Here is a 288,358-nt window from a genome sequence, read left to right as displayed (position 1 = left end):
AAGTATCATTGATACTGAAGGCTGCATGTGTGACTAAGGGTAAGATACAAGCTAAATGACCATTTGAAGAATTGACTTCATTGTTGCTAGATAAGACAATACCAGTTTCCTTCTGCATTGTCCATGTGCTCCAAATGTATACCTAACTTTATGACTTAATTTTTTTTTTGCCGGGCAAAGGGGGTTAAGTGACTTGCCCAGGGTCACACAGCTAGTAAGTGTCAAGTGTCTGAGGCTGGATTTGAACTCAGGTACTCCTGAATCCAGGGCCGCTGCTTTATCCACTACACCTCCTAGCCGCCACTTATGACTTAATTTTAACTGAGTTACATAAATGGAAGCATGTTTGTCCTCTTGTTTTTAATCATAACTAAATTTTATCTGAATTAATATATTTTTACAATATTATGCCTTCATTGTACTAATAGTTTAATAAATTAATTCAAAACAATTCAAAACCATGAAGAGCCCATCAACATAATTAAAAATAGCTAAAACTTTAAGATTTGCAAATGCTTTATCCGCACCTTATTTCATTTAATCCTCACAAAAACACAATTCTGTCAAGTAGTTATGATTATTATCTCCATTTTACAGATGAGGAAAGTGAGACAAAAACCTTAAGGGAGTTTCTCAGGGCCACAAAGGGTTTGAATCAAGATATGAAATCAGGTCTTCCTCCAAGTCCATGACACTATTACATAGCTGCCAATTCTCAACACAAAGGCATTTTTATAAATAATAATTACAGGAATTTGAACCTGAAAGGGATAGAGGAGATCATCTTTTCCAACTTTTGACTTCTTGGGGGGGTGGCGAAAGGAATGAGAAAGTGCTAAGTTGTCCAAGGTCACATAACTAGTTATTATCAGATTTAGTATCCTGACTTCTAAGACAGTACTCTTCCCACCACTCTTTTCTACTATACTCCCCTCCAATAAGATACTCTGAAAAGTGTCATCCATAAGTACTATGGTTATAGGTAGGATTCCTTGGAAGAAAGAAAAACAGGAAATTGAGGGGATAATTATCAATTGGAGAATAGCTGAACAAGTTGTGGTATATGAACATAATGGAATACTATTTTGCTGTAAGAAACAATGGGCAGGCAGATTTCAGAGAATCCTGGAAGGACTTAACATGAACTCATGCTGAGTGAGATGAGCAGAACCAGGAGAATATTGTACACAGTATCAACAACATTGTGTGTTGATGAACTGTGATTGACTTGACTCTTCTCAGCAAGACAACAGTCCAAGATAGTTCCAAAGGACTCATGAAGAAAATGCTCTCCAAATCTAGAAAAAAAAAAAAAGAAAAAAACTGTGGAATCAAGATGCATATTGAACCATACCATTTCTATCTTTTTGTTTTTCTGTTTGAGGTTTTTCCCTTTTCCTCTGATTCTTTTTTCACAGCATGACTTTTTCTTTCTTTCTTTCTTTCTTTCTTTCTTTCTTTCTTTCTTTCTTTCTTTCTTTCTTTCTTTCTTTCTTTCTTTCTTTTTCTTTCTTTCTTTTTGTGGGGCAATGAGGGTTAAGTGACTTGCCCAGGGTCACAGCTAGTAAGTGTCAAGTATCTGAGGCCAGATTTGAACTCAGGCCCTCCTGAATCCAAGGCCAGTGCTCTATTCACTGCTCCACCTAGCTGCCCCCACAGCATGACTAATGCAGAAATATGTTTAATGTGATTGTACATATATAACCTATATCAGATTGCTTGCAGTCTTGGGGAGGGGTGATGGAGGGGAGGGAGGGAGAAAAATTTGAAACTAGAAATCTTATAAAAACAAATGTTGAAAACTATCTCTACATGTAAGTAGAAAATAATAAAATACTTTTGTTATTTTTTAAAAAGTGGATAAATAGAAAAAAAGACAAACAATTCTCCTTCAGCCTTTTATACTTCAATTAAGGCCTTATTATGCTTTTTTTTTTTTAATTCACCTCCGGAGTCTCTTAATGGCTATTGTTCATATTAGACTAAGGCTAAATTAACAAAGGCCACTTTAATAAGCAACAGAACTTACATTAACATTGCTATGATAGGATTCAGCCTCATTAATGTATTAATTTGCTTATTAGAACTTCTTTTACCACAAAACATCTCTACAGGTTAGACTTGATACTGGGAAATAACAAATAAAAGAACAGTGCCAGATAGATTCTGTAACCACCACCATTCTTTTAGCATTGAATATTTTAAAATAATTGTATTTTAATGTATTCCTTATTATTTCAATAATTATTTCACTAAAATTATCTTTAACTACAAGTCTTCCCCAATTAACTGGGGTTTTCTTCCTTTAGATCTGTGCTTGGAATTTGCTCTGTCTATAAAAATAATCTGAAAACCTGATTCATTTTACTCTGCATAAAATTTGTAGGGGATAAAAGTTGCTTTTGAATTGAAAAGTTCACACAGGAATGTTCTCTTCCATATAGATGTTTGCTATGGGGGAATAAAGTTTATAAGCAATAAATCCATTCTCTGGTGTTGATCAGAAAGTGGAAAATATTAATAATATTAATAAAATTAAAATTAAAATATTAGTAACAAAATATTTAGGATTTAAAAAAAAGATTTATAATCACCTTTCATTTTGTTTCTACAACTGTCAAAGGAGGTAGGTGTTATTATTATCACCATTTATATATGAGAAAACTGAAGCAGAGAAGTTAATTCATTTGCCCAGGTTAACATAATTCATAAGTGCCTGCGACAGGATTTGAAATCAGGTTTTCCTGAGCCCAAGTCTGGTTTTCTATTTATCCAATATACTCCCTGAATACCTAATATTCCAAGATTTAAAATATACATTTTTATTATTTATTCTCAGCAGTTCATACAAATATCTGCCTCCTCACCATCATCACACTAGCTGATATTTGAATAAGGCATTAAGTTGTACAAATACAAACATACATACACATACATGCGCACATATACACACAACCAAAAGAAACTATTAGCTCTTCCAAAAACTTATCACTTCACATCACATTTCTGAAAATTATCAGAAGTCTTCTGTCATGTTAAGCCTCACAGTTCCTCATATTACTCTTCTGGGATTTTCCTTTTTTTCAAGGCTCAATTGTGGTACCATTTCCTAATTGCTTCACCACTACCTAATAAAAGTGTTGTCTCCTTCTTCCATTTTTCCTAGGGTATTTTGTTTGGATCTGCCCCTTAACTACTTCTTCTTCTTCTTCTTCTTCTTCTTCTTCTTCTTCTTCTTCTTCTTCTTCTTCTTCTTCTTCTTCTTCTTCTTCTTCTTCTTCTTCTTCTTCTTCTTCTTCTTCTTCTTCTTCTTCTTCTTCTTCTTCTTCTTCTTCTTCTTCTTCTTCTTCTTCTTCTTCTTCTTCTTCTTCTTCTTCTTCTTCTTCTTCTTCTTCTTCTTCTTCTTCTTCTTCTTCTTCTCTTCTTCTTCTTCTTCTTCTTCTTCTTCTTCTTCTTCTTCTTCTTCTTCTTCTTCTTCTTCTTCTTCTTCTTCTTCTTCTTCTTCTTCTTCTTCTTCTTCTTCTTCTTCTTCTTCTTCTTCTTCTTCTTCTTCTTCTTCTTCTTCTTCTTCTTCTTCTTCTTCTTCTTCTTCTTCTTCTTCTTCTTCTTCTTCTTCTTCTTCTTCTTCTTCTTCTTCTTCTTCTTCTTCTTCTTCTTCTTCTTCTTCTTCTTCTTCTTCTTCTTCTTCTTCTTCTTCTTCTTCTTCTTCTTCTTCTTCTTCTTCTTCTTCTTCTTCTTCTTCTTCTTCTTCTTCTTCTTCTTCTTCTTCTTCTTCTTCTTCTTCTTCTTCTTCTTCTTCTTCTTCTTCTTCTTCTTCTTCTTCTTCTTCTTCTTCTTCTTCTTCTTCTTCTTCTTCTTCTTCTTCTTCTTCTTCTTCTTCTTCTTCTTCTTCTTCTTCTTCTTCTTCTTCTTCTTCTTCTTCTTCTTCTTCTTCTTCTTCTTCTTCTTCTTCTTCTTCTTCTTCTTCTTCTTCTTCTTCTTCTTCTTCTTCTTCTTCTTCTTCTTCTTCTTCTTCTTCTTCTTCTTCTTCTTCTTCTTCTTCTTCTTCTTCTTCTTCTTCTTCTTCTTCTTCGCAATGAAGGGTAAGTGACTTGCCCAGGGTCACACAGCTAGTAAGTGTCAAGTGTCTGAGGTCAGATTTTAACTCAGGTACTCCTGAATCCGGGGCCGGTGCTTTATCCATTGTGCCACGTAGCTGCCCCCTCTTGCTATACTTCTTAATACTCATTTTAGATCACCAAATGGTATGACATAAGCTCCTTGAGGGAAGTAACTATGTTTTATCTATATAACTTTGGAATAGCTAGTAGTTCAACTTGGTTGGAATATAGAGTGCATAAGTGAAAGGAATGTGAAAGATGGAAATGTACATTGGATCCAAATGATTCTTGTGATTCAAGTCATATAAAAAAAATTATACCAAAATCAAGAATGAGCCACTGGAGATTTTTGAGCAGGAGCACTATACAATGAATTGTGTGACGTAGGAAGATTATTTTGTCAACTAATTAAGGTGGTAGATTAGAGAGATAGGAAGGGAAGCAGAGAGGGCTACTCTATATTCACACTACCATAATGTTATATGTTATTTATTTGCAATCAGACACTTATATATATATATATGTGTGTGTGTGTGTGTGTGTGTGTGTGTGTGTATACATATATACATATATAAACTTTCTTAAATATTTCCCAATTACAACTAAACAAATTTTAACAAGAAGTTATATTTTGAGTTCCAAAACTTTTCCTACTTCCTTGCTCCTACCCCTCCAGAGGGAAAGTTATTTAATATGGATTATATATCTTAAGCCATATTGCAAAAGGAACCAAATAAAAAGTCAAGAAAAATAAAGTAAAAATATGTTTAAATTTGTATTCATAGTTCATTAGTTTCTCTCTGAAGGAGAATAGCATTTTTCTATCATGGGTCCTTCACAATTGTCTTGGATTATCATCTTGAAGAAAGTAGTGGTCTTTTATATTTCATTATTCTTATAATATTGCTTTTACTGTGTACAATATTATCCTGTTTCCACTCATTTCATGTTGCATCAGTTCATATGAGTCTTCCCAGTTTTTTCAGAAACTATCTTGCTCATTTATTTTATTCTGATCATATTCTATGATAGTCATTTACCACAACTTGTTCAGCCAGTCCCCAAATGATGGATATCCCCCTAATTTTTATTTTTTACAGAATTTACTGATATTACAAAAAATAAATTGCTCTAAATATTTTGTATAAATGAGTCTTTTTCTCTTTTCTTTGATATTTCTAGGATACACACCTACTAGCAGTATTAATGAATCAAAGGGTATCTATAGTTTAGTAGCTCTTAGGAAATAGTTCCAAAGTGTTCTCCAGAATGGTTGGACTACTGTACAAGTCTACCAATGGTATATTAGTATCCCAATTTTATCACGTTCCTTTCAGTATTTGATATTTACCATTTTTTGTCATGTTTACCGAAGATAACATGAGGTAGTATGTCAAAGTTATTTCTCTATTCAACAGTGATTTAGCGCATTTATTCATGTAACTAAATACCTTGGACATTTATTAATTGGAGAATAGCTTTCATTTTCATAAATCTGGCTTTCTCCATAACTGTGAATTTAGACCTTTTATCAGAGAAAGACTGTGTTTTTTCTCTGTTTACTTTTTTCATTCTAATTTTGACTTCATTAGTTTGTGGAGATTTTTAACTTCATGTAACCGAAATTATCTCCCCATGAAGCCCTATATCTCTTGTTTGGTCATAAATTCTTCACTTGTCCATAGATATGACAGATATATTTACTGATGCTCCCCTAATTTACTTCTGATATCACCCTTTATGTCTAAATCATTTTTTCATTTTAACCTAGTCTCTGCCTAGTCTATATCAAATGCTTTTTAGTTATCCTAGCAATTTTGTCAAATAGTGGGCTCTCTTCCCAAAAGTTTGAATATTCATGTTTATCAAACATTAGATTACTATGGTTATATACTTTGTATTGTGTACTTAATCTATTCCACTGATCCAGCAATCTGCTTCTTAGCCACTACCAGATAGTTTTGTTGATTTCTGCTTTGTTATACAATTTGAGATCTGACACTTTTAGGTCACCTTCCTTCACATTTTTTCATTAATTTCGTTGATATTCTTGTCCATTTATATTTTTTTCTATCTCTATAAAATATGTTTTGGTATTTTGATTGATATGGAACTGAATAAGTAAATATATTTAAGTACAATTCTCACTTTTATTATATTGGCTCAACCTACCCATGAGAAATTAGTATTTTTCCAATTGTTCAGATCTTTCGTTATTTTTGTGAAAATATATATTGTAATTGTGCTCATATACTCCCTGGGATTATCTTGGCAGGTATATTCCCAAGTATTTTATATTATGTGCTGTTGTTTTAAATGGAATTTCTCTTTCTATTTCTTGCTGCTAGACTTTGTTGTTACTATACAGAAAGGCTGATTTGTGTGGTTTTATTTCATATCCTACAAATTTGTTGAGATTGGTAATTGCTTCAACTAGTTTTTTTTAGTTGATTCTGTGTAATTTAAGATTCTAAATGTGGATTCTAATCTGTTCCCCCAGTTTTGGGGGAAACTGACTAAAAATCACTGATAAAACAAGTTTAGGTTTTTAAGGGTTTATTGGAAAATAGAAAGAAAAAGATTGAGAACAGAATTCTAACAGCCTGGCATTCCTATCTTCCTCAAATTTCCTGTGAAGTCCTCTGCCGCCACCACCATCAAGTCAGGTAGCCCAAAAAGCCCCAGCGCTCTCTGTGCAGGCTCCCTTTCCTCCTTCCTGTCTCCTCCCAGACCATAGGAGGCTCCTCAAGTTGATTGGCTGGTAGCCTTGATAGACAGCACCCATGAGCAAACGTCATTTCCTGATGCCAAGGAAAAGCCACAATGCCTCTGAGGCATTTTCCTCATGGTGGAGCTTTCCCACAGCAAGTCTCCAGTAGGTGGCATCATTCCAATCATTACAGTCCCCCCTTTTGTTCCTCAAGAAACAAAATGTTTCCTTGATGGAACAGTAAAAAGAATATAATATCTATTGCTAACTAATAATATGTGAACAACAATATAGAAAAGGAAGAGAGGAAAGTTTTGTCCAGAGGGGCGATTTTTTTTTTTTGTCCTCATGAACCGATGCTTTGACATTAGTCTTGCAAAGGGAGGGCCTTTGCATAGGGTACATGTTACAGATGATGTATATTATAATAGAAAGGAGATAGTAAAAACTAACAAAACAAAACAGTTCATATAGAGTCTCTGATTTCTCTTGTCTTCTTGAAGTGGTAAGATGTCAACAGGAGGAAACTGGATTCTGGTCTGGAAAACTGGATTCTGGACTCTGGTCTGGAAAGCTGGATTCTCTTCTTTAACTGTTTGAATTGCTGTATTTTTTACTAAACCTTAGCATAGCATTGTCAATGATCAAATTAGTAAATTCCATTACATTCCCTTCTTTATATCCTTAGACTTCCAATAGAGGGTTGAGGTAGTTTTGCAATCAGTAACACTTTTTACCACCATGTGTCTGGATCAAAGCCAAATTTAGTATGTGTTCATGACACCTGAAAATGTTATGGAAAGGTTATCATACCATATCTTATGGTTCCGAGACAGCCAGTGATTGTGTTAGGCCACAGGTGAGTTCAACAGAGTGAGATAAAAAGATAAATAAGTTCAGTTAAATTAGGTTAAATTAGGAGGGAGAGAGGATGAATACTGGACTGTGCCTAGTAATTGTGCTCTACATAGTCACCATCATAAGCAAACCATGGACTTACATATACCTGTCTCTCCTTTTGTTGCACATATATTCTCTCCAGGGCCTGCATCAGAGTTCACAGCAAGTTAGTCTCTGAAATGATAAGTTTCCATATTTCTGAAATCTCATTAATTTCACCAAAGACAGTATGATGGTAAAAATGCATGCTATGCTGCATAACTGAGAATATATTAGTGATATATACAATAATTCCAAACCATACCCAGAGTATAATGACATATAAATAATAAATGAATGTAAATAGCTGATTATATTAAACATTATTACATAATCTTCTTTTAGCAAGTTAACCACATCATCTTATACATGAATTCTCTAGTATAAGAGTAGCAGATACTTAAAGTGGTGATTAATTTATCAAAAAAGAAATAAGATTTCAATATTCAATGTTTTCAGTGAGATATCAAGCAATAGGGTTCAATAACCCTTTCTGGTCTTTTTTAGTTAAACAGAACAACATAAAAGAGAAAGGAGAAAAATAAAAACTCATTAGAACTCATGGTTCTCTCAAAAAGAAAGAGTAAAAAAAAAAAGAATTCTGGTAGTTTCTGAGGCCCGATGGCCTCACCCACAGCATATACTTAAAATGTCTCTGAATAATCACTTAGTTTACAAAATTTAGTTGTTTTCTTCCTTTTTTAAACAATGAAATCGTCCAATGGCTTTTCTATTTAACTTTTAAACTTGTTCTTATTTTTACTTATTAGTTCAATATATTATTTTGATTTTTGTAAACTTTCTATTTTTTAATTTCCTCATTTTCAAGATTTCTATTTTGGTGTTTAACTAGGGATTTTTAATTTGTTCCCTTACTCATTTTATTCTTATTCTTTATTTTATGTGCTAAAACATATAAACTTTCCTCTGAGTACTGCTTTGAGTCCACCCTATAAATTTTAAAATATTGTCTCATTTTCATTCTCTTTAAAGAAATTAGGTATTGTTTCTATCATTTATTCTTTGGCCCATTCTTTTATTAAGATGATTATTTAGTTTCCAATTAATTTTAATCTACTTCCATAACCCTTTATTTCACATAATTTTTATTTCATTATGGTCTGACAAGAATGTATTTAATGTTTCTACTTATCTGTACTTGGGCATGAAGTTCTTATGCCCTAATGCATGTTCAATTTGTGTGAAGGTACCATGTACAGCTGAGAAAAGAAAGGTCTACTCTTTTCTATTTTCATTCTCTTTTCTTCAGAGATCTATCATATCTAACATTTCTAAGATTCGAACTTATTTCCTATTTATCTTTATTTATCTTTCCTGTTGTCTTTTATTTGGCTAAACTTATCTAAGTCTCAGAGGAGACCTATTCTCTGCATCTTCCTGTAATCCATCTAACTTTTCCTTTAATAATCTAGATGCTATCATATTTGTTATATATAGGTTTAGTATTTATATTATTTCCCTGATGATCTTTTAAGAAGATATAGTTTCCCTGCTTATCCCCTTTAATTAGGTCACTTTTTGCTTTTGCTTTGTCTGAGATCATGATTGCTATCCCTGCCATTTTTATTTCAGCTGAAGTCAGACCCTTATTTTAACTCTGTGTGTATTTCTGTTTCAATTGTGTCTTATAAATTACATATTAATGTGACAAAAAGCTCTAAATCACCATTGATTAGAGAAATGCTAATTAAAACAACTCTCAAGTACCTCCTCATACTTACCAGTTTGTCCAACATGACAAAAAAAGGAAAGTAATAAATGTTGAAGAAGCTGTGGAAAAATTGGAACACTAACTCATTGTTAGTAGAGTTATAACCTGATCCAAACCTTCAGGAGAGCAATTTGAAACTATGCCCAAATGACTATGGGACTGTGCCTGCCCTTTGACCCGGTAATACCATTACTAGGTCTGTATTCCAAAGAGATCATAGAAAAGGGAAAGGACCCACATGTACAAATATATTTATACCAGCTCTCTTTGTGATGGCAAAGAATTGGAAATCAAGGGAATGCCTATCAATTGGGGAATGGCTAAAAATTGTGGTATGTGAATATAATGGAATACTACTGTGCTGTAAGAAATGATGAACAGGCAGATTTCAGAAAAACCTGGAAAGACTTAAGTGAACTGATGATGAATGAAGTGAGCAGAACCAGGAGAACATTGTACACAGTAACAGCAACATGGTATGATGATCAACTGTGATAGACTTGGCTCTTCTCAGCAGTGCAATAAACTGTGGGGACCAATGTTTAATTGGGGAGTGCTAGCTAGGTGGCTCGGCACAATATTGGGGCAAGGAAGGAGACTGGCAGCCTCCCTCAAAACAGAGCAGGATTTATTTAACAAGAACACACTTAAAAAAACCACACAAACAGGATCAGTAGGATCAAGGGAAAGGAAATAAAATGGGGAAAGGGGAAATTATACAACCTGTACAACACTAACACCCAGGAATCAGTTGAAAACACACAGCAGTGTCCTGTGGCCTTCCAGCTTCAAGCTAGAATGGCAAATCTCCTCCCTTCTTCCCAGCAGACCCCAGGCTAGCCTCTATGACAGTCACATGACTGCCCTCACTAGGCTTCCAATCATTATAATTTTGCCAGGCCCATGTAGGCATCAGAGAGTGGTGATGATTTGAGGTTTCAGTGCCATGGTGATGGCTACAACCAGTGGGTGGAGCACCATGTCATTTGCAGAGCCCCAGAGGCCAGTGTGCACACTGAGTTTTTTTTTTAATTCTAGCCAAAAGATGGGTCATAAAAACCTCAAATAACAATGAATTCTTTATAGATCCAAGACAGTCTGAAAGAGCTCATGATGGAAAATGTTCTCCACATCCAGCAAAAAAGAATTGTGGATTCTGAATTCATATTGAACCATACTGTTTCTGCTTTGTAGTTGTTTTTTTTCTTTTTTGAAGTTTTCCCTTGTGTTCTGATTCTTCTTTCACAACATGACTATTGTAGAAATATGATTAATGTGATTGTACATATATAACCTATATCAGATTGCTTTCTCTCTTGGGGAGGGGGGAGGGAAGGGAGAGAGGGAGAAAAATTTGGAACTAAAAATATTATGAAAACAAATGTTGAAAACCATCTTTACATGTAACTGGAAAGCAATAAAATACTTTTATGATAAATAACATATTATTGGATTCTGGTTTTTAATTCAATTGGCTACCTATTTCCATTTTATGGGTTAGTTCATCCCATTCCCACTCATAGTTATTATTGATTTTGGATTTCCTTCCATCCTATTTTCCACTGTTTTTTTTTTTCTCTCTTTTTAACCTGTCTTACCTCTAAATTTTATTTTGCATCAGACTATTGCCTTATTTTATCTGCCCTCACTTTTATAATTCCCCCTCTTTCCCCTTTCCCTCCTATTTCTCTTAAGGGTAAGTAGATTTTTATTACCAATTGAGTACATAGATATTTTTCCCTTTTGGAAGCAATTTAGAAATGAGAGTCAAGCATTGCCCCCTCTATTATTTCTCCTCCATTGTAAAAATTCTTCTTTGCATGCCAATTTTATGAGAAATAGGGATTTATGGGTGTTAAAGGAAGCCTGGTACATCTGTTGTGAGGCTTTCTGAAACCTTTTAAAGTTGGTTTCCACCTTTACTATCCATTTGCCTCACAACTCTCACTTGTGGCTCTGAGAAGCTATATAGCATATGCAATAGTCACATCCCACTAAACTATTCCAACAGACAGGCTAAACCAAGTTGAGGGTAACAAAAAGGCCTCAAACATGTTAGTGAGTTAGGGGGTTGTCTTTCCTAAGCATATGAAGAGCTCCCTAGTGGAATGTGCAGATATGAACAATTTTTTTTCAATGGGCCATGAAGGAGGTAGAGGTAGACACACTAGAGCACTTAGATGTTGGTTAAACACCAAAGACTCTGAGGTCATCCATTGCATCCTGAGCTATGCCAGTCATCTTGACTTTTGTCTTGCCACTGGATTTAGATGAGTCTGGAAGGGAGAGTTGGAATGACAATTTCACACAACTCTGCCTTACTTAAATCCATTTATACATGAGTCCAAAGACATCACCCTTGAAATTTTACCATTTTTACCTACATTCAAATACAATGGCAGTGGGTAAGTGATGAAGCAGCAGGTGGAGATACACTGGGAGCTGTAGTCACAAACCTGCCCATAGGTGGTATAGGACATAGGGTCATATTCTCATTGGACTGAAGCAGCAATGGAATTCAGCAGCCTCCTAGGTATCTGAGCAAACTTTTTGAAGGAAAACACTTCCCACATCATTATCTGAAGATGGAAGTAGAAGAAGATATTCTAAAAATTGTCTGTCTTACCTAACCTAGCCCTTGACTACTTACCAAAACTACAGGAATCCTACCTTGCAGCTGAAACACAAAAAAGTAAACTTTTTTTTTTCAAAGATGATTCTACTCATCATAGGTGCATGGAATATATTCCGTTTTGGATAAAATGAAATCCAGTAGACTTGAAAGATGAACAGATCCTGCTGTGAGAGAACTCAGCAGGTATGGCAGCCAAATAACAGGCCCAAGTGAAACAAGGGCGGTAAATGAAATCCAGCTTACTGAAGTCAAAGCAGGATTCACAGTTTTCTGGAGTAGCCACAGTGATGGGGAAAACCCTGAAGCTGGCATAGGTTTGCTAATCAAAACTAATCTGGTCAACAAGCTTGTATTGTTGTAAAGGAATGAAAAACAGATTCACAATAATGGAATTTCTACTTACAGAAAAGTGCCATGCTACCATCATCACTGCATATGCTCCCACCATGATAACCCTGCTGAGATCAAAGAAAAAATTATGAAGACCTGGAAAGCCTCAACATCAGTGTGCTGAAGAGTACAAGCTTGTAAGTCTGGGTAATTTTAATGCTAGAGTAAGTATAGACTCAGACATGAGTTTTTGGGAGGAATGATCTCAGGAACAATAATAGTAATGGTCACTTACTACTGAAGACTTGTGCATCTCATAATATTCTCATCACCAACACTGTCTTCCATTTACATTAATGCAATATAACTCTGTGAATACATCCTGAAAGCAAACACTGGCAAAGAATAGACTTTGTCATTAGAAAGAGAAGAGACTGATAGGACATGAGAGTGATGAAGCCAATGTGTGGCAGAGAGGGCTAGACTGAACATAGACTTCTTTTCTCCAAGATAAACATTCACATTTAACAAAAGCAGAAGCCCTTAAGCAAGATAAGTACCAGAAGACTTAACGTCAACAGATTAGAGCATTTCTCCATGCATGAACAGTTCATTGTTAACTTAAAGGGAAATCTGAGCCAACACAAGTTTGGCAACAGAGGAACAGAAAAAGGAGTGGGCAGCTTTCAGAGATTTGGTGTACAGCACTGTATTTAATCATCTGAGTCAGAACACTTGCAAACATCAAGATTGGTTTGATGAAAATGTCGAGAAAATTCAGAAGATGCTAAATGAAAACCAAGAACTCCACAGGATTTACCAGCACAATAGTTCATTTGTTTCTAAGAAGGCAACATTTATCACCATCAAAAGTAAAGTGCAAGCAAAGTTTTGAGAGATGCAGGATTCTTGGCTCAGTAAGAAGGCCAATTAAATTCAGTTTTAGGCTGATAGTAACAATCCAAAATGGTTTTGTGATGCCCTGAAAATAATTTATGGTCCAAAGACTTATTGTACATCTCAATTACTCAGGGCTGAGTAGTCATATTGATTATTGATAAGGACATGATTCTGGGGAAATGAGCTGAATACTTCCATAGTATTCTCAATAGAACAACATAAACCAAGGCAGAGGCCATTGACAATATACCTCATGGTTGAAGTTATTCCTTCTCTAGCATAACATTCAATGGAAGACATTCTGAATACCATCCGGTTCCTGTTGTATGAAACAGTTCCTAGTACTTATTTTACTCCAGCTGACATTTACAAGGTACAGGGTCCATTGCTCATACAAAAGCTTACTAAAATCTCCCAGATTATATGGCAAGAGGAGGTTATGCTCCAGGAATTCAAGGATATCTCCATTGTCCATCTCTATAAAGAAAAGAAATAGGCTATACTATGACAATTACAGGAGATATCTCTCTTAGTCCTTGCCAGCATGATTCTTGCCAGAGTCCTTCTTAATAGATCAATTCTTAACCTGGAAGAAGGCCAACAGGAATGGTTGATATGGTGTTTGCTGCCCAGTAACTCCAGAAAAAAAGCCAGGAGTAGAAAAGAGGTCTGTACACAATGTTCATCAATCTGACCAAAGCCTATGATATTGTCAATGGTGAGGGTTTGTGGAGGATCATGGCAACATTTAGTTGCACACAGAAGTTCATCAGTACTGTATGCCACTTATGTGACAACACAATTGCACTTTCCTCATTCTTTCCCAGTCACCAATGGAGTGAAGGAGAGTTTTGGGCTTGCTACCATGTTTTTTAGCATGTTGTATTCAGCGATGTTGTCAGACACCTAAATGAAGGACAAAAATGGAATCAAGGTTAGCTACCATACTGATAGAAAATTATATACTTTGGAAAGGCAACTAGATGCAACAAAGATACAGCAAAGTATGGAGCAATTCTCTGCCAATCCTGCTAATTTTGGCCTGACAATTAACATCAAGGAACCAGAGGTTCTTCACCAGCCAGCACCCACAATGTATCCATTGAACCATTGGTCACAGCAAATTGAGAAATTTTGAATGCTGTTAAGAATGGATTGCTAGAGCTGGCTCAGTGTCTCTGAAGCTGTGAAGAAAAGTGTGGGAGAGAAGAGGTATTAGACTGTCTCCTAAACTTCAGGTCTAAAGAGATAGTGTGCCAATCTCATTGTTATATATCTGTGAAATTTGGACAGTATACCAGAGCCATGGCAGGAAATTGAATTATTTCCATTAGAAGTGTCTTGGAAAGAGTCTTAAGATCACCTGGAAAGATAAGATTCTAGACACTGAGGTCCTCTCGAAAGCTGAACTCCCAAGCATTCAAACTCTACTGCAGAGAGCACAGTTCTGAATGGCTGGCCACATTGTTTGAAGGCCAAATGTATGTTTGCTTAAAAGAATATTTTATGGAGAATTCACATAAGGCAAGCTCATATGTGCTTGCATAGAGATTAGGAGAAGCCATATGAGGACACTCTCAAGTTCTGTCTGAAAATTTTTGGAATTGATTGTGAGACGTGGGAGACAGTGGCAGAGGACTGTCCAGCATGCTACACATCACAGAAGGTGCTGTGTTCTGTGAGCGAAGCAAAATTGCAGTAGCTCAAAAGAAAACTTAGACATACAAATTTGGAGACATCTCCACTCCAAATGATTATATGGACTATTTGTGCCTGACCTCTGGTAGAACCTTCCAAGTTTGTTTTGTTCTGAACAGCCACAGTTGGACACACTGTACCTTGACCCCAATATAGTGATGTCATTTTCATCCTCTTTGAGCGTGAAGGAGAACAACCATATGAAATAATTCCTCCTTTTCCTTCTTTTCTCTCAGCCATCTCCCAGGTCCTCACTCTTTCTTTCCTATCCATTTAACATCACACAACATAATTATCTTATTCTCATACCCTATTTTGATGTAGAATACTTCTAACTGTCCTTATAATGATAAAGTTCTTTAAAGTTACATCAATTCTCTTTCAGTAAAGAAAGGTAAAGTATTCAACCTTATTGAGTACCTAATGATTTCTCTTTTATGTTTACCTTTTTATGCTTCTCTTGAGTTTTGCATCTGACAAAATACAAATTTTCTGTCAGCTCAGGTCTGTTCATTAGCAATGTTTGGAACTCCTCTTATTCATTAAATATGCTTTTCTTCCCTTGAAGAATTATACTCAGTTTTTGTGGGTAAGTTATTCTTGGTTGTTATTCCTATTGTTTATCCTTCCAAATAAGTATGTTCTCAGTCCTCTGCTTCTTTAATATGCTAGCTGCTAAATTTTGTGAAATACTGAGTATGACTCTGGTATTTGAATGGTTCCTTTCTGACTTCTTGAAACATTTGTTCATTCATCTTAGAAATGTGGAATTTGGTGATATTATTTCTGGGAAGGTTCATTTTAGGATCTCTTTCAGGAGGTGATTGGTGGATTCTTTCAATTTCTATTTTTCCCGTGGGTTCTAAGATATCACGATAGTTTATCTTGATAATTTCTCAAAGTATTATGTCTAGATTTTTTCTTTGATCATGACTTTTGGGTAGTCAAATAATTTTGAAAATATCTCTCTTCCATCTTTTTTCCAGGTCAGTTTTTTTTCTGATGAGATATTTCACATTTTCTTGTATTTTTTCATTCTTTTGACTCTTTTATTGTTTCTGTTGTCTCATGGAGTCATTAACTTCCACTTGCACAGTTTTAATTTATAAGCAATTATTCTCTTGAATGAATTTTTGTACCTCTTTTTCATTTGAACAAATTTTAAAGTGTTTTTTCTTTAGTTTTTTGCCTCTTCTATCAAGCTATTAATTTTATTTTTATAATTTTCTTCCTTTTCTTTCATTTCTTAATTATTCTTTCCTCTACACTTTTGATTTTGAAGATCATTTATAACTCACCCTGGAATTTGTATTGGGCTTGTATACAATTCACATTTTTCTTTGAAACTTTGCTTGTACATTTTGTAGCTTTATTGTCTTCATTTGAAGTTTTGTCTTGATTTTCCCTATCAACATAATAGATTTTTATAGTCAAGTTGTTGTTTGCTCATTTTTTCACTCTATTTCTTCATTTTGAATTTTATATTAAGGTTGCATTAAGTTCCTAAAATGGAGCAGGAGGGTCAGTATTTCAAGTTTCAGGGTTTTTTGCATTGCTCTTTTCAGAGCTAGTTCTGGGGATTGGAACTTTCCAGTGCTTCCAAGGTATTTTGATCTAGGAAGAGAAATGACACTCTTTTTCTGGTTTTCACTTTGTTCTCTAAACCAAAAATGGCCCCCGATCCCTTGGGATTATGACTGATACTGCCTCTGGTTCCTTGGCATTAAAGGCTATACTACATTTAAGATACTCTTCTCCATTGTATCCACAAGTGCCTCTCTCAGCCCCTGAACTATGACCCAGAACTGGGTATAGACAATGGAATTGCCAAACAGTATTTGGTGCTGTGTCCACTGGTATCACAGGGGTCCCCTCATCTCTTTCTCACCATATGTCTTGTCCTCTTACTATCTCTAGCTCAAGATCCTAAAGATGCTTCTGTAGCCATTACATGGTCCCACTACTGGTATTTCATCCATGTGGATTTTGGGTCAGCCTTCACTCCTGTCACAAATATCTCTTTCTCACTTCTTAAATTGTCTTGGCCCAGAAGAATGTTTGAACTTTTGTTGGCTTTGCCACTCTGGAATGCAATTTGAGGTATTCTTTTAATGCTATCTATACTCCACCATCTTGGCTTGGCCCCCAATCAGACTCTTTCTAAACATGCCCCATAGCCTCTGAATTTTTGTCAGGATGTCAGTGCAAGAACCTACGTGTTTACCTTAATGGGATTACCTTAATTTTGTGTAGAATGTCTCCTAGGATCAGTCTAGGGTTATATCCCATGGTATCTCTAGATAATATTCCTCTAATTATTCTCCCTTTTATAATTTTCTCTTTAGTCCACATCTATATCTATGAGGTGGATAAGGCTTGATCTCTAAGGGTATGATTTGAGGGTAAAATAGAGCTAATTTCTGGATTCCTCTTAGATAATTGTTTTTGATGATTACTGAGCACATACAACAATAGCATATACTGTAAGGGATATGAGAACAAACAACAGAGACAACCAGGGAGACCATGAAAACATAGTATGTTCATATTCCATATGTTTGTCCACTTTGATGATCTTCCCCACTACTGTGTATTCTGTCACAAACCCCACCCTCCCAAACCATTTCTACTTATTGCTTTGCACTCAGAAATCAAATCAACACTATTATTGTTCCTAGGAAGGGCCTGTTAGTGGTTTGCCCTATGAATCAAGTTAAAATTTCTGTGGTTCTCAGATCCTCTCTTCCCTAACACTTTCATATTTATGGCCTCTCTCCCTAACAAAATATAAGCTTCCTGAGGGCAGGAACTATCTCACTTTTGTATTTATAAACAAATATTGCCTTATTACAATGTGTGATCCAAAGTACATGTTTAATAAATGCTTTTTACATTCATTAACTGCAGGGGAAGGGAAAGAGACATAATAGCATTAATATAGCTCCTACTACTTAGCAGACACTGTGTTAAATTCTTTCTACAGATGTTATCTCATCTGATTGTCACAAGTACCCTGTGAAGTAGGTGCTAATATGATACCCATTTTATAGTTGTGGGAACTACAGTGAATAGATCTTAAGTGACTTGCCCAGGGTCACACACCTAGTAAATTTCTGAGAGTGGGTTTAAATTCAGATCTTCCTGACTCTAGGCCAGTGCTCTATACACTATAACACCAGGCTAACACATATGAGGGGTAATTAACAAATTGAATCTCCAGAATTTATTCAGAATGGGCTTGATACACTCGAGCACTGGGATAGATAAAACATGAAAGTTCATAATGAAAAACATAACATCTTATAGTTGGGTACAAATAATCTACTTCACAAGTAACAGTTTAAGACACATGGATATAGGACAGTTTATCCAAAGAAAATGTCAACAGCATGCTAAAGTAGATCAAACAGGTAACACACTAAAACTTATTTGGGGGGCAGCTAGATGGCGCAGTGGTTAAAGCACCGGCCCTGAATTCAGGAGTACCTGAGTTCAAATCCGGCCTCAGACACTTGACTCTTACTAGCTGTGTGACCCTGGGCAAGTCACTTAACCCCCATTGCCTGCAAAAAAAACCCAAAAACAAACAAACAAACAAACAAAAAACTTATTTGGAAGCAGAGAGCCTAGGGAAGTTATAGTTTTTTCTGTGCTATACCCCCTGGACAGCCTAAATCTACAATATCATGTTCAGATCTAGTAGTAAAATTTTAAGAAAGACATTAACAAAATAGAATACATTAAGAAGGAAAAATCCAATATGGCAAAGTGCCTCAAGATCATTACATAGAACTAAAGCTACTTTTAATGTTTATTCTAGAAAAGAGAAGACATTTAGTGAGAACACAATAGGTATTTTTAGATATCTGATTGGTTGCCCTCTATAAAATGAAATCAACTATCCAGTTATTAATCAAGAGCCATATTTTAAGAACTTAATTGTCAGTCACTTTATTATGGTCTGAGGATTCAACAATAAAAGTGAAACAGTCTTTGTCCTCAAGGAAATCACATTCTTTTAGAAGAAACAACATGTGCACATATAAGTATATTAAAAGGTAGACACGAAGAAATTAGGTGGATACACTACCAACTGAGGTCATCAGTAAAGGCCTCATGTTGTAGATGGTATATAAGCAAAAGTTAGAAGGAAATTAGGGATTCTGAAAAGCACAGATGAGGAGGAGGGAATCCATTTTAATATAGGGGGCAACTAGTGAAAAGGCATTGAGATATGGAATGGAATGTCTGGAATGATAAATGTACCACGTATGCCTATTTCACCAGAACAAAGAAAAGAAGAGGGATACTGCCGAGCCAGGGAATGCTTTAAATGGCACTGGAACTTTTGAATTTTTTTTTTTAGTTTTACTTTGTTAGTTTTGTTTTTAATCAAATAAGCAATAGAAAATTGCTAGTTTTGTTTTGTTTTGCTTTGGGAGGGATGTTTTTGTTTTTGATTTTTGGCTTTGTTAGCTTATGTTTTCTGATTTGTTGTTTTGTTCTGCTTTGGTTTTTTTTTGTGTGTGTGTGTGTGTGTGTATGTGTGTGTGTGTATGTGTGTGTATGTGTGTGTGTCTGTAGGTGAGTTTCAAGAGTTTCTACCTGACCTCACTAAACAGAAGAAGAAGCAGGGGCAATGATTAGAAATTTTCAACAACTGAAACTAGGTGGAAGGTAATGCATAACTTCCTAAAGACTAGATATATTGAAAAGTAAAATTAACTACCACTGGATATAATGTGTTTCATCTCTATTCTAGGTCTTCCAGCAAAAACCCCCAAACAAACAACAACAACAAAAACAAAAAAACACGGATGACCATTTGTTGCGTATGTTGCAGAGGGATGTTTTATTCAGGTTTGGATTGAACTAGAAGGCCTTCTTTACTGTTTTCATATCAAAAGATTATGGGATCATATATTTAGAGATTCTATAAGTCTGTAAGAGTTGGTAAATAAGAAAGCAATTTTACTTCAGGATGCAATTAGCTTTTTGTGGAATGACATAGATATTGATTGCAGGAGTTTTTGATAATCTTAACTTCATTCTACCAGTGATTCTTTCCTAGTATGGAATGGCTGGTTTGTCAGGGTGTATTTGTTCCATAAAAAGGAAAATTAATCAGAGTGAATTTTCAGAAGGCTTTAGGGAAATTTCTTGGGAACAAGGCTGCTTTGAGATGAGGAGAAGGTTGCCAGAAAAATAAAACACATGCCAGTTACAATGAGAGTAACCTTCCCTTGCAACCAAAGCTTGCTTGCTTTCATTGGGTAAGACTCAGTCCGAAAGTCAATTTCAGTGTTTCCTGGAAATGAAGGGGAAAGGTAGGAGGTGGAGAATTAAGATCAAAAGAGAAATCTGATTAGTGATGCAAAGTTATAAGAGGAAGAAGTGAGCAAAATGTCTGGGAAACAAATGAGACCTTTCCTGAATCTCTGGCTATTTTCATATTTAATCTATCATCTAGAAAAGGGCTAAAAAATAAAATAAAATAAAATAAATATATATATATATGTGTGTGTGTGTGTGTGTGTATACATATATATGTATATATATATATATATGTGTGTGTATATATATATATATATATATATATATATATATATATAACCTATATCAGATTACCTGCTGTCTAGGGGAGGGGGAAGGGAGGGGAGGGAGGGAGAAAAATCTGAAATTCTAAAGCTTGTATAAACAAAAGTTGAGAACTATCTTCACATGTAACGGAAAAAAAATAAAATACTTTATTAATTAAAAAAAAAGAAAAGAAAAGAAAGAACAAAATACCCCCCCAAAAAAAAGAAAAAAGAAAAGGGCTTATTAAACTTTTTGCCTGAAAAATTTTTACATGACCCTAGGTATATAGGCATATAAAATGGGTATACTCAAACTTTTATTGTGATCAATTTTTTCATGACCTCCACAGTTATGTGACCACCCTTCCCCCCCCTCCCCCCCCACACAGTTTAAGAAGCTAGGGTCTAGAACAAACATTCAGTTCACTCTTTCTATTTATCCCCTCTTCTTGTTTACCTCCTAACTCTCAGGAAACTCTTCTTTATGTTGGAGAAATCTATAGTTTTAAAGGTACTTACCTGGTCTGTGAACAGACTTTCTTTATATGTGTTAAACCATGTAGACTGAGTAATCAGTCACTGACCTTTGTGTCTCAAAGGAACTGAGTTTGAGCATATTGCACTTTGACCCTTGTCAAGTTCCTTGATCTCCCCAAAATTTAGTTGCCACACCTGTATAATGAAAAGTGGCTTTGTCTAGTTGCGTAGGGATGTTATGGGAATCATGAGATAATGGGAATAAAGTGCTGTAGAATGGCAAAATACTATATAATAAGCTATTGTTGTTATTATTGGTACCTTTAGGAGATTATCAATATTGCCCAGGGAATGGAACCTATTTGAACCAAATACCCTTTTCACTCACATCCTGTGGACAGCAGGAGTATTTGGATATTTAAAATTCGGGTATCGAGTTCTTCCCCTGTGTCTAAATTAGTTCAATATTTAAGAAGGCACATTCCTTCAGGCAGATCAAAAATGTTGTATTCTTTGTACCTAACTTGGACAATGATAAGCACCCCAGTACTGGAACAAAAAGACCCTGGAATGGTAATGGAGAGAACAGTAATTGTAAAAACAAAATTAAGATATAGATGAATCATTTTTGCTTCATTAAACAAGAAAACAAATATGTTGTAAATTTAGAAGCTTGTATTTCCAGATGAGGAAGGCATCACTGTGAGTCATATTTTTTTTTCCTTTTTCTCAGATTTCCCCATACATTTTCATGTGGATCTGAATTTGGAAATCCAAATACATAAGGGACCAAATTATTTAGAAATTTCCCTGAATAGTAGATTAGTGAGATTATCTAATAATAACCAAGCTAATGTAATGCAGAAGGTAACTAATGACCTGTAGATGCAGGTTCCCCTCCAGCTCTGCCTTTGGGGAGCAGTTAACATAACTAAAACAGTTTCTGTGGAAAACAAGAGGGTTCTGAGGCATCAGTAATAGGAAAATGTATAGTGATTATATTATTTTGTCCTGATTGAAAATACAATACAAATATAACCATATTTTTGAATAAGCGTATTTCTAAAAGCTGAGGCAATACACCAACAGATGAAGAACCTGAGATCTGGATTTCTAATCAGACCACTAAAAGTTTCCTTGTTAGAATAAGTTTTGTGAAGATGAGCAGTGGGATATATTGTTCCCCTTGTGCAAAATCCCCATTTCTGCTTCCAACTCTTTTTTTTTTTTTTTAGTGAGGCAATTGGGGTTAAGTGACTTGCCCAGGGTCACACAGCTAGTAAGTGTTAAGTGTCTGTGGCTGGATTTGAACTCAGGTCCTCCTGATTCCAGGGCTAGAGCTCTATCCACTGAGCCATCTAGCTGCCCCCCTGCTTCCAACTCAATCAGAATAAGGACATCTTTCATTTGAACCTATTTAGGGAGGTTTATATACTGATAAGCAATTCAGAAAGCAGCTGGGCTAGTTGGATACAGGGGCTAGAAAGCAAAGGAATAGCATTGTAACTGTGGTAGTAGTGAGATAAGACAGCTGAAACAAAAGGGTGAGGAACCCAAAAGCAAAATGTTAGAACTGTGAGGGACCTTAAAGATGATATCCTTTGTTTCTGATATTTTCCAAACGAAAAAACCCAGAGCCCAGTGGAGGGCTTGCTCACATGGCTAGTAAGGGGAAGTACCAAGACTCAAACTAAGGTCAGCAAATTACTACCCCAAAGCTCCTCCTACTTCTTACCTCCATAGCAAGACACAAAAGAAGGTAACTTCAAACTGAACAAACTGGCTATGGATTTGGAAGGAAGCAATACTATTGGTTACACAGATATAATGTGAATAAATCAGAAGCAAGAGAGATTTTTTTGAGCATAGGAGTTTTGGACAGTCAGAGATTTAACACTGACTATATGACTCTAGGGTTACTAGATGAGAAATGAAAAATTGAGTCAACCGACTCCTTAGTTTTAACATGATGCTAAATAAATAATTTAAGCATTTAACAAATATGGTTGGAATATCACAATATATCACAATATAGGAACTAAAGTGTCAGGAATCCTAAAAGTGATGGAGTGACACAAAATAGGCATATATAGAATGCAACATATTTCCAGTAATGTGCTATACACAAGAAGTAATATATAGATTAAAAATGAGGAAATTTATGATCAGAAATGCAGGTAGTAGCAAGAAGAAAGGGTAATAGATGGATTGGCTTAGACTTACACTGGTTTAAATGAAATGTTTAAAAAAAGACATAGAAGAAAATATCTTGCATAAATAAAGGAGAGAGAAATAACAACAACAACAACAACCACCACAGGATGAAAATACACAAAAGAGGGGCAGCTAGGTGGTGCAGTGGATAGAGCACTGGCCCTGGAGTCAGGAGTACCTGAGTTCAAATCTGGCCTCACTTAACACTTACTAGCTTTGTGACCCTGGGCAAGTCACTTAACCCCAATTGCCTCACTAAAAACAAACAAAAAAAAGAAAATACACAAAAGGGTTTCAATCTGAACAAAGAAAAAACATCCACACATGAAGGCAAGCATCGAGCTCAGCAACATATATTTAGAGTTGGAGAGCTACTGAATCCAAATGATTGGTTTTAAAGCTAGGAAAACTGAGGATCAAGATATTAAGTGACCTGCCCAAGGTCACACAAGTAGTCATTATAATATTGAAACAAATTTGACAGATTGATCTAAACAGCCAGTTGTTTGATCATCATAGCTGACATTTCTATAGTACTTTAAGTTTCCCAAAATGCATCTATGTGTATGTGTATGTGTATGTGTATGTGCGTGTATATATGTGTGTGTATATGTGTGTATGTGTGCATATATATCACATATGTGAAAACAATTATATGTGTGTATATACATATATTTGTGTATTTGTATGTGTATGTATGTATGTATGTATATATGTATGTAGGCATGTGTGTATGTATATTAACTCATTTGACCCTCATAACAACCTGATGATAAAGACACGATTTTTTCCCCCATATTACAGATGAGAAAATTGAGGCTAAAAGAGATTAAGTGATTTGCCCGAAGTCCAACTGGCATAATTATCTGAAGCAGTATTTGAAATCAAGAAAATTTTCAAAACAGTATTATAACTAGAAGACACATGGGGAAAATTTGTTAATTTAAAATTTGTTGCATCTTTCCCCCTGTACTTACCTAAAAAGCTCATGACAGCATATATCTCATTTCACATCATTCCCTCTTTATATGCTTCAATTCTTTGCTTCCCCCTTTTTTTCCTTCACTTTTTTCCTTTACATTCTTCTTCCTTCATGCCTTTACAAAATCTCACTTCTTCTAAAGATAGGGCTACCCTCATAAATAGGATGACCCGGACAATTGTTCTGTGTTAGTTTTGTGACTAGAATTTTGGGACTACTACCCTACAGGGAAGAAGTAGTTACTTCTGGTAGTTAGAGACAAAATAATAATAATAATAATAATATGTGTTTGTGGTAGAAGGAGACATAAAAGGAGAAAGTAAAAGACTTTTAGAGAACCAGGTTAATTTATGAATAATGAGATACCTTTACCTAGTATTAAGTAGTTAATCATGAGGAATAGAGGGAAGGTTCGATATAAAAAAAAAGAAACATAAAATCATCCCTAATCTAAGAAAAAAAAAAAGGGTTTGTCATGAGCATGTCTCACCAGTGTATATCATTTGGGGGGGGCGGGGCAATGGGGTTAAGTGACTTGCCCAGGGTCACCCAGCTAGTAAATGTCAACTGTCTGAGGTCGGATTTGAACTCAGGTCCTCCTGAATCCAGGGCTGGTGATTTATCTATTGTACCACCTAGCTACCCCACTGTATATCATTTTAAAGCTCATACTGTGATAGCTTATTTTTATAAAAATTATTTTACTGTTTTTTAAACTTCATTGGCAATTTCCAGTGGTCCTCCCTGTTTAAATTTCTCCCTTATAACAGAAGATTTACGTAAAACCAAGTCACCACATTAGCAATGATTCATTCTACTTCTTTAGTTCATTATCTCTCTGACAAAATTCAGAAGTCATTCATCATTCCCTGTCCTCTAAAGTAAATAGTTTTTAAAAATTCAATCAACCAATCAGTATATATATTTTATGTGCATTAGTACAGGTAAACTATGTATATATGTAAACATATAAGTATATACATGCTACATGTGTATATATATACATGTATATATAATATATGTGTACAGATTAATATTCTATGTTCATACACATACAAATATGGTTGCTATCCTTCCTGCCCAAAGAGGAACAAAATGTCCTCATTCCAATAGCTATGTTCAAAGTTCAGTGTTTCCAACTGTAGCTCATCCGACCAATATTAGCTTGGAAGACTCTACCACGGGTGAGGTACAAATAGTCTATATGAATATTTGCAAGGGAGAGAGCTTGAAATTTGTACATGTCACATTTCTTTTGAGCTACTTCAATTCTGTTTTGCTCATAGAGTAGCTCACCTTCTTTGACATGGACACACCACACTGTGCAGTCTTGTGTCAGTGTCTTCCATGTCTCACAATCAATGCAAAAGTTCTTCAGAGAAACCTGGAGAGTATCCTTGTATTGCTTTTTCTGACCTCTTTATGAGCACTTGCCTTGTGTGAGTTTTCCACAAAATAGTCTTTTAGGTAAATACACATTTGGCATTTGAACAACTGAGCCAGCCCATTGGAGTTGTGCTGCCTGTAGTACAGTTTAAACAACTGGCAGTTTAGCTTCAGAGAGAACCTTGGTGTCAATACCTTATTTTGCCAGGTGATATTCAGAATCTTCCTAAGACAATTCGAATGGAAGCAATTCAGGGTCCTGGCATGTCAATGGTATACTGTCCGGGTTTCACAGGCATGCAACAACAAGGTAAGCATAATGGCTCTATAGACCTACAATTTGGAATGCAGCCTAATACCTTTTCTCTCCACACTTTCCATCAAAGCCTCCCAGCTAGATTTGACAATATATGGGTCAACCTCATCATCTATATATACATCACTGGAATAGAATACTGCCAAGGTAAGTGAACATAATCACAGCATTCAAATTTTCTCCATTTTCCTGTAACTGTGCTTCTACATGTGGATGATACAGTGTTGGTTGGTGGAGAACCTCTGTTTTCTTGGAGTTATTGTTAGGCCAAAATTAGCACAACTGGCAGAGAATCAATTCCTACTCTGTTGCAACTCAACCTCATAAGCACAATCATAAGCAAACAAAAAGTTAAGCACCAACTATGCCCCCAGGGAGTCTTGCGGCCAATAACTGAGACACTCCCCCCTCCCTGCCCCGTGATTGTCACAGGACCACATAGACACAGACACAGACACACAGCCATATACATACACACATCCTAATTTGTCCCCCCCACCCCTGTTTTGGGAGGAAATCTGGCTAAAATCACTGATAAATTCAACAAGATTTTAGGATTTTAAGGATTTATTAAAGTGTATTAGAAGTTAGTGAAGAGAGAGTTGATATAGCCAGAGAGAAAACCTTACTTTTCCTAGCAGTCCAAGTGAAATCCCTCACCACGCCAAAGTCCTGGACGGAAAGGGGGACCCTCCTGTTCTCCATCTCTGCCACCACCAAGCCAGTTCTGGACAAAAAGCAGAAGATCCAGCAAGCCAGCCTCACCTTCCTACTTCCTGTCTACCTCCCCAAAAGGGGAGGTCCTTCAAGCTGATTGGTTGAGAGTGGTCTCTTGTTGATGTCAGTAGTCCACCACCTCTGAGAACAACACCCCACTCAGGGCCAGCCAGGTGTGGTCTTGATTTTGATGGTCTTCGGGTGGAGCCCCTGGGCATCTGCCAAATCCTAATATATATATATATATATATATGTGTGTGTGTGTGTGTGTGTGTGTTTGTATGAATGTATGTATATGTATATGTGTGTATACATACATATATAGACATATATAGAAATACACACATATAGATAGATATCTCTATCTCTATGCCTGTCTCTATGTCTGTCTGTCTATCTATCTATCTATCTATCTATCTATCTATCTATCTATACTATGTTCATTGTTTGGCTGATCAGAACTGTGATGCATGATCAAGGTTTGAGAGGGAAAGGTAAAAGAAGAAGAAGATGAAAACATTTTCTGCCCTTAAAAACTTCTTTTCTGCTGGAAAGTAAAATGAGATCATCTTCAATCCACTTCTAAAGTATTCAGTGTTAATTATATATGTGACATGTTCAGAGCATGTCAAAGATCTAATCAAAGGTAGTGATCAGGAAAAGATAATACATCCAGATAAGAGGGATAGGACATCAGATGCCATCTAGACTAATCCTCTCATCCTACATTTAGGGAATCTCTGGTCCAAGGCAGTTATATGATTTGACCATAGCTGCAAATATACCATCATGAGTGGAATTTGAATCCAAGTCCTCTGACGTCAGAACAAATGTACTTTCTCTGGTTGCAATTTATCTCCTATTTTTCACATACAAGACAGAACTTGTTTCTGCCCTTGAAAGTTTGGTAATGATTCATGAAATATTATAGATGGAAAATTGATGTCCCTGCTGTTCAGTCTGTTCATTTTGAACCATAACCCTGTGTGTGGATCTCAAATTTGCATGTATCTCACTTTATCTTATTTCTAGTTTTATGCTTTAGTACATTCAGAAAGCTCATCTATGTTATTACTCCCTCCAATGATACAGATACCAATTACAGTCTTACCCACCTATTATTACTCTTGTCCATGCCCTCCTATAAATCTTACCCAAGGCATATATCCACCAGGCTAAGGGCCTTCATCTAAATCATTTGATAGTGTTTGGACTGTAATGCAGCCCCTAGTTGGTTTAGTGGTTATCCCTCTTTTGTTCTGTGACTGGCTTATCTTTCTGATTACATTAGTTCAGGAATCATAGTTACTTGAATATCTCATCCCCACCTGAACCAACTAAGACTATCTTTGGAATATATTTTGTGTGTGTGTGTGTGTGTGTGTGTGTGTGTGTGTGTGTGTGAGAATAGACATTAAAAATTAGTTCATCTTTAAGGAGATGAAGCAGTAGAGTAGAAAGTACCCAGGCCTCCGCCTTCCAGGTACACTGTACTTTGCCCTAGTCAAAAGATGAGTACCATATTGTACAGGAGAAAGGGCACAGGTTTTGGGTTCAGAGAATCTGGATTCAAAATCTAGCTCTGTGTTACTTTAGGAAAGTCACTTAAACCCTCTGGGTCTCAGTTTGTTCATCTGTAAAATAAGATTAGATAAAATGACCTCTGAAATCTTTATAGCTCTAGATGTATGATCCTGTTGCTGTTGAAATAACATTGACATAAAACATATGAACATACACACAATGCTTTCCACATTGAACATCTTTGCAAAAATAATATCTAGAGGAAAATTCCTTTGCTATGTAAATTTTAATTACATGATTTAAGGGAGTGAAATCAAGAACATTTTGGCAAATTTTCTATGACAGACCTCAAAATAATAAAGGTAGTCATGCTAAGGATATACCTTATACCTTGTTAAAGGTTTTCATTTTGTGATTTTAAAAAGTGGTCCTTTAGTCATAGTAGTCCAAGAATTTAAGGAAGGATGGGAAACTGGGCTTCTGCAACTAAAGCATTATTAATCACCAATTACTTTCTATGTCATTGCAGTTCAATGAAGGAAAACTATTTTTCTACAAAGATCTGTGCTGTTGTCGGTCGATGACATTTTAAACTGTTTGAAAAATCCACATCCTGGCATGTGAGTATTTTTCAAAGCTAACTATTCATAAAATGTTGACATATCATTACTGTAACTGTCAACAAATATGGATACTGGGTATGATCACATGAGATTCTAGTCCTGTGGAGCCCCAAAATCATAGGACCATGCTAAAATTGTCCAGAGTACTAGTTCAGCATGTCGGAAAAAGGCCCTGTCTTGTTCACATGTGCATAGAGAGAAGCTTTTGAAGGGAAGAATGATTCTTTTGGCTATTGAACAGATTTAGTCTTTTTAGTACATTTGGTGAAAGCTGCCAGATAAAGTATTTTAAACCAATGTGTTAAGCTACTTCATCACATGATGAAAATAGCAATAGATTATAGGCGGTTCATTGAAATTTACAAGGCCCTTTCCTGACAACTCTTCCTCTTTTATTTTGTTGTTTATTCTACATTCTCAAAGAGGACCATGACACTGTGGTGATGTCATGACTTACATTTAATTGGATTTAAGTGAGAGAGGGCTATGCAAAGTCATCAACTTCACTCTCTCCTTCAGAGTCATCTGGGGCCAGTGGCAAAATACATATATATGAGTGACTGGTGATGGCCCTGGATGTTTTAAGGTAATTGGGATTGTGACTTCCTCCTCAGGGTCACAGACCTAGTAAGTGCCTGAGGTCAGAATTGAACTGAAATCCTCCCAACTTCAGGGCCAGTGCTCTATCCACTATGCCACCTAGCTGTCTCCTGTTTTATAGGCACAGATGACAAGACCAGGAGAGACAAACCATTTACCCAAGATTATGCAGCTAGTAAGTGGTAGAGTTGAGGCTTAAACTCAGGTCTTGCAGGACTCTCCTCATTATATTAAATGGCATCTGCTTTCCAGTGTAAACCTGGATGAGAACAACTTCTAAATCATTGGAGTTTTGGGTCATTCAAGGACCAGATCCCTTTCTTGTTCAGCATTATCGAAAATTCTACATATGGTTGGCCAATATTAGTGATGGTTCAGGTTGATGATATTATAAATTTATTTCTTTATTTGGAACTATTACAATTTGGAAAATAGGTTGTGGTGCAGTGTTTGTAATAAATTATTTGTTAGCAAAGTTCAAGAGAGATTAATTTGGGGACAAACACAGTGACTGGTCTTTCTATATGGGGAAGAAGAGGAGTGGTATTGCCCTTGACTCTTGCCCTGAAACAGAAGGATTAACAGGAATGCTCCTTCAGGATATGTGCTGGCATACTCATACTGTTTAAATTCTTCTCTTTGGGGAATCTCAGGATGGCTTCACTCATTATAACAACACTTATTAGAAGCAATGAGGCCAAGTAGAAAAAAAAAGAACTTGACTTGGAACAAAAGGTCTGGACTCTAATTGTACTTCTGATAATTTTAAAACAATAAGTAAATAAATAAGGAGTGAAGGGAGACTTTGGGTCATGTAATCTAAAGCTTCTTAAACTGTAGGTCATGACAATAACTGAATGTGGGGGTTATGAAAAATTTGGCAACAGTAAAAGGTTACATATGCCTATTTTATATACCTCCATACCTGGAGTCTTGTAAAAATTTATTGAGCACAAAGGGGTCATGAGTGGAAAAAGTTTAAGGGGGCCTGCTATGTGGCACAGTTGCAAAAGCACTGGTCCTGGATTCAGGAGGACCCAAGTTCAAATCTAGCCTCAGACACTTGACACTTACTAGCTCTGTGACCCTGGGCAAGAAATTTAACCCTCATTGCCCTGCAAAGGGGAAAAAAAGAAAAAGTTTATGAAGCCCTGATCTAGTCAAAGTCCCTCATTTCACAGGTGAGGAATCTGAAATTTAGATGATTTGGCTCAGGCCACATAAGTAGGAGATCTGCAATTTTACCTCATATACTCTGACTAAATATGACACTAGGTCCACATATATATATATATATATATATATATATATATATATATATATATCACCAAAGCATTCATCGCCCAATCAGTCAGTCAGTCAGCAAGCACTTGCTTAGCCTTACTATATTCCAGGCACTATGAAAAGCAATGAGAATACAAAGAGATGCAAAAACAGATTTTCTGCTTTGAAGAGACTCATGTTCTAATTGGGTAGACAAGACATGAATTAGTTATCCTTCAATATTTTAAGAGCTACAAATCTCAAACCATATTCACTTTTACAGTCAGTTCCATGCTTTGTTCCTCACCTTCAGGGAGTACCAGACTGGCCAACCTTCATCTACCTTTGTGCTGTACTTTGGACTTTTTGAACTTCAAAAGTGTGCTTCAGCTGCAATCTCACCCTGGAAACTCCATCATCACTTAGGGACTTCTCACCCAAGAATATCCATCTACTCTTGTAGCCCAGTCAACCCAGGACATCCCTTTTCTATTTCAGTGCCCTTCTTCTCATTGGCGTGTTCTTCCTGTGGATCTCTATTTTGGGAGGAGTTAAGGCCAACCAAATATGCCTCTGATTTTCCAAAATTAAACACCATGTCACTGCTCCTTTGCTCACCCTCATATTTCACTTTCTTTTATGTGTGCTGTCTTCCTCCATTACAATGTAAGCTTCTTGAGGGTAGAAACTGTCATTATATTTGCTTGTAATTTGTATTCTCAGTGCTTAGGACAGTGCTGGTAGATTGATCTCAGTTTCCTTTGATGGTTCTTCATCCAGGTTGTCACACTCTCTAAAAATGGTCGTCCTCCGGGGCACGTTTTTTCATCTCCCTCTACAATATTTTACTTGGTAGTCATCAAATACCATGGTTTTAATTATCACATCTATGTTGATGAAGCTCAGATCTATTTATCCAACCCTAACCTCTATCTAACCTCCATACTCACATAACTAACTGCACTCACCTCTCAGATTTGTTGTGAGGATCAAATGAGTTAATATTTTTAAAGTGCTTAGCATAGTACCTGACACATAGTATGTGCTTGATAAAGGCTTATTCCCCTTCTTTTTTTTCTTATTCATTTACAAAACAAACTCAGGCACAGAAAGATTTAATGACAGCCCCCCTTTTTTAAACTATTGTTTGGTCTGTTTCAAGTAATGGGAAGGGGGAAAAAAGCAAGAAACTTTAGCACAGAGGGAGTTGACTAGGTGTTCAGGAAAGGTTTACATGCATAACTATTTGAGCAGATGAACAAGGTGATTACTATGAAGAGGAAATTAGTGTGACACCTTCTTCCATTGAGCATTCCAGTCAGTTTTGTATTCAGTGAAGCCACAAGTGACCAAGAAATACTTGGAACTCAGAGTAGGAAATTGAATTGTTCAATGAAACTGGATGTCATTTAAAATTCAGTCCCTAACTAAAACATCATAGGTTTATAGATCTCTTGCAAACTAAGTGAAGCAAACATTTTGCCTTTTTTTTTTTTGCTATCAAATTCACTTTGTAAAATAGCTCTTTATGTAAGAAGATACTATAAGAAGACCAGGAGGGAGAGATAAGTAGCATATATTTAGATTACTACCATCATTCCCTTCATCTGCCCCTTTCATTCAGTAAAATAAACAAAACCAGTCAATTTATGTCTCTATATATTCGGAAAAAATATTTCTATATCATACTTCTTAACTTTATTCTTAAGGATGGAAACAAATGAGAAAAGTTTATTTTGTGGGCATAACAGGAGATTTTTAAATTTTCTGTGGGCTTATAAAGGAAACAATATCATAGGTATAGATGTCAGAGGAACATCAGAGGTTGCCTAGTTCAACCCTCTCATATTAGAAATGAGGAAACTCTGTCCCAGAGAAGGGACATGTTTGGCAAAATTCACTTAGGTTTTAGACCAGGTATTTGTAACCTCTTTCAGGTTGTCCTTGTTTCTTTTGGCAGATTGGTAAAACTTAATGTTACTGAAATTTGTTATCTATATTAATAATTTAAAGAAATGCTAAATTTCATTCAGAAGTTAGTTAACATATTATGTATGTTTACTATCCCAGTTCATAGACCTGAAATCTATGCATGGACCCCAGGGAATCCAAAGACCCCAGGTTAAGAATGCTTGGTTTATAAAACACGTGTTTTGAGCAGGTGATAATTTAGCAGCGTTAGAAAAAAGTATACAATTTTTATCCTATTCAAATTAAATTATTTTTCAAGGAAGTCAGAAATGTTACTTGTAACATGTACCTGGAAAGAATTTAGTATAGTTTGTGTTGACATTTATTGGAAGGAGGAAATGAGAGAAAGAAGGGAAGGGAAGGGAAGGGAAGGGAAGGGAAGGGAAGGGAAGGGAAGGGAGGGAAGGGAAGGGAAGGGAAGGGAAGGGAAGGGAAGGGGAAGAGAGAAGCCGTTTCATTTCTGAGCAACTCAATGACCAAGCTTTGATGGCAAGCCAGATGGCAGCTGTTCTCAGGCCTCAGTGCCAAGAAACATGACTGGAGCTGCAATTTACCTTCCATGGTGAGGTTCGATGCTGAAGAGCACCACAGCTGCGGGTTTGGCTGCTGCCAGTAGGTGTGAGCACAGTTGGTTTCCTCCCAATTTGGATGCAGCAGGTAAGAGGCTATATCAGTACCCAGCAATTATGGAATTGGCATGCATTGGATTGTTTACTCACAGTAATATTCCTACTGGACTTTATTAAAACACCATCTGTTGTCAGTGCAGACAAAGAATCCAAACAGAAACATATCAGGAGAAGGAGCAATCTAGAGAGATGGAGGGAAGCAAGACGAAGGGGAAAAGCTACATTTGTAGGCTGAAGGATCAGTTGCATTGCTGAGATGCTGTGTTTGATTCTGTAGATTAGTTTTTAATTCTGCATCGCTGTTTACAAAGATTTCTGTTTTGCTTGTTTGTTTCTATTGTCAACTAGGCAAAAAACAATTTCCAGTCCAAATGAACTTGGCTGTTTGTGAGTCAAGCTGGAATCAGAGGCAATGAGTACATGTATATGAGTGGAGCTCAACCACATTAGCTTTACTACAAATTAAAACCAAAATGATTGAAGGCAAAATCATCTGACTGAATGATATTCAGTTAGAGCAAACTTCTGAGTTAATGTTTGGTATATAGGGTGAGTAATAAAGGATATCTGCCAATAATAATACCTTGAGGGCTCAAGGAAAAGGGACTGGCTTTTACAATCAGCTGTTTTCTCTCACTCTTTTTAATCTTGCAGATGGGGATCAGATATTTCTAATACACAGCTGGTCCCCACAAATGGCCAAGTGTAATTTTTCATATACCCGCCTACAATTCCAGGTGAAATTAATTAGTCAAAATTCTTCATCAGGTAATATACTAATAAAATGTGATGCAAGTAATTAAATATGCAAATACAAAGAAGACAGCAATAAAACTCTGATATGTTATTTCCATTCTACAAAAAGACATCTGTCAATTCGGAACTTTAATGCAAAAAATAAAACCTGAAAAAATAAATATGTAAACAAGCTCCAATTCATGTAGCAAAATTAAGGCTGTAGGAATATGATTATGAGACAAGCTGAGAACACCTACTGGGACCAGGGTAGAAAGGCAGAAAAGTAGTGGGTTTGTTCAACAAGAAAAGAAAAGAAAAATATATGGGGCAATAGAAGCAGGGAAAACAATGGAAAAGCCAAAGCAAGGAACATGTAGCAGTAGATGAGGTCATTGTCTGTTGTGCTTGCCATTCAGACCCTGATATCTCTGCCAACTTCTAAGCAGTAATTTTAATTTTCAGAAATGCTGTTTATTACTGCAAGCCATACCAATATTTACAGAGAATCCAATGAATGGATGAATGGATGAATGAATGAATGAATGAATGAATGAATGAATGAAAGAATGAAAGAATGAATAGAAACAGCTGCAACTCCTCCCACCTCATTGCCCATTTCATTTGTAACTCTCCTCCCCCATATTATCTTCCTTAGAGTCACTTTGGCATTCAGTGGATTATATATTGAGTTACAAGGTTGGGTCCATCCAAAGCTTATTCCTCAAATTATCTATAATGCATGACTTTATGACTTTCTAAATGTTCTTCATTGAAAACTATTAGAAAGATTAGCTTTCTGTTGTCTACACACTTCATAAGGCTTGGCATGTTGTAAATTTTCAGAATATTCAATGAAAACAATACAAGAATAATATAAACTAACATCATTGTCTTGCAAAGTGTCACTTATATACAGTATTCATTTATTCAATAAACATTTATCTAGGACATTCTATGTATGGTACTTAGCACCACTGTAGACATTATGTAGGATAAAGAAGTATATGACATAACTCCACCCTTCAAGGAATTTTCAATCTAACTAGGAAAAAAAAGATGTACTCTAAGACAAAATAGAAATGTATTCCTCCAAGTAGAGTCAGAATTCAGAGAGCAAGAGATCAGTGTTAGGCAGGGAATGTTAATTAGCTTTCTTGAAGAAAAGAAATCCCCAACTTCCACCAGTTTTTCCTAACCCTTCTATATGCCCTAATCCATGGGAAGCAAGGACATCTGGTATCTTTAGGTTTTTTTCCCTTATAAAACCTGAAAAACTGAACCCTACTTTGTTCAACCCCCACAAAATCTTGGCCTAATTTAACTTCAGAAAGGAAAAGAATTAAGGGGAACTTTTAGCCTGCATGCTAGAAGGAAAATACCAACTCACTAGTAAAAGTCCAGTAAAAGTTGGATACTGATCATGTTCACTTAGAAAGGCCAACACTTTATCTTTTCAAACAAATCTCACAGTAAAGTGAGTTATTTAAAGGTAGAGTCCTATACAAAGTTTACAAAGCTACCAGTGCAATAAGAGGATTTAATACTTCCAAATATGAAATCTATTTAGTATATGTACATACCTATCAAAATGACTCCAATATAATAAGAGTAAAATCTTTAAAAATAATTATGAAAATGTAAGGAACACAATTGTTCCTTTAGAAGAGATAATAATGGATTATAAGCGGTGCCTCTCCCAGGCCTAGTGATTCCATCTGAACATGGGATATCAAGAAGTTTCCAGCTCTTAGGAGACAGAAAAAAGAAAGGAGAGAAGAAAGGACAGAGGAAGGGGGGAAGGAGAGGAACAGGAGGAAGACAGAAAGGGGAAGAGAAGAGAAAGATAGAAGAGAGACATTCAGTTACTCCTCAGATCTATCTATCTCTGCTATGTCTATAGAAAAGCTTGAGAACTCATTCAGGAAGAAATTTAAGAAGAGAAAGAAAGAAAGACAAGACAAGACATTAAAGCGATTTCAAGAAAAGGATAGATCTTATCTCTGTTGAGAAGAAAATGGGTCTGGTCAGACTAGAGTCATGCAAGTCTTCTGATCTCTCACCCACTGAGGAATACCTGTTTCCTTAAGCCCAAACTATTATTGTCAGAGTTGGATTCATTTCTGTCTTTGTATCTACAGTTTAGAATACCTGGCACACTGAAAACCCTAAATAAATGCATGTTAATTGATTCCCTGCCCCATTACTTTCCCTACTCCACTCTCCCCACCTCCAGTATTCAAGGGTGACATTACTTATGTACACTGAAATTCTACCAACAAAAGAAGTTGTTTTGTAATAAGAGAAATCAGAATCTGTAATATGAACAGAAAGCTGCCTCCCACAGTCCATTGCAGAGGCATCCCTGAAGCCTTGTATATGGATCAAGGTGTTACTGCTTTATATTTATGATAAATAATATCCTCCAAAAAAACTGTGACCTACCTACAACCCATTACTATAGAATACAGATGAGAGCTAAGTAGGGAAGGAGGAGTTTTTTTTTTACCCTCACCCCTATTGAAATAGCCAGAAGTTGTCAGCAGCTAAATTTGATCAAACCAAGGAATACATAGGAGGAACTGAGGATTTAAACTGCATCCTGAAGTATAAGGATAGATGGATGGATAGATAGATAGACTGACTGTGAGGTAACTTGGGGGAAATGTATAGAGTGATTTTTCTAGATTCAGGAAAACCTGAGTTCAAATCCAGTCTTGGATTTTTATAAGCTATGCAACACTAGGCAAATCATTTAACCTCTCTCAGCCTCTGTTTCTTTATTTTAAAATGAGGCTAATAACATCACCTATACTTTCTTCAGGGTAGTTGTAAGGATACAATAAAATATATTTGTAATTTTTATAAATATGTTTGTATTTGTAAAGTGTCTTTTCAGAAAAATCTGGGAAGACTTAAGTGAACTGATGCTGAGTGAAGTGAGAAGATCCAGGAGAAAAATTGTATACAGTAACAACAACATTGTGTGATGATCAACAGTGACAACCTTGGCTCTTCTCAGCCATATAATGATCTAAGACAATTCCAAAGAATTTATGATGGAACATGTTCTCCATATCCAGAAAAAAAACAAAAACAAAATCAGAAAAAACAACAACCTGTGGATTCTGATTGCAGATTGAACCATACTGTTTCGACTTTTGTTTTTGTTTTTGAAGATTTTCTCTTTTGTTCTGGTTCTTCTTTCACAACATGACTAATGTGGAAATATGTTTAATGATATTGTACATATCTAACCCATATCAGATTTCTTTCTGTCTTGGGGAGGGGGTAGGGGACAGAAGGAGGGAGAGAAATTTGGAACTAAAAATCTTATGAAAACAAATGTTGAAAACTATCTTTACCTGTAACTGAAAAATAATAAAATACTTTTATGATAAAAATTTAAAAAAATAAAACCATAAAAAATAAAGTGTCTTGAAGGCTTTAAAATACTATATAAATACTGGCTAGCTTTTCTTAAGTGCTAGCTATTATTAGGGGAGAGAAAATTACATTGAGGCAGATGCCCTAAGAAAAGATGAATGATGAATAAACATGGAACATTCTGGGGATGGCACAGAGAACTTACAGCACAAGAGTTGCCTGGGTATATTCCTTTCTCCCCTTCATAAGCCACAAAAGGAAGATATATTTGGGAGCAGAACAATAGCATTCCAACTCCCTTTCCCACACTATTTAAGTAGAAACTATATTTGTTATGTTGTTCATTGCTGGAGATAATAGAGAGATTAGAAGCTTAAAATCCTAATTTTTGTTGGTCAAAAACAACTGTGAACATTTGTTTTTCCTTTGAAGCTTGCTATTTTTTACTTTTCTCAAGAGCAAAGCAGATTCTATGAAAGCAACAGTTTTCTTTCTGCCTCACAATTGTATCATAAAAGTCTAAATGAGGTGATGCTAACAAAAATATGTGGACACTACAGCCCAGTCTTCAAATCACTTTGGCCTGACAGTGTCTTTGGGTAGGAGGCATCAGGCATATGTGTAAAAAATGTGCAAGGAAAATCCAAGTCTTGTCTTCACACTTGAAATACCATGGTGGATCATCTGAAAAATCCTTCAGTGCAGCTCCTAAAATCTTTCCAATTACTGAGGAATCTCTATTTTTGCCTTATCCCACATAGTCCCATACTTAAGTAGAGCAGAAAAGGAACTCCATAGCACATTCCTGAATGAGAACCTAAATTGTACCCATTGATGAAGGATGGATACTGGTGATTTCATTTGATCTTCCAAATGAAGTTTTAGTGTGGAAATTAAAGAAGGATATTGGGAATGAAGAGAAGATTACATGGATGATATTAAAAAAAAAACAAATTTAGGACAATGCAATATTTCCTTCCAAACAACTTCAAAAAAAATCTCAAATTTAATTCTGGAGTGCCAAAACCAACAAAACGTCATGACAAGACAACTTTGTTCCAGCATAAGAAAAATTAGGAAGTCAGAAGTTTGTGACAGTGGAGTAAAGGGTGGTCTAAAACACACAGAAGCAACATTGGGAGAACCCGCTATTGTTCTTAGAGAAGCAACTTCAAGATCTCACAACCCAGAAATGGTCAGGTGATTGGAGGAAAAAATAGTGACTTTATATGGGTGGAAGAAAACAACAGATACAATTCCCTGAAATCGGGAAGTGTCTGTATTCAATCAAAAGGAAATGGAAACAGTAACTAATTGACTGTATGGGGTATGTTTTCAAATAAAACATGTGAGTTACTCGAGATGTGTAATTCTGGGATAATTGTTTGCTTTAGTCTTCAGATAGGACTGGGGTTCTAGTAGAGATGGTCCAGCTTTCCAGCCACAGATAGGTTCAAACAATGCAATATAGTTTTCTCACAATTCCTAAAATTGAATAAAATTTTCTCACAGAGAGAAATATAATTGAATACAATGAAAACTGAACTAGATCCAATATGGAGTCACAAGATAGTGGATAATACATAACAGCACAAGATGGAATCAATATTTATAAGATAGAATCTGTCTAGTTCTTTTGATGCTTACACCAAACCATACGCATTTTGTAATAAGACTTCACTCTATTTCCTCAAAGCTACCATGATATCAGGAAATATAATTTAGAAGAAGACAACAACAAGCAAAGCCTGAAAGAAACATTCAAGTTGGGCATAAGCCTAATAAGAACGCCTGGGGAAAAGAGCAAAGTCATCATGATCATACTCACCAAATGAGAATGGTAAAGGAAAAATTGGCTAAATAAATGAGAATGATTAAAGAGAATTATGAAAAGAGAATCTGCATCTTGGTAAGAGATACAGAAATTTACCCCCAAAAAATAACACCTTGAAAAACAACTGGCGAAGTTCCAGAGTCAGAGCCAAGATGGTGAAATGAAACCGGGAAACTGTCTGAGCTCTCCCATATTTCCCTTCAGAAACAATGTTAAATTTAGCCTCTAAACAGATTCTGTCATTGTAAAACCTGTAAAAAAAAATGGAGTGAAAGAATCTTCCAACTTCAGAAAACCTAGTCAATCTTCAGAAAATGTCTGTTTAATCTGGGTAAATGGGGAGGACAGCTCAGCACAGAGGGTGTCTGGGGAAGCCAGCAAACGGCTTTTTGTCAGACCACAGATCAACAGCTGAGGATCCAGGGTCCTAGCTCAAAAAAAAGCTAGTGGCAGGGCAGCTAGATGGTGCAGTGGATAGAGCACCGGCCCTGGAGTCAGGAGTACCTGAGTTCAAATCCATCCTCAGACACTTAACCCTTACTAGCTGTGTGACCCCAGGCAAGTCACTTAACCCCAATTGCCTCACTAAAAAAAAAAAAATCTAGTGGCACAGCAGGAAAGTTGTGAGGCCTCTCGCCCCAATGCAGAAGGAAATCTGCCAGCTGGGGTATCTACTCCCCAACAGTTCCGACTAGGCTGGGCCGCTCCAGTACACAGAGCAAGCTGCAAGCTACTGATGCCTCAAAGCAGAAAGCTAGTGACTCAGGCCCTGAACTCAAGCAAAAGAAGCTTGGGACAGTGCATACTGTGTACCCCAGGAGCAGAACTCAACCTTAAAAGGCACAAAAGAGGCTAAAATATGAATAAGAAACAAAAAAGAACCCTCACCATTGACAATTATATGGTGACAGGAAGGATCAAAACATAAACTCAGAGGAAAATAACAATGATAAAACACATACATGTGTTCCCCTTAATGGGGAAGAAGAATTGGTCTTGAGACCAAAAAGTCTCCCTGGAAGAACTCAAAAAGATTTTATAAACCAAATGAGTAAGATAGAAGAAAAATCAGGAAAAGAAATGAGAGTTATGCAAGAGAAAGTCAATAGCTTCAAAAAAATAATATCTTAAAAAATACAATTGGAAAATTGGAGAAGGAGGTGAAAAAGCTGACTGGGGAAAATAATTCCTTAAAAATAAGAATTAGGGGGGTAGCTAGGTGGTGCAGTGGATAAAACACACTTGAAACTTACTAGCTGTGTAACTCTGGGCAAGTTACTTAACCCACATTGCCCAGCAAAAAACAACACAAAACAAAACAAAAAGAAAAACATAAACCAAAGAATCAGAATTAGGAAGCTGGAAGATAAAGACTCAGTGAGATAACAGAAAGAAGTAAAGAAGAATTATATATATATATATATATATATATATATATATATATATATATATATATATATATATATATATATATATATATATATATATATATATATGTGTGTGTGTGTGTGTGTGTATATAAAAGTCAAAGTAAATGTTAACTACCTCTTCAGAAAAACATCAGACTTAGAAAATAGACTCAGGAGGGATAATATAAGGCTAATTGGACTACTGAGGACCATGATCACAAAAGAGCATAGACAGCATATTTCATGAGAGTATCAAGGAAAATCGCTCAAATGTTTTACAACCAGAGAAAAAATTAATCCTTGACAGAATCCACTGATCACCTCCTGACAGACCCCCAAAGGAAAACTCCAAGGAATAGCATAACTAAATTCCAGAATTATCATGTAAAGGAGAAAATACTGCAAGCAGCCAGAAAAAAACCATTATTTAAATACATGGAAAAACAATCAAAATTACACAGAATCTGGCAGCTTCAACATTAAATGATCAGAGGGCTTGGAATATGATACCCTGGAGGTAAAAGGAACTGGGATTACAACCAAGAATTAACTACCCTGGAAAATTAAGCACAATCTTTCAGGGGGAAAAATGAGCCTTCAATGAAATATGGAAGTTTAAAACTTTCCTAACTAAAAGTCTAGAGCTCAACAGAAAATTCATTATACAAATACAAAACTAAAGAGACACATGAAAATGTAAAAAATAAAAAACAAACCCACATTACTCAAGGTTAAAATGTTTGCTTCTCTACACTGGAAGAAACTTGTAACTCTTGAGAACTGTTTCTTTATTAAGACAGATAGGTTTAATACATACAGACAAGAGATATGGATATAAGTTGATTCTGATGTGATGTTATTAAAAAAAACAAGGGGAAACAAAAAGGATTATACTGGCAGAAGAGGAAAGAGAAGGCACATTGGGGTAAATCACATCACTTGAAGAGGCACAAAAGAACTATTACAATAGAGGGAAAGAAGGGAGAGGTGAGCATTATTTTGACCTTACTCAAATCTGTTTTGGCTTAGAGAGGGAAAACATACACACACAATTGGGTATAGAATTTTTATCTTACCCTATAGGGAAGTAAAAGGGAAAAGGGGAAAGAAAAGGGTGGGGTACTTATAAAAGGGAGGGGAAAACTAGGAGGGGAAAAGGGAAAGAACAAAAAGGTGGTGGACCTGATAGAAGGGAGGACAAAACCAGGAATTGAAGGGGAAAGGACAAAAGGGAGGTTGGGCTGATAGAAGGGATGATAGGGTGGCAGTTAGGTGGTGCAGTGCACTGGTCCTGGATTCAGGAGGACCTGAGTTCAAATCCAACCTCAAACACTTGACACTTACTAGCCATGTGACCTTGGGCAAGTCACTTAACCCTCAGATAGAGGGGAAGGTAGAATAAGTTGGTCAGAAACAAAACACTAGTAAGAAGAGACAGGGGGAAAGGAAAGGGAAAAGTACAAAAAAGGAGAAACATAGGATGCAGGGAAATATCATAAATGTGAATGTGAATATTATGAACTTTTCTAGAAAACAGAAGCAGATAGTAGGGTGGATTAATAACCAGAATCCTACAATATATTGTTTCAAGAAACACACTTGAAGCAGAGAGATACACACAGAGTAATTGTAAAAGTCTGGAGCAGAATATATTAAGTTTCAGTTGAAGTAAAAAAAGCAGGCAAAGCAAAGGCAAAAAATAACTTAATTAGAAGAGATAAGGAAGGAAACTACATCTTGTTAGAAAGTACCACAGACAATGAAGCAATATCAATACTAAACATGTATGCACCAGGTGATATAGCATCCAAATACTTAGAGAAATAGTTAAGTGAGTTATCCCCCCCAAAAAATAGATAGCAAAACTATATTAGTGGGGTACCTCAAACTCCTCAGAACTCGATAAATTTACCCACAAAATGAGTAATAAAGGAGTTAAGGAGATGAAAGAATTTTAGAAAAACTAAATATGATAGATCTCTGAAGAAAACTGAATGTGGATATGCCTTTTTCTCAGTGGTACATGGCACCTACACAAAAACTGATAATGGATTAGGGCATAAAAATGGACCTTCCCTTAAGATGATAAACAGTATCTATCTTAAACTATCAGCAAGCATTATATGCAATGGTGGTAAGTTAGAGGCATTACCAGTAAGATCAGGGCTGAAACAAGGATGTCCATTATCATCACTATTATTCAATATTGTACTAGAAAAGTTAGCCCTAGCAATAAGAGAAGAAAAAAAAATTGAATTAGAATAGGCAAGAAAGAAGCAAAATTATCACTCTGAAGATGATATAATGGTATGCTTAGATAATCAATTACTTGAAACAATAAACAACTTTAGCAAACTTGCAGGATATAAATTAAATCCACATAATTCATCAGCATTTCTATACATGACTTACAAAGCTCAGCAGCAAGAGATCAAAAGAGAAATTCCATTTAAAGTAACCATAGACAATATAAAATACAAACCCAGGAACTCCATGAACACAATTACAAAACATTTTTCACACAAATAAAATCAAATCTAAATAACTGTAAAAATTTAAATTGCTCATGGGTAGGTTGTACTAATATAATAAAAATGGCAGTTCTACCTAAATTAATTTACTTATTCAGTGCAATATCAATCAAACTACCAAAAATTTACTTCATGGAGATAGAAAAAACAATAACAAAATTCATAGGGAGTTATAAAATGCCAAGATTATCAAGGAAATTAATGAAAAAAAAATTCAACAGGAGTTGGCCTAACTGTACCAGATCTAAAACTATATTATAAAGCAGCATTCATCAAAACTATTTGGTACTGGCTAAGAAATAGAGAGGTAGACCAGTGGAATAGGTTAGGCACACAAAAAGCATCAGTAAATTAATATAGCTATCTCCTTTTTGATAAACCCAAAGCTCTAGTGTCCAGAATAGGAATTCACTACCTGACAAAAACTGATAGGAAAACAGGAAAATAATAAGGCCCGAAACTAAGCCTAGTCCAACATCTTACAACATACACCAAAGTAAAGTCAGAATGGGTACAGGATCTAGACATAAAGGGTGATACCATAGGAAAATTAGAAAAAGAAGGAATAGTTTACTTGTCAGATGTATAGAGAGGGGAAGAATTTATGACCCAAGATGAGATAATAGTGAACATTATGAAATGCAAAGTGGATCCTTTTGATTACATTAAATTGAAAATGTTTTTTTTTTTTAATAAATGAAACCAATGCAAACAAGATTATAAGAAAATCAGAAAGCTGGGAAACAATTTTTGGAGACAGTTTTTCTGATAGAGGCTTCATATCTAAAATATATAGAGAACTGAATCAAATATATAAGAAAACAAGTCATTCCCCAATTGTGAATTGGTCAAAGGATATGAACAGGAAGTTTTCAGATGACAAAATTAAAGCTATCTCCAGTCATAGGAAAAAGTGTTCTGAATCACTACTGATTAGGAAAATGCAAATTAAAACTGCTCTGAAGTACCCTGAGGTACTCTCACCTGTACATTTGGTTAATATGACAAAAATTGAAAATGATAAATGTTAGAGAATATGTGGGAAAATTGGAACACTAATGCACTGTTGGTGGAACTATGAATTTATTCAACCATTCTGGAGAGCAATTTGGAACCATGCCCAAAAGACTTTAAAATTCTGTATATCCTTTGACCCAGAGATACTACTACTAGGTCTATATCCAAAAGAGTTCATAAAAAAGGGAAAAAGGACCCACATGTACAAAAATATTTATAGCTGCTCTTTTTGTGGTAGCAAAGAATTGGAAATTGAGAACATACCTATCAATTGGGGAATGGTTAAACAAGTTGTGGTATTTGAATGTAATGGAATACTATTGTGCTGTAAGAAATGATAAGGAGATGGATTTCAAAGCAAACTGTAAAAACCTACATGAATTGATGCTGAGTGAAATGAGCAGAACCAAAAGAATTTTGTACACAGTATCATCATTTTGTGATGATCAACTATGATAGACTTAACTCTTCTCAGCAATACAATGATCCAAGACAGCGTCAAAAGACTTATTTTGGAAAATGCTCTCCACATTCAGAAAAAGAACTGTGGAGTCTGAATGCAGATTGTAGCATACTATTTTCACTTTTGTTGTTGCTTTTTTGTTATTGTTCTTGTTTACTCTTTCTTATGTGTTTTTTTCCTTTTGTTCTGATTCTTCTCTTAAAAAATGACTAATGTGGAAATAGCTAAGTAATTCATAGTCAATAATTATACAATATTGCTGTTACTATGCACAATGTTCTCCTGGCTCTGTTCACATCACTTTGCATCAGTTCATGTAACTAGACATAATATTTCAAGAAACTTTAAATGAAAATTTTCATGATATATAAATATTAAAAAGGTGGGGGAGTATTACACATTTTGCCTGTTAAGACAATGTCTATGATTATAACGAAGTTATTTAAAATAAACATTTCAGAAAGATCATAGTAAAAAATTTTGAGTCAGAATATATGGTGAATAATAGAAATCATTTATTGAGAACTAAGAAGTTATTACATTTACTTTTTAGAATTGATAAGAGATTCAGTCTCCTTATAAAGTTTTGCTTAAATATTTTCTAGAGAAAAAAATCTGATGCATAATTTTAGAAGGAACCCTCTAAATAATTGATATCACATGTGATGGATTGTATCCTGGAGTCTAGTTGTCTAACAGTTGAATTGTAACTTGTATTTCTAACTGTTATTGCAGCTATAGAAAATTTTCAGTTCCTCTTGGTTTATTTGGGTTTTGATTTTAGTATAAGTGACTGCTATAACTTTTCTTGTTTGGCTGTTTAAAGCCAAAATCAGGTAATTTAATTATGATTTCATGGGCACTGTTGAGCAATGTATAGTCTATAGTGTGCCTTTCTATCCACTTGGAGTGTTATTTCCAACTTTTTTTCAGATGCAGTGCTGTAAAATATTGTCATATTGTTCATTTCCCAGTATAGTGTATTTCCCCCTTTCATCTGAATAAAAGCATGGCACAAAAAATTAAAAAGGAAATTTTTATGATATCATAGAACCAGAAATTAAAATAGAAATTGAAAATGATGACTTCCTCCAAGAGAACCCAAGATAAAAACTCTCAGGAATATAAAAGCAAAATTCAAGAATTCATAGATCAAGGAAAAAGTACTGCAAGCAAAAAGGAAAAAAATAGATTCAAAAATAATGGAGCCATAGTCAGGATCACAAAAGATTTAACAACTACCATGTTAAAGGATCAGAGGGATGGCTTGAAATATGATATTCTAGGAGGCATAAAAAAGTTAGTATTACAACTAAGAATAACCTAAGAAGCACAATTGAATAATATTTCATGAGGAAAACGGACGTTTAATGAAATAGAGAACTTTCAAACATTCCTGATGAAAGGACCAAAACTGAATAGAAAATTTGACATTCAAACACAAGACACAGAGTAGGATAAAAAGGTAAATATGAAAATAAATCATAAATTACATAACATTGAACTATTTACATTCCTAAATGGAAAGATGATACATATAACTCACAATAAAATTTTCATCATTAAGGCACTTAGAAGGGGACTATATATACAGAGGGCACATACATGAATTTATTATGTTGAAATGATCTAAAAAAGAAGATGGCTGAGAAAAAGGGATGGAGTGGTAAACGGGAAAAGAAAGAGGAAGAATGGGGGAAATTATCCACCCAAAAAGTGGCACACAAGGAAAAGTGTTTATAGTAGATTAGAAATGAGAGAGGGGGAGGGGCAATCAGAAGTATAATACTTTTGAGGAGGGATAGGGTAAAAGAAGATAGAAAAAAGTAAATATCATGGGGAATGAATAAGATGGAGGGAAAAAGCAACAGTAACTGGGAAAAAATTGAAGAAGAGACAAGATAAATGTAAGATGAGGAGGATGAGGAAGAGGAGGAGGAGGATAATGATTGTACTTACTTTGCTGGGCTATTGTGAAGAAAACTCTTTGTCATGTATAAGGTACTATATAAATGTTAGCTATTAGTTGTTGCAATAATCAAACTTGTGGGTGTATTGTTTTTTCCCCCACCCCATAGGATTAATTTTTTTTTTCTGTTTAGAATTTTATTTTCCAAATTACATGTAAAAAAAATTTTGACATCATTTTTTTAAAACATTGTGTTTCAGCTTCTCCTCCCTCACATACCCCCCCCACCTCCAAGAACTCAAGCAATTCAATATAAGTTATACATGAGTAGTCATGGAAAACATCTCCACATTAGCTAGGTTGTGAGAGAAAACAGATAAAAATAAAACTTCAGATTGAGGAAGTGCCAAAACAAATATGCTTCAGTCTGTTTTCAGATACCATCAGTTCTTTCTCTGTGCATGGATTACAAATTTCATTAGTCCTTCAGAGTTATATTGGATCATTACATTGCTGAAAATAACCATGTCCTTCCCTATTGATCATCTTACACTATTGCTGTTATTTTGTATAGAGTACATTTCACTCTGCTTCAGTTCATAAAGGTTTTTCCAAGTTTTTCTGATAGCATCTTGTTCATCATAACTTTTATATAGTACCTTAAACTTGACAAAGAATTTTCTTCACAACAGCTCAGCAAAGTATGTACCATACATTTTGCTATTATAATCAAGCATCATAAATATTTCCCTCCATGCTATTCCCTTCCCATGATATTTACTATATTTTCTATCTTCTTTTACCCTATTCCTCCTGAAACATGCTTTGATTCTGAGTGCTCCTTCCCCCTCTCTGACCTCCCTTCTCTCACCCTACCTTCCTTATCTTCCTCCCCTCCCACTTTCCTGCAGGGTTAGATAGATTACTCCTCCCAATTAGGTGCATATGTTATTCCTTCCTTGAGCCAACTCTGATGAGATTAAGGTCTTTGAGCTAATTCTGTGTTCTAAATTTTCTTCTTCCCTCCCTCATTATCCCTCCCTATGAAATCAAGCAATTCAATATAATATTCCTGGAAGTTTACCTTTTGGGATCTGTTTCAGGAGGTGATTGGTGGATTCTTTCAATTTCTGTTTTACCTTCTGCTTCTAGAATATCAGGGCAATTTTCCCGGACAATTTCTTGGAAGATGATGTCTAAACTCTTATGTTGGTCATGGTTTTAAGGTAGTACAATGATTTTCATATTATTTCGCCTGAACCTCTTTTCCAGGTCAGCTGTTTTTCCAAGGAGATATTTCATATTGCCCTCTATTTTTTTATTCATTTGGATTTGCTTTACTGTGTCAAGATTTCTCATAAAGTCACTAGCTTCCATTTTTTAATCCTAATTCTTAGGCAATTATTTTCTTCTGAGAGCTTTTGTATCTCCTTTTCCATTTGACTTTTTAAGCTGTTGACTTTTTTCTCATCACTCTCCTGCATTTCTCTCATTTCTCCTTCCATTCTTTCCTCCACCTCTCTAAATCTTCCTTTTATCTCTCATACTTTCTCTTCAAAGTCCCTTTTTAGCTTTTCCATGGCCTGAGACCAATTTATATTTTTCTTGGAAGCTTTGGCTATAGGGGCCCTAAGGTTGCTATCCTCTTCTGAGGGTGCACCTCTATCTTCCTTGTTGGTAAAGAAACTTTCTATAGTTCTCAACTTCTTTGCTTGCTCAACCTGCCATTTTTACTTGACTTTTAACTCCTTCTTAGAGTGGGGCCCTACTTCCAAGCTACGCTGTGCCTAGCTTCAGAGGGTCCCAGGTGTTTTGGTTTGAGGAAGGACAGGTTTTTCTCTGGCCTGGACTGTTGTCTGGTCCAAAGATAATCTCAAGCCAACTTGCTAATTAACTGGCCAGCAAAACTTTGTGTGTGGCAGTTCTTAGCTCTGATGAGCCTGTGCCCCCCCACCCCCTTACCTCCCACCCTGAGCCTTCTGCCACTCAAGATTTCTTCCTGGTTCCCTGCTGGGTTGGGATAGCTGGATTCCTCTTTAGGTTCTGCAGACACCCCTGTATTTTGCACCCTCCCCTCCCCTGGCCAGCTGTTCAGCACTCTCACCTGACCATAACCTTAGTTTCAGAAGATGCTAGTGATGCAGCTGTTTTGCAGGCTCTAGGTTAAGTTTCTCTCATGCAGCCTGTCTGGGAACTGTGTCAGCATGATGGTGGGATTGGACTGTGCTAGCAGCCCACCACAGATGGCACCTTCTAAGCTGTCTTTGGATGGAAAATAATTTCAGCCTACATTTTTGTGTGTTTTGCTGCTCCAGGGGTTGTTTTATGGCTGTTTTGGGGGTAATTGTGTTCTCATGGCTGTATTGTAAGGAAATCTCTCTTTAAAGTACTATATAAATGTAGTTTACTATATAAAAAAATGATGAGCAGGATTCTGTCTGAAAAACCTGGAAAAACTTACATGAGCTGACGCAAAGTGAAATGTACTATATACAAAATAACAGCAAAATTGTAAGATGATCTGCCATGAATGACTTAGTTATTTTGGATGATCCAAGAAAACTCTGAAAGAAATGTAAAAAATCCAATCCTTCTACAGAGAAAGAACTAATGGTATCTGAGTACAGATGGAAGTATAATTTCTTTGTTGTTGTTAGTTTCTTTTTCTAAAGTTTTTTTATGCTATGTTTTGCATGACTACACATGTATAACTTATATTTAATGCCTTGAGTTTTTAAGGGGTTAGGGAGGGAGGAAGAGAATTTGGAAGACAAAGTTTTAAAATTCTATGTTACAAAAAAAGAGCAAAGTAAAAACCTATGTTACAATTTGTTTTTACATGTATTTTGGGAATTTTAAAAAAATAAATAACTATTTAAAAGAGAGAGAGAGAGAGAGAGAGAGAGAGAGAGAGAGAGAGAGAGAGAGAAAGAGAGAGAGAGAGAGATTGATTCCCTAGGAATTGAATTTAAGACCAATGACCTATATAGCTTTCTTTCTTTACCTCTTTGAAAAAAAAAAAGGGCATTTGTTCTCCTCCCCCTAAAATAAATAAATAAAAGGAAATGAGGTTTGAACCTTACTCTTACCTAATTTGTTCAAGGACGATAGAATATGAATACTCAATCAGTTTGATATAAAAATCTCTCTTTCATGAGTAGACCAAGACAATAATAATAAAATTAATGATTCAACCCAAATTAATTTGCCTTTTGAGTACCATATCAATCAAACTACCAAAGAATTATTTTTATACAGCTAAAAAAATATCAAATTCATCTGGAAGAGCAAAAGAAAAATTATTAAGGGAATCAATGAAAAAATATTGAAGAAGACCGTCCTACATTTCAAACTATGTGACATGGTAATAATCATTGTACTGGCTAAGAAACAGAGTGGCAGATTAGTGGAGTACATTACACAGTACTAAATGACTATATTAATTTTGTGTTTGATAAATTAAAAAATACAAGCCTTGAGTGTAAGAATTTGACAAAAATTGCTGAAAAAACTGGAAAGTTCTTAGGCAGAAACTCTTCATAGATCAATGTCTTACATTGTCTAGCATGATAAGTCAAAATAGTTGCATGATATGCATAAATAGTAATAAGTAAGTAAATTAGAGGAACATGGAAAATTTGCCCATCAGATCTTTGGACAAAGGAAGAATTTAACACCAAGAGAGATATAGAGAGCTTCACAGGAAGTCAAATAGATCATTTTAATTACAAGAAATATACATATATTTTTAAATTGGTCAAACAAAACTAGTGCATAAAAAATTAGAAGAAAATCAGGAAACTGGAAGGAAATTAAAGCAAGTTCCTCTGATATAGGCTCAATTTCTCAAATATAAAGGATATTGAGCTAAATTATAAACAAAAATAAGAGACCTTCCCTGATAAATAAATGGCCAGAAGATATGAATAGGCAGTTTTCAGAAGAACAAATAAAAGCCATCAATATTCATAGGAAGAAATGCTATAAATCACTATTGATTAGAGAAATGAAAATTAAAACAACTCTTAAATACAAGCAGAAGCTATAATATTTGCTAACAGGACAGAAAAGGAAAATGACAAATGCTGGAGGGAAGTATGAAAAATAGGTACACTATAGTTCACTGTTGATGAAGGTTTGAACTGGTCCAATCATACTGTAGCACAATTTGCAACTATGTCCAAATGATTATACAACTCTGCATACCTTTTGACCTAGCAATGCCAGTACCAAGTCTCCATCCTAAGGATATGAAAGGGAAAAGATCTATATTTACAGAAATATGTATAACAGCCCATTTATTATAGTAGCAAGCAATTAGAAAATGAGAGGATGCCCATCAATGGGGGAATGGCTGAAATAGTTGTTGTATATGATTGTAATAGAATACTTTCATGATAGAAGAAACAAGAAGGGGTGGTGGTTTCAGAAAAACCTGGAAAGGCTTATATGAAGTAACATAAATTGAAGTGTGAACAAGCTCATTGTATATAGAAACTGCAATATTATAAGGATGATCAACTGTGAAAGGCTTAGCTATTCTAATAAATACAATGGTCCAAAATAATTCCAAAGGATACATCATGAAAAATGCTTTGCATTTCAGAGAGAAAACTGATGAAATTGAGTTCATATTTATTCCTTTTTTTTACAACATGGCTAATATAGAAATATGTTTTACATGATCTTGCATGTATAACAGATATAATTTGCCTTCTCAATGGGTGGGCAAGAGGCTGAAAGGAGGGAAAGAATTTGCAAATCTATTTTTTTTTAATTAAAAATTAAACATTTTAAAAAATCTATTTAGTATACTGAGTCAAGGATTATTTTACAGAATTATTGATTCTTGGAGTGATTAGACTTCATTTTATTGGGAAATACTAGACAAAATATATATGCATTTAAGAAATTCTGAAAATGCTTAAGGGTTTAAATTAAATTTAAGGGATATGAGAATGATTAAGGCAGCTAGGTGGCACAGTAGCCTGGAGGCAGGATGACTCATCTTCCTGTATCCAAATCTGTCCTCATATACTTACTAGTTTTGTGACTCTGGGTGAGTCATTCAACCCTCTTTGCCTCAGTTTCCTCATCTGCAAAATGAGCTGGAGAACAAAATGGCAAACCACTCCAGCTTCTTTGCCAAGAAAACCCCAAATGGGGTCATGAAGAGTTAGACATGAGTGAAAAAAGATTGAACAAAACCAAATGGGAATGAGACTGGAATTATGTTATCACTGGCAAAGGAAAGTATCACCTACCAATGTAGGTAAGCATTTTTCTATAATTTATAGTCTTTTAGTTGCCTAAGCACTGAAAGTTTCAATGACTTGCCCAAAGTCATATAGCCAATATTTGTCAAAGGCAGGACTTTAATCCACATTTTCCTGGTTTTGAGGACTTATCTCTATTAGAGGCAGCTGGTGGTCCCGTGGATAGAGTGCTGGGCATGGATTCAGGAAGACTTTAGTTCCACTGTGTCTTCTGACACTTCCTTGTTAGGTAACCTTGGGCAAATCATTTAACCTCTGTTTGCTAAAGTTTCCCAAACTATAAAAGGAGTTTTAAATATGTTAAAGCACTATATAAGCAGCGGGAACCTTTTATAATGCACTACAACATTTTTTTTTTGTCTTTGATAAAAAAGCTACCACACAGAGTTGTTTTAGGGTCCATAATTTTACAAAAGTCTATTAAGCTCTTACTGTGTACCAGGCACTGTGCTAAGCTCTGGGAATACAAAGTAAAAGAAAGGATAGACCCTTTTCTGTTATTTAGTCATTTTAGTCATGTCTGTGATCCCATTTGGGATTTTCTAGGTAGAGATACTGGAATGGTTTACCATTTCCCTCTCCAGCTCTTTTCTTTTCTTTTTTTTTTTTTTTTTTTTGCGGGGCAATGAGGGTTAAGTGACTTGCCCAGGGTCACACAGCTAGTAAGTGTCAAGTGTCTGAGGCTGGCTTTGAACTCAGGTCCTCCTGAATCCAGGGCCATTGCTTTATCCACTGCGCCACCTAGCTGCCCCCCCCCAGCTCATTTTACAGATGAGGAAACAGAGACAAACAAGGGTAAGTGACTTGCCCAGGGTCACAAAACTAGAAAGTATCTGAGGCCAGATTTTAATTCAAGTCTTCCTTACTCCAGAGCTAGTATTTTATCCACTGCACCACCTATTAGTCCTACAAAGAAAATAGAGAAAATAAATCAGAGATATTTAACAGAAGGAAGGGACTAGTGTTAAAGGGTATCAGAAAAGGCTTCCTGTAGAAAGTGGAGTTTTAGCTGGGACCAGAAAGAAGACAAAAAATTCAGGAGTTAGAAATGAGGAAGGAGAGTATTCCAGATATTGGGGAAAACCAGTAAAAAATGTCTGGAGGTGACAGGGGACCACTGGAGTTTATTGAGTAGGGATGAAACATGGTCAGTTCTGTGCTTTAGGAATATCACTTTGGCAACTTAGTTGAGGATGAAAAGAAACGGGAGAGGCCTATGGCAGGGAGACAAAGAAAGAGATTGTATTAGTCAAGGCATGAGTGATGAGGCCCTGTGCCAGGGTGATAGCAGTGTCATAGGAGAGAAGGGGGTGTTTGTAAAACCTGAAAGCTCTATAATCCCTAATGTTATTTCTATTCAGTTCTGAAAATATTAAATTGCTATCATGTGTTAGGTCTAGGGCACAGAAAGACAAGCATATAGCCATCTCTGTCTTCAAAGAGAGTATATTGTACTGAGCTATTACTATGATTATTATTATCACCATTATGCTAGTTTATTTTAATGTAAGCTGCTTTTAATTATCATACAATTTGCCTTTTTAAAACAATTTATTTAGTCTCTAACAGTTATATTAAGATGTTTTTCTTTAAGTAGTATTGGCACATGTTTTACTTAAATTAGAATAAATGAAAGAAAAAAAAATTTACTAAACACTTCTGATTTGTCAAAGGCTTTTTCTGAATGCTCAGGATACAAATAGATTTCTATTTGTAATAAATTCCCTCCTTTCAAAGAGCTCCTATTCAGTCAGGGGAAGCAAACATATATAGGAGGTTTTAGCTGCAGGTATATTTCAAAGTTTCCATACTCCTTAGGATATGTAAAGAATTAATTGTTATTTGAGGTTTTTATGCGAGTGCACTGGCCTGGGGCTCCCCAAACCACATGGTCTCCACCCACCGGTTGTAGCCATTGCCATGGTGCTAGCACCTCACGTCATCACTACTCACTGATGCCTACATGGGCCTGGCAAAATTATAATGATTGGAAGCTTAGTGAGGGCAGTCATATGACTGTCAGAGCGGCCATCCAATTGGCTGGGGGCTGTGTGGGGGTGCTGGGAGAAGAGAGGTTTTTTCTGGTCCAGAATTCTAGCTGGAAGCTGGAAGATGATAGGAGCAGGGCTGTGTATTCTCAGCTGATTCCTGGTCAGTGTTATTTTTTCAGGTTGTATAATTTCCCTTTCCCCATTTTATTTCCTTTCCCTTGATCCTACTGATTCTGTCTCTGTGTGCGTGTGTTTTTTTTTTAAGTTCATTCTTGTTAAAATAAATCCTGTTCTGTTTTGAGGGAGGCTGCCTGTCTCCTTCCTTGCCCCAATATTGCAGCGAGCTGCTTAGCTAACATTCCCCAATTAAAAATTGGTCCCCACAGATACCATGGAAAAGCAAAGTTTTTATTCTAAATAGAATTTTATTTTCCAAAATACATGTAAAAAACAAAATTTTAACATCAATTTTTAAAAAAACTTTGTGCTCCAACTTCTCTTCCCCCCTCCATTCCCACCCCCCACCCACAAGAACTCAAGCAATTCAAAATAAGTTATACATGAATAGTCATGGAAAAATTCCCATATTAGCTAGTTGTGAGAGAAAACAGTCAAAAAAATCAAAACTTCAGATTAATGAATTGTCAAAGAGGAAATGGAAAAAAAATTTAAATGTGTTTCCATCTGTTTTCAGATACTATCAGTTCTTTCTTTGCAGATGGGCTGCAATCTTCATAAAACTTTCAGGGTTATATTGGATCATTGCCTTGCTGAAAATAACCACATGCTTCCCAGTAGATCATCCCCCACAATTCTGTTATTATGTATACAGTAGATTTCACTCTGCTTCAGTTCATGTAGGTCTTTCCAGGTTTTTCTGATAGTATCCTGTTCATTATAACCTATATATAGTATCTCAAGCTTGACAGAATGTTCTTCATAATAGCCCAGCAAAGTAGCTACCATACATTTTGCCATTGTAATCAATTATCATAACTATTTCCCTCCATCCCACTCCCTTCCCATGACATTTACTCTATCTTCTTTTTACCTATTCCTCCTCAGAGGTGTTTTACTTTTGACTATCCTCTCCCTCGCTCTGCACTCCCTTTTTTCACCCTTCCTTCCTTGTCCTCTTCCCCTCCTATTTTCCTGCAGGGTTAAATAGATTGCTCCTAAGAAAAAAGAAAACCAAATTACTAGTATCAAAAATGAAAAGGGTGATGTTACCACCAATGAAGTGGAAATTAAAGCAATAATTAGGAAATATTTTGCCCAACTGTATGCCAATAAATTTGACAATCTAAATGAAATGGATGAATATTTACAAAAATACAAACTGCCCAGGTTAACTGAAGAGGAAATAAAATCCTTAAATAAACCCATATTAGAAAAAGAAATTGAACAAGCTATTAATGAACTCCCTAAGAAAAAATCCCCAGGGCCAGATGGGTTTATGGGTGAATTTTACCAAACATTTAAAGAACAATTAATTCCAATATTATACAAATTATTTGGAAAAATAGGTGAAGAAGGAGTTCTACCAAATTCGTTTTATGACACAAATATGGTGGTGATATCAAAACCAGGCAAAGCAAAAACAGAGAAAGAAAATTATAGACCAATTTCCCTAATGAATATTGATGCTAAAATCTTAAATAAGATATTAGCAAGGAGATTACAGCAAGTGATCACCAGCATAATACACTATGACCAGGTGGGATTTATACCAGGAATGCAGGGCTGGTTCAACATTAGGAAAACTATTAACATAATCAACCACATCAATAAGAATACCAACCAAAATCATATGATTATCTCAATAGATGCAGAGAAAGCTTTTGACAAAGTACAGCACCCATTCCTAATAAAAACACTAGAGAGTTTAGGAATAGGGGGAGCTTTCCTTAGAATAATAAACAGTATCTACCTAAAGCCATCAGCAAGTATTATATGCAATGGAGATAAATTAGAGGCCTTCCCAATAAGATCAGGGGTGAAACAGGGATGTCCATTATCACCCCTATTATTTAATATTGTTCTAGAAATGTTAGCTTTAGCAATCAGAGAAGAGAAAGGAATTAAAGGAATTAGAATAGGCAAGGAGGAAACAAAACTATTACTCTTTGCAGATGATATGATGGTATACTTAAGGAATCCTCGAGAATCAAGTCAAAAATTACTTGAAACAATTAACAACTTTAGCAAAGTAGCAGGATATAAAATAAATCCACATAAATCATCAGCATTTCTATACATGACCAACAAAGTCCAGCAGCAAGAGAAAGAAAGAGAAATTCCATTTAAAGTAATGGTAGGTAATATAAAATACTTGGGAGTCTACTTGCCAAGACAAACCCAGGAACTCTATGAACACAACTACCAAACACTCTTCACACAAATCAAATCAGATCTAAATAATTGGAAAGATATCAATTGCTCATGGATAGGCAGAGCTAATATAGTAAAAATGACAATACTGCCTAAATTAATTTACTTATTCAGTGCCATACCAATCAGGCTACCTAAAAATTATTTTATACAGCTAGAAAAAATAATAACAAAATTCATCTGGAAAAACAAAAAATCAAGAATATCCAGGAAAATAATGAAAAAAAAATTCACAGGAAGGTGGGTTAGCGGTACCAAACCTGGAGCTTTACTATAAAGCGGCAGTCATCAAAACTATCTGGTACTGGCTAAAAAATAGAGTGGTAGATCAATGGAATAGGCTAGGCTCAGGAAATGCAGTAGTAAATGACACTAGTAATGTAGTGTTTGATAAACCCAAAGACTCCAGCTTCTGGGATAGGAACTCAGTATTTGACAAAAACTTCTGGGAAAACTGGAAGATAGTATGGCAGAAATTAGGCTTAGACCAACATCTTACACCTTATACTAAAATAAGGTCAAAATGGATACATGATTTAGACATAAGAGGTGATACCATAGGTAAATTAGGAGAGAAAGGAATAGTGTACCTATCAGATCTTTGGAAAGGAGAACAGTTTTTGACCAAACATGAGATAGAGTATATTATAAAATGCAAAGTGGATTTTTTTGATTATATTAAATTAAAAAATTTTTGTACAAACAGAAGCAATGCATCCAAAATTGGAAGGGAGGCAGAAAGCTGGGAAACAATTTTTGAGGCCAGTGCTTCTGATAAAGGCCTCATCTCTAAAATATATAGGGAATTAAATCAAATTTATAAGAATCCAAGTCATTCCCCAATTGAGAAATGGTCAAAGGATATGAACAGGCAGTTTTCTGATGAAGAAACCAAAGCTATCTATTCCCATATGAAAAAATGCTCTAAATCTCTAATGATTAGAGAGATGCAAATTAAAACAACTCTGAGGTACCACCTGACACCTACCAGATTGGCTAAAATGACAAAAAAGGAAGATAATAAATGTTGGAGAGGCTGTGGGAAAATTGGAACACTAATGCATTGTTGGTGGAGCTGTGAGCTGATCCAACCATTCTGGAGAGCAATTTGGAATTATGCCCAAAGGGCGATAAAGCTGTGCATACCCTTTGACCCAGCAATCCCACTTTTAGGTCTTTTGCCCAAAGAAATCATGGAAGGGGGAAAGGGACCCACATGTACAAAAATATTTATAGCTGCTCTTTACGTGGTAGCAAGGAATTGGAAGTTGAGGGGGTGCCCATCAATTGGGGAATGGCTGGACAAGTTGTGGTATATGAATACAATGGAATACTATTGTGCTGTAAGAAATGATGAGCAGGAAGAGTTCAGAGAAACCTGGAGGGTCTTATGTGAGCTGATGATGAGTGAGATGAGCAGAACCAGAAGAACATTGTACACAGTATCATCAACATTGAGTGTTGACCTACTGTGATGGACTATATTCTTCTCACCAATGCAATGGTACAGAAGAGTTCCAGGGAACTCATGATAGAAGAGGATCTCCAAATCCAAGAAAAAAAAAAGAAAGAAAGAACTGTGGAGTATAGATGCTGATTGAACCACATTATTTCTTTTGTTTTGGGTGCTGTTGTTTTTTTTTTTTTTTTGAGGTTTTGCATCACTGCTCTGATTCTTTCTCTTGTAACAGGATTAATGCAGAAATAGGATTAATGTTATTATGTGTATATATGTGTGTGTGTGTATATATATATATATGTATATGTATAGAGATATATAGATATAACCTATATCAGATTACCTGCTGTCTAGGGGAGGGGGGAGGGAGGGGAGGGAGGGAGAAAAATCTGAAATTGTAAAGCATGTATAAACAAAAGTTGAGAACTATCTTTACATGTAATGGAAAAAATAAAATATCTCATAAAAAAAAATAGATTGCTCCTCCTAATTGGGTATGAAAGCTATTCCCTCCATGAGCCCACTCCAATGAGATCAGGGTCCCTGAGCTAATTCTGCGTTCTAAATTTTTCTTCCTTCCTCCCTCCTCAACCCTCCTTATGAGATCAAGCAATTCAATATGTCATACTGGTGCAGTAATGCAAAGCATCTTCATCTTCCTTGAAAGTGTTTTGCTTTTTTGCTGCTCTCTCCCCCAATCTGCCCTTCCCTCCTTCCCTTCCCCCCCCCCTTTTCTCCCTCCCCCCCTCAGGGCAAAAATACATTACTATACCTACTTGAGTAGGTATGTTTGTCCTTAGTTGAGCCAATTCTGATGACATTAAGGTTCACTCACTCCCCAACTCCATCCCCCTCTTCTACTCTACTCCATAAGCTTTCTTCTTGTTTCCTTCATGGGAACTACCTCTCCCCAGACCATCTCTCCCCTTCTCCCTCCCCCAGTCTATTCCTCCTACACCTCAATCCTATTTTAAAAATGTCATCATGCGTTAGTTAGGTGGCACAGTGGACAAAGCACGAGCTCTGGACCCAGGAGGCCCCAAGCCCAAATCCAGCCCCAGACATAAGATACCCCACCCTGTCTGCCCTACAAAGAACAAAACATAAATGCTTTACAGATATCATCCCTTCATATTCAGTTCAGCCCTGTCTTCTATGAATTTCTTGTGAAGACTTTTGTTTTGTTTTGTCTTTTTTTGTTTTTTGGTGAGGCAATTGGGGTTAAGTGACTTGCCTAGGGTCACACGGCTAATAATTGTCAAGTGTCTGAGGTCACATTTGAATTCAGGTTCTCCTGAGTCCAGGGCCGGTGCTCTATCCACTATGCTACCCAGCTGCCCCTGAATTTCTTACTGAGATAGTTCTTATGATTTCAAAGCATTATCTTCCCATGTAGGAATGTGAACAGTTTGATCTTAGTTTAGACACCATCCTCCAAGAGATTGTGAGGGAAAATTGCCCTGATATTCTAGAAGCAGAAACTAAAATAGAAATTGAAAGAATCCACTGCTCACCTCCTGAAAGAGATCCCAAAAGGAAAATCTCCAGGAATATTATAGCCAAATTCCAAAACTCCCAGGTCAAGGAGAAAATACTGCAAGCAGCTAGAAAAAAGGAATTCAAATACTGTGGAGCTCCAATAAGGATAAAGCAAGATCTTGCAGCTTTTACATTAAAGGACTGAAGGGCATGGAATATGATATTCCAGAGGGCAAAGGAACTGGGAATTCAGCCAAAAATCAGGTATCCAGCAAAACTGTGTATAATTTTTCAGAGGCAAAAATGGGATTTCAATGGAAAGGTCTTTCAAGCATTTGTGATGAAAAGACCTGAACTGAATAGAAAATTTGACTTCCAAATACAAGATCCTGGAGAAGCATAAAAAAAGGTAAATAGGGAAAAGACTTCATGAGGGATATTAAATGGAAAAGCATAGTTTGAGGCCTGGTATTTAATGTCATGTCAAATAATAAAACCGTATCCATTTCTGACATTGTGTCATTTGATGGTGGCAAAGACTTTGGGGGCAAAGATTTCACTTTCTGGGTATTCAATGGCTGTGAAAGCTGAGGAGCCATCTATAGAAGTAGCTTACAGTGGGGCAGCTAGGTGGCACAGTGAATAGAGCACTGGCCCTGTAGTTAGGAGGACCTCAGTTCAAATCCAGCCTCAGACACTTGACACTTACAAGCTGTGTGACCCTGGGTAAGTCACTTAACCCCAATTGCCTCACAAAAAAAAGAAAAAAAGTAGCTTACAGGTCACATTTTCATAAGGCTTGTTTCCCTGGACTACGGCTGTGGTTTTCATTATACAATTCAATAATAGGTTGATGTGGTCAATTATTTTTTACAGTTTTATTCATTCATTCATTCACAAATATTTATTGAGCTCTAAAAATCTGCACTGGACACTGATAAAGATACCAAGATGAATAAGAGATGGAGCAAACTTTCATAGGTCTTAAAATTTAGTAGGAAAGCTAAAAACAATAATATCATACAACATTTTAAAATACCTCAGAAAATATTTCTTTCCCCATTAGTGTTTTTCATCCTAAAGAATAAAACTATTGTCAGAACTCAGACTTTGCAAAATGCAATGTAATCCTATAGCAGCACCTGAAGGACTTTAATGTATTTCTGAACTCTTGTGATCAGTCTGATTATACCAAATGAAGCCTAAAATCTAAATTTTATTTTATATCCTTACTTGGCCAATTAGTGGAGGAAAAATATCTAAAGCAAAATTGTGGGTAAGGAAATAAAAACAACCCAAAACTCAATACAATTTCTCCACGTATCAAAATATCCAAAAATGTCTTAAACTCATGGGAAAATGAAAGTAGTCATATTTTTTGGTAAAAAAAGAATAATTAAATGAAGCATGAAATAAAAATAAAGTGCCTGCAAAAGCTGAATTTAATACTGTAGACTGTCCTTGAATTCAACATGAAGAGATTGCAGATCTTTGACTTACAACTCTATTACCACCTACTGCCTTAGACCTGATATATTGACTTTGGAAATTCTTTCATTCTTTGTCACACCAATGAGGTTATTGAAATTGAAAACTATAAGAAAGGATTCAGCAATTAACTATGTCTGCATAAGAAGACAGGAAAGTGGTCATACTGGGCTAGTTACTAAGCAACCATTTTTCAACTCCCCATCCCACCAAACTGTGAAGAGAACAAAGAAGGGGCTGCTCTGCTCTTTCTCCCTTTTAGGCTCCTTTGAAGGGAGTAGTCACTGCTGCAAAGATATATAGTTGCTTCTTTTACTACTTGTTAGGTCAAGAGGCAATTTCAGTGGCCAATTAGAGTTTCTGGCTTGCCTTACTAAACACAGGTACTTAGTAAATACAAGTAAAACACAGGCTGATGTTATAGATATTTTCTTAAATGCACATCTATATCTGAATTAATTGCTGAAAAGGAAGAAAATGAGGAAGGAAAGAAGGAAGAGAGGAAGGAAGGAAGGAAGGAAGGAAGGAAGGAAGGAAGGAAGGAAGGAAGGAAGGAAGGAAGAAAGAAAGAAAGAAAGAAAGAAAGAAAGAAAGAAAGAAAGAAAGAAAGAAAGAAAGAAAGAAAGAAAGAAAGAAAGAAAGAAAGAGAAAGACAGAAAGAAAAAGAAATTTCTGAAAGAAAGAAGGAAAGAAAGAAAAAGAAAGAAGGAAAGAAAGAAAAAGAAAGAAGGAAAGAAGGAAAGAAAGAAAAAGAAAGAAAGAAGGAAAGAAAGAGAAAGGAGGAGGGGAGGGAGGGAAGGAAGAATGGAAAAAAGGGAGGGAGGGAGGAAAAGAGGAGGAAAAATCTCATCCTCTTAGGTTGGACTAAGCAAAAAGGAATGCTGCTTAGCAATAAAACTATTTAGTTAGGTGCTATTAAGAGATATAGTGCAGTAATAAAGAATTAATAGAGAAACTGACCATGAAGCCACCAAAATGAAGAAAGAAGTCTCTCAAATACTCAATAAACAGGTGTCTATATGCCAGGCCCTAAGCAAGGGGCTGGGGATTCAAACACAGTAAAGAAAAAAATCCCTCCTCCCAGGGTTCTTATATTCTAACAAGGGAAACAGAAAATACTTATTACGTAAAGCACAATAAAAACAAAGGGGTTTATTTGTTTTTCCCTGATTCTCTTTCAAGATGAACTTGGGCCCTTGACGCTAGCAAAATACAATTTTAAAGGTATGAGTGTCAATATTTTTTGTTTTTTGGTTTTTTTTTTGGAGAATTGACTGAGAAAGTCTCCTTCCTCAGAAGGTATGGAGGGAGTAAGGCAAAAATTAGATGGTTCCCAGACCCTAACCCTTTGTTCAATCAGAGAAAATTGGAGATTTCCCATGACTTAAAGGACCATGCTTCTAATACAATTCTCAGGTTTATTTTATAAATTTACATTTTTAAAAATAAAACTCAGGTAAAAATTTTTGAAGGGGGTTAATGTCGAAATGAAATCTTAAATCCTAAACTATTTATTTTTTGACTGTTTAAAAAAAGTAATCTCATTTTCATAAAGTCAAAGACCTGAAAGTTGCCTTAAGGAATATCATGTCCAACTCCTTTATTTCATAATTGAGGAATATAATAATAAGTGAGATAAAAAGACTTGTTGAAGGTCAAGCACATAGAAATTATAAGATCATAGTTTTCAAACTTCAAGGGACCTCAAGGATCTTCTAATTCTTATTTTACAAGAAGATAAAAAACACAACTTGGGCACAAGAAGGTTAACTAGCAAGGTGACTTGCCCAAGGTTACTCAAGTACTGAGCATCAAAGATTGATTTTAAATGCAGGTCTTCTAACTCCAAGCCAGTATTCTTTCTGCTACACTGCTGATCCAGTCCCAATTGCTCTCTTGAACTCTGGCCTTCCAACTCCAAATATAATATTTTTGAAGTGCAGTGCAGCACATTGAAGCTGGGATTTTCATATATATATATATATATGTATGTATGTAAATGTATATATGTGTGTGTATATATATGTATGTGTGTATGTGTGTGCATATATCTAAAGTTTAGAAATCATCAGTCTACTACAGACATAGGATGATGTTTTTCCTGTGCCTACAATTATGATCAAATCATATTTGGATATATTAATCATGGTGTGCTTGGGGGACACTCACACGGATTGTTTAACTAAATTAATTTTGAAAGCCAAAAAACAGTTCCCAAGAGATTTCCTAAACTTTTTATTTTTTTTTCTTTTGGTCTAAAATTATTATTTTGTTAGCATCAGGAACTCACCATGTGGAAGCTCTCTCTACATCATAAAGTGCTTAGCACAGTGACTGGTACATAGTAAGTGTTATATAAAAGCTAGGTAGCTAGTAGTAGTAGTAGTAGTAGTAGTAGCTGCAGCAGCAGTAAATTCAATAGCATTTATAATTTATAGTCTGATTGGGGAAAGCCAGTGATAAAATGACTTAACCAAAGTCATATAGCCAGAATATTTAAGAGGCAGGACCTGAAATTAGTCTTCCTGAAACCAAAGTTAGCCCTTCTATACTATGTGTAACGATTGGAATGACGGCACCTGCTGGATACTTACTGTAGAAGAGTTCTGCCCATGAAGCGAAGGTCTTTGAGGGCAAGACCAGGAGTCTTTTCTTTGGGAGGAAGTGACGCGGACTAGTGGGAGGAGGAAGGAAGAGACTGGCGCTGACTCTGGGGCTCTTTCCTGGGGACGCTGGTGGAGAAGGGAGCTAGAAATGTGCTCTCCCTTTAATAGATAGGAATCTAGGCCTTTTTCTCTCTCTTTACCAAATTCTTATTCTCCTTAATAAATGCTTAAAAGTCTAACTCTTGCTAAAGCTTATAATTTATTGGCGACCACTCATTAGATATTTTAGACAGTTTAACTAGAATTTTAGCCCTTAACATATGTTACCTTTTAACTAAATAAAATTATCTTAATATGTGTACATAGAATCTCCCCAAATTGTACAAATTCTTTAGTTTTAACAAACTGAAGACCTCTATTCTATTCAATGAGTAAGATGTGTATATCATGGGAGATTATATGTCCCATTATAGTTGGTGGTAGATTGAGTCCATAAACATAATATCCTTTTCTTCTAAAGTATCCCTTTAATTTTTCAGCTTCTTTTCAGAGAGAAAGAGCAATATATAGGATAGAAAAATTAAACAAAGCTGCCAACTGTTCCAGAATGGAATAGGTTTTATGATTCAGAAGTCCATTAGGAATTCAGCAGAGGCAACTAAACTAATTACAAGAAGCAAAACAAGCCCCTCCCCTTAGGATGGCACTAAAAAGTGACCTGCTAAAAGAGATAAATGACAATTTAAAAAATTCTCATAGGGGTCAGTCTTGGTCCTGTATAGGAACTAACTTGACTGCTGGTTGGCACATGGACAGCCTCTCCCTCTACCTGTGTAGGAGCATTGATGCATATTAGGAAGAACTGATCACACTGAGCAATGCAAACATGCTGAGGCTGTATAACATCTGTGCCAGCTTTTCTGCATCCTTATAAATCATTCCCCAGCTCTTGCTGGGGCAACAAGGAAGAAACTGCTGGCATATAAATGTAAATCATCGTATGTCCTCTGGAATAGAATAATAATTGAGTTGATTTACCAGCTACACACAGTTCCCTGAGAATGCTAGGGTGGGGGAGGGAGTGGGAGTGAGGGAATATTTGTGTTTAAAAGGGGGAAAAATTACTTCCAGTAAATGAAAACATTAACTGAACTAGTCATAAATGTGTGAAATAACTGGGAATCAAGGGCACCTTTGATTGCTTTACATATGGAATTTGTCATTAATTCCTCAGACTACATTGGTTTGGGGAAAGACACGGCTTCAACCTGATCTCAATGGGAAATTTCATTTCTTCACATCTTGTGGTAAGCAAAATTAATATATTCAAGAGCTACCAGCATTCGGCATGATTCCAGGATGCCCATCACCACAGGTTTGAGACCTTGGTAAAGAATAGAGAAGAAATAGAAGCTTCTTTACAAGTTCAGTCTTCAAATCTCAAGTAGAAGTGTATAACTTGTTCTATTAGGAGGACTAGTGATTTTAAAGAAAAAACAGAAAGAATTCATTCTAAAGCCTTCTATGGTCAATTCAAATTTTCAATGCCATTCTTTTAGATCACTCGGATTGATGCAATTGAGTTCTGAAGAAGGAAGTGTTGAAAACTGGGGAACTGAAAATTCTACATTACTTTGTACTCTAAAGAAAGTATAATTGGTAATGACTATGCAGTCATTAGTAGAAAAAAATGCCAATATAAAGAATAAATGCGTTAACTCAGCAGCTAAATTAATGGATTTATCTGAATTGTTTAGACTAGATGTATAACTTCTACTTTCACTCCCATGTTCATTCAACAAATATGTATTAAGTACCTGTGTGTGTCTGATACTCTACTAGCTACTTGGGAGACAAAGACATGTCCCTCCCCCCCACCCCCACCAAAAAAAAAAAAAGCCTACTTGGAAGAATTTTACTATGTCTTGAAATGGAAAAAAATTGTATTTGAAAGATTATCTGATTCAATATAATAAAATGGCAGTTCTACGTAATTTACTTTTTCAGTGCCATACTAATCAAATTGCCAAAAAATATTTTAGAGAACTGGGCAAAATAACAATAAGATTCACCTGAAAGAACAAAAGAACCAGAATATCAAGGGAAGCAATAGAAAAAAAAATGTGAAGGAAAGGGACCTAGCAGTACCCTATTTCAAACTGTATTACAAAATGATAATCATCAAAACAATCGGGTACTGGATAAAAAGTAAAGTGGTGTTGGGCAGCTAATTGGCAGTAGCAGCCCTCGAGTCAGGAGGACGTGAGTTCAAATCTGGCCTCAGACACTTGACACTTACTGGCTATGTGACCCTGGCAAGTCACTTAACCCCAATTGCCTCACCAAAATAAATAAATAAAGGAAAGTGATAGGTCAATGGAATAGATTAGGTACACAATACACAGTAGTAAATGGTCATAATAATCTAGTGTTTGACAAACCACTAAAGTACAAGCTTTTGGTATAAGAATTTACTATTTGCAAAAATTGCTGGGAAAATGAAAAAACAATTTGATAGAAACTAGGTATAGATCAATGTCTCACACCATATACTGAGATAAGGGCAAAATGAGTTTGTGATTTAGACATAAAGGGTGACATCATTAACAAATTAGGGAAGCATGGAAAATTTTGCCTCTCAGAAATATGAATAAAAGAAGAATTTACGGCCAAACAAGAGAAAAACAGCATTATGGAATATACAATTAATAATTTGATTATATTAAATTTAAAAGGTTTTGCACAAACAAAACCAATACAGTCAAGATTACAAGGAAAGCAAAGAGGGCAGCTAGGTGACACAGTGGATAAAGCAACAGCTCTGGATTTAAGAGGACCTGAGTTCAAATACAGCCTCAGACATTTATGAGCTGTGTGACCCTGGGCGAGTCACTTAACCCTCTGTGCCCTGCCCAAAAGAGAGAGAGAGAGAGAGAGAAGAAAAAAGGGGAAAATTTTAAAATTCTCTGATAAAGTCCTCAAATTCAAAAGAATATGAGTCATTCCCCAAATGATAAATGATCAAAGGACATAGAGAGTTTTTGGAAGAAAAAATCAAAGCTATCTATAGTCATGAAAAAAAAAAAGTTCCAAATCACTATTGATGAGAAATGTAAATTAAAACAATTCTGAAGTATCCCCTCCCACCCATCAGATTGGTTAATGTGAAGAAAAGGAAAATGACAAATATTGGAGGGGATGTGGAAAAGCAAGTACTCTAATGGACATTTGGTGGTAATCCAACCATTCTGGACAGTAATTTGGAATTTTGTCCCCAAAGCTATAAAACTGTGATTAATCTTTGACCCAGAAGTAACACCACTAGTTCTGTATCTCAAAGAGATCAAAGAAAAAGGAAAAAAAAAAGATTCATATATACGATGTATTTTTTAGAGCAACTCTTGTTGTGGTGGCAAAAAACTGAAAAATGAAGAGATGTCTATCAATTGGGGAATGGCTGAATAACTGGTGGTATATGATTGTGATGGAATTCTATTGTATAAGAAATGACAAGAAGGATGTTTTCTGAAAAATTTCTGGGATGACACATAAATTGATGCAAAGTGAAGTATGCAAAACTGGGAGAACATTGTTCAGAATAACAGCAATATTTTAAGCATGATCAATTATGAATGACTTAGTTATTTTCAGCAATACAATGATCCACAACAATTCCAAAGGACTTGGTGAAAAATGCTATCTACTTCCAGTGAAAGAATTGATGGAGTCTAAAAGCAGAGTGAAACATGATATTTTTTAACTTTATTTTTCTCGTCTTCTTTTTGAGGCTTGTGTCTTCTTTTCCAATGTGGCTAATATGGAAATGTTTTGCATGACTACGCATGTATAATCAATATCAAATTGTTTGCCTTATCAAGGAAGGAATGGGGAAGTAGGGAGGGAGGGAGAGAGAGAAGTTGGAAGTCAATTTGTGATTTTTTTTTTTAGTGGGGCAGTTGGGGTTAAGTAACTTGCCCAGGGTCACACAGCTAGTAAGTGTTAAGTGTCTGAGACCGGATTTGAATTCAGGTACTCCTGACTCTAGGGCTGGTGCTCTATCCACTAGGCAACCTAGCTGCCCCTCAATTTATTTTTAAAAGTTATTTTTTACATTTTTTATTTAAGAATAAATTAAATAAATGTTTAAAAATAGAAAGACAATCTCTCACTTTCATAGAGCTAATATCCATTCTAGAATTTTTGCCCTCCATTTATGAAGAAATTTGAAGAGTCAAGGGAAGAACAATAATATTGGTATGCACTGAAGCACTTAATTATTTATATAAGGTACATAGACATCTACATAAAAAAACAATCTTACATACAGAACAAAGAATGTTGAAATATGATAAGAAATGTACTTTTCAATAATTCAACATTCTCTGCCCTCTTCAATTTACCCACTAATTTTTATTCCTATAAGACTGACACCATCAAAGAGATAAGCTACTCTGGCCATGAGGTTCTGTATCCCTTTCTCAGGCTTACATAAGCTAAATGGATGTCCCATATTTGAAGGAGTTTTGATATCTTAGAAGTTTAATTTTTAAAAATTTTATCTCTAACTTAAATTTCTACTTCTAATTAAAACTATGAATAAATGACTTCATTAAAAAAAGCTTTTGAGTATTCTTTAAGACTATTCTATTATTATATTTTTTGGAACCCATTCTTCACAGTTGTAATGCATCTTCTCAATTCTCTTTCATAAACAAATAGACACAAGACAACCATCTTTCAATCTACAGTACATTATACAATGTGACTAATGTATTTTGTGAATCAATAATCAATATATTCTTAGTTTTTTTGTGATCTGATATTCAAGGTATTTTGTTATCAGGGATTCCACTATTGTTAGGTAGACTTTAAGTGTGGGTTTCAAATAATCTTCACTAATTCTGGAATGTATCTGGTTGTTATGGTCAAACTAATTTGTCTTCCCTTTAATGTAACTCTTCTATTTAATTTTATTTTCATTCTGTAAGATTTCGAATTTTGCTTTTTAAGTGTGGTGCCATCAGGGTAAAAAATGAATTGTCTACTGACTAATCACAAAGACTCTGAGATGAAAGTTTTCTGTCACTAAAGAAGGCCTTACAGTAAATCTCAAAGCAGCAGCAGATGGAACTCTTTCTCCCTACAGATTTCAAAACCTTCTTTTTGTTAGTTCTACCAAAATATATAATCTAATACTAATGACCACAGAGTTCTACTCTGGGCAACTCTGTGTAATGGCCCATTTTTATAACTTTCTAGTTCAATGGGTGTCTAAACAGAGAAGTATGGAAAACATTAATAATAAATATACAAGTCAAAAAGTTCAATAGATTCTCATTAATTCACTGGAGCAGTGAGAAATAAAATAATGAAAAATTTCCTTTATCAGAGCATATGAATTTTACCCCCTCCCATGTTAGAGAAAGGCATTTAGACAAAAAAAAACCAAAACCCTACCTTTTGGCCCTTGTGAACCCCATGAAGAATTGGATATTTGATGTTACAAGACAATGTTAAGAAACTTAGAAAACTTAATTACAAGGAGCTGGTGTACTTATTAGTGAATGAATGATGATGTCGTTTCCTTATATGATATCTTACATGTTATATGTTCTTGCATTTTCTTATATCTAAGTATCCCTGTTCAGAGACATCTCAGGGATAGCTTCTATTGAAATATGGCAGATGCTCCAATAATTATGGATTTGCCAAAACCAAAAATCATGCTGTTTTCCTGCAGTTGTTCCCCAAACTGGATTTTATTAATATTTATATTATAGCACTTACATTTTAAAAGCATTCCAAAATCATTAATTCCATGCAACATACCAGTGAAGCAGATCATTGTACAATTACTTCTACTTTGAAGATTTAGTCTAAGAACAAGAAGGTTAAATGATTTTTCTAAGACCACATGGCAAGTCATGGATATACATGATTTTCATGCCCAAAGAGTCTTCACTCTTTGACCTTGTACACATATTCATTATGAAATGGAGGGCACAGTAGCTTTGATATGAGTTGGAAAGGTATAGGCAATATGGACAATTATAGAATTAGACCCCCAAGGATTATTTTTGTTTTATTTTTTAAAAAAATTTTCACATAATTACATTAACTTTCCCCTTAATTTTGCCCCTATACTAATCCCTTCAGGGTCCTAGACTCTTATGTTTACTATACCCAATTTTTACATCTGTCAAAGTTAGCACACTGTTCTGTCTTCATGAAGAAAAAGGGCTTTGCTGTACCATTCTAGAATCTATTGCATACTTTTTCATGGAAGATCACTTCCAACACAGAAGACCAAAGCTCTGCCCCCTGTGGGTCCTACAAGAACATTTAGGATAATTGCTTTACTCTCTGTGGGTTTCTGACAAGCACCCTTCACAGTGAAACAGTTTTCTAAACCTATTCTGCACATCCTTCTGCTAATGAAATTTCAGGCTACCCCCTGCAGGTGACTGCCTAGCATAAAATCAACATATTCTGTTAAATTGTATTTAATCATTATTATTATTTTCCCCTAGTTCAAGAGACTGTGCTTGTTTGGCAGGTATTTTGTTTCCTCAATGCCAGAACAAAATCAGCTTCCCACTGGAAAGTATATGTCCAAGGTGAAAAGAAATGGAATTCACCAGAGCCTTCTCTCTATGTGACTTCTGCACACTGGCCAATTCACAGCCTGAATTTCCTGCTGTTCTTTTATGTTATTGTCCCTGGATTACTAATGGCCCCCTGCTCTAACAATTCCCTTGTTTTCTTGGTCTCTCACATTGCCATTCTTACAGCCAGAAAAAAAAAAAAGAAAAGCAAAAAAACCCAAACCAAAACAAATAAAATCAAAACAAACAAAAACCCCTCTAAAATAAACCTCTACCCTCTGCCTTGACATATGAAGGCCATATAACCCAGAAAAATTAAATATCAGATTTATACTCTTTATTTACAGACTAGAGTCAAAGTTTATAACCACCTTAACTTTTAGTATCATAAGTCCCCCACCCCTTCAACCGATTGTGAGGACATTGAATTTATCTTCCACTGAAGTCCTGCCTCAATGCTAGACTATATTATGGAAATGTCTCTGGGTACTTGATGAATCTACTGGTCTTACAAGATGGAAAAACTTTAGGGAAAAGTCTATAAGTTTTGTGTACAGAATTTCTCATCGTCTGTTGATCCCCCAAGTGGATGAAGTTTTGTCTGTGATATTTCCTAAAGATTATCTATTAAAGAATACAAGGGTTTATTTGACTTTTGGCAGTAGAAGGAGCACCCATAAAGCCAAAGTCCCAGGTCTTTTCACAGAATGGAAATAATTATCATTGCTGTAGAAATAACAAGGAACCCACCCCAGGATTGAGGACCCTTATCAGCCTGTGGTATTAGAATGTGATTTTAGTGTAAGAAAATAAAAGTGGGGTGGTGGTGGTGACATCGGATTTTCTAACTTAAAATGTTTCATATTAGACTATCTCCTTCTAAGTCCACATAGTTATTAGGAAATTACTTTGACCTCCCTTTTTGTAGGCTCAATCACAAGTACTGTGAATCACTAACTTTTACCTAGAGCGTTAAGGTCTACAAAGCACTTTAAATCTTTTATCTCATCCCCATAATGGCCTTCACTTTTATTATTATATTCATTTCATTGATGACACAATTAAAATGAAGAGAAATTAAGTTACTCACCCAGGGTCACACAGGTAGTAGGTGACAGAGGAAGGATTTGAAGAAAAGTCATTTTGATTCCAAGTCCAACACTGCATCCTATAACATCTAGGGAGAGAAAACTATTCCCTGTCTTCCATTACAATAATATCATCAGCTAGCAACTACAAATTTCTTTACATATGAGAAATGAAGAAAACTTTTTTTTTACAAGTAGTAAGAACCACTGAGCATTTGGTAAAAGTCAAGATAAATTTGGATGGAGAAAAGAGATTACAATGAAAGGACTCTAGCACATAGAGGCTGACCCAAACCATATCTACATAAAGTGAATAATTCAGATTTGTTGGGTGATTACTGTTTTATGCAAAAAGGTATGACCAGAATGATACTTGTCCAAGAAATTTTCATTGATATAAACCAATTAGAGCTAATCACAGTAACCAAAGTGTTTTTAAATGAGACTTTAGGATATAGTTCAATGATCTTAGATTTATTTCAATTTCCCTCTTCATTTTCATGTTTTATATTAGGGACAGTTGATGTCACAAGAGATTTTTTTTTATGAAGTATGACTTTTTAAGAACACCTCATCAGAGTAAGGAAACAACCTATGGGCCTTTAATAATTAATGACACTAACTTTCTTCAGACACAAATGGGACAATTTGCAAATATTCTTCATCTACAATCCACTTTTTCACCTAGAAATAGTTTTGGGTTACCTTGTCTAGGAGATTAATCTGGGACATCTCTTTAGTGATAACCCTCATATGAGACTAAGCTTTATTAGCATTTCCATAATCTTTTACTGATAAATCCCCCTGAAATAGGGGGAAATCCCTATCAGCAATCCACCACTGTAGAGATTTTAATGATTATTCAGTGCCCTTCCTCCATTTGTCTTTGAATTTTGAAGAGCACTTGAGCTTAGTGGCACCTTAGGGAATCATTATTTGATCCAACACAACAACCTTTTATGTTGTTGTTAAGAGGTCAGGAAGTAGTGGGATATTTACATTTTTATCCTTCTCCTAAACAGGTTGGTCTTAATGCTAAAGTCACTTTTTTCCCGTTGGTGATATGGACTTAAAACTGGGTTTCCCACTAGTTTCCTATGAATGAAGAAAGAAGCAAGTAAGTGGAAAAAGACAAGTGATCAGGGTACATATAGATTATGTGACTCCCAGCACTTAGTGATATGAGTATTTCTGAGAAAATGCCATGCCTTGTGGAGTGTTCTCATCATTGTCATTGCTCTAATAGATAATTGTCCAGAAGTGTGAACTTGATTACAATAGTGAACTTGTTTGCTAAGGAAGAAAAGTGATAACAGGCTTCTTTGTCATCAAAGGGTAAAGAAATGTGACAATCTGGGAACTAGTTTTAGGGCCCCATCTGCTAAACCAGAGAGAAATCAAGATTTTACAGTTCTATAAATATTTTAGTGTATCCCATCATTTATGAACTCTGGCAGCTATCATAAAATCTCTCTGACTTTTGTTACAACTGCATATAAGGCCAGAAAATTGCATCTCGTGGTAAACCATAAAAACCTAAGTAAAAGCACCATTCCTTTCAGTATATTCTAAAAATATACAACCTCCCTGTCAGTACATGGCAGAGTAGTTACCATCCCAAGATGCCTGTTTCTTTCCCATTTTTTTATCTGATCTTACCCTGGTCTTTTCAAGTCCCTTTGTATTTCAGTATCTTTTTATGTTTCATAAATAACAGTCATCACAACCTAACAGCTGAAATAGCTTTTACTTTGTCACAACGTACTGTAAGCAAGAGACACTTGGATGATGACAATGGCTGAGCTGTAGAAGTCATTTGTGCTGACCTCTTGTCTAATTGCCCCCGATATAATTTTCATCCTATGTTGAGTTTCTTTAGTGTAATGAAATGAAGGGGGAGGTGGGAAAAGGGTTGCAGGGAAGGACTGAAGTTTCCCAAGATCAAATCTGTGGGAACCTTTGTAGAAAAATATAAATAAAGCTAAGAGGCAGTTAAGAGTCTTGTTGTCCCTTAGAACTTACACCGCTGTTCCTCATTATATGTAGGTCTAGAATGTTTTCCCCTTCATCATCTACACTCTTTTCACCACCAAAATTCTAATAGTTAAGTATAGTTTGAGACTTTGGATTACTAATAAGCCACAGGACAGCAGCAAGAGTTTTTGTCACTATGCATTGAGAAAAACTGAGGAAAACCATTGTGTTCATTCAGCCAAGAAAAAATTTCCCCTTTGCTGGACAATAATTTTATTTCCAGACTCAAATGAATAAGATGTCATTGAATGAAACATGAATATATACATCCCAGTATTTCATAGTGGCTCTATATGATAGCATAACTTTTGGTATAGATTGGTCTTTTCATGAATTTTCCCCACACAAATGAATTGTGTCCAAGTCTTGTTAGAACTTTATTCACCTGAAGAAAATGCCTATCTGTTTCATGTGAGGGTCCATTATGATTTGTTTTTAAAGATTCCTTCTTTCCTGGCCTATTCTCTTCCTCCCCACAGAGAGTAGAGATGATGGTGCTGTTTGGTTGCTAATACAAACTGACTACAATCTAAGCTACCAAAGCCACTTTGTTCTGTGGTTTTAGGCTTTTCATCCAGAGTCCCATAATGACTTGACCCTTTTGCTATAGTTGAGGAAGTTTGCAATCATTGTCCTATCGTGCCACTAGAGACACCCCACTGCCCCAGGCCCTCTGTATACTACTGGTATTATGCCCCTTTATAATTTTGCTCTTTTCTAGGGATCAGCCAAAAAAGGCTGTATTAAATAAGCCTGGGGTTGAATCTGAGCCTAAAACTGTAAGTCAAGTGAACCTTAATTAAGAATTAAAAGAACAGCTACAGTCTTCCAATCTCAAGAGCTCCAGGGCATTCTTAGATGCCCAGCAGGATTCGGAGTCCAACACTGACCTGGAAAAAATCCTGTCAGTCACAAGTTGAGAAAGCAGGAGGCAGGCTGAACTAGGGAAGAATTGGTACGATTGTTCCAAGAGCTCCCAACCTGGGTATTTGGCCAGAACCTCTGCAGAAACTTGAAGGTAGGTAGCATGGTGAAGACAATAAAGAGCTTTATCTGGATCCCCAGAACCTAAACTCAGATTCTTCCTCTATTCACTTGCCAACTGTGGGACCTTAAACAGGATATCAGTAGTCAAGCACTTTCTTGGTTCCAAACACATTCACATATTTGGAAGATATTCCCTTTGGGGCCTTTCTTTCTCTCACTTTCCTCATTTGTAAAATAAGGAAATTTGATTAGAAGACTTTTAAATTCCTTCCTTCCAGTTTTAAAATGCAGATCCTAATCTCATTGTGGGTGTGAATATGGAAATGTACAGAATGGGCTCCTGAGACTGTGTGCTATTTTCTTGTTTATTTGTTTGTTTCTAATAGTATTAGGGATCCTGAAGGATTGGAGGAATGTACAGGTTGGCTGTCATCATGCTATAGTGAGATTGCTATGTGTAATGGGGAGAAATGTTTCCTTCTTTCTCCATATAAAAAAAGACAGCAGGATGTTCCTCCACACCTTGTGAAACAAACAACTTTACAACTACAAGATAATGGATAGATAGGAGGTCAACTCCAAACTTTTCAGGACATTAATGGACTACTTAATATGAGTAAAAAGAGTAATATTACAGCCCAAAAAGCTAAATTATCTTGGACGTTCTTATGAGAGGAAATAAGGTCTGGAATAAGGGGCTAACATACCCCCCACATTCTGGCCAGGTCAAGTCATATCTGGAGTATTTTGTTTAGTTGCAAAAAAACAAAAACAAAAAACACTGTTTAAAGTTATATTGATAATCTTAAACATTTCTAGAGGAGGGCATTAAGGGTGGTGAAAGGCTAGAAAAAATTTCATGTAAACTCTGGTCAAAAGGAAGGGGGGAATTTAGGTAATGGAAGAGAAAACTGAAATGAGGACTTGATAGTTGTGTTAAAATATTTGCAAGTCTCCCCCATGGAAAAGTATGAGACTTATTCTGCTTAGCTGGGATGGGGTGGGAGGAACAAAACTAGGGGAAATGGAGGGAAATTAGAAAAAGGTAAAATTAGGCCATATTTTATGATAACCGTACCAACAATCATAGCTATTCAAAACTAGAATGGATTGTCTCACTAGTTAGCTGGCTTCCATAAGTCAGACATTTTTATGCAAAGGTCAAATGGGAAAGGGAATAAGCATTATGTACAACTTATGTGTCAGATAATATACTAAGAATTTTAAAAATATTATTTAATTTGATTTTATAGCTGAGGAAACTGAGTTAGACACAAGTTACATGACTTGCCCAGGGTCGCACAGCTAGTGATTAAAACCAAATATGAATCCAGATGTTTCTGATTCCTAGCCAAGAGCTCTATCTGGCACCTGACCAGTGTAGCATAATGGATAGAGTTCTGGATTTAGAGTCAAGGAGGTGTGAGTTTGAAACTTGTCTAGACAGCAGGATATAGGCTGGAACAATTATGGGGTTTGGAATCAGTGCAAACCCTGGCTCACCTAGCTGTATGACTCCGGACAAATCATTTAATCTGCCTAAACCTCAGCTATTTCACCTACCAATGGGATTGTTGAGAAGATGAAAGAAGATAATATGTGCAAAACACTTTGCTAACCTTTACATCATATATATGTTAATTATGATTCTCACTTATGGCAATAGGTTATAGAGGGAATTCTTAATCAAATCTAAGTTTAACTACATGACCTTTGAGATCCTGCAATGTTAAATATCTATGATGTGGTGATAGCACTACCAGGGAAGCAGAATTGTGTAATGCAAAGATCATTATTCAGAAAGTCTCACACAAATAAGATTTATAATCTGCCCAAAGACAGTGAAGTGAAATTATTTTTTTTAATTCATTGAATTCAGAAATAGCAAACATATTATTGTAGAAAACAAATACTAGATTTGGACTCAGGAAAACAACAACAAGAACAACAGCTTGATTTGAGTCTTAGCTTTTCCACTTATCATCTGTGTTACTTTGAGTAGGTAACTTCTATAAAAATAGTTTTCTTATGCAAATTATTAGTTACTAGAAGGGAAAAAAGTATATGAATAGTGTAGACAAGACAAGAAAAACTTACAAATAAATAAATTCAATGTTTTAAAAAGAATAACTCAAAACATAAATTGCTCAGGAAAGAACTTGCTATTTGACAAAAGTTTCTAGGAAAACTAGAAAAGAAGTCTGGAAGAAATTAGGTCAAAACCAGCTTCTTATACCACATATCATAATAAATTCAGAATGGCTATATGACCTGAAAATTAATGATATAAGTAATTGGAAGAAAAATGTATAAGATACCATGAAAAGAAATAGCTAGGGGGTGAATTTGTAACCAAAAATAAGATAGAGGTATTTATAAAAAATAAAATAATGATTGCAATTATGTAAAATTGAAAAAAAAATCTTTAGCACAAGTAAAATGAATTGTTTAGGAAAATAAGGGAATTAATCAGCTGGGAATGAATGAAAAATGAATGAATCGTTCTACACCTCCCGTGACAACCCAGCTTGCATCATTCTTTACTGCGTTTGGCCTCCTGACTCTAGAACATTTATTCTCCATGCTGGAACATCCCTTTACTATTTGACTGCTCTCTCTGTCTCTGTCTCTGTCTCTGTCTCTCTCTCTTTTTGCCTTTGGTGAGTTGTCCCCTCAGGCTTCTATTTTGTGGAGGAGCCCAGGTCAGCTAACCTTTATTACTCTCCTAGTGATATAATTTGATATTACTCCTCCACATGAGTACGTACCATCCCCCAACTCATTCTACTACAGCTTTGTCTCTTGTCTAATTTTCAGCTCCTTGATGGAAGGTATTGTCTTTATTTCTCCTTGTCTTTGTATCTCCAATGCTAACTACAGTGCTTGTACCATTGTCAGCAAATAATAAATGCTTATTTCCTGCCTGTGAATGAATAAATTTCAAAACACTCAATAAATACTTAATATGTGCTAAACACTGTGCTAATCATTGGGGATGCAAATCCTGAAGCAAAGATAGCACTTGTTCTCAAGGAGCTTATACTCTAAAGGAAAAGACAACATAGAAAGAGAAATGGTGGCCACTGAGAGGAACTTCGGTGCCCAGATGTACAGTCATGCTGCCTAGGGACAGAGGGGAGCAGATCGTCATACCCAATCCAGGAGTATTGGGATGGTTAATTTAATCATGATTCATAATTCATGATCCCAGAAATGAAGAGGAGGCATGAAAAGACAGGGCATTTTACAAGAAGGAAATGAACATCGAGTAGTGAAACATGGCATTGGAATTTCTCTGAAAAAGTCATTCTTGAGAAACCCAACCTATCTTGCAGCATCAGTGAACATTTCTCGACTATTCTTTGTGATCCAGACTTACTGGTCCTCTGTTCTTTACATATACTTGCAGTAGAGGGCTTAAAGCACTGGAGTTGGAGTCACAAAAACCTACATTTGAATCCTGCCTGAGACCCTGACTTTGTGACCCTGGACAAATCAATTAACTTCTCTTGGCCATTAAAATCATGCCCCACATGTATGTTACCAAATTAGAATAAAACACAATAATCATATCCCTAATTTTATAATGATTCTTACATTTTTTTAACCCTTAAAATCTTGTGCAAGATAAGATTAATGGAAGACATGACATCTATCTTGACATAGTGTCACATATGGAGACATCACAAGAATACCAGTTACAGACATTTATATGGAGAGGTAGGAGTTACATTGGTGTGACATGTTATACAGCAAGTACTTGTTACTACTGAGATTTGGACCAATATATATCTTACCTTTATCTACCCCCTTCTCTCTCTCCACTATGCTACACAGATTTGCTCTGTGCTGCTGGAGATTACACACTTGACCAACAGGTAGACATTACAGGGGATAGATTGACTTTCTAGGAAAAGAAAGAAATGCTTATGAAGTAGAAGCATACATGATGAATAGGTTCCCTCGTGGGAACTATTCAAACTGCGGCCAAAGAATTCTGTCATAGCTGGTGAAGAAGAGAGTCTTTTATTGAATGTTATGAGATTAGATAAACTTTAAGTATAGTTCTGTTCCTGTATGAATATAAGACATCACTATAGTGGGATATGGAAATATTTTAAGTTTTAAAACTGTATAAAATAACTTTTTAATATATTTTTAAAAAATAACTCTAAAGCAAAATCCGAAAGAAATGCTTCAGCATCATGGAATTTAATAATCATGGTAGCACCTGCCCATCTGAAAAGTTTCAAGCTGAATCCTGCCAAAATGAATGTAAGATACTTTGAACTGACATCTTAAAGCTGCAGGCAGGAGGTGAAAGATAACTCAAAATAGGCAAGATGCTTAAACATTCCCAGTAACATTTCAAATATAGAAGGAAATTCTCAAATGGATTGTACAGATTGTTCAAATGATAGAAATTTATAATATACTACAATGGACAGACAGTTCATTGGATCTAGAGTCAGAGAACCTGGCATTTCATTCTGGATTTTTTGCTTCCTTTCCAAAATGATGAGCCGAGGAAAACAATTTCACCTTTTTGATTCTGTTTTCTCATCTATACACAGTGCTTGGCACAAAGAAGATAATTATTTAATGTTTGGTTGATTGATATAATAATTGCTTTGGCCATAATTGTTACTGTGATGAAAGTACTTTGGGAGTATTAAAATACTATGTAAGTATGTGGCATTATTATGATCATAATACACTTGAGACATCCTCAATATTTATACTGTCATTATTTCAATATTGCCAAGCTGAGGAGTAAGCTGAAGATGCTGATACTCTCTTCTTCACCAGTGTATAGTGCTTTTCAAACCTGAGCACTGACAAGATTCAGGTCACAGAGATAGTACCACAAAATCTCTGCTGGATTATGCATGCAAATAACAAAACACATCTTTCTCTCCTCACTTGTTCGGTCCAGTGATGATGATGGATCCTGATAGGATAACTGAGATTTGTGGGAATTCAATTCTGAAGCAGGAAGTAAGACCAGGAAGGAGTACAACAAAGCTGCTGCATTTTGTGGTAATTAAATCCACACCTGGGTTTAATCAAAGAGCACTGGTGAATCATAACTATGAGAGCCCAGCTCCCTGGAAGTAATAAGTAGCAGAAGCCCCCATCAAAATACATTTTAGCACATGACTTCCTGTGCTCTATTGTTATTTAGACATTGGTAGACAGAATGGAAGATTGAACTTACATGGTATGTACTTTTAAGTCGTTGTTTTTAAGCTATGAAAGGAGTTTACAGAGAGAAGTGTCTTGCTGAAACAAAAAGAAAGGCCTGAGAAATAATAATTTTTATTAAAAGATAAATGACCCAGGACAGCTGGGTGGCGCAGTGGATAGAGCACTGGCCCTGGATTCTGGAGGACCCTAGTTCAAGTCCGACCTCACATACTTGACACTTGCTGATTGTGTAACCCTGAGCTGGTCATTTGGCCCTCAATGCCCTACAAAAATAAATGTATAAATAAAACAAACAAAAAAAACCAAATACATAAATACATAGATAAATGAACAAATAAATAAATAGATAAATGAATGAATGAATAATTTTTTTTTTCAAAAAGAGAGATCAATGACCCTGTTGGTTACAGACATGCAGTAGAGATAATTGTCTGGAGTTGTCTGCCTAGGGAAAACTTGTTATTAAACCTACCTAATTACCTCTTGTCCATGTTGGCATCCTTTCCTGGAACTTCAAGGGAAATCCTCCCTCCTGGTAGTTATCTCTACCCCTTTAGGTCTCATTGGAGTCTAGTAGGTAATTTTGCCTGGGTTCTTCCTTTTGAAATCCTGTCCCTGAATAGTATTGTCTTTTTGTGGCACACTTGCCTTCATGGGTAGTGTTATTATAAGAGAGAGGAAATTATTCTCCCTCACCACCAAATATGCTAAGTATGAAAGATGAATTATAGAATCCTATGGAAGCAAGCATTACCAAACAGGATATCAGTAAGTAAAAATGAGAGATAATATTCCGTATGTTACTAAAATTAAGGCTATATCTCAAGTGAATAGAAATGACATTGACCTTTTTGGGGTCACAAGTTGTGACCTTGACATCAATGGCCTTGTATGTTTTTTCTTGAAGTGAAATCAAGAAAACCTGCACTGAGGTTTCCATTTCATAAAACCTAATGCTATGCACATATGCCTCCTTCAGAATGAGCCAAGATGGAATAAGTTATGCTCATTGACTCCATTACTTTCTAATGAATTCCAAATGTGAATTAACAGAAATTTTTAACTATTTTAACTGTAAGTATTGATATCATATTTGTTTATGATTGCCTAGTCATTTAGCATCTCTTTGGTGCCCCTATGATTTTCAGAAATAATCAGTTTCATGGCATTACTGATCTTCCTATATTTCACATCCTGATTGTGTGAATTAGCACACATGAGGATTTATGGGCAGAAAAGGGTTCTATCCAAAGTTCTGCCATTGACTAGAAAAACAAATAATAATAGTGTATGACACTAAAGTAGATTAAAGAATTCTCAGATCAAATGATCACAAACTTTAATATCATAATGCACTGACCTTGAGATTGACACTTAAATTATCTGCCCTTCTATTATCTACACAATATGGAGAATTTGAATGAGAATATAGCTAAGTTCCATTTTCCATTCCTTCAAAGAACTTGCAGTATAGTATGAGAGATGATAAATGTAGAAAAATGAGTATAAAGTAAGCAGAAAAATATTAGTGCTTTATCATACACTGAAGCCTATCCACTTCCTGTATAATCTTAAAATAGTTATTTAATTTGTTTAGGCCTTTGTTTTCTCATACATTTGTAAAATTAAGGGGGTTGCTTAATTTATCTCTAAAATTTCTGCCACCTCGAAATTATCTGTTTCTGCCTTTGCTTTTGAAAATTATAGAATAAGATACTTTGGAAATTGTATGACAATTCTCCTCAATGCCTGGGGAATAAGAATTTTCCAGAATTAAGTTGATTCTTTTTGAATCTTCTAGTCCAGGGTAGCTACTTTAGAACAAATAATGACAGTTCTGACTACTAGGCTCAATGTATTCATGTCAATTTAAGCACGATGTCAATGTACTCAGACTCAATGTACTGATGTCAATTTAATCAATAAACATTAAGTAAATACCGACTATGCACTAGGTAATGGAAACATATGTATGTGGACCTATGTAGGTTTATTTGTATGTATATACACCTGCATGTATGTTAGTACATACATAAGTACATAAATACATGGATTATGGATAATTATATGTTTCTTTGCCATGTATATATTTCTATGTGTGTATTGTGTGTATGACACATAAATATGATACAAATTAGTTAAATAAAAGGATATTTGAAAATTAAGATATTTGTAAGGCATTTAGCAAAAGACCTGGCAAACAGTAGTTGTTATGAAAAAACTATTATTATTTAATAACAGTAATAATAATGATAATGATAATCTTGCAGTTGGGGGGATCAGGAAAAATTTAAGGTGGAAAAATGTATCTAAGCTGCATCTTGAATGAAGAAATGGATTGTGACATAAGTGAGGGAGCACATTGCAGGCATCAGGGATAGACAAGTAACTGCTTCTATATGTTAGATAGTCACTCATATCTAGAATGGCAATGTTGAATGAAGACCAAACTTTAGACCTGGCTCAGGGACTTTGTGGGCAGTTTTGCCTTTTCATCATGGCTCAGTGGCCTGAAACTGAACGGTAATCATCTCACTCTATTTGATCAGCAAAGTCTAGCAAATATTTGAAAAATAACCTCAGTTCTGGTCAACTAGTTTGGCCTATTACCAAATAAGCAAAAAGCAATTGGTCCATGAACTTTTACTAGAGGCAAAAATCATGTGATCCTTGATTCTGGTGTGATTTTCCTTAATATAATTTACTTTACCTTTATGTTGTTAAAAAGAGGTCACAAAATCAAATTAAGATATGCCTCTCCTGCTCCCCATCACCATCCTACACACATACACAGACATTTAAGTAATAGTTATAAGGTTGAGGATATTATTTATCATGTCTGAGCTCAGAACCAAGAAATGATGCTTAAATGATGTCTTTGCCAGGTTATTTTCCTCTTCTTTTTTCATTGGAATCCTAAAACAAACAAACAAAAATAAACCCTAGGATTTTACATACCACTTTCACTTTTGTAAAAGATTTTATCTCTATTATATCATTTGATACTCACAACAACCCTATGAAGTAGATGTTATCTTTTTATTTCTTGTTTTGTTTTGTTTTTGCAGTGCAATGAGGGTTAAGTGACTTGTCCAGGGTTACACAGCTAACAAGTGTCAAGTGTCTGAGGCAGGATTTGAACTCAGGTCCTCCTGAATCGAGGGCTGGTGCTTTATCTACTGCGCCACCTAGCTGCCCCTGTAGATGCTATCTTTATGCCAATTTTATAAAGAAACTAAAGCTAAGAGAGGTGGTGTGACTTGCCCATGTGACACAAGACAGCAAGTGTCTGAGGCAGAATTTGAACTCAGGTCTTTTTGACTCCATGTAGCACCATTGAGACCATTAATATGGCTGACATAAGGCTAAACATACAAGCACCCCTATTCTTATATTAACTTCCTGATAAATAAGTCTAATGATGATTGCCTTCAAAAGATGAAAAAAATAAAATAGAATAGGTTTTTTAGCCCAATAACAAAATTTTGTTGATATTGAAAAAAAATATACTTAGCTCACCATGTTTCTACTCTCTAACATTGACATCAGTGCTTCCTGCGGTTACTTTTCCCTGTCTGAGTGCTGAATCACCTGGTGACAGTGAGCTTCAGTAACCTAATGATGTTCAGGACCATGGCCATGGGCCATGATTTTAATTCTGACTTTCTCAAGGTATAATTTGGTTTAGCCATGACTTAATTTCTTTTGAGTCTTGAGCCCAGAGGCTGTGATAATTTCTGAGGCTGAAGTAACATTCTCTTTGGTCCTACATGCGCAGAGGATAATGCATGTCTAGTTTGACACATTTATGTTATTGGATAAACAGCACTGAGTACAACTCCTTCTCAGAACTTTGACTGGACAATTCCAAGTTCCAGTATCCTCTTTTTAAAGTTTGCTTACCTTGGACACTGAGGCCCAGTATAAAAGAATAAAACAAAATCACTCCTTATTACCATCTGATCTTTGTTTTCTAGGCACAGCATAAGAATGGAACTCCATATTGGTTAACATTTGTACACAGTAAGAAATTAGCTCATAGAACAGTTTGTTACATACCATCAGCATGTGGATGATAATAACATACAACCTTTCATTTTCTATTACACCGTTGCTCCCTCTTCTATTAGTGCTTTGTCTCTGAAAATAAATGGATCTAAGTCTAAATTCCCTGAGACGATGCACAGAGCATTCAAGAATTGCTTTAACATTCTGACAACCTTGCAATTTTATTTAAACAAATTCTCCTCCACCAATTCCCTACAGAGCAGCTATTGTACCCTTGTGTTGATTGTAGTGGACGTACTGCAGAGCTCCAATTACCCTCCCAATGGACCACCCACTAAAAGAGGAGCGTGTCTTGCCAGCACAGCAGCACTGCTAGGCTCTTTCTCTTTGGGAGGAAGGAGGGAGGCCTTTGTCTCAATCCTTTCCCGGTATATAATGTAATACTCTGGCCTGGCATCTGTGCTTTCATGACATGGTGCAACCTAATCAATTAGCACCAAACCACTTTGAAGTAAATAAAATGTCGACCATAATAATAATTAGGTGGTAAAAACCTCATAATGTACTTTGGGGTAAGAGCTTGACAGCTTCCAGAATAAAGATATTTGCTTCAATGAGGAATCGCAACACTATAGTAAATTGCTCACTAGGAAAGAAAGTGCATCAGCCTTCCAGGGCCACACTTTATTTACTATGAGAAGCAAATATATTGACAGTCAACACCTTTAATTTAGCACTTTAAAAAAAAATTCTTTCAGACAAATGGCTTAATTAACTAGACCTTATTAATGATAAAATATTTGGGGGTGGGGAAGGTATTCAACTTTCAAGCTATGACATAATGTGTTACATGGAATGGAACATAAACAAACAGAATTTTCATAGAAGCATGTACTACTGGTAGATTCTGAAACAATGAATTAACATGTGTCCTTTCTCTTGTATAAGTAAGTCTCACTAACAAGATTTCTAGAGACAAGTAGTCCAGCCTGTTCTAATTTATACTTGTGACTTTTCCACCAGAAATATGTTTATTTATGATTCTATAGCTTAGCATTACCACTTTGCTATTTGAAACCACATCCACATTCATTACAGTTCTTAATTATCTCAAAATATTTTCAAAAAGAAAATATTTATTTTAAATAAATCTTGACTCTAAAAAGAAGTGAAATGTCAGTGGATAGAATCAAGAAAAGCCTTTTTTATTCTTAGCCTTATCACTTTCTTTCTTGTTGCCCTACTACTGCCCATGTCTGTCACTTTGCCATCTATAGTTTTCTCTGAAATATTAAATGGGTATTTTATATAGAGTTGTGTATAATACTATATATATATATATATATATATATATATGTTATATACACATATGCACATGCATGCATGTATAATATTATGTTATATACTTTTATACCGTGGATAAGGGGCATCTAGGTGGCACAGTAGATGGAATGCTGGGCCTGGAATCAGTAAGAATCCTCTTCCTGAGTTCAAATTGTCCTAAGACTCTTTTTTTATGTATTTATTTTATTTTTTGTTGGGGCAATGAGGGTTAAGTGACTTGTCCAGGGTCACGCAGCTAGTAAGTGTCAAGTGTCTGTTTGAACTCAGGTCCTGCTGAATCCAGGGCTGATGCTATATCCACTACACCACCTAGCTGCCCCCTGTCCTAAGACTCTTACTAGTTATGTGACCCTGGGCAAATCACTCCATTATCTCTGTCAAGAAAATCTCAAATGGAGTCATGGAGAGTCAGAAGAATTGATGAAAAATGACTAAATAACATAGATAGAAAAATAGATAGATAGACAGACAGATAGATATACTTGTTATCTATATATATAATGACTGTATATATACATGTGTACATGCATGTGCATATTACATAAACTATATAGATCCTATATATACTATGTGTAGTATAAACATACTATATATAGAAATATATATAGATATATATAACCACACACTCATATATTACATAGATACACATAGAAATTTATATGTAAATCTTTATTTTCCTATCTATGTAATCTGTATATAAGTATGTGCATATGAAATATTCATGTCAATGATAAGAGTATCAAATGAAATATCCTATATAAACATACAAAATTAACAAATTAACACAATCTGAAAAATTAAAAGCAAAGTGATAATAACATCTTTTCTGCTATTTTTGCTTTATCCTAAAACACAATTTATATGTTCATTTCTTCTTGACTCTGAAAATGGGTCATTAATTGAGCCAAAAATTGATAATAACAATTATCCATTCCACAAAGATGTTAGTTTGAGTCCGAGTTCTACCAAGCTAGTTTATTTTGGGCAGTCTCTTCTTCTATCAGGGCCTTAGTTTTCTCAACTGTAAAATGAAGGCCCTGGATTAAATGATTGCTGTTTAGTTTAGCTCTAAATGGGACTTAAAAAAAATACATTACTGAATTATTTTCTTTGTTTCTATCTTTTTCTTCCTTCTTTCCTTTCTTTTCCTTCTTTGCTTCGTTCCTTCCTTCCCTTTCTTTTCTTTCCTTTTTCCACTATATCTCATGTTTGGCTCAATAGCAAAGGTCTCTGGTTACTGTTTACTCAATTTTCTTCCTTTCTTACTTTTTACAATCCACCCTCCATCATTACAGAGTTCTCTTTGAAACTGGTATGGTTGTTGAACTACAGGACAAAATAGTAAGTATTGATAAATGATGCAGTTGTAACAGCTGATATCAAGTAATAATTAGCATCTTTCTTGATGCCTGAGTCACACATTATCATAACTATTGTTTAATACTCGACAGTATTAGAAGACATCCGAAAGAAAGGATCAAATAGAAGGGATAGAAGATAAAGAATCAGAGGAAAGCAGAATGACTTGATATCTTCCCTTATAGTTCCATAATTTTACCTTCTTCCCCAAAATATTCCCCTATGGAGAATTATAGTTGCTAATGAAAAACAATCTTGTCAATCTTCAGTTTCTCTGATATGTCACTAGCTATTGTAATTCTCATTTATGTGGCAGTTAGGAGATGTAATGGCTATATAACTCGGCTTAGAATCAGAAAGACTCATTTTCCTGTGTATGAATCTGGCCTCAGACACTTCCTAGCTATGTAACTCTGGGCAAGTCACTTACACTGTTTACCTTAGTTCCCCCTCTGTAAAGTGAGTTGGAGAAGGAAATGGCAAACTACTCCAGTATCTCCACCAAGAAAACACCAAGCGGTGTCAAAAAGAATTGGGTGTAACCAAAGAATAACTAATTCTCATCTAGGAGTAGTAAGTTATACAATTCTTCCTACTTCAATCTTTAGGCACCTGGCATCAGGTAGTTAAGGATGCACAGAGCTTAGAGTATAGGAAAATTTACATAGGTTAGGATAAAAACAATCAATCAAACAAGTAAATAGCTATTGTCTAAAAGTATTGATTACAAGGACAAAATTCAGCTTTTACATTAGGGATTTGCCACAGACCATTCCAATGTGAAACTTAACAAATGATCAGTTTCAATGGAGTGTATAGATAGTGGGAAATACATAATATTACCATAATGTGTGGGCCACAAAACTGAAAGCTCAATATATCTGAGACCCAACCCTACCCCTTAGACTGGCCCAGGGCAAATAACTTAACCTTTCTGCCCTAGTTTCCCCTACTTTGGAATGAAGAGGTGAGAGGGCTGACCCATCACATGGTGGCTTTGAAATGATTAATTAATGTTTAGAGAGTATTTTAAACAAGAATGCTACACATAAGGAGACCAGGTCTATGGGAAACAAAGTCAAGTAAGGATGTTACAATTATTCAATTAATATGATCAAAGGGCACATTTGATATGAGTAACCTTAGACATTGATGTTGGTGGCCTGAAATATCCAAGTTGGGCATCAACATAAAACATATTATTCAGAAAATTTGCCAAACCTCCACTTTACTAATTTTTCCCCTTCTTAGCAAGTACATTATATACTAGGTCAAAGGTAATTATTTTGGGGTTATAGGATGGGGAGGAGGACTAAAGTAACCTCTTTCTCATTATATGTGGATTTATTTAAATATAAATATTAAAACAATCTGATCCCCAAAATTTATTCTCTTACTGCCTCAAAATTCCAGCCATGAGAGAGCAAGAACAGAAACTTTGAAGGTATATTTTAGGAAATGCACTATAACCATGGCAATAAATCAGGCACTCTGAGGCATCCTTAACTGAATGAGGTATTCCAAGCATTCATAGTTTATGCTGAATTTTTACTGAATTTATACTAGTTTTTACTCACATGTCAAGATCCATTCAAATCCATTAAGGTCATTCATCAACCAATTTTTTTCCCATTCTTTTCTGCCCTTATTGGATCACTTCTATGAAATTACTATTCAGTCCCATTTGACCATTTTAAATTGTGTCCTCAAGTTTAGGCACTAGACTGATTTAAGGAATCTGGGTTTATAATCTGAATTAGGAAATGTAGTTCCAATTCTTCAATTAATTAGCAGTGTGATTTGCAGAACAAGGCTGGAAGAGAACTCTGAGGTATATTTTAACCAGGGCAACAATGATAAAAATGGAAATAACTATCCTATTACTCTATTGTTTTAAGCTTTGCAAAGCCTTTAATAACTTTAATCTCATTTGAGTTTCACAACAACCCTGTAAGGAGAATGCTTGAGCTAATTATTATTGTTATTTTTATCCCACATTTTTACAGATTAAGAAACTAAGGTGTTGTTTTTTTAGATTAGAAAATTTACAAGTTAACTGAAATTCAAAAGATCATAGAGCTAGTAGGTGTCTTATGCAAATTTAAGATCAAGGCCCACCCCATTCTATCCTTATTCTATTTATATAAGACTAGTGCTGTGACTCTGGGCAAGTCATTTAGCCTGTCTGATCCTCTGTTTCCTTAACTATAAAATGGGAAAATAAATAACACACAAGCTACAGGCTTCTTATAAGGAATAAATGGTTTTGTTGTTGTTGTTGTTATTTTAACAAGGCATTTCTTTTCCTGCTCAATATCATTATCTGTCATATTAACAATACAATCCAGACACTTGACACTTACTAGCTGTGTGACCCTGGGCAAGTCACTTAACCCTCATTAGCCCACAAAAAAACTAAAATAGAAAAACAAAACAAAACAATACAATGGATTAGCTTACATGGCCAATCACACTGATGATATAAAGCACATATGTTGCTGCCTTTATAAAATATAAAGAACCTAGGACTTGAAGTTAGTGACCCACCTTGGAGTCCTGGTGCTGGAGTTTACTCTCTGTGTACATACCCATTCTGGATCTAAGTTTTCTTATCTGTAAACTATGGATAATCACACATGAGAAGACACCACCCCTTACATGTTTGCAGATGTCAGAGAAGGGTCGTCCAATAGGTATGGAGCATTGTGTCTAATATCAAGTGTTTTTCATAGTATCGATTAGTTTTGCTGATTTTCTTTCTGTTTTCCTCTTTTGTTTTATTTTTAAAAAATCTATTCTAAGGAATGTTTCTCTAGAAGAGAAACAAAAATATAAGGAAAATCCAGAAAATGTAAAAGAAAAAAAAAAGAATCAAAGAAGTCAAAGGTGTCCAAAATTTAAAGGTGTCCAAAAAAATTTAATAAAAAAAAAAACACAACACAATACTTATACTTCCTAACTAGAAGAATTGTTTGAGGAAAGTCCTTTGCATATAAATGTAAATTGACATTTTTATTTAATATCCTTTCTTAATCAAAAGCCCCATAATAAAAAGCTCCTTAAAGGTTTGCCAAGTGCTTTGTATAAATCATTTCATTTGTTTCTTATAACAAGCCTTTTGCTTGGCTGTTGTTTATAACCTCAATACAACTGAAGAAACCTGGGCTCAGAAAAGGTAAGTGATTTGCCCAGGGTCTTGGAACCAGTAAATGTGAGACAAGATTGTAATTCCTGTCCTCTGATCTCCAAATCTTGTTCTTTATTGTGCTATGCTATAGCAGATTAGATTATCTTTAGGATTCCTATCAGAAGTCTATAATGTTGTATTTCCATTCTAAGGTGGGTTTTTTGTTTGTTTGTTTGTTTTGTTTTGTGCACAAAGTAAAATACTAGAATAATTGGTCAATCCCATTATCTAAGCCATATTAACAACTGAATTGGACAGCTTACATGACTAATCACACTAAAAATAGAAAACCCATCATTGGAGGTCTACTCCATTTTAATTTTTCCCTATTTGGAATTCTCTCTGGACTTTGCTTTTGGGCTATATCACCCTATCATTCACTTAGTTCATAAAAAAAAACAATAATCATCAGAAAACAAACAAACCAAAAAAATCCCATTACAGACAAAAGAAAAACAAAATCCCCCAAGAAAAAACAAAAATATCATTCAGCTTTTTATGTGTAACATTCTCTGTGCCCTGAAACTAGACATGCAGTTTTAGGATTTTTGATGTTTCCCAAATCAATATTTTTTTTTCTCAACATAATGCTATATGGGCTATTCAATGGACAAAGATTCCTTATCATTCTTTTTTTAAAACATATATTTGACACTTCAACTAATAAAGAAATTGCCTTTTGGACAAGTGAAAAAAAAACAATAATCAGTAGTATAAACATTTGCTAAGCTCTTATGCAAGGCACTATGCTAACCACTGAAGATAAAAGGACAAGAAAAAGAAATATTCACTGTTCTCAAGAGGTTTATATCCTACTAAGCAAAATACATGTCTTTCTTATTATGTTGTTCACATAAGTAAAACTCTATTTCATAAGCAACAGAAGCTAGCTATTGTTACTACAGCTTTAAGAGGTAAATGAAGTTTTTTAAGATTTAGCTGTTGAGGGAAGTTTGTTAAACTGAGAAGAGGGAATTAAAAAAGAGATGACTTAGGAGAAACTTTGGGAAAAAAACAGAAAAGAGAAATGAAGAAAAATTGTGTTCTTGGGAAAACTCTCAACTTGGTATTTTACTAAAACACATTATGAGGACAATTTTATGAGAAGTGAGGAGAGAAAAACTGTTAAGAATGATGGCTTGAGAGAAGAGGAAGAGATTATTTTCCTATCCTAGAAGATAAGTTGAAGATGATAGAGAAATAGTAGAGAGATCCTCTTTATTTAAGAAATATTGTGACTTCTTTCTTACAAAAAGAATACAGAAGATACATGTGAAAAGACTTTGTTATTCTAAATTATCTAAATTGTGTGGAAGTATATTTTAAGAAGTGAACTTTTCTGAAACTACACTGATGGTTGGAGGATACTTGGACTATGATTTGTTTCACAGTTCAAATATTATAAATATTTTTGCTTTTTTATTATTGATGTCACATTAGTAAGATTTTGAATAACTTTGATATTTATTTATTTATTAAAGATTAGAAGTTGTTTTTTTGTTTCGTTTTTTTTTTTTTTTTAGTGAGGCAATTGGGGTTAAGTGACTTGCCCAAGGTCACACAGCTAGTAAGTGTTAAGTGTCCGAGGCTGGATTTGAACTCAGGTACTCCTGACTCCAGGGCCGGTGTTCTATCCACTGCACGACCTAGCTGCCCAAGATTAGAAGTTTTAATAAAGAAACACATGAACAACTAGTTATTACAAAAGAAGTTTCTATAGTTGTAGATGGCAGTTTTCAATCTAGTTAAATAATTAATGAGGTGTAAGTTAGCAATTAATGAGACATTATCCAAATATGACCCTGGATTGCCCTAGAATTTGGAATGATGAGAATGAATGAATCTGGTACCAAAATCAAGTAGCAGAGAGAGTGGTGATGTGTAAATGGGGTTGGCAAAACTCATAATACTTGCTAAATGAGATTATTTGAGGAGGGAGAGGGAAGTTCCAAATTGTGTTGGAATGTTTCAATTGTTCCATGTAGAAATGATGCCTAGTTACCAAACTAGATTATTAATCCTTTGAATTCATATATAAAGTCTCTATGGTTTTGTTTGTGTTTTGTATTGTAATACTGTTAATATGATTCTATTGATACAATTGTTACTTCATTCTATTCAAGAAAAGCTAATTGAAAAACTGCTATGTACTCACCACATTTATGATTACCATTAATAAAATTATGTATTATTTTATCTCTCATATTCTTTATTACAGTGTTATTTATGCAAGATATTAATATTTGTTTAATGCTAGGTGAATGAATAAATCAATAAATGAATGCTAAATAAAGAAAAAATAATATTTAGTCAGTAAAAATTAAATTTTGTGGCAATAAATAGATATGGCCTGAGTTTCCTGAGGGTCACAATGTATTGTAAATATTTTCTCCTTCTTTGATAATTTCAGTCTCAAGGACATTTAGGGGCTTGAGATCTTTGTGGGATGTCAATATTTTTTACACAGTTTTTATTATTGTTGTCATTTTGATGGAACAATCCCCATCTCACATTTCCTTCTTAAAATATTAATATACCATTAACTCATGTTACATCTACGTATTTCCATTATTAACTATTTTCCCACAAACATCACATGAGTGAAGATATTCTACTTGAAATTTTCCTGTTCATCCTCTATGACTTAGGCATAGCAAAGTGGTTGCTGCTGAGATTGCTGGGCCTGAAGCAAAGAAAAAATATCTCACTTCAATTTGATCTCAGATCCTTACAGTATGTGTAGTACAGGCAATTAATTTTGCTTTGTCTGCCTTAGTCTATCATCAAGAGTTGTTGTGAGGATCAAATGAGTCAGTATCTATAAAAGTATTGAACACATTGCCTGGCACATAGAATGCATTTAATAAATGCTTCTTCCTTTCCCCTTAGCCCTCTAAAAAGGTTGTGATTTTTATTCTCTTTAAAAATCAATACTCAATGATGTTCAATAGGACATGGTCCTGGAAATATGTCATTTTGTAGCTTGTCTCTTTCTCCTCTGCAGTGAAACAATGTAATGCACTTAGTAAGATTTGAAGCAAGATAGTCTCAATTGTGAACCATTATTATTATTAATATTCTCCAAATGTTTACATCATGAGACAGCAATGAATGGCACAAAATATACTTACTAGATGCCATGAGACCGTGTTTCTAGTCCCAGATCTGCCACTATCCATTTTTCCATCCTGTGTAGCTTTCCCTTGCATTTCTTTAAATTGTGCTTCTCCCAAAATCCACACAGTACATTCTTTAATTTTAATCTAAATATTCAAATCTCCTTTGGTTCACTTAGGGTTACTACAAAAAACCATAGTCAAGTTCTTCTATTTAAATCGAAGAATGTTAGAACAGAAGAGACTGATAACTTTGATAGAAACTCATCTAATCATATATTTTAATTTTTTAAAAATAATTTTGTATATATATATGTGTGTGTGTGTATGCATATATGTTATTTCATAATAAGCTTCTACTGTGTCAAATCATTGACTGAGAAGAACACAAAGGTTATCTTGAAAAAGTAGATAAATATAGACATATATAGGATGCTAGATATAGGTATGTAGAGTGCTGGATTTAAAGTCAGGAAGACTTAGGTCAATCAATCAAGAAGTATCTATTAAACAATTGCTCTGTGTCACATACTATGCTATGTTCTGGGATTTTAAATGCTAGCATAGAAAAAGACAGTAAATCTTATACTTGGAATTAAATAGCTTTGTGTCCATGAGCATATTGTAATTCCTTCAGACTGTTTCTTCATATATAAAAAGGTGATAACCATTATTTTAATATTAACTTCATAGCATCAGTGTTTATCTCAAATCAAATAATTAAATAAAATATTTTTAAGCATTTGTAAATGTTAATTATTATTCATGTGAAAAGGCACTTAATGTAAGGACATCAGCAAGAGACAAAACAGACATATGGCAGCCCCAAACAAAAGCAATTTAGAGGGCCGGTACTTTAGCAAAGTATTAGAGAAAAAAACTGACCAGTATCTCAAAAATGGGCAAATAGTGGTATGAGAGAAAATGATCCTATAACTAAAGTTTTTGGTAAAATCCAGATTTTCCTTATTTTTTTTTTTGAAAATTAAAGCAGGGGCAGCTGGTGGCACAGTGGATAGAGCACTGGCCCTAGAGTCAGGAGTACCTGATTTCAAATCCAGCCTCAGACACTTAACACTTACTAGCTGTGTGACCCTGGGCAAGTCACTTAACCCCAATTGCCTCACTAAAAAAAAAATTAAAGCAGATAGGGGATAATATACATGAGTAGAAATGATCTATCAATATATATTTTTATTTTTCTATAGATCCACATTTGACTTTTGGAGAATGGTTTATATAGTGTAGCATTGTTTACCTTAATAAAAACATACAGAAACAGACAAGTTTTCACCATTATTTTCTTTTGCATTACTACATTTTTATAGCCATCAGTTGATAGGGAAAAAGAACAGAACAAATTGTGACTTTCTCTCACTTATTTTTTTTAAATGACCCGAAATAAAATGAACTTCATAATATCTCTCCATATAAGGAATTCCTCCTACATTAAGATTATGTCATTTTGAGCTTAACTTGATGACAGATGTCAACTATGGAAATAATTGTGTTTTATCTAATCCACTGTGTATTGACATCAAATGAGGTATAAAACAAAGAAAAAAATGTTAATCAATTTTGTTCCCTAGTGCCATGAAAGATACACTATAACTAATGCAAACAAAAGAAAAAAATGAACAAATTGTGATATTTTCCAAGTGTTCTTTATTAACAACTATGTTAGAGCAATTGTATCAAGCCCCAGAAAAGAACAGAGAATGATCAGCGTAACCTGTAAAAATGAGAAAGCGATTTGTCTAACTGCCCAAATGTTGTTTTTTAAGTGAAAAAATACATTGTCCAGAATATACATGGAGCTACATCAGGAAAGCAGGAAACAAGCATGTGTTATACATGGATGTGATAGGTCCTGTGCTAAGCACTTCACAAATATTTTCTCATTTGATCCTCACAACACTGGGTGGTAGGTCCTTTATTATTACCTCTATTTTACAGTTTGAAAAATGGAGGCAAATAGAAGTTGTAGGTGATTTACTTAGTGTCATTCAACTAAAAAGTTTCTGAGGCTGAATTTGAACTCAGGTCTTCTAGATGAAAGGCTCTGTGCTATATTTACTGTAGCATCTAGCTGCCCCTAATCAGTAGACCATAAAGTTAATTTATTGGTGGGTCAAGCTATGTCAGTAAAGGACTTGACTATTCTGAACAATACAATGACCCCAGAAAATACCAAAGGACTATTGATGAAACATACTATCTACCTCCAAAGAAAGAATGGATATTGATGGAACAGACTGAAGCATGCTATTTTTCACTTTCATTTTTTAATCATGTTTTCTTGTAGAAAATGACAAATATGGTAATGTTTTACATAATCATACATGTATAACCCATTTATGATTGTTTCTCACCTCAGAGAGGGGAGAGGAGAGGGAAAGAGGGATAAAAACCGTACCCCCAAACTATAAATAAAATATTTATTTTTTTAAAAAAGAGGGTAATGGATCCAAGAAACCAATTCAATGACTACATATTGGCTCAGATATTCATATATTAACATTATATTTATTCTACTGTATTTTTTTTTGGTTAAATATTTATCACTTTGAATTACTCCAAAAAAAAAAAACAACCCAAAAACATAAACAAAAAAACCCCTCCAAACACAGCCATAAAACAATGCCTGGAGAAGCAGAACTCAAAAAAAGATAACTGAAATTATTTCCAGCCAAAGACAGCTTGGAAGTTCAGCAGGAGAGGGAGCCAGCCCCACAATCACACCAATACAGACCCAGCCTGAGGCAGGCTGCATTAGAGAGACTTACCCCTGAGCCTCCAAATTAGCTGTAGTGCTGGTGTCTTCTGGAACTAAGCTCACAGTATGGTGAGAGGGCTGAACAGCTGGTCAGGATGGGGGGATAGTCTATGGGGGTATATGCAGGAGTTAAGGGGGTATTTGGATGTCCTACCCCAGCAGGAAACCAGGAAGAAACCTTGAGTGGTGACAGCTAGGTGGGAGAGGAGTTCAGGCTCATTGGAGCTAACAACCAGTAGCACACAAAGTTTTGCTGCCTAGTTAATTAGCAAGATGGCCTGGGGTTATATGCAGACCAGAGAAAAGGCCAGGCCAGTGAAGAAACTGCCCATCATTAAATCATAATACCTGGGACAACCTGAAGCTTGGGAGAATATAACCTGGAAGCAGGAACCCACACTAAGAAGAAGTTAAAAGCTAAGTAAAAGGGGGCAGCTAGGTCACACAGTGGATAAAGCACTGGCCCTGGAGTCAGGAGGACCTGAGTTCAAATCTGGCCTCAGACACTTGACCCTTACTAGCTGTGTTACCCTGGGCAAGTCACTTAACCCCAATTGCCTTACCAGAAATTAAAAAAAAAGAAAGTCAAATAAAAGACCAGCAAGATGAGCAGGCAGAGAAAATTGTGAACCACAGAAAGCTTATCTAGGGACAAGGAAAATTGAGGTGCACCCTCAGAAGAGGATAGTGATGTCAGGGCCCCTACAGCTAAAGCTTCTAATAAAAATATGAATTGGCTCAGGCCATAGAAGTACTCAAAATGGACTTTGAAGATAAAGTTATAGAGGTAGAGGAAACAATGGAAAGAGAAATGAGGGAAATATAGGAAAGACATGATAAAAAAAGTCAACAGCTTGAAAAGCCAAATGAAAAAGGGGAAATAAAAGCTCTTTGATGAAAATAATTGCCTAAGAATTAGGATTGAACAAATTAAAGCTCATGACTTTATGAGAAATCAAGACATAATAAAGCAAATCCAAATGAACAAAAAGATAGAGGGCAATGTGAAATATCTTCTTGCAAAAACTGCTGACCTGGAAAAGAGATACAGGAGAGACAATCTGAAAATTTTTTGTCTACATGAAAACCATGACCAAAACAAGAGCTTAGACATCATCTTCCAGGAAATTGTCAGTGAAAATTGCCCTGATATTCTAGAAGCAGAAGGTAAAATAGAAATTGAAAGAATCCACAAATTACCTCTTGAAAGAAATGCGAAAAAGTAAACTTCCAGGAATATTATAGCCAAATTCCAGAGGTCCCACGTCAAGGAGAAAATTTTGCAAGCTGCCAAAAAGAAACAATTCAAGTACTGTGGAACCCCTGTCAGTATAGCACACGATCTAGCAGCTTCTACATTAAAGGACTGGAGGGCATGGAATGTGATATTTCAGAGGGCAAAGGAATTGGGATTACAACCAAGAATCATCAATGCAGCAAAACTTTGTATAAACTTTCAGAGGAAAAAATGGGACTTTAATTAAAAAGAGGACTTTCAGGTATTTGTGATGAAAAGACCTGAACTCAATAGAAAATTTTACTTTCAAATGCAAGACCCTAGAGAAACATAAAAGATAAACAGGAAAAAGAAATCATGAGAGATGTTACAAGGTTAAACTGTTTACATTCCTACATGGGAAGATGATATGTCTAAATCATAAGAACCTTCAAAGTATTAGGGCAGATGATAGGAACAAATTTAGACAGAGGAGACAGGTGGGAATTGATTATGAAGGGATGATACCTGAAAAGCATTTATATTTTGTTTCTCTCTCTCTTTTTTTTTTTGTTGGGGTGGAGGGTGGTGGTCAGGGTTGATGAGTATCTTGTATCTGGGGTAAGATTTGGGCCCAGGTACTCCTAGGTCCAGAGCAGGTGCTTTGTCCACTGTGTCACCTAGCTGCCCCATGATGACATCTTTAGGATAAAATTGAGGGGGGAGAGGAATACACTGGGGGAGGGGATAGGGAAGTGGTAGAATGAGATGATATCTCACATGCAAGAAGCAGGAAAGGGCTTATGTAGTGGGGGATGAGATGCAGGAGGAGTGGGAAAGTTAAGGAGCCTTACACACATGAGAATTAGCTCAAAGACATTAATCTCATCAGAGTTGGCTCAAGGAAGGAATAACATACCACCTAATTGGGTGGAATAATCTATCTAACCCTGAAGGAAAGTAGGAGGGGAAGGGTACAAGGAGGAGAAGGTGAAAGAAGGGAGGGCAGAGCAGGAGAGGTAGAAGTAAGAAGCAAAACACTTTTGAGAAGGAATAGGGTAAAAGAAGATAGAAAATAGAGTAACATCAAGGGGAGGGAACAGGATGGAGAGAAACAGTTATGATGATTGAATAATGATTGATCGATTGATGATAATGGCAAAATATATGGTACTTACATTGATGGACTATTGTGAAGAAAATTCTTTGTCAAGTTTAAGGTACTATATAAAAGTCATCTATTACTGTTGTTGAAATAATCAACCTCATGGATTTATTGTAAGGAAATCTCTCTTTAAACTACTATATAATTGTAGCTTACTATTAAAAAAAAATGATGATGAGGATACTACCTGAAAGACCTGGAGGGACCTGCATGAGCTGATGCAAAGTGAAATCTCCTGTATACAAAAGAACAGTATTATTGTGAGATGATCTGCTGTAATGTCTCGATTATTTTCAGCAATGCAATAATCCAAGACAACTCTGAGGGTCTTTCCTTTTTTTTTAAGTGAGACAATTGGGGTTAAGTTACTTTCCCAGGGTCACACAGCTAGTAGGTGTCAAGTGTCTGAGGCCGGATTTGAACTCAGGCCCTCTTGAATCCAGGGCTGGTGCTCTATCCATTGTGTCACCTAGCTGCCCTTCTGAGGGTCTTATGAAAAAAGCAATCCATTTACAGATAGAGAACTGAAGGTATTTGAATACAGATTGAGATATAATTCTTTTTTGGTAGTTACTTTATAGGAAACAAACAAAAATTATATGAACAGGATGCTATCAGAAAAACCTGTAAAAACCTACATGAACTGAAGTCGAGTGAAATGTCCTGTATACAAAATAACAGCAATAGTTTAAGATGATCTGCTGTGAAGGACTTGGTTATTTTCAGCAATGTGATGATTCAATATAACTCTGAAGGACTTATAAAAATTGCAATCCATTTAAAGAGAAAGAACTGATAGCATATGAAAAGAGATTGAAGCATAACTTTTTTTTTGTTTTGTTTTGTTGGGGTTTTTTTGCAGAGCAATGAGGGTTAAGTGACTTGCCCAAGGTCACACAGCTAGTAAGTGTCAAGTGTCTGAGGCCGGATTTGAACTCAGGTCCTCCTGAATCCAGGGGTGGTGCTTCATCCACTGTGCCTCCAAGCTGCCCCCAAAGCATATTTTTTTTGATAGTTCCTTAACGTGATGTTTTGTTTTTGTCTGTTTTCTTTCACAACCTAGCTCATATGGAGATGTTTTTGCATGACTATTCATGTATAACTTACATTGACTTCATGGGGCGGGGCAGGGAGGGAAGGAAGAGAAGTTGCAATACAAAGTTTTAAAAAATTGTTGTCAAAATTTGTTTTTACATATAATTTGGAAAATAAAATTCTAAACTACAAAAAAATAGCAGTTCTATTTTAATTGGGTTTGGGCTGCACTAGAATATTATCAGTTCTTGGTTTCATGGTGTGGGTATTGAAATTAGCCTCAGGCTCCACAGTGTGCCCCATTTGCCGGTTCACACAGCTGAAAGGCACACAAAAACCCTCAGGGATGCTGGGGTTTGCTTTGCACAGCTCCAGCTGCAGGCTTGCAAAGCACGGGCTTGGCTGGCCCTGGGGCAGCGAGCCAGGGTTTCACCTGGGAGAGCAGGTTACTAAAAGGGGGCTGACAGAGACGGAAGGGACAGATATACAGAGCTAGTGAGACAGTTAAGGGGGGACACCAGAGGACTACGAGGACACAACGAGGCCAGAATATTAAGAAGACAGTAAGGGAGGAACGGACAGGAGTGGTGTACATGGGGGGCCAGAAGATTAGGAGAACAAGGGGGCTCCAGAGGATAGAGAAAGGAGCTAGCAAGATGCTGAAAAAGGCAGCTGTATAGAGGCCAGAAGTTTAGCAGAACAGGGGGCGGTGAGCACAGAGGAGGTGGAGAAAAATCTACCCTGGGGGAATGCAGGTGGACTGGAGAGGACTAAGAGAACACAAGGAGAAGCAGGTTTGAGAGAGAGAGATGCAGGGATTCAGCACAGCAGTACAGAGAGGAAAGTTAGATGGTAAGGGGGGGTAGACAAAGTGAAAGGGGCTTGGAGTTAGAAGAAAGCAGCTGAACAGTGAAAGCACAGTGAAGCTGGAGTGAAGGATAAAAAGAGTGAAAGTTGGAAAAAGCTGGAGCATACCCTAAGGTAAGAGGCAGCAATGGCCCTTATTATATTAAAAGCAGACAAATTGTATAATTTGTATCTCTTTACCGTCATCATTTACATTGATTTTTATAAATACATTCTGCCTTGATTATTTAATTCAGAGGTTTCTTAATTGTTTGCTTATCAATTTGGGATCAGTGTGGAGAAATTTTGTAAATGGCTCATATTAAAATAATAGCAGTCAGATAGCCAGCCAGTCAAAAGTCCTCATATTAGTCCATCCTCAGATTAGTTCCCCTAAATTAGATTCCCAGTGAGATTAGTCTCCCCCAGTTAGTAAAATTAATTCTTACATTTGAATGGCAACCCAGATGGGACTTACAGCCCAATTATAATTTTTCATATACATATAATTTTTATATGTACTGTTATATAATTTTTTCAGATTAGATTAGATATAGTTAATAATTTTTTTCACAATGGCCATTTCCATTTGAGTTAACACCACCTTTCTATGCAACTGTACTTCAACTACTTGTAGATAAGCCCACACATATCATCAGTATTTCTATAGGATACCAACAAAATCCAGTAGCAAGGGATAAAAAGAGAAATCCCTTTTTAACATAACTTTAGATAATACACAACACTTGAGAATTTACCTGGGAAGACAAACCCATGAAACTATATGAATACAATACAGAGCACCTTTCACACCATATAAAGACAGCTCTGAACAACTGGAAACATTAATCATTCTTGGATAGGCTGATCAAATGTAATAAAAATGACAATTCTACATAAGTTAACTTACTTATTCAGTGCCATACCAGTCAAACTACCAAATAATTATTTAATAAAGCTAGGAAAAAATAACAAAATTCATCTAGAAGAACAAAAGATCAAGAATATCAAGGGAATCAATTAAAAAAAATGTGGAGGCTGCCTGGCATTCTCAGACTTCAAACTATATCACAAAGCAGTAAACATAAAAAAAAAAAGATCTGGTACTAAGAAATACAATGCTTGATCAGTGGAACACATTAGGCACAAATGCATGGTGGTAAATGACCTCATAATCTAGTGTTTCATAGTCCCAGAGATCCAAGATTTTGGTGTAAGAACTCACCATTTGACAAAATTTGTTGGGAAAACTAGAAAGTAGTTTGGCTGAAACTAGTCATAGACCAACATCTCACACCACATACCAAGATAAGGTCAAAATGTAGAAATGATTTAGATATAAAAGGTGATATCATAAGCAAATTAGAAGATCATGGAAAAACATTTCTTTTCAGATCTATGGATAAGGGAAAAATTAATGACCAAACAAGAGATAGAGAGGATCACAGAAAGCAAAATCGATAATTTTGATTATATGAAAATTTTTTGCATAAAGAACTGTAATGCAGCCAAAATAAAAGGCAATAGAAAACTGGGGGGAAGGGATAGAAATGAAAAACACTGAATGGGATATGGAAAAATTGGAACACTAATGCACTGTTGGTGAAGTTGTGATTTAGTTCAACCATTCTGAAAAGCAATTTGGAACTACATCCAAAGGGCTAGAAAACTGTGGATACACTTTTACCCAGTAATAACACTACTAGGTCAGTATTCCAAAGAGATCAGGGAAAAGGCAAATGGGCATATTTGTACAAAAAATATTTATAGCAGTTCTTTTTGTGGTGGCAAGGAATTGGACTTTGAGGATATACCCAATTAATCAGGAAATGACTTAACAAGTTGTGGTATATTATTGTTATGGAATACTACTGTGCTATAGGAAATGAGCAGGATGTTTTCAGAAAAACCTGGGAAGAAATATAACTGTTGCAAAGTAAAGTGAGCAGAATGAGGAGAATATTGTACACAATAAGAGCACTATTATAAGGCTGATCAACTGGGAACAACCTAAGTTACTCTGATCAAAGCAAGGTTAGAAGACTGTTCTGAAGGACACATGATAAAAATACTCTCCAACTCCAGAAAGAAAATTTATAAACTTTGAATCAGATAAAAGCATATCCTCCCCTTTTAATATATGTTATATTTTGCAACATAGGTAATATGGAAATATGTTTTGCTTGATTTCACTATCAATATCAACTTGCTTGCCTTCTCAAGGAGGGAGGAGGTGCAGGAAGGAGGGAGAAGTTTCAGAACTCAAAATTGTTAAAAATTAATGGTAAAAAATATTTGCATGTAATTGGGAATATTTAACAAAAATATATTTTTTTAAAGTTAAAAACAATTATAGGAAGCTCTCATGTCCGTTTCTTTGATTTTCTCTTCTGTATAGTTCTCTTATTTCTTGTAGGGTCTCTAGTCTTTTCACCATCTTAGTGACTTTTTTCCTAGATATGATCAACTTATCAATATCTTTCTAAAATGTGTTGCCCAAATTAAGTTAATCTATACTATAGATATGGTCTGACCTTGATAAAGTATAGTGTGATTATAATCACATTCATTTTTGATGTTGGCTCATATCCAAGCACATCAAACTCTTCCCATTCCAAAAAAAAAAGTGAGATCATATACATATGCATCTCTATCTCTATCTCTATCTCTATCTCTATCTCTATCTCTATCTCTATCTCTATCTCTATATGTTTATTTTGCAGGGCAATGAGGGTTAAGTGACATGCCCAGGGTCACACAGCTAGTAAGTGTCAAGTGTCTGAGGCTGGATTTGAACACAGGTCCTCCTAAATCCAGGGCTGGTGCTTTATCCACTGTACCACCTAGCTGACCCTAAGTTAGATCATATTTTAACATGACTTTCAAATTCTAATCTTCGCATAGAGTGGCATCATTGTTGACCCCTAGGTTTAAAGTCAAGATACCTCAGTTTTATTTCTGTCTCAGCCACTAACAAATTATAATGTTGATTACAGGTTTACATCTAAGGATTGGGGGATAATGAACCTCTTCCTGGGAGGAATGGTTTCTCTTTTTGCTAATATGCTGTTCTTTGAAGGAAAATGAGACAAATCTTTTGACCCATTGATGAAAAGGTAACTTTAACCCCATTTATGGGTCCCAAATGCATGATTATTTCCAGCAGTTTATGACATGCCATGGTTATTTAAAAACACTATATTCTCTGTTTTAAGGATGCAATCGCTTTCATTTTAATATGGGGTATGTAGGAAACAGTAAGATAGATCCTCACTAGGATTCTATCAACCCATGGGCCTTAGGCCAGAACCATGTTCCAGGTAGTTAACTTTCTTGGGAGGAAAGCATTCTTCTTCCTACTTCAGGTATCAGACCTGCTCCAGTTCCTCAAAAAATTCCTTTTATTCAAAGCAACAATTTTCCTAAGCAAACTGCATTCTTGGAAGACATAATAAAATGATATTTTTCAGTCTACCCAATAGTAGCTCAATGCTTCTACATGCATATTTATCTATTCCCAGGAAAGGTACCATTTCTGTCTGCCTTGGAAAATGCTTAAAGGAGGAAGGGGCCACTCACCTTTCCCTCTGAGCCTTCCTTCACCTCATGCATCCATTTCCCAGTCTCTGACTCAGAGAATCCAAGTAATTATTTTCTCTTATTCTTAGATAATTTTGACCACCTTGAAATGGGATTTGGTGGTGATATTGAAAAGTAGGACATGGATCCCTTGCAGGCTTTTAAAAACAGGGGAGCTCCCAAGCGCTAGTGACACTGATGCATTACTAGAGCATTTAAGAATCCTGGAAGAGTTTGGAAGCTCCAACAGAGCTGGCTCCAGTGAAGCTATCTTCTGAAACAGAGAGGGTACTGGAGGTGGGGGGGTTGCTTTCCTTCCCCCACCTTTCCCCCATGGCAATTAAGTGCTTAATACATTTTTAATGGAAAGCAAGTTTCCAGTGGAATTTTCAACATAGTGGAAACAAATGACCTTTGAGACAATCATCATTTAGTCTAATGGATATAAGGCAAACAATACAGAAAACAAAGCAAACACATATTTCTCTAGAGCCTTGACCACCAGCTAGAGCTGAATTGTCAGGCGGCTCTGTTTTGAATCAAGTGGATCTGGGTGGTTCCTCTTTCATAGCAAAGTGAAGAAAGAAAAAGAGAAGGGGAAAAAAAAGCCCTCCATGTGATAAACACTGTGTTGACACAAGTTGAACAGGATCTTGGAATAGAGGGTTTTACAACCAATGGCTGCTGTTAGAAGCCTAGTTATGAGCCTTAGTCTAACAATTGAATTAGACAGTCCTTCCAGCTGCTGACATCCACCCTTGTCTCCCAACCACTGTTCCAGAATATTAAAAGAAATTGTTCCAAAGTGCAGCAAATTAACAACCACCTCACTTTTGAATATTTGTGTAAGGCATGTTCCTGTGAAATCCCTACTTATAAAAGAAAGATGTCAAATTGACAGCCAACTACATTAAATGCCACTCCTCAAACGTGTTCCCTAGACATCTGATGTACTTATCATCATCTTAACCTAGAAGTATCACCTCCAGGGGATAAATGCAATTCAATTTAGGAAAACAGTAACATAACTTTTCTTTTCCTTTCTTCTTTGTCCCCCAAGGAGTTTCCATTCCCTACTGGAAACTAAGCTCTCATTTACCTCTGTTTTGCCAGTGAATGTGGATACAAATTTAACAGGAGCTTAAAAGCTGCCATTGCCAGTCAACACTGGTAAGATCTCAACTTCTACAACTAATAAAAAATAACAATGAAAAACAAGGTGTATTAAACACTAATTTCTTTGAAACACAGATTGGATATCCTAAAGAAATAAATGGATGACCTTCATGAGTTAAATAGTGGGATGAAGTCATCTTAATCTCTCCACTTTTTCTCCACTTTATCCCATATATTACTTGTTTGTACACAGTTGTTTTTATGCTGTCTCCCCCATTAGAGTGAGCTACTTGAGGTCAGGGAATGTTTTTACTTTTCTTTATATGCCAGATTTTAGCACTGTGTGTGGCACATAGAAGGTGTTGAATACACAATTGACTTGATGTCTAGATAGAAGCTGAATGATAAAGCAAGTGGCCATTTCACCTTAAGTAAGGATTTCCTTGAATGCTTAGTCCAGTTTTCTGTGGGAAGAGACAAGATACAATAGCTCAAGGAAAAGTTAGACCTGCCTATAGGAACTAATAGACTTTCTCCATTGGATACATTTGTGAACTTGCTACGTTTACCATTTTGAAAATGATATTGAAATTGATCAAAACTAGTCACTGGACAGCAGAGCAATTTGGGAAGTGCATTGGAATGAGGCTCAAGCAATGGTGCTAAGAAAGAGACCTCAAATCTCATCTATATGCATCCAAGAATCCCTGAATCATATATATATGTATATATATATATATATATATATATATATATGTATGTATATGTATGTATATGTATATGTGTATGTATATATATACACATATATACACACACACACATATATATATATATATGAAAGGAGTAAGGGCAAGGAGCAGAGTCACTTTATTCAGGCATTGATGTTGCACCTACAGCAGCAGCCGCTACAATGCCATTTGTTGCCCCAGATATGCTACCTGCATAAAAAAAGGAAATAGTTACAGGGTGTTGAGCATCTAGTTGAACACTTTGGGTAGGGTTGCCGAATGACTATATATGTGGGGAAAGCCATATTTCTCCCTCGCTTAGCAACAAGGGAATGAGCTCTCTCTACGTGTTAGACTTTTCTTGCTTCCAGTTAGCGATCATCTTACAGAGGGTCACAAAAAGAGCTTTACTCTATTCCTGTCCTGTTTATTCCCTTTAAGGGAGAAATAAACTCCCAGCTGCACTGTTGGCTGAAGGAGGGTTGTTTGTTTTGTTGTTGTTGTTGTTATTTGATGTGCTTTCTATTAGGAGCAGCAAGGAATCAAGTATGGGATTTGTCTTTTTTTGATTTGAGTGTAGTTACAAGAGACAAATTAGGTGAGGACTGAAAAGTACATATGGAAGCCTTGAAAAGATTATTAAATGCAAGATCTGGTAGAAAAGGATAGTGCAAATCAGCAGGTAAAGAAAATCAACTTTAGAAAGAAGTAGTTGCTCAGTTGTGTTAGGATACCATTTCTTTATGATACCACTTAGGATTTTTCTGGTAAAGATATTGGAGTGATTTACCATTTCCTTCTTCAGGTCATTTTACAAAAGAGGAAAATGAGAAAAACAAGCTTAAGTGATTTGCCCAGTGTCTGAGACCACATTTGAGCTCAGGTCTTCCTGACTCCAGGCCAAGCACTCTGTCCATTGTGCCACCTGGCTTTCTTAGGAAAGAAACAATATGCTAGTGTGAATTTGGGAATCCCAAAGAGGCAAATATGACAATTCAAGAAAAGGGACTCATGTAGAAAAAGAAAGCAGATCATATTTTTAGTGGATAATGTTGAAACTTGAGTCAGGAAAACCTGGGTTCAAATTTGTCTGGTGCTTCTTTAGCTGAATGACCTGGGGCAAGTGATCTCACCTCTCTGAGTCTTAATTTTGTTATTTATAAAATGGGGATGATAAAACTTCAATATTTACTTCAAATAGCTGTTGTGAGTCTTAAAAGAGATGAAGTATGTAAAAGAATTGCAAACTTGAAAATTTGTATCCATGGCAACTATCATTATTTCTCAAAACCAATAAAACCAATAATCCAATAAAAAGAGCTTTAGACTAGGGCTCAGGTAACTTAATTGCTAGTTCAAATTCACCAACTGACTCCATATGCTTGGGCAAATAATAGCTGTCAGGGAGTCCATTTAAGATAGATATCTAAAGGGAAATAGTGATAAATATTCTAGATATGGAAGAGACATTTTTACAAGAGACAGACTTGAAGAGAAAATGCGACCACTACATGACAGAAAAAGGAACTGGGGGAAAAGAAAAATATATATATATATGTGTGTGTGTGTGTGTGTGTGTGTGTGTGTGTGTGTGTGTGTGTGTGTATTAACCAAAATCAGATAAAAAGAGGAAACAGTGGTCAACATAATAGAAAGGAAAAAAATGATCAGAAAAAGATAATGAAAATAAAGAAATGTTTCATCTTTTTATATGTCTAAAGAAAATATCAGGCTAAGTTTGTTGATGAGAGTGGATTCCAATTATAATAGGATAGGAAGAGAAATTAGGGTAGGAAAAAAATAGCTAAAGGGTTCCTAAATGAAATGGATGTACTTAAATCATCAGGGCCTGATAACAATTCCTATGGTATTTAAGGAATTGGCAGATATTACTGAGTTACTATTACTTTGGAAGAGGAAATAACTCTTAAATAGTTCATAAAGAAATTATGAGCCCATCTTTAAAATGGGAGAAAAGGTAATAGGAACATTTTCATAAATCAATTATTTAATAACAATCAGTGTGTGGTATAGTAGCAATAAGGATAGATCTGTCATTCAAATAAATCTGAATTCAAATCCTATCTCTGATTTTCAGATATCTTGTGGTCAAAGGTAGTTCTATGAGGTTTTCTTTTTTTCTGTATCTATATGATATAGTTGAGTTGATAATAGTACCTACATCCTAAGATTGTTGTAATGTTCAAATACATAGTTGAATATAGGGATAGGGGATATAGGTTTCAGGAGTCTGTGACTTGACTGACACAGGGAAGCTGCAGGTGGGTCAATCAAGGTGGCTACCATCCCTGCAATTGTATACTGAGAGAGTTGGCTACATCACTGAACTATCAAAAGACTTCCACAGGGTTACAGAGGCAATCTGGGTAAAAGGTGGGACCTGACCCCAAATCCTCTAGTCTTTGATGCCCCCTTTATAAACAGATCACAATCCATATAAATTAGCATATAAAATACTTTACAAACCTCAGAGTGCTACATAAATGTCAGCATAGCATACAATATCCTGTAGTACTAGAAGTAGATACCTCACCTGGAGGTTCCCCATACCATTTAAATGACAAGCCCAGTTCTTAACTTTATTCTTACCATGGTGTGATGTTTAACATCTGAATGTGGTTCCTACCCTGCCCCCCCCCCCAGTTTTGGGGGAAACATTAATGAAATTAATTAAAACTTAATATTACTACAATGGAAAAGCAAGCATAGTATCAGTGCTGAGCTTAGTGTCTGGCACTTAGTAGGCACTTACTGAATGTCTTATTGATTGATTTGTTGGAAGAGCAGTGGGCATAGACTCAAATGACTTGTCCCGACCCCACTCTAGGAAAATTTTATAACTTCCCTGAATTTTAGTCTCCTCATTTGTCAAACAAAAAGGGGTGGACAAGATGATCCCTAAATGCTCTTATAGTTCAAAAAGTTAGATTCTTAAATAATATATTGTTATCAATAGGGAATAATAGGATTGTAAAGACATGAAGAGTTAATACACATCTTCATAAATTAATAGGTCATATTGACATTGTAGATTAGGGTTTGCAAAGTGCTTTGCATACATGATCTCATTTGATCCTGATACCATCTTGATGAGATAGTTACTATTATTAGCTCCATTTTACAAAAGAGGAAAAATGAGGCAGAAAGAGGAATTGATTTGCTCTAGCCCAGGTTCATATAGTTGCCACATGTCAGAACAACATCTTAACCCAGGTGGTCCTGAGACCAAGTTGAGCATTCTCTTTACTCTATCCACTCCACATGTCCAACACGGTAAATGATACCTTTCAAGTTCCTTACCATGGTCTCAGAGTAATACAGGTATTAAGAAAGAAGGCAAGTTAGGTTTATATCAACACGACCCAGTCGATGGGGTGGGGCGGGGGGAAGATGCTGTAAAATAAAATGAAACATAACACTAAAGTAATCAGAGCTGAGAGACACCATCTAGTCCAACTCTGTTATTTTATATATGAAGCAACTGAAGCCCAGGGATCTCAGGTGATTTGCCCTAGGTAAGTTGCTAAAACAGGGTTTGAATCCAGATTTTTTTTTACCTTGTTATACCATGCTTCCTCTATTAGAAAATAAGGATGGAAGCATTTTCTAAAATGATAATGAAAAAGACAAGGGCTTGCTAATTCAAATAAATTGAAAGTAAAAGTTGTTCCTTTACTTTGATTTCTTTAATGATTTGTAGATATATAGGCTTCTTTCACTCCTGTTCCCCCTTTTTTTCCTGTCATTATCACAAAATTGTTAGTTTATTTTATCTCAAACAGGGAAAAATTCCCTCTGAGGCTTCAGCTTAAATTCATCTCCCACAGATCCCACAAGAGTACAAATTCCTGTCACTATTTGCTACCCATCAGAAAATGCTCTCCTTCTCTGGGTATTTTGATCATATTTGTTTTTCCTCAGTAGTTACATCAAGCACAGAGATTACCATTCTCAATGAGGTTAGTAAATATGATCTCCCTACCTCAGAATGCATTACCAATAGGGCTTTGTACAAATTTTCTTATCATAAAGTTTTTTTGAAAACATAAAAGATTTCTGAAAACACGCACACACACAAATCCACCATAAAATAGACTATCATGGCCCAAAAGTACATGGACTTTATCCCAGATCCCTCTGTACCCCATACTTGCTTCACGGAATACATACTTTTTCTCACTGGGGGTGCAGGTAGTAAAGTAGAATCTAAGTCCCCTTATATTATTTGATCTTGAGAGGGGGGACAAACAAGTGTATTGGGAAGATTTAAGGCATTATTCATATGGTATTTGGAGAAATGGTAATAGGACCTCTCTTTAAATCTTTTTCATAAGATATGTTGCTGAGGCTTACAAGAGATGGGTTTTACTGTTCTTTCTTCTTTTCTTTCTCCCTCCTTTGCCTTTCCCCTCCTTTCCTTATTAACTTTTTTGCACTACACATTAAGCTCATTGATAACAAGGAGCAGTACAAAGCGACCTAATGATGGGTCAGTCTTAATGAGAAAAGCGGCTACTTGTGATGTGGCATGGCTCAGGCCAGCACCCCACTGAGTCCTGGCATGTAGTACTTAGTCTCCTTTAAGAGAGCCGAGCATGGAAAATCAACAGAGAACAGCCTGGTGCCTCCTTACAGAATGGGCCATGTGCATGGCTATTTAGTGCTGTAAAAGAGAGAGCATTTGCACAAATGGGAGTGAACATAAGGAGTCCTTCAGAGAAGAATGAGGCCTTGGCAAATTTATAGACTCCCCTGAAAGAAAGTGATTACAGATCATTATCCAATTGAGGCAGATTGATGGGTTGGGGTCAAAGTAATATTGCAGAACTCACTGAGGGGACAATGCATGCTTGTCACCATGCTAGAAAAGAAAAAGGAGGGGAACTACCACACAGAGAGTGAAGACTTAAGCTTTACCAACTGCTATCAAAGAGACTGGATGGATATGTAGTTACTTTTCTTCTGCATCATGTTTTATTTTATGTTACAAAGGCTGTTCCACTGAGACCAAATTGGGCACTCAAACCTTACCCCATAAAGGGCTGACAAACAGTCTAAATAAGGAAGGTCATAAAGCATTACAAATAGTGATGAGGAAGGAATACAGGGGCATCTTTATTTCTCTCTTTTTAAGCAAAAGCCTCTCATAAAAAATATGTGGAGGGGGAAAAAGCCAACCTGATAGAAAACCGTCACAAATGATTATGAGAAGAGAACTCTTTCTCTAATAAGCCAGGGGAGGAACAGATTTGTCTTTGAAATTTGGCAACATCTGGTCAGGACAAAACTCTGTAGTCCTGAAATTGAATTAAACAAGAATAAATGTCCCCACTGTTTCTTTTGTATTGGTTCTAGGGAGTTTAAAAGTGCTTTTTCTTCAATGTGTTTTACAAAATGCAATACAAAAGACAAAAGACTGACCCCCAACCAGCACAGGCCTTTCCCCAAATCCCCAGTGTTTGCTTTTTCTTTTTCACAGTGGGGTGGACACCTATACTGGAGAACAAGCAGGAAAACATTTATTCCTCTGCAATCTGATTTTTGCCTTTTTTTACTCAGTCAAGCCAGCATTAGTTAGAAGATTAAAACCTGATTTTCTTTTCTTTTTTTTTTTTTTTTAAATCTGAGCACAGACAGTAAAGAAGACTATGAAGATGTGTACTTTTGGGTGCCCTTTTCTTAGGAAGAGGAAAGGAAATATAAACCTGTGATGTTTAAGTTGAATTCATCCATGATCTGAAGGTATCCATGAAACATAAACTTAAAAAAGGAAAAGAAAACTGTCTCATATTGTGTATTTACCATATGTATTTTTCTTTTCATTTTAAACTTAGAGAACTGTAGAGTACATAACTTATCCATGTCATCTATTCTAAGGCAAAAAAGAGGTAGAGGGAAGGTTGGAAACCTAGTGATTTGCTACATTCTCTACATATATGTATGTGTATATGATTATTTAATTTGCCTTAATAACAAGCTTGTGCATATTTGTTCTTTCATAGACTTGATTTTTTTTTCTAGGAAATTCACAAAAAATAAAATAAAAAAGGACTTTACATCACTATACATTGGGTTCCACTTTTACCACAGTCTTCAATGTTCTTAATGAGCTCTTAATGAGCTGTCAATTGCTTATGCAAATAAAGGAGGAAAGAGACACCAAGGGGTTGCCATATATATCGTTAAAATATGACACTGTCTAATCTCGGAAGGTTATTAAAAATGTAAATTTTTCTGATTTAATAACTGCAGTTGACCCTCTGTCCTTCTCCACATCTGCCCCCTCCTTAGATCCATAATCTGTCCCTGGGGAAAAACCACTTTATAGCAGCAGCCTTTCTAGGGTTGAACATATTTTGGGGTTCATAAATGTTCCTGAATGAAGGAATTTTTTCATATATTTATGGGTTTGGTTTCAATGATTGCTCCAATACAATGCTATTCAGAAGTCATATTGGCAGGTGGAGATGACCCTAGTCTGTGAAAATCTGGGAAGACAGGGCAAAAGCTTGAAGAGCTCCATATAAAAGCCCAGAGCTTAATTAAATGATAATGGAGATGAGGATGAAAGAAGCTAACACTTCAAAACATCTTTTTTTTTTTCAAAGTTGGCATATGTTTGTTCTGCAATTCTTAGCTACTATTGTCCCTATTTTTTTTATACATATATTTTTTTTTTTTTTGCAGGCAACGGAGGTAAAGTGACTTGCCCACGGTCACACAGCTAGTAAGTGTCAAGTGTCTGAGGCCGGATTTGAACTCAGGTACTCCTGAATCCAGGGCCGGTGCTTAACCACTGCGCCATCTAGCTGACCCGTCCCTATTTTTTTTTATGTAAAAACTGAGTCTCCTTAAGGTTATAGACATAACACAAAATGCCATTGCTAATAAATTTCCAAGTTAAAATTCTAGTAGAGGTCTTCTTCCTTCCTAGTTCAAATCTTTATCCACTTAATCAGGCTGCCTCTCAAAGTAAACAACAAGCAGCAGCAACAACAACAATGTCAAACACTCTACAAAGCACTTCATAAATTTTATCTAATTTGATCCTTACAACAACCCTGGGAAGTAGATACTATTATTCTCCCCATTTTATAGCTAAGAAAACGGAGACAGTGTTTGTTACATGGCTAAAGTCACACAGCTAGTGTCTGAGGTTACATTTGAAGTTAGATTTTCAACATCTACATCTCTTGTTATACAGAATTATTAAAATATATAAAATAGAATTAATTAGAAACATAAATATATGTTTTATAAATGTAACACTATATAAGATATGTGTGTGTATATACACATACATACATACATACAAATAAATCTATACATATGGGTATAGATAGATATAGATAGATGTGAGATATACATGTACATAAACACATCTGTGTGTATATGTTTCAAAGGGGACCTACAATCATAGAATTATCAATTACTAGAGTTGTAAGTTACTTTACAGTCAAATCTCCTACCCAGTAGAGGAATCGCTTCAACAACATTATAGACGAGGTCTTGGATTTCACATTTCCAATAATAATCAATTTTGTTTATTTGCTTTTTGTTTGCAGTGCTTTATCCACTGCTCTACCTAGCTGCCCCCTCCAATAATCAATTTCAAGGGAGTCCTTTCTATTTCTGTACAGGGCTAGTTTTTTGAAAGCTTCTCTGTATATGGAGCTGAAAGAATTCTGTCTTCCTATAATTATAATCCACTGGTCTTCAGGATTTCCTGTTATTGCACTTCTGCAATTATTTTTATACTATATAGAAGAGTTCATATTCACTACTATTAAATTTAACCTTAATACAATTGATCCCTTCTTCTATGCCAATAGATTATTCTGCCTCTGAGCAGGAAATATTTTGCAAATATGATAAGCATTACATCTACATCTGTATCCAAGTATCTGATGAAAGTATTGAACAGGATAGAACCAGGTCTGTGATTTGTAACAGATAATTAGGGAAATATTCAGACTGCTATGGGCTCATTAGTAAGTTTGGGGTATGGTTGGTGAAGGATTTACACATTTTCGGACCTGTGCTAGGTCTACGTTTCTTCATCTCAATTGAAGTACACATGACATGAAAGAAACCCAAAGAAAACACCTTGAGATGGAACTAATAATTATTTTATTTGGCAACGCAGCAAAAATAATCTGCCATTATTGAGGTTAATAAATGACAGGCAGTGTCTAACTGTGAGAAGGGAAGGAACTGGGATTGCTGACTAAGGTAGTGAAATTGTAAAGGGAAATCTAACTAATGACAGTGGGATTAATTTACCAAATGCTGACATGCTGGCAGAATCAGCCTAGCAACTAGACAGAGATAGTAGCTATTTACAACAAAGGCCTCCCTCATCACAAAATATCACTTTTATATAGAGAGTTTTTGTTTTAGGTAGTAAATATATTTTGTTTGGGAATGACAGGCACACATGATGAGTCCAAAGCATGAAGTGTTTTTTAAGAAGTTCAATTACCAGATGAGAGATTCTTAACCTGCGGTTCATGAAACAAAGAGAATCAAAGAGAGAGAGAGAGAGAGAGAGAGAGAGAGAGAGAGAGAGAGAGAGAGAGAGAGAGAGAGAGAGAGAGAGAAGAGATATTTATATTCCACCTATTCCTAGAGAGGGAGAAACTATAGTGGACTAGGCATGGGCTCAAATCCTGCCTCTAATAGTTACTAGCCACAAGTCCAGAGGAAAGTTATTTTCCTGGGCCTCAGGCAACTACCAAAGATCTATGTGCTGTTATATATGTGTTGGAACCTGATTTGGTAGAAGGGTCTCTCACATGCACAAATAGGAACCAAAATGGTTTACAGATTAAAGTGAAGTCTATATAGACTATTTAATGATAAAACAGAAACACAATCATCTAAAGGAAACAGGAGTAAATGCTAACAGGCATCAGAACTAAACAAATGACCAGAATTGGCAATAAATACAATTCTAAGTTTTCTGACAGGGTGGCAAAAATGAACATGTCTTTGGAGTGAAGAAAAACATATAATTTCATCTGTTGAAAACACAATGTCTTCCTCAAACTGAACTCTAGTAGAAATGTTTTGTGAGGGTCTTTGTTAAATGGACAAAGAGTAACACAGCGGATAATAACATCAATTACTATTTTACAAAAGTTAGAGAAATGAAGTTTAAATGGGGACTTCCTGTATTTACCCCCTCTAGAGGCAGAAAATATTGTATTAAATTAGATCAGTGAAAGATTCAGCAAATGTAGTCACCTCTGAAATTTCTTAGTGTTAATGCCCACCACGGGCATGAATTTTAATAGAAGATGCCATGGGCTATGTGTTCCCTTCAGGTATGTTGGCATAGCTCAGCTGGCACATGTCTTAATAGCCTTCTATCACCTTGGCACTATAACTTTCTCTCAGCTGGGGGCCTTTCATACGCTGCTAGAATCTGTAGGAAATCCAGAAATTGTAGGCTTTCCTAGCAAAGAAGCTGCTAAGTTTAGACATAATACTCAACACTGGAGTTCCCCTCCAACCTTCCCTCTAATTTCTAACCACAACTTCTCCTCAATCTTTTCTGTTGGCTACTTTTATGGAGTGACAAGTTTAAGTCTAATCCAAATGATGCTAGGCCCCTTTTGATGCAAGCACATTTTGTACAACCTCCACATTTGTCGATGGGGAAAGACAATATATGCTTCAGGTTTTAGCTTTTCCCAAATACTTATCTGGATAGGAAAGATATCATATAACAGCATAGTCAATAAGAGTATCAGTTTCCTAAAGGCACTTTATTCCAAGGTGAAATTACCCATGCAATAAAGCCATTATTCCTCAAGCCCAAAACAGTGTCATCCTGGGTGGCTGTGATACAGAGAAGAATATAGAGAAATGACATTTCAACGATACTTCTGATGTTTCTCTGTCTCCTCCCTTGTGAAGAAGACATCCTTCAACAAGACATAGACTATATTCAAATGGAGACCAGCAATTTCACATGCATAACTTGTCTGCTTTTGGAGACAGGGGGAAAAATACACTCTGTGTACTGCACTCCAGGGTGTGGTCATTTATACCCATTAAAGTGCTTTTAGAGGACTGTGGTGAAATTCCAAGGATTGGGTTTTATACATTGTGGCCATGTTCTATGCAATTTTGCAAAGGCTTTTGTTAGGGCTACCCCATTACTGTAGCACATAAAATGGAATCCATTTATATCAATACTACTTAAGGAAATTAGGGAAATCTTCATGAGGGCTATGTCTCCTCTGAACAAAGTGAAGGGGTAATTTGGCAATTATCTGGTTAAAGTGATATATGGAAGCAGCCAATCAGGATTATTCAGATCTATAAGGGAAGCTTAGGGCCTCATTTGGTTTAGTTTTTGTTTCCTTAATTAGCAAAGCCTGTACTCTATGCTCTCCAAATTCTTAGACAACTTTAACAGGATAAAGAAAAAGATGCAATCCTTGTTCACTCAGAGTTGATGATTTAGACAGACTGGAAAGGAAAATATGTTTGTTTCATTATATTATAATAAACTAAAAAACAATTCATCATTTGGGCTTCTTTATCTGAGTTTTCTTAAGGAATTCTCAGATAGGTATAATTGACTGGTGCATTGAAAGAGAACTGAATTTGGAGTCAAAAGAATTTGACTTACATCTTGGCTCTTCTACTTCCTATCTTTGTGGTCTTGGACACATTTCATCTCCCTGAGCCTCAGTCTCCTCAGTTGTAGAATGCAGAAGTTGGCCTAGTTAGCCTTTAAGGTCCTTGCCAGTTTAAAATCTATAATACTATAACTTTCTCCTTATTTAGTTCTCTCTCAGAGTTAGCTGAATAGCTGCTATTTAAGTAATTTGCAATTCATACCAAAAAAGAAGCTAGTTTTTCTTACTTCTTTTACTAATTAAAAAAAAAATTTATTCATGTCTTTCCCCCCCATGACTTTCATTTCCAAATACATCTTGCCTCTTTTCCCAACAATGAAAACCATTTCTTTTTTTAATGAATCAATCAGTAAGCATTTATTAAGCACCTGAGGATACAAAGACATGAATGACAGTTCCTGCCTTCAAGGAGTTTGTTTTAATTCAATAGAGGAAGACAGCAAGTATACACCAAAGTTTATGAGTATATGCTCAATATAATGGAATATTATTGGGTCTTAAGAAATGACAACATGTAGTAATCATAACTGTGGAAAACTTTTACAGGAAGTTTCTCTGATAAAGGCCTCATGTCTCAAACACATAGGGAACTGTCAAACTTAAAGAAATGAGCCATGCCCCAATTAATATGTGGTCAAAGATATGAACTGGTAGGAAAATAATTTATTTTAACAAAGAAGAAGAAAACAAAGCAGTTCAGCAAAAGCAATATATTAAGCAAATCTTATAGTACTATAAATTCAGGGTTCCACAGCCAAAGTTCCCAATCAGTTCAAAGATTAGAAGGAGGTATATAATCCAATTAATATTGCCATTGCCACTGGAAAATATTTCTAATCAACTTCACTATGGTTTGACTCACTATTCTCGTAACTTTCCAATCAAAATACCCCCTCTCTGGACAATACTGCTGTCTATGTATCATATCCTGCTATTAGGATCCTTGAGAACAGAGAACTTCTACCACAATTCTGCTTTTATCCAATGGATGTCCAGAACCAAAATGTCACTGTCATGTTCTCTTCTTTAATATTTCTAGTATCTGATTTCATACATGGGGGATAGGGCATTTCTTCCAAAGATGTGTATCAAGGACCTCTACATTTTCATGAATTGTATACCAGAGTTGCTATTGAAAAAATTATCTTAACTCTGCAGTCAACCTACTGATGTGCTACTCTGAATTCAAATAGGCTGGCCCTCATAAGACAGAGGAGACACCAGGCTTATACTCAAGGCCTTTCCAAGTTGATGGATCCTGCCAGAGCTTTCAGTTTTCTGGTTGAGCTTTTGTGATCCTGCCATTTTGATGATACTATGCTGCATGCAAATAGAATTTTAGGAGAGGGCAATGCCTTCCAAATTTTTAAAAGCATTTTGAAATGTCAGCATTATCTTCATACACCCTCAAATTTCCAGGCCAATTAGAATGCTGTCTCTGCTTTTTGTATAGAGACAATGGCCTCTAAGATTAAGGGAGAGGACAAACAGAACATTCTATGTGTCTTGGCCCTACCTTGCACCATTCAAAGGAACGTCAAGATACAAAAATGTAATGTATGTAGAGAGCCATTCTGGATTCTTTACAATCTGAAGAAAGAGGTCAATGACTCAAATACACACAGAATTTAAATATGAAGAGTCTTCCATAAGATGGAAGACTAATTTTTAAAAGCTATATAAGTTCTTTCAGGCTGATTTCCAACAACTAGTTTTATGGAAAAGGAGGTGGGTTGGGGATGGGAATGGGAGAGGGGTGTGTGTTTTATTGATTATTGATAGTGTCATTTTAGGGAAAACACAATTTTAGTATTTGGGCAACCTATAATGTGAAGAAGCAAACATATCAGACTTTCTGCAATTTATAATTACCTTCATAAGTTCTATGTACATATTCAGCTGTGACTTCTACTTTGCTATCACCACTAGTGAACATTTCTTTGTAACAAACTTGGCAAAATGTTTCCATTTTCTCATGCAAGAAATAACATTTTTTTCAGCCATGAAAACTGTTTTGCTTCCTCACAAAGACCCACATTAAACATCAAAGAGAAACCACAGTCTTTCACAATTTCACAAAACTACCAAACCTGGAATTTTCCTCCAGTTTTGCCAGAAAGCAGAATTGTTTTCTCCCAGAATTGTTTTCTCTAAGAAAAGAAAATTTTCCCAAGAGATTAAGAACTCAAAAAGTTAAAATACAAATCAAGTGTGGTATTGTGTATGAGTCAGGGCAACATAGACAACACATAACCTAGACTGAATTCTGGGCAATTGGTGGCATCAGATCTTGCAGCATAATAGGAGACAACTGACTACCTCATATGAATTAGGGTTGGCAATTGAGGGCTAGTCAAAATGTTCTTCATGGATGGTAAAAAAACATGTTGTTACCTTTTTGTCTGAAAGTACACAACTGAACCATCATTATCCAAACATGTTGAGTTGTTTTTCAAGTAGTACTGAGTGATAGGTTTGAGTAGATTTATACTAGTTTCACTCTCACTCACCCTTGTGATGAACAGCTAGATGTTTTGCCAAGGCATGCAAGGGAAGTGTCTAGGACTTATATTTGATGCCCAAATTCTAGAAGGATACAATGATTTCTGCTTTTAGCACACAGCTATGGGAAAGAGATAATTGGCTATGTCTCTCAACAGTTTTCAGGAAACCAAAGAAACAAAGGGGTATAGAATGGAGCATAGTATAGTCAGGCAAATCCATAATAATGTCTTTAGTAACACTATATGCAAACCAAATATGGACCAATGTTATAGTTAATTGAGGTCAATGATATTTTCTTTAAGGAAAAAATATATGTATATATACATATATGTGTATGTGTGTATATATGTATATATACATATGTGTATCTCTATCTATCTATCTATCTATCTATCTATCTATCTATCTATCTATCTATCTATCTATCTATCTATCTTTTTCCCAAGGATTGTTTAGTGCCTAACTTCATTTGTTTTGGTGTATATGTTTGTGTCTGAGTAAAAAAATTTCAGTGAAATTTCTTTAAATACTATCTGTATGTCAGCATGGTAGAGTAGAAAGGATATTGGAAGTAGAATCCATATATCCTAAGTTCAAATCTTAGTTCTATTTGCATCCTAAATGACTTTGGAAAAACAACTTCCTCACTTCCTCTTGGACCTCAGTTTCCTCATTTGTCATGTGAAAATTTAGACTAGAACCTCTATCCCTTCTACTCTACAGCCCATGTACTATATCTTTCCAATGGTAATAGGACTTCTATGTCTGAACTGCTGGAATGAAGTATAAATATGGCTATTCAAATAACTAAGCAAAACAAATTCATTGCTTTGTATATATGCTAACGACAGTCTCAGGGAGATCAAGAATTATATTTTGGGACTGAGTTTTTACATTTTGACTTCAATGGTTCTCCTTCCACTACACAACTAGTGGAGAAAATTAATTGGTACTCATGTCAGGCCATATTTTCAAACAAACAGAGTAACAGTGAGACAACTATGGTAGTATAACAATAATAGCAAGACAAACTAATAAGATTTTGTAGTTATTATTTATAGCCATTCATCAGAAATGACTACACTGCCTTTCTAAAAACCTGTGCAATTTTCATTTATGCTAAGTGCTTAATGTTAGGTGGAAACTGCTGTCCTCTCCTCAGTATACAGAGAAGGATTCATGAAACTATCATGGATATAGTAGTAAAGAGATGAGTCTGGTGACCTGAAAGTAATCAGATTATCTTCTGTTAGGTCACCAGGGGGAAATAAAACCCACTTAACTGAGGAGGTAGAAATCACCTAGTAACTTTCCCTAGCTGTTTTCTCCATAATTAAACTCCTGTCGAAACTGAGGCCAGTTGAGCTCTCATCCTGGTTTTAATTTGGTCTAGGGAGAGAAGGTTGCACAGGACATTTGAAATGAAAAGAGATGTGAAATGAAGCTGAATTTTATCAACAAACCCATGTCTTGTACTGGGAAAGAACTCAAACTCTCAAAGCAATCCCAGACTTCATGAGCAGTAAGGATGACAGGGAAGAGAAAGAGTTCTCTAGTTAAGTAGCAAGACCATTAGATATGCTGTCCTCTGGGCACTCTTCAGTGATGGGAGACAAGGACTCAGCTTTAATGGGCTTGACACTCAATCACTTGCCTCTAAAATGGGGATATTATAATATTGTAGTGATGAGTGCTAAATGGTATCACATGTGTAACATACATACCTTAGACAGATTTTTCTATGGTGCCAGGCACACAGATGCCCTTGAAGTTAAAACCGAACTAGTTGGAAGCCTTGGTTATAAGCAGCAGTCTCTATGATGCCTTCTCATCCTACTCTAAATTGCTGTTCACAAAACCACTGTATCCTACCTATGAGGCTAAAAGAATTACAGATTCCCACACTTAGAAAGAAATGTATTTTTAGCCATTCAAAACATGTGCTATCTTCCTTATCCATTACTTTTAATGACCCTATGTTTACTGAGAAAAGAGAGTCATTTAATTCTTCCTTCTAGGAAATGCCCTACCCTAAACCTGAGTGGTTGTAAATCTTAGGATGGATAATAAGTTGCAGACAAGTCAGTCAGGTTTCGATATGCCTGGTTACCCATTTGCTTAATTAAGAACTTAAGTCCAAACCATCCTGCAGTGGGGAGACAATTGGCCTACAGACAGTGCCATTTCCATTGCTCTGGATCTGTGCCTCTAGCCTTAAGCAATGCAGATCCGGGGTGTTTTGACCCAGACTAATTGAGCTCTATTTCCTGTGATGCAGAGGAGCCCCTTCCACCCATTAGTACTACTTAGAACTTTCCAGCTCTGGTTAATGATTGTGTTATGGCACTCAACCTTCTTTTGCTGTGACAGGAAGAATGCCTGGCTCCTCCATTTGTCATTCTGTCACAGGATTCTGAGAGAGATGCCACATCACCCATTCGTAGCGCAGGGGAGGTGACAAATGCACTAAACTGTAAGGCAAAGTGTCAGGGCTCTAATGAAAACCTCTGTCTCAAAGCCAACAGGAGGGCTTGTTTGATTAGCAATGTGAATGAAAGCCAAAGGGACTTCATTTCTTCATGTTCCTTTTCAGAAAGTCACTTCATACATTTTGAGTACTTTGTCCTCCCCTTCATTATACTACATAGGGCCTTATCCTGAAGCAATCAAGGGAGGTTTTTTTTTCTTTCAAGAAGGGACCAAGCTTAGAGAGTCCATGATCCAGAGGAACTGATATTTTAAGAAGGCACATGACAACTGATAGTTGTTACATGAACCCATGAGGAATAAAGAGGAATTATTTGCCAATAATTATATTTACAAGCAAGAAAAATGAATTAAAGTCTGATTTAGTTCTATTAAATTTTTTATATCTAGAATAGTAATTATGACGCTTCATGAGGGACATTCTTTTTTTCCCTTCTTAATGGGCAAAAAAAAAAAGCTGGGAGAGTAATGATATATCCTTAATATCCTAAAGGAAATGTAGGCTAAGTCACTCACCCAAATTATATTGACCATAAAGACTTCACTGGGCCATTTCATTAGTTTATTAGGTAAAATTAAATAAAAAAGGGACTTTAAATGAATTATAACCAGCTTGAGGAATAACAAATATATTGTGTATGAGAAAATTAGCTCCATCTGACATCCACAGCCACCATATGTAAAACGCCTATTATTTGTCCTGTCCCTTTGAAAATCATTTTATTGGAATGTATCAGCTAAACTAAAACACATGACCCTCCTTCTTGTGACATGAAAGAAACCACTGAAGAAAAGTTTCTCTTTCCTTCCCCCTCCTCTCTCCTCCTGTGAACTTTCTGGGAAAAGCAGCTTCAAGGATTTTTTTTTTTAATTTTATCAGTATCTATGGAATGACAAGTGCATTGCATGCCTGCTGAGCCATTAGCTGCCTGGGTCTAAAGGAATTTGGTCAACATTTAGGAATTCACTTAATGAAAGGCTAGCCTATTAAAAGCTCTGCTGGCCAGGGAAGCTGACTGAGTCTTTCTTTCCAACTTCCTGGGTCATTGTAAATGATGCTATGCAGTGCCCTCATGTGATGCAGTCTAGACAACAAGCTAGCATTGTACCATTAGATACTCTCAGAACCAGGTGGAATACTGTGCTTCTGCTGAGTTGCAGTTACCACTCTAGGTTTCTGGTCTCTGTTTCCATATCTCAAATTATTTTGCAAGCTATTGTATCTAGCTTCATTTGTTTCCCAAGTTATGCGGTAATGTAACTAGAGCAAAATATTTCAATGTTACACTAAAGATAAAATGATTGATCCCTTTTCATTCTTAGCTGGTGTTAGATTATCTTTGATGTGGCGACATGACAGGCAGCTAGACAGTATAATGGATAGGTTTCCAGGCCTGGAATCAAGAAGACCTGAGTTCAAATTCAGCCTCAGACACCAGTTGTGTAATCCTAGGCAGGGTAGTTAGGTGGCAGAGTTAATAGAGCACTAGACCTGGAGTCAGAAAGATTCACCTCCTTGAGTTCAAATCTGGCCTTATACACTTACTAGTTGTGTGACACTGGGCAAGTCAATTAACACTGTTCACCACAATTTCTTCATCTGTAAAATAACCTAGAGAAAGAAATGGCAAATTACTCCAGTATCTCTGCCAAAAAAAATTCCTAAATGTAGTTATGAAGAGTTAGACACAACAGAAATGACTCAAAACCAACAAAATTCTAGGCAACTCACTTAATTTCTGTCTGCCTTATTTTCTTTGAAGTCCAGTGAGGATAATCAAACCATATTCCTCCCAGGCTGGTTTTACAGATCAAGTGAGATGATATTTGTAAAATTCTTAGGACAATGCCTGGTAAATAGTAGGTACTTAATAAATGCTAGTTTCTTTCCAGGCCCATTATTAACACCTCTTTGGCAAAGAATGAAATGGAGTAGTAACACATCATGCGTTAAGATAAGTATCAATGGAATACAACACTTATAGACTCCTGTCAAACAATAATTTTTTGGACTTACTGTTGAGAGGCAGCATGGATGATAGAGTATATAGGGTAATGGTCTTGGGAATTGAGAAAAAGCTTCATTATTTCACTAGATTCAAGTATGTAAACACAAAAATGGGTTTAGAGCAAGAACTTAGAAAAATAAGACCCCTATAGAGTTTTAACAAGGAGAAAGGTAAAGAAGTATCTTTATGTCCATTTAACAGAATAGGAAATTTAAGATTAGAAAGGTTAAGGTTTTCTTTTGTTTTTTTCTTTTACCAAGTCACACATCCAGTATATAGTTTGAATGGGACCCTTGGTTAGCCAAATAAAAATAGCTTTACAACTGAGAGAACGAAGTCACCTGATTAAATTTATAGCGTGCTGAATTTAAAAGGCTTAAAAATCAATAGTTTAGCTGGTGTCCCTTCATTTTATAGAGAAACATAGGACTGTGTACATTAAATAATTTTCCCAAAACACTCATCTTGTCAATAATTGGAATAGATATGGCAACCAAGATCTTTGATTGGACTCTTATTTTGCTATGAATGGGACTTGTATAACAAGTAGTTCAAAATTATTGAAAGGTAAGATTCTTATTGTTGTTTTGTCCTTCATTCTCAAAGCGGATCATGGCATCAGAGTAACGTCATGACTTGCAGTGAATTGGATTTAATTGAATGAGGGCCATCTCAGAAATCTGGCTTCTAATGCAGAGCCATCTGGGTCCAGTGGCTAGATATATATCCGGATGACTCGAGATGGTCCCAGATATTTAAGGCAATTAAAGTTAAGTGACTTCCCCAGCTAGTAAGTGTTTGAGGTGAGATTTGAACTTAGAGCCTCCCAACTTTAGGGCCAGTGTTCTCTCTATCCACTGTGCTACGTAGTTTCTCTAATGGTAAGAGCATTGATTTTGAAGAGCTACTGGTTTCAATGCCAGATCTGCAATTTATTCGCTATATGACCTTAGAAAATGATGCAATTTCACAGGTCTCAGTTTCCTTGCATATAAAATGAGAGTATTAGATTAGATGGTCTCAACAACACTTTCTATTCCTAAATTCTGAAATGCTTGAAATATATGAATTGTCATCCTCCTACATAATGAAATAATGCATGTTATTATCTTAGGCCATATTCTAGTTCAGCCAAAACCCACAAAGAATATGAGAAATGAAACATTTGAACATGTTCAAGGAGCCATGAGTTAATGACTTTCAAAATAAAATCATAAGGGGGCAGCTAGGTGGCTCAGTGAATAAAGCACTGGCCCTGGATTCAGGAGGACCTGAGTTCAAATGTGACCTCAGAAACTTAACATTTACAAGCTGTGTGACCCTGGGCAAGTCACTTAACCTTCATTGCCCTGCAAAAAACAAAAAATAAAGAAAGAGAGAAAGAAAGAAAGAAAGAAAGAAAGAAAGAAAGAAAGAAAGAAAGAAAGAAAGAAAGAAAGAAAGAAAGAAAGAAGAATGAAAGAAAAGAAAAGAAAATTGGGGGCAGCTAGGTGGCGCAGTGGATAGAGTACCAGTCCTGAAGTCAGAAGGACCTGAATTCAAATCTGGTCTCAGAAACTTGACACTTACTAGCTGTGTGACCCTGGGCAAGTCACTTAACCCTGATTGCCTCACCAACAAAACAAAAAACCAAAAAAATAAAATGACAAAAGCAAAAATAAAGCAGATAATTGAGCCAGTTATATGGGAAATACATGCAAAATTGCAGAAATACAACTAAGCTAGAACAAAAATATCTTTTATACAAAATACCTAGATAATTCAAGCTTACATCTTTAGAGATTTGCAGAGATCTTTTTGGCTTGAATTATCTGAATTCATGCCTCAATTCTCTCTCTCTCTCTCTCTCTCTCTCTCTCTCTCTCTCTCTCTCTCTCTCTCTCTCTCTCCCTCTCTCTTTTTTCAGGGCAATGAGGGTTAAGTGACTTGTCCAAAGTCACACAGATAGTAAGTGTCAATTGTCTCAGGCCATATTTTGAACTCAGGTCCTCCTGAATCCAGGGCTGGTGCTTTATCCATTGTGCCACCTAGCTGCCCCTCTCAATTCTCCATTTTTCTCATATATGCATAGCCTACCTTTGAAGCATTCATACTTCTCCAGGAGCTTTACAACTAGGAACTAGATTGACAGATCCCAAGTCTGAACTCCTCTATTTAGATTCATAACAAATCCACACAGAGAGAAACAATGCAAACTGTCCTTTCACTTCTATAGCTTTAGGAAGAATTTTTGTCACATTTCTTTGGCACTATTGCTCTGAACAAGACAGATGATAGTTAGTTTACAAATTTAAATCTATCTGGGAGTAGCTTTTTTCAGATTATGCATCGCATATAAATAAGCTTGAATGGATATTTTGTTCTACAAAAACTGTTTTCCCACAGTTGTTCAGTCCTCAAATAATTAACCTGATTGACTTTGAACTGCTATAGGTTGAATAAATGTTAAAACTCTAGTCTTTTTATGAAATCCTTGGCATAGTTTCTTCTCTATATTAGAAACCAAAAAAATACTGCACCTCCGGGTATAAAAATCAATATTATTATTTGTCACTTAGAGTTTCCAACATCTTTCATCTTAGCATCACAAAACTCCTTATAAATACCATTTGATTAATCTTTGAAGAGGTCCCATGAGTTAAATGCACTAAGACATCTTGGGCCACTTCCCCAAGTTACACTCATACTGGCAGTTTTAGTTAGTTTTGACAAATACTCCTATTTACTAAGAGTTGTAGGGTTATGGGAAAATGACTAGGTTTCTAGGACTAACACTCAATAAACTCCTACAATGTTCTTCTCATTGATTATCAGTCAACAGACTCTATTATATTTTTAGCATAGGTATCTATTGAGAAGGTATAGTAGAAGAGTATTTTCCCTTTAATTGGAGACACACTTCCCCTTTGAGATCATGTGGTCAAAATTAAAGTACAATAGTAGTGAGATGGGGGCAGTTAAGTAATGCAGTGGATAAAGAACCAGCCCTGGATTCAGAAGGGTCTGAGTTCAAATCTGACCTCAGGCACTTGATACTTACTAGCTGTGTGAGCTTGGGCAAGTCACTTAAACCTCATTGCCCCGCCCCCCCCCAAATAATAATAGTGAGACACTGTAGATAATATAAAATTAAATGTGTGAGTTCAGGAGCAGCATTTAGGTATTATTTTATTCTTAAAAATCATCACAATGTGTGGGCAATTAATTGATTTGAAAAGATTGAAGAGTTTTTTTTTTTTAATTTGGATGAAAGGAAGAAGAAAATATCTGGTGATAGAATGAAAAGATCAAGTCTCATCTCTTTGTGACAGATAAAAAGAACTGTTAATCTATCACCAAGTTTAGTTAAGCAATGAGCCTACCGGAAGGTGACATACTTTAGACTTACTAGGAAGAATCTGAAATAGGATATGAGGGAGGGGATTCTGGGAAGATGGCAGAGTAGGTTAGAAAACCAAAAGGCTCTCCAAATTTCTTCACAAAAAAGATAGAACATTTCCTCAGAGTACCAGAAATAAATATTAGGTAAAGCACTTGTCCTCTGAAGACAGTTTGAGAAGACCCTGGGAAAAACCATACCTCCAGGGCCAGAGGTTTGGCCTGAATGAAGTGCAAACACCTCTAGGCTCACTCTGTAGAATCAACAAAGAACAAGTCCTAGAGGCAGCTGGATTGAGAGACAGCCTCAGTTTTAGAAACCTTCTGATGGCTGAGTAGGAGAATATTGAAGGACTTTCCATTTTTGAGGGAAGCCAAGCACAGCTGTGCAGACCAGATGCATCCTACATTGTGGCTGTGGGGAAAAGGAGATAGCACACTCCTAGTGAGTACAGTATGTCACCTCTTGGCTGTGGGAAAGTGCAGGAGAGCAGAGTCCTTGTTTTAATTCTGGAGCAGAGAACTGTAGTTTGCAGCCACCAGCAAAATAGCAGGGAATAAGATCTTTTGTGAGAGGTGACTTGGGGTCCTAGCTGTGGTTTAGGAGTGTAGAGGAGATCCCATGATTGGTCCCTGAGGAAGATCTCAGAAAATATAAGTAAGAAGGACCTGAGGCTTGGGGAATCATTCCTCCTATTTCATGATTACACTAATACTTACTACAAACATCATCTATCAAACAAACAAATAAAAATGAGTAAGCAAAGGGAAAAGAACCCAACCGTAGCTAGTTGTTATGGGGATAGAGATGATCTGGGCTCATATTCAGAGGAAGATAATTGAGCTACTTGAAAATTAAATTTAAAAAAGAATCTTGATATATTACAAGAAATTATCATGAAAAATTGCCCTGAAATTCTAGAATAAAAAGATGAAGTAGAAATAGGAAAAATAATCCATTGATCACCACCTGAGAGAAATTTCAGAGAAAAATTTCCAGGAATGTCATAACCAAGTTTCACAGCTCCCAGGTGAAGGAGAAAATATTGGAAGCAACAAGGAAAAAAATAATTTAAATATCATGGAGCTACAATTAGAATAACATGAGATCTAGGAGCTACTATGGTGAAGGACCAGAGGTTTTAGAATACTATATTCTGTGGACCAAAAGATCTGGGGTTCAACCAAGTGTAACTTACCCAGCAAAGTTAAGTATAATCCCAAATTGAAAAAAAAAGACATTTAATAAATTCAAAGAATATCAGGTTTTTTGCAACAAAAACATACAATCAAACAAACAAATGAAAAATCCCAGAACTTAAGTGGAAATTTGACATACCATCCAGGAGAAATATAAGCAAAACATTAAAGACCAATTTTAAGGGAATCAATAAGGTCAAATTGTGTACTTCATATATGTGAAAATGCTATCAGTGCTCTTATGATTGCCATCATAATTTCGGTAGTCTGAAAGAAAGATGTGGGCTTAGATGAGTATAATAGGGGAGATTCTTTAAAAATTAAACTGTGTAGGGAGATACAAAAAGGAGGAATCATATAAATGAGGCATAAAAGGAAAAATTGATGCAGAAGAAACTAGTAAGGAGGAAGGAATGTAATGCTGGAAACAATCTCACTGGGGATGGGTTAAAGAAGAAACAACAAATGTATCTAGAAATGTATAAAAATCTTCTCAATTCTGAAATAAATAAGAGGACAAAAATATAGGATGGGGGAGAGGAAAAGTGATGAATTCTTATAGGATAGGTAAATTAAGAAATAGGAAGTCAAGGTACTGGGTAGAAGTAAAACAGAGGAGTAAGGAGGGATATGGTAAATAGGGTGAGAAGGATACTGAGGAAAATGGAGGAAGATACAGAAAAAGTAATTATATCTAAGTATGTGATTGGGACAAATTTACTGATAAAAACAGAAACAGATAGCAGATTAATATTTGAATTCAACAAGCTGTTGCTTTCAGGAAACAACAAAAATTAAAGATATAAAATGAAGGAAAAATAAAATAAAATGAAGGGAAGGAATATAATTTAATACGTAAAAAAGCAGGGAAACTAAACAATGATCTCAGACAAAATTAAAGGGAAGATAGATTTAATCAAAAGTGAAAAATAGAGAAGCTATACTATGTGTTGGCAATATTATTCAATATTGTTTTAGACCATTTAAAATGCCTGGAAAGTATAAAATAGCTCAGCATACACTTGCCAAAACAGACATAGGAACTATACAAACATACATAATACACTTTTTTATATACAAATAAACTCTGATAAATATAATTGAAGTAATATTTATTGTTCATCAATAGACAAAGCCAATATAATTTTTAAAATGACAATTTTACCTAATTAATCTCTGGACTCAATGTCATCCCAATTAAATTATTAAAAAATAGATTTTTTAGTAAATTGGAAAACATAGTAAAAAATTCATTTGGAAGAACAAAAAGTCAGGAACTTCAAAGAAAGCATGGGGAAAAGATGAAAAAGAAGTAGATTCAGTAGCATCAGACCTTAAGCTATATTATAAGGTGAGAGCATTGTTGAAGGGCAAAAAGGATAATTTTGACTATTTTACCCTCATTTCTCTTTCTGTTTTTTCCTGTACCTCTTTTTAAAACATTTTTCTATTTATTTTAATTATTTTTAATTTTTATTATTTTTAAAATTTTTGTTTTGTTCTTCCTCTACCTCTCTTACTTTATCTTCAAAGTCCTTTTTGAGTTCTCCATGGCCTAAGACCAATTCATCTTTCTCTTGGAAGCTTTGGATGTAGGAGCTTTGACTTTCTCATCTTCTTGTGAAGGTGTATTTTGATCTTCCTTGCAACCAAAGAAACTTTCTATGGTCTGCATCTTTTTCTGTCTGATCATTTTGTTACCCTGTATCTTGACTTTTAACTCCTTCTTAAAGTGGGGCCCTACCTCCAGGATTCACTTTCCCAAGCTTTAGGGGGTCCCAGGTGGATTGATTTAAGGAGAGACAGGTTCATTACTCCCCTGGCCTGTGCTCTGGTCTGTAAATAGCCCCAGGCTTGTTGTCTCTTTAACCTGGAGATAGAATTCTGTCTCACTGAAGTTGCTAGGTTTGGGGATGCTTCTGCCCCTCCCCCTACCTGGGCCCTGCCACTCAAGACTGCTTCCTGGTTTCTAGCATGGGCAATACAACTAAGTTTCACCTCAGCACCAGCAGCGACCCCTGTAATCTCCCCCCATCGAGCTATTCAACTCTTACCAGAATGTGAGCTGAGTTTCAGAAGTACTTGCAGTTGTGGTCTATTCAGAAGCTCTGAAAGTCTCTTTCTCTGGTGTAGCCTGCCTGGAGCTGGATCTGTGTTGGTGCAGCCTGGGTCTGGGCACATTCTCACCCTGATAGAATAGACATTTCCTGCTGACCTTATAAGCCATCTTTGGCTGGAAAATGATCTCACCCCATCCTTTTGTGTATTCTGCTGCTCTAGGAATTGCCTCATGACATTATTTGGAGATTTTTTGGAGTGATTGTGTGGGGAGCTCTGAGAAGTTACTACTTTTCCTCTACCATCTTGGCTTCTGATTATTTTAAATTAATTTCTTGTGTACATAAAACTTTGCAGCCAAGAATAGAAGGAATGCATAAAATTGGGGGGAAAATCTCTCATCGACAATCTCTCAGATGCAATGTAATTGGGTTGTAATATTGTTGTGGTATAGGAAATGATTACCTGGTTACTTTAGAAAAAAAAACATAGGAAGACTTGGACTTATGAAAGAAGATGCTCTCCACCTTCAGTGGAATAGATGATAGGAAGAAATAAGGATGGTACAGTTATACATATATGTGTATTAGTGTATATATGTAAGTTTACAAATACATATATCTTTATATTTATCTCTGTCTATCTATCTCAATGCTTAATTATAGCCTTCTTTAGGGTATTGGGGGCAGGAAGGGGAAAATAAAATAAAAAGTATAAAGCAGAGGGGGCAGCTAGGTAGCACAATGGATTAAGCACTGACCCCGGATTCAGGAGGACCTGAGTTCAAATCCTGCCTCAAACACTTGACACTTACAAGCTGTATGACTCTGGGCAAGTCACTTAACCCTCATTGCCCTTCAAAAAAAAGAAAAAAGTATACAGCAGAGAACAAAAGAAAACCTACAAGAAAGCAAAGAAATATAATTATGCAGCTTTGTAAACAATGTGTAATATTTATTAGATAGGTTTCTTGAAATGGAAATGTATTGTTTTATGTTGAATCCTCTTGTGGTCTTCTGAAGTACTGGAATTATTATTTCCTTGGTCTATATCTATATCTATATCTATATCTATATCTATATCTATATCTATATCTATATCTATATCTATATCTATATCTATATCTATATCTATATCTATATCTATATCTATATCTATATCTATATCTATATCTATATCTATATCTATATCTATATCTATATCTATATCTATATCTATATCTAGCTAGCTATATATATGGAATGTCTTGGTGAGGAAATTCCTATAACTAATGCAGGCTAGTATTATGTCTGCACCATGTAGTTTCAGAGAGTACCCTAAAACAATGATAGGTTAAGTTACCCAGAGTCACAGAACAATTCTTTTGAAACAGTGAATTTCTTCTTTTGAGACCAACTCTATTTCTTGACTTTATTACTCCTAAATAACATTCATGCAAAAAGAACCAGAAAACACCAATTTTCGGCTATATTCCAGTATTCTTCATGTACATGATGTTCTATCTCCCACATCAGTCCCTTTTAACAGGCTATCTCTCATACTTGAAATGAGTTATCCACTTAAATCCGACTTTTGTTTTTGTACCCATATCCAACTGGTATGAAAAAACATATGATACATACTAACCACTAAACAAATGAGATATTTTAAAAATCATTATTCATTTACACATTCATTCTCCCTGCCAGGTGCCAAAAACACAACAACAAAGATGAAATAGTTCCTAAGCTCAAGGTATATATGCCTTGTGTGTGTGTGTGTATGTCTACGTGTGTGTGTTTATACATGCACATGCATATATATGTGTATATATAATATTACATTATGTATTGTATATATGCATATATATATATAGTTTTCCATATATAGGGGAAGTAATAGCTAGCATTTATATAGCACTTTAAGATTTGCAAAATTTTGTCATTTTACATGTAAATATCAACATTTACATACAATTTTAAGGGATAATATTAAGCATTATCAATACAAATCAAATCAATAAGCATTTATTAAAAGGCTACTTGTCCTTCAAGTTAGCCATATTATACAAGATGGACACAACACATGTAAGAAAGTGATGGAGAGGGAAAGCTATTTTGATTTTAGAAGTAAAAGAGCTATATACCACTGACACAAAGCAGGTAGTTAATAAATACTTGTGGATTGACTGATTTGATTTATATTTCCCCTTATGGTTCCACTGATGAATCCTTGCTTTCAATAACTAAGAATAATTATAGTAAAGCAGTACCATTTAGCATTGTTTAGAAACTTTATCCTTACTTATTAAATTGTTCATTGTCTAAAGAAGAGAACGGAAACATGGAGAAAACATTCTTAATTGTGATTGATATTTTAAGAAATATCAGTTGTATTATTTTGAAATACTCTTGACTATTTTAAGTTTTATTCATTTAAAGTACATTAATATTTTCATGATAATAGAAGTAACATGATCATAAATTAGAGGTGATACTACATTACCACTGAATTAATGCAGCAGAATTTGTCTTCATATCTTGTCTCCTCTTATTTCAAAATAGCAGAGAGAAATCAGGAAATTGCCTGATCTTTCCCCAGTATTCCTCAGAAACAATGTTAAATCAAGCCTCTAAATGGATTCTGGAGCAACAGGACCCATAACAAGAACAGGACCAACAAGAACAACTTTCCAGCATAAGATAACTTAGAAGGATTCATGAAAAGTCTGCTTTACTTGGGTAAAAGGGGAGTTAAGTGCAACTCATACAGTATCTGGACAAGGCTCTTAGCTACAGAAAAGGTCATCAATTGTGACCCTGTAGTTCTGGTTCAGAAGGTCAGTTGCACAGCAGTCCAGCTTTGAGGCTTCCAGCCATACTGCAGAAGACAAACTGCCAGCTCCAGAACCCAGGAACAAAGCAAATAGGCAGGGTCACCCTAGCACAAAGGGACAGCTGCCACCCCTGGAGGCTCCTGTGAAGAAAGCCAGTGAGCAGGTTTTTGGTGCTCAGTGCAAGAAGCTTCAGACAGTGCTCTCTGTACCCCAGGAGCAGAGAGCTTTAAAAGTCAAAAAATAGGCTAAAATTGAGGAAAAAACAGAAAGGAGCCCATATCATAGAAAGTTAGCATGGTGACATCAAAAATCAAAACACAAACTTGGAAGGGGACAACAATGTCAAAAGGAAAAAAACCCAAAACTTGTTATTCAATAAGGTTCAACTGTTTATACCCCCATGTGGGAAGATGATACTTGTAACTCTTGAGAACTATATCTCTTTTAGGGCAGTTAGAAGGAGAATACATAGTTAGATGGTGTGGATATAAGTTAAATTTGATATGATAATGTAAAATATTAAAGCATTAAAAAGATTGTACTGGGAGAAGAGGAAATGGGGAGGCAAAATAGAATAAATTAAATCACATGAAGAGACACAGAAGCCCTACTATAGAAGAGGGAAAGAAGGGAGGGTGTAATCATTGTTTAAACCTTATTCTCATTGTCTTTGGCTCAAAGGGAATTTATATATATATATATATGTGTGTGTGTGTGTGTGTGTGTGTGTGTGTATGTATGTATGTATGTATGTATGTATGTATACACACACTCATTTGGGTATATAAATTTAGCTTCCCTATAAGGGAAGTAGAAAAGGAAAGGGGAAAGAAGAGGGAGGAGAGAGACTGATAGAAGGGAAAGAAGGAGGGACAGCAGAATTAGGAAGGGAAAGGGGAAAGGGAGGGGGGCTGATAGAAGGGAGGGAAAACTGAGGGAGATGGAGATCAGAAACAAAACAATAGTGAGGAAGGACAGGGTGAAAGGAGAGAAAAAAATTATAAGCAAAGGAAGATATAGGATGGAGGGAAAGACACAGTAATCAGCATTCATAATTTTTAAAGTGAATGGAATGAACTCTCCCATAAAATGAAAGCAGAGAGAAGAGTAAATTAAAAGCCAGAATCCTATGCTGTTATTTACAAGACACAGATATGAAGAAGAGAGATACACACAGTTTAAAAGTAAAAAGCTGGAGCAGAATATACTATGCTTCAGCTGAAGCTAAAAAAAAAAAAGCAGGGGTAGAAATCCTGATCTCAGACAAAGCAAAAACAAAATTAGATCTAATTAAAAGATATAAGGAAGGAAGCTACATCTTGCTACAAGGTAACAGACAATGAAGTAATAGCAATATTATACATATGCACCAAGTGGTATAGAATCCAAGTTCTTAGAGGAGAAGTTAAGTGAGAAAGGAATAGGAAAATTTACTACTAGTGGTAGACCTCAACCTCCTCTCATAACTAGAGAAATCTAACCACAAAATAAATAAGAAATAAGTTAAAGAGGTAAATAGAATTTTAGAAAAAATAAATATGATAGACCTCTGGGGAAAACTGAATGGGAATAGAAAAGTGTGTAGCTTTTTCTCAGTGGGACCTATACAAAAATTGATTATGTATTAGGGCATAAAAAACTCACAGAAATGCAGAAAGGCAGAAATGGTAATTATATCCCTTTCAGATAATGATGTAATAAAAATTATGTTTAATAAAGGGCCATGGAAAGATAGAACAAAAATCTTTTTTAAATGAATGTTGAAAACTAACTTTACACAGAATTGAAAAAAATAAAATACTATTAAGTGCAAATTAAATGAATGAATGAATGAATGAACAGATAAATAAACCCTCAATGAGGAAAAAAGTATAATACCCTCAGAGTGTGTAATGAACCCTAATATTTATACTTATGCTACTTTTACACATTTCTTTTCTGAGTTACTAAAATATCATTCATATCCACAGACCATTATGGATACAAATTCATAATCATCTGTGTTGTCTTTTTTCTTTGTAACAATATAACTAATTAGACTTTTATAAGCCAGACACAAAAGCAAGATGTAAAACAAATTCTTATCTCAAGGAGTTTATACTCTACAAAGATAAATATGATAAAGATAATATGAAGAAGCCTTACTATTCAAGGGGTTCAGAAAAGTTCTCCCACAAAAAGTACCATTTGATTTGAACCCTTCAAAATGTAATATATTCTAATATGTGAAAGTGAAGAGGGAGTATATTCCAGGCATGTGATTAGCATGTACAAAATCACAGACAGAAGATAAAATGTGGGTATCAGGAGATAGCTGGAATGTAGAAAACATAGGAAAAATAATATGAAATAAACCTAGAATGATATGCTTCATTTTAATCTATGGATAGAATGGAAAAATTCATGATCAACTAAGGAAGAGAAAGTATTATAAAAGATAAAATAGGCAATTGTGATAATATAAAGTAAAAAACCATTTTGGGGGGTGGGGTAATGAGGGTTAAATGACTTACCAAGGGTCACACAGCTAGTAAGTGTCAAATGTCTTAGGTCATATTTGAACTCAGGTACTCTGGACTCCAGGGACAGTTCTTTATCCACTGCACCACCTAGCTGCCCCTCTAAAAAAACATTTTGAACAAACCAAGTACATATAGGATTAAGAGGAAATAATTAGGAAATTTTGCAGTAAGGTTCTATGACTAGCTCTCATTTCCAAGATATTTAAGTAATTGATCCAAATTTATAAGAGCTATTTACTCAACTGATCAATTGTTAAAGGACCTGACAACAAGGGAAGAAATCCAAGGTTTCCAGAGCTGTATGAAAAAATGCTTCTAAATTCTAGTACTTAGTTATGCAAACTAAAGCAACTGTGAATCCACTATACAGCCCTTAGATATGCATACTTAACAAAATAAGGAAAGAGAATAGAGGCACTGTAAGAAAACAGGAACATTGATGCTCAATTGGTGAAAATGTGAATTGGGCCAGCTATACTGGAAAGCACTTTGGAACTATGCCCAAAATGTTATTAAAATCTGTATATAATTTTCCATAGCAATAGCACTACTAGGTTTCTACTTGATCAAAGAAAAAGGAGAAAAACTTATATTTACAAAATATTTTTAGAAGTTCCTTTTATGTCTAAAGAAGTTTCTGTTGAATGAAGATGCAAAAACTCACAAAGCCATGCTAATTCAGTCTACTACAAACTTTTGTTATAGAAGTTCAATTGGGCCCTCACTGCTGCCAGGCAATCTTTCTAAATTTGTTTTATCAATTCACTATCCCACTCTCCAAAGCAGCTCTTTTTGTCCCTATTCAAATCTGTCATGGAGTCCCTTCCCTTTTCCATGTTTCAGCTGAGAACATTGCCTTGTGTTTTACAGAAAAAAGATAGAAATCATTAACCATAAACTCCCTCTTCTCCCCTTTCCCCCATTTCATATCATTCCTATGTTTTCTGCCATGATCTCCTCTTTTACCCTTATGTCACTTGATGAAGTAGGATTGCTACTCACCAAGGCTAACCATTTTATTTGAACAAAAGAACTAATTCCACCTAATGTCCTTCAATGGATTGTCCCCAATAGAATGTCAGTTCCATTATTTCACCTACTTTTAATCTATTTTTGTCTATTGGCTGATTCCCTACTACCTACAAACATACCCATATATCCCCAATTTTGAAAAAAAATGTAACCTTTCACTTCCTATTAATGATCATCTGATGCCTTTTCTTCCCTTTGTAGCTAAATTCCTTGAAAAGATAATTTATAAGAGGGAAAAGGAAAGATGGTAGAGTAGAAGTAACTGCCCAACTGAATTTTCCCAACATTCCCTTTCAAATTACTTTAAAGTAATGCATCAAATTGAATTCTGGAGTGGCATAACCAAGAAAAGGTCAGAGTGAGATATTTTTCTACCCCAAGACTACTTAGGAAGATGTTAGGGGAAGAAAAAAAGAATCCAGTTATATAAAAAGAAACTATAAGGGAAAGCTGTCCACATAATCTTAGATTCAGAGGACAAAGTAGAAATCAAAAGAATCCACACCTCAGGGGCAGCTAGGTGGCACAGGGAATAGAGCACTGGCTCTGGATTCAGGAGGACCTGTGTTCAAATCTGGCCTCAGACACTTGACACTTACTAGCTGTGTGACCTTGGGCAAGTCACTTATCCCCAATTGCCTCACTCCCCCCCGCCAAAAAAAAAAGAATCCACACATTGCCTCCTGAAAGAGATCCCAAAATGAAACCATATTCATATAATGATTTATAGCATTTTTATATGACTACAAATTGTTTTTATTTCTTCATTGAAAAACTTCCAGTTCATATCTTTTGACCATTTAGCAGTTGGGGAATGAGTTGTATTTTTATAGATTTGACAAAGTTCCAATTACTATTTGTGAATTTCCCTCTATCTTATTTTTATTCCTTCTTAGCCTCTCTTTTTACCCTATCACCTGATACCTTCTCCCCTTACCCTCTTATTCCTTATTTTACCCCCACATAAAATTCCCTCCCTTATTTTCTCCCCCTACTATCCTAATCACACATAACAAATAGTATTTTTAATTAGGAAAAATTTCAGCACAACATTGAAAAATCAGAAAACATGTGCAATGTATAATATTTTGTGCACCTTCCACTTCTATAAAGGGGTAGTTTGGGAGCATCCTCTCATATCTCCCCATTCAAATTCTCCTTGAACTTTATAAGTTTATAACATTTACTTTTTTGATATTTTTGGTGAGTAATTGTGCTTTCTATTCATATTGTTGTAATTACTTTCCATATTGTCTTCTTGACTCTACCTATTTGCATCAGTCCAGAGACATCTCTCCATGTTCCTCTATATTCATCAGACATCATTACTTTTAGGTCAACTATCTAGCATTTCTTTGTCACAATTAGTTTAGTCATTTGCCAGTTGATGGGCATCTACTTTGTTTTTGATTCTTTGATATCACAAAATGTGCTGCTAAAATATTTTTGCATCCATGAGGCATTTCTTATTATCAATGACTTCCTTGGGTAGTTTCTCTTTGTGGTGTTCTCCCTATTGTCATTCTGTTTGTTGCATGTTATCCTTGACTGCTTCATTTATTCACTCCTACATTTCAGGGGGCTTTTTTGATATTCAAAAAGCAGATAATCCCTTCAGTTCTGACTTTTTTCTTAAAATGTTTCAAATACCTCTATTGTTGAACATCCATCATTTTTCACTTTTGATTAGACTGAAATTTGCAAAGTACGTTACCTTGAGCTTGCACACTTTATTCCGTCCCATACTATGTTTTATGATAGGTGCAAAATTGCCTTACATTATGTAGAATTTCTTTCATATTTATTAGGTCATTCTTTTAATTGTTTATATAATTTATTTAGAATATAAATGGTTAGATTTAACCACTTGGGGTTTGCTTTAATGTTTTGATTTTTTTCTGGAGGCAATGTATACATTCTTTCAATTGGTATTTCATTTTCTATAGTCAAATGTTTTGGGCAGTACTCTTTTCTTTTTTCCTGTATTATGGCGTTTAAATTATTTATTTCTTTATTTTTGACATTTTTTTTTTGCTTTGAGTTCCAAACAGTTTCCCTCTTGATTATATCCTATTCATTGAGAAGGCAAGCATCATATGAATAATACATATGAGTTCATGGGGATCATTTCCATATTAACCATATTGCAAAAAACTAAACAAACAAATATGAAAAGCAAGAAGAATAAAGTGAAAATTATGCTTCAATATCCATCCAGAGTTCTTCAGTTCTCTCTCTGGAGGGGCATATCATTTCTCATCATGCAGTCCTTTGGAATTTTCTTTGGACCATTGTCTTAATCAGAATAGCTAAGTTTTTTCAAAGTTGATCATCATTCAATATTGTTGTTACAGTGTACAATATATTCTCCTGCTTCTGCTCAATTTACTTTGCATCAGTTCAAAGAAGTCTTCCCAGTTGTTTTGTCTTTTTTCCTGAAACCATGCTGTCCATTATATCTTACAGCAAATGAGTATTCCTTCACAGTCACGTAGCACAACTTGTTCAGCCATTCCCCAATTGATATGCATAGCCTCAATTTCTAATTTTTTGATGTAAAAAAATCTACTATAAATATTTTAGTATATATAAATCATCTTAATTATTATTTGATCACTCTAGGTTACAAATCAAATAGTGGTTTTGCTGGATCAAAGGGTATGCAGAGCTTTTCAATCTTTTATTTTATTTTATATTTTTTGCACAGTTCTAATTTGTTCTGCAAAATTGTTGGAGCAGTAACAACAGTGAATTAATGTGTGTGTACATATATGTGTGTATGCATGCATGCATGCATGCATGTATTTTTGTGTATACATTTTTTCCACATCCTTTTTTGTATTTGTTCTTTTCCCTATCTTAGCCAATAAGTGTGATTGTGTGAACAATATATTATGAACAACTTATTGTTGGATTCTCCTTTCTAATACATTCTGCTCTTTACTTCTTTATGGGTGGATTCATCCCATTCAAATTAAAAGGGAATTATCATTTTCCTAATTTTTTTTCTTCATTTTCTCTCTTTTTACCCTGTCTCCCCTCAAAATTATGCTTTCCTTTTCAACACTGCCTCTTTTAATCTACCCTTCGTCTTATCACTCCCACTCCTTTCTCTTATCCTTTTTTCTTTCCTAATTCTCTGTTAGGCAAGATAGACTTTCATATCCATGTATATGTGCAGACACACATACATATACATACATGTATATACATACACATATGTATGCTTGTACATATGTGTACATGTGCATGTGTATGTTTCCCTCTTTGAAACAATTCAGATGAGTGAGATTCAAGTATTGCCTGTCACCACTAACCCCATTTTCTCTTCTTCTGTAAAAGTTCTTCCTTGCATTCTTCTTTTATGTGAGATGATTTCCCACATTCTTCCTCTCTCTTCCCCTTTCTCCCAGTTCATCTCTCTCCTGTCCATCATTTTATGGAGAATCATCTTAACATAATTAAGTCAATCCAACACCCTCTATGTAGAGTCCTTCTAACTGTCCTAATAATGATTCAGTTCTGAGAAGCTGCAAGTATCATCATCCCATATAGGGATGTCAACATTTTTTAACCATATGGAGTACCTTATGATTTATCTTTTATGTTTCCTTTCCTAGGCTTCTCTCAAGTCTTGTTTTTGAAAGCCAGATTTCCTATTTAACTTTTGTCTTTTCATTAGGAATGTTTGAAAGTTCTATGCTTAATTAACTGTCCATTTTTTCCCCTGAAGGATTATTATACTCAGTGGTAGGTAGATTTTTCTTGGTTGTAATGCTAGCTCTTTTGTCTTCTGGAATATTACAAACCCTGTGCATCTTTAATGTAGAAACTCATAAATCTTTCTGTGATACTGACTCTCTTACACCATGATATTTTAATGTTTTCTTACTGGCTGCTTGCAGTATTTTCTCCTTGATTTGGGAGCTCTGGAATTTGGCTATAATATGCCTGGGAGTTTTCATTTTGGGATACATTTTAGGAGCTAATCAGTAGGTTTTCTTTTTTAATTTTATCTTCTGGTTCTAGGATTTTGAGGCAGTTTTCATTTATAATTTCCTGAAATGTGATATCTAGGCTCTTTCTTTGAGCATGGTTTTCAGGCAGAATAATAATTCTGAAGTTATTTTTCCTTTATCTATTTTCCAAATTTGTTGTTTTCCAGTTAGATATTTCACATTAAAAAAAATATTTTGACTCTGTTTTATTGTTTTTAATTGTATCATGTAGGCATTAGCTTTCACTTGCCCAATTCCAATTTTTAAAGAATTATTTTCTTAGTTGAGTTTCTGTAGCTTTTTTCCCCATTTGGACAATTCTGTTTTTGAGGAGTTATTTTTAATCACTTAAATTTTGTTACTTTTTGTCCATTCAGACCAATTCTCTTTTTTAAATAAAAGTATTTTATTGTTTTGCAGTTGGAATTGGAAATTAAGGGATGCCCATCTTTTGGGAAATAGCAGAACGATTCTTTTTAAGGTGGTAAAAATAATGCTATATTTTTATGCTGCTTTTACCAAGCTGTTAATTTTCTTTTCATATTTTTTCATCACTAATTTATCCACCCAATTTTGCCTTTACCACTGTTATTTTGATTAGAAAATCATTTTACCTGCTCCAAAAAGTCTTCTTGGTATTGGGTCTAATTCATAATTTTTATTCCTTTAAAGCTTTGCTTGAGGCTGTTTTAACCTCATTGTTTTCTTTTGAGTCTGTGTCTTGATCATCCCTGATACCACAGTAGCTTTTTATACTTAGGTTCCTTTGTCATTGTTGCTGTCTGTCCATTTTTCCAGATTTGTCTGTTGACTTTTAACTTCATATTAAAGTTGGGTTGTACTCCAGGGATGGAATTGGGGAGCATTGTACCAAGGTTTAGGTTTTTTTACGCTGCTATTTTCAGACCTAGTTCTGATTTTTTTTTCAAATTTTAAGTGCTTCCAAGGTTGTGTGATCTAGGGAGAAGTGTGGTCAGTGTTCTCCAGGTCTGTGCTCTCATTCTTACCCAGTAAGGGCTTCTGACCCATTGAATATGCAAGCAATACTCCTTGGGGCCCTTGATCTTTTGTGACTACAAACACTCCTCTCTGCCCTGGAACTATATATTCTGGAAGTGTGCATAGGCAGTAGAGCTGCTAAAAAGTGTTCTGTTCTCCTCCTACTTATAGCACGAGTGTAACCTATAATATTTTTTTAACCATTTACCAGATTACCTTATACTCTCTGGTTTAACAGTCCTCCTAAGCTGTTTCTGTTGCTGTTTCCATCTCAAAATCCAAGAGCTAGAGTTACTATCATATGAACTATAGGCTAGAATCTACCCTAGTGTTGCAGAGCTCTTCATCTCACCTCCTATATAGTCATGAGCTAGAAAAATGTTTTACCCTGATTTTTTGTTGGCTCTATTATTTCAGAATTGAATTTGGGGCATTATATTAAAGTTGTTTAGAGGAGAGTATTGGGAAAGCTCAGTTGCTTCCTATTTTCTGATATCTTGGTTCCCCTCCAGATGTCAATGTTATAATATTAAAACTGTATGTGTCCTATTGTATTCTTCTGAGAGACCCATAGGTCTTTAGATTATCTCTACACATCTTATGTTTGTGATCAACATGTTCTGCTTGCATAGTGATTATATTTTCTTTAAGGTCACTTTTGTTGTTGCTTCTCATCTTGCTTGTCCTTCACTGCTCTGTATTTTCATTCCCACTCTATTGTTCTCTTTATTATTTCTGTGGTGATATTTGTGGCAATAGACTCCAGGTTTGCTTTTTTATTCTGCCCATTATTTTTACTGTTCAGGTCATAAATTATGATGTTATTATTTTCATTCTCTTTTGAACCACTCAGGAACAGACCTCCTCCCATACCACAGTATGTTCTGTCTCATCCAATGGTGATATTTTGTAAACAGAGGCAACTAACAGGTATCAATTGCTGTGGGAAGAGGATAGAGAGAGGGAGACATTACAAGGCTCTTCCAATAATCCATGTATAAGGTGATGACAACCTGAAACATGATTAATTAATTTAACATTCATAAGGCTATCCCAGTCTTCTTATATTTTACTTTCCACTAAATATTCTTGAATTCAGTGACACTTGTCTCCTCTACATTCCATGATCAAAACACTTCATCTCTCACTTCCAGGAATTTTATCTGACTGTCTCCACACCTGGAATTCTCTCCCCCCTTATTTTTAACTAATGAATTCCCTGAATTCCTTGAAGTCTCAACTAAAATGTCATCTTTTAAAAGAAGCTTTTTCAAATCCTCATAAGTCTTGTTCTTTTCCTTCCTTATATACTTTTTATTTGTACTGTATATAACTTGTTTGTACATTTTTATATGTTTATTATCTCACCCATTAGATTGTGTGCTCCTCGAGGGCAGGGACTCTCTTTTGATTTTTTTTTTTGTATTTCCTTTTCTTAGAACAGTGACTGGCACATAGTAGATGCTTAAAATGGTTACTAGTTGATTGTGTGAGAAAATGGGACAAATAAGAGATATTTTATGATTATATAAATGAGCAGAAAAACAGACTTGGCAACAGATTGGATATGGAGAAGACATGTGAGAGAGGAGTTCAGAATAACATCAAGGCTGAGAATATGGCTGACCTGAGGAGAGAAATAAGAAAGGTTTTTCAAGAAAGGTTTTTTGTGTTGTTTTTTTTTTCTTCAGAAATGCAATGAAATCTGTCTTGGATATTAAATTTGAGATACCCACTTGATTTTGAATTTGAGATGCCTATGGCACAATTCAAAATAACCTAAAGGAAATTGGTGATGAGAAATTAGAACTGAGAGTTTAGAACCACATATATTGTCTAGTAATCAGCTACATAGAGATGATAATTGAATGAGTGGGAGTTGATGAGATCACCAAGGAAAATAGTATGATGAGAAGAGAAGAGAAAAGAAGAGGAAAAGAGAGGAGAGGAGAGGAAAGGAAAGGAGAGGACCTAGAATAGAGTCTTTGGGGACAGCTACAGTTAGTGATGATAACTTGGATAAAATTTCCATAAATGAAACTAATTAAATTAATTACTAAGAGTAATTATACTAAGGGGAAGAAAACCAGGAAAGAGTAGTAACACACAAACCTAGAGAAGAGGGTATTAAGGAGAAGGGTGCTTCTAGATAAAATGGTGCTGAGCCCGGAGTCAGGAAAACACCTTTTCCTGAGTTCAAATCAGGCATTAGATACTTTGTATCTGTGTGATCCTGGTCAAGTCACTCAGCCCTGTTTGCCTCAGTTTCCTCATCTGTAAAATGAAATGGATAAGAAGATGATAAACCATTTCAATATCTTTGTCAAGAAAACTCCAAATGGGGTTTTGAAGAGTCAGACATGACTGGAATATAACTAAACAACAACATCCAGGAGAAAAGGATGACCAACAGTGTCAAATATGTCAGAGAGGTCAGGAAGACAGAGAAAAAAATAGATTCATGAATTTAGATGTAACAGTTTCATTGGAATGATGAGGTTTTTAAGCAAAGTTGTAGACAGATTATCATTAAGTAAGAAGAGAGGAAGTATTAAGACTTAGAGTATTAAAATATTAAATAAATAAAAACTTTTTGAGACATACAATTGATAAAAACATAACATGTTCAATTCCTTCTTTCTTTGAAGAAAAACATATGAAATATAGTTATCATTTAAGTTTTAAAATATGTAAAATAATAGACCTGATAGCAAATTTATCTAATCTATTAATATATTTATATTTCACATAGACTATAATAACACATGCTAAACTAATATTATTTTTAGTAGGGAATTGCTTGGAGATTTCCCTTTTAACAGGCATTTACTAGGTATATCATCTATTATAATACCTATGTAATATCATCTTTGAAATCTTGGCAAATGGAATAAGGCTTATAAAAACAACCAAGGAATAAACACTGGTGGAGATAAAGTTCAAATATCTCTGTTGTTAGACTGCATTATTATAAATATTTTCTTTTCTTTTTCTTTCTTTCTTTCTTTCTTTCTTTCTTTCTTTCTTTCTTTCTTTCTTTCTTTCTTTCTTTCTTTCTTTCTTTCTTTCTTTCTTTTTGGTGAGGCAATTGGGGTTAAGTGACTTGCCCAGGGTCACACAGCTAGTAAGTGTCTGAGGTCGGATTTGAACTCAGGTACTCCTGAATCCAGGGCCGGTGCTTATCCACTGTGCCATCTAGCTGCCCCCATTATTATAAATCTAAAGAATTCCAATGTTTAGTAAAAACTTCTCAAAAGTATTTAATTATTGCATTTCTCTGCTACTTTTTTTTTTCCATTTTGTCCCTTTAATCTCTTAGCAATCTATTCATTCCTAAGAATTAATGACCTCAGGGGCAGCTACATGGCACAGTGGATAAAGCACTGGCCCTGAATTCAGGAAGATCTGAGTTTAAATCCAGCCTCAGACACTTGACAATTAACTAGCTATGTGACACTGGGCAAGTCACTTAACCCTCATTGCCCTGCAAATAAATAAACAAAGAAACAAACGAATGAATGAATGAATAAATAAGCAAAGTCAAGATAACCAAGTAAAAAAAAAAGAATTAATGACCTCTACAAATTACTAGGGATAAGGGTCTAGGGAATCAAAAGACATTAGCATTATACATACATACATATATACATACATACATATATATATACATACATACTACAAGGGGCTAAAATTATAGCTGTGATATCTAAAATCTAATGAGTGGTTACCATAAATTAGAAACTTTAGCAAGAGTTTAGACTTTTAAGTATTTATTAAAATGCTTCAGAAGTTGGTGAGAGAGAGAGAGGTAAAAGGCAAACTTCCTCTAACTATCTAACAGACCCCAGCATCCAACCTGCCAAGCAGAGGTCAGGAACCCAAAAAAACCCTCCTCAGGGGCTTCTCCCAGAATCCCCCTTGTGAAACTGGAAATAGGGCCATCCACACACACAGCTCCAAGCTAATTGGTTGGTAGCTCTGATTGACAAGTCCCACAAGTGGTTCTGTAGATGTAACTTCTGGATTCTGGACAACTTCCAGATGCCAGGTAACTTCCGGATGCTAAAGTCACATGGTTTCCAAGTCACATGCTTTCTCCTCATGCTGGAGCTTCCCTGCAATATTTCTCTAAGCAGGGAGTGTCATTCCAATCTCACAATACATATATACTTCCATACATATGTACATCCATTCATACACACATAAACATATATACACACTATGACTGTATATAGTTTATATATATTATGAATACTATGTATATATGCATGTATATATATACATACACTATACATATGTGTGTATGTGTACATGTATATATGTTTGTATGTATAAATGAGGATGGTGCAGCTGGGCATTTATTAAAATTGAGAATATGATATTCTCTTTAGGAACTCTACATCAGCAGTTTCCCCATTGTATCTTTAGGCTATTGTGTGTCCCTCACCCTTACCCCTAAAATAAACTACTTTGCATTCATCAATCAACACATGAATTATTCTAACATTGAGTTAGGTCATTAGGGGATACAAAAAGATTGTAATATAAAAGTTTACCCTCCAGCAGTTTATAATCTATTTGGGGAGACAGAGTACAAATACTTGGAAAGTTAAATAACAATGCAAGAGATAAATAATAATTTACAATTACAATACATGAAATGTCACAATTCTGTCCATGATTAATAAACATATAAATAGGCTAGACAATAAAGAATACCAAAGAAGGAGGGACCACACTGAAATAAGACTGATCTGGGAAGTTGTATTTTGTGACTTATTTCCATTCAGTTATATTTTTAAAAATTAGTAAGCATCCATTATGGACATGGAATTGAAATAGTTTTCAGGGATATCAAAGACAAAATGGAAATCTCTACCCTTAAATAAAAATGAATGTTTCTAACCTCAAGGAAAAGAAAGGAAGGGAATAGTGCTCACCATGTGCCAAGGACTATGCTAAAAACTTTCTATAAATTCTATCTTAATTGATCCTCACAACAATCCATGAGGTAAGTATTATTATAATCTCCACTTCCAGTTGAGGAACAGCATATGAAGAAGGGAAGGGGGAATGGAGATACAGATGAATATTCTGTATGGTGGAATAAGATAAGCATAAAGAACAAATCCAAACATAAGAAGTCATATATATGCTCTGATTTCCCTTCAGATGATATAAATCTTCCACGTTTTACTAAAAATTCACATATACATGGAATTTTGTTCACAAACATCCTGTGAGGTAAGTTAAATTAGCATTATTGTCTCTATTTCACAAACAAAGTGAGCACTGGAAAAGTTGTACAGATTACCAAGACTAATATGTTTCGGTATTATATAAGCCAGTATTTGTTTATTTACTCCAAAACAAAAAATGCTGAAATTGGAAGAGGGAAAGATCACCTTCTCTGGGGGATTAGCTGGGTAGATTAGGGCCTGTTCCTTTGAAGAGGAATTTTATCTGAGCCTTAAACAAAGAGAACAATTTCATCAAACTAAGATGGGAAGAAAGTCTATTTCAGGTATTTGCTTATGAAAAGGAATGAAAAGCAGATAAAAAGAATTACCAAAAGGCCTGTTTCTACCCACTGTGTAGTTCCAAAAAGAAAAAAAGCATTATCAGACTAGAAATATAGGTTGGATCAACTTTATGTTGAAGAAGCTAAGAAATTATTGGTATTTTCTCCTATAACCCATAGAGTTGTGCTGAAAGTCTTTGAGCATGGCAGCAGAATAGCCATACTTGTGCATTAGGAAGATGCTTTTAAGAGTTCTGTGTTTCACAGTGACCAAACTGTTCATTTATAAAAGGAGCAGTACCTTCAAACATTGATTTCTACCTTTGAAAAAAGGAAGGTGAGGATGAGCCCACACATTTACTAAGTGCTTACTATGTTCCAGGCATAGTACTAAGTTATGGGGATACTAAAAAAAAAATAAAAAGTAAAGCCATGATCCAGTCTTTAAACAATGTTCCAATGAATTTCCCACCCTGGCCTTAAAAAGTGCTCCCTGGACTGGTTTGGAGCTTTTCTTCCAAGTCACATAGAACTCTTCCCCCCCCCCCCAGCCCTTCATTTATAATAATTGCCTAAAGTAAGCTTTTCTAAATCTCTTATACACTTTTTGAATCTTTTTTAAATTGATAATGATTATAATTATTTTCTTTTCCTCCTATTCAAATTTTAAAAAAAGAAAAAGAAAAGCTTTATTACAAATATGCATTGTCAAATAAAATAAATTCTTACGTTGATCATGGTGTGTGTGTGTGTGCGTGTATGAAATTCTTATTCTTGAGTCCATCACCTTTCTGTTGAAGTGTATACCATTCATCATCACTGGCCCTCTGGAATTGTGACTTGTCTTTGCATTGATCACTTAGTCTTCCAAAACTCTTTTTCTATCTCATGTTGTTATTGTTAATAAATTAATCATTATCCTACCCCTCCATTTCTAAAAAGAAAAATTTGGCTGATGTCATTTGGCTTGACCAGCCAAGATACCTGGCTCTTATTTCATGTCTGTTTTGAATAGTGTAAATATTGTTTCCTATTCCCCAGTTCTCATTCTAGGCTAGTTAATCCCAACCCTATCCCTTTGGGACATTGGGAAAGTTGTTTCACTTCTTTAGGTGCCATTTTTCTCACCCTCAAAATAAATAGTGTGGATTAGATTAACTCTAACTCCCCTTCCTGGATGGATGGGCATTGAAAGGAGGAAGATTTCACATCTGCATGAGAAATGCCATCTGAAGAGAAAAGTAACTGTCTTGTCTTGATGGAGTAACTAGTTCCCCAACAGTAGAGACCTTCAAGCAGAAGGTGGATGAACAATGGTTGAAAATGTTCAAGATTTGATTAGGAGTTATACATAATTTTTTCAAATTATGAAATTATATGGCTTGAAAGGTTATGATGATATGATTTTCTTTTTTTTCCTTTGAGGGGGAAAGAGGGTTAAGTGATTTGCCCAGTGTCACACAATTAGTATCAAGTGTCTAGTGTCTGAGGCTGGATTTGAACTCAGATCTTCCTGAATCCAGGGCCAGTGCTTTATCCATTGCACCATCTACATGCCCCAGATGGTATGATTCTCAAAACATATTGTCAGATTGATTGTTTTCTTTTCTCACAAAAGTATGATACAGCTTTCCAGATTTTAAAAAATATCTTAGATCCATATTCTTAACTGCATGGGAAGAGAAACCTGTGATTAGAGATCTCTGAGGAGTACAATATTATTAAATTAACTTGTTCTTTTTAAATATAGGATGGTCAAAATATAAAGAAATTAAGCAACCATCATAGTAGTTAAAACTAAAGCTTAACATAATTTGCTTTTGAGGAAAATTTATGCTTTTTCATTAGATTATTTATGTTTTTGTTCTATATTGATAAAGCTTTCTGGATAAAAATTGAATGAATCCATTCCTTACTTTAACTTGTCTACTCAGACATAGCTAGTAGGACATGCTATCTTTGTTTTCCTTGGAGAGAACTTAGATTTCATATCTGTGATAAAATAATGGGATTTGGCAGATGCCCAGGGGCCCCACCTGAAGACCATCAAAATCAAAACCACACCTGGCTGGCCTTGAGTGGAGGGTTGTTCTCAGAGGTGGTGGACTACTGACATCAGCAAGAGACCAATCTCAACCAATCAGCTTGAAAGATCTCCCCTTCCCGGGAGGGAGAGAAAAACTAGGAAGCTGGGTTAGCTGGCTGGGTCTTCCTCTTTTTGTAGGGAATAGGCATGTGACAGCAGAAAAAGGAGGGTCCCCCTTGTCTTCCAGGACTTTGGCTTGGTGTGGGACTTCAAGTGGACTGATAGGAAAAGAAAAATTTTCTATCTGCCTATACCAAATACATCTAACTAGGATTTTCCATCCTCTCTCTTCACTAACTCCTAATACACTTTAATAAATCCTAAAAAGCCTAAACTCTTGCTGAAATTATCAGTGATTTTAGTCAGCTTCCCCGAAAAAACTGGGGGGGGGGGCAGATTAGAACACACATTTAGATTTTATACATCACATATCAAATCAAGATCTGTTCCCTATGTCATATGGAATTAAAGGAGTAAGATTTTGAAGGAATTTTAATGACATTTGTCTTCTTAAATCTAGTCTGCCTGTTTTAAAATATTCAATCTTCCTTCATAATGATTCCTTCTGAAAGTGAGCAATGCCTTGATTTGTAGAAACAATATTTAAAACCTCAACTTGGAGACATATAATTAAGCACTAGTAAAGGGGAAAAGACCCATAAATATCTTTTGTTAATGTGATTTTGATTTTACTTCTGTGAATGCCAAATCCACAAAAAGAAAGCCAGACATACTTCCTAGCCTAAATTCCTAATTCAGAAAGATCTATAAGATCTCTGTCTCTCTATACACACACACACACACATGTATGTACATATATATGAAAGGATATTCTGAAAAAAACTAAACAACATTAGCACTAGTATCAAACCAACAGAAGGATTATAAATTCTACCATTCACTTCAATAGTCTGACATAGAGGCAAGATGCATTTCCACATAGCCATTTTCTATAGGAATTCACAGGACCTCATAAGTGATTGCTGCTTCAGGAATTCCGATCAGGCAAATCCTGCCTTCAAGCACCAGTGTGAGGATCACTTGCCTACATATTTTCTCTTCACTGAAGCAGAGAAGATCCCTTTTTTGTATGTCTTCACCCTTGCTCTGGGCATGCCGATCTCTCCACTACAGAGCACAAGGGGGCAGAGGAGGCGTAAGCCAGTTAATGAATCATAAAGGTTCATACTTTATTGAGGGAAAAAAGTGTAGAAGACACTTTTTCCCCTAAGTAAACCCTGAAGAAATCCAACACCAATGGTGTGGAACAGTTTTTTGAATCAAGCCTGGAGAACTCATTGTGATTTGAATTCAAGTAAACACCTACATTTTTTGTTAACTGAACTGATTTAACTGCTAATTAAAACTAGTCAGTAAGCACAATGCAAAATTAATTAAACTATTTAGTGGATAGATGCAAATTAGGCAAAGCCATGTATTGGACACTCAAAGTAAGTACAACTGCTACTTATCACCAAGCGAGATGGTTCTTGGGGTAAGTGCTTTCCCTGGAGAAAATGCAAAGTAATGAAAATTATCCTGTTGACTGTATGATCTTTTATTAAGAATGTGATGGAAATCAGCTTCCTCTTTGGAATGAAACAATTGGGATTTCCATAATTCTTTTAAATATGAAGGGGAAACTGGGAAAACTGAATAGCAATTGACATGGTATTTCTTTTTCTTATTTTGATGATCATATACATTTATGAAGATGAGATATATACACATATGCATACACATATATATCAAAATATATATGTATATGTATGTGTGTATATATATGTGTGTGTGTATGTATATATATTTAAAATTCAAAAACAATCTTTCAGTGTCTATCCCCAACCCCCTAAATTTCATACATTTTTTTCATTACAATAACCATATTCTCTCAGAATTGTTGCTTGTATTTGTAGACATTCTTTAGATGACTAAGACCCAATATGATGAAATATACTCTCCTTCATCTCCCTCTAACCTTACATGGGACTCTTCTGGTCACCATGAAATAACATATCAAAACATACAGCAAAACTTTCTGACTTCAAGTGCTATAGAAATTTAGAGCTAGAAGGGACCTTACATGTAATTTAGTTCATTATTCTTATTTTATAGATAGGGAAACTAAGACTTAGAAAAAAGCAATTATTTGCCCACCATCATAGAGGTAATAAGTGGCCTAGCTAATATTTAAATAGAGGCCCTCTGATTCTAAAATTCTGTGCTTTTTATGTTTTTCCATGTGATTCGGGTTTATTATGAAAGTCCTTTGCACAAAAGACATTGTGGTAATGCTATCTTAACTAGACCATCAACATGATGCTTAGTTCTGTCCTTCAATTAAATGTATTTATTAATAACTCTACATCCTTGAGAATGTCAATTATTTCAAATAGCTAAAAATTAAATGTCTATGGTTTTGAAAGTGTGCTTCTAAATTAATTTTTGATAATTCTAAAGAATATTTACCTACCATGAAAAAGGTATTTTGAGGGGAAAAACCTAGTTAATCTAATATTTAAACACACCAGTTATATATTGAAATAATGGTAATTTCTCTTTTATCAGTTGGTCATAGTAGATTTTATATATTCTCTAATGTAATCCAGAGTTAAGGGAAAATAATACTGGATATGGGCCTGGGGTCATTCTGGTCAACTAGCTTAAAATATGTAGAGATAGACATTTGAACACATAGATCAAAGTTTCTTGAATTGTGTTCCATGGATAGACTTCATTACATACTTGAAAATGTATGAGAAAAGGAATGAATTTTTACTTTTATTCCCCTGTAATGGGAATGTAGTATTTCCTTCGATTATAAATGCATGCAATAAACTGCTATATTATGATGATTACCCATGATTTTGTAACTATTTGAAATCACAGACATTTTTATATTACATTACAGTTTGGCAGATGTCTCAAAATAACATTGCTACTCTGAAATTACTACTGCTATTAGTCACACTTCTAGAATGCCTATGATCCCAGTCTTCTTGTGTACAAATTGTATGATATAGTTAGTCAATTATTGGGTAGCTCTGCACTTAGTAGTTGTTCACTCATCAAATGATGTAGACATGATTTCTCACATTGATGACATGGATATATCTCTTCCTTTACAGTATGACCTATTCACAATTTTTAAATTATTGATACATAGAAGGAAGTGAGTCATTTTCATTGTTTGTTAAAGTTTCCCAAACTGGAAAGTTGAATAAACTGTATCAGCCATTCATAATAACATGGATAGTTTACCAGTGTAAATCAGGCATGTTCAGATATGGGTGACAATTAAAGAAATGTTTGAAGTCTATTATTTATTTTTTTTTTTGAGGGGCAGGGCAATGAGGGTTAAGTGACTTGTCCTGGGTCACACAGTGTCAAATGCCTAAGGCTGGATTTGAATTCAGGTCCTCCTCAATCCAGGGCCAGTGCTTTATCCATTGCACCACCTAGCTGCTACCTGAAATCTATTATTTAAAGTAACCTCCTCTTATTTCTAACAGATTGCATGGTGGTACAGGTCACTAGTGGTATTTGTGAACTACTATTCTATGCAAATCTAACACATTTTAAAATAACATTACAAGGAAACTGCAAATGAAATTGGATATGAGAACAGTTATTTCTAGAAAGACACAGAAAGCCACATGACATCAATCATAACAATAGTCAAATTCTAGAAAAGACACAAATCTTAAGATACTACAGTAATATACTTATCTGTTGTAGGGTTTAATGCCACCAAAAGTTTTAGTAATTTACATAAATTATAAAATCTTCCTAACTTTCCTTACTTGCCATAAACATTTTTTTTGGTGGGGCAATGAGGGTTAAGTGACTTGCCCAGGGTCACACAGCTAGTAAGTGTCAAGTGTCTGAGGCCGGATTTGAACTGTGGCACTCCCAAATCCAGGGCCAGTGCTTTATCCTCTGCGCCATCTAACTGCCCCCCACCATAAACCTTTTAATACCTAGAACATCACCTATTTCAAATATCAATATTTCTCTCTTTGCAGATTTATCAAAATTATCTCTTAAAGGTCATACAAAATATTGACTTTAAGAAATATTAATGTAACCAAACATCTGATTTTAGCTTTATTTCCCTCATATATTTTATAGACAATTTGAAATGTCAAAATAAAGGAGGTATAATGGAAATCATGTACTATATAATTTTCACTTGCATTAATGCACATAATAGGACAAGGAAGCCATAATGCTTTTTGTATAAAATAAACAAAACAAAAAAGTAAATAGAAATATGAAGGCAGAAAAACTGAAATAAATACCTTATATATGTACATCATAAAAATCATATAAAGATGTAGGTGCTTTTCATGCAGAGAAAGGATAGTCAAAAAAGCTTGGGCTCTTTCAAAACTTGGATTTTCCATTTCATAATAATTTTAGTTATGTAAGGAGCCTAGAAAGTTGATCTACTACTCCCCTTCAATATATAATCAGGTAAAACTACAGCTATCTCTCAAAGTATTCATCTAATTTTTTGTTCAGTATAGACAAGACAATGCCTAATACACTCATGCATAATACATGTATGTGTATATATAGGCATGTCATATGGACATATGGATACCCAAATGTATATGTCTATATACATACATGCTTATGCATAGATGCATGCATACACAGTGATTTTTGGACACTAAAAAGGCTACTGACATTTTGGAAATAGTAAAACTTTTTTCCAAATAAAATGTTGACTGGAAAGAAAAACTTTATATTCTTGGGACAGATGTAACTTATGCAATGTTTGGTAATACATCTGTTTTTCCTGTTGCAGTGGAAAAATAGGAAACTATTCACATTGTAATTACTCTTTGCTTTATAAGCAGTCATACAAATACAACAACAACAACAACAACAACAACAAAACTCTTCCAACAGTCCTGAAAGATTTTTTAATAGCTATGAAAGTCACCGAATTTATCAGAAGCAGTTTTTTTTTTTTGAGCAACAAACATTTATTTTATTTTCCAGTTACATGTAAGGGTAATTTTCTTTTTTTTTCTTTTTTTAATTGAATAGAATTTTATTTTCCAAAATATATGTAAAAATAAATTTTAACATCAATTTTTTTAAAAAATTGTGTTCCAACTTCTCTTCCTCCTCCATTCCCACCACCCACCCACTAGAATGCAAGCATTTCAAAATAAATGATACATGAGTAGTCATGGAAGACATTCCCACATTATCTAGGTTGTGAGAGAAAACAGTCAAAAAAGTCCCAAAACTTTAGACTGAGGAATTGTCAGAGGAAAAAAAAAATTTTAAATGTGTTTCCAGGTGCAGCTAGGTGGCGCAGTGGACAGAGCACTGGCCCTGGAACCAGGAGCACCCAAGCCCAAATCTGGCCCCAGACACCCAACACCCACCAGCCATGTGCCCCAGGCAAGCCACCTAACCCCAACTGCCTCACAAAAAAAAAAAAAAAAAAAAAAGAAAAGAAAAGAAAAAAATGTGTTTCCATCTATTTTCAGATACTATCACTTCTTTCTCTGTAGATGGGTTGCCGTTTTCATAAGTCCTTCAGGGCTATATTGGACCATTGCCTTGCTGAAAATAACCACATGCTTCCCAGCAGATCATCTTACACTATTGCTGTTATTTTGTATACAGTACATTTCACTCTACTTCAGTTCATGTAGGTCTTTCCAGGTTTTTCTGATAGTATCCTGTTCATCATAACCTAAATAAAGTACCTTAAACTTGACAAAGAATTGTCTTCATATTAGCCCAGCAAAGTAGGTACCATATATTTTGCCATTATATTCAATCATCATAACTATTTCCCTCCATCCTATTCCCTTCCCATGATATTTACTCTATTTTCTATCTTCTTTTAAAGTATTCCTCTTCAAAAGTGTTTTACTTCTGACTGTCCCCTCCCCTACTCTGCACTCCTTTTTTTTTCCACCCTTCCTTCCTTATCCTCTTCCCCTCATACTTTCCTGTAGGGTTAAATAGATTACTCCTCCCAACTGGGTATGAATGTTATTCCCTCCATGAGCCAACTCTGATGAGTTTAAGGTCTTTGACCTAATTCTATGTTCCAAATTTTCTTCCTCCCTCTCTCCTCAACTCACCCTATGAAATCAAGCAATTCAATGTCATACTTGTGCTGTTATGCAGAACATCTTTACCTTCCTTGAAAGTATTTTGCTTTTTACTACTCTCTCCCCAATCTGCCTTTCCATCCTTCCCCTTCCCCCCCATCTTCCTCCCCTCCCTCAGGGCAAAAATATATTATTATACCCACTTGAGTATGTATGTTAGTCCTTCTTTGAGTCAATTCTGATGATATTAAGGTTCACTCACTCCCCAATTCCTTCCCCCTCTTCCCCTCCCCTCCATAAACTATTTTCTTGTTTCCTTCATGTGAACAACTTCTCCCTAGACCATCTCTCCCCTTCCCCCTCCTCCAGTCTATTTCTCCTACACCTCAACCCTATTTTAAGGATGTAATTATGGGTTAGTTAGGTGGCACAGTGGACAATTCACCAGCCCTGGACCCAGGAGGCCCCAAGCCCAAATCCAGCCCCTGACATAAGACATCCCATAAAGAACAAAACATAACGTCCCTTCGTATTCAGTTCAGACCTGTGTCCTCTGTTAAATCCTTACTGAGATAGTTCTGATGAGTTTGAAGTATTATCTTCCCATGTAGGAATATAAATAGTTTGATCTTTTAATATCCCTCATGAAGTCTTTTTCCTGTTTACCTTTTTATGCTTCTCCAGGGTCTTGTATTTGAAAGTCAAATTTTCCTTTCAGTTCAGGACTTTTCATAACAAATGCCTGAAAGTCTTCTTTCTCCTTGAAATTCCATGTTTGCCTCTGAAAGATGATGCTTAGTTTGGCTGGGTACATGATTTTTGGCTGTAGTCCCAGTTCCTTTTCCCTCTGGAATATCATATTCCATGCCCTCTGGTCCTTTAGTGTAGAAGCTGCTAGATCTTGCTTTATCCTTATTGGAGCTCCACAGTATTTAAATTCCTTTTTTCTAGCTGCTTGCAATATTTTCTCCTTGACCTGGGAGTTCAGGAATTTGGCTATAATATTCCTGGAGGTTTTCCTTTTGGGATCTCTTTCAGTAGGTGATCGGTGGATTCTTTCAATTTCTATTTTAGCTTCTGCTTCTAGAATATCCGGGTAATTTTCCCTCACAATCTCTTGGAGGATGGTGTCTAAGCTCTTGTTTTGGTTATGGTTTTCAGGTAGTCCAATGATTTTCAAATGATCTCTCCTAGATTTATTTTCTAGGTCAGCTGTTTTTCCAAGGAGATATTTCACATTGCCCTCTATTTTTTCATTCTATTGGATTTGCTTTACTGTATCTTAGTTTCTCATAAGGTCACTAGCTTCCATTTGTTCAATCCTAATTCTTAGGCAATTATTTTCAGCAGACAGTTTTTTAATCTCCTTTTCCATTTGGCTTTTCAAACTGTTGACTTTTTTCTCATGACTCTCCTGCATTGCTCTCATTTCTCTTTCCATTCCTTCCTCTCTTTCTCTACATCTTCATTCTATCTCTCCTACTTTCTCTTCAAAGTCCCTTTTGAGAGCTTCCATGGCCTGAGACCAGTTCATATTTTTCTTGGAAGCTTTGACCCTGTTATTGTCTTCTTCTTCTGAGGTTGTATTGTGGTCTACCTTTCCCCCAAAGAAGTTTTCAATGTTCTTCTGCTTTCTCTGCCTACTCATCCTGGCTTACTATTTCTTGGCTTTTTACTCCTTAGAGTGTAGCACTGCTTCCAGGACACACTGGTCATGCTACAGCGTGGCCCAGGGGGTGATTGGGCTTCTTCTCAGCCTGCCTGGCTTGTGAGTAATCACAGCCGCTTTCTCTGACCCGGGAACAGAAGTCGGATTGAACTCTGATTCTCTATGGTCAGAAGCTTGGCATGCTTTTACCCCTCCCCCACTGGGCCACTACCACTCGATTCAGCCCACTGGTTCATACCCAGGTCGCTTTGCCCCAACTCCAGTAGATACTGCCTCCACTTTACCCTGGCCTACCGCCGAACCCCCTCACCAGTCCATAATCGGAGCCTCAGAAGCTGCTGGTGCTGAAGATTCTGACATGCGCTGGAAGCAGTGTCCCTGGCTGGGTCCGGACCATGTGCTGAGCTGTTCAGCCTGATCAGTAGGTGATCAGAATTGCCCTCTTTTGCGGGGAAATCGTCTCTGTTCTTATGTGCATTCGGCTGTTCTGGGTTTTGATTTTTACCGCATCATTTGGGCATGAATGGATGGGTTTATCTGGACCTTGTGGGAGTCACGGCCTCTCCTCTGCCATCCAAGGGTAGTTTTCAACATTCCTTTTCATAAGATTTAGAGTTCCAAATTTTTCTCCCTCCCTCCCTCCCTTTCCTCCCCCCTCCACAAGATTACAATCATGTTATATATGTACAATGCACAAGTGTTCTTTTTATAGGAGTGGATAGTAAGCTTCCTCATTAGTTCCTTGGGATTGTCTTGGATCATTACACTGCTGAGAGTAGTTAAGTCATTCACAATTACTCATTGAACAATACTGTTGTCACTATGCACAATGTCCACTCAGCTTTGCTCACTTCACTATACATCAATGTTCATTAGTCTTTCCAGGTTTTTCAGGGATCATCCTGTTTGTCATTTCCTGTAGCACAAGACCATTCCACTATAATCATATAACACAGCTTTTTCCATCATTCCTCAATTGATGGACATTCCAGTGATTCTCAATTCTTAGCCTCCACCAAGAGTTGCTATAAATATTTTTTTGTACAATTTTCCCCCTTTTCTCTTTTTCATGATTACTATTGTTAACTATTTCCCTTCCATCCTATTCCCTTCCCCATGATATTTATTCTATTATCCATCTTCTTTCATCCTATCACTTTTCAAAAGGGATCTGCTTCTCTCTGTCCCCTCCCCAACTCTGCCCTTCCTTCTTTTGCCCCTCTCTCTTTATCCCCTTCCCCTCCTATTTTCCTGTAGGGTTTGAGAGATTACTCCACCTAATTGAGTGTGTACATTATTCCCTCCTTGAACCAATTCTAATGAGATTGAGTTCTTTGAGCCAATTCTGATGAGTGTAAAATTCATTTACTGCCCTGCTCCTCTCCCATCTCTTCCCCAACTCCATAAGCCTTTTCTTATTACTTTCGTGTAGGATTTCACTTCTGCCCTTCCCCCTCCTCCAGTGAATTCCCTTCACCCCTCAATTTAACCCTAAATATGTCATCACCTAACTAAGTGACACAGTGGACAAAGCATCAGCCCTGGACCCAGGGGAATCCCAGCCAAAACCTGCCCTCAGATACAAGACAGTTGCCCACTGTATGACCCCAGGTATGTCCCCCAGTTCCAATTTTTTATGGCTCTCTAGGGTCTTGTATTTGAAAGTCAAATTTGCCATTCAGTTCAGGTATTTTCATCACAAATATCTGAAAGTCTTCTTTTTCATTAAAGTCCCATTTTTTCCGCTGAAAGATAATGCTGAGTTTTACTGGGTGGTGATTCTTGGTTGTAATCCCATAGCCTTTGCCCTTTGGAATATCATATTCCATGCCCTCTGGTCCTTTAATGTAGAAGCTGCTAGATCTTGTGCTATTCTGACTGGGGCTCCACAGTACTTGAATGCTTTCTTCTTGGCAGCTTGCAATATTTTCTCCTTGACCTGAGAGCTCTGGAATTTGGCTATATTATTCCTAGGAGTTTTCCCTTTGGGATCTCTTTCTGGAGGTGATTGGTGGATTCTTTCAATTTCTATTTTAGCTTCTTCTTCTAGAATTTCAGGGCAATTTTCCCTGAGAATATCTTGGAAGATGGTGTCTAAGCTCTCTTTCCTTGATCATGGTTTACAGGTAGACCAATAATTTTCAAATTATCTTTCCTGGACCTATTTTCCAGGTCAGCAGTTTTTCCCAGAAGATATTTCACATTGCCCTCTATTTTTTTATTCATTTGGATTTGCTTTATTGTGTCTTGGTTTCTCATAAAGTCACTAGATTCCATTTGTTCAATACTAATTCTTAGGCAATTATTTTCATCAGAGAGCTTTTGTACCTCCTTTTCCATTTGGCTTTTCAAGTTGTTGAATTTTTCCTCATGTCCTTCCTGCATCACCCTCATTTCTCTTTCCATTTTTTCCTCTACCTCTCTAACTTTATCTTCAAAGTCCTTTTTGAGCATCTCTATGGCCTGAGACCAATTTGTATTTTTCTTGGAAGCTTTAGATATAGGGGCCCTGATGTTGACATCTTCCTCTGAGGGTGCCCCTTGGTCTTCCTTGTTACTGAAGAAACTTTCTATGGTCCTCACCTTTCTCTGTCTGCTCATCTTGCCTTTCTTTTACTTGACTTTTAGTTCCTTAAAGTGGGGCACTGTTTCCAGGCTGCAGTATCCCAAGCTTAAGAAGTCCCAGGTGGTATGATTTAAGCAGAATCAGGTTCTTCCCTCACCTGGCCTGTTACCTGGTCCTTAGATGACCCCAGACCAACTTGCTAATCAACTAGCTTTGTGTGTTGTGGCTGTTAGCTCCCACAAGCCTGTGCCCCTCCCCCACCTGGGCCACTGCTACTCAAGCTTACCTCTTGGTTCTTATCATGGGTGTAAAATCCAAGTTCTGCCTTAGCACTGGCATAGACCCCTGTAGTCTCCCCCCTGCCAGGGCTCAGCCCACTCACCATACTGTGAGCTTAGTTCCAGACAACACTGGCATTTCAGCTGATTCAGAGGCTCTGGGGGTCTGCTTCTCTGGTGAGGCCTTCCTGGGACTGGATCTGTGTCAGGCTGACTGTGGGGTTGTGTTCGACTCCTGTATTAGCACAGCAGCTACCTCCTTCTGACCTTCTAAGCTGTTCTTGGTTAGAAGATGATTTCTGCACATTCTTCTGTGAGTTTTGCTGCTCCAGGCATTTTCCTATGGCATTATTTGGATGGTTTTTGGAGTGATTGTGTCATGAGTTCGGCAGCTCACAGTCTTTCCCAGGTTTTTTAATCATTGCAATTTTAAGGAACTTTTTCAAGAAATGACAGTTGAACATGAAATGCTTCTTCACTACACAGAATTTCCTTGGCTTCCAAGATGACAAATACTAAAGCAGCTAACAGAAGATGTTTCCAATTTTGGAAACAAAACTTGTAACATTTTAAAAGCATTTTTGTCATTGATTAGCTCATTTGGAAAATATTTTAACCCGGTGAATGACATACATTTTTATTCTCTAAAATAGATGCTACCAAAAATATTATATTTTCTTGGCTGTTTATAACATGATAGGAAAGAGTAGAGGCCAACATGTTTTCAAAATTTCCAAATACTGAACAGAGATTAAAAAATTAATTCTCTGCAAATCATTTGAAAGGATTAGGAGATACATAAAATGCCTTTCTAAGGTTATTTCTATCTTAATGATGTTAAACCTGAACTATGGATTCCTATTCTTTTCTATTTTATAGAAATTGTATCAAAGACAAACGAACTATAATAGGAGTATAACTGAAACAACCTTGGTGAATTCTGTTGCTCGGAGAAAAAGCCTGGAAAAGTGTCAATAAAGAGAACATTTTGGTAAGAGAATGGGGAGGGTGAAATAGAAAGTCAATAGATTAGGTATAGTTAAGGGGATTTTGGATTCTTCAGCATGGATGTGATGCATTTTTGGTTAATGACAAGATCAAGGGTATAAAATTCTTTATGTTTGGCTTAGGAAGAGATCTTGGAAAATGAGGAGGTTAAGGAACTAAATTGGTATGGTATTTGGGGGACAGTTGAACTGAATATTAAAATCTCCTATGATGAGGGCAGGACTTGTGGAGGAGAACATTTGTTAGCTAAATGCTGAGCTTTTGATTAAGGAAGGGACATTACCTAATGTGATGAAATAATGGGATTTAGCAGATACTCAAAGACCCACCTGGAGATTAATCAAGACTGATTGAATCAAGTGAGAGTAATTGAATGCTGATTAAGCCTACTTCAAGTTAATTGGATTGTAATCACACCTGGCTATCCCTTAAGAAGGTATTGTTCTCAGAAACTAGACTGGGAACTCAACTGGAGAACACCTTCAAAGCCAATGGATTTGGATGACGCCAACCAATCACCTTGAAGCAGGGTGTAAGGACCGCCTCTGTTCCAGATCTATAAAAAAGCTTCGACAAACAGCTTGTTAGGGAGTTCCTGATTAAAACAGGCTCATTGGAGAGTTCCTGATTAAAGCAGGCTTGTGGAGGAGGACTTCAGGAAGAACCCAACCAAGCTGGAACTCTAGGCTAGGTAGGACTTCTTTTTCATAACCTTCTGAACTCTTTGTAAATATCTGTATGCTCTAATAAATGTTTAATGCCCAAAGACTTGTACTGAAGCCTTTAATTTTTGGCGACCACAATTAAGATTTTAAACATCCCACTCAGCATGTGTAGACAACAACTGCCAACATTTTAATTGTGTGGTAGACATGGATTGTCTGACACTCAAAAGGGGAGTGGTTTCTAAGTGATGGAGGTTTGGGAAAGAACTTAGAAGCATCAATAGGGTGCAAGGGATATTCTAACACCCCTCCGCATACACACACACACCCTTGACAAATGAGTCGGTCATGGGGAACAAGGGAAACCAGGGAGGCTTTCATTAGCAGGAATTCAGGTCTCTAAAGTTAGTAGAAGATTGAAAGAATGGGAGAGGAAAAGCTTAAGACAAAGAAAAGAAACAGGGATTTCAAAGGACATGGTGGAAGGGATTGGTAGCATTTGGAGTGGGAAGGTTGAGGGGAAAGAAATTAGGAACTGGGGCATATGGCTGAGGAATGGGGTTTGAGTAGAAGGCACAATTCCTCTTCCCCAAAGAATCTAGGGATCAGGCAAGAGACAAATGTAACATGAGATGTAAGGGCATATGGTCAAATATGAGGCCCCCTTCACTTTTCCTTTTTACTGTGAAGGCACAAAGGACTTGAAGGTTGAATCTTCACAAAAGGTGATGAATGCCACAAACTTTCTTCCTTTTCTCGCTTCAGGGGACAGTGCAGTAAAAACAAACAAACAAACAAACAAATAAATAATAGGCCTGTATTCAATGGGAAAGTCAATGCTCTTTGCATTGAAGTCCAGACAAAAAAATCAATCTAGAGCCTCACAACTTTCTACCTTCCCTCAAGGAATATAGCAGCATGAGATGAAAAGCAATGGAAGGTGTCATCAGAGGAAAGTCTCTCTTCATCTCTCTTGAAGCTGTAGATCAGGAAAGAACAACAGGACATAGGGGTGTCTCAAGCATGGGGAGAAGGACCAGGTTGCTTACTGCTTTTCCTCAGGGTATACCAACAGTAGAAGATGGAAGTATTGCAGTTAGATGGACAGTCGCTTTGGTTATCCTAGTAATGTATGATACAACTCTACCACTCCAATTTGATGTGCTTTTTGAACAACCACATAGTTGTTAAATAGAATGCTTGGTAAACTTCATTGAGGATGGGCCTGGCTTTTGTGTGGAGAGAGCAGTAAACTTTTCCAATTGCACCCTAGAATAGCAGCATCTCCAGTTAGTTCTGAACATAAGAAGTTCTGATCTTCCTTACTTTTGTCAAGGATACCATCATCCTTCTAATCTCCCAGTTTTGGAACATAAGCATTATTCATGATTCTTTAATCTTACCATTCCACATATCCAATCTGTTGTCCAGTTCTTTCTCTATTTCCACATTTCTTACATCTGACTCTATCCCTTTGCTCATACAACAACCTTAGTTCAATTTCACATCACTTTTTTTTTGACAAGACAAGCCACATATGTATGTGTGTGTGTGTGTATGTGTGTGTATATATATGTAATGTGTGTATTTATATTTATATTTACGTATGTATATGTGGACATGAATGAATGAATGAATATATATAAAAGGATTTGTTGCCGTTCTGTCATTGAGTAGTGTTCAAATCTTCATGACCCAATTGACCATAGCAGGCTTGTCCTTTCTATCCTTCCAAAGTCTATCCAACCTCATGTTCATTGTTTTTATCACACTATCTAATCATCTCTTCCTCTGCTGTACCCTCCTCTTTTGCCATAAATCTTTCCCAACATCAGGGTCATTTCCAATTGATTCTGTTTTTTTCTTTATGTGGCCAAAATATTTACGTTTCATTTTTATCATTTTCCTTCCAATGAATAGTGTGAATTAATATCTTTAAGTATTGACTGATTTGATTTCCTTTCCCCCAAAAGGGGCTCTCAAAACTCTTCTCCAGTACCATAATTCAAAACTGTTGATTATGGTCTAACTTTCACAGTCATACACTGCTATTAGAAAAATCATGACTTTGAACATATGGACTTTTGTCAACAAGGTAATGTCTCTGCTTTTCAGTATGTTGTCCAGATTTTCCATAGCTTCCATTACAAAGAGAAAGCATCTTTTAATTTCATGGCTGCAATTACCATCTTCAGTCACCTTGAGCCCAAGAATATGAAATCTGACACTGTTTCTTTTTCTTTTCTCTCTTTTTGCCAAGAAGTGATGGGGTCAGTTGACATGATTTTATTTTTTTTAATGTTAAGCATCCAACCAGTTTTTATACTCTCCTCTTTAACCCTCATCAAAAAGCTTGTTACTTCTTCTTTACGTTCTTCCAGTAGAGAGGTATCATCTGCACATCTGAGATTGTTGATATTTCTCCTCGTTACCTTAATTCCAGTTTTTGACCCATCCAACCTGGGATTTCACATGATGTATTCTCCATCTAGACTAAAAAAATCACAATATATACAGCTTCATCATACTCCTTTTTCAATCTTAAACTAATCAGTTGTTCCATGTTCAGTTATAACTGTTGCTTCTTGGCCCACATACAGCTTCCTCAGGAGACAAGATGATCTGGTACTCCCATCTCTGAGGATTGGCCACATTTTGTTTCGACCCACACATTCAAAGGCTTCAACATAATCAATGAAGCTAATGCAGTTGTTTGTTTGTTTGTTTGTTTGTTTTCTGAAACTCTCTTGCTTTCTCCATAATCCATCTTATATTGGCAATTTGTTTGTGAGTTCTTCTGCTGCTTTGAAAACCAGCCTGTACTTCTGGTAATTCTTGGTTTACATATTGCTGAAGCCTAGTTTGCAGAATTTTAAGCATAACCTTACTGGCATATAAAATGAATACAATTTTTCAGTAATTTGAATATTTTTGGCTGTGCTCTTTACATATGTGACATAAACTCTCCTTTTCCAGTACAGTAGCCACTGTTGAGTTTTCCAAATTTCCTGCTATAATGAGTGTAGTATTTTCACAATATCATTGTTTAAGGTTTTTAAATAGGTAAGATGAATTTATGTAACCTCCACAAGCCTTATTGTTAGTAATACCTCATAAGGCCTGCTTGACTACATTCTCCAGGAAGGAAGTAGTTCAGTAATCACACAATTGTAGTTATCAGTGATGTTAGGATCTTTCTTGTATAGTTTTGTATATTTTGCCATGCCTTCTTAATTTCTTCTACTTCCCTTAATTACCTATCATTTTGGTCTTTTATCATGTCCATTTCTGCATTAAATGTTCCCTTGATATCTCTAATTTTCTGGAAGAGATCTCTTGTGCTTTTCAATAAAAATGTGTATTAAGTGCTTATTATGCTTAAAACACTTCAGAGTAAGCACCTTAAGACTCTCTTTTCTCAGGAAGGTTACCGTCTAATAATGGGGAAAAAGCATAGGGAAGATTTCAGCTATAAATAAAATGGGAAGGATCAATGGTCCTTAGAGTGCAGGGGTAAAGCAGATGACAATACAACTTTTGTCATATCATTTCTATTAACAAAACCAAATCCATTTATGATGTTAAACTATTTGACAGCAGTAAGAACTCATATGGAGTCTTTTCTGGTTCTTCAGTAGCTTTGGATGCTGAAGGTGGCAGGAAATACAGAGCATGTAAAATAACTGTCCACAAGGGTTATTTCTTTGGACATTCATTAGTTCAGAAGCACGGCTGATGAATGGATGGATGGATGAATGGAGAGATAAATGGAGGAATGAATAAATAATAAAGCAAGTATTAGGCAGTTACTATGAGCAAAGCACTATGCTTAGTGTTGAGGATACATACAAGTAGAAAAGTACAATAGCCTCAGCTTCAAAGGAATTGCTTTTTTAATGAGGGAGAGATCATGTGTGGAAAATTTGAGATTCTAGTCACATGGACAAGTCCTACGGTCTTTATTGTGTAATATAAAGCAGCTGTTAGGGATTCTTAAAATTATTTCCACTAATGAAATCATGGGTTTTGAGGACAGAAGGAAGGAAAGAAGGAAGGGAGAAATGGAGGGAAGAAGGAAAGAAGGAAGAGTTCCTGCCTAAAATTAACTTACATTCCATTAGCAAGAACAGATATATACATGAATAACTATATAAAAATAAAAACTAAAAACCAGTAATTTTGAAGGCAAGGATATAAGCCTAATTTGAAGGGAATTTTTTTCATAGGTATAACAAAGTATTAAAAGCTCACAATGGAAGTGTTGGATAGGTTGGGGAAAAGATGCCAGAGGAATAGAGAAAAATGGGGGCAAGGGGTAATAATAAGAAGCATAGGGTGATAGTTTCCCAAGAGGTTGTATTGTATAGTAGACAATATGTAGAAAAACAAGAGTTCAAATCCTAGCTCTAACTCTTATTGACTATAAAAGCATTGTGGAATCTCTGAATTTTCCTAAGTGTAAGATGGACATAAAAACACATAAAAGTCCCAATCTTACAAAAGGCCAATTATAATTATTTGGTGAATGTTTGCCTTTTCCTCTGGGAAATTCATATGAAAACCAAAAGGGAACTGGAAATTACAGCTAAAGAGATAATATTAACATTTGGATTTCCACTCATAAGATAACTTCCATCAGTGTATAATATAGAGTAAAGTAAAAACTTTCTTATTCAGACATATGTAGGAAATGGTTAGCTTAAGTTAGTGAATGGTCTAAATTATAGAATATGTATTATAAGAGAAAACTACAGTGACAAATTTCATATTTCCACCCATGAAATCGTGAAGTAGTAAAAGTACATAAGAATTCTGGTTAAATGCAAAACCAAGACTGGTTTGTTATTGGCATAGCAATTCTATATAAACTGAAGCTTCTGATATGTTTGAAGGTTCCAGAAAACAATTTGTTCCCTTAACTGTTCTAAACATTTTAACTGTAATCTTATTTACAACACTGGCTTCTAAGAATCCTTTCAATGGTTAAGTTCATGATTTATATGTCTATGTTTCCACCAATTACTGCTGTCTCCCTTCTCAAATCCCCACACACATATGCCTGCTTGTTGAGCCTCTCCACTGTCTCTCAGCCCTAATCCACAGTCAAATGAAAACTCCAGGAGGACAGATTGGGACATTTGTTTTGCTTTTGTATTCCCAGGACTTAGCTCAGTACCTTGCAGAAAGTAAGGCCTTCATAAATACAACTCAAAATGGTTTTAATTATGACTTAACTTTGTCTGATTATCATTAATTCTTAGTGAAAATGGATTCATACATTTCTTTCTAATTTTTTTTTGGGGGGTGGGGGTGCAGAGTTACTTGCCCAGGGTCACACAGGTAGTAAGTGTCAAGTATCTGAGACTGGATTTGAACTCAGGTCCTCCTGAATCCAGGGCTAGTGCTTTAACCACTGGACAAACTAGCTGCCCCTTCCATATATTTATTTTCAATAAATCAAAGTAGCAACCACTATGATTTTTTCACATAAATTATACAGTGCTACAGAAATATATTATGATTGGCAATATCACTTCACAGGCAAAATCATATAGAAAATGCTCCTGATTTACCAGAGATAGTTGGAAACCTATTTCAGTAATTTTCCTTTTTTTTTTTTTTGGTTGTACCTTAAACAACTCTTTTATTTCCGGATTTCTAATGATCTTCACCTATCATTCTTTCATACATACATCCAAATTCTGACATCAGCACTTGATTCTCCTGTGAGGTAATTTTCAAAGTATCTCTTTTCTGGCATCAATGCAAAGAATCCCAAGGCTTCCCTCCAGATTCTATCTAATATCTGCACTGTAGCTTCTAACAGGTATTTTAGGCTTGCACCCCAAAGTAAAAGTGCAAAGCAACCAACACCATAGTACATCAAGGGCCACTACCATAACCAAAAAAGTAACCTTTTCTCCCCAAATAGATAAAATCCTGTTATTACATATAGATATATGTGCATTATATGGATAGTTTTATAAACATATATGTTTATATATCCTGTTACAAAATAATGCAGTTGACAACACAGTGTTGGCAGAATAAGTAACATGTGAGGAAATCACAGGCATAGGAGACTAACTTTTTTCATAAATGAGTAGGAACCATTCTGTCAGGCCAGCCATGACATGTATTCATGGGACACCTTAGCTCTGTGGCTCCTTTGTTCTGCATACTAAAAGCCCTTTACCAACATGAGCTTGTGAATCAATATATCATAATGTAGAGGGAGTGAAGATGAAGGTGGGTTTGAAATTTGCATTACTCCTTCAGCAGCTATGGAAACAATGCCACAAATTGGAGGAGTGATTGTCTGAGTGTCTATATAGGTCAGGGGAATGGGAAACTAGAAATCACCTGATTTCTTGAGATGTGGGTTGAGTCAAGAGAAGACAGGTACTCCTACACTAGGTGTTCTTCTCAATTTTGGTTGTCTTGTCACTGGAAGAAACCTCTGTCCTCTTCAGGATGCCTAGCTTGTCACTCATGGAACCGGATAAATTAACCCAATGACTCTCCCTAGCAAAGAGAAGCTTGCCCCTACCACTGTGTCCCAAGCATGGCTCCAGACTTCACAGCTATATTTCTTAGTTCTGCTAATGCATCGCTATTATCACTTCACTTCTCTTGCTTTTCCACTAAGGCCCCAAATGCCATGACTCCATGCAGCAAAAGGGAAAGGCAAATTTCCTAAGGAGGCTTCTACATATGGAGTGAAGCATCTTGGACTAGACTGCTCCTACATCCCTTTCTAGCTTTCAATCTCTAATGTTATAATTATGGAAAGATTCACTAAATATAAAAACATTCCTAACAACAGTTTTTAAGGCAATCAAGAATTGGCATGCATAGCAATGGGAGAATGGCTGAAGCAGCTGTGGTATGTGAATATAATGGCATATTATTGCTTAGTAAAAAATGATAATTGTGAGGAATTCGGAGTAGCACAGGAAGATGTGTGATCTGATATAGAGTGAAGTAAGCAAAACCACAACAATATTCTTTTTTTCTCACCTGGCTTCAGTACTCTGGACTTTTCCATCATGGTTCCTTTCTGGGTGTCTCCCTGCCCCTCCTTTTATGTGCTATTTCCCTCTAATAGAATGCAAGCCCCTTGATGGCAGATATTGTTGTTCTTTTTGCTAATATTTATAATCCTAGATATTAACATAGTGCCTAACACATAGAAATCATTTAATCATTGCTTGTTAACTGACAATAACAATATATACTATGACTTTAAAGAACAGGAGAAAGAAGGCAAAGTGAGTAATTTAAACAATAAATATTATTCCTGAACATCATAGTATAAAATACTTCACACATCCCAATAGGAAGACTGTATATGATTAGTTTATACACATTTGGCAGACTTGACCATTCTATCAATTGTTTTTGTTGTTATTGTTTGACAGAGAGGGTTCAACTAGAGGCATTAGAATTAGAGGCAGCTCCAAATACAGCCTCTGATACTAGCTCTGTGAGCCTGGGCAAGTCACTTAACCACTGCTGCTTCAGTTTCCTCAGATGCAAAATAGGAATAACAATAGTACTTATTTAGCAGGATTGTTATGAGAATCAAATGAGATAAAGTTTATAAAGTGCTTAGAATGGTGCCTGGTAGATAATAGTCTCCTAATAAATGTTTGTTTCCCTCATCAAAGAATTTAAATCAACAGATATTTGTTAAATGCATATCATGTATAAGAAACTGTGCTAGGTGTTGGGAATGTGAGAAGGAGCAGCAAATTTTAAAAAGAGTTCATTTTTTAATACCTTTTTTTTTCCCTTTTAAGCTGATGAGTAAGAGTAGCAGTAGCACTATCCTATCACCAATAGGTACTCAGCATTGGTTATGGCCCCTCCAATAATCCCACCAGTGCCATTTTTTTAGTCTTTGGCAGAAGTTTTTAAGGCTGTTCCACAGTAAATTCCCTATACTGAAGAAATCTCAGGTTTGGACCATAAAACAAAACACCTTGATTGACTAATGTTTGGCCTATTATATAATTCTCTGTTTTCCACTCCTGGGGGAAGTTTGATACTTGGTACATGTAGCCATAGTCATCTACCAGTGTTTACCTGAAAGCAGCTACATCAAGTTTAGGGATAGCATATGGGAATGTAACTGGCCCTAGAGGGCTTACAAACCCCAATTTAAAAGTGACAATAAAGCTATAGCAGAAGTGAAGTCAGAGGACCATAGATTTAGAACTAGAAGGAACCTTAGAGGCCAATTAGTTCAACCTCCTCATTTTGCAGGTGAAGGAAGCTGAAGCCCAGAAAAGTGAAATAACTTATTCATGGCAAATAGAAGAGCCAGTTTTCTGCCTCCAGATCTAGAGTGTGAAGTCATAAAGAACTCAACTAGCTAGGCAAAGCCACCTCATTAATAATAGCAATTTTATCAGTCTAAAAATGAGACTAAAATATTCATCCTATCACTACCTGGTAACAAATATCAGCATTAAAGTCAACAATGTTATTGAGATGTTTATGGGAAGAATTCACTTTCAGAGAACCCTTAATTAGTGTTACCTTGCCCTAGACTTTCTTCTCTAAATACAAATTAATGTAGGTTTGGACCAAACATGGGAGTTTCCCTGGAAGAGAATGAACTCTTTAGCCTGCATCTGCTCTGTCATATGCACAACAAAGGAAATTAACCAAAATCTGTACCCCAGCACTTTTTTTTTAACCCAACAACATTTGCATTCTTGTGGTTTTGACTTTTGTCTCTACCTCTGCCTTATGGCTTCTTTAATACTCTGTTCAAATCTTGTTATCTGAGAGAAGCCTTTCTCAGTATCCCACTGCTTTATATTTTTATAAATGTTTCTGTCATATCCAACTCTTCCTGAGCCCATTTGCAGTCTTCTTGAAAAAAGTACTGGAGTGATTTACATATTCTTCTTCAGTTCATTTTACAGATGAGGTAACTGAGACAAACAGAGTTAAGTGACTCACCTAGGGTCACAAAGCTAGTAACTTTATGAGGCTAGATTTGAACTCAGGTCTTTGTGACTCCAGGCCCAGCTTTCTATCCACTATGCTACCTAGCTCCCCCTTCCACTTTATATATAGTAGGTGTGTATATATAACCTATGAACATAGTAGTTTGCGTGTTGCCTTCTCCATTTAAATGCAAGAATTTTGAGGGCAGAAACTATGCTTTTCTTGTTTTTTTTTCTTTATAAACTCAATGCGTGGCACATACTAAACACTTAATAAATACATATTGACTGATTTTTTAACTTCTCTGTTACACAGTAATTGCTCAGGTAATCAATCACTGCTATTGAAGATGCTTAAAATAGATGAGAGAAAATAAATGATCTAAAAACCTTGACATTGAGGACAATGATCTGGGACAATCTAATTGATTAAAGCAACCTGTCATGAGGCCTTTTTTTTTTTACATGGGTAGTTTTACTACATGAAACATGTAAACATGAGACAGGGATGCCACATATCCAGTTGTTCTTCTTTTTGTTTGTCCTTCATTCTCAAAGAGGACCTTGATAGATATCATGACTTAGATTTAAGTGAGGAAGGGCTTTGCAAAGCCAACAGCTTCACTTTCTTCTCTGGAGTCATCTGGGTCTGTTGGCAAGATTTATATCAGCATGACTGGAGATAGCCTGAGATATTCAAGGCAATTGGGGTTAAGTGACTTGCCCAGGATCACATACCTAGTAGGTGGCTGAGATAAGATTTGAACTCAGGTCCTCCCAACTTCAGAGTCAGTGCTCTATCCATTTCACCACCTAGTTGCCCCAGATAAAAAATGTAAAGTAGATAAAATGTTAGCCTTTGCAACCACTCTCTCAAGTTTTCCTTGCTTCTTCCTGACACTTTTGTCTCCATCCCAGGTGCCTAATTGCATATCATAATGTAATCAAAATATTGAATTTAGCAAATAATACTATAATATTCAAATATTCAAAATATTAGAGGATTCAACTTTAAAATGCCATGCTCCTCTGACCTGAAAACTACTCAGGCATTGTTGCAGAAATTGCAGAAACTCATCTCTATCCTAGCATACATTCCTCTCTTCTGTTCATCTCCTACTCTCATTATTTGTGAAAATTGCCTAACTTCTCTCCTCATCTTACCCACCTCATAGTACTCAGGGTTTCTATTGGGCTTAAGTCTTATAAAATAGAGGCATTCTGAATTCCAGACCTTGTGCTCAGTATGATTTCAGTACATAATGAGTTTGTGTAGGCTTCTGAGAGGTGGCTTAGATTTGGGTATACAGAGCTAAACTTGCAATACAGAAGACCTGTGTTCAAATACCCTTTTTTGAATTTACTAATTTTGTGAACCTAGGAAAGTCTATGTGCCTGAGTTTCTTTATAAATAAAATCAGAATAATAAGGGCACCTACTTCACAGAGGTGTTAGGATGCTCAACAGAAATAATGTATGCAAAATACAAAATATATTGTGGGGAACTAATTACTTTAAAAAAATTTCTATAGGGAAATGTGAATAAAGTTCTCTTTTGCAGAAACAACTTATAAAATATCTTTTGAAAGAATTTTTTTCAAAAAAGAACTGTCTACATATACTTGTATATTAGTTTTGTCTTTCTGGACTTCCATCTCTTAATGATGAGAGTCATTCATTTAAGATTCCTCCCAGTTGACTTCTTTATTCCTATTGCCTAGATTGTAACTTCTATATTCAGGGAGGCACATTCATCCTTTGGAGACACTGGGGTACAATTTAGGCAGTGTATCAGTGCCCCATTAACCCAATACTGTTCATTAGCACTTCTCTAAATGATACCTCAATGGGCCTCAAAATACACCTAACTTACTACTAGGCAAGAAGTGATGGAAAGCAGTAGGGAGAATTTGGCTCTGAGATCACCACATGTTCTCATATCAGTACACCATTTGGTCATAAGAATGCTAATACTCTAAGTCACCGAAGTATGCAATTAAATTTAACTTACAGATCATTCTTTCTATGCTTTGAAATGAATACAAGAAACAAGTCTGTTAAAAAATACTAATAAGGAAGTAGGAACTATTCCAAACAAAACAGCAACAAAAACTCCTTTTAAATTCTACTTTTTGCTTTCAAAGAACCCTCCCCCAAATCCCATCCTGCAGAGAGACAGATGTAGGAATGAGGTTATTATCTCAAATACTGAGTGGTTTTTTAGCCAACAACAGAGGCATCAGAATGGGATCTTGCAAAACAGGCACACATGTCATCACTGTTTAGTAAAGTAATTACAGATTTGGCACCAGCAAAGGTTTTGTGTTTGCCAAAGCATTGGGAGGTAGTTTAAGAAGCAAATGATTACCACCATTCTAGGCAGGTCAGATCATCCATCAGTAATTCATTCCCTTGGCTCACCACAGAAGAACATGTCTATATTCCGGGCAAATGAGCTAGGTTGGCTCTAACTAAGAAAAACGCATTTCTGGGAACAGGTCAGCCCTCCAAATTAAAATGGAAACATTAAATGCAAAGACTTGGAAGGTGTTGATTGGCAAAAATCTTTGCTAAAGTGTTATGTTGTGTCTATGTATTTCCCTGATTTTTCAATAATGCTAAAAGGCCGAATATTTCTATTAAGTCAAATTGAGAGAGGGAGATAGAAATGAAATCAATACAATACTCACTATCACACACTTCTAATCCCTACACTTATACATTCAATGCCCATGGATTCCTCATTTTCTGAATGGCATTCCATTTTGTATATATTCAATAGTGCAACTTCTCAGCATGCACAGAGATTGAGCCTGTTTTGAGGAAAAAAGTCATTATACAATTTCCTCTTTCCTTTCATTTTTTTCTTTACCTTAAAATGAGATCAGACACTAGTTCTACAGATTCTTTGTCATGACTCATTCTCTGACCATCTCCACACCACTAAAATCTTAGACCCGACTTCCCTCAGGGTTTATAGGTGATCGTTTTGCATGTCTTGTCAGAAACCAGATAGCCAGTGATTTTTGGCCATCTTAACATTAGATCAGTTCTACCCTTTTCCTTCTTGCTTCCTTTAATGCATTCTTTGTTCATATCTGCATACTCAGAACTTGGGGCAGCTAGGTGGTGTACTGGTGAGAACACTGGTTCTAGAGTCAGTAACATCTGAGTTCAAATCTGGCTTGAAACACTAGATACTGTGGGATCCTGGGAAGACACTTAACTCTGATTGCCTCAAACATCTGGGGCTATCTCCAGTCATCTTGATACTTATCTTGGTGGTGGATGCAGATGGATCTGGAGGAGAGAGTGAAGCTGTTCACTTTGCAAAGCCCTCCCTCACCTAAATCCAGTTCACTGCATGTCATGACATCACCTCCTGATGTCATGGTCCTCTTCCAGAAGAAAGGACAAACAACAACAACAACAATCTTCAGAAGTTAGTGCAGCACCTGTCACATACAGTTAATAATCTTACTTTCTTTCTTTCTTTCTTTCTTTCTTTCTTTCTTTCTTTCTTTCTTTCTTTCTTTCTTTCTTTCTTTCTTTCTTTCTTCCACCCATCCTTCCTTCCTTCCTTCCTTCCACACAAGGGGAGATTCCTATTATATATATGAAGAGATAAAACATTTTTATACTTTTATACCTTTATTATATGTAAGTTTAAAAACATAAAAATATAATTTTTCTTTCCTTGGTAAAATCAGTAAGTCATCAAGCATTTATTAAGAATTATATAAATTAATTAATCATTGATATATATGTATATATAAAATCATACATATTGAAATAAGATATACATTTAACTAATATAATTGATATATTAAATTAATATCACATACTAATGTTTAATTAATGTATGCATATTAATGCTTAATATATGGCTTTTATACACTTATTGGCTTACTGATTATACTGATTTACTAATATTTATTTGTATATATACATATATACATATAGGTATATACCTACATATATGGCACTGTGCCTACAGATAAAAAATGAAATAGTTTCTATCCTGGAGGAGCTAACAAGATAGAGAGAGAAAGAGAGAAAAAAGAGAGGGGTGGTGGTGTTGAGGATCTTGTATTTATAAAACTCGTCTCCTTATTGGTTACAGAGGAATTAAAAGTTAAGAATCAAAGATGACTCTATGTTGAGAATCAGAATGATGAAAAGATATTAATACCTCCAGAGAAATAGTTAAGTTCATAAGAAAGTAGGTTGTGGGTTGAGAGATAATGAGTTCTTTTTCACAATGCTGAGCTTGAGATGCCCAGAGACATACACTTTGAAATATCCAGTAGGAAGTTGGAGATACATGACTAGAGTTCTGGAATTAGATAAGTTCTGCACATGTAAATTTGGAAGTTATTTGCACAGAAATGATAACAAATCCATGTGAGGTGAAAAGATAAATTAGACAGACTATAAAGAGAAATAAAATGATAGTACAGATTACACTCTTGGAAAGTAGGTGGACTAAGGATGATGAACATCTAAAAAGGCCTAGAATGATCAACGTGAGAGAAGAGTAGCCATACCCAATGAAAGAAAGAAAGAAAAAAGAAGGAAGAAAGGAAGGAAGGAAAAAAAGGAAGGAAAAGAAAGGGTAGAGAAAACATTCAAGAATGGGGGATGGTCAGTAGTGCCAAACACTGAAAAGAGGTCAATTAATATGAAAACTGAGACAAGGCCATTGAATTACACAAAGTAAGCATCATTAATGACCTTGTAGAGAATAGTATGGAGAAGAAAGCAATCCTAAAAGGAATTGACAAATGAGTGAGAAGAATGTAAGTAAATATGAATGGATGGATAGATAGATAGATAGATAGATAGATAGATAGATAGATAGATAGATAGATAGATATAAATATATATGTATATGTAAATGTGTATGTATATATACACGTAGAAAGTACAAAGCTTTTATATCAATTTGGCTATAAAAAGGAAAAGATATTAGCTCTAGGGAATGTTATGCTCCAGGGAAGAGGTTTTTGTTTTTGTTTTGTTTTGTTTTAAGGACAGAGATCTAAAAATGATTGTAATCAGTAGATCCAGGTCAAAAAGGGCAGGAGAAGTTGAAGACTAAGAAAGAGATGTGGTGATTGAAGATTTAGGGAAGAGAATCAAGGGCACAAATAAAGGGGGTCTCATTGGCAAAGAGAAAAAAGGAAGATAGGATAAAAGATGCTGCTCAAGTGAGGTAAAAAATGGAGCTTGCAAAAACTCTCCTAGGTTTTTCTGTGAAGAGTGAGGTGAAGTCATCTAAGAGTGAGAAGAAATGAGATGATATAGGTAGTTTGAGAAGAAAAAGTTTGGAAAAGTCACTGCTGGAAAGGTGGGAGAGAGTAAATGAATTGGTATGTAGTAATGAGGGCCTAGTTGTGATTTGATAACACAGATTTGTAATGGGCCCAAGCAGCAGGGTTGTATGACTCCTTATATCTTGGTTTAGAAGTACAAGAGTAGAATAATTCAGGGTAAGAGCACTGGAAAGAGATGAGGAACAAAAGGCTTTGGGTGAGACATTGTGGTTAATTAAACATAAAGATTTTAAAGAAAGTAAAGTGAGGCCAAAGCAGGAGTGATGTGACAGGAAAAATCAATGAAGATGGAAAATGTTGAAGAGTTCTAATTTATTATACCTCCTCCCATTTGAAAATATACTCACGGTATTCTCATTGCCTTCCATAGGTTACTGGAAAAGATATGCCCCAAAAGATTGCCAAAATCCTGGTGAACACTTATGTTTTCTAGAAACTTGACATTGGGTACATTATTTTTTCTTAAGCAGCAGAGCAGAAAATGTTATCTAAAAGAGAATTCTGTATTCATTTGCAACTTTCCTTTTTATAATCAAAGTTTTAGTTAAGAACATTTGAAAACATAGCACAATTGTACATAATTCTAAATAATTTAAATTTTCACTAACAGTTGCCTTAAAGATTAACTGCACTTTAAAGGTTCTAGCCCTGCATTTGTTTTCATGCATAATTGAATGTATTAATATTAATTTCAACATTAATATTTAATTGAATGAATATAACTAAGTGACTTTGTTTTGATTTGTCCTTTTAAAAGCAGCAACTACTGCTAACAATCATAGTGCTTTATCCTAGGGTGAGAGTGAATCATGATTCATCCTGTTAGGCCCCCAAAATACTACTTTTATCATCCATACTCCCTGTCTTTTCTCCTTTCCAGGCTATCTTTCTAAAATAATAAATATCATTTATATAGTACTTAAAAATTTGTAAATCGCTTTGCATACATTATTTCATTTGATCCCCCAAAGAACACTCTGATGTAGGTACCAGAGATATCATTAATGAGCGAAGAGAATAGAGATGTTAAGTGACTTGCCCATCATCATATATAGCTAATAAATATCAGTCAGAAAAAAAAGCATTTGGTCCTAGAACTCTCCTGACTCTATCTGAAGATCATGCCACTGTATGATGATTGCCCTTTATCCATGTTTGATGCACATACTTATTGAATGGTCTGGTTTTGTTTCTAGATTGAATTTATTAATTATATAAAAATGATTACCTTAACCTTTTTTATCACACTGGAGTAATAATGAAGGACAAAAGAGAATAGCCATTCCATGGTATACTTAAAGATATGTACTCGGCACAGAAGGAACTTTATTCTATTAGCAATAGGAAATGACGCATTGTATAATGTGTGTTATGATGCTGTTTTCTCCAGTCTGTGTAACCATGAAATGGCAAGATGAAGCTACTAGCAAATATCAGTAGATTTGCAAAATCATACTTCCCAAAATACTGGCACTAGAAGCCAGGCCCTCTAAATCACTTATACTTACAGGCATAGAATGCATTTTCTATATAATAACATAGAATCAGCCCCAAGGAACATCACTGAGAGCCAGTCAGGCAATTACAGGATAGTAACTCTAGGTGTCTGCTCCTAGAGTCTTTTCCTTTCCAAAAAGACATATACTCTGAAGGTATAACTAATGATTCTCACTATTCATAGTTTCTCATTCCTGCATTCAAGCCTCAATCAATATCTGTTTAACTATTTCAACAATTTCTGCTAAATCACAACCAACCAGGAAAGTAGGTGGAAATGGAGTGTCTGAAGATCTTCTAAAACCAGGTACAAGAATCATAACAAATAATTGAAGATAAGATAATAATGTATATCTCAACAAGGTAAAATAAAATTGATGGTAGTTAAAAATGAGAATATTCTACATTCATATGGAACTTTTTTCCCTTCTGGGAAAAATGTTTTTCCTCATTTTATAGACTCACAGAATGTCAGAGAAGGAAGGAATCTCAAAGCAATCAAGCCTAATCTGTACCTGAACAAATATGTCCTTGACACCATCTTTGGCAGATGATTATCCTGTATTTGTTTAAAGACCTCTAAAGATAGAGAGCTCAACAATTCCAGAGTCTTTCAAGCTACAAGATATAGAGTGCTATGCACTGCATCACATATCTGCTAGGTGGCACAGTGAATGGAGGTCTGGAACTGAGTTCAAACCCAGCCACAGACACTAACTAGATGTCACAAGGCAAGTTACTTAAACCAGTTTGCCTCAGTTTCCTCATCTATAAAATTAGTTGGAAAAGGAAATGGCTAACCACTTTAGTATCTCTACCAAGGAAACCCCAAAAGAGGTCACAAAAAGTAGGACTTTATGGAAAATGACTAAAGAATAACAAAAATAGAAAGTTCTTTTCATTTATCCTAAATACAGTTTCTTTTAGTAGTCTAGAGTGGTTATTCTGACCCTAAGAATTTGTACTTGCCAAGAGTGACAGAAGCAAAATAAGAGTTGATTAGTTCTTTTTCCCTCTATGTTACCCATTATCATTATTCTTTCTAACCACAAGTGGTCTTCTACCTACTTTGACTACTTAACTTGGACTCCCCTTCCAAGAAATAAACAAAATTCAATTTGTTGTTCTTGAAATTTCTTACCAGGCTTATAGCATGCCAAGTTTGAAGATTTTTGAAACTATGGTTAAATAATTTTATTGTGATTTGTTTCTACCTACTCTTTCACAAACACAGACACACACACACACACATATGTTAATTGCAATGTTCCCAAAACATAACAGGTATTTAATAATGGTTTGTTCAATTGTATAGAATTTTCTGCTCATCAGAATGATTTTCTTTGTGACTTCAGGGATTCTTTCAAAAATTCTCTCCCTCCTTACTAGGAGGACTTCCCTTATAAAAAGAAAGCCCATGGAATTCTATCTTTTCTCTGAATCTTTGGAGAACTATTATTTAGAAATATATGGTGATTGGATATCTTGCTGTTAGTTTGCCTGTCTTTCAACTCCCTTTCCCCCCCTAGCTTAGCCTTATTTCTACCTGAGCAAACACCTCCTCTTCATTGGTGAGAATCAAGCTCTAAATACTGGTATTCTTTATAAATTTATCCATTTTTGAAGAACTGTGTTATTGATCAGCTCATTTTGGCAGAGAGAGAGAGAATTGTAGGAGACATTCAGGTAATTGAAGTTCACTATCAACAGTGTAAAAAGTCTTTTTGCCAGATGGATGGTCTGGTTCCCAGACATGTATTTTTCTTTCTAAAAGAATAACATAGGGGCAGCTAGGTGGCACAGTGGATAGAACACCTTCCCTGGATTCAGGAGGACCTGAGTTCAAATCTGGCCTCAGAGACCTAACAATTACTAGCTGTGTGACCCTAAGCAAGTCACTTAACCCCAAGTGCCTCACCAATAAAAATAAAAAACAAACAACAACAACAAAAAAGAATAACATTTCACTTCTGTTCCTACTTTCATTAATCTTCACCTGCATTCTAGGTAATTATTTGAATTCTTTTGAATTATACATACTCATCCAGAGTCATATTCCAGCAGTGGCTTACATCTGAATAAGTGTCACTGATACCTGTAGGTCAGGATTGCCACATTACTTCAGTGTATCTGGTTCACAAAGTTGATGCAAATATATTAACTATGCTTTGTGCATTTCTGTACAAATATCAAGGGTGACAGATTTCATTGATTGTTCATCCTTTTGACTCTTCTATGCAAATTTTTCCCTCCATAACTCTCTTCTTTAGGCTAAAATTAGGCTTAGATTTTGTTGATGAATAATTCCAAGTTTGTTTCCTGCCATACAACTGAGGAATCTGTTCCTTCTCCTAACCACCCCTTCATCATTTCCAGAAATTTCTATTGTAAAAATACTATTTTTGTTTAATGCTTGTAGGCTAGAATATTTTGAGGTTGAGAAATGACATTCATTAACTTCTATTGCTGTTAGATTGCTTTTGGATTTTCTAGTCTAACAATATCTGCATCTGAAATATAAACTTGACATTATTAGGGAGACTTATCCAGTCATGTTCCAGTGAGCAACAGTCTTTTGATACAATAGTGCTTTCAATGAGCTTTACATAATCACAGCATTTCAGAATTAGAAGAAACCTCAGCAGTCATCTAGTACTGAACAACCACCATGTATAAAAACAAACAAAAAATTAAAATAAAACAAACAAAAAATGAGTCATTAAATCTCTAGCTTATAATCTCCTGAGACAATCAAGGACAAATAAAAATGAACACAAAAAGGTTACCATCACTAAATCCAGTCCAAAACTGACAAAGTAAATTTCTGAAAACAAAATTGTATATTTAGTCCCTTAAGAGTCTGCCTTTAGATTGTTTTCATGTTAAGGTTTGAATATCCCATGGTTTTCCATGTTTTGAAATTATTTTCTTTCTTACATACTTGAAACAGGCATATAAATCATCAATACTTTTTAAAAAATAATAACCAAATAAAATGGTGTATAATCTTTCATTCTCTTCCAAGAAACCTGAATCTTATTACCCTGAATGCTGAGATGTAATCTAATAGTATCCATACATACTGAACAACCTCTGCTTTCTCAATCTGTTTGCATTTGTAATGCAATATTTCTTCAGAAATATTCCTTTAAATAGTCAATATTTTCTTTTTCTCCATATGGTGATTTGAAACCATATCTTTTAAAGATAATGAAATGTTAGGTGGGTCATGACTAACATCCATAATCTCAATAATGCATTTATTTCTTTTTGCTACTTTAAAAGAAGATGGCATGTAACAAACTGACTGCCACATCATTACAGTCCTATGAGTGATGGGATTAGATGAAGATTAATACTTGAAAAGCATCCAGAAGTTTACCTATGATAAAAAAAAATGTAACACAACCTGAAATGCTGGAATAAAAATAATTATCATAAAGTAATACAAGAAATTTCATTTTTTAATATTTTTAGAAAAGCTACTGATTTCTTAAACCCCTTTCCTTTGAATATTAAATCATGGGAGTTAAGATAGGATCTTGTTATTGTTGGGAAGGAAATAAATTATCTCACTTTAGAGGCAAATTATGAGGGTTCCAACATACATGGGTTGACCAAATATACAAAGCTAATTTAGTAGTGGAGCTGTTACTATTAGAACCAATAGTAATTTCCTTTACTTACAATCTTGTCTACATTGAGCATGCTAGTGTTTAGTTTTATTGTATTAACTTTTAAAATATGTATTTTATGATCATTATTACCGTCATCACCACCACCATTGGATTCAAAGGTAGAATATCTAGCTTCAAGTCCTAACACTGTCACTCATGGTGTGGCCTATACTACATCACAATAGTTTTTAACCATTTATCATCAATAACATTAGGGCATTTGATGAGGTAGCCACTTATGCTCAAGATCTATAATTCATTGTCATCATAATAAAACATTACCAAACCTACCCAATGTTCTAGCCATTATGAGCATTCATGTGTGTCAGGACTCCTGCTCCCCAAGTACTTTCAAGTTACTGAGAAAAAGAAAAAATATGATCTTTCTCTTGCCAAGATCAAACTTTCTACCTGATGTGTCTCCTCCCTTCTCTCTTCTCCTCTCCTTTCCTTTGTCTCTTCTGCTCTTCTCTCCCCTCTCCCCTTCCTCATCCCTCACTGCATACCTTTTATGCTCAACTACCCTCCCCAGACTCTCAACATTTATCTTTCTTTCCCTTAATAGCCTAACTCATAGAAATATTATCTTATACTTGCTTCTTTCACTTCCTCACTTCCTTGTTATCTGGCTTGTGCCACAACAACTTGAACTGATTTTGTTCATTCAGATGTACAATAATAGATCCAATAAACATTTAAGCATCTACTACATGTCAGGCACTGAGCTAATTACTAGGGATGCACCTAATAAAAAGAAAGATAATCCCCACCCTCAAGGAGCTTACAATCTAATGGGGGGGGGGGAGATAATACCTAAAAGGAGACAGAAAAGTGGGTTGGGGGGCACTTGGAGGTATTTTGTTCTATGGAATTTTAACCAGCGGGAGCAGTAGATACATAGAAGAGTGAGTTCAAGAATTTGGTACTCTACCCTCCAGCCCTTCAATCAGGAGAAAAGAGGCTAGGGAAGGTGGTATTAGTCAAGGCTTGAATAAGCAGCATGGTGATAAGATGTAAGGTGATGAGCGTAACCTGGGAGGAACATCTTGTTCCTTAAAGTTGAAACCAGAAAGAGCAGCAGATACAAAGTGGAGTAGTCACTCTATGACTCCTTTGTTGATAAATTCAAAAAGACTTTCTCAGTTCTCATCCTCGTAGAGTGCTCTGAAACTTTTGGCTCTGGTAATCAGCCCTTCCTTATTAATAGTCTCTCTTCCTTAAACTTCTGTGACACTGACTTCACATGGATTTCTTTTTTATGATTACACCTTCTTTATCTCTTTCTATGACTTTTGCTGCTCCTGCTGCTCTGAGTAAATGTAAGAGATCATCAAGGTTATTTCCTTGCCTATTTCCTTAACTCTTTCTTTTATATCTTTTCCCTTGAACAGACTTCAATTATCAACCATAAGCTGAAAAACCCAAAATTTGTATCTCCAGCCTTGAACTCCTTCTTCATCCCCAGACATGCATCTCCATTTGGATTTCAAACACATCAACCTGTATATTTAACTAATATCTCTAATTTAAATGTCCAAAACTGAACTCTTCACTTTCTCTTTAAAAAATTCTCTTAGTTAAGCTTGTCTTTTCCTTTGCATTTTGTAAGGTGCTAAAATCCTAGCTATACTGTCTAAAATATCTAATGAGTGGTCGCCAATAAATTATAAGCTTTAGCAAGAGTATTTAAGTGTTTAAGTATTTATTAAAAAGCATTAGGATCTAATGATCAGAGAGAAAGGTAAAAATCTAACTATTTCTAAGAGACCCCATCATCTGACCTGCCATGGCGAGGTCAGGAACCAAAAAGACCCAACGTTTCCTTCTTTCTCCCATAAGCCTCCTGTGAAACTGGGAATATCCCCTACACACACACACACACACACACACACACACACACACACACACACACACACACCTCCAAGCTAATTGGCTGGTAGCTTTGATAGACAATGCCCACCAGCAACTGTCACTTCCTGACGCCAAGGAAAAGCTACATGGCTAGCCCTTAGATGCCTTCTCCTCACGGTGGAGCTTTAGGTGGCGTCACTCCAATTGTTACACTTTGAAGGTAAATAATGAACTCTGTGAGGGCAAAGACCCTGGATTTTTTTCCTTATCTATCTTTCTTCCCTGGTACAAAGCACAATATTATAACTTTAAGTGCTTAATAAAAATTTCTTGAATATGATCAAAACTAGACTGATTTTTGAAAACAGAAATTGGTCTTCTATCTATAATTAGAAGGACCACAAAAGTCATCTTGTCTAACTTCACCATTTTCCAGATGAGTAATTTGAGGCTTAGGAAGGTTAATTGACCTGTTCCCTGCCACATAAAAATTAAAGTATATAGATTGTAATGACATTATTTTGCAGTACTTCAATGTAATATTTAAAAGTATTTTCATATTACACAAGTTGGAGTGAAGATTATACCTTGTCATGTCCTTTCAGTTACCTTCCTTTTTTTGGAGTAGTGCTTTCTGGTATAAGAGGATAGCTAAATCCCAAAATGTGGCTATGTGGGAGCCAATATTCTGCATCAGATATTTAATGGTCCACCTACTTCCTGATCAAAAGAGATGTTCCAAATCCATTTCACCAACCAATTTGCAGATGCTATCCCCTTTTAAATGTGTTTTTAAGTATCCAAATTCATCAGTCTGCCTCTTTCTCTGGATTGGTGATAGCCATTTTCTGGTGATAAGAATGATTATCCCTCATCTGGTATTTCCATCTGATAAATAAGATGTTTAAAAAGCCCTCCTACCAAAAAAACAAAATCAGTGAAATTTTTATAGTATTAGACCTGAAAGTTCCTGGAATCCAGACGCTCAACAGTGAAGAAGAGGGAAATAAATCTATTTCTTATTCACAGAGCTCCAGAAAATGTAGGGAGGAATGGGGAGGAAGAAAGAGGAATGTGAAGATGGCTTAGAGTATTTCAGGATATGAGTTCCATTAACAACCAGAGGAAATGTCTTTTGCCTCCATCATGATGCAACCAGGAGTGCTTGAAACTCAGCTGCACACAGTGGGAGACAGGACGTCTCTATGGGGGCAGATGGAACAGTGTAAGCAAGCTATGAAGCAGGCCTACTTGGATCTATCCTGTCCTCTCTTTTTTAAAACATTCCAGGATGGTCCAAGGTACCTACTCTACCCTGAATTGGAAATATAGCTTTAGTTGCATTGCAAATTGCACCATTTCAATTACCTTTCAGATTGGATGTCATTCCTTGATTTCTTCCTTATGCTCATTTGCCCCCAGCTGAATGAACAGGTAGACTAAAAGAAAAGAAGAGTTTTTATAATTAGTAAATTCCTTTAATAGATAAATCTTCAAGTTAATGCATTTAAGCAGTACCTCTCATCCTGTTCATTTTCAAGTCTGTTGCTCCAAATCTAGGCCTATGTTTGCCAAAAGTTAGGGGGATTATCTTTCCCACCATTTCTACTCTTTTTGATTTAAGTCAATTTATTTTGCTTTGATTGGGGGTGATCACAAGCCAAAAGGCAGTCTTGGGAATTAATTGGGAGATGAGGGGAAGTGGAGGAACAATAAAGCCCCATGTCTGATGGCTTGCACCAGATCCATAATTACCATATAAGATGTTCTTTTGTAGACAGGTGCAGGTAATTAAGCAACACGTTGACAATTTTTCAGTCCCTGAGCCATTTCCAAGAGAGCTGGGACAATGCCATAGACAAGAGGCAGCTCTTCCTAAATGACAGTAGAAAAAAAAGAGCTTCCTGACTCTACCACTCAACCTGAGGAAAAATAACATAATTCCACCAATAGATTGTCACAGTTCCACCAATCAACCAATGAAGTCTGATTGTTCTGACATTTTAAATACCATCTATTTGGGAAATTTGGATGAATAATTATATCTGCACATTTAAATTAGAGGACTGACCAACTTTTCATTATTCTGGTTTTACAGATAAACAAGGAAAGAAACAAACATTAATTAACTCCCTACTATGTGTCAAGCACTGTGGTAAGTGCTTTACAAACATTCTAACATTTCACTCTTATAACAATCCTATGCTATCAGTAATATTCTTATCCCTATTTTACAGATGATGAGGCTGAAAGAGTTAAATGACTTATCCAGAATTTTAAAGATAGTATCATGTCAGGATTTAAAATCTCAGTACTCTTTCATAGGGTATTTTGTTACCAAAATGACCTTTCATGACAGAGCCTTAGTCCTAAAAGCTTTGAATCCTAACAGCTAGTCATCAGCAATATTCAGACCTCAAAAATCCTAAATTGGATGAAAACCAGCAGAGGAAAAGTGGAATCAAATAACATTAAAAACATATATCTCCATATAACCAAAGTCAATGAACTTGAAGAAAGAATGATACTCCACAAGGAATATACGTCATTCAGAAGAATAAAAAGAAATCTGAATACCATCATACATGACACCAAAACATCAGGTTAATTAGATCTCTTTAGTCAAAAAGCCCCTGCCTAGAGGAAAGATGTCATGGGATGCTAAATCTAAAGCTGGAAGAGACCTTACAAGTGTTCTAATCTAACACCCTATTTTTTTCATATGAGAAAACTGAGGCCCATTAAATTCTCAACAATCTTTTGGATAGTAAGGGTAAGAGATAGCATTTGAATCCAGATACTCTAGCACCACAGTTTGTACACTTCTCATTGTAGCATATGTCCCACAGTTTTGTTTGAGTATCTATTCTCTTACATACCTAGTTATTCTACTTAGCTTTAGACTCTGGATTTGAATGTTGAGTAATTATTTTTAGAATGTCACTAATTTAGAATCTGAGTTAATTGTCTAAAATTTATTATTGTATTTCCAATGAGTAAATATTTATAGCAAAGCAAATGAATATTTTAAAACCTTATCAATCCACCCCAAATAGGAAGCAACACCTATTAGAATTAGCATGGTGGATATGAATTAAATAATATTTAAAATAACAACTCAGTTTTACTCCTTTTGAACAAATACATTAAGTTTGCACATTAATGCAGTGTAATCTTATAGAAGTCCTTTGGTAAATTATTTTAATGGGACAATATATTGATTTAACCATTTAAACAAGATGGGAGATGAACTGTTAAATCTATTGAAAAATAGAAGGGTTCAAAACTAGGGTATGAGGGGTTTGTATCTAACAATACAATGATATAAAAGCAAAATAAATCCATAAAATATTTTTAAAATAAGATTTTTTTCAATTAAAAGATACTTGAGCAACAGAATAAAGAAAGGATTTTAAAAATAGTTAAAGTAAAGATTTTCATTTCCTTCCCTATAGAGATCATATTAAAGTACAGGACATTTTTCTAAGATATTTTATAAGCTGGACATTCTAATCTTTAGGTAGCAATTTGATGAAAAAAGAAGATTATTTGTCCACTTAGAGAGAATCTGGGGTGAGATTTTTGGCCCTACTTCTGATCCAGTTAAAACTTGAACTAAAGCAGATGTCTAATATTCAATAGTTGTTGTCACATTGACATAATTGAGAAAAAATCCAGTTATTGTTATACCTCCAGGATAAAATCATTGACATATGCATAGTCAGCAAAGGCTTTATATGAATATGTGCATGTTTGTATGTGTTATTTACAGAAATTCTAAAAACACTAGAGAAAGATAACTAAAAACTCTATAATTGGGACACTAGTAAATCATGAATTGGCACCTATATCAACTGTCAGATATGTTTTGTTTTCAAATGCGGGGGTCATTCTTTTTCAACCTAAATGTTTTCATGTAAAGACCTGTTTATAACTAGTAGATGGTTCCTTGTATTTTGTTAACAGTGTTTACGAAATCAGTGGTGAATCTTTCCTCTATTCCTTGATTTTGTCACTCCACCCAAAATCAAGGGATGAAGAGGAAAATTTCAACCATTCCTTCTATAGTTATTCTTTCTTAAATTTTTTTTAAATTTTCAACATTTATTTTTATAAGATTTCTAGTTTCAAATATTTCTCCATCCCTTACCTTCTCCCCAAGACAGCAAGTAATCTGATATAGGTTATATATGTACAATCACATTAAACATATTTCTGCATTAGTCAGTAATGAGAGAAAGATCAGAACAAAAACGACAAACCTCAAAAAAGAAAAACAACAACAATATAAACAATAGAAATACTATGGTTCTACCAGCATCCAGATTCAACAATTCTTTTTTTCTAGATTTGGAGAGCATTTTCCATCATGAGTCCTTTGGAACTATCTTGAAAAATTGTATTGCTGAGAAGAATCAAGTCTATCACAGTTGATTAACACACAATGTTGTTGATACTATGTACAATGTTCTCCTGATTCTGCTCATCTCACTCATCATCAGTTCATGCAAGTCCTTCCAGGGTTCTCTCAAATCTGACTGCTCATTGCTTCTTACATCACAATAGAATTCCATTATATCCAGATACCACAACTTGTTCAGCCATTCACCAATTGATGGGAAACCCCTCAATTTCCAATTCCTTGCCACCACAAAGAGAGTAGCTATAAATATTTTTGTGCATGTGGGTCTTTTTCCCTTTTTTATGATCTCTTTGGGAAAAAGACCTAGTAGTGGTATTGCTGGGTCAAATGGTATGCAAAGTTTTATAACACTTTGGTAATAGTTCCAAACTGCTCTCCAGAATGGTTGGATCAGTTCACACCTCCACCAACAATGCATTAGTGTTCCAATTTTTCCACAGCTTCTCCAACATTTATTATTTTCCTTTTTTGTCATATTACCAATCTGATAGGTGTCAGGTAGTAACAAAGTGTTGTTTTAATTTGCATCTCTCTAATCAATAGTGATTTAGAGCATTTTTTATATGGCAATAGATAGCTTTGATTTCTTCATCAGAAAACTGCCTGTTCATATCCTTTGACCATTTCTCAATTGGGGAACGATTGGATTCTTATAAATTTGATTTTGTTCTTGATATATTTTAGAAATGAGTCCTTTATCAGAAGTACTGGCTATAAAAATTGTTTCCCAGTTTTCTGTTTTCCTTCTAATTTTGGATGTATTGCTTCTGTTTGTACAAAACATTTTTAATTTAATGTAAACAAAATCATCCATTTTGCATTTCATAATATTTTCTATCTCTTGTTTGGTCATTAAACTGTTCTCATTTCCAAAGATCTGAGAGGTAAACTATTGCTTCCTCTCCTAATTTACCAATGGTAGCACCTCTTATGTCTAAATCATGTACCCATTTTGACCTTATTTTAGTATAAGGTGTCAGATGTTGGTCTATGCCTAATTTCTGCCATACTGTTTTCCAGTTTTCCCAGCAACTTTTGTCAAATAAAGAGTTCCTATCACAGAAACTTTGGTTTTATCAAACAGTACATTACTAAAATCATTTACTACTGTGTCTCCTGTGCCTAACCTATTCCAATGATCCTCCACTCTATTTTTTAGCCAGTACCAGATAGTTTTGATGACTGTCACTTTATAGTAAATCTCCAGATTTGGTAATAGCTAGCCCACCTTCCTGTGCTTTTTTTTCATTATTTCCCTTGATATTCTTGACTTTTTCCAGATGAATTTTGTTGTTATTTTATCTAGCTCTATAAAATAATTTTTAGGTAGTCTGATTAGTATGGTACTGAATAAGTAAATTAATTTAGGTAGAATTGTCATTTTTATCATATTAGTTCAGCCTATCCATGAGCAGTTGATATCTTTCCAATTATTTAGATCTGATTTGATTTGTGTGAAAAGTGTTTGGTAATTGTGTTCATAGAGTTCCTGGGTTTCCCTTGGCAAGTAGACTCCCAAGTATTTTATACTATCTACCATTACTTTAAATGAAATTTCTCTTTCTATCTCTTGCTGTTGGACTTTGTTGGTCATGTACAGAAATGCTGATGATTTATGTATATTTATTTTATATCCTGCTACTTTGCTAAAGTTGTTAACTGTTTCAAGTAATTTTTTTAGTTGATCCGTTAGTATTCTCTAATTATACCATCATATCATTTGCAGAGTGATAGTTTTGTCTCCTTGCCTATTCTAATTCCTTTAATTCCTTTTTCCTCTATGATTACTAAAGCTAAACTATCTAGTACAATATTAAATATTAGAGGTGATAGTGGACATCGCTGTTTCACACCTGAACAGTCAAACATATTTACAATCCCATAGCCCTTTGGACATAGTTCCAAATTGCTCTCCAGAATTGTTGGATCAGTTCACAACTCCACCAGCAATGCATTAGTGTTCCAATTTTTCCACAGCTTTGGTATTTGTCTAGAAAATGGTCTCACTCTCTTCTTTTGAGGGTTTTGCTGCTCCAGGAATTGTCTTATGGCATTTTTTGGAGGTATGTGCACGGATTTGTTGGGAAATCTGAGAATCACAATCCTTCCTAAACCATCTTGGCTCTGCTCCAAGGTGCTTACTTTCCAATTGAAGAGAGAATATGTAAAAATTGTTTATACATAATGTATAAAATTAAAATTAAAGGTTATTGTAGAAGAAAAGCATCAGCAGTGGAGTGGTCCATGAAGAGTGACACTGAAATTTATTGCAGAAAATGGAGTTTGAAATGAATCTTGCAGGAAACCAGAGAAATGATCAGTTAAAGTTAAAAATGGATGGCATTCTATAACTAGGGGTAAAGTTGCTGAAAAGGGCCAGAGTTGAGAGATACAGTGTTACATGTAAAGACCCCAAATAAAAGGTTATTGAATCATTGAGTACATGGAAAAGAAGAAAGTATAATCATAGATATCTTTCTCTAAAATATCTCCTAGTTCTAAAGATTTTTGACTAAAGGTTAAAGGCATGTAAATATTTTGTAAATCTAATACAATTGTATATAACCATTATTTTGCTATTAGAGATCACATCTTCTAAATCATCTCTGGGATTATGAATGTATTATGCACATAATTGGAAATTAGTTTTTCTTAGACAAATTGCAATTGGCACACAACTGTGGTCAAAATCTCTTCTTGCTTGTTTCTTGATTTACTCATTGGGATAATTATCATTTGAATAAAAATTTTAGTGAACACAATTTTAAAGGAACCCTTTATGAGATATGGAAGTATTTTCTCATTAAAATAGGGCAATTCTTAAATACAATTATCAAAGCAGAAAGGAGAAGGGAGAAAGAAGAGGAAAAGATCAAAGGTAAGAGGAAGAGGAGAGAGAAAAAAGGAGAGGAGGAAGAGGAAAGAAAAAAAGGAAAAGGAAAGGAAAGGAAAGGAAAGGAAAGGAAAGGAAAGGAAAGGAAAGGAAAGGAAAGGAAAGGAAAGGAAAGGAAAGGAAAGGAAAGGAAAGGAAAGGAAAGGAAAGGAAAGGAAAGGAAAGGAAAGGAAAGGAAAGGAAAGGAAAGGAAAGGAAAGGAAAGGAAAGGAAAGGAAAGGAAAGGAAAGGAAAGGAAAGGAAAGGAAAGGAAAGGAAAAAGGGGAGGGGAGGAAACTATTTTATTTGACTGATTTTCTTTAAATAAGCAAAGATTTTTATATCCTCAAATAATTCTGTCTTTATTTTCCACTGTTAACTGATGTTACATACTATCTGGTTAAGAGAAAAAAGTAACATGTATGTTTAACTGATTGTACATCTGTATCCTGAACACACATAAATTAATTTGCTAGCAAAAAAGTAAATAGTAATTTCATTTGAACAATTTTGGCTAAGTGCTATTAAAGAAAACTATTGAGAAAAAGGTAATGTTGGGAAAAGAGCTGTATATTCATTTGTTTATTCATAAGCAGGAAAAAAAGTCAAAAGACATTTAGTAATGAATATTTTTCCATAATAGATATACATTTATTTGCACACTCCATTTAGAAGGCAGGAAGTAAATCCTGCTTTTTTCCTTAGCAGCTTGCATACATACATATATACATACATACATATATATATACACACACACATACATAAATACACACATACATAGATACATACATATATACACACACATACATAATATATGTTTATTTTTTTGTTTAAATCTTTTAAGTTGTTGACACCTTTTTTAAAAAATCCATGGAATAAAAACATGCAAAAATAAATATAAAGGGAACTGAGAGGCAATTGATATTATTGTATATATTATATGTAAAATTAATGTGTGGTTGCCTTATTCCTATCCCAAGTGTAGTTCCTAGCTAGAGTTAACCTATAAAATCAAAGATTTAGCACTAATTTTGGGCATTAAGCATTTATTAAAGCATACCAGGTATTAGTAAAAAAAAGAGAACACCTGGGTCAGAAAGTTAAGAAAAAACCTATATAACCTAGAGTTCCAGCCTGTCTTGGTTCTTCTTCAAGTTGTTCTCCACCAGCCTGTTTGAGAAATGAACTGCCCATGGAAGCTCTTCCTGCATCCCGAGAAGAGGCAGTGCTTACACACTGTTTCAAGCTAATTAGCTAGCATCACCCAAATCCATTGGGTTACTGAACTTGAGGGTGGTCTTGTGTTGAGGTCATAGTCCACAGCCTCTGAGAACACATTCTCTTGAGAGTGAGGCAGATGTGGTTTAAATCAAGTCAACTTCAAGTGAGTCAATCAGCAGGGTTAGTCAATCCAACAAATCCAAATCAATTCCCTCAAGCTGGGGTCTTTGAGCATTGGCAAAACCCATTAATTTCTCACATATAACGCTCAGCACACAATGGCTGGCACATTGCATATTCTTAATAAAAGCCTGGTGATTTATTTTATGGATGAGAAAATAGAGATCCAGAGAAGGTAGGTAAATTACTAATATCATGGAACCAGTATGTGGCACGGCAAGCTTTCAAAATCTATTCAACTTCCAATCCATGGATCTTTCTAATAAATCATAGTGCCATCACCATTTTGAGGACAGGATATCATGATATGAAACATAAAATATAGTATAACAAGTCACTCATATCTAATGTTATGATCGTTAACTTGGTTTGGTTTTAATTATTTTAAATGAATTCCCACTTGACTAGAACAACTTGAAAATTTTGGAAAAAAAACTATACTTGCTAATTATATTTCTTTAGTTAAATAAGATGTCCATTAGAAACTCATTAAAGCTTTTAAATTTCATTTTCTTTGCTTCTTATTTATCTCTGTACCTTAAAAAGAAATTACAAATATGCAAAAAAGCCACGCACAGACACAAAACAGATTCACATACAGACATGCTTATCACTGGCAGATGGTTCCTTGCATTTTTTAAGAGTAGTAATAGGCCAAGATGGTGGAGAGAAGCCAGTAAGCTGCACCGGCTGAGAGGGCAGGCTGGCAGCTAGGGGGCCACCCACAGGATGGGTACGACCAGGCCTGGCCATCCCAATGCACACCAGGAGCAAGCACAGAGAGCAAGCCCAGGGTGGTGAGAAATCCAGAAGCCATAGAGACCTCAGAGCAGAAAGTCAGCAACAAGAAGCTTGAAACAGTGACCCTGGTGCCCAAGGAATGGACCCCAACTTTAAAAAAAAAAAGCTACAATATGAGCAAGAAACAAAAAAGAGCTCTCACCATTGAGAGCTTCTGTGTCGACAGGGAAGAGCCAAACATAAACTCAGATGAGGGCAATACTCTCAAATTGCCTACATGTGAAGCCTCAAGAGGGAAGATGAATTTGGTCTCAAGACCAAAAAGTCTTCTGGGAAGAGCTCAAAAAGGATCTTAAAAATCAATTGAGAGAGGTAGAAGAAAAAATGGGGAGAGAAATGAAACCCTGTTTCACAGCTTAAATAAGTGTTAGGGATCACTTGCTGTACCAGGGTGAGAGAGGAGCTTGGCACGCAGTGCAGATCCAGCCCCAGGCATGCTGTGCTTCCAAACCCTCATAATCTTCAGCATCAACTGCTTCTTCTGAAACAGCTCACAGAACAGTGAGGGGATCCAGTGGTTGGTGGGGGAGAAATAGTAAGGGGTGTCTGCTAGAGCAGAGATATGAGCACTGTGGTGTTACTCAGGAAGTGGACTTGAGTGCCAGTGGCCTAGTTGGGGAGGGTCAGAGGCACGCCAAGCTTTCAAACATAAAGAATCAAATTTCAATCAGATTTCTGCTTCCTGGTTAAAGAGCAAGCAAGCCCAAGGTTACTTAAAGGTCAGGTTGGCTGAGAATGAGCCTCTCCTTAAATCGTACAACCTAGTAGCCCCTGTAGTTTTGGACAGTGTATCCTGGAAGCAGCACTCCACATTAAGGAGTTAAAAGCCAAGGAATAGGCAGTCAAGATGAGCAGACATTGAAAACAACAGACCATGGAAAGATTCTTTGGTGGTAAACTAGATCAAAATACACCCTCAGAAGAAGATATCAAATTCAAAGTTCCAACATCTAAAGCTTCCAAGAAAAGTATGAATTGGTCTCAGGCCATGGAAGTGTTCAAAAAGGAAATTGAAGCCAAAATAAGAGAGGTAGATAGAAAAATAATAAAGGTAGAGGAAAAATGGAAAGAGAAATGGGAGTGATGCAGTAGGGTCATGAAAAAAATCTAACAGCTTGAAAAGCCACATTGGCAAAAGGGAAAAAGGGGTTCATAACTCTGTGAAGAAAATCATTGCTTAAGAATTAGGATAGAGCAAATAGAAGCTAATTTCTTTAAGAGGAATCAGGATGCAATAAAGCAAATCCAAATGAATAAAAAATAGAGGGAAATGTGAAATATCTCCTTGGAAAAACAGCTGGCCTGGAAAACAGATCCAGGAAAGATAATTTGAAAATCATTGGACAACCTGAATATCATAACCAAAAAAAGAACTTAGACATCATGTTCCAAGAAATTGTCAGGGAAAATTGCCCTGATATTATAGAAGCAGAAGGTAAAATAGAAATTGAAAGAATCCACTGATCACCTCCAGAAAGAGATTCCAAAAGGAAAACTTCCAGGAATATTATAGCCAAATTCCAGGCCAAGGAGAAAATATTGCAAGAAGCTAGAAAAAAAGGAATTCAAATACTGGGGAGCTATATTCAGGATAACACAAGATCTAGCAGCTACTAAATTAAGGGAACAGAGGGCATGGAATATAATATACTGGAGGGCAACGGAACTGGGATTACAACCAAGAATCACATACCCAGCAAAACTGAGTATAATCTTTCAAGAGAAAAAATGGAACTTCAATGAAAAAGCAGAATTTCAGGCATTTGCTGAAGGAAAGACTTGAACTGAAAAGAAAATTTGACTTTCAAATACAAGACCCTAGAGAATCATAAAAAGGTAAACAGGAAAAATAAATCATGAGGGATATTAAAGAAATAAACTGTTTACATTCCTACATGGGATGATAATACTTCTAACTCATAAGAAATTTTTCAGGGTTAGGGCAGCTGAAAGGAATATACTTAGACAGAGGGCACAGGTGTAAATTGAATATGAAGAGATAATATCCATAAAGAATTTATTTTTTCTCCTTTATTTTATTTTATTTTTTTGTTGGGCAGCCAGGGTGGATTGGTTTATTTCTGGGGCCTGATTTGGGCTCAAGGACTCCTGGGTCCAGGTCTGGTGCTTTGTCCACGGTGTCACATGGCTGGCCCATGAGGACACCTTTAAAATATTGTTAAAGGGTAGAGATCCTGAAAATTAAAGGAGAAATTAATAAGATTGAAAGCAAAAAAACTATAGAATTAATCAATAAAACTAAGAGCTGGTTTTATGAAAAAAAAAGAATAAAATAGATAAAATATTGGTTAATTTGATTTATAAAAAGAAAGAAGAAAACCAAATATCAAAAATCAAAAGGGTATTGTTACCACCAATGAAGTGGAAATTAAATCAAAACTTACAAATTATTTTTCCCAACTATATGCCAATAAATTTGACAATCTAAATGAAATGGATGAATATTTACAAAAATACAAACTGCCCAGGTTAACTGAAGAGGAAATAAAATCCTTAAATAAACCCATATTAGTAAAAGAAATTGAACAAGCCATTAATGAACTCCCTAAGAATAAATCCCCAGGGCCAGATGGGTTTACAGGTGAATTTTACCAAACATTTAAAGAACAATTAATTCCAATATTATACAAATTATTTGGAAAAATAGTTGAAGAAGGAGTTCTACCAAATTCATTTTATGATACAACTATGGTGGTGATACCAAAACCAGGCAAAGCAAAAACAGAGAAAGAAAATTATAGACCAATTTCCCTAATGAATATTGATGCTAAAATCTTAAATAAGATATTAGCAAGGAGATTACAGCAAGTGATCACCAGGATAATACACTATGACCAGGTGGGATGTATACCAGGAATGCAGGGATGGTTCAACATTAGGAAAACTATTAACATAATCAACCACATCAATAAGAAAACCAACCAAAATCATATGATTATCTCAATAGATGCAGAGAAAGCTTTTGACGAAATATAGCATCCATTCCTAATAAAAACACTAGAGAATTTAGGAATAGGTGGAGCTTTCCTTAAAATAATAAACAGTATCTACCTAAAACCATCAGCAAGTATTATATGCAATGGAGATATATTAGAGGCCTTCCCAATAAGATCAGGGGTGAAACAGGGATGTCCATTATCACCCCTATTATTTAATATTGTACTAGAAATGTTAGCTTTAGCAATCAGAGAAGAAAAAGAAATTAAAGGAATTAGAATAGGCAAGAAGGAAACAAAACCATCACTCTTTGCAGATGATATGATGGTATACTTAAAGAATGCTAGAGAATCAACGCAAAAATTAATTGAAACAATGACGAACTTTAGCAAAGTAGCAGGATATAAAATAAATCCACACAGATCATCAGCGTTTCTATACATGACCAACAAAGTCCAGCAGCAAGAGATAGAAAGAGAAATTTCATTTAAAATAATGGTAGATAATATAAAATACTTGGGAGTCTACTTGCCAAGACAAACCCAGGAACTCTATGAACACAACTACCAAACACTCTTCACACAAATCAAATCAGATCTAAATAATTGGAAAGATATCAATTGCTCATGGATAGGCAGAGCTGATATAGTAAAAATGACAATATTACCTAAATTAATTTACTTATTCAGTGCCATACCAATCAAAATACCTAAAAATTATTTTATAGAGCTAGAAAAAATAATAACAAAATTCATCTGGAAAAGCATAAAAAATCAAGAATATCCTGGGAAATGATGAAAAAAGAATTCACAGGAAGGTGGGTTAGTGGTACCAAAATACAACAACAACAAAACTATTAAGTGGCAGTCATCAAAACTGTCTGGTATGGGCTAAGAAATAGAGTGGAGGATCAATGGAATAGGCTAGGCACAGGAAATGCAGTACTAAATGACACTGGTAATGTAGTGTTTGATAAACCCAAAGACTCCAGCTTCTAGGGTAGGAACTCTGTATTTGACAAAAACTGCTGGGAAAACTGGAAGATAGTATGGCAGAATTTAGACATAGACCAACATCTTACACCTTATACTAAAATAAGGTCAAAATGGATACATGATTTAGACATAAGAGGTGATGCCATAGGTAAATTAGGAGAGAAAAGAATAGTCTACCTATCAGATCCTTGCAAAGGAAAACAGTTTATGACCAAACAAGAGATAGAGTATATTATAAAATTTAATCAGTAGTCAATCACTCTCACTTGATTCAATCAGTCTAGATTAATCTCCAGGTGAGTCTTTGAGTATCTGCTAAATCCCATTATTTCATCACATTCCCCACTTTGTTTCTTCTAGGAACAGGTGTTCCTTGATGAAACCATAAAAAATAATTAAGTCTTTGGAAGTCTTTTCTCAGTTCTCTTGTCTTCTTGGAGTGGTAAGATGTCATCAGGAGGAAGCTGGATTTTGGTCTGGAAAGCTGGGCTCTGGATTCTGGACTGGAAAGCTGGATTCTCTTCTTTAACTGTTTGAATTGTTGGATTTTTTACTAAACCTTAGCATAGTGTTGTCAATGATCAAATTTAATACATTTCATTACATTCCCTCCTTTATATAATAAAGGGTTGAGGTAGTTATGCAATCTATAACACTTCTTACCACCATGTGTCTGGATCAAAGCCAAATTTAGTAACATGTTCATGACACCTGAAAATATTATGGAAAGGTTATCATACCATATCTCATGGTTTTGAGACATCCAGTAATTGTGCTAGGCCACAGGTGGATGGATTCTGACCATGCCATCAAATTTAGTGAAAGAAAAAGAAAACTTTTAGAAGGGAGAGAGGAAGAAACTGGACTGTGTCCAGCAATTGTGGTCTATATAGTTGCCATCATAAGCAAACCATAGTCTTACATGGACCCGTCTGTCCTCCTGTTGTACATATATTCACTACAGGACCTATATCAAGCTCATTGTAAGAGCAGTTAGTATCTGAGATGATAAGTTTCCATAATTCATAAATCTTATATTAATTTCACCAAAGACAGTATGATGGTAAAAATACATGTTATGTTGCATAACTGATGATATACTTGTAATATATACAATAATTCCAAACCATACCCAGGGTATACATAGTCACAATGACATGTAAATGATAATTGAATGTAAACAGCTGATAATATTAGACATTATTACATAATCTTCTTTCAGCAAGTATATACAATATCTTATACATGAATTCTCTATCTAGTATGACAGTAATAGATACTTAAAATGATAAACAATTTATCAGAAAGAAATAAGACTCAATATTCAATATGTCCGTTGATAAATCAAGCAATAGGTTTTAAACATAATACCATAAACAGACTCATTAAACTTATGGTTCAAAAAAGAAACAAACAAACAAAAAAGGTGGTTTACCTGCAGAAGGAAAAGCTTTTTAAGGTTAAAGTATTTAAGCAGTCAGAATTTGGTGTATGCCACATTGTCTTAACTGGTCCCCCAATTCTCTGCATGCCAAAGTGGCAGGGGTTTCTGAATTGTGATTAATTTTTCTAATGCTGTCATAATGTTTTCTATGGTAGAAAATGTGGAGTTCTTTAGCATCAGTTTTATCTGTGCCACTGATTTTCAATAGGGGCTGATAAAACTGATGAATTATCACATTCAGCTGGTGATGTCTAGCAAAAGCTACAATCATATAGTTTCCTCCCCACTTTCCAAGTTGTTTCAATTCATCAACATATTCTTCAAAATGAGAGTCACTCACTGTAAAAGACTCAAAATCAGTTTTGTGGTTAAGCATATAAGAAGCAGATTGCTCTTTAACAGTTGCTATCTTTAGGGTTTTTACCTCTTTAGCGTCTACCTCAGGTCTATCTGAAATCTCTTCACCTATGAATGGTGCAGGCTTTATATGAGAGCAATGAATCCATGAGTCTTTTTCACCAATTTTAATGGCAGTAGGAGTTGTCAATAATACCTGAAAAGGTCCTTCCCAGGCAGGTTGAGTTCCACTGGTTTTCTGAAAATTCTTTACATATATTTTATCTCCTGGGTTGAAGTTATGCAATGAAAAGTCTAATGGTCCTGCCTGGACCACAGCTCCTGCCTCATGGAGTTCACGTAGCCTGGTCTGTAATTCCTGTATATAGGAAGCAACAGAAGTATCACCTCCCACCAGTGATGTATAAACTGGGGAAAAAGTTTTAGCTTGGATAGGAGGGTGACCAAAAAGCATTTCATAAGGAGATATATGAAGTACTCCTTTTGGTCTACTGCATAGATAGAATAATGTCAATGGTAGAACATCAGGTCATTTCAAATGGGTTTCAGTACATAATTTGCCAATCATACTCTTAAGCTCTTTATTCATATGTTCAACCTGACCTGAACTTTGTGGGTGGTAGGGTGTATGGAATTTTGGAGTTACTCCCAAGAAAGAATAGATTTGGGATAAGACAGAATCAGTAAAATGTGTGCCTTTGTCAGAATCAATGTGGGCTGGTGGGCCAAAGCAAGGAACTATCTCTTTAAGAAGAGTCTTGGCAACAAAGGCAGCTGTGGCTCGGGAGCTGGGAAATGCCTCCACCCACCGAGTGAGCTGATCAACTATAACAAGGCAAAATCTATAATGTCCTGCTTTTGACATTGTAATATAGTCAATTTGCAAGTGCTCAAAGGGTATATATGCTAGAGGACATCCTCCATAAGCTTTGGCCTTAAAAGTATGCTGATAATAGGATTGACATGTGGAACAGCCTGAGCAGATTCAAGATGCTGTGTTAGTCACACCTGATGCTATCCAGGTTCTCTTAATAGAGTCCACAAATGTGTACCAAAATGGAGTTTGCTGTGAATAGAGAGGCATATCTGGTGGTAGAATTTCTGGGGAAGAAGTGGCTTACCTTCTGGAGACACCCAGAAGCCATTGATCTGTTTTGCCCTAAATTTCTTTCTCCATTTTTCCACTTCTTACTCATCATAAGTTAGTTTAGGAGGAACATCCTCAGAAGGTAAGAGGTTAAATATATGTTCAGGAGCTTCTAAAGCAGCGAGCTTGGCTGCAGAATCAGCCCATGCATTCCCCTTTGAAACAGGGTCATTATTCATAGTGTGGGCAGGGCAATGTACAATGGCTAGAGCAGAAGGCAGTTTCAGGGCATCTAGGAGGTCCTTAATAAGGTTCCCATTAGCAATAACCTTGCCCGAGGATGTTAAAAAACCTCTTTGTAACCAAAGCATGCCAATCGAGTGGCATATACCAAAGCCATATTTTGAGTCAGTAAAAATGGTGGCTCTCTTCCCTTTGGCTATATTACAGGCTTGTGCAAGAGCCACGAGTTTAGCAGCCTGCACACTAAAATGGGAAGGCAAAGAAGCTTCCCAGATAGTGTCATAATCAGAAACTACAGCAACTCCAGTGAAACGGGTCCCCTCTCTCATAAATGAAGAACCATCTGTATAGAGGACAAGATTAGGCTTCTCTAAAGGTGTATCCAAAAGATCATCCCAGGGTTTCTCAGCCATATCAACAAAAGAAGCACAGTCATGCAATGGCTCCCCCATGAGTGGTAGGTTAGGTAGCAGTGTAGCTGGGTTAAGGAATGTGAAGCATTTTAGAGTGATATCCTCATTACCCAGCGGGACCACTTCATACTTAGCTATCCTTTGATCTGAAAAGGCTTGTGTCCTATGATGTAGCAAGAGAGCCTCTACTTAATGAGGGCATTGTACGATTAGAGGGTTACCCAGGATCAAATCAGAGGCTTTTTCTACCAAAAGAGCTGTGGCTGCCACTACCCTAAGGCAAGGTGGTACTACAGAGGCTACAGGGTCCAGTTGGGTTGAATAATAAGCTATTGGGCATTGGTTAGGCCCCAGTGATTGAGTCAGAACCCCAGAAGCCACCCCTCTTTGTTCGTGCACAAAGAGAGTGAAGGGCTTACTGTAATCTGGGAGGCCTAGGGCAGGTGTTGATAATAGGGCTTGTTTCAATTCCTTTAGAGCTGAGAGATATTGGCTTTTCAACTGCAAAGGCTCTGGAGCAGTATTTTTTGTTAAGGATATCAGGGGTTTAGTGAGCTCCCCAAAAGAAGGGATCCACTGTCTGCAGAACCCTGTAGCTCCCCAAATGGCTCTTAACTGTTTCTTAGTAGTGGGGGCAGAAAGTTGTTGAAAGGCCTGGACTCTCTTAGGAGAGAGACAGAGTGAGTTCCAGCAGCCAGAATAAAGCCTAAGTATTCTACCTGGGGCAAACACCATAGTACCTTTGACTTGGACACCTTGTGGCCTCTCTTGTGTAGCTCTAATAATAAGTGATGGCTATCTTCCTGACAGGTTTCAGCATCAGGTGAGACTAAAAGTAAGTCATCAACATATTGTACTAATGTGGAGCCTTTAAAGGTAATGGAGGCCAGATCCTGCTGTAAAATTTGGGAAAATAAAGTAGGACTGTTTACAAATCCCTGTGGGAGTCTAGTCCAGGTCCACTGTGTATTTTTCCAGGTAAAAGCAAATAAATATTGGAAGTCCTCATGCAATGGTGTGGAGAAAAGAGCAGAGCAGAGGTCTACCACTGTGAAGCTTGTAGCATCACATGGTATGGAAGACACTATTGTGACAGAGCTTGGAACTATGGCACGTCTCAGTATAATGTAAGAGTTTATTGCCCTCAGTTCTTGTACAAAATGATAGATAGGTTTACCATCTGGCCCAGGCTTGGGGTTTTTTTACTGGAAAAATGGGAGTATTGCATGGAGAATGTTGACATGAAACAATAATACCCTGGCTTTTCAAATCCTCAATTACAGGGGTGATTCCTTCTATAGCTTCTTTAGACAATGGATACTGTGGAATAGATGGGGGTGGTCCCCCTTTAACTTTAAAGGTAATAGGCATGGCATATTTAAGGAGCCCCACTTCAGTAGGGGATGAAGCCCATAAGGACTCAGGAATGTCAGAGGGGATTTCGGGTGTATGCCCTACTGTTCCTTGAACTTCTGTAATCAAAAGTGGCAATAAATGTATGGTATCTTCTGGCAATTGTAGGGAGACAGCCCCATCTGGAGCACAAGATATGGTTGTTCTAAGCTTGCAAAGGAGATCACGACCTAATAAATTTACAGGGGCATCAGGCATAAGTAAGAATGAATGTTCCACTGTTAAGGGCCCCATAGATACCATGCGAGGGGTTCATTTCTCCACTCTTTGGGCTTTTCCCGAGACTCCTACCACATTCAAAGATCCTACAGCTCTACACCTGGGGTCTGGTTTGCTTACTAATACTAATTTAGAAGCTCCTGTGTCTAACAAACAGTCATAATACATGTCCCCCACTTTGAGGGTTACATGAGGTTCATTACTCTGGGGAGGTGAATGGACTGGCACAAGTGCATTCAAAAAATCTGGATCTGGGAATATGTTGCTTTCATTATCTATGTTCCATTCCTCCCCTTCATCTTGTCAATCCTGTGCCCCCCTTTGAAGGAGTCCATGGTAACCCTGATTCTGGTTCTGTCCTTTTGTTCCTCCCTGATAGGGTCTATGTTTATTCTGATACTGTCCCTCTGTATCCCCCTGAAAAGATTTATATCCAGTTTGATTCTGTCTATAATAAGACCTATGATTACCTCAGTTGTTGCCTTTCTGATAAAAGTTTCCATAATTATTTCAATTTACCCCAAAGAATTCCACAAGGCACTCGGCCATTGCCCTATTGAGTTCTTGTTTTCTAGTCCTACATTCCCTCAAGAAGTGTCCTTGTTTTTTACAGTAATAACATAACTTAGTGCCCTTGTTTTGGCATTTAAATGGCTGAATAGGAATTGCAGGTGCCAGAATACTCTTCCTAGGGCCATCTGGACTTTCCTCACGTTAGTCAAAGACATAATTTGCAAGTTCCTTAATCCTATCTACTGTGAGAGTTCTCTAGTCTGGACATTGTGTCAGAAAGTATCTGCGGATTCCCGGCAGTGAATTATAAACAAGTGTGTTGAGAAGGATATAGGAATCTCTTAAATCTACTGGATCCAATCTGTTGTACTGTTTAGTGGCCTCACAAAGTCTATCGTAAAATCTGTTTGGTCTTTCATTAGCCTCCTGAGGTAGGCTTAAAAATTTCTGCCTGTTTTCCGGTTTTCTAGAGCAAGATTCCTTCCCTTCAGAAGTGTTTCTCTAGTGTCTTTTAATTCTTGGAATTGCCTGTCATTATTATAATTCCATTCCAGATCCTTTAGAGGCCATGCCACAACAGCCTGACCCTTTGCAAAAAGGGCATTTCGTTCTGAGAATCTGCAATCTCAGCCTGGGATAGTAAAGTTTCCATAAGGCAAATAACATCAGACCAAGTGGGTTGATATGCATTAAATATAGTCCTTAACTGTGAAATTACAGTGTTTGGATTTTTCTCAAAACTAGGGATGATTGATTTCCATGCTCTCAAGTCACTTGGTCTAAAGGGGCTATGTTTTCTGACTTGAATTGGTGCTCCTTTTTTGGTATGTTCTATAGCTTCCTGCAGGGGGAGCAGTTTCTGTTGATCTGATTCTAAAGATTGGTCAATATCTGTTTCTGAACTAGGGTTATCTCCAGCAGAGGGAGCTATCCTAGCATCTCTCTCACCATGTGGCACTCCTTTTTTTTCTTTCCATATCACAATATTGCTAATAAAGAGGATTAAAATTATAATCACTAGAGCTATGTTTATATTTTCAGGGTAAAATTCAAATTTAGCTATGATACTCTCAGTAAAATTAAACATATGCCTGGTGAAGGGAACAGATTCTCTTACTCCATTATTGCAAAGGTTTCATCCTATGTAGATGATGAAAAAGCCCTTAAGACAACAAGAAAAGACTGAGTAGGCAATCTGATTGAATCTGGACATTAAGAAGTCCCAAAATTCTACAATGAGGAAAAGCATCAGGAAAAAAAAAATGTTCAAACATGTTGCCCTTTAAAATGGACTGGTTTTTCTCCTGAAGTAAGGCTTTTAGAGGCTTAAAGCAAGGGAGATTAGGCAAATGAGAGAATGTCAGTGAGGGGAGATAAGTGAAAGTCCACCAAATTAGCCAGCTCCTGGCCAAACTAGGGAGGGTAGGAGGGTCCTCAAGGTCCCTTTATGGTCACCAAACTGTGATGTTTAAAATCTAAATTGTGGTCACCTTAAATCAGAAGCTTCAGCACCAGTCTTTGGGCATTAAACATTTATTAAAGCATACAGATATTTACAAGGAGTTCAGAAAGTTAAGAAAAAGAAGTCCTACCTAGCCTAGAGTTCGAGCCTGGTTGGATTCTTCCTCAAGTCTTCCTCCACAAGCCTGCTTTAATCAGGAACTCTCCACCAAGCTGATTGTGGAAGCTTTTTATAGGTCTGGAACAGAGGCGGTCCTTACACACAGCTTCAAGCTGATTGGTTGCTGACCTCCAAATCCATTGGTTTTGAAGGTGTTCCCAAGTTGAGTTCACAGTCTAGCTTCTGAGAACAATACCTTCTTAAAGGATAGTCAGGTGTGATTACAACCTAGTTAACTTGAAGTAGGCTAATCAGTAGTCAATCACTCTCACTTGATTCAATCAGTCTAGATTAATCTCCAGGTGGGTATTTGAGTATCTGCTAAATCCCATTATTTCATCACAGAATAGTCTACCTTTCAGATCTTTGGAAAGGAAAACAATTTATGACCAAACAAAAGATAGAGTATATTATAAAATGCAAAATGGATGATTTTGATTACATTAAATTTTTAAAAAATTGTACAAACAGAAGCAATGCATCCAAAATTAGAAGGAAAACAGAAAACTGGGAAACAATTATTATAGCCAGTATTTCTGATAAAGGCCTCATTTCTAAAATATATAGGGAACTAAATAAAATTTATAAGAATCCAAGTCATTCCCCAATTGAGAAATGGTCAAAGGATATGAACAGGCAGTTTTCTGATGAAGAAACCAAAGCTATTTATTCCCATATGAAAAAATGCTCTAAATATCTAATGATTAGAGAGATGCAAATTAAAACAACTCTGAGGTACCACCTGACACCTATAAGATTAGCTAAAATTACAAAAAAGGAAAACAATAAATGTTGGAGAAGTTGTGGAAAAATTGGAACACTAATGCATTGTTGGTGGAGCTGTGAACTGATCCAACCATTCCGGAGAGCAATTTGGAACTATGCCCAAAGGGCTATAAATCTGTGCATACCCTTTGACCCAGAAATACCACTTTTGGGTCTTTTCCCCAAAGAGATCATGGAAAGGGGGGAGGGACCCACATGTACAAAAATATTTATAGCTGCTCTGTATGTGGTGGCAAGGAATTGGAAGTTGAGTGGATGCCCATCAATTGAGGAATGGCTGGACAAGCTGTGGTATATGAATGTAATGTATTACTATTGGGCTGGAAGAAATGATGAGCAAGAGGAGTTCAGAGAAACCTGGAGGGTCTTGCATGAGCTGATGATAAGTGAGATGACCAGAACCAGAAGAACATTATAAACAGTATCATCAACATTGCGTGTGGATCTACTGTGATGGACTATATTCTTCTCACCAATGCAATGGTACAGAAGAGTTCCAGGGAACTCATGATAGAAGAGGATCTCCAAATCCAGGAAAAAAAAAAAAGAACTGTGGAGTATAGATGCTGAATGGACTATACTATTTCTTTTGTCTTTGGTGCTGTTGTTTTTCTATTTTGAGGTTTTTTTTTGTCATTGCTCTGAGTTTTCTCTTATAACATGACTAATGCAGAAATATGTTTAATGTTATTTTATGTATGTATGTATATATATATATATAAAACCTATATCAGATTACCTGCTGTCTAGGGGAGAGGCAATGGAAGGGAGGGAGGGAGAAAAATCTGAAATTGGAAAGCTTGTATAAACAAAAGTTGAGAACTATCTTTACATGTAATGGGAAAAAAATACTTTAATACAAATAAAAATATATATATTAATCTCCAGGTGGGTATTTGAGTATCTGCTAAATCCCATTATTTCATCACAGAATAGTCTACCTTTCAGATCTTTGGAAAGGAAAACAGTTTATGACCAAACAAAAGATAGAGTATATTATAAAATATAAATAATATATTATTTATATTATATTATATTATTATAAAATTATATTATATTATTATAAAATATAAATAATATATATTATATATATAGTTATATATATATATAGTTTTATGTATATATAGTTAAGGGGTAAGAGGAAAGAACTTGAAGAAAGGGAAAGGTGGAATGTGGTAAAGTAGCTCACATAAAAGAAACAAGAGAAAGCTTATGAAGTAGAGGGGAAGATGGGGATGCAACGGGTGAGTGAGTGAACCTTGCTCTCATCAAAATTGGCTCAAAGTGGGAATAACATACACACTCAAGTGGCTATAGTGATATATATTCCCATGAGGGAAAGTGGGAGGGGAAGGGGATAAGGAGAGAGAGGTAAAGGAAGGAAGGGCAGATTGGGGGAGGGGCCAATAAAAAGCAAAACACTTTTGAGGAGGGATAGAGTGAAAGAAGATAGAAAATCAAGTAAATATTAAGGGGTGGGAATAGGATGGAGGGTAAGACAGTTAGCAATAGTAATTGTGAAAGAAATGATGAGCAGGATGCTATCAGAATGTTGTCTGAAAAATGCAAACTATCAAAAGAGAAATAACTGATGGTATCTGAATACAGATTGAAGTATAATTTTATTTGTTAGTTCCTCTTTCTAAAGTTATTTTGTCTGTTTTCTTTCACAACCTGACTAATATGAAGACGTTTTGTATGACTACACATGTATAACTTATACTGAATTGCTTGATTTCTTAGGGAGTGATGAAAAGGGAGGGATGAAGAAAATTTGGAACGCAAAGTTTTTAAAAAATGATGTGAAAAAAACTTTTTTTACGTGTAACTTGGGGAAAATTCTAAATACTTTACAATTTATTTAATACAATTTATTTAATACAATACAATTTATTTAATAAAATACAAATAAATACAATTTATTTAAAATTGAAAAAAAATTAAGCACCTTGAAGTGAGAGACTATGGTGTTTTTTTTCTCTTTTTTCTCAGTACTTAGCCCAGTCACTTGGACATAGTAAATGCTTTGTGAATTATGTTTGATGGGTAATGGGTTCCTAAGTTATTAATTCTGTTTTAGAGATGTGGAAAAAAGGCTCAGACAAAAACTTCTGGAAAAACTGGAAAACAGTATGGCAGAAACTAGGTATAGTCTAATATCTCAAGCCATATGCTAAAATAAGGTAAAAATGGGCACATAATTTATACATAAATGGTGATACCATAAGCAAATTAAGGGAGCATGGAATAATTTATCTGTCAGATTTATGGAAAGAGGAAGATATTTATTTATTTATTTGGTTATTTATTTTTGCAACAAACATTTATTTTATTTTTTCCTGTTACATGTGAGAGTAATTTTTAACATTAATTTCATTTTCATATGATTTAGAGTTCCAAAATTTTCTCCCTCCCTCCCTTTCCTTCCCCCTCCACAAAACAGCAACGAATCTGATATAGGTGATATATGTACAATCCACAAGTGCTCTTTTTATCAGTTCTTTCTATGGGAGTGGACAGTATGCTTCATCATTAATCTCTTGGGATTGTCTTGGATCATTGTATTGCTGAGAGTAGTTAAGTCATTCACAATTTCTCATAAAATAATACTGCTGTCACTATGAACAGTGTCCTCCTAGTTCTGCTCAGTTCACTATACATCAGTTCATATGAGTCTTTCCAGGCTTTTCTGGAATCATCCTGTTTGTCATTTTCTATAGGACAATACCATTTCACTATAATCAAATATGACAGCTTCTTCATTCATTCCTCAATTGATGGACATTCCCTTGATTCCCAATTCTTTGGCACCACAAAGAGTTGTTATAAAATTTTTTTGTACAATTTTCCCCCTTTTCTCTTTTTCAAATTTATTATTGTTAACTATTTCTCCCCATCTTATTCCCTTCCCAATGATATTTATTATCTATCTTCTTTCACCCTATCCCTCTTCAAAAGAGATTAAATAAGAGAGTTTATTTAAGAGAGTAAGAAACAAGGAAAGAACTAATAAGTAATCTATTTTTAATTGGCAAAATACTTCCTTATGAGCTCAATTTCCCTTATAAGAGTTTGACTCGTGGTCACCATAAATACTTAGAACCAATTAGTGAATTCCTTTCATTAGCATCTCCATCACAACCATTAGCTCAGCAACACTCAAAAGTGTTTAGTGAGTTTTCATGGACCCAGTGAACAATGATTTTTTTGATGTAGTATTTCTTTTGTCAGCAACTTCATTATGGTCTGCCCTCACACTCACTCCCATACCTTCTTAGGACAGAAACAACAATATATCCTCGACATCTATCCATCTGCCTAGTATCTCCTACATTGTTGCCAAGTAGAAAGTTCTTACTCATTGCTTTCCATACATATACCCTTGAGCTTCCAATTGTGAAAATACATTGACCCCACAAAAAAAACCCCAAAAACACATTGAGAGAAAGATATTGACTTTCCAGTTTTAGGTATAAGCTTACTACTATTATTCTTAATCTGTTCTGTTAACAAGAGCCATTAAAAATGGTCAGCTTAATGTGGAATTATGTTTAACATGATTGCACGTGTATAACCTAGAACATATTTCTTGCTGTCTTGGGAAGGGGAGACAGTAGGGAAGGAAGGAGAAAAATTTGGAACTCAAAATCTTATAAAATGAATATTGAAAGCTATTTTTACATGCTATGAGGAAAAATAAAATACTATTTATATAAAAGAGTAGTCAACTTGACAATAATAAATGATATACAGGATAGTGGTCTTAGAATCAGATAATTGGTACAATAAGCTATCTAACACTAGCCCAGTCACTTAAATCAGGCCCCAGACATAAGCTACCCACCTGGCCTGCCCCACAAAAAAAGGATAAACAAAAAAGAAATGTTTTTAGATATCATCCCTTCATATTCAAATCACAACTGTGCCCTTTAAGTATATTCCTTTCAGCTGCCCTAATACTGAGAAAGTTAAAAGTATTATCTTCCCATGTAGGAATGTAAGCAATTTAACCTTTTAATATCCCTCATGATTTCTTTTTCCTATTTACCTTTTTATGCTTCTTAATGGTCTTGTATTTGAAAGTCAAATTTTCTAGTCAGTTCAGATCTTTTCATCACAAATGCCTGAATGTCCCCCATTTTTCATCACACAATGTTGCTGTTACTGTGTGCAATGTTCTCCTGGTTCTGCTCCTCTCAGTCAGCATCAGTTCACATAAGTCCTTCCAGGTTTCTCTGAACTCTTCCTGCTCTTCATTTCTTACAGCACAATAGTATTCCATTACATTCATATACCACAATTTATTTAGCCATTCCCCTATTGATGGGCATTCCCTTGATTTCCAATTCTTTGCCACCACAAAGAGAGCTGCTATAAATATTTTTGTACATGTGGGTCCTTTTCCCTCTTTCTATGATCTCTTTGTGATACAGACCTAGCAGTGGTATCCCTGAGTCAAAGGGTAAGAACAGTCCCATAGCCCTTTGGTCATAGTTCCAAAAATGATTTTCTTCAGAAAGTTTATGTATCTCCTTTTCCATTTGGCCAATTTGGCTTTTCAAGCTGTTGACTTTTTTTCATGACCCTCCTGCATCACTCTCTTTTCTCTTTCCATTTTTTCCTCTACCACTCTAAGTTTTCCCTCTACCTCTCTTTATCTTCAAAGTCCTTTTTTGAGTGCTTCCATGGCCTGAAACCAATCCATATTTTTCTTGGAAGCTTTGGATGTAGTTGCTTTGACTTTATTATCTTTTTTCTGAGGGTGTATTTTGATATACCTTGCCACCAAAGAAACTTTTGAGGTCTGTTGCTATCTCTGCTTGCTCATCTTGCCTGCCTATGTCTTGGCTTTTAACTCCTTCTTAACATGAAACACTGCTTCAAGGATGCACTTAGTTTCTTTTTCTTAAGTTTTTTTGTCTATTTTCTTTTATAACCTGACTAATATGATAATGATTTGCATGACTACATATGTATAACTTATATTGAATTGCTTGTATTCTTAAGGGGAGGTGGGGAAGGAGGGAGGAAGAGAATTTGAAACACTTAAATAGATGTTAAAAATTGTTTTTCCTTGTAATTGGGGAAAATAAAATTACAAATAAATGGGGAAAAAAGATTTTCACAGTTGTTAACTTCTACAGTTTTTTGTTGTGTAAATTATTCTCCTGGTAGTGAGATTTGGAAGAAAGAGCTTGATATCAAAGCATCTTAACCTCTTCCTGTGATGGGCAATCCATAGTTCATCAACTTAGTTCTTTTCCCTAAGTGAATTTTGGCTGGACAGAATTAGCCCTAACTGGATGTTGAACAATTTCCAGGAGGCATAAGAAAATATTGCACAACCTCCCATAGTTCCCCCCGTTTACCCTTCCTCCCCACCAAGTGTCCTTTCCAGGTATGCTGTCCCACTCCATTTGTTCCTCAGTTATCTCACCTGGCAACATAAATTCAGAACTTTGCAACACTAGTACTATTGGGTTACCTGTTACAGTTCTAACTATGTCATGATACCAGCAGGCTTTTGCTTCTGAAAAGCTGACACTGTGTTGGCTGTCCGTTGAGTCCTAAACAAACTTATGTTGCCTAGAGCCACGATCTCCATAAGCTGATAAGAAGGTGGAATGTGGGATTGGATTTTGGTGAAAGTTCATATGTCATTTCCTTGGGGATACTAGTACAACCTTATTGAAGGTAGCTTGGGATATATGGGGAGGGGTTCTGAGAGATCTAAAGTTAAGTCTTAATCCATATGCTTTTTTTCTTAATATTCTTTTGGATTCTGGGTGTTCTAGACCATGGAGACAGGTGATGTTTCTTTATCCATGACATATTATTTGAATTTGGAGAGGTTTGAAAGGTTGTGGGAATCAGAGAAAATGTCTAGTTTTTCACGATCTTGTGGCTTTTATGACTTGGAAGTCCTGTTTTTCTATTTCTTTTTTTTCCTTTTTTTTTCCAGGGTTTGTTATTTCTTGATGACAAAATCAAGCATAAGAAATAAGAAATTTGAATTATGCTCAAATTGTTCCCAACCATTGAAATTATATTAGAACAAACATCTATTTTCAGATAAGCATTATAGCAGAACTGACTATAGTTAGCCCTATAGAGCTTTCTCAAGATGCTACAACTTTTGCTAGTCATCATAAAATAAGGACCTGTGACCAATTAGTTCATTTAGAATAGACTAGGCCTGATGAGTCTATCAATGAACATATCCCCATATCTTTGTTCCATTTTTTACAAGTTACACACCTATTTCTTGCCCATTAATTTAATAGATGTGATATATGAAGTAGTTTAGGCCAAATGTTAAATTTTCAGCTTGTGAATTTACAGTTCTGAAATCAGTAAACAATCCAAATCAAGGCTTGATTTATTATTTTATTAATTTTCTATACTGAATAAAGATGATGGAAAATTATAATGAGGATTAAACTTAAAAGTATGCCATGCATACATCTATTTTTTTTATTTTGTGGGGCAATGGGGGTTAAGTGACTTGCCCAAGGTCACACAGCTAGTAAGTGTCAAGTGTCTGAGGCCGGATTTGAACTCAGGTACTCCTGAATCCAGGGCAGTGCTCTATCCACTGCGCCACCTAGCTGCCCTTCCATACATCTATTTTTAAGAGCTACTTAAACATTTACCAGCATATCCCTGGATCATTGACCTACTAGAAAATCAACTCAGAGTTAAATGTTAGTGATTGTTGCTGACTGGTCTGCTGGACCATCTCCATTTCATGGGAAGAACACAAAGTGTTTGGACATTTAAAAAATACTTACAAACTACTATCCTTATTGACATTGTTCCCATTGTCTTTTTTCCTTTAGAACAATGAGGGCAAACAACATTAAATTATTTTTCCCCATCAAATTTCATTTAAAAGAAAATCAAAGAATAGATTTTTCTCATGCTGTTTTTGGTGCTATGAATTCTCCCTACTATGTTAAGTAATGTTGGACCATGAATCTCCAAATGAGAACCATAGAAAATAGAGTAACACCTTATCAATTGATCCTCTAGTAACATGAAAGGATGAAGACTTTTCTCTACTTAGTTTGTACCAGGGAGAGTATTCATATAATCTGTAACTTAAAAGTAAAAAGGATTCATACCTATGAAGGTATCTCAGAGCCTGAGCTTTAGAACATGGGCAAAGTGAAAATTCTTGTTCCAAAGTTCAGAAATTATATATAGACATAGAATATATGCCTTATCTTCTTTGGTGCTATAAAAGGAAACTTCTTTGGAGAATGTCTATCATCAGTGCATTAAAACTTTGCCTTAACTTAAAAACTGATTTTGGTGGAATTTTCTTTTTTAAAAAAAATTCCATCTATAACATACCAGTTTTTTATTAGACTCCATGACTTGCTACACTGTACCTTCATTAGGACTCTTGGGGAGCTTCATTACCCATTTTATTACTTCACCTCATGGGCCATGCACCTCAATAATTAGGCTATAAGACACAATAGGCATTGCACTCCTGGGCACAGCTTGGGTAGTACCATCAGATCACCACAGTGTTTTAAGGCAGAGAGATGAGAGCTCATTGTCTACAAAGCACATTATTTAAAAGGACACCAAATCAATGCCTTTTTGCTATTATTTAGTTTGATTCATTCTAGAAAAAATATGAATGGAACTGGATATTTTCAATGCATTGATTTTTTATCAGAATATAATTATATTCCAGTTTTAGATCTGTGTCCCTTTCCCTTCTTTGAGGGATTGAAGGCCTGTTTCCAGCTGTGTTTATTCTCTTAATGCCATTTCATAATTGCTGCTATTGTAAAGAGCCTCCATTCTTAGCCCTATGCAAATCGAAAACATTCACAAGTTCAATTCTGTTTAAAAACTTAACTCACTACAGTGGTTGTATATATAATCGCACTTTACTTTCTGTCCATCCATCCATGGTGATTGTTTTCTTTCCTTCCACCAACACTAAACTGTCCATCTCTTGATTTCCTCAATTCTAGAATAAATTCCATAATTTCCTAGCTCTTCCTTCCTCATCTCCATCACAGCCCATACTTTTAAATCTTTTAATTGTCTTTTTTGCCCAGTAAATATGTTGTCCCTGACTCTTCAATGGCACTTATATTTCAAGAATGTAGAAAAGAATAAGTTGCTGGACAATAACCATCAGAAGACAGGTTAAATTTCAGGGATAAGTGGTAAGTAAAGCACCCAAAGGCAATCAATGATATTTTTGATGGATTCTCACACAGAGGTACCTCTAGAAGACCTATCAAGATAAGCATTGATTCAAATACCTCCAGGCACAAGGGAATTACAGTAGATCAAATAAGAATCAGAAAGTAGAAATACTGAAAGATTCACTAAACTCTTTCTCTTTTCCCATCTGATTATTTTGTTTGATTTTCAAAATAATATATACATACATACACACATATATGGTTGTGTATTATATATTTGTGTGTATGTGTTTAATGACCAGCTCTCCAAAAACAAAAACAAAAAACCCACAAAAAGCAAGACACTTTTAAGTTTAGTCCATATTAGCATTTTATCTTTCACTTTAAATCTAATGATGAACAAATCAACAAATCAATAATTGATTTGTAGCATTTACCAATTTCTGAGCTCACAATGAAAAAGTTAATCATCCCTTCTCATGCCCTAGTTTGATTTGGCTCAAGCACATCTCTGATTTCAGATTTCCTTTGTAAAAAATTAATAGTATTTTATTTTTCCAGTTACATGTAAAGATAGCTTTCAACAATTGTTTTTATAATATTTTAAGTTCCAAATTTTTCCCTCCCTCCTTTCCCTCCTCTGTCCCCAAGACAGAAAGCAATCTGATATAGGTTATATTTGTACAATCACATAAAACTTATTTCTGTATTCATCATTTTGTGAAAGAAGAACCAGAACAAATGGTAAAACCCCTGCCACCCCTCCCAAATAGTAGAAATAGTATAGTTCAATCTGCATTCAGATTCCACAGTTCTTTTCTTCTGGATGTGGAGCGCATTTTCTATCATGAGTCCTTTGGAATTGTCGTGGATCATTGAATTACTGAGAGGAGATACTCCATCACAGTTGATCATACGGTGTTGCTTTTAACTGTATACAGTGTTCTACTCGTTCGGATCACTTTACTCAACATCATTACACTTGTCACTCCAGTTTTTTTTTTTTCTGGAATCTACATGTTCATCATTTCTTATAGCACAGCAGTATTGCACTACATTAATATACCACACCTGTCTAGTCATTCCCTAACCAATGGGCATTCCCTCAATTTCAAATTCTTTGCCACCACAAAGAGATCTGTTATAAATATTTTGTACATGAAGGGGTTTTTCCTTTTTTAAATTTCTTTGGGATACAGTACTGGTAGTGAAATTGCTGGGTCAAAGGATATGCACAGTTTTATAGCCCCTTGGGCATAGTTCCAAATTGCTCTCCAGAATCACAGCTCCACCAATAATGCATTAGTTTTCCAATTTTTCCACATCTTCTCGAATATTTATTTTCCTTTTTTGTCATATTAGTCAATCTGATATGTGTGAGGTAGTACCTCAGAGTTGTTTTAATTTGCATTTCTCTAATCAATAGTGATTTAGAGCATTTTTTCATATGACAATATAGATAGCTTTGATTTCTTATGAAAACTGCCTGTTCATATCCTTTGATCACTGATCAATTGGGGAATGGCTTGTATTCTTATAAATTTGATTTAGTTCCTTATATTTTTTTAGAAATGAAGCCTTTATCAGAAACATTGGCTATAAAAATTGTTTTCCAGCTTTCTGCTTTCCTTCTAATCTTTTTTGCATTGCTTCTGTTTGTATAACTTTTTTAATTTAATGTAATCAAAATGATACATTTTGTATTTTATAATATTCTCTATCTCTTGTTTCATCATAAATTCTTCTCATCTCCATAGGTCTGAGAGGTGAAATATTCCTTCCTCCATTAATTTGCCTATGATATCACCTGTTATATCTAAATCATGTACTCATTTTGACCTTATTTTGGTATATGGTGTAAGATGTTGGTCTATGGCTACTTTCTGCAATACTATCTTCCAGTTTTCCCAGCAGTATTTTTTTTAATAACAAACATTTATATTCATAGTTTTGTGTTTCAAATTTTTATCCCTCTTTCCATCCCTGCCCTCCCCCCTCCCTGAGGCAGCAAACAATCATATATGGGTTGTACTTGTATAATTATGTAAAACATTAGCATATTTGTCATTTTGTACGAGAAAACTTGATTAAAATTTTAAAAAATGAAATAAAGTGAAAAATAGCATGCTTCAGTCTGTTCCATCAATATCAGTTCTTTCTTTGGAGGTGGATAGTATGTTTCATTGCTAGTCCTTTGTGATTGTCTTGGATCATTGTATTGTTGAGAATAGTCAAGTTATTCACAGTTCTTCATCAAACAATTTTGCTGTCTCTGTATACAATGTTTTTTTTTGTTCTGCTCACATCATAATACATCATTTCATATATGTCTTTCCAGGCCTTTCTGAAGTCATTCTGTTTTTCCTTTCTTATAACACCATAATATTCCATCACCATCATATACCACAGTTTGTTTAGCCATTCCCCGTGTGAGAAAATTATAGGGGTTTTGGGACTTCCAGAGGCCCCCCAAACCACACCTACCTGAAAGTTTTGTTCCTGTCAGAGGACCTGTTCTTTGTGCTCTGACATTAGCATGACTGCACCAAACTGCCCTCAAACCCACTGAACCAATGGATTTGAGTGATGCTAGCCAATGAGCTTTGAACAATGTTTATGGGCGAGCTCTGCTCCTGGCCTCAGCAAGCTTGCACAAAGGCTGACTCTCTTTACTAATATTTAATATCTTTTAATAAATGCTTAATGCCCCAAACCAGTGCAGTAGCCTCTAATTTCTAAGTAACAAATATATGATAAATCCCAGCTAATTTTCCCTATACTTGGAACAGAAATAGGCAACCATACATTTAATTTGAAATGTCACACCCAATTGATGGGCATTCCTTTGATTTACAATGTTTAGCCACCACAAAATGATCCACTATAAATATTTTTGTATAGATTTATCTTTTTCTCTTTTTGGGAATGTCTTTCCCAGAAGTTTTTACCAAATAGTGAGTTCTTATCCCTGAAGCTGGGGTCTTTGGGTTAATCACACAGTAGATTACTACAATCATTTACTATTATGTCTCCTGTGCATACCCTATTCCACTGATCCATCACTCTATTTCTTAGACAGTAACAAATAGTTTTGATGACTGCTACTTTATACTATAGTTTTAGATTTGGTACTCACAATCCACCTTCCTGTGCATTTTTTCATTAGTTCCTTTGATATTCTTGACCTTTTATTCTTCCAGATGAATTTTGTTATAATTTTTTCAAGCTATATAAAATAATTTTTTGTGATCAGATTGGTATGGCACTGAATAAGTAAATTAATTTAGGTAGAAGGGTAATTTTTATTATATTAGCTCTATTAGCTCAGCCTACCCATGAGCAATTGACATTTTTCCAATTATTTAGATCCAATTTTATTTGTGTGAAAAATATTTTATAATTGTGTTCATATAGTTCCTGGGTTCAGTTTTCCTTTCATTTGATATAGATAGGTAGATAGATAGACAGAAAGACAGACAGACAGACAGACAGATAGATAGATAGATAGATAGATAGATAGATAGATAGATAGATAGATAGATAGATAGGTAGATAGATAGATAGCACTATAAGATACTCAAAGCACTTTATATACATTATTTCAATTAAACTTCACAACAACTCTGTGTAGTGGTTATATTTTTTCCTATTTTGAAGATGAGAAAACGAAGGCTAAAAGATATTACTTTTATAAATGTCTAAAGCTATATTTGAATCCATTTCTTTCATAGTTCATGCCCTGCCCTTTTAGGCACTGTTCCATGCTTTCTTTTGCAATTGTAATTTTTATGAAGAAACTAAAGAGGGATAAACTTCCCATTGGTAAAATAGAAGAAGGAAGTCAACTCATACAATATATTTGAGGAACAAATGGAATTATAATGTAATTAATGTTTTTTGAAAATAATGTTTTAAATGATCTATGCATTAAGTGGATAAAAATGCCATTACCATTTTGAAAATAGAGAACTTGAGATAGAGACTTAATTTTTTCAATCAAAATAAGGAGCCAAGAATTTTCAACTGATAGATGGACTTTTGACCAAATATGCAAACTTCATTCAATGTGTTCCCCAAAAGATCTGTAATATTCAGAAGATTGATAAAAGCAAACATAACAAAACTGCCATTTAAAAAATAACATTTTATTTTCCCCAATTACATGTAAAAAAATTTAACATCCATTTAAAAAATTTGTCTTCCAAATTCTCTCCCCTCCTCCCTGCCCACCCCCCTTTGAGAAGGCGTACAATTCAAGTTATACATGTGTAGTCATTCAAAACATTTCCATATTAGTCATGTTGTGAAAGAAAACAGACAAAAAACCTCAAGAAAAATGAAGTACCAAAAAAAAAACCCCTTCAATCTGTATTCAGATACCATCAATTCTTTCTTTGAGAGTGGATATCATTTTCATCTTAAGTCCTTCAGAGTCTTGGATCATTGTATTGTTGAAAATAGTGAAGTCATTCACAGCTCATCATCTTAAAATATTGCTGTTAATTCTACACAGTACATTTGATTTTGTATCAGTTCATGTAACTTCAGGTTTTTCTGAGAGCATCAGCTCATCATTTCTTATAGCACAATAGTCATCCATAACATACCACTATTTGTTCGGCCATTCCCCAATTGATGAGCATCCCCTAAATTTCCAATTCTTTGCTACTGGAAAAGAGGTGCTATAAATATTTTTTTCTAAAAATAGGCCCTTTTCCTTTTGGTTTATTACCTCTTTATGGATAAAGACCTTCTAGTGGTATTGCTAGGTATGTATGGTTTTATAATCCTTTGGGCATAGTTCCAAATTGCTATACAAAATGGTTGAATCAGGGCATTAATGTCTCATTTTCCCCATATCCCATGAAATATTTGTCATTTTCCTCTTTTGTCCTATCAACCAACAGGTAAGAGGTAGTATCCCAGAATTGTGTTGATGTTCATCTTTCCAATTAATAATGAGTTATATCTTAGTTTTCATATGGATATAGTTACTTTTGATTATTTCATCTGAAAACTCTTTATATCTTTTGATCATTTATCAATTGGGGAATAGCTCTTATTTTAATAATTTTGACTCAGTTTTCTTTTTGTTTGAAAAAGGAGGCCTTTATCAGACAAACTTGCTTCATTTTTTTGCACATTTACTACTGCTAACTGTATTTTCCTCTATTTTTTTGTGAGTCAATTGGGGTTAAATGACTTGCTCAGGATCACACAGCTAGTAATTGTTAAGTATCCAAGGCCGGATTTGAACTCAGGTCCTCCTGAATCCAGGGCCATTGCTTTATCCACTGTGTCACCTAGCTGCTCCCCCCATCCTATAACCTTGCTCTGCTGTTTATTCTATTTTCTATCTCCTTTCACCCTGTCCCTCCTCAAAAGTGTTTTGCTTCTTACTACCCTCTCCCCTAATCTTCCCTCTTTTCTATCATGCCCTTATCCCCTTCCCCTCCTTCTTTCCTCCAGGATAAGACATATTTCTATACTCAACTGAATGTGTGCTTTCCCAATTCTGATAAGAGTAAGGTGTACTCACTTCCCCATTTTCCCCTCTATTGTATAATTTTTCCTGCTTCTTCATGAGATAGTTTATCCCATTCTGCCCCTCCTTTTGCTTTTCTACCAGTTCATTCCACTTTCTCACCTGTTAATTTTAAAAAAAAAATATCATCCATTCATATTCAACTTGCACCTGTGATCTCTGCATATGTATACTCTATCCAACTGCCCAAATAATAATAGTTCTTGTGAGCTGCAAATATAATCTTCCCACCTAGATATGTAAACAGTTTAATCTTTTTAAATCCCTTATTATATCCTTTGCCTGTTTAAATTTTTAAGCTTCTCTTGAGTCTTGTATTTGAAAGTCAATTTTTTTTTTATTCAGCTCTGCAAGAATGCCTGAAAGTTGTAAGGTACTATATAAATATTAGCTATAATTGTTGTTACAATAATCAACTTCATGCTTATTTTGTAAGGAAATCTCCCTTTTAAGTACTACATAATGCTTATCTGAAGAGAAAGATGAACAGGATGCTATCAAAAAAAACCTGGAAAGATTTACATGAGCTGATGCAATGTGAAATGTACTATATACAAAATAACAGCACTAATGTATGATGATCTGCTACAAATGACTTAACTATTTTCAGCAATGCAATGATCCAAGACAATTCTGAAGGATTTATGAAAAATGCAATCCATCTACAGAGAAGGAAATGATGGTATATGAATACATATGGAAGTATATTTTGTTGTTGTTATTTCCTTTTTCTAAGGATTTTTTGCCTGATATGTTTGCACAACTGCATATGTATAGCTTATGTTGAATTGCTTGAGTTCTTAAGGAGGAGTAGGCAGGGAGGAATAGAAATGGGAACACAAAATTTTAAAAATTGATGTTATAATTTGTTTTTACATCTAATGTGAGGAATAATTCTAAATAAATAAACAAAAGACCAAACATATAAATAAATGAGCAGCAAACAAAGGAATGAATAAACAAACAAAAAAGCACAAATAAACAAATAAGCAAATGAATGAAGAAACAAGTGAATAAAGAAATTGATGGGTGAATAAATTCATAAATAAATAATTTGATGACTGAATGAATAAATAAGTAAATAAATAAATGAACAAATAAATAAATGAGTGAATGATTATATAAATAAATGAAAATGAAAATGGGTGAATAAATAAATGAATGAATGAATAAACAAACAAAAAAGCAAACAACCAACAAATCCAAGAATATCTAAAAGTCCTCTCTTTCATTGCATGCCCATTTTTTTCCCTGAAGGATTATAAACAGTTTTGCTGGGTAGCTGATTCTTGGTTATAATCTCAGTTCCTTTGCCCTCAGTAATATTATCTTTCAAGCCCTCTGATCCTTTAATGTAGAAGCTGTTAATCCTGTGTGACACTCACTATGGCTCCCCAGTAATTGAATTGTTTCTTTCTGGCTGTTTGCGTCTTTTCTACTTGACCTGGGAGCTCTGGAATTTGGCTATAATATTCCTGGGAATTTTCATTTTGGGATGTATTTCAGAAGGTGATTGGTGAATTCTTTCAATTTCTATTTTACACTCTGATTCTAGAATATCAGAGCAGTTTTTTTTCCAGTTTCTTGGAAGATGTAAATTAGCCTCCTTTTTCTGATCATGGCTCTCAGGTAGTCCAATAATTTTCAAATTATCTCCCCTGGATCTATTTTCCCGGTCAGTTGTTTTTCCAATGAGATATTTCACATTTTCTTTTACTTTTTTCATTCATTTAATTTGTTATTTTTTTTAATTGTTTCTTGATTTCTTATAAGGTCCTTAGCTTCCATTTGCTCAATGCTAATTTTTAAGGAGTTATTTTCTTCAGAGAGCTTTTGTACCTCCTTTACATTTGGCCAACTTGGCTTTTCAAGGCATTCTTGTCTTAATTGGTTTTTTATACCTTTTTCACCATTTGGCCTAGTCTGTTTTTTAAGGTATTATTTTCTTCAATTATTTTTTGTTTGTTTTTGTGGGGCAATGAAGGTTAAGTGACTTGCCCAGGGTCATACAGCTAATGTCAAGTGTCTGAGGCTGGATTTGAACTAAGGTCCTTCTAAATTGAGGGCCAGTGCTTTATCCACTGTGCCACCTAGCTGCCCCCCCCCGCCCCACAATGATTTGGTTTTTTGTTTGTTTCTCCTTTACCAAGATGCTGACTTTTGTTTTTTCATGATTTTCTTGCATTACTCATTTCTCTTTCCATTTTTTTCTCTACCTCTCTTACTTTACATTTTAATTCCTTTTTGAGCCCTTCCATGGCCTGAGATGAATTCATATTTTTCTTGGAGTCTTTGGATATAAGGGCTTTGACTTTGTTATCATCTTCTGAGTGTGCATTTTGATCTTTGTTGTCACCACAGTAACTTTCTATGGTCAGAATTTTTCTGTTATTTTTCTATTGTTTGCTAATTTTCCAAGCCTATTTCTTGACTTTTTCTTCTTTGTTAAAGTGGGATTTTTCTTCCATGTTCCATGGTGCATTGTTACAAATTTCAGGTTGTTTGTGTAGCTGTTTTCAGAAAAAACTTCTGGGAATTTGTAAGTTTTCAGTTCTCCTAAGGAGGTATGATATAAGGAGAGGTGTGTTTACTAATCTTCTGGCCTGTGCTCTGGTCTATGAGAAACCACAAGCCAGCTTTTCTGGCCAAAAACTGTGAGGAGGGTCCCTACTCCATTATGGCTGTGTGTTTTGGTGTGCTAGTGCTCCTCAGTGCCCTGGGATTGCCTCCTAGGGCTGTGACCTGGATCTGAGTATGGGCAAAGCAATAGAGTCCTGCCTCAGTGTTACCAAAAAGGTCCCTATAATCTCCTTCTGGCTTGTTATTCAACCTCCTTACCATGTGTGGGCTGAGAGTTTTAGAAGTAGTCATTGCCCACTGCTGACTCAGTGGCTCCCATTGAATGCTACTGGTTTTCTGGAGCCTGTTTTCTGCTGGTGTGGCCTTACACTGGACTATCCTCTACTCTCACCCAGGATCAACAAACTTTTACTGCTGACCTTCTCAGTTGTCTTTAGCTGAAAAATATTGATAAATTTTGTGATGTTTACCCTGAAAAAAATGACTTAGGAGGAACATTGTTACCTAGAAACCTTTGGGAAAATCTGTTGTGTAGAAGATTGTTTATATTTATTCTATATGGTCTTAAGAGTAATAGGAAAAGGACAAATTTGATCTTGAATTAAGAATAAAACAAAAGATTACATGCATTTTAATTTAATGTCTAACTAATTGGGTTATTAACATGAGATGAGAGGTAGGAGATTCAAAATATGCAATTCTATTATTTTTTTGCAGATGAATAAAATGAAGCCTTGAATTTTTTGCTAATCAATCTTTTCTAGTCCTGAAAAACTGCAAAAAATTATTCAATCATACATAAAAGAATGGATAATTAACTACGTGGAATTATCCTACCACGTTTTAAAGTCATATTTCATCTCCTCAGTTCTTTTTAAGTTACTCTACATGCAGCTCTGGGAGTTCTTTGGAAACTTTTCCTAAAACAGTGATCCAAAATTTAACAGTCTCAACTCTATCACATCCACCATTTAGACTGGAAAAATTATCTCCTCATCTATCTCACTCAAGTCAAATAGACACACAAAGCCAGTAAAACAGAAAGTGAGTAGTCAATGGAAGTTTAGTGTGCAATGGCAGCTTAGTTTACATTGCAATCCTGTGAGAAATGTTGATATCTTTTCCCAGTAAGAATCTGTTGAATAGAAAGGGGAAGGTAAGCAATTTTGTAATTCATCCCCAAACTATTATTCACAGAATATCTTTCTTCCATATGAGTTCACAGTATTTTATTAGACATAAACATATTCAAATTAAAAACATCACCATTCAGATATATTATAAACACAATACTCTATAGGCAAATGATGTCATACACTGTTGCAAAAAGTCATCTAACGGAAACCAAGAAAGTTATCTATAAAGGAGTTCAGTGCTATTTCTATACTATACCAAAGTATGAGAAGATAAGCCAGGATATAATAAAGAACACTGGACTTTGTATCAGAGGACCTGGATTCAAATTCATGATCTTTTGTTTACTTCTTGTGGATAAGTCACTTAACCTAAATCAACCTCATTTTGTCATTTTTCTTAACCTCTAAAATTAGAGGAATAGTATGGATTAGTATAGATTATTTCCAATATCACTTCCTGCTCTAACCTCTAGACTCCTATCTACAAAAATTCTAGTATGTATTAACATATGGCAATCAAATGCCATTGCACCAATGTATGTTTCCCTTTTATCTTACAAAATGTTTTAAGATTCCATGAATTTTCTGCAATCCCTAACTATTAAGTTAGCTAGGTGGCACAGTGAATAGAGTGGCAGGTCTGAAGTGAAGAAGACTCATCTTTCTGAGTTCAAGATGAGCCTCAGACATTTACTAGCTGTATGACCCTGGGAAAGTCACTTGACCTTGTTTGCCTTAGTTCCTCATCTGTAAAATGGGTTGGAGAAGGAAATGGGAAGGCACTGCAGTATTTTTGCCAAGAAAATCACAAATGGAGTCACGAAGAGATCAACATGACTGAAAAATAACTAAGCATGTAATTACTAATTTGCTTTCTTTTTCCATTTTCTCTTAATAACAACTATTTCAACCCCCTTGGACCCAAAAGCCAAGAACTATGCATACTCATTCTAAATTAACTTTATGAATTTTAACAGAAATAAAAGTCAGATAATATTTCACAGTAACATTTAAATGCCTCTTTTCAGATAGATTAATATATTACATTAAAAATCTAACCTCTATTATAAAATGCAAGTACACAATGAAAATTATAGTTACTACTGAAACTTAATTTCAGTATAGTCTGATTTATTGTTGTTATTGTTGTTGTTGTTGGTCGATGAGGGTCAAATGACTTACCCAGGGTCATACAGCAAGTAAGTGTCAAGTGTATGAGTCTGGATTTGAATTTGAACTCAGGTTCCCCTGAATCTAGCACTGGTGCTTTATCCTCTGTGCTTCCTAGCTACCCCCTATTGTCTGGTTTTTAAAAAATCAAAATCTAAAGCTTGAAACTACATTAAAAGTTTTAGATATAATTAACTATTTTAAGTTCTATTCTGATATTATTCTGCATATGCAAGATATCTCCTAGTGCATTTGTTATAAGTATAAAGTTCAGAGGAAAGAAAAACAGAATAATGACTAATGAAATAGAATTTCCAGGGCAAACTCATGTGGTTATTATTCATATATATTTTTTAAACCAGTTAAATTAAATGCTAATAATATCAAGGGGCTTCATGGCGAGTACACAGGGTGCTGAACTTGATAATAGAAAGACCAGGGTTCAAATACTGCCTAGTTGTGTTATATTGAGTAGATTATTTAATCTCTCTATTCCTCAAGCTATGTAAATATTAGTGGCATAAAGGAAAAACAAAGGAGCATGTAGCACTATTTAACTTAAAGAGAAAGCAATAGTGGTAATTTCTTTTTTAAAAGGGTGTATGTAGGAGTGGGAAGCAGAAGACAAAGAAAGGGTAGAGAAGGAGAAGTTGATGGATTCATCAAGAGAAAGGCCGCATATTGATATGCACGTGCAAACAATAGTTTGATTGCTTTAAGATTTTAAAGTTCTAATTAAAAATTGAGAAATCAAAAGCACTTGGAGAAAAAAGAGAAATTCAGTATATTTGACCTAAATACCTTATTCTCAGTAGTCTGAAACTATCATAGTGTATACTTCTGTCCTGTATACCATTTAGATCTAGGGACAAGAATGCACACTTTTCCCTCTGAACACAATCTGGCTTAGTTTAGATTTAGTAGCTTCATACTGTTATACGAGCAAACTAATTTGGTTCTGTTTCATTTGAACTATAGACCTAGACCTAATAAACACTTTCTGTACTCTAGTTTAACAGCTTTCCAAGTAATAAAAAGGGTTCTGAAGACCCAGAGGTTACCTAGAGGAACTCAAGTGTGTAATTCTTGGGGAAGTGTACAATTTCTTTGGTTTCAAGTTAAAAAAATGATTTGTCATGTTTCATATTTCCAAATCAATATGCCTACCTCATGTGGTTTGCATCTTAGCTACACTGCAAAGAGGAAGTAAAATGTCAAGTTGTTTATTTCAGCACAATTTTCTTATCTCTAAATAACACCAAGTTCACATAATCAGATCTGTCTTCAATAACAGTCAGTGGAATTCTTTTGCTGGCCACTGCTCTCCCTTCCCAAAATCATGAGATCAGGAAAAGGAGGAGTTAAATCTTTCTTGACAACTTTGTCAAAACCAAAATAAAAGGAAGAAAGTTAACTGTAACAGCAGCCCTCTTTTCATCTGAAAGAAAGAAGTGTTTCTCCTGACCTCATCCCATGCTCCACCTCCTTTTAAATGCTATTTCATTATAGATGAAAGGCAAAGATAGGAAGCTACACTAAAAGACACCTAGAAAATCAGACTTCCTGATCATAAGCTTTCACTTAGGCACATGAGGAAAACCCTGTTGCTTATGTCAGCAGTTCGGGTTTTGACTCTACTACAATTTTTTTCTTTTGTCAAAGATCTGATCAAAGTGTGATGTTTAAAAGCAAGTTGAACAGTCAAATGTTTTTGTTGTACCTTACAGACCTTAGGCCTGATTTCAAAGTCCAGAAGACTCACTCCTGCTTAGAGTTTTGAAAATTATTCAAAACCAGCATATCAAGGTACATTGCCTTATTTTATTTTGTGTTCCATTTAGAGAAGTCCTGGCTCAGATTAAAATAAAAAGAGACCCTTTTAAGATCTGCTTCATTTTAGTATTATTATAGCTCAACAAGCTTTTCACATTTATCTAGGGGTAATGAAGTTTTAATTACAAAGAGAGCAGGTTAGCCCGAACTCCCTAGTCATCACAAATTTAATTCAAACCAATAAGTAACATTTATATACTTGCAAGATTTGCAAAGTATATATTTGCCTTCCATACACTGAGTATGCATGGATACATTACTATTTATGTACATTCTGCCTCCCCCATTAAGTATTTAAGCTTCTTGAGACCGGTGACTATTTCTGGCTTAGTTGCTTTTTTTGCTTTTTTATTCCCAGTTGTAGCACAGTGTCTGACAAATACTAATTTGCCTGATACCTGTTTACCAATTGGTTGATGAATGTATTAATTATTTCATATGAGTCTCATAGTTTCATGATCACCATTGCATGGATGAGGAAACTGGAGCTTACAGATTTTAAATTACTTACCCAGAATTACACTGCTAGTATGTTTCTGAGGCAGATTTTTTATTCAAATATTCCTGACTCCAAATCTATTCACTATACAACACTTTCTGGCAAGTTATACCAACTGGTAAATTCTTCAATCATAGACATTAAAAAAGGCACTGTGGAATAAAATATCTCATTAAGAGAAGGTTGACTCTGCCTGTTTCTTCCAAGGAATCATATGCCATCCTCCTCCTACTACTACCCAGAGAGAAAGAACTCTTGCCAGGCAGAGACACAAGCTAAAATGGAGACACATAGAGAGAGTTGGAGGGATTGATGAAGAGAAGGAACCACTGCCTGATGGAATCACCAAGGGGAAGATGGGTTGGAGTAGCTGGGAGTCATACTATAGATGAGCAAACCATAGCAATTACTTCACTTCTTCTCTAATGATTTAGGATTGTAGGACTTCCTAGTTAGAACAAGATCTGTTCCCTTGCAGATCCACACCCAGGATAGGAAAAAGTCTGGAAGATTATTTAGGTCCTTAAGGTGAGTGAGGACCCTCCAGAAATAAAAAAAATGGACTGGTCTTTAACTCTTTCCACTCTCACATGAAAGGCACATGCATTCATGGATTCTTGCGTTATGAGAAGAGACACATTCTGACATTCCCAGGAGTAGTCTACAACTAGGCTCCACATAATCTCAGAGTTTAGATAACTGGATCTGGATGTGTACATATGCATAAATACAAAGATCACTTGCATACATCTATATACTTCTATTATATATGCATGCATAGGTACATACTACATATGTGTGTGTCTATATATATCATGAGATACATATATATGTGTGTGTGTGTATATATATATATATATATATATATATATATATATATATATATATCACATGTCTCTGACCCTTATCTTGAACATTTTGCCAGATACTTATTTTCCTTAATATGATCAGACCATTTATACACAGAAATTATGCCTTCTCATCCCATCTGATTTTTGTTCATTCCTTATCATACATTCTCTGGGAGGACCCACCAATGCACTAGAGACTGCTCATTATAGAGTTAAAAATAAAATGAGCACTTTAAAAAAATAATATGCAGCCTAGGGTGTTTTCTTTACTTTTCTCTTATCCTTTGTTCTTTTCTGAAATCTCTTTAACAGTTATTTAAAGCACCAAAGGTATTTATGATAAGCTGAAAAAGCAGCTACTAGACCTGCTTTCATCACCTCTTTATTATTGTTATGCATTATTGAATTATGTTATCAATGGTGTACAAGTGTGCAGTGTTCTCATAGAACTTAGCTTCGAAATGAATCCTGTCAATCTAAGTATCCTTAATAGGCAACAGCTGGAACTGTAGTGTGTATATTGACACACTGTTTATCGATGGTTTCAATCATACTCTAAATTTATGCAGTGATGTGATACATTGTAACTAACAACTTCATACTTGAGTTTGGGGAGTAGTGGGTAAAATATCATGGCACCTTCCATTTTAACTTTCTTAAATTATTCTTATTTATCAACCCAAGTAATAACATTAGAAATGTTTTTATATAAACATAACGTGTGTATAGTCATAGTAACTCACAGTATTTACTCAAAACACTTTTGTTCTTTATAAATACACCCAACCCAGCTAATTAGCCTGAAAAGGAAATCATTCCTAAACTAGGAAAACCTCAATAATTCTTCTCCCCTTTGCTGGGCTCTTAAATATTGGTATTTAATCTCCCTTTTCAACCAAGCAGTAAGAATGTATAGAAGGAGGTGAAACACAAGATGTGTGGGTAATTATATTTTCAACATTTATGGACATTTTTGGTTACTTGAAGCCTCATTTCTTAGAGTTCCAGGCAAAATTCTATTGGTTCCCAGGATTATGGTCATTTATTTATTGGCATGACTTAGTAGTTCCTAAATTTATATAGAATATGGACATCTCATCTGAAATTATTATTTCTACATCACACAGGGAAGATCCCGATGTTAAAACATTCTGTTCCCTTTACCCACTGCCTTGCTGCCATTTTTATCTGGATTCTATAGGTAAAAAGTCTCTTGTCCTATCTGCCAATTCAACGCATCCAAAATGAATGAAAACAGTTATGCTTTTCAAAATGTTTGGAACTCATTTACAATCCAAGAGTAAAATGGTTGATTCTCTAGAAAGAAAACTTTCCTTTACTGTAGATATATTTTAAGAATTAGGGATAGGGACAGCTAGGTGGCACAGTGGATAAAGCACTGGCCCAGGATTCAGGAGGACCTGAGTTCAAATCTGGCCTCAGATATTTGACACTTACTAGCTTATGTGACCCTGGGCAAGTCACTTAACCCTCATTGACCCACAGAAACAAAAAAACAAACCCCAAACAAATAAAAAATAATTAGGGATAATTACTATCAGTTAAACATATGAGTTAAACATATCAGTTAAACACTCGACATATAAGAAAATTCAGGATTGAAATAAGTGTAATGGTGCTTGGTAGATTGTAAACACTTTTCAAATATTTGTTGATTAGGGGTAAGAACAAACCCCACATTTCTGATTTCCAAGTTACTCTTCTACTGCTTAATTGGCTTTGGTGATGAATAAGAAATTCCCATACCTTCATGTGTTTACAATTTCAAAGACTTTTTTTAACTTAAAAGTTTTATATTTATTTCCATTGAGTGTATTTCACATATCTAAAATGAACTTGCAATAACATGAGTTTAAAGTTTAAAAAAAATCTTGTCAATCTCTGGTCCTCAACAGAAACTTAGAACAAGTAGAAACCTTCTAGGACCATGTCTCAATTCACATCTCAGTTTGAACCAATGAAAAGAAACCACTGTGGAAATTTATTTTGATTTGGGGACCCTGCCTTTGGGCTGAGATTAAAAAGCCTTAGGCCCTCAGGGTTTTTTCTGTGTGAGGGGCTGGTGCCCCTCCCCCTCCACTTCAGCTGAGCCAAAAAAAGCCCCATGGGCTTTTCAGGATGCCAGGTTAGACCACTGGGGGGAAAAAAAGCCCCAGCTCCCTATGCCCTGAGAGGAGCTGCCCGGGATATCCCAGGCTTGTCCTGCCAGGCCCTAGCATAGCCCATGCAGAGGTCCCAGGTACGAAGCAGGGTTCACGGGCCCCTCGAGCCCCCCTGGGCACAGCCCTAGTGCAGCTGGCAGATTAGCTTGGCGTGTGCGGGGGAGCAGAGAGCCCAAGGTTTGAAGGGAGAAAAGGAACATATATACAGGAGAGCTAGCGAGACGGAGGAGGGGGGGACGCTGGAAGACGAGGAGGATGCAGGGAGGTCAAAAGATTAAGAGAACAGGGGGACTCCGGAGGATAGAGAAAGGAGAGACACTGAAGGGGGTGGACAAGAGAAGAGGAACACTAGAAGAAGGTCTGTTGGTTTGCAGGGAGAAGCTAAAAAAAAAGTTCCAGGCGCAGCAGGTAGAAAGAGACATGCCACCAGAAAGCAGTCAGGTTGTACATTTTATTTCCCTGTATTTTTATGTTTAAATTGTATCTCATAAATAAACTCTGCTTTGATTATTTAATTAAAAGGCTTCTTAATCTTTTGCTTGTCAATTTGGGAGCAGTGTAGAGAAATTTTTAAATGGCCCATATTAAATTAATAGCAATCAGATAGCCAGCCAGTCAACAGTCAAGTCCTCCAGTCAGATTAGTCCCCCCAGATTAGTCTTAGTTAGTTAAAATATTCTTATACCACCAAGATTTAGATATCTGCTTTACCATAGGGTCTCAGTGTACTGTTTGGAGCAATATTGGTATAGTACAAGTCTGGATTGTTTAAATACTTCCCCTGATTTTTTTGTTTCTTTGTTAGAATTTGTAATTTTAATGTTGTAGGGAGCTCAGGGAAACAACTTTCTTCAGCAGCGCAGATTGATAGATATTCTGCAGTTTTGTTTCTTAGAGAGTCACCTGTGGCAATAAGACTTTTAGTGACTTGTACAATGTTGAATAGCCATGATGTGTCAAAGACAGGACTGGAACATACCCCCACACTTGCTCACTATGTAAGTTAACCTCTCTGGGCCTCACTTTCCTCATCTATAGAATGAAAACAAAAAAACCAACAGTATCTACTTCACAAGGTTGTTATGAGGCACAAAAGAAATTATGTGTCAATAGTGATCATGTTTTATAACACTAAATGAATGCTACTTTTTGGAAACTATTGTCAGGTAAATATCAGTTATTAAAAATGGTTCTCCAACTTTTCATTGTTGCAGAACCCTTTAAACAATATTTTGGCATAACTCTTATAGTAAAACCCTCTAAAATATTATCTTAATTCTTATCAACAAACATACTGCTCATTAAAAAAAACTTTTAACTTAAAAAAAAATAAATTTAAGAAAAAACATTGGGATGATTCAGGATTCCTTACAGCAGAGTGTGAGAAACATTGCTCTATAAGGTCAGTCATCGAACTTACTGTTCTTGAGTCCCTTTTACACACTTAAAATTATGGAGGAGGCATAAAATATTTTATGCCTTTTGCGTAGTGAGTTATAACAATTGGTATGTACAGAATTAAAAGATCTTACTGTGATTATGAAGATAGTTTCATCTTTAAGACTCACTGAAAGGGAGCAGCTAGGTAGAACAATGGATAAAAGCACTGGACCTGGATTCAGGAGGACCTGAGTTCAAATTTGGCCTCAGACACTTGATACTTACTAACTCTGTGACCCTGGACAAGTCACTTAACCCTCATTGCCTCCTCCCCCCTCACCCCACCAAAAAAATAAAGACTCCCTTGAGAGAGTCTTGGGTGCCTGGATCCCATGACCCCAATGTGAGGACCAGTCCTTTATAATATGGAAATTTGCTCGATCCCCAAAATAACCAAATATGTAGCTAGATAGAAATCAAAGGTGAAGATTATATAAACAGTAAATTTTGTCTCATAACTTTAAAATAAGTAAATGCCAGATTTTCATTTTGATTTCTCCAATTGTTTCTAGCTGATATAAAAGATTTTTGAAATATTTTAAAATTATAATATAAATACATTATGATCAACTTTTGTAAAGTTTTCATATTCTATTTTGTTATATTTTCATCATGTGTTTAAAATATAGTTTATAGTCTTGTCCTTCTGATTTTTCCCACCATTCTGGGTACACAGTACATAAGATATGAATTCCTGAATTCTTCTTTCTATTGTAGAAACAACCATCCTGGACAGATTAGGCCTCATGCAAAGAAGAAATTCTGTACTCAAAAAGTAAACCCTACTATGCAAGAATTTCACAAATACCTCCAAACTAGCTAATGCATACAGGCTGTCTTTCAAGTCAGTCCACCTCAATCTGAGGTAATGGTTTTAGATGCTGTAAATATTCATTTGATACCTTTACCATAGTATAAACAATTTCTAACCAGTCTCATATACTTCTGAGGTTTCCAGAATACCATAAGGATTTATTTACTTCCTGTAAAACAACAGGAATCCTTAATCCTGTCAACAGATTATGGAGCTGTTTTCTCTTTGGGAGTAACAGAAGAGAAAAGCGGCCTAATGGCCAGCCAGCTCCTTGCCCCTGGAGTTCTTTGTGGAATGCTGCCATCTATAGAGCATCATTCAGCATTGCCGGCCCTGCTGCAAAGAGGAAAACCACAGGGCTGATTACTTCATAACGTGGTTAGTTCAGTAAATGAAGCAGTTCTTGGTCAATAAACAGGAATATAAATTATAGCCTTGGCTAGAGCAGAAATGTTAGAAACACCAATCTGGCACTGGATACCACCACAGCGATTTCTTGGATTCAAGTGAATTCTACTGGCAGCCAGGCATCTTCCCAGGACTTTGATCTGGTTTTCTTTCTTTGGTTTTTCACACACATGCACACACCCACATGGATATTTTTCCCTCAAATATTCCAATGTTTCTGGAAAAAGCCTATCTTCCTCTTCTACATATATGCAGACAGACACATGGATTTGCACCCTGAGTATTCTCTATTGTCATTATTTATTTGGTTTTTTAAGGTAGAAAAATGAATTTGCTCTTCCTAATAATCTCCTTTATCTAGTTTCATGTAAAGACTTCTATATATAAAGGAAATAAATTAACCTCCTAAAGTAGAGAGAAAATAATTTAACATCTGAGTATAGAGGGCATATAATTTAGTCAATCTATACTTTGATATCCAGTCTACTATCTTAGTAAATCCTCCCCTTATCTCCATTGGTTAATGTCACATGCTTTTACAATAAACATAGTTCTTGTTTAAAAGTTTTTATGAGATTTCCATATCTCTAATGAATTTGAAATAAGCATAATATGAACTGCAGCTACATGCTTGAAATCTATATTTGAGGAATATCACTGAAATAAATCTGCCTCAGAAATTTCACTTTTTTTAAACTTTTTTCCCCCATTTTTTTCCATCTTAAAGGAACATTTCATGGATTATCAAATGTCAAAAATCCTCAGACATTTTGAATACTTTAAGGTATTTCATGTCAGTTCCTAGTCCCCTAATAAATAACCCCAAATATCTTCCTAATGAAATTTGGGTTTGGAGAAGCCAATTTAAAATGAGGTATACATAATATGATGGGGTTTCAAATAGTAAATGTTAGACAGAACACCTATTATAAACAATAATAGACACTTTGGAGACATACCATTTCCTGTCAGGCCATGGGCAAATTCAAATAGTTTGGAATTATAAATGTGAAAAATGAGTCCCAACAACATGAGAGGTAAGGCCAAACAAACCTGATGGAGAAGTCACTCTGATTGCTCTCCTAGATCACATTCCCTTATATCCTTTTCCTTAGTATAAATTTGGGAGCCATAGGGTTACAGAGAATATGTCTAGTTTAAACCCCCTGGGATATTTGCCATAAAGTATGAATGATTCTCTTAAATCCATTCTTCCTATTAAACTATTCTAGCAAGATAGCATGGGTCTATTTGTCTCAAAAGATCCTATAGTGTGTTTCTTTCTGATTAACACCAGAAAGAAAAACATGTTTCCTTTAGAAGCTCTGATGACTAGTTTGGTAGAATAGACAGACATATGTGAACCAGAAGACTTAGTTCCCAATTTTGGCTTTGATATTAACAGGGTTAATCTCTTTGGTTTTCAATTTCCCCATCTGTAAAATGAAAGGACAAGATAATGTTTATTCTTCTTTTTAGATTTGAAAAAAATATAATTTTCCTTTTTTAACAAGTGTATGAATAGCATGATATAACTGTTGTACACATTCTCAGTACAGTATTTTTGGATAGAGTCATAGATTACTTTTATAGAATTATTTTTTAAAACTAATTCATAAAGTGCTATGGCATACAATGACTTACTTCTTTATCACAAGAAAGAGGAGTAGGGAAAAAGTTTAACTTAAATTTTAGAAATGGGGAAACAAGCTGAAAGACTGTAAATGTTACTAACTGCAGTGCACTAGATTAAATACTGAAAGTTCATTCAGAGGAACTGGTTTCAATACTTGGTGCCATCATTTACAAAATATAGGGGACGGAGCACTGCTCCTAGAGTGACTTAATCACTTATTAGATCTGGGACACTAGGGAAGTCACTTTGGCTCTCTGGTTATCAGTTCACACATGAGTAAAATGAGGTAACTAAACTCATTGTCTCTAAGGTCCCTTCCAGAAAACTTATGCTCCTTAAAGGAAAGGGACTACTGTTTTCCATTGAGTAGGAGATCCTAATGTGGGAATTGCATTGGTTAAGATAGAAAAAAGACAAAAATTCCTTAAGATATTTAAATTGTTTGTTTGGGACTCCCTTCAATAATTTCATCCTTATGCTTTATAATCTTAATCTGTTTGGAAGATCTTTATTGATTTCTATTGCTAATTGAAATTGCTTTTAGCACTTCATTCTTTTAGATAATATATTTGTTATTCTAAACAGAGTTAAGAAGGATGAGCTACTGATTGCATTTTCACAATTACACATCTTTACTATACACCATAAAAAGGACACTTTTATATAAAAAGGAGAAACTTGTAATCTATCCTGGGAGTTGTTTCAAGCCAATCTCTCCCATTCCCTGATAACTGAGCTGAGACAACAAACCATGGCCATTCCCACAACACTGTTAAGACTTTCAGGGATTAATAATATCTGCCATTTCCCACTAGCACTTTGGAGAGTTAAGGTCTTTCCCTTCTCTCAGCCCTTTTTTCTACTAGCCTGTGATTCATAGCTAGTAGATACTGGACTCAAGACACAGATGTGAGGAATATCTCATTTTATCTCCAACCATCTTGTAGCTCTACTAACTAAAAAGAAAACCCTGTAATAAACCTCTTAGACTGTAAATGTAATGGGAGTGACTTCTTTCTTCTTCCCCTATACATGACAGTGAGATTATTACAAATCACCCATTTAGAGGGAAACTGCCATTAAATGTAGAGGGTAGTATGAATAGGGGTATGAGAAATCCTCCTCTTCAATTACATTGTTTGAACACATAGGCACCAAAATCAATATGCAAAAATGATACCAAAAGGAAGAAAACAAACAGCTAAAAATGAGTATTATCTCTTAGTATTATATAACAATTTTGGTTTGCATCAATAGTAATAACTGCTAAAAGTTTTAAAGAGTTTTAGGTTTTGAGACATGACATTACACACACATCTGAGCTCATTAATCCTCACAAGAAGACTGTGAGGTAAATATTATTATCACATCATTTTAAAAATAAAGAAAATAGCACTCAGGTTAATTGACTAATGACTAATCCAAGGTCACATAACTAGTAAATATCTGAGAAAAGATTCAAACCCAGATCTTCCTGGTTTCCAGTCTGGCACATTATTCACTATGCCACCTAACTCTAATGGAATCACTATAGTTATAGGCATTTAGTCGATCAATAAGCATTCATTAAGTTCTAAGTATAGCACAGTAGATGGAAATATGGCCCTGGAATCAGGAAGACCTGAGTTTAAATCTATCCTCAGATGCTAGCTATGTGACCCTGGGAAAGTCACTTAACCCTGTTTGCCTCATTTTCCTCAGCTGTAAAATGAACTGAAGAAGAAAATGGCAAACCATTCCAATATCCTTGCCAGGAAAACCCCAGATGAGGTCACAAACGTTCAGATACAACTGAAAGGACTAAACACAAACAAATAGTATGTGCTAGTCACTGTCCTAAGTGTTGGGGATACAAAAAAGTCAAAAGACAACCTTGCCCTCAAGGAGCTTACAATCTAATGGTAAAGACAGCCAGCAAACAAATATGCATAAACAAGCTATAGGCAGCAAATAATTAAAACAGGGAAGTTACAAGAATTAAGAGGTATTGGAAAAGGCTTCCTATAAAAGGGGACTTGAAGTAAGCCAGGAAATAGACTTGTGGTGAGAGAACATTCTGGGCAAGCTGAACAGCAAGGGAAAATGACTGAAGCCAAAGGATAGAGTAGCTTGTTTGTGTCACAATGAGGAAACCAATGTCAATGGAACAAAGAGTATGAGGCAAGGGAGTAAGACTTATGAAGAATGGAAGGGGTGTGGGGCTTGAAGGAGTATGTCATTGAAGACTTTCAATGACAAACAGAGAAGTTCATTTTTGATTATGGAGGTGATCTTATTTGTCCTTCATTTTCAAAGAGGATCAATGAAAGTATGGGGTGATGTCTTGACTTCCACCTAAATTGGATTTAAGGGAGGAAGAATTGCACAGATTCATTAGCTTCACTGTCTCTTCTAGCAAAATCAAAGTTCAGTGGCAAGATAAAACCAGGGTTATTGGCAATGAAATGGCACGCAGTGGCATCTTAGATATCTGGCCAAACTCTAAGCACTCCACAGCTTCTGCATTTACCACCTTCATGGGAATTGGAACAAATTGTTCTCATCTGCCCATTCTGCTGGGAGAAGTCTTCAAATACTGAGGGTAGACATCCTTCTAACTTACCAATGGTTTTGGAGCCTGAAGGTTACTCTCAAACTGGTTTAGCCCTTCTGTCAAGCTGGTTTTAACAGGATCTGGCCACTACACATGTGAAAGCTTGGAGGTACAGGTTAGAGTTGGGTGAATCAGGTGAACATGAAAGGTGAATAAACAATCCTGAAGAAGTCTTGAGAAGCCCTCATACAAAAGACACTAGTCCTCCCATAACACCCTATACATCCCTCCATCCTGGATGGTCTTTTGACTTTTTTTTAAATATCCCCAGAACTTAGCATTGTGACTACAACATACTATTTGTTTTTGTTCAGTCTTCTGGTAAGTCTGTTGGTCTTTCTTGTAGAACAGAAGTTCTTTATTGTGTGTGTTCATGTGTGTGCTTGTATGTGTGTGTGTGTGTGCGTGCGTGTGTGTGTGTATGTATGTGTCTGATGGATCCCTTTGGAAAGCTTACGATATCTATAAACTCTTTCTCTGAATAATATCAGTTGCCTACATTCATTAATAATAATAATATTGCTAATTTCCCATTTTCATTATTGTAGTCATTGTGTGTATTATGTTCTTAGATCTGATTGTTTCATTTTGCATCAGTTAATCAGAGATCTTTCTATGCTTCTTTTCTATTCACGAGATTCAACATTTCTTATAGCATATTAATATCAAATTGAATTAATATAATTTGATTTGTCTAGCCATTTTCTAACCAATGGGAGTCTATGTTATTTTGATTTTTTTTTTGTATCACAAAAGTGTTGCCATAAGTATTTTGTTGTATGTGGGGACTTTCTTTTTTATTGATGGTTTCCTTGTGTTAAAGCCCAGTAATGGAATTTCTGAGTCAAATATTATGGATATTTTAGTCATTTAATTTGTGTAATTACAAATTGCTTTTTAGAGAAATTATGTCAATTCATAGCTCCAGCAATGCATTCATGTGTCTATCTTCCAACAATGCTGCAACATTGATTTTTACCATACTTTTTCATTTTGAATAATTTTCTGAATACGATGGGGTTGAAAGACTATTTTGATTTGCATTTCTTTTATTATAAGTCATTTGGAGCATTATTTCATGTTTTGCAATTTTCAATTATTTTGAGAAGTGAGGTGCATATTCTCAGATCACTAATGAATTAAGGAATAACTGCTATTGGTAATACATACACAAATATATACAAACACAAATACACACACCAATATATACATTCCCATACATATATATACTTGTTAAGTGGAAAGACAAATAGAAGTCATTTGTAAAGTTAATTTTCACTAAAGGCAAATGTTACCCTTCTGGATTATTCCATTTCACCAAATTTCACCTTAGCAAACCCACTCTTTGCCTATAGGTCTCAGAAAACTCAACTTGACTTATGCCTTTTGCTATGAACTTGTTGCTAAAATATAGTCTTCTATCTCATAATTTTGAGTACATCTGAGCATAATCTCTACAGAAAGGGCAGATAATGAGGTGTGAATCACACTGAAAAACAACGATAAGGAAAGAGGTTTGAAAGTTGACTTCGTCCCCTTTATACCACCCTGTTAACATTCAATTATTCTGGCCCTCTCTTCTTTAAAAAGGGAGTAGAAAGGAGAACTCCAAAAATTGTTTGGTCTCAAATGTCATGTGTTTTCTATCTAATTGTTGAATAAATGAGATTGCTTTTGTTTCCCTTCTCAATAACCAAAAATAGATCCTTTATATATCAAAAACAATTACAACAAAAATAATACTAATATTCATTATAATAACTAACACATGTATGATTTACTATGTGACAGGAATTATTCTGTGTTTTACAATTATTTCATTTGCTCTTCAAAACAACCTTTGTGGTGTAAAATCTCCATTTATCTCCATTTTCATAGACAAGAAAAATGAACCAAATATATGTTAAGTGGCTCACCAAGGGTGACACAGCTAGTAAGTGTGTGAGTTTCAATTTAAATTCAGGTCTTTCTGATTCTAGGCCCAACAGTCTATCTACTTATTCTCCATAGTTGCCACCTGTATATACACACAGATATGTATGTATACCTATATATGTATTTATGTAAATATATGCATATATAGCCAAGCTATAGATTCACATGTTTTTATATGTATCTATGCATATATACAAAGATATGTATGTATATATATATATATATATATGCATAGATGCATACATAGACTATATAGACTTATAGGTATAAAGATATTTTGTTTTTACATTTTCTTTATTTCCAAATAAATTCCTTTCCTTACTCTATCTAGAGAACTAACCCTTAAGGAAAAGTGTGAAAGAAAAGAAGGAAGGAGGGATGGAAGGAGGGAAAAAGAGAAGGAAGGAAGGAAGGAAGGAAGGAAGGAAGGAAGGAAGGAAGGAAAGGAGGATGTAAGAAAGGAAGGAAAGAAAGGAGAGAGGGGGAGAAGAGAGAGAGGAAGGGACAATAGGAGAAGGACGAAAGTTGGTGGTTTGGCAAAGGCAACTAACACATTGACCAGATTGTACTGTACATGCAAAATTCCACACTCATAGACACTTATCTTTATAAAAAAGGATTTTTTCATCTTTTCTCAAAGCTTGGCCATTATAATTACATAGGATTCCATTTTCCTTGCTGTGGTTCTTTCCATTCATATTGTAGTAGTTAATGTCTATGTTGTTTTCCAAGTTCTGCTTACCTTACATTAAATAAACTCAGTTGACTTACCATGCTTCTATATATTCTTTATAATCATTGTCTCTATTGGGACGATAATATTTCTTTTTTTTCAAGCACAAGTTAATTAGCTATTTACCATCAATGGACATTTACTTTATTTCTACTTCTTTATTACCAAAAAAGTATTACTATCAATATTGTGTTTCATGTGGAATCTTTATTTATGTATTTGACTTCTTTGTGATATATATCTAGTAGAGTATCTTTAACCAACACCCTAAAAAGGATGTTAGTAATAGTTCGTTCAACATCAGCTACATCTAGTGCCTGAGTATATTATTAAATTATCTTTCAGCAGTTCCCTCCTCTGTGTTTGTCTTTATTCTGAAGGACATTTAATCAGTAAGACACCTTAAACTATGAATTAACCTATGCATGAATCCTGTTTCTGAAGTTACAATTCTTACCTCTCCACCTTTCCTTCTGAAGGAGTTTTGTAGAAGGCCAATGTACATATAAGACTCTAAACTGAAGGCCTAAAGTTATAAAGGTCTATAGGAAGGAGAGGGATGAAAAGAGCTATAACTAGCACAAAACAACTGGGAGTTTGATCAAGGGTGTCAAAATTAGAAAACACTGAACATTTTACTTTTTTGGCTAATAGAAACATCTGAACATAACACCTATTTGGCAAAAATAAATGGTCAAAATAGAAATATGACAGATTAAGGGTTTACTCCACTCATTCAGTGTTCTGGAATCTCTTCTCTCATGAAACCTTTCATACTAATGTTTGTTGTTTGTTAGGTCTTCAACCACAACTAAATTTTCTTGACAAATTGATTTGAGGGAAATTTTTTATGTTGATGGTCCTAGGCAGCCTCCAACTTGTTTAATATGGCTTTGGGGACAAATCCTCTCAAAAGGAGCTGATCTCCATATGTTTATTGGTGATTTTAGTTCTTGGTGTTTGGTGATTAAAATGTTGAAGTCTGGGCTTTTGCAGACTTTGAGTTTGCCATCTCTGAGATATTAATGTATTTTTTTAACATTGAGGTGATGATGGCTACATTTAATTAAATTCATTAAAACAGTGTCTGCCCAGATCACATTTTAAACATGAATCAGTTTATTTCAAATATCTCAGAACCAGACAACTCATTTAGAATGACTTTTGAGAGACCCCAGGCTAGAAATGCCAAGAGCATCATCCATGATGGTGTGCTAGCAGATCTACCCATCAAAAATGTGAACAATTTCTTTTGTGAATGTTTTCTTAGGTTTGGAACATATCAGTTTCATCATTATATAACAATAATCCTGAGACCCTATTAAGCTGGAGATTTTGGAAAACCTTAAATTATTTTTATTTAAAAGATAAAGAATAAGATAAATTTTTAAGAAAGACAAACATGAGAACCAAGAAAAGAACAATGTGATATCCCTTTTAATAATCTCAAAGTGGTGACTTGAATTCCTAATATCATAGGAATTAAAGTTGAAAGAGATCTTAGACATCATCAGAATCAACTGCTTCATTTTGCCAATTAGGAAACAGTCTCAGAATGCTGAAATTATTTGATCAATGTCACATAGTGAGTAAGGGGAAGAGCCAAAGTGAAGATCCATGTCTTTGAATTGCAAGTGTTATACTCTATCCTGTAGCAGGAAGTAGAAGGATTCCCCAAATTTCTTTATTAAACTACAAGTCTCATATGGGTAAGGACCATATCAAATTTAAACTTTGTAACTTCTTGTGTTAACCTTAAAATATTTGTTTGTTAAATAGAATAAAATTAGAGGAATCCGGGCCTTGACTTCCCCATGGATGTGCATTAAATCTATGCAAGACAGAAATAGTATGTACTTGTCCTTTTTCCCCATTTAGAACTGGCCTTGTTCACTTTCCAACTAAAATGGCAAAGTCCTTGTAATGCATACTGTAAGCTGTCTTATATTTCTGCCTTTGGAATGTCGATGTCACCCACCTGCCAATAGACACCTTTTTATAGTCACCACAGTTGCCTGCAAGGCAGAACAGGAGATGAATAACCATTTCTGACTTTTTTTTGCTGGGCTCTGGTTTTCTTCCCTACCTCTATGATAGTAGGAAAATGAAGGGGAGAGAAATATACAGAAGATAGCAACAGACTAGTATATTCAGTTGATAACACACATGACTAAAAAGTGATTATGCTAAGCTTTAATCAAATAAATTAATATTTTGTCTCTGGTTTAAGTATTTATCTTTATCTGGGATTTCACATTTTCAACATCGGCTCCTTTATGTTTGGTAACTATGGCTTGCACTGATGATATAACACATGCTGACACCAAATATCAATTCTAGGTAAATCCAATTAAGCCCAGAAGCAAAACAGCTGGATTAGCAGTTCCCTGCATAAATTATTTTTCTTCCATTTACTTTGTCTTTTTGCAAATGAGCCTTTTAAGATGAAAAAATTTAGCTATCAGTTTCCCCATTCCTTATTAATCTTGGAAGGCTAAAATGAAGCCAAAAAAATAGTAGACTCAGAGATTTCCTTTTTATGCTCCTAATGTACTTGTTATGATTAAGGCTCTAAACTAATCTTCCTCGATCACATATGGACTTCCTGTTTGGGAGGGAAGGTCATCAGAAGCCTATTTAATGTGGTATCCTAATAAGGAATTTCCCCCCAAAGGCTAAGCTGCTATATAGTTTTTGCTATTTAGAAGTCCTTTGGCTTCATTCCCTTTCTACAAAAATACAGCTAATAAAGCAAATAAAAGCAATTTAACTGCTAAGGTATTCAAGATAATGTGTTCATTGCTGCTAAATCAAAATAACACACACAGACAGTCATAGACAAAGGGATATTTGGTCTGTTCTTTCATTAAGGTCCATGAAATAAATGGCTTATTACTTTTGTAGATATTCTGATGGCCATTATTGATTATTATAATTGTGATTCCATTAATGACATACCAAATAAAAGATACATTTGTGGGGCATCTAAAGAGACAATACATGTGTGTGTTGCACTTGTAGTTCTCAAAAGATTTATTGACTTAAACATCTTTATTTTTTAATGGTCAATAGATTCCATTTGTTTAAAAAAGGAAAAGATTGATGTTGCGATTTAAGTTACAACTTAATTTAATCTCTATGTCCTCTTAGGGAAGCTTCTTTCTCCTTCACCTGTCCTGATTCTCAATTATAGAAAGAAAATACCATTAGAAAACAAAACATGATGCTGTCCAGTTTTAAGAACCAAAGTATTTGGGGGAAAAGAGTTTACTACAGTATCTGGAAGAAGCCTTTTATTTTTAAAATAGAATTAGAACTTATTCTTTGAATAGCTGGTCCTTATCCCTATCAATCTACTTTTTAAATGACGAAACTGAGGCCAGGAAGGTTAAGATATAGCAAGTAGCAGAGGATAATATTCTAGACTTAGGAAGACCTAGGTTCTAATACTCCTCCAAACAATTGCTAACCATGTGACTTAATATATTTTTACCCCAGTTTCCTCATCTTTACAATAAAAATACTAGTAGCACATATCTCACAGAGTAATATTGAGAACTGAGTGAGATAACATGAAAAGAACTTTGCAGACCTTAACATTCATAAATATGTATTTAATTATGAACAAGTAAAGTAATCCAATGCTTCTTTGGCTATTAAGGCATGATATACTTCTCAGAAAAATTATGATGTGGATTTTTTAAGCAAAAAAAAAAAATGTGTCTGCTTCCAAAGGAGAAGACATCATAATGGGTGTAGTGGAAAGGATTCTGGACTTACAATCTGAAGAACTGGGTTCAGATTCCCACACTACAATTGAAATTTATGATTTTGTGACATTCCTCTCTTCTGCATAAAAATTAGGTGTGTGAAGGGGCAGGGGCAGGGGAGGTGAGTTAGCTGAAATGTTCTACAAAGTCTCTTATAGCATTAAAATCTATGATTACATGAATATTAAAGTTAAAAAAAGTAGAAATATGCTAGAAAAGAGAAGGGTCCATATGTAGACCTATCTATCATGCAGTACAGCACTTTCTATGTAAACACATTGATCCACAATATATAATACATAAATATATATAAACATATAATGTATAACTATATATACATATGTGTATATATGTATATATATATATATATATAGAGAGAGAGAGAGAGAGAGAGAGAGAGAACTGCAAATGAAACTCTTAAGATGTCCAACAAAATCATATTTGAATCATGTTTCTTTGAAACAGATATGCCCTAAAATACTTTGGTATAGAATAGGTATGGTGGCAATATGCTCAGCATACATCACTCCAATGCAGTGTGATTTAGCTTATTAAGCCAATCTTTGCCACAAGTGGAAAATGTATGGTATTGGGGAAGCCATTTCACACAATATGACTCATGTTGCATTTGGTTTTCCTGAGTAAATTATACGACCTTGGAGAGCAACAGCTGAAGAAGAGCAACACAAAAACCCAACATTTTAAAGCCAAACAGTGAAGAGTTTATTGTAATTTGTTTGGTTTTAAATATATTCTTTTCTAAAACTCTGTTTCAAACATGAAATGTGGGTTTTGCCAAAAGAAAACTATCATTTAATTGGGAAAATGTGCAAATTTCCAGCTGAGGCACATTCAAAAAAATATACAATGATGCCCTGAAGGCAGAAACAAAATCACCCTTTCTGCTATAAAAATCTGAGTGTACTAAGAGGAAATTATTGAATTTCACCTTGGAAAATTTCAGAATTGTTTCAGAAACAAGATTTGGCATTTGAACATCCCCATTATATAAATTTACTTATCTTTATACATGAGTCTAGTATCAAATTCTAATTAATTAAAAAAAAACAAGGATATAGTGGTAATATACTCATGGCAAGTCTATGACAAAAAACATACAAATATTCCCATGAAAACCTAGGGACTTAAAAAAATTACTTTGATCCTTTCCCCTAACAGATAATGAACCTTTGGTTCCAGGTACCCTAAATGAGAGGTCAGGGATTCGGGGCAGCTAGGTGGCGCAGTAGATAGAGCATTGGCCCTGGAGTCAGGAGGACCTGAGTTCAAATCCATCCTCAGACCCTTAACACTTACTAGCTGTGTGACCCTGGGCAAGTCACTTAACCCCAATTGCCTCACCAAAAAAGAAAAAAGAAAAGAAAGGTCAGGGATTCAAGAGAAAAGAGTCAAATAAACACACATAAGAAAAATCCAATAATTTTTTCCTTGAAAGCAAGACAAGGAGTATCAATAAAACAAAGACATAGAGAGACAGAGATAGACAGAGATACAAACACAGAGAAACAGAGACAAAGAGAGGCAGAAGCAGAGACAGAAAATAGAGGAATGGATAGAAAAAGAAGACATAGAGTGAGAGTGAGAGTGAGAGCGAGAGTGAGAGCGAGCGAGCGAGAGAGAGAGAGACAGAGAGAGAGAGAGAGAGAGAGAGAGAGAGAGAGAGAGAGAGAGAGAGAGAGATGGAAACCTGACCTCATATCTAGCTTCAGACACATACTAGCTATATACTCCTGGCAAAGTGACTTAATTGCTGTTTAACCAATTTTCCATATCTGTAAAAGGAGATAATATAAATACTTACTTCCCAACATTGCTTTGAGGATCAAACAGAATAATAACTGGAAAGTATTTAGTACAGTATATGTATATAGTAATATTGCATAATTAATATATAAATAATATAATCTGTATATAAAATACTATATAATATTAGTTATTATTAAAATGATAATAAAATTATTGGTATCATTATAATTGCCTCAGGGTAATTGTGAGTGTTAAATGAGATAACAATTGTATATCATTATTATTATCCTCTTGACTAAGGTAAGAAAAATATATACATATACATTTTGATGATTTCAAAAAGGAAAAGAGGTAATATTGCAAAATCATTTAATAGTCTTTTCTTTTTAAAAATTTTTAAATAGTCTTTTCTTAAGAAATATTGTCTCCAATTCTGGGGGCTAACAATTCTTCCCTAACATTTTTACCAGCCTCTCTTCAAAGCAGGTAAAGGTACAAAATTATTCACAAACAAAATCTACATTAATAACTGAATTTTTTTTTTATTAACTTACTACCAACATACAACTAATGAAAGAAAGGCAGAAAGAATGAAGAAAGGAAGGAAGGAAGGAAGGAAGGAAGGAAGGAAGGAAGGAAGGAAGGAAGGAAGGAAGGAAGGAAGGAAGGAAGGAAGGAAGGAAGGAAGGAAGGAAGGAAGGAAGGAAGGAAGGAAAGGAGAGACGGAGGAAGGGGAGAAGGGAGGAGGAAGGAAATGAGATGAAAATAGGAAAATAGCAAGGGTGAGATGGAAAAATAGTAACTAACCTATGTGCTCCACTGGTTTCAAGGCAATGTCAGGAGATCCAGAGGAACACCCCAAGCTATTAGTCATTAGAATGAATAGGTAATCATTATGCAAACAAGGTAGGGCTAGTCCTCTTTCTATAAGGTTTTTAAATTTGACAAGGCATTTGCAAACTTGACATGGCTAAAGTTTCACAGGATAAGTAGGTACAGTTGAATTGATATCTTCATTGTAGAAGAATAGCCATATTGAGTAAATAATAAATATATTAAAGTTTGTTCCTGATGTCACCCCATAAAAGAGACAATATTCCAGGAGCCTCAAAGATATACATTCCTGCTATGAACTTTCGAACTTTTGATAATTTGCCTCAATTCATGGAAAGTAAAAGATAAGAGATTTGAAGTTAAGACTGAAGTGAACATGGGTTCAAACACCAGGCTCTCTGCTACTTGCCAAATCTAAGAATTTGAATATGCCATATAATCTCTCTGGACTTTATCTATTTTTTTTAATGAGAAGGTAGATTGAGACCAGTGGTATCAAACTCAAATAGAAATAGCCACCATTAAGTCATACATAAGTACTCCCGCCAGTTTACACATTCACTTTGAAAACCACAGAAAATTCTATGTAGTTTATCCTATTTTTATTTATTTTGCTAAATGTTTCCAAAGTACTTTTTAATTTCCTTCATGATCAAGTTAGGAGTTTTATGGGCTGCATTTTGCATGTTCAACATATCTAGTCTAGATGACCTCTAAGGCTATTTTCAGTATGACCATGAGATTCTGTTAAAAATAAAAGTGGGGGAAAATTTAAAAAAAATTAAAAAATAAATAAAAGTGGGGGGAGGAAGATAGTAATATGATATCTAGTAGGGTCAATGAATTTTCATATATCTAGTCATAGTGATTTTATTGTAATCCTTCATCATCATTGTGCATGTTTTTCATGAAAACACTTTCTCCTCTAGAGCCATCTGGTTCTGGTGGCAAGATGTACATCAGGAAAACTAGAGAGAGCCCTAGATTTTTTTTAAGGCAATTGGGGTTAAGTGACTTGCCCAGGATCACACAGCTAATAAGTGTTTGAGGTGAGATTTGAACTCAGATCTTTCTAAATTCAATGCTCAATCCACTACACCACCTCACTGCTCACATAGCTGGTATGTATTTGAGGAAGAATTTGAACTCAGGGCTATCCTGAATCCAAATCTAGAACCAACTTTTGTTGTTGTTCAGTTGTTTAGTCATATCTGACTCTTCGTGACCCCATGGACTATACATACCATACAGGTCTTTCTATCATCCACTATCTCTCGAAGTCTGTCCAAGTTCATGTTCATTGTTTCCATGATTTTCTCTATCCATCTTGTCCTCTGCCATCCCTTTTCCTTTTGCTTTCATCAACATCCCAACATCAGGGGCTTTTCCAATGAGTCCTGTCTTCTCATTGTGTTCAGAGGATTTAAGTTTCAGCTTCAGTATTTGACCTTCCAGTGACTAGCCTGAATTAATTTTTTTGAGTATTGACTGATTTGATCTCCTTGCTGTTCAAGGAACTCTCAAAAGTCCTTCCCCAGCATCACAATTTGAAGGTGTCAATTCTGTGGTGCTAAACTTTCCTTATAGTCCAATTCTCATAGGCATACATTACTACTTGAAAAGCTATATGGACCTTTTGTCAGCAAGTTGATGTCTCTGCTTTTTAGTATTCTCTGCAGATTTCCCATAGCTTTCCTTCCAAGGAGCAAGCATCTTTTAATGTCATGTCTGTAGCTACCATCTGCATTGATCTTTAAGCCCAAGTATATAAAATCTGATACTGCTTCCAAATGGAAGTGATGGGACCAGTTAGCAAGATTTCAGTTCTTTGTTGTTGTTGTTTGTTTGCTTGTTTGTTTGTTTTATGTTAAGCTTTACCTAGCAGTCATTATAGAATAGAGACTGGGTAACCTTATCACTACAGTGCCTTTGCCAAGAAAATCCTAAATAGGGTTATCAAGAATGAGACAGGACTGAAAAACAACTGAACAATAGCAAACCCAATAGTAAAGACACAGAGCCTCAGGGCTAAGGTGGAACTATTATTGGAGAAAAGGACAACCTAAATAATTTATAGGTTACTGGAGAAGCCAGAATGAAAATATATATGGAGTTTACCCTGCTTCTGGAGGCAGTGATGGCATAGTGGGTTGAATGTTAGACTTAGGGTCAGGAAGATTTAAGTTCAAATCAACTCTCTGACACATACTATGAGTGTAATCCTAGTCAAGTCTGTAGTTACTATATGACAATAGGAAATTGAACAAGAACCAAAGATTTGATTGCTTTTATCTGCAAATGTTTAATGTGTTGTATTAAAAATAAATGCTTGTCCATTACTTTGAAATGATCAAGGATCTAAAATCTTTCTGCATTATTTTTTGAAGAAAAATTCTCAAATGTTCAACATAGCCAAATATGATAGATACAATTAGATTTTTGGTGCCCCATGCCCCAATAAGAAAAATCAATACTTCAGTCACACAAATTCTTTTTTTTGGTCCTTTGTAAACACAGTGCTAAAAAGAAACAAAACATAGGGAATCATTAGCTACACAGAATAGATATTATCAATGTAAGGGGCAGCTAGATGGCTCAGAGGATAGCGCACTGGCCCTGGAGTTAGGAAGACCTGAGTTCAAATCCAGCCTCAGACACTTAACACTTACTAGCTGTGTGACCCTAGGCAAGTCACTCAACCCCAATTGCCTCACCAAAAATAAAAGAAGAATATTATTAATGTATCAATGATATTATAACCTAAATCAGGCTTTTGGCACTTTATGAATGACTGGCTTTGGTAATCATGTTTTTACAATGTCCAACACATTCAACTGAACATTTATTAGTCACCTACTATGTATAAAGCCCTAGGGAAACAAAGAACTAAAACAAACAAAACACTCCTGCTCTCAAGTTGTTTATATTTTACTGTGGTAGTGGGAATATGGAATGGACACACATGAATATAAGGTATCCCCAAAAATATTAGTGCAGCTTTAACCTATTAAAGATTAAAATTGCTTTAAGATGTTGAGGGTATGCTATATAATGCAAATTAAGGAGTGGAGGGAACAAGGGAGAAAGCAAAAAAAGTATTCCAGAATTATTTACATATGGCAAAAACGCCGATAATTGCAAAAATATAAGAAGAGGTGGTAACTTAGTTTAGCCTTGAAGGAAGATAAGTAATCTAAAAGATGGACATGGGGAAGAAGTACATTCCAGGCAGGGGGACTGCCTGTATAAATACATGAAGGCAGAACCATCAATCAGGGCAATAATATGTGGGGTATGCCTATATTTCATTATTTCAAAAGTTTAGGACCTCCCTTTCTGTTGTTTTTACTGCTGCTGCTGCTTTAATATTATGTAGAAACTTCCAAAATATTTATTTTATGATGCATCTGATTTTCTCTTATGGTTACTTGTTTGGAAATGATCATGTCACAATCATTCTCAATACTCCCTTTTCAATTATTCAATGAACCTTAGTCATTAGCTCTGGATATTATGATACCATTTGGCCATCTTTTGACCATCACTATGCTATGAAGCTGATTGATTACTCTAATAAATGACAGACAACACCCTAGTCACCTTCATATCATATTACTACAGACTGCATTACTATGTATTTGGCTTCAGTACTTCGTCACAAAGGAAACCAGTGGCAAATTGTATCTGATAATAGACTTCAATTGCCTCTAATGACTTTGCTTGTTCATGCAAGAACAAGATGCTTAACATATTGCAGTGGATTTTATTTTCTTCAAAGTTCCTCTAAATAGATACTGTATCTCTAAATCCTTGCTATCATAAGTCTGCCATGAAAGATTCTTGTTAATGTAGTGAAAAGAAATGGCAATCCCCTTGGCTATGCCATACTCAACATTGGAAGTTTAAATCACCCCTACAACAACAGAAAAAAAGTATTTCTATAGGCTTCCTCCATCTTTTTTACCCCCTAGGGATATTCCTTCACTTTAAACTTCCAATAGGACATACAAAATTTTTGAAAGAGAACAAAGGGATTTATTTGTTTTCTTATTCTAGCAACCTGTCCTCATTCAAACTAATATCTAAGGAAATCATGCTTAATCTAAAAATAAAGTATTTGGAGGCCATTCCTAATTCTATTTTATTTTATTTAGTGCTGAATATGAGACCAGTAAGGGTGTTTAATACAATTATGCAAGAAGAACAAAACTAAGGTGTTTGCAAGAGGAATGCAAATATCTGCTTCTTTTTTCCCTGGTTTTCCTTCTTTAAAATACAAGTGTATGTGAGTGCAGGGTGGGGGGGGGGGAGGTTACTATACATAGATATTTTGTGGGGTTGGGACATATCAAGGAATTTGGGACTATTACATTTTAAACTGGTCAGCTAAACTAAAGGACATGGGTCTGGGGTAACTATCCTTCAGAATCTAAACTAAAGGAGAGATACACTTTAAGAAGTAAGGGCAATAAGCCTATTAGACATGGCTGCTGCCTAGTTGGTGTCAGGAGACAGAGAAATAACACCAGAAATCAGAACAACCACCCCTCACCTAACTTTTCCCAAGCCACCCCCAATAAGGGACATTCCTTTCTCAGGTGATCACCCCATCTACCATCTATGAAAACTTTTGCCTTTCTCCTATTCAAGTAGATAGATACCTCACAGAAGCATGTCTCTGAAACTATCTCCCCTAGATAGAAGTTCTTGATTTCTCTCTTGGTCTCCTTTCTTTAATGCCAAAATAAAAGATTATTTTATTCTAATTGGATTTGTTTGTGAAAGGGTGTAAATCTTTAAAGAAATATACCCAAGGATACCAACAACCACCCATGACATACATATACATAGAAAATATATCTATATCTATATTATCTGCTAGATGAACTGTGTTTGAATGCTATCTCTGGCACATGTAAGAAGGGTGATCATAGCAATCACTCAAACAATCTATTAATGAAACAATTCTCATAAACATTAAATTCACTATGATAAGCATCATGGATTGATTTACTTAATAAGTAATGCTATAGCATCTGGGAAGACTGAGAGAAGTCTCTTGCTGAAGGTAGTGTTTAACTGAGTCTTAAAGAAAAATAGGTCTACTAATAAGTATGGGGCAGATGGAGAGCATACAGGTGAAAACACCCAATGAACAGGTACAAACAGAAAACTGAGTGAATTGTCTTAGAATAGCAAATAGACTAATATGGCAAGACAGTAAATTGAGTATAGGGAAAAACATATAAGAAGACTGGAAAGTTAAAGAGTGAGTTGGTAAAGAATTTTTAAAACTAAACAGAACAGTTTATATTTAATATTTGTTCCTAATTTTAATAAGGGCCACTGTTTATTAACTATGTATGTGTGTAAAAGGGAATAGGGATACTTGGTAACATGGTCAGAAACTGTGGTTTAGGAAAAATCACCCAATTTGGCAGCTGTGAGTATTGGAGGAGAGGCTTGAGGCAGGAAGCCCAATTGAGAATTTCTTTGTTTCCCACTGAAAATTATTTTACACAATTTTTTTTTTTGGTGAGGCAATTGGGGTTAAGTGACTTGCCTAGGTTCACACAGCTAGTAAGTGTCAAGTGTCTGAGGCCAGATTTGAATTCAGGTCCTCCTGAATCCACGGTCAGTGCTCTATCCACTTTTCCACATAGCTGCCCCATAAATTTATTATTATTATTTTGGTGAGGCAATTGGGGTTAAGTGACTTGCCCAGGGTCACACAGTTGCTACGTGTCAAGTGGCTGAGGCCAGATTTGAAACTCAGGTCCTCCTGAATCCACGGAAATTATTTTATCAATAATCCTAGGTAGAAACAAACTATGAAAATACTTATGTCATGGATATATGCTTAGGCACCTCTACTGGGGTTAGAATTATAGAGAATAAAGAAATGATCCTTACCTTCATAGAATTTAAAATCTAAATGTTTGAAGACAAAACTAACATATCTAAAATAAATTGCAGGGAGAAACCCATATACAAATAGTCAATTAAATCCTTTATTCACAGTGATACAGGTATTCTAGCTCTCTACCAAGACATTTCCATTCACCTGGGTGGTACTAGAATAAAATGGCAAAAGAACAAAGGGAGAGAAGACATTAATGCATGAACCAAGTAGATCAAAAAATGTCCAACTCTCCCACTGTAGAAGGCATAGCTTTTTTAAGGACTTGTTGTAATTTTATAGATAAGAATTAGGTAATATAACATTTGATGAGTTTTTTTCATTTTGAGTTTCATTTGTGATCAACTGTTTCATATTATGAATTCAATTCTCAAAAAAAAAGTTCTGGAAGAAAAAAAACAATAATAGAGATATGGTTAAATTTTTATGTGATGACCATAATAACTTAAACAATTACATTTTAGTTTGTCAATCTGAGTTTGTTTTTGTTTTTGCTAATGTTTAATGTTAGGAAACAGAGACATTCATTTCAGGGGGCCAATGTAGACTTCCATTCTTGATGCAATTATATGATGGCACAAAACTTTCCAAAGACATAAAGACTTGGAGGCAGCTAGGTGGTGTAGTGGATAAAGCACCAACCCTGGATTCAGGAGGACCTGAGTTCAAATCCAGCTTCAGACACTTGACACTTACTAGCTGTGTCACTCCGGGCAAGTCACTTAACCCTAATTACAAAAACAAACAAACAAACAAAACAAAGACTTCCAACTGCATACCATCTTGTTAGTATTAGTGTTATTTCTAACACCTTTAAAAAATAGAGATGGGCAAAAATCCAGAGCTTTTCAATATGAAATTGATTGTTTTTGTATTACATGTCCAAACTCTTTGAAAGTGAAAAGTTGGCCAAAAAATTTATAAAAGAAGCCAGAATATAGAAAGGCAAAGTCTTTCATCTGGTGACCATAGGCCTTCAAAACAGGGTCAGTGCAAGTTGATTTCTAAAGTGAACAAAGGCTTGGAGTCATTATGATATAAAATAATCATCTTTATTTGTTCCTGAAACAAAATTGACAAGCTTTTTTTTTTAAAAGCACTCATTTTGATTGAATTGCTTTATTTCTATTAATATGAAGATAGTATATTGACTCCAAAGTTTACATCCATATATACACATATACATGCATACATACATACACACATACATAAACATGCATACATGCACATACATACATATACCAACTTAATGAAATTTTAATGAGGAATTCTTCATTCATTTTCAATCTACTGAGCTCTTTGAGACATTTTAAAGAGCAGGTAAAGAGTTAGGGGTTTAAAAAAAAGGTGAAAGAAATAAAGAAAATTGACCTCAAGAGCTTATGATATTCCCAGAAAACAATGATGACAGAGAGGGAAAAATCAATTTTCCAGTAACAAATTATCATTGCTATTAACATTCATACAATAGTAGTTGTAGAAAATCTATGCTTTTATTTCATCCACACAGCCAATGCAAAATAATTGGCAAGTTGAATTCAATAATGAAAAATACAAAACATCAAAACTGTAAAGAAAAGGATAGAAGTCTAACTTAAATGATTACATTCATTAACCTCAACTGATAATTGTCCATTTTTCTATTACACTTTACTTAATATAAAGTTTTCTATTTGCACATTGAATGTTATACTTTTATTAATTATTACAACAGAGCTCCATGGGATGTTTAATTTTTATTAATTTAATTTCTATTAATTATTTTAGTAATTCATTTCCCCGATTATATGTAACAACAATTTTATATTCTTTTTTAAAACTTTGAGCTCTAAATTCTCTCCCTTCCTCATTCCCCCAATGCCATTGAGAAGGCAAGAAATTTGATATAGGTTATACATGTGTAGTCATGCAAAATATTAGTCATGTTATAAAAAAAACATGCAAAAAGACTCAAGAAAAATAAAGAAAATTTAAAATATGCTTCGTTTTCAGACACCATCTTTTCTCTGGGGATGGATAGCTTTTCATCATAAGTCCTTCAGAGTGCCCTTGGATCATTGTATTTATTGCCGAAAATTGCTAAGTCACTAACTGCTGATTATCTTACTTCTTACTTTTTTGGGGGGGGTGGGGGGGAATGAGGGTTAAGTGACTTACCCAGGGTCACACAACTAGTAAGTGTCAAGTGTCTGAGGCCAGATTTGAACTCAAGTCCTCCTGAATCCAGGGCTGGTGCTTTATCTACTATGCCAGCTAGCTGCTCCTTCTTGCTTATTTCTTAAATAGTTTTCTCTTATTTTGTACACAGCATACATTACTTTGCATCAGCTCATCAATATAAGAGAATTAAAGTCTTTAATCAGGGCAGAGGATCTATAAATGGGAGTATCACAAAGTAGATTGCTAGAAATACCCAAAGATGGAACTGAGGACAGGGTTTATATGGCGTAAAAGAACAGAGGGAGTTCTGAGACTTGCCCTTGGGAAAAGTAAGTTTCTCACAGATAGAAACTACTTCATGTAAATGAAACTTTTTTACATTATAACTTAAAATCTAGGAAGTAAGGTTGGAAATCTTTGGGATACAATAGTTTGTTTGGGGGAGATCCATAAAACAAATCAAGATTCTGCAATTGGCAAAGATTTGTCAGCCCATTGGCCTGGGAATGGAGAATAGGTGAGGATCAGTTAGTTCTCAGTAAATTGTGGTTATTACATACATGTTTCTTATGAGATCAGAAGAGGAAAACCAAACAGATTTCTTGCATGTGACACAATATAACATTATATAGCATGAGGTATCCAGATCCCTAAACTTTCTGAAAAACCACTGCCATATTCCCCCTAACCATCTTTTTGAAACATCAAGTGAAGATGAACCAAGAAGTCCTAGCATGAACTTTGTCAGACTGCTAATTCCTAAGATTAGACTCTCATAAGACCATTGTGGATTCACTCCTTCTGCTATGACCTGAAGAAAAACACCATAATATTAATGCAATTAATGGCCTCCATTTTGAACTATGAAACCTGGATTGAGACCATAGGACCTATGCTTCTTTTTCTTTTCAAAATTTTTTCTAACTACAAATATAAAGACACAACAGTTCTTTGAGTAATAGTGTCTAGGGTTAACTGGATCAAACAAATAAATTGATTGTATAAGTTATAGAGTTGAAAGTAAGGGGGACAAGAAGAATTACATTCTTATTGATGTGGGGAAATAGGGTAGGGCATTTGGGATAGGGGTTTGGGATACTTAGGAATTCCTCTTTAAAGAATTATACCCTCTTGAACACAAAAGCAATTAGAATAATATAGTAGTTTATTTAGGGGCTGGGGAAAGGAAGGGAAACCAAGAGAGAAATCATTGGATTTCTTCTCATGGGGAGAAAGCCATGGCACAGAGTGTGGCTTTGAGATATCAATCTCCTTGAACAGAAGACAGGCAGATACTTTTATAGAGGACTGATGGGGGGTGACCATTAATGAGGGAGGACCACCCCACTCTGGTGGTGGCTTGGGGAGTTGGATGAGGGGTGACTACAGATGTCTCAAGACATCTCTCTCCTCCCAGATGTCTCAAGCCATCTCTCTCCTCCGGATACAAAGGCAGCAGTCATACCTAATCTTATCTCCCCAGGGGTAGAGGAGATTGGAATGAAGGGTGGGGGTCCGGGAGCTAGCTCAGTCTGATCTGGTTCCATTTATCTCTTTAGGTGTATCTGTCATTTGGTTTAGTTTCTCAAGGAGAAGGTTCCTTGATGTACCCCAGAGAACTTCTGGGGTGCTCTGAGGCCATAACACTTATCATATATATTAAATATATTCTAATAGTTCCCCATTACTTTTAGGATAAAAGATAAACTCCTGATTTTAATATCTTAAACAGCATAACTTTCTGACTTCACTGGACATTATTCTCCCACCCATACTTTTTTTATCCAACCAAATTGTCCTCAGTCTTCTTCATGTATTACTCTGCATTTCCCATGTCCATTCCATTGCAGTGGCTACCTCACATGCCTATAATCTATTCCCTACTTATGTCTGCTATGTAGAGTTCTCTGTTTTTAAGATTCAATACAAGATCCATGTTCTGCATGAAAACTTTCTTGATTATCCAAAAGCTATATGTGTGTATGTGGGTATATGAGTGTGTATGTCTGTATGTCTGTATATACATATATGTATATATATTTCTATGTGTATGTGTATGGAGCAAACTGCCTCAGTTTACCCAAATAACTCGAGGAGACCACCAAGTCAAGCAGAGACAGATTTATTACATCCTCATGAGGACGGGCAAAACCCAATTACACATTGAAGTCTTGCAAAGATATGCCCAATCCTCTAGGTTTTTATAGTAATCCTGAAAAGGACTGTCCCCACGTACACCTAGGGTGGATGAGCTCACAATCTAACATCCAATCCTGTCTCATCCAAGGTGCGTGTTCAGCTCGTGATCAATGTATGGAGACATGCATACGTGTTCCAGGAGCAAGGGGGAAAAGGGGAGGGGGAACAAGGTCAAACCAAAGGAAAAGGAAACAGGGGAGTGAGAGGCAGATGTTTCAAATCTCACAGTTCCCACTGACTCCCCTCTCCAGGCCCCTGTCTCTAAAGATAAGGATGACAGGGTTAAAATTTATCTTCGGCTATGTTGGGAAGTCAAAGAAATAATTGGCAATTAAACTTAAAGGAGACAGTGAGAATTTGACAAGCAATAAACTTCTAAACTAACTATATTGGGTCAGGGCTGGGTACCTTCCAGACCCCATCCTCAGAGTTTAATCTGACTCAAATCCATAATCATATCATACATATGTAATGCACATATGATACATAGATCACAAATATAAATTATATATTCTATAAATGAAGTATATATGTACACTTATAATGACTATATAAACATATAAATATGTCTTAATTTATATAATATATTGGCATATATAATAAATATATACTCATATCCATACAATACATTATATATTAATTTTATATTTATGTTCTATGTATTGTTACATATGACTGCTATCCCACACCCTATTAGAAAATAAGTTTCTTGCTAATAGGGATAGTTCTTTGTACTTTTACTTTACATTATTCTTTACATTCTTTATACTTTTACTTTACTTCTAGTTCCTATCACAATGCCTGGAATAAAGTATGAACTTAAGCACATTTTTATGGATTGATTGATTATAAGGCCTGCATCCCATTGTAGTAGAAGGTATATACAAATCTCCAGGTTGTTTGGGGAAATAAAAAACCATAGACACAATACCTTAGACATCAAGAAAGGTGAGTAATCATGGTATGAGTAAGATGAAGGACCATTAATTATTATCTTGGGAACATAATGAATTTTAATACACAGTACTGAGTCCATTCGTTAATGCTTTCTTCATGAGATGATAATTCTAATAATAAGGGGAAACACGCAAAGATAAAGATGGGGGTATATTCTACAAATGAAATAACAGAAATGAGATCAAGGAAAGAGTTCAAATTTGGCAAGTCAATCCTGATGAGGGACAGAAAAAATGAATATGAAGTTAGGGCATACCCCATGGATAAGAGAAAATAATTGAGAATAGACTTAGAAATAAAGATAAATGAAAGAAAATATTTTTTTATGGGGCAATGAGGATTGAAAGAAAATCTTAATAAAAAGGATACTTATAAAGTATTGTTACTTTGACTAAAAGAGTGAGAAAGACAGAAGATATTGAAAACAATCACTTATTTGGTTTAGAACGATAATGACTAAAAGAGAGAGATATAAAGAGAAAAGAAAGAAGGAAGGGAAGAAAGAAAGAAAGAAAGAAAGAAAGAAAGAAAGAAAGAAAGAAAGAAAGAAAGAAAGAAAGAAAGAGAGAAAGAAAGAAAGAAAGAATGAACGAAAGAAAGAAATGGAGGAAGGAAGGAAGGGAGGAAGGGAGGAAGGAAGAAAGAAAGAAAATAGTGTTTAAGCAAATTCAAACAACTTTAAGTAAAATAATTGAGAAGAAGGATTGGGGTAGGAGCAAAGCCTGTGGAAACAGAATAGTATCAAAAGAGAATAATCAAAAGTAACTATAGAGAAAAAGTAGTAGATAAAAAGCAGTAAAAGCAAAAAATCACACAAAGATGATAGTAATATTTTAAGATGTGAATGACTTTAATAACCAAAAATGGAAGTGTCAGATAAGAATTTCATTAAAAAATTTTTAAAAACTAGTTGGCTTCTAGTTTTTCTAGCTCTTCTAGTTGGATCTAGACATACCTAGCATATAAAAGAATCAAAATGAAAGGCTGGAACAAAATTGGCTGCATCAGGAAATTAAAAGGGAAATAAAAAATCAGGAGTTGCAACACTGCTATTTAGACAAAGCAAAAATAAACATTTTCAATATCAAGAAAAATAAACTTGAAAACTACATTAAGGGGGCAGGTAGGTAGCACAGTGGATAAAGCACCAGCCCTGGATTCAGGAGGATCTGAGTTCAAAACCAGCTCAGACACTTGACACTTACTAGCTGTATGACCCTGGAAAAGTCACTTAACCCTCATTGCCCCCCCCCCCAAAAAAAAAACCTATATTAAACTTACTAGGTTCCTGGACAATGGAAAAATATCAGTTCTACAGAATAACTAGAGAAATTATAAAATTAAAGCCTGCTTCTTTATAAGTTCACAAAATCAAAAAAACATAATTGAACCTCATCAGATAGAGAGAAATAAAATTAGTATTTCTAAATAATCAAGGTATAATCACTATGCCTGGAATTCCCTGGACTTTTTATCTTTTTATTTAGTCTTTTTATCTGGACATTATATTTCTTGACTTCTCCTGTTGGAATCTAAGAAATTTCTTGAGGACAGGGACCAAATATTCTTTTCAAATTTGTATTCCCCCCAAAATGCAAGGGGATTATAGTTTGTTAGTTCCTATGTATTCAAACTTGTCAGATGATAGCTAAAGTATTCTTTTCAGTTCTAGATGCCTCTTTTTAGGGAGAACTTTGGATAATGTTTTAGAGGTTGGGGGAGCTGTTATGCTGCTAAAAGACCTAAAGATGCTATCATATAAGAATGGATTAAATTATCTAGGAATATTTAGTATGGAATGAGAAATCATAGAGGTGTAATTCTACTTTAATCATGTTCAAATATTTGAAGGACTTTTTTTTGAAGGACTTTAATATTGAAGAGAAATCAGAATTTTTTATTGGCCCCATTTAGTAAAATTAGGAGCAAGAGATAAAAAGCTGCAGGGAGGTATATTTATTTTTAATTCAATAGGAATGTTCATAACAGTTAAATCTATACCAGTATAAAATGGGCTGTATTGAGAATTTCCCCTCACTGGAGATCTTCACATGAATTCTGGAAGAATATGTGAAGAGAATGTTCTAGAGAGAAATAGTCAGTGACATGTAGAAATGATCTTTCTTTGCTTTCCCTCATAACTTTTGTGGAGGGAGAGGAGCACACCTGTGATATCATGGGTGTAGACAGCTCTTTGTATGAAAGCTTTTTCCGCTAATAGAGATCAGCAACTTTTCTACAATATAGCTTTGAAGATGACAGTAGTGCTAAGACATTTAGTGACTTGCAAAGGGTTATACAACCAGTGTGAATCAAAGGCAGGACTCAAACCAAGGTTTAAATACCATAGATTCAGTTGAAAGAGGCTTGAGAGGTAATTGAGTACAACTTTCTCATTTAACAGCTGAGGTAACTGAGGTCCAGTGAGATTAAATAACTTAGCCAAGGTCACATGATTAATGTGTTTGAAGCATGAATTGAACCTAAGGCTTCCTATCACTAAGTCCAACCTTTTATTTACTCTACAGGTGGCCTCTGTTCTTTATAATATTAGATGATGCTTTAAGAACATTCAACAATTATAGAATTTGCTTCTCAAAAGATATTGTGATGTTTTTGATATCCCTGGCAATCATTGATTGCAGTTCACTGACAACAAACTAATTCACCATGAAGGTAAGTATTTTCAAGAGCTGGGCCTCTGCTAGACCCTTTTGATGATATGCCAGATTAAATATACTTAATTTTCTAAGAGCTAATTTATCTGGTCTGAAAAATATTATAACCAAATGTCTTTCATTCCCTCACAGAGAGGCCAGGATGTGACCTAGTATTTCAGTGGCCATTGCTGATGAAGAAACAACAGATATGCATGAGTCATTTTAGTTAAACACCCAAAATAGATCAAAGAAGCATCTAAAAAGATCTGTTATTTACCACTCTGAAGGCAGTCATGCTATTCAACTGGCCACAACCTAAACTTTTCCCCAGCTGTATCAAATGAAAGTCCTAGTTTTACAAAGAGCTATTGAGTTTTCAGAAAGGAGGAAAATAAGCATTTGGTTTCATTCAGTTTGCCCATATTCCCATAACAAAGTTTGACCAAGAAGCAGAGAAAGAGTTAATTGAGTAGCATTTTCTTTTGGCATTGAGGGTAAATTGTGCTTCCTCTTACCAGAATGAATGACAAAGGAAGAAGTTAATCAATCAGTCAACAAATACATATTAATTGATAAGTTCCTACTTTGTGCCAAGTACTGGGCTCAGTATTAGTGAGACAGAGGCAAAAATGAAACTGTCCCTGGCCTCAAGGAGCTTAAATTATAGGCAACTGACTTCAAAAAATATTGAACCTTTACATGAACTCTTTATAATTAATCAAAAGATACCAAAGCAAGATTAAGCCCCAAAACATTAATGTGTCCATACATAAAAAGAAATCAGAAAATTGGCTTATAATTTTTGAGTTTGTGTAATTGATTTTATTTATGCATCTCCAAGCAGCAAGAAGAAATTTCATGATACTTTGGCTTACTGTCCTTGATATATTTGTGATAAACACAAGAAAAAATACTACCATAAAGACAATTAAAACTAAAAGTATTTCACTAAGTATTTATTAAGAACCTGCCTGGGGCAGCTAGGAGGCACACTGGAAAGAGCACCAGACCCGGATTCAGAAGGACTGAGTTCAAATCAGCCTCAGACACTTAACAGATACTAGCTGTGTGACTCTGGACAAGTCACTTAACCCCAATTGCCTCACCAGGAAAAAAAAAAAAAGAACCTGCCCCATACAAAAAAGATAGGGCTAGATGGGAATACAGAGACAAAATGAAAAATAGCCTTTCACTTCTACATACATTCATTCTACTGAAGCAAGAAAGAACATTTATATAGATAAATATATTTTAAAATAATTTAAGAAAAGAAAAACAACTAGGTGTGAGAAAATTTATGAAAAACTCAATAATTAGGATTTTTTTCTTTTTTTTAATTTATTTTGGTGAGGCAATTGGGGTTAAGTGACTTGCCCAGGGTCACACAGCTAGTAACTGTTAAGTGTCTGAGGCCAGATTTGAACTCAGGTCCTCCTGAATCCAGGGCCGGTGCTCTATCCACTGCACCATCTAGGTGCCCCAATAACTACTTTTTAAATCATAAAAGTATTTTATTATATTCTAGTTACATGTGGAGGTAATTTTCAATATTTGTTTTTATAAGTTTTCTATTTCCAAATTTTCTCCCTCGCCCCTCCCCAAGATAGCAAACAATCCTCTACAGGTTACATATGTACAAACACATTAAACATAGTTCAGCATTAGTCATGCTGTGAAAGAAGAATCAGAATAAAAGGGAAAAACCTCAAAAAAGAAAAACAAAAAAGTAGAAATAGTATGGTTCAATTTGCATCTAGATTTCACCATTCTTTTTTCTGGATTTAGAGAACATTTTCCATCATGAGTCCTTTGGAACTATCTTGGACCATTGTATTGCTGAGAAGAGTCAAGTCTATCATTGTTGATCAACACAACAATGTTGTTGATACTGTGTACAATGTTCTCCTGGTTCTGCTCATCTCACTCAGCATCAGTTCATGCAAGTCTGAAATCTGCCTGGTCATCATTTCTTACAACACAATAGCATTCCATTATATTCATATTTCACAACTTTTTTTTAGCCATTTCCCAATTGATGGGCATCCCCTCAATTTCCAATTCTTTGTCACGACAAAAAGAGCAGCTATAAATATTTTTGTACATGTGGGTCTTTTTCCATTTTTTATTATATTTTTTTTTGAGAAAAAATACCTAATAGTGGTATTGCTGGGTCAATGGGTATGCACAGCTTTATAGCCCTTTCAGCATAGTTCCAAATTGTTCTCCAGAATGGTTGGATCAGTTTACAGCTCCACCAACAATGCATTAGTTTTCCAATTTTTGCACAGCTTCTCCAACATTTGTTATTTTCCTTTTTTATCATATTAGTCAATCTGATTGGTGTGAAGTGGTACCTCACAGTTGTTTTAATTTGCATTTCTCTAATCAATAGTGATTTAGACTGTTAGACTGTGAGGATAGGAGTGTCTGCTTATCAGCCCAGTTCCCCAGCTGCACAAGAATTATCTTAGCCTGGTAAAGACTGCCTGGTGCCTGTCTTGCCTCCCAAGGACACGCAGGGAATCCGGCTTGGGGTGCAATAACAAATTATGTCATAAGAGCACATGCATGACATATATTGAATTGTTGATTTCATAGGGAGAGTTGAGGAGGGAGAGAGGAAGAAAATTTTAGAAAACAGAATTAGCTCAAAGACCTTAACCTCATCAGAGTGGGCTCAAGGAGGGAATAACATACACACCCAATTGGGAGGAGTAATCTATTTAGCCCTACAGGAAAGTAGGAGGGAAAGAGGATAAGGAGGGAAAGGTGAATGAAAGGAGGTAGAGCAGGGGAGGGGCAGTCAGTAGCAAAACACTTTTGAGGAGGAATAGGGCCAAATAAGATAGAAAATAGAGTAAATATCATTGGAATAGGGAATAGGATGGAGGGAAATAGTTATAATGATTGACTACAATGGCAAAATGTGTGGTACCTACTCTGCTGGGCTATTGTGAAGAAAATTCTTTGTTAAGTTTAAGGTACTATATGAAAGTTATGATAAACAGGATGCTATCAGAAAAACCTGGAAAGACCCACATGAACTGAAGCAGTGAGAAATGTACTGTATATAAAATAACAGCAATAGTGTAAGATGATCTCCTGGAAAGCACATGGTTATTTTCAGCAAGGCAATGGTCCAATGTAATTCTGAAGGACTTATGAAAATTGCAATACATCTTCAGAGAAAGAACTGATGGTATCTGAAAACAGACTGAAACACTTGTTTTTTGACAGTTCCTTAATCTGAAGTTTTATTTTTATCTGTATTCCCTCACAACCTAGGTAATGTAGAGATGTTTTCTATGACTACTCATGTATAACTTATATTGAATTGCTTGAGTTCTTGTAGTAGGGGGTGGGAAGGGAGGGAGGAAGAGAAGTTGGAACACAAAGTTTTAAAAAATTGATGTCAAAATTTGCTTTTACATGTAATTTGGAAAATAGAATTCTAAACGGAAAAAAATAACAAATTATGTCAGCTCAGGTGGCGCTTCATCTCTGAAAAATTCAGGGCCTCTTGCATGCTCTGAGTCCAGTGTTTCTGGAAGACATGGCAACTCCAAAAGATAAGTTCAGGGGACCCCTTAACAGCCCTTAACAACTTTGAGCAAATAACTTATTTTGACTATTATAAATACTCAAATTAACTATAAAGGACATATGAAGAAAAAATATATTAGACTTTAAACAAAATATAGGGTGAGGTAGAAGGAAGTTACTGGTTAGGTACAGATCATAGGATCTTAGATCTAGAGCTGAAAGGGACCTTATAAATCATTAAATCTAACCCTCTTATTTTACAGATAAAAAAACTGAGGCCCAAAGAGGGAAAGTGACATGTCCAAAGTTGTACATCTGCTAGGTGTCTGAGTTGGTGGTTTGAACCACAGTCTTCTTAATTCTCACTCCAACACTCTAATCATCACATCAGACTGCAGTGTGAGGGCAGGATCCACTTCAAGTCAACCCAACAAGTTTTTACCTGGGGTCCTAAAAGTCTTTAAAGATTATTATTATTATTATTATTATTATTATTATTATTATTATTATTATTATTATTATTATTTTGCTGGGGCAGTGATGGTTGGGTGGCTAGCCCAGGTTCATGCAGTTGGTGGGTGTTGGGTGTCTGGGGCTGGATTTGAGCTCGGGTCCTCCTGGGCCTGGGGACAGTGCTTTGTCCACAGCAGCACCACTTGGCTGCCTCCTTATCTTTAATCTTAAAATTTCATTAAGACTTTGGGGATGTCCTGTATTTAGCATCTAGCATGTACCAGGTACTAGGGATAGAGAAAAAAACAAAAACGAAAATGAGTCCCTTCCCTCAAGGAGCTTACCTTCTCCTAGGGAAAAGGGAATAATAAATGTATTTGTATAAACAATTATACATATATTGTGCTTTATAATTATATTAAAATTATATTACACTATTGCTGTTATTTTATATACAATACATTTCTCACTGCTTTTAAATAGTGATTTAGAAGATTTTTTCATGTGGCAATATATAGCTTTTATTTCTTCATCAGAAAACTGCCTGTTCATATCCTTTGACCATTTCTCATTTGGGAATGACTTTCATTCTTATAAATTTGGTTTAGGTCCTGATATATTTTAGAAATGAGGCCTTTATCAAAAATACTGGCTATAAAAATTATTTCCAAGCTTTCTCCCTCCCTTCTTAGTTTGGATGCATTGCCTTTTATATCTAAATCATGTACCCATTTTGACCTTATTTTAGTATAAGGTGTAAGATGTTGGTCTATGCCTAGTTTCTGTCATATTATTTTCTAGGTTTCCCAGCAAAAACTCAATAATATCATGCAAATGAAGTCAGTATGGAATAAGCCTTAATAATCAGTGACATCAATGCCAATGGTGGCTGAATAAGAGATTAAAAACTGTGTAAGAAAAATATATGTTTATGAAACAAAAAAGGCAAAGATGGATTTTTGGGGGTACACAGAAAAATAATACTTTACAATGAGTACTTTCTTCATGAAGAAAGGTCAAAGGCATTGGACATTCCAAAAACCATAATATTATACTAGAAACAATGAAAGAGATTTCACCTTAATCACTGGGTTGGAATAATTCTTGAATAAGACTTCTGCATTCAATCAGACCATCACTTAAAGAAAAGAAAATAATCAATACCAAAGGGGGAAAAAGAATGGCTATAAGCAGAACATAAGACAACTAATTAAAAACTCCACATTGATCTATTTGAAGAAGCCACTGATATTGAAAAAAAGGAAATGGATAAAAGATGTGCCAATTCTCATGATTTCTTTTTCCTATTTCAATTTTCCCAGTATATAGTTCTTTTAGAAGACCAAAAGTGGGGGGGGCGGAGCCAAGATGGCGGAGAGGAAGCAGCAAGCTGCCTGAGCTCTCCTTCTGTTCCCTCAAAACGAACATTAAATCAAGCCTCTGGACGGGTTCTGAAACTACACAACCTGCAAAGAGACAGAGAGACACAGTCCTCCAACCAGAGATAATTTAGAAGACTTCAGGAAAAGGTCGGTCTGACTCGGGCAAAAGGGAGGCCCAGCGCAGGGCAGCAACCCAGCGCCGAGGGGGTCGGGGCAAGTCAGCAGGAGCTGCGGGCCACAGCCGAACAACTGAGGCTCCCGGAACCTGGTTCAAAAATCTGGTGGCCAAGAAGGACAGTGGAAAAACTTACCTGCACCGGCCGAGAGGGCCATGAATGGCGGGATCAGACGCCAGGGTCTGGCGCCTGGCTGGCCGAGCACAATCATACAGGAAGTGCAGGGCGGGGCATCTCCACACACCATAAAGGCCTCAGAGTAAAAGCCCGGTCACACAGCACCTATACACCTGCACAAGAAGCCCAAAACAGGGACCCTGGTGCCCCCAGAGCAGACCTCAACTTAAAGAATAAATAAATAAGCTGCAATAATGAGTAAGAAGCAAAAAAGAGCCCTCTCCATTGAGAGCTTCTGTATCAATAGGGAAGAAGCCAACACAAACTCAGATGAGGACAATAGCCTCAAATTGTCTACATCTGAAGCCTCACAAGGGAAGGTGAATTGGTCGCAAGAACAAAAAGCCTTCCTGGAAGAGCTCAAAAAGGATTTAAAAAATCAATTGCAAGAGGTAGAAGACAAAATGGGGAGAGAAATGAAAGCAAAACAAAAAAACTATGAAAAAAGAATCAGCAGCTTGGAAAAGGAAGCTGAAGAAAACAAAGCCTTAAAAAATTCATTTGGCCAAATGGAAAAAAAGCTGCATAATCTCACTGAAGAAAACAATACCTTAAAAAATTCACTTAGCCAAATGGAAAAAAAGGTGCATAATCTCACTGAAGAAAACAGTACCTTAAAAAATTCACTTAGCCAAATGGAAAAAAAGGTGCATAATCTCACTGAAGAAAACAATGCCTTAAAAATTAAAGTGGGACAGTTGGAAGATAAGGAATCCATGAGACACCAAGAATCAGTCAAGCAGAATAAAAAAAATGAAAAAATAGAAGAAAATGTGAAATACCTCATTGGAAAGACAACTGATCTGGAAAACAGATTGAGGAGAGACAATTTGAGAATCATTGGACTGCCTGAAAGCCATGACCAGAAAAAGAATCTAGATACCATATTCCAGGAAATTATTAAGGAGAACTGCCCTGATATCATAGAATCAGAGGATAAAATCATCATTGAAAGAATACACCGATCACCTCCTGAAAGAGACCCCAAAAGGAAAACTCCAAGGAATATTGTAGCCAAATTCCAGAATTATCAGGTGAAGGAGAAAATACTCCAAGCAGCCAGAAAGAAGCAATTTAAATATCATGGAGCCACAGTCAGGATTGCTCAGGACCTGGCAGCTTCAACATTAAAGGACCGCAAGGCTTGGAATATGATATTCCGGAAGGCAAAGGAGATTGGATTGCAGCCGAGAATCTATTACCCAGCAAAAATGTGCATTTTCTTTCAGGGGAAAAGATGGACATTTAATGACATTGGGGACTTTCAATCTTTCCTGGTGAAAAGACCAGAACTGAATAGAAAATTTGATCTCAACATACAAGACTCAAGAGAAGTTTAAAAAGGTAAACAGAGGGGGAAAAAAAAGTTACCCTATTAGGTTAAACTGTTTATATCCCTACACAGGAAGATAATACTCATAACTCTTAAGAACTGTAAATGTATTTGGGCAGAGAGAAGGACTTTATATAGAGGGTATAAATATAAATTGTCTTTGATGTGATGATACAAAAGAATTAAGGGGATAAAAAGGGAGTCTATGGGGAGGAGAGGAAAGGGGAGGTGGAATGGGATGAATTATATCATATGAAGAGGTGGAAAAAAACCTATTATAATAGAGGGAAAGAAAGGAGGGGGGAACATGGTTTCAACCCTATTCTCATTAGATTTGACTCAAAGAGGGAATAACATATACGTTCATTGGGATAAAGAAACTTAACTCATTCTTTAGGGAAACAAAAGGGGAAGGGAAAGGGGGGGACTGATAGAAGGGAGGACAAAAGCAAGGGAGAAAAGGGTAAAGAAAAGAGAGGGGGGTGATAAAAAGGGAGGGCAGATTGGGGGAGGCAGGGGTAAGAAGTAAAACGTAGGTGAGGAGGAACAGGGTGAAAGAAGGGGGGAAAAGTACAAAGGGGGTAAATAGAATGGAGGGGAATAGACAGTCAGTAATAATAACTGTGAATGTGAATGGGATGAACTCTGCTATAAAACAGAAGCTAATTGCAGAGTGGATTAAAAACCAGAACCCTACAATATGCTGTTTACAAGAAACACATTTGAAGCAGAGAGATACACACAGAGTAAAGGTAAAAGGCTGGAGCAGAATATATTATGCCTCAGGAAAGTAAAAAAGGCAGGGGTAGCAATCCTTATCTCAGACAAAGTGCAGGCAAAAATAGATCTCATTAAAAGAGATAAGGAAGGAAAGTACATCTTACTTAAAGGTACTATAGATAATGAAGTAATATCAATATTGAATATGTATGTGCCAAGTGGTATAGCATCCAAGTTCTTAGAGGAGAAGTTAAATGAGTTACAAGAGGAATTATACAGTAATACTATACTAGTGGGGGATCTGAATCTCCCCCTCTCAGAATTAGATAAATCTAGCCAAAAAATAAATAAGAAAGAAGTGAAAGAGGTGAATAGATTACTAGAAAAGTTAGACATGATAGATGTCTGGAGAAAATTGAATGGGGATAGAAAGGAATATACCTTTTTCTCAGCAGTACATGGCAAATTTTCAAAAATTGACCATGTATTAGGGCACAAAAACATCATAGTCAAATGTAGAAAGGCAGAAATAGTAAATGCATCCTTCTCAGATCATGATGCAATAAAAATTACATGTAAGAAAGAGCCAGGGAAAAGTAGAATGAAAATCAATTGGAAACTAAATAATTTCATTCTAAAGAATGAATGGGCCAAACAAGAAATCATAGAAACAATCAATAACTTTATCCAAGAGAATGACAATAATGAGACAACATACCAAAATCTATGGGATGCAGCCAAAGCAGTGCTTAGGGGAAAATTTATAGCTCTAAATGCTTACATGAATAAGAAAGAGAAAGAGGAGTTTAATGAATTGGGCATGCAACTTAAAAAGCTAGAAAAAGAACAAATTAGAAATCCCCAATTAGACACTAAATTAGAGATCCTGAAAATTAAAGGAGAAATCAATAAGATTGAAAGCAAAAAAACTATAGAATTAATCAATAAAACTAAGAGCTGGTTTTATGAAAAAACCAATAAAATAGATAAAATATTGGTTAATTTGATTAAAAAAAAAGAAAGTAGAAGACCAAAAGTGTCAATAAACTGTCTTGGACAGTAAATAACCAATATCTTTGTCACGAGGAAAACAATACCAGTTAAGAAAAATAAATAATTTTTGAAATCTTATAGAGAAATATGGTAGGAAAGAATGAATAATATTATTTCCTAAATCAACATGAAGCAATGGATGTATTAGGGCACAAAAACCTCATAGTCAAATGTAGAAAGGCAGAAATAGTAAATTCATCCTCCTCAAAGCATGATGCAATAAAAATTACATGAAATAAAGAGCCATGGAAAGGTAGACTAAAAATTAATTGGAAACTAAATAATCTCATCCTAAAGAATGAGTGGGTCAAACAACAAATCATAAAAACAATCAATAACTTCATCCAAGAGAATGACAATAATGACACAACATACCTTTGGAATACAGCCAAAGCAGTGTTTAGGGGAAATTTTATATCTCATAATGCTAACATGAATAAAAAAGTGAAAGAGGATATCAATGAATTTGGCATGCAAATAAAAAAGCTAGAAAAAGAACAAATTAAATACCCCAACTAAATATTAAATTAGAAATCCTGAAAATCAAAGGAGAAATTAATAAAATTGAAAGCAAGAAAACTATGGAATTAATTAATAAAACTAAGAGCTGGCTTTATGAAAAAACAATAAAATATATAAAAATTTAGTTAATTTGGCTTGAAAAAAAGAAAGAAGAAAACCAAATTAGCAGTATCAAAAATTAAAGGGGGGATTTCACCACCAATGAAGTAAAAATTAAAGCAATAATTAGGAACTATTTTGCCAAACTGTATGCCAATAAATTGGACAATCTAAATGAAATGGATAAATATTTACAAAAATACAAATTGCCTGGGTTAAGTGAAGATGAAATAAAATCCTTAAATAAGCCCATAATAGAAAAAAAAAATGAACAAGCCATCAATAAACTCCCTAAGAAAAATCTCCAGGGCAAGATGGGTTTACAAGTGAATTCTACCAAACATTTAATGAACAATTAATTCTAATATTACACAAATTATTTGGGGAAATAGGGGAAGAAGGAGTCCTACCAAATTCCTTTTATGACACAAGTATGGTTTTGATACCAAAACCAGGCAGAGCCAAAACAGAGAAAGAAAATTATAGACCAATTTCCCTAATGAATATTGAAATAAAAATCTTAAATAAGATATTAGCAAGGAGATTAGAGCAAGTGATTACCAGGATAATACACTATGACCAGGTGGGATTTATACCAGGAATGCAGGACTATATCAACATTAGGAAAACTATCAACATAATCAGCCACATCAATAAGAAAACTAACCAAAATGATATGATTATCTCAATAGAAGCAGAGAAAGCTTTTGACAAAATACAGCATCCATTCCTAATTAAAATACTAGTGAACATAGGAATAGGTGGAACTTTCCATAAAATAATAAGCAGTATCTACCTAAAACCATCAGCAAACATTATATATAATGGAGATAAGTTAGAGGCCTTCCCAATAAGATCAGGGGTGAAACAAGGCTGCCCATTATCACCACTATTGTTAATATTGTACTAGAAATGTTAGCCTTAGCAATCAGAGAAGAAAAAGGAATTAAAGGAATTAGAATAGGCAAAGATGAAACAAAATTATCACTTTTTGTAGATGATATGATGGTATACTTAAAGAATCCTAGAGTATCAACTCAAAAATTACTTGAAACAATGAACAACTTTGTCAAAGTAGCACGATATAAAATAAATCCACATAAATCATCAGCATTTCTATATATGACCAACAAAGTCCGGCAGCATGAGATAGAAAGGGAAATTCCATTTAAAGTACCAGTAGACAGTATAAAGTACTTGGGAGTCTACTTGCTAGGAAAAACCCAGGAACTCTATGAACACAATTACAAAGCACTTTTCACGCAAATCAAATCAGATGTAAAGAATTGGAGAAATATGAATTACTCATGGATAGGCCACAATTCTATCCACATTAATTTACTTATTCAGTGAAATACCAATCAGACTACCTAAAATTTTTTTCATAGAGCTAGAAAAAATAATAACAAAATTAATCTGGAAAAACAAAAAGTTAAGAATATCAAGGGAACTAATTTTTAAAAAATGCACAGGAAGATGGGCTAGCTATTACCAAATCTGAAGTTCCACTATAAAGCAGCAGTCATCAAAACTATTTGTTACTGGCTAAGAAATAAAGTGGTGGATCAATGGATAGGTTAGGCATGGGAGACACAGTAGCAAATGACTTTAGTAATGTACTGTTTGATAAAGCCTAAGACTCCAGCTTCTGGGATAGGAAGTCAGTATTTGACAAAAACTGCTGGGAAAACTGGAAGAGAGCATGGCAGAAACTAGGCATAGACCAAAATCTTACACGTTATACTAAAATAAGGTCAAAATGGGAACATGATTTAGACAAAAAATGGGATATCATAGGTAAATTAGGAGAGAAAGGAATAGTTTAACTCTCAGAACTATGGAAAGGAGAACAGTTTATGACCAAACAAGAGATAGAGAATATTATGAAATGCAAAATGGATGGTTTTGATTACTTAAAAAAGTTATTAGTTGGAATTATTGCATATTTTATATTATACCCTGAGTCATAAAACTAATTCACACTTTTTGTTGTCATCGCTATCCTCAGTTGTTAAATCCATATGAGACTTGGATTATGGGCAGTTACCATTTGAAGCATCAATTGCCTTTTTTCTGAGTTATCAGATCCTGAGCAGTCAAAATTCCAGCCATCCATAAGAGGAATAGATACAATACCAGGCATTGAATTGTCACACAAGGGGAGACACACATGAAGTCCAACTTTTGTACTGCCTTGGGAAAGGCCAAGGGAACATCCATTGGCAAGAGCTGAGGTTGGATTCTTTTGGTTTATTTTTCTACCCACATAGCACTAGATGGCTGGGCTATGCCATCTCACTCTATGCCTGACTTCAATTCCCCTCCTATATGCCTGATGTCATGGACATCTCAATCCTATGCATCTGATTAAACCTGACTCAGTTTCCTCTATGTTCTTTTATGGTAACACCATAATTATCTCAGGTGTCATGATAAACACAATGTTGAATTTGACATTGACATCTGTTACCAGTTATATTAGATTCTTTAATTTCTCATTATGGCATGAGGATAATTAGGCAGATGATGTGATGAAACAAAGATAAAACTTATTTTCTTAATTAAAATCACAATTGCCTTTTCAATTTATTCCCCATGTGGGGGTTTATGGTAATATTAAGTAAAAAAAATCAATTTTTGTTTTTATTATATCTCTAAAAGATTCTGAATTTCCTTAGACATGTTTTTGAGAACTCTCATTGTTCGATTTCGTTATTGGCAAAGCTATTTAAAGTTGTGTTAAGATCAATTTTGTAAAAAAACTTTCCAGCTGATTATCAGTATCTGAAACAGCTGAAAGACTTTTACTCCACAACTACAGCCGGAAGACGTCACAAGAATCATCTGAGAAAAAAGACTTCCAAAGATGGACATTTTCCTGTTCTCATTTTCCACATTGCATACACTATTTGCAATATTTACTTACTAAAGGGGAATGCCCCCTTTAGTTCTTATTTATTTGTAATGTCCACCTACTAAAGGGGAGTGACCCCTTTAGTTTACTGTCAATGTTTCAGAAATTTCTTTTTTATCATTTCATTCCCTTTACCTTGTTAGTCATAAGTATCTTTAATGTTATTACTTCATTAAGGAAACCATTGTTCCTTAAGGAAGCACAGGGGGGAATGTGTGAAAATAATGGGTTTGGCAGACACCCAGGGGCCCCACCTGAAGATTGATTTGGATTGATTGAATTGAGTGAGACCGACTGAGAGACTGATTGAGAACCTACTTAAGGTTTATTAAATTGAGACCACAACTGGCCAGCCCTGAGTGGGGTGTTGTTCTCAGAGGCTGTGGACTAGAACATCAATATAGTACCACCCTCAACCAATCAGCTTAAAGGACAGCCCCTTCTGGGGAGGGAGACAGGAAGTAGGAATGGAGACTGGCTCCCTAGCTCTGGCCTTTTCCATTCTGGAACCTTGTCTGAAAGCTAGAGAAGATAGGCTTCTTTTTCTGAACTCCACATGTTCTATCTTAACTATCCTATAATATATTTAATTAATGCTTAAGGCCAAAAACTGGTGCTGACATTTCTAGCTTATAAGTAAACCTACACCCACACTGGGTGTAGAAACAAAGTGACAACACACTAGATTTTAAATGTTACATTACATTAAATTAAAAGGTTTTGTACAAACAGAAGCAATGCATCCAAAATTGGAAGGGATGCAGAAAGCGGGCAAACAATTTTTATAGCCAGTACTTCTGATCAAGGCCTCATTTCTAAAATATATCAGGAACTTAATCAAATTTATAAGAATCCAAGTCATTCCCCAATTGAGAAATGGTCAAAGGATATGTACAGGCAGTTTTCTGATGAAGAAACCAAAGCTATCTATTGCCATATAAAAAATGCTCTAAATCACTATTGATTAGAGAAATGCAAACTGAAACAACTCTGAGGTACCACCTGACACCTATCAGATTGGATAATATGACAAAAAAGGAAATTAATAAATGTTGGAGAAGCTGTGGAAAAATTGGAACACTAATGCATTGTTGGTGGAGCTGTGAACTGATCCAACCATTCTGGAGCACAATTTGAATCTATGTCCAAAGGGCTATAAGGCTGTGCATACCCTTTGACCCAGAAATACTACTATTAGGACTTTTTCCCAAAGAGATCATAAAAAATGGAAAGGACTCAGATGAAAAAAATATATATTTATAGCTGCTTTTTTTTGTGGTGGCAAGAATTGGAAATTGAGCCCATCAACTGGGGAATGGCTGAAAAGGTTGTGGAATATGAATGTAATGAAATACTATGGTGCTGTAAGAAATGATGAACAGTCAGATTTCAGAGAAACCTGGAATGACTTACATGAACTAATGCTGAGTGAGATGAGCAGGACCAGGAGAATATTGTACACAGTATCACCAACATTGTGTGTTGATCAACTGTGATACACTTGACTCTTCTCAGCAATACAATGGTCTAAGATAGTTCCAAAGGACTCATGATGGAAAATGTTCTCCAAATCCAGAAAAAAGAATGGTGAAATCTAGATGCAGATTGAACCATACTATTTCTACTTTTTTGTTTTTCTTTTTTGAGGTTTTTCGCTTTTATTCTGATTCTTCTTTCACAGCATGACCAATGCTGTGATTATACATATATAATTTATATCATATTGCTTGCTCTCTTGGGGAGTGGGGAGGAAAATGAGGGAGGGAGAAAAATTTGAAACTAGAAATTTTACAAAAACAAATGTAAACTATCTTTACATGTAACTGAAAAATAATAAAATACTTTTGTCAGAAAAAATGCTGTCATTGCAAAATATCCTTTACATTATACACCTTCTTTCTCTATTAAAATAAGAAAAGTGGAGATTATTTCCTATAAGAATTCACCTAATGTCATTGGCCATAAGTTTTGTCACTGTGAATATTTTGTGTATGCAAATTGTTTGCATAAAACATCTGGAAACCTATACACGCGCACACACACACACACACACACACACACACACACACCCCAAAATAGAGAATAATTTGAAAACTATTATTATTTTGTAGCTGTTGTTGATGCATACCACTAAATATGTTTACTTTAAAAAGTAGGCAAAATTACAAGAAATAAGCCACTTTTGAAATGAATTTAAATTTATCCTAGTTCAATTTGTCTGATTTAAAATATAGTGTTTTGATTCTTTCATGGTTTGTGGTCAAGGATTCCTGACAATTATTTGTTTTCATTTTTCAAATATACTTCATCTACACATACTTAATTCATATATATGTATGAATCTTTATATATACAATAAACATATATACAATATACCTGTTACCATTTTTCTCCAGTGAACAAGGTAGTTTGCTGTCACTGACCTTTATTGAGGCCTTATAACCAAAAGTTGACATTTTAATTGATGTGAATATTCATATAACATTCAGACAATGAATTGAAATTTCATTAGTGATTCCCTAATTTGGCTAAATAACAAAAATAATAAAGCATCATGTCTAATAACAAATTCCAACCCAAACTACTCCAAGAAGTAGATCATGAGCCCCCACTAATGTGCTCATTTTCTCATCATCCAGAAGACATAATTAGCTTTTTAAATTGGATTTTAATGAAATAATATAATAACTACAACCACAGCAAAAAAAAATGCCCCAATATACCTAGTACATTTTTACCAACCATTATTTATACCATGGGTATTAAGGGTAACAGTTTTGGAACATATATACAGAAATACACATGATGAAAACAGAGAGATATAGACATAGAGATAGAGATATGTGGATATATACATATATTGATATTGATATATCTACATATCTATATCTATATCTACATATTTCAACCATCTGAACATTATGTGAATTCTCAAATCAGTTGGAATGGCAATATTTAGGCATCAATACTAAAAAATTTTCAATGAAAATAAATTATCTTGCTACTTTGGTAAGTCGAGGAAATAATAACAAAACTACTTTAAAGTGTGTGTGCATGTATATAGCATATATTTAAAGAATATGTACATATTCTTCATATTACTTAATTAACTCTTTCTTTTCCATTCTCTTGAACTCCTTTGATACATTGCCTAAATGTCATTTTAAAACATTAGTGCGGACTCACTAATCATTATTTTTAGGAATTTCTATGAATAGGTAATAATATGATACATATTTATGTGAGGGCCAAAATTTGATATACAGAGTGTTATTTGGGTGACTCGCCTTAATTTTGGGATCCCGAAAATAATGAGGGACCTTTTAGGTTCACCCTCCCCTCTGAACTATCCTTTTTAGATATTTCTCCCAAGTCGATAAGAAAGGAGCCTTGCAGCTTTAATTCACAGAAGGATCAGATTTTATTACTTGGGAACTAATTAAACAACAAAGATAAAACTAATAAAAATCAAAGATAAGGAAATAGGCAAATAGAACTACAGATAAATACTCTTGACTCTAGACTTAACCTATGCAATTCCCAGACCATTTCCAATTAAGCTAGTTCAAAGGAATTTAGGGTTTACTGTAATTAATTCACCAAAGCCTGGACAGTAGACAGTTGCCCACACCTGCCTAGAAAAACAGCTGCCTGAGACAGAGAACTCACACTACCACTTCAAGGGGAGAAGTCCAAGAGCCTGCTTTCCAGAAGAGCCCTAGAATTCTGGAAGAAGCCTCTGCCTCCCTTCAGGGAGCATTCCATCTTTCCTCCCCCAAAAGGAGAGGTCCTTCAAAAACTGCTTTTGGAGAGTTCTCCTTCTGAACTCATATGTAGCATACGTAACCTCAGGATGGGCCAGGTGTGGACCCTCCCAAATGAGTCAGCTAAAAACTGCCATATTAATCTTTTCCACAAATAATTTTTATCACATTCATATGATACTATATTTTGGCATGGAGGTAACTTTGTGTTGTTGAAATGGATGACAGAAGAACATAAACTCTGAGAGGACCTATTCAATCTAGAGAGGTAGTTAGTATTTTTAAATATTATATCCCAATGACAAGTCAAGCAGCATTTTTTGTGTGTGTGTGAATGGAAATACTCCTTATCAGAGACTTGAACACAAAGTGATGGTGACCCAAGATGATTTTCAGCACAGTAACTCATTATGACAAAAAATGCCATATTTATTCCCTGATGTGTTTTACAATTACATAAAGATAACATTGCAAAAGTAAAGTTAGGGAAAGTGCCTGGAACAGAGTAAAGAAATTAACACTAAAATGACCCAATTTTAAAAGTACTATTGTATCATTTAATAAGATATATAAAGAAGATACCCCAACATAGGAAAACTTTGTCTGTTATAGACCCCTAAAAGGTGACCAAGAGGATACTAATTACTGACCTACAAGCTCATTTTCTCATCTTTATGAAATATTTAGAATAATAATCTCCAAAATATACATTGAGAACATCATCTATGGAAATAGGAAAAGCAAGCAGCCAATATTTTGTAAATAATGATTCACCACAGTAGAATACATATTTTAATCCCACAGTTATCTACAATATGCAAAGAATAGAATATTTTTTGTTAATTCACTATATAGAAGCCTATACCATATACCATACTTGGTAGTACAAATCACAGCCTCAAAAGCTCCTAAGATAGAATCCCTCATGCATGTTTCAGATGATATAAGATCACTTGTTAAATTTCACCAGAGGTAATTGTAACCAATTTCTAATTATTAACATCAAATGAGGTATAAAATGTAGAGAGATATGCTAGACAAAGTTGTTTGCCAGTGTCATGGAGGACGGGTTTTGCAACTACCAAAAGGAAAAGAGATTCCATGTAGCTGGAGAAATTATCCAATTTCTCCTGTATATATCTAATATCTTGTCAAATCAGGGGGAAGCTAGGTGGCACAGTGGATAAAGCACCAGCCATGGATTCAGCAGGACCTGAGTTCAAATCCAGCCTCAGACAATTGACACTTAGTAGCTCTGTGACCCTGGGAAAGCCACTTAACCATCATTGCCCCACAAACAAACAAACAAGAACACAAACAACAACAACAATATCTTGTCATATCAACCTTTTAGTATATGATATGTTCTACTCAGTGAGATCCATGATAACTCATGAGAGATTAACTTAATATTCAATTCAGGAATAACAATGGATGACAAATGTTTTCTATTTCAGGCTTTAACATGAATTTAAGTCCAATACTTATATTTGAGACAATAAAGAGTAAGTTGGGCTCATAACAGAATCATAGAAAGAGAACACATTGGATTGCAGTTTGGAATATGTTTGTCTGTATAGTACTTTAAATGATATTCTTCTAAATGTGCCATATGGTCATGAATCTTTATTACAGTCACCAAAGTATCAAGCTTTGAGTGTCCCCTTATAAAATACACAAATACAAATTAATTTTTAAAAGACAGCATCAATGGATTGTGATCTGAACTGAAACACTGCAGGGAAGTAAAAAATTTCTTGAAGAAACATCTTAATTTATCTAAAACATTACCATTACTCTGTCAATTAGATTAAACTGTAGTTGTAGCCAAAACATGTATTTTTCTAAATGATGTATTTTGCCATGAAGGAGTTAAATATCTGATGGAATCACCTACCTATGCCGTGTCAAAGTTTACTAGACAACTAATATTTCTTAGGATGTGTCATGTGTATATGGTTATGAGAAAGCTTGTTTTCATTATACATTGTTCTTTGTGTTCTTTTTAACTTAGGGTTTTTTTTTTCCTATATGTTAGAAAACATCAGCCAGGAGAAACCAAGATAGTATAGAGTTTATCTAAGTCCAGTATAAATGCAGGAGTTGACTAATACCTGCTCATAAGACCCAATGTTTTCATTTTTGTGTGAGCATTTACATTTTGAAAAAAGGCAAATGTTACAACTAAAGGCTTGAGTTATTATTTTATAGATTATCTTGACTAAAGAATGTAATGGAGGAAATGCTAATGCAAACTAAGTTTAAAAGTAATTCTTGCACATTGTCTTTTATTTTTTCTGGAAATCCAGGTATTAAATATTTACCATTATACCATTGAACCTGACTATAAGAAAGAAAATATGTATATTGAATATAGATTCACCTATTCTGACTGAATTTCACTATGAAATCAGCCATCAATAGAATTCAAGTTTCTTGAGATCAGAAACAATTTCATTTATATCTTTATGCTGACAACACCTAGGACTATATTAGGCATTTATTCAAACATTAAAGATGCTTATTTCATGCTTGTTTGATCATTTTGAATTAGAAGCTTATAGATTTAGAGATTGTAGAGATCTAAGAGATAACCTGGTCCAAAATTTGATTTTAGAGATGAAAGGATTGAGGCACGTACAACAAAGTGACATTCAGCTGACCTGAGTCCCAGTCATGGGTTCTTTTTAACATTTTTAAAATTATTTGTTTATTTAGAATTTTTCCAAGTTGCATACAAAACATAGTTTCACATTGATTTTTTAAAAACTTCATGTTCCAAATTCTTTTCCTCCCTCCCTCTCTAAGACCTCAAGCAATTCAATATGTTATACATGTGCAGACATACAAAATGTTTCCACATTAGAACTAACCAAAAAAAAGTTTCAATCTATATTCAGATACCATCAATTCTTTCTCTATAGATGTATTACATTGTTCATAAGTCCTTCTGATAGCATCCTGCCCATCATTTCTTACAGCACAATGGTGTTCCATCCTAATCTCATCCCATAATTTGTTCAGCCATTCCCCAATTGATGAGTATTATCCCAATATTGAATTTAACTTTTTTAAAAACTCTCTTTTAGGGTACCAACCTTATAGTGGTATTGCTAGGTCAAAGAGTATGTATGGTTTTATAGCCCTTTGACCAGAATTCCAAATTGCTCTACAGAATGTTTGAATCAGTTTACAACTTTACTAAGAGTATATTAATATCTTATTGTCCCCATGTCCCCCACAACATTTGTAATTTTCCTCTACTGTCCTACTTTCCAATCCAATAGGTATGAGGTAGTACCCAGAATTATTTTGGCCTAAATCTCTCCAATCAATAGTTAGTTAGAGGGGGGCTGAGTCAAGATGGCAGAGGAAAGACTTTAAATGCACCAAGCTCCTGATACAATCACCCTAAAAATAGCAATAAAAGAACCCCTGAAGCAGAAAAACACACAAAAATATAGGCTGAGAGTTTTCTCCAGCAATAAATAGATTTCAGGGGGCCATGCTGGGCCACAAGTAAAGCCTAACACTTCGATCAGGCCAATACACCAGACACCTGCCTGAGGAATTTACCCCAGAGCCTCTGAATCACGTGTAGCAGTGGCATCTTCTGCAGCTGAGCGTGCAATTGGGTTAAATGGCTGGCCAGGTGGTGGTGGGGGGAAGCGGTATGTGCAGGGATATCAGTGGATGGGGGGGAAGAATTTGACTGTCCCACACCAGCGGGGAACCAGGAAGAAATCCTGAGCTGCAAGAGGCACAGGTGGGGGAGGGGAGCAGGGGAACAGGCATTGTAGAAGCTAAGAACCACCCCACAGAAAGCTTTGCTGGTTGGTTGTTTAGTAAGTAGGCTTGAGGTTATCTCAGGACCAGATAACAGGCCAGGTGAGATTAAAACCTGCCCTCTATCAAACCAAAACACCTGGATGCACTGAAGCTGGGAACAGGAGCAGCACTGAGAAGCAGCCCCCCTCCTCTGACTCCCCCCCAATGGAGAGTTTAAAATCAAATAAAATTGAGGCCAGGCAGGCTGAGAAGAAGCCCAATCATCCCCCAGGCCATGCAGCAGCTCGAACAGTGTGTCCTGGAAGCAGTGCCACACTTTAAGAAGTAGTTAAAAGCCAAGAAATAGTAAGCCAGGATGAGAAAGCAGAAAACCATCAAAAACTTCTTTGGGGACAAGGTAGACCACAATACAACCTTAGAAGAAGAAGATAATAACAGAGTCAAAGCTCCAACATCCAAAACATCCAAGAAAAATATGATCTGGTCTCAGCCCATGGAAGCTCTCAAAAGGGACTTTGAAGAGAAAGTAGGAGAAATAGAAGGAAGATGTAGAGGAATGGAGGAAAGAATGGAAAGAGAAATGAGAGCGATGCAGGAGAGTCATGAGAAAAAAGTAAACAGTTTGAAAAGCCAAATGGAAAAGGATATTAAAAATTGTCTGAAGAAAATAACTGCCTAAGAATTAGGATTGAATAAATGGAAGCTAGTGACTTTATGAGAAACCAAGACACAGTAAAGCAAATCCAATTGAATGAAAAAAAAAATAGAGGGCAATGTGAAATATCTCCTTGGCAAAACAGCTGACCTGGAAAATAAATCAAGGAGAAATAATTTGAAAATCACTGGACTACCTGACAACCATGGCCAAAATAAAAGCTTAGACACCATCCTCCAAGGGATTGTGAGGGAAAATTTCCCTGATATTCTAGAAGCAGAAGCTAAAATAGAAATTGAAAGAATCCAGCGATCACCTCCTGAAAGAGATCCCAAAAGGAAAACCTCCAGGAATATTATAGCCAAATTCCAGAACTCCCAGGTCAAGGAGAAAATATTGCAAGCAGCAGAAAAAAGGAATTCATATACTGTGGAGCTCCAATAAGGATAAAGCAAGATCTATAAGAATCTACATTAAAGGGCCCTAGGGCATGGAATATGATATTCCAGAGGGCAAAGGGAATGGGACTACTGCCAAAAATCACATACCCAGCAAAACTAATCATAATGTTTCAGAGGAAAAATGGAATTTCAATTAGAAAGAGTTCTTTCAGGCATTTTTGATGAAAAGACCTGAACTTAATAGAAAATTTGACTTTCAAATATAAGACGCTGGAGAAGCCTAAAAAGGTAAACAGGATAAAAACTTCATGAGGGATATTAAAAGATCAAACTGTTTACCTTCCTACGTGGGAAGATAAGACTTTGAATTCATAAGAACTATCTCAGTAAGAAATTCACAGAAGACAGGTCTGAACTGAATATGAAAGGATGATATCTGTAAAGCATTTATGTTTTGTTTTTTATGGGGCAGATAGGGTGGGGTGTCTTAAGTCTGGGGCCATATTTGGGTTTGGGGCCTCCTGGGTCCAGGGCTTGTGCTTTGTCCACTGTGCCACCTAACTAACCCATGATGACATTTTTATAATAGGGTTGAGGTGTAGGAGGAATAGACTGGGGGAGGGAGAAGGGGAGAGATGGTCTGGGGAGAGGTAGTTCACATGAAGGAAACAAGAAAAAAGCTTATGGAGGGGAGGAGAAGAAGGGGAAAGAGTTGGGGAGTGAGTGAACCTTAATATCATCAGAATTGGATCAAAGAAGGACTAACATAATACTCAAGTAGGTATAGTAATATATTTTTGCCCAGACGGAGGGGAGGGAGATAAAGGGGTAGGGAGAAGGGAAGGAGGGAAGGGCAGATTGGGGGAGAGAGCAGTAAAAAGCAAAACACTTTCAAGGAAGATGAACATGTTCTGCATTACAGCACAAGTATGACATATTGAATTGCTTGATCTCATAGGGAAGGTTGACGAGGGAGGAAGGATGAACAATTTAGAACACCAAATTAGGTCATGGACCTTGATCTCATCTGAGTGGGCTAATGGAGGGAATAGCATTCATACCTAATTGGGAGGAGTAATCTATTTAATCCTGCAGGAAAGTAGGAGGGGAGGAGGATAAGGAAGGATGAGTGAAAGAAGAGAGTGAGGAGCTGGAAGAGGATAGTCAGAAGTAAAACACTTTTGAGGAGGAAGAGGTAAAAAGAATATAGAAGATAGAGTAAATGTCATGGGGAGGGAGTGGGATGGAGGGAAATAGTTATGATAATTGATTATAATGGCAAAATGTATAGTACCTACTTTGCTGGGCTATTATCTGTCAAGCTTAAGGTACTATATACAGGTTATGATGAACAGGATTCTATCAGAAAAACCTGGAAAGACCTACATGTACTGAAGCAGAGTGAAATGTACAGTATACAAAATTACAGCAATAGTGTAAGATGATCTGCTGGGAAGCACGTGGGTATTTTCAGCAAGGCAATGATCCAATATAACCCTGAAGGACTTATGAAGATTGCAGCCCATATGCAGAGAAAGAACTGATAGTATCTGAAAACAGATGGAAACACATTTTTAATTTTTTTTTGTCCTCTTTGACAATTCCTTAATCTGAAGTTTTGTTTTGTTTATTTTTACTGTTTTCTCTCACAATCTAGCTAATATGGGAATGTTTTACATGACTACTCATGTATAACTTATTTTGAATTGCTTGAGTTCTTGTGGGTGTGGGGTGGGAATGGAGGGAGGAAGAGAAGTTGTAACACAAAGGTGTTTTTTTGTTTGTTTTTTGTTTTTTGTGGGGCAATGGGGGTTAAGTGACTTGCCCAGGGTCACACAGCCAGTAAGTGTCAAGTGTCTGAGGCTGGATTTGAACTCAGGAACTCCTGACTCCAGGGCCAGTGCTTTATCCACTGCGCCACCTAGCCACCCCTGGAACACAAAGTTTTTAAAAATTGATGTTAAAATTTGTTTTTACATATATTTTGGAAAATAAAATTCTATTTAAAAGAAAAAAATAAAGCATTCTTTTTTTCATATGGATATAAGTGGCTTTGATTATTTCATCTGAAAACTTCATGTCTTTTGATCATCTATCAATGGGGGAATCGCTCTCTTTTTAACAAATTTGACTCAGTTCTCTATGTGTTTAAGAACTAAGGCCTATTAGACAAACTTGCTTCAAATCTTTTTTTTTTTTCCACAATTACTATCACTACCTGTATTTCCCTCCATCCTATTCCCTCCCTTTGATATTTACTCTACTTTCTAAGTTCTTTCACCCTATCCCTCCTCAAAAGTGTTTTCCTTCTAACTGTCCACTCCCCCAATCTGCCCTCCCTTCCTTCACCCCTCCCACCCTTTCCCCCTTCCCCTCCTACCTTCTCGCAGGGCAAGAGATACACTTGAGTGTGTATGTTATTCCCTCTTTTGAGCCAATTCCAATGAAAGCCAGGCTCACTCACTCCCCCACTACTCCCCCATCTTCCCCTCCACTCTATAAGCTTTTCCTTGTTTCTTTCATGTGAGATATGTTACCCCTTTCCATCTCTCCCTTTCTCTTTCTCCCAGTTCATTCTTCTCACACCTTAATTTCATTTTGAAGATGTCATCATGGGGGCAGATAGGTGACACAGTGGACAAAGTACCAGTACTGGCCCCAGGAGGATCTGAGCTCAAATCTGGCCTCAGACATAAGACATCCACCAGCTGTGTGACCCTGGGCAATACACCCACACCTGACAGCCCCACAAAAAATGATGTAAAATAAATGCTTTACAGATAGATAGCATCCTTTCATATTCAATTCGCACCTGTACCCTCTGTCTAAATATATTACATTCAGCTGCCCTAATACTGAGCAAATTCTTATAAGTTAGATGTATCATCTTCCCCTGTAGGAATGTAAACAGTTTAGCTTTATAACATCCCTCATGATTTCTTTTCCCTGTTTACCTTTCTATGCTTCTCTAGACTCTTGTATTTCAAAGTCATTTTTTAAATTCAGTTCAGGTCTTTTCATCACAAATGCCTGAAAGTTCTCTTTTTCATTAAAATCCCCTTTTTACCTGAAAGATTATACTCAGGTTTGTTGGGTAGGTGATTCTTGCTTGTAATTCCAGATCCTTTGCCCTCCAGAATATCATATTCCAAGCCCTCTGGTCCTTTAACATAGATGCTCCTAGATCTTATGTTATCCTGACTGTGACTCCACAATACTTGAATTGTTTCTTTCTGGCTACTTGGAATATTTTCACCTTGACATGGGAGCTTTGGAATTTGGCTTTAATATTACTGGAAGTTTTCATTTGGGGATCTCTTTCAGGAGGTGAGGGGTGGATTCTTCCAATTTCTATTTTACCTTATGCTTCTAGAATATCTGGACAATTTTCCCTGACAACTTCTTGGAAGATGATGTCTAAGCTCTCTTTCTGATCATGGTTTTCAGGTAGTCCAATAATTTTCAAATGACCTCTCCTGAATCTATTTTCCAGTTCAGGTGTTTTTCCAATGAAATATTTCACATTGCCCTGTATTTTGTTATTCATTTAGATTTTCTTTATTGCATCTTGATTTCTCATAAAGTCATTAGCCTCCATTTGCTCAGTCCTAATTCTTAAGCAATTATTTTCTTCAGAGAGCTTTTGTATCTCCTTCCCATTTAGCCTTTCAAGCTAAATTTTTTCATAATTTTCCTGCATCATTCTCATTTCTCTTTCCATTTTTTCCTCTAGCTCTCTTACTTTATCTTCAAAGTCTTTGTTGAGTGCTTCTATGGCCTGAGACCAATTCATACTTTTCTTGGAAGCTTTGGATGCAGCAGTTTTGACTTTTTTATGTTCTTCTGAGGTTGCATTTTTATTTTCCTTGTCATGAAAGAAACTTTCTATGATCCAATTTTTTTTCCTGTCTGGTCATTTTCCTAGCCAATTTCTTGATTTTTAAGTCCTTCTTAAAGTGGGGCACTGCTTCCAGTTCACAACGTCCCAAGCTGCAGGGGATCTTAGGTAGTACAATTTGAGGAGAGGCACATTCTGCACTTCCCTGGCCTGTGCTCTGGTCTGTAAGTTACCTCAGGCCACTTGCTTTTTAACCTGGGAACAGAAATCTGGTTCACTGTGGTTGAAAGCTCAGGTGTGACTGAGCCCTTTCCCCACCTGGACTACCAACACTCAAGACTGCTTTCTTGTTCAAAGCATGGGGAACACAACATCATTCTGCCTCAGCACAAGTTGGGACCTCATCCATCTCCCTGCCACCAACCACTTGAACCTCTTACTGGTCTGTGAGCTGAGTTCCAGAAGTAGCCATAGCTCCCTCTAGCATGTCTTGCATGACAGGGCCTGAGGCTGCATCTGTGAGGTGTGACCTGGGGATGGATCTTCATGGCACATCCATGGTGCTGGGCTCCACTCTCATCTGGGTACAACAGACCTATCCTGCTGACCTAATCTGTCTTTGGCTGGAAAATTATCTCACCATATCCTTTTGTAGTTTCTGCTGCTCCAGGAATTGTCTATGGCACTATTTGGAGCTGTTTGAAAGGATCGTGTGGGGAACTTAATGAAGTTACTGCCTTTCCTCCTCCATTGTGGATCTGCCCTTCACCAGTTGTGGGTTCTTTCTAAAATATCTTTTTTTAAATATAATTTTATATTCATACGAGTCAGTAAAATACCTCAACAATCAATATTGACAGGTGACTTTCTCTAAATCTTATGCAATACCAAAAGTTATACAAAGAAACTTTTTAAGGTCTAAGGCATTTTATAGAGTTTAGTAGGGAAAGTTTCTAAAAAAGAAAAAAATATGAAATTAAGGAAAAATTTAGTACTGTATATTTTAAATAATTTAAATTCAATAGCTAACATATGTGTCTATGTGTGTATACATTGTATTTTATAGTTTGCAAGGCCCTTTACAAATATTATCCACTTTTATCCTCACAACTACCTTGGGAAATAGGCTCTTTTGTTATCCCATTTTACCATTATCCCTTCCACATAGTGGTGGTTACGAGTGTAGTACCACCAAGATCTGGAACATCCATGTAAATGTTTGCCCCTCCCTTCATACCAGAGATTGAGAGTGAATTTTTATTTTTCTTTTATCAGGCATATATGGCACCTTATTGTAATATCTGGGTGAAATATTTGTTATAGGCTCTGTCTTATCTGACAGCCTTCATGTATCTTCTATAACTTCTGCAAAACTCCCAGAATATCCCCATTTAACTTCTTATTCCAACTCACAATATATCAAAATCCTGATGGAGAAAGTCAGGATGTGGAAAGCATAGTTGTACAGTTGAGGAACCTGAGTCAGACAGAGGTTATATGTTTTACCCAGGGTCACATAGTTAGTAAGTGTTTGAAGCCAAATTTGAATTTACGTCTTCCTGATTCCAGATCTAGAGCTCTACCCACTGTTCCACCTAACTGCCATTAAAAATTATGTTAAGACAAAAATGGTATTTTTCCCTAGCCAAAAGATCTATGACTTGTGTACTTCTCATTTCCTTTAGACAAAATGTGGTCAAAAATCAATTAGGACCATGATGCCTTAGAAAAAATCTAAGACTTCTCAACCTGTCACCAAGAAAAAGTTCCTTGAAACCCAGTGGAAAGGAAATGTTACTTTTATAAGACATCATCAATAAGGAAATATCCCAACTGGAGCTCAACAATTTCTTCCTGTTCTTTCAGAAAGACAGGAGTTCCAAGTGTGAAATTAACCAATGTATGTCAGGTTAGATGGGGAATTTGAAGAAGAGAGAAAATGGTAAAACAAGCTGTTTCAACTCATTTGGGGAAGCTTCCTTTCTAACTTCTCTCTGCATTAACTTATCCAGAAATATACTATTCTATATGTTGTAGAACCAAGAAATCTGGTTAGTAAAAATGCCAGATTCTTTGATTTGATTTTATTTGATTTCATTAGGGACCATCAGCCTAGCTGCTTAAGTGCCCGACTACTGTTTGCAGTTAAACATTCATTAGGGAATCCCAGTGGGTTCATTTGTTTCACTGAGGTCCAATTACAGTGCCACAAAAGCAGTTTTTGCAGCAATTAGCTGATTTTTCCTGTTTATGTTCTGTCTCTTTAGGAAGAGGACTAGTTTGTGGAGGTCAGATTTTTAATTAGGCACAATTTAGGGCCAATAAGAAAACTGATAATTTACTAAATGGCTGCGGTGGACTTAACTGCTCAGAGCAGAGGTAAATAACACAACAGGGACACCAGGCCTGTGTTCTCCTGGTGTGCATAGCTCAGAGCTCTATAATGTAAGGAATAGATTATGTGTTAAATGGCTGTCATAGGCTCTTGCAGGCTGCATGGCACACCAAAGCTCAACTTCAGGTATCCCCAAAGTATGGACCCCATTGCCAAATTCTTCAATATGGCATGATAAAAAGCATTGTAAATCTGCTACATTCATTTTGGAAAATAAAAGAAAATGTCATTTCAGTTCCTGCTGGCTTTGGAGTCACAGGTACTTCTCACAATGTGGTAGCCTACTCTATCCAGAGTACAGAAGCATCTTGTTTTTAAATAGGGCTTCTGGGAGACAGGAAAGTCAACCATGATCTCCACTGAATTGACCAAATAAAAGGAAAAAAGTTGTTATGCCTTTTACTATGGCTATTATAATATTCTGCCAAGGCTATATTAATGACTAATAACACTAATAATAATGTCATTATTATGTCCTTGGCAATGTACTATTTTAGTACCTCTAATAAATGTGTGACAAATTAATTTGAACTTAAATAAAGCAAATCTATACCTACATAAGCTCTTAAAATAAGTAAAATATATAAATTAATATGAAATGACACACTTTTAAACAAATACATAAAAGAGAGAAAAGGCAAATTTAATGAGAAAGGATGCCAGTTAGACTTATTGGGAAGAAGGTTAAAGAGCCCAGTGCATTTTTGGTGACAACTTTTTACACAGCAACAAATTGCAAGAATGACTGATAGATAAGCTAGTATAATGCAAAAACAGAAGTTAAAGAAGTTAATGTGATTTAATAGCAAAGACTATTTTTTTAAAATCTTAAATTTATAAGGCCTAGTAATTTCCATAATTTGCAAAAAGGTTTGATCCATTGTTCAAGCAAATGATAGTTTACCTTAGAGCAAAGAAGAAGATAGATACTGCAGCCTATTGCCTCTGGCACCTTGAAATCACTATGATCATTATAGGAAATCAACTAAGGAAAAAAAAAAGACTTAGTAATCTGTAAGACCAAAGTATAAAGCAGAGGACACAGCCAAAAAGTGACACAAGATGGGTAACACATATGTGTTTATGAATTGCACTGTTGGCAATACCCACCTTGCTAAGAACACAAATGCATTGGAGTACTGAAGTGAAACTAAACTATAATGGGAAACATAAAGGAGGTCCAGGCATCCCAATTAATGTGTAATGAACAGTGTCCTCTAATTGGAGAGTCAGGTTGCCTTAGTGCTGTTTTTGGTCTAATTGTTATCAAAATTATTATTATAACTATGTATACTAAAGGCTGCATGGTAAAAAGGAGGTAGTAGCATATATGACAATGTGTACAACTGGCTTTGAATTCCACCTCTCACTCTGTGACCTTGGTCATAGCATGTCACTTTTCTGAGCCTCAAAGACATTATATGTACAAAAGGAAGAACAATAATATACGGAGCAACTCCTACAAGTTGTTGGGGGAATTAAATGAGACATTTGGAAAGCATTCAGAAAGCCTTAAAGTATTATGTCACTTTCACTTATAACTGTTATTCATATAGATTCAGGAATACCAGTTGCCTATTAAAACAAATTGCATATATATATATATATATATATATATATATATATATATATATATATATATATATATATATATATATACACATACATATACACATATACACATATATACATATATACATATATATATATACATATATATACACACTATACACACATGCATATGTATGTGTATGTATATGTGCATTATGTGTATGCATATATATTTTATATGTGCATGTGTATATACACACATATATGTGCATGTCCATATTACATTAAATACATATAAACATATATGTGCATATACAGGTATCTGTAGCTGCCTATAGGTGGTGGCTAGATGGTAACTGCTGAGCTAAGGAAACTTTATAGACAGTATAGTCCATGGGGTTGTAAAAAGTCTGATATAACTAAATAATAAACAACAACAAATATGTCAATACAGCTTTATATAGTATCCATTAGATATTATAAGAAATATAGGTATATAACCATTAATTGTATATGCATATTACACAGCATGTAAGTCTATACATGTGTGTATAGATATAGGCATGCATGTACATATAAGTGTATGCATTCCATACATATAAAGCATTGTGTATTATGTATGTTATATGTTGTATAAGCATAAGTGTGCATGCTATATACTATGGTTATGTGTGCAATACATATAATTAATATTTCATGTAATATAACATATGTATTTTATCAACATTTATATGCATACAAATATGGTACCACTTCTGTGTCCTCTCCCCCAATCCCCAATTCATACTCAAAGACTTAGTTCCTTCAGAGAATAACTATCCAATATACAAGATGTTTTGGGGTGTGCAGTCCTTAGATGAATGTATCTTCAATATTCAACAAAAGGTCAAACTTAGCTCAAAGCAAAAGTTTTGACTGAAATATAATAGTAAGAATGGTAGCTACAAAGAATCTCCCTTTTAAATATGAGGTATGCTCTCAAATTGAACAGAGTAGGAGAGATAGACAATATATACAAAAAACTCAAAAGTGGAGAAACACATATGTAGGGAATATCTATGGCTATGAAAAATCATACATTTGACAATGAAAAGTCCAGAATATCTTTTCTCTTTTTGTGGTAGCCTTATCCTAAGCACATTGTCTCTGCTTGAGAGCTCACACCTCTGAGATCTCTTCTCTTACTCCTCTACCCAACTCAATTTTACTCCACAGAGGAACTCTCTAGACATGATTTTTGTTCATCTCTCTCTCTCTCTGTCTCTGTGTGTGTCTCTCTGTCTTTTTCTGTCTCGGCCTGTCTCTCTCTCTCTGTCTCTCTCTCTCTCTCTTTCTCTCTCTCTCTCTCTGCAATTTCCTCTGCTGCAAAATTCCACTGATGATGGGGAGAGAAGTCATTCCCCTTCCTTCTGCATTCTGACTTTCAGACTCAAGAGAAAAGTCAAAGTGTGATACCTTATGAATAACCTCATCTCTCTTCAATTTCTTGCTCTCTTTTTTACTTCCACAGATGCCCACTGTCTTGATTGATTCCTTAGAGGGTCTAGCTGACTTTTTTAAAGGATATCAGAGATTTGACTGATTCTTCAACCATCTAATTACTTGCTGTTTTATAATTCCTTAAAGTTGATATGCAATATTCTTCATAACTCCTAAAGGAACAATGCATATTAAATATATCTTTAATTTTCCTTTGTAAACTGTGAGTTGGAGATTCCTATATTCATAATCTTTAAAACCTGCAAAGACAATCAAATTGTGAATCACTCAAAAAATCATGTAATACACTAGGGAAAAAAGCACAGTTCCAAGTCTGAAAAGGGAAAACCTTAACAGCCATGTTATTTTCCCCTTGCATTCCATAATTTCCACAAGTAAATTGACAGGATTCAATTTATCACCAGTCTCCTGAACTACCACTTCCTACATATTTACAAGTGCATATAAAGGCATGTGTGAAAATGTGCCTATGCATGATTGTATGTATAGAAAACAAATTATACATGTATACATGCACAATACACACATGCACACATACACATACACAAGCACATATGCATGCATACATGTGCATATGTATATACTTGGGAAGCACAATGAACACAATATATCCATCAAACCAAAAACTGAGAAATTATACTCCAATACAAATACACATAATAGCAAATAGACCATGAAATAATACAAGTGAATAGGAATCTTATGGTCATTATTTCCTCTTGTATATATAAAGTCATATTTTCCTAAATAGAAAATATTTTTGAAAACATTCCAGCTCATGAATCCTGAAAACTGGCTCCCTGATCTAGATTTCTAAGTTTTCAAATATACAGAGGCCATGGCCACTTTCTCCACAAAGGATATTGAGAATTGATTAAATGGAGCTACCAATTCACAAAAGGAAATAACCACTTGGATCTAAACTATGTAAGTATTTCAGGTGAAAGTTGGTTCTACTCCTAAATTATCAAAAACAACAATAACAAAAAATATCCTCATTAACAACTTTATTTTGTAGTGAAGCCCTGGATTGAAAATATAGGAAAATCTGTTTATCATTATCAGAAAGCAAAATGCCTCATGATTCCATAGGTTTTTCCTGCTTCTTTGGGGTTCAAAGAATTATACTTTTCAACTAATTCTATTCTTCTTATCTTTGAGCAGTTAAACCATCTTT

The sequence above is a fragment of the Dromiciops gliroides genome, chromosome 1, assembly GCF_019393635.1.
Source record: "Dromiciops gliroides isolate mDroGli1 chromosome 1, mDroGli1.pri, whole genome shotgun sequence".
Lineage (NCBI taxonomy): Eukaryota > Metazoa > Chordata > Mammalia > Microbiotheria > Microbiotheriidae > Dromiciops > Dromiciops gliroides.
The sequence above is the reverse complement of the archived record's forward strand: the minus strand, read 5'-3'. Positions refer to the sequence as shown.